The following is a 287,425-nucleotide window of genomic DNA, read 5'->3' as shown; positions in this document are numbered from 1 at the left end:
AAGAAGGAGTAAAACTGTCACCATTTGCAGATGACATGATATTATACTCAGAAAATTCTAAAGATGCCACAAAAAAACTACTGGAGCTCATCAATGAATTTGGTAAAGTTGCAGGATACAAAATTAATATACAGAAATCTGTTGCATTTCTATACATTAACAATGATCTATCAGAAAGAGAAATTAAGGAAATAATCTCATTTACAATTGCATCAAAAAGAATAAAATACCTAGAATAAATCTAACTAAGGAGGTAAAAGACCTGTACTCGGAAAACTATAGGACACTGATGAAAGAAACTGAAGATGACACAAACAGAAGGAAAGATGTGCTGTGTTCATGTATTGGAACAATAAATAATGTTAAAAGGACCATACTACCCAAAGCAATCTACAGATTCAGTGCAATGCCTATCAAAATACCAATGGCATTTTTCACAGAACTAGAACAAATAGTTTTAAAATTTGTATGGAAATGCAAAAGACCCAGAATAGCCAAAACAATCTGGAGAAAGAACAGAGCTGGAAGTATCATGCTCCCTGACTTTAGACTATACTACAAAGCTACAATAACCAAAATAGTATAATGCTGGTGCAGACAGACATGTAGATCAATGGGACAGAATAGAGAGCCCAGAAATAAACCCATGCACATATGGTCAATTAATCATGACAAGAGAGGCAAGAATATATAATAGGGAAAAGACAGTCTCTTAAAGAAGTGGTGTGGGAAAACTGGACAGATACATGTAAAAGAATAAAATTAGAACATTTTCTCAAACCATATAAAAAACAAACACAAAATAAACCTAAATGTAAGACCAAAACCCATAAAACTTCTAGAAGAAAACATAGGTAGAACACTCTTTCACATGAATTGTAGAATTAGTTTTTTGGATCTACCTCCTAGGTTAATGAAAATAAAGGCAAAAATAAACAAATGGGACCTAATTAAACTTGAAAGCTTTTGCACAGCAAAGGACACAATTGGCAAAATCAAAAGACAACCTACTGAATGGAAGAAAATATTTGCAAATGATATTTGCAACCCCGTAAGGGTTAATATCCAAAATACATAAACAGCTCATACAACTCAATATTAAAAAAACAAACAACTCAATTAAAAAATGGACAGAAGACCTTAATAGACCTTTTTCCAAAGAAGATATACGGAATGGTCAACAGGCATATGACTCGACATCACTAATCATCAGAGAAATGCAAATCAAATCCACAATAAGATATCACCTCATACCTGTCAGAATGGCTATCATCAAAAAAAAACACAAATAATAAATTTTGGCAAGGATGTGGAGAAAAGGGAACCCTCGTACACTGTTGATGGAAATGTAAATTGGTGTAGCCACAGTGGAAAACAATATGGAAGTTCCTCAAAAAGCTAAAAATAGAACTGCCGTATGATCCAGCAATTCCACTCCTGGATACATATCCAAAAAAACCAAAAACACTAATTCAAAACCATACATGCACCCCAATGTTCATAGCAGTATTATTCACAATCGCCAAGATATGGAAGTGTCCATCAACAGATGAATGGATAAAGAGGATGTGGTATATATACACAAAAGAATACTGCTCAGTCATTAAAAAAAATGAAATTTTGCTATTTGTAATGACATGGATGGACCTGGAGGGTATTGTACTTAGTGAAACAAGTCAAACAGAGAAAGACAAATATGGTATGTTATCACTTATATGTAGAATCTAAAAAATAAAACAAATTAATGAATATAACTAGTGGTTACCAATGGGGAGATGGGATTAGGGAGGGACAAGATAGGGGTAGGGGGTTAAGAGGTACAAACTACTATATATAAAATAAATAAGCTACAAGGATATATTGTACAGCACAGGGAATATAGCCAATATTTTATAATAACTTTAAATAAAGTATAATCTATAAAAACTTTGAATCACTCTGTTGTACACCTGAAACTAATATAATAATGTAAATCCATTATACCTCAATAAATTTTTTTTAACTTTTGTGCTTCAAAGGACATTACCAAGAAAGTTACAAAGAGAAAGGGAGAAAATATTTACAAATCATACACCTGAAAAAGTAATTGTGTACAGAATATATAAAGAAAGCTTACAATTCAATAATAAAAAGAGAAATAACCCAATTAAAAATTGGATTTTTAATTAGATATTGAAAGATTTGAATATACATTTCTCAAGTGTGTCTACCTTCAAAAGAAGACATACAAATAACCAATGAGCACATAAAAAGATGCTCAACATCATTAGGGAAATACAAATCAAAAACCACAATGAGATATCACTACACATCCACTAGGATGGCCATAATCAAAAAGATGGATAATAACAAGCATTCAGGACATGAAGAAGTTGGAACCTTCATATGTCGATGGTAGGGGAAATGGTGCAGCCACTTTGGAAAACAGCGCAGCAGTTTTTCAAAAAGTTAAACATGGAGTTACCATATGACCCAGCAATTCCACTCTCAACAATTCTACTCCTACTTTCAAGAGAATTGAAAACATACGTCTACCCAAAAATGTGTACGTGAACATTCATAGCAGCATTATTCATAACGGGCAAAAAGTGGAAACTACCAAAAGGCCATCAACTGAAAATTGGATAAACAACATGTGTTATTCCGTACGATTCAATATCATTCAGCCCTAAAAAGGAATGAAGTATTGATACGTACAACACCATGGATGAACTTTAAAGACTTCATGCTAAGTAAAAGAAATCAGTCACTAAAGGCCACATGTTATATGATTCCATTTATATGAAATGTCTAGATTTGACAGATCTCTATAGACAGAAAGTAGATTAGTGGTTTCCAGGACCTGGGGGAACAGGACAATGGGGAGTGGCTGTTAATAGATGTGGGGTTTCTTTGTGGGATGACGAAATATTCTGAAATTAGATACTGGTATGGTTGCAAAACTTGGTAAATGTACTGAAACCACTGACCTGGATACTTTAAAAAAGTGAGTTGATGGTGTGATTGTTAATTTTATGTGTCAACTTGACTGGAGGACACAAGGTACCCAGATCTTGCTTAACCATTATTCTGGGCATATCTGGGAGGGTATTTCTGGAAGAGATTAGCATTTGAATTGGTGGACTGAGTGAAGCAGATTGCCCTCTCCGGTGTGGGTGGGCATCGCCCAACCCACTGAGGGCCTGAAGAGAACAACTCTCTCTGCCCAACTTCTCTTGCCCTTGGACTTAAACCATTAGTGTACTTGGTTCTCAGACCTTTGGACTTGAACTGGAACTACACCACTGACTTTTTTGTGCCTCCAGCTTACAAATGGCAGATTGTAGAACTTCTTAGCCTCCATCATCATGGGAGCCAATTCCTTATAATAAATCTCTTTTTTATATTTTACTTAGAAATATACATTTATATATAGATCCTATTGATTCTGTTTCTCCAGGGAACCCTGACTAATACAGATGGTATGTGAATTATATCTCAATAAGGCTGTTATCTTTAAAACTGGTTTCAAAACATCCAGCATACAGGGTCATTATGGAGAAGAAATGAATTGTTGAATCTGAAATTCTTAGCACAGTGCTAGGCACACAGTAAGTGCTAAGTGTTAATTTTCTTTCCTTTCCAAAGAAATACTCCCAACTCCCCTACCCCCTTACCCAGTAATCCTCTTTAAGCAATTCCACCCCAGTGTCTAAGGCAGAACTTTGAGGCATTCCACAAAGAAGGCTATGCTATGCTTGGCTACTCACAGAGCAGCCAGGGTCATTATTAAGATGGCTGGGCTGGTCTTTCCTGATATTAATGAATAAGATATTCATTTCCCTAAGAATGCATCAACTGCTCTAGTCATCCCGGGACCAGAGGGGGATGCAGATGCAGCTCTATTAATCCAAGCAGGTCTCACATTCACTTTGATTCAAAGGTTTCATTCTGGTTGCTTTCCATGAGGAGGACAGTTTATTAGTTGCCGATGACAGGCTAAGTGAACTCAGGCACTGGGTGTCTGTCTAAGGATGACAACGAGGCTATTTTAAGTCACCGAGTTCAAGGGTATCTGCCTCAGAGCTTTTGTTTAATTGATTTGTAGTCCTGATCACTTGACCTTGCTGCATAAAATAGTTCCAAGGGGGAAAAATAGAAGAGCACAATTCTAGCCAAGAGAGCAGATGTGTTCCAGCTACCCCCCACCCCCCAAGCCACCCCTTCTACAGACCAGCAAACCCACTGCCCAGCTGACCTTGACTGTGGGCTTTGACTATGACACGGTCACCACACAGCAGTCACAGGAGTCAGAGAACAGTGGAGCAGGGTGGTCTGGCTGTCTGGGCTGGGAAGGCCCAGAGAGGGAGAGGATTGTCCAAGGCCATGAAATGAGTCAGTGACAAAGTTAGGATTTTAATCCAGGTTGGTATAACTCCAGCTCCTTCTCTCAAATCTTATAAAGCTATTTAATATTTATTAAGTACCTACCATGTTCCAGATACTCTCTAATGCTTTATATACATTAGCTCCTTTAATTCATACAACAGCCAATGAGATCAAGTACAATTGATATCCCCAGTTTACAGATGAAGAAGCTGAGAGTCCCGATTTTACATGGAGCTTGAGTAATTTGCCCAAGGTCATGTGGCAAATGGCACGTAAAATGGCAGAGATGGGATTTGAACCCAGAGAGTATGACACTAGAACCAGCCTCTTAGCCGTCCCACCATCCCACCTCTTTTTGCTTGTTGCATTGTGAAGAGAAATGAAATCAGATTCTGCCAGGGTCTAAGCTGGACAGTTCAGGTGTCTGATGTGACCAGGGCCAAATTAACCTGGTCATTGTCATATTCCCAAACCCCCTCATGCATAACGGAGCCAGATGACATCGCTTTTCAGAATCACTCCTCTATCTAGGTTTCTGGAGTGCCCAAAGCAGGACTGGCTAGCTGGTATGAAATGTGCTACACTTGGCAGTGGTTCCTGGCACTACCCCAACAAGCCATCTCATCCTCTCCTCTCTGACCAGCCAGAGATCTCCACCCATGCTCCTCTCTTTCAGCCTTTAGCTAATAAGCCTGCTGGGGTTTGTTACTTGGTACGGGCGGAAGGAGTACTGGACTGGGGGTCAGGGCACCCAATGTGTGAAATTCCTGTGTGTCCTTGAGTAAATCAGTTAACCTCTCTGGCCCCCAAATTCCTCATATGTAAGATGTATATAAGGATATAAGTTTTTCTCACAGGGTTGTTCTGAGAATTCAAAGAACTTGCAGAAAAGGGGGGCTTTGCACCCTGGGAAGGACCAAGCATCTAAGGAGCGTTATCACCAAGATAGAGCCCTGGGCAAGTGATCGGGTGTAATGAGAGGGAGTGACCAGTAGATGGCAGTGCTTCAAAGCAGCCTGTGGGATGCCTGAAGGAACGTCCTATTAACGTTTCCGTTTTGGTATGTGAAACCTTAGCCCCCCACCCCATATGTACCTCTAAAAAGGGAAAAGTGATGCTCAGAGGTCAGAAGCACCACTTCCAAGGACCCACCATAACACAGTGGCAGAGCCAGGAGCAGACCCCAGTTTGGTGGTCTATGAATGTCTTCCTTCTTCAACCCCTATTTACTAGGTTCCTACTGGGCGTAAATGCTTACATGAGGCCTTTCCCATGAGTTTTATTATATTTATTGATTCCCAGCCCCAACCGACCTCCGTGTTTGCCATCTCCCACTGTTTCCTGGGCTGTACTCACTGGGATAAGTACTCACCTAGCCTGAACTGAACACTGGACAGGAGAGGTAACAGAAAGCACCCTGGATGGACTAGAGGCCAGGAGATGGGGTTCTAACTCCAATATCACCAAGAGCTTGTTATGTGACCTTGACTGACACCCTCATTAGTAGGTCATAAAATCAATATAGTGGGTGTTTAATTGTAAAAGAAAAGAATTTTTAAAATGCTGGCATATATCTGCCATACTACAGCTAAACCTTTTTTTTAAAAAAAAATTGTTCCACTTATATACACACACACCGTGTGAAAATCCTGTGTCCATATATGTGTGTCTCTGTGTCCGTGTGTGTGTGAGATGTGTGTGTGTACTGGGTCCTGATGTGAAAGGCATTTTGTCTTATTCATCACAGTCTCACAGTTCTGGGAACCCAGTCTAAGGGCGATTCTAACTGCATTCTGCAATCCAGTCTCCTGCCCTTTGCAGCTGCACATCTGCAAGCCAACCCCCATGTTGCCCAGGAGCCCTACCCATGTTCATTTCTACTTTAGGCAACTTGCTGCCTCAGCAGCAGAAAGGTCTAGTAGACTCCTGTCTTCCATCATTTAATATGCTGATAATGTGCACATGCCATTTATCCTTAATGCAATCACTCGTGGTAGATCTTACCCCATCTACAGATGAGAAAACTGAGGCTTAGAGAGGTGATGTGACTTGCCCAAGACCTCACGGCTAGCAGGTGCCAGAGGCAGGACTTGAACCAGGGCCAACTTCACCCGGAGACGCTGCTGACTCCACCGCCTTATGCTGCCTGGAGCACAGAAAAGGCCGAGAGACCCCTTCTCCTACGAAAAGCAGGAACCGCTTACCAGCCCTTCCATTTCTCTTATTCTGCTTCACTTTTATTTTCTCTCTCTCTCTCAAGTTTGACTGAATTTGCACTTAATGAAGCCACCTTTGTCATTTAGGGGATGTTGGAGCAATAAGACTTGATAAGGCACGAGTGATGATGCAATCAGTTGTGCTGGGAGCCCCGGTAGGCCGCGGCCCGGAGCCATCCCCGCGCCCTCCCTGGAGTCCTGGAGTGATGGCTGCACAGCTTGGTCTCTGAGGAAGCAACCTGACTCCCTGCAAGGAGCGGGACTGGATGCGGGGTGGAGTCGTTTTATTTCCGGTGAGAACTAGAGCAGCCCTTTGGGATTAGAATGGGTAAACTGGGGTGGGGACAGGGGTCAGCCAGATGGGAGAGGTGGGGGCCAGTTCTGCAGCTGACCTGTGTGCTCTGTGCCCTTGGGCAAGTCACTCCACCCCTCTGATCCTCTGTTTCTCCAACTGTAAAATGGGGCAACGGCCCAAGGTTTTGTTGCTTTGTAAATTGTTGGTGGGAGGCTCACTCTTATTGGCATTTCAAAGGTGGTTGTTTGACACAAAATAATCTACTTGGAAGTCCATCTCATGTGGTTGTACTTGTCCGTCATAAGGGGCAGCTCCACCATCCGGGGCTGCCATGTGCAAGACTGGTGGGAGGATCCCTGAGGAGGAAGGCGGGTAACAATCTTTGATAAAGGAACAAAATGAAAAATCACAATTTTATTAAAGCGTGATCTCATTTTTCCTAGAAAAGACAATATATGCACAGAAAAAAAAGTGGCTGGGAGAATGTACCAGAAATGCTCACAGTCAGGGGTAGAATTGGGGGGATTTTCCTCTTTTTTTATTTATTTTTCTTTTGCGGTACGCGGGCCTCTCACCGCTGTGGCCTCTCCCGCTGCGGAGCACAGGCTCCGGACGCGCAGGCTCAGCGGCCATGGCTCACGGGCCCAGCCTCTCCGCGGCACGTGGGATCCTCCCGGACCGGGGCAAAGTAGAGTGCATGGAACATAAATGTAGAGTTTAAGGAATAATGATAAAGTGAGCATCTATGCCACCATCTTCAATGGTGCTCCTGAGAAACCTCTCAAGCGCTCTTCTCTGCAAAGCCGCCCCTGCTTCTGGACAGGCAGCTTTTGGCCAATCATCTCTGTTTTTATTTTTCAGTGTTTTACTCCCGTAGCAAGCATCCCTAAAGAGTAGTTGGTTTTTCCTATTTTTTGAAATTTATAAACATGGAATTATACTAGAAGGGCTTCCTGGGAAGGTGCTTATCTTCTTTAAATCAACATTATGTTTTTCAGATGGATCCTTGTCGAGTATGTGGTTAAAAATGGTGCATTTCTGATGCTGCGCTGAAGTAAATTTTATGTCCATACTGCAATTCACCTACCCATTCTAATACTGGTGGATATCTGGGTTGTCTCCTCTATATTTTCTAGTTTTTCTACAATGAACCTGTCGTTTCAGGTGGATTTGCAGATTTTCCCTGGAGCTCAGAGGGGACACGTCAGGTTAAAGCAGAAGATTGGTGGATGGCGTCTCCATTACCTAGAAGAGCCTCAAGCATATTTGGACGTCCCACTTAAAATTAGAATAGAGTAATGTTGAAAATGAAGAAGAAGTCCCACAATCATAGTGCTACATGTGTGATTAGAGAAAATTAAAATTTACAGAAATCATTGCAGCAGAAGAGGCAAAGCAATTAACTAGGAGTCAGAGAAGCTGAGTTTAACTCTCAACCCTTTCACAAATGAGCACTGTGGCCTTAAAATAATTGGCTTAACCTCTCAGACTTTCCTCATCTGTAAAATGGAACTGGTCCCTCAAAGGGTTAGTCAAGGGAGATGGTATAAGAAACTAAGTTTTGTAAAGGTCTATACAAATGCTGGGGATTTCACATGAAAGTGCAGTGTGGAAAGCAAGTCTTTGGGAAGGTCCATTTCGTGACCTATAACATCCATTTCCTTACTACTTACCACACACTGCTTCCTGCCCAAGGCACAGAAGATACAGAAATGAGGAACACAGCCTGCCCATAGAAGGGGTTGGGGTGAGGAAGAGGCCAGTTTGAAATAAAAGTGACACCTTTATTATTAGGAATCTGACTTAGTTGCGAAGGTTGGGGGCAGGGGTGGGAATGGGAGACTCCTTGGTAACTCCCTGCTGTCCCGTTAGCTGTGTGAAGGAAAGGTCTCTGACTGTACCAAGCTCATAGCAGACACTCCCTTTTGAAAGAAAGAATGAAATAACAATAGTATTTTAAAATCAGATCTAGGAAGAGCTGCCCTCCGCTCTCCTTTTGGGTGGTAGATGTCTTCAAAAAGTTGACAAAGATCTTTGAATCTTCCTGAAACCCCACAGAGGTCCTGGAAGTCCTGGTTATAATCATGCATTGTGGCAGAGTTCTTGACCGCGTGTGTGTGTGTGTGTGTGTGTGTGTGTGTGTTTTGAACCATTGACCTCTTTAGCAGTCTACGGGAGCCCGTAGATCCCCTTTCAGAATAGTGTTTTTAAATGGAAATAACATGTATATATTTAAGTGTATATGCATTTTTAATGAAAATATATTATGGGATTGCAAAGAAAATTAATTTTATTGGAATATAGTTTTCAACATATTAAAAGAACGAATATGGGAAATAGTAATAAATAGGTTTCTTTATTAATGCACTGAATAACAAGTTCTAGCAACACATCTAAGAACTAACAAGATTTTGAAATAATGAGGAACCTAAATGATATTTCCAGGTAGCTGCAATAACTATTGTGATAGGAAAACAAAAAACACCTGTGATTTTTATAGGTGGTAGTCATAGTATTTTTTTTTTTGAGTAGTATTCCATTTTGTGTGTGTGTGTGTGTGTGTATCACATTTTTTTTAACATCTTTATTGGAGTATAGTGAATCAGTTATACACATACACATACATATGTTCCCATATCTCTTCCCTCTTGCGTCTCCCTCCCTCCCACCTTCCCTATCCCACCCCTCTAGGTGGTCACAAAGGACCGAGCTGATCTCCCTGGGTCATGCGGCTGCTTCCCACTAGCTATTTATTTTACGTTTGGTAGTGTATATATGTCCATGCCACTCTCTCACTTTGTCACAGCTTACCTTTCCCCCTCCCTATATCCTCAAGTCCATTCTTTAGTAGGCCTGTGTCTTTATTCCCGTCTTATCCCCAGGTTCTTCATAACCTTTTTTTTTTTTCCCTTTAGATTCCACATATATGTATTAGCATACGGTATTTGTCTTTCTCTTTCTGACTTACTTCACTCTGTATGACAGATTCTAGGTCCATCCACCTCATTACAAATAACTCAATTTCGTTTCTTTTTATGGCTGAGTAATATTCCATTGTATATATGTGCCACATCTTCTTTATCCACTCATCTGATGATGGACACTTAGGTTGCTTCCATCTCCTGGCTATTGTAAATAGAGCTGCAATGAACATTGTGGTACATGACTCTTTTTGAATTCAGGTTTTCTCAGGGTATATGCCCAGTAGTGGGATTGCTGGGTCATATGGTAGTTCTATTTGTAGTTTTTTAAGGAACCTCCATACTGTTTTCCATAGTGGCTGTATCAATTTACATTCCCACCAGCAGTGCAAGAGTTCCCTTTTCTCCACACCCTCTCCAGCATTTATTGTTTCTAGATTTTTTGATGATGGCCATTCTGACTGGTGTGAGATGATATCTCATTGTAGTTTTGATTTGCATTTCTCTAATGATTAGTGATGTTGAGCATCCTTTCATGTGTTTGTTGGCAATCTGTATAGCTTCTTTGGAGAAATGTCTATTTAGGTCTTCTGCCCATTTTTGGATTGGGTTGTTTGTTTTTTTGTTATTGAGATGCATGAGCTGCTTGTAAATTTTGGAGATTAATCCTTTGTCAGTTGCTTCATTTGCAAATATTTTCTCCCATTCTGAGGGTTGTCTTTTGGTCTTATTTATGGTTTCCTTTGCTGTGCAAAAGCTTTTAAGTTCCATTAGGTCCCATTTTTTTATTTTTGTTTTTATTTCCATTTCTCTAGGAGGTGGGTCAAAAAGGATCTTGCTGTGATTTATGTCATAGAGTGTTCTGCCTATGTTTTCCTCTAGTCATAGTATTGTTAATGTGTCTGTGGTTTGTCACCTATGTTCAAGAGGGAATAAAATACTAAATTTTAGTTGCAAAATTAGTGAAAATAAAGAAAAATAAACATAGAGTTTTTTCTCCATCCAAGTTTGCAGACCTCCTGAATTCTAACCATACATCTCAGGTTACGAGTCCCTGCAGGTGTTTGAAACTGTTTTTATTAATGATGAAGTGACCCATACTCACCACTGTTTTTGGGGGGGAAATGTCTCCTTTTACAAACACATGAACACACACAAAGACTCAGGCACCTGTGGAGCTCAAGGTGGGGAGGGGACACAGGACAGGCTAGAGTTGGGAACTAGGAGGGCCTTGTGGCATAAAACCAACTCAGCTAGTACAAGAGGTAAATTCTGTTTTAGATGCTTTTCAAATTTAAAAAATAAAACAAAGTAAACCAATGAACTAAGCTTACCACTTTAGATCTTGGCAAATAGATTTCTCCACTCCACCCCACCCCCGACACACACAAACCCTATGGAAAATAGTAGGCAGGAAAGAAAGATGACAGCAGGAATAAACAAATTAGGAAACACAAAAACAATGGAACAAATAAATGAAACCAAGAGCTGACTCTTTGAGCGAGCTAATAAAAAAGACCAACCTCTGGCAAATATAATTAAGAAAAGAGACCCAAATGAAATCAGAAATGAGGAAGTGATTACAATTACTAATCAAAAAGATTACAAATATTGGGGCGGGAGGGACATTGCACATAACACCATAGCAAATTTGCTTTAAATTATCAGTTAAACAGACAATAGTCTACAAATATATCAAATAATCCAATAAGAAATGTAGGTTAGATCAGTAAACAAGGAAGACTCTAAGAATGAGAAATTTATTAAAGAACAACCCTCCCCACCCCTGAAAAGAACATTGGTACCCACCCTGGAGTCTCTGGAGAAATCTATCTAAATTTTACAGAAGAGCGCATTTCCATGTTACATAAATTATTCTTTAACATAGGAAGAATGGTTTTAAAAAACTGCTAATTCATTTTGCAAAGCAAATGCAGTCCTGATTTTAAGCCCTGATACAGAATTTTTTAAAAAAGAAACAGGGTCCAGTATCATTTTAAGTACAGTCCCAGCAAACTGTGTTCAGGAGCACATCAAGAAACTAAAATACCATGACCACAAAGGGTTTCTCCAGCAATGCAAGGAAAGTTCAGCACAAGGGTATCTATTAATACAACACATCAGATCAATAGATTAAATAATATGCACCATATGGTCATCCAAATGGATGTCAAAAAATACATTTCAGTAGATGTCAAAACATTTTTAAAACTAGGAATGGAATGACACTTCCCTAACATAATAAGGATCTATTTAAAACCACGCCAGTAACCTTTTTAATGGAAAAACATTAGAGATTTTCCCATTAGAAAAGAGAACAAAATAAGCTCTCTATCACCATTATTATTTATTTTATATTGATAAATCTGGCTGATGTAATAAGACATGAAAAAGAAACCATCTGAATAGTTATTAGAAAGATAAAAACTTCATTCACAGATGATATGATTATATCCTTTAAAAATCTGATGTTCTCATCTAAATTACCATTAGCAGTAATATAAAAGTTCAATAACTGGCTATACATGGATACATGGTAAATATTTTAAAAATTAATAACTTTCTTAAATAAATGCAATAACAAGACAGGAAACAAATTTTAAAATGAGGTCCAAGTTATAACCAAATATAACGAATTAAATACTAAGATATAAGGATGGCAAACAAAAAATTTCAACGTTTTCCTGGAAAGTGTAATAGAAAACTTGAATAATAGAAAAACATCATATTTCTCAACAGAAAGTCTAAATACTCGAATTTTCTGATTTAATGATTCAAGATAATCTCAAAATAATACAAAAGAATTTCTTACAGAATTTCACAACATGCATTTAAAAATAATTTTGAAAAGAACAGGTAAAATAGCAAAGAATATTCTGAAAAAAGAGCAATGATAATGGATAGCATATAAATGTCATTAAAGAACAATAACTGAAATGATGTGGTACCAGAGCAAAATTAGATCTAAAACTTGATGAAACCAAAGGTACAAAAACAGACTTGATGACATAAGAGACTGTAATATATGAAGAGAATGTCACAAAATGATAGGGAAGGGAAACAGCATGTAATAAAGTAGTTGGATGGTAGATAAGCAAAGAAATTAGTTTAGGTCTACACCTAAAAATAAATTCCAGATTTATAAGAGATCAATTGAAAAAATATATAATTAAAATTATAAACCCAGTGGAAGATAAAATGGTATATTCATCCTATCTAAGAAATAACAACAGGTCAAGTGTAGAAGAGATAGAAGAAATTACAAAGAGGAAAAATGGACAGATTAAGCCGTATTAAAATTCTAAATGTATGCACAAACTAAAAGAAAAAGAAAACACTAGGGGAAAGATTTATATCAAATAGGCTCTTAACTATTTTTTAAAATTTGACGTTCTTGAAAATCTAAAGAAAGTTAGAACCCTCTCACATACTTGAAGACAGGCATACATAAACAGACGCACAGAAACACTCACAAACATTCATATTGACACAGGCAGACATACGCATACATAGATACACACACATAAGCAGTAGATACACTTGCACAGGGCTGGTGGGCTCCCTAAGCCCTTCCTTGGTCCCAAGTTTAAGAATACCTCATTTGGACGGAATAGAATGCGTTAAAATAAGTAAGAACACCCCAAAGCCAAAGAAATAAATGAGTAAAAAACAAAACAACTCACTGAAAAGGAAATAGAAATAGTTAACGCAAGGACAAATGATCAATAGCCATAAACTACGCTCCAATTTTTGTCCAGTAAATTATCACACTGGTATGAAACTAATTTTAAAAAGCAAACTAATGTTGATGAAGTTTCAGGAAAATTGCCACATTGCTGGTCCTTTTCGAAAAGTAATTTAAAATACCTAACAAGAGTCCCAGAACATCAATACTTTTTGACCTAATTGCTCTTTTTCTGAGAATTCATACTCATGAAATAAATTTTAGGAAAAAAGTTCTTCATAGACATTCCTCACACCATTAGAACCCTCTAAATATTAAAAGAAAGGGCAGGGGGAGAGCTAAACAATTTTGGGAATCAACATAATGGAACAAAATACTGCCATTAAAATGAAAATGATGAAAATAAAATGATTGTGATATACTAAGTTAAAAATGAAATAAAACTGTATAGTTTTTAATTACAAAAATCATGATGAATAATACATTAGTTTTTTTAAAATTTCCCTTAATATTACACATAAAAAGTTGTATTCTATGCTAAGCCTGGAGAGGACATCATAATATTGAATATAATGGAATCCAAGAAAGGGAACCTTTGAGAGCTTAGGGGCTGCAACCCACATCCAGGACTCCTGACAATCTAATTGTGCACATGAGCTATTTGAGACAAGTAGGGCCCTAGAGCTTCTGTGAGGAACTCTAAGTTCCTTTTCCTCTCCCTCTTTCTTTTTTTCCTTTTTCTTCTTTCCTTCAAGTGGGTGATTCTTATAATTCATGATCATGATGTGAGCTTACTTCTTCCCCAAATCTTTACAGACTCATATTCAACATACCTGTATCAGTGCTGGAATGCAATGATATTTTAAAGTAATGTGATATAAATGAACTCAGACTGAGGGAGATAAAAGTCCTCACACCGTGTAATTCAACTCTTCTCTAGAATGCAAGCTCCACATCTGTCTTCTTCCACCACTGAACCTCTAGCATCCAGAACAGTACTTGGCACATAGCAGCTACTCAATAAATACCAGATTGTTGGAGGGATGTATGGATGAGACAAAGAAGAATCCACCTAAGAAGCAAAGAGAAATAAGCTTGGAAACCCAAAAACTCAGTAGATCATGGCTGTGGAGATCCACACAGAAGTCAAGAGGGGCAAATCAAAAGACTGTAGGAACTGCTACAAGCCCACACTCAGCACATGTGCCTGCAGAATTTGCCTCCATCTTTCCCCAAGGTGCACTAAAAGCTGATGCACTAGGTTGAGATGGATAGACCAAGTAGAGAAGGGACACAGTGTTGCCCACTAACTCAAATATCAAAAGCAAAATATGCTTTACTGAATTGTGAATGTCCTTGATCTGTAGGGCCCTTTGGTAGAGACCTTTTCCAATTCCCACTGGCATCTGGACCTTAGTCCTCATCCAGATGCCTAGAATCAGGGGCTGGCATTGAGGGTGAGCCAAGAGGCAGTGAGAAGTGAGCTAATCACTAGCCCAAGAATGACTTGGGGAACTGTGTCTGCCCATGCCTACACACAGAGGGGGTGAAAGGACATGTCCACAAAGAAGTGAGCTTCTCTCTCAGATGACTGCCTTACCAGTAGTTATAACCTACACCTCGTGGTAAGTTGAATGTGCTGACTAGCCAACCAAACCTTCAGAAACATAAAATTTCTCTATGCTTGAGATCAAAAGAACTAAAATTGATCCTCATCTTACAGACATTATCTGCAAACCCAGGCTTGCTTCCAAAGAGTAAGTAAAACAAGAACAATCATCAGATTGTTACATTTACCAGGACAAAAGAAGGAATCAAATCAGATATAGAATCTGTACAGATGTTCCCCTATGAAACAGATGGGAAAATATTAATATAAAATTTATATATTCCATGAGATTAGAGAATATATTGCATTTATGAAAAGGTAATCCTCTGAGATAAGAACATTTTACTTTAAGATGAAAACCATGATTACAGAATTTTAAAATGCAGTAGGGGCATTGAAGAGTATATTAAACATTGAAGAAAACTGAATTAATAATTTAAATTGTCTGTTGAAAAAAAGAAAATCTCCTGGAATTCATTAAGAAACATAGTGAGATGAAAGATGAGCAAAAACATGAGAATAAATCTAAGAGTGGCATAACAGTTTGAGCAAAAAAGCACCCACCAAGAGCAGGTAAAATTAATTAAAATAATCTGCATTTCAGTACATCCTGGTGAAATTTCCAAATGTCAAACATATAGGAAAGGAGTCAGTGATTAATAGGGTTTGAATTTTAAAAATAGAATCAACCAAATAAAAACAAGATAGTATATGTAACTTCTGAAAAAGTAGGAAAAGAGGAAGTGGAAAATGTGAACAATATAAGCAAAGACTGGGAAAGAATATAAGAAAAAACATAAGATACAGTGACAAAATCAAGAAGACAGATATTAGTCATCACAATAAATATAAACAGATCAAACTTCTCTATCAAAAGACAAAGATTATCATACTGAATCTAAAAGCAAACTCCACTTAAACAAAAAAGATAATGTTTAAAATATAAGAATAGGTAAAAAGACATAAGATAACTGTTAATCTGCAAAAGCAATACAGGGACAATGTTAACATAAAAAGTTAAATTCAAGCCAAATTTTCAAATGGGATAGAGCTACATTTTTTTTTTTAGAAGATGTTGGGGGTAGGAGTTTATTAATTAATTTATTTATTTTTGCTGTGTTTGGTCTTCGTTTCTGTGTGAGGGCTTTCTCTAGTTGTGGCAAGCAGGGGCCACTCTTCATCGCGGTGTGCGGGTCTCTCACTATCGCGGCCTCTCTTGTTGCGGAGCACAGGCTCCAGACGCACAGGCTCAGTAGTTGTGGCTCACAGGTCTAGTTGCTCCACGGCATGTGGGATCCTCCCAGACCAGGGCTCGAACCCGTGTCCCCTGCATTAGCAGGCAGATTCTCAACCACTGCGTCACCAGGGAAGCCCTAGAGCTACTCTTTGATAAAAGTAAAATCCTCATTTATGATGTCATGAAATTTAGGCACTAAATAACAAGGCATTAGAATATACAAAGCGAACAATAATGATGAAAGGCTTTAAAAACACTACTCTATCTATACTTTCACTTCTGATCATGATGGAGTAACTGGAAACAGACTATCCCTCCTGTCATAAACATCTAGAAAAGTGAACAGAATATATGACATCCAATAAAAAAACTTAACAGCCATGTAAAGAAGCAGAAAAATACAATCAATAATAAGGAGAGAACAAGAACTTTCACCATATTCAGCAGTAATAAGTTCATTCCTTCCTGTCATGCCAACAGAGGCCACGTGGGGAGCAGTAACAAGGCATTCCTGACTCTTCCAACCAGGAAGGTATCAGTGGAGGCCTAATGGGAAGCTGGAATTACCATGCAGCCCAACAGCAATGAAGAGTGCCCCACCTTGGGTGTCAGCAGACACTGACAATAACATATAAATAGGGGAGGGTTAAAGGACATAAAGGGAAGTAAGGTTTTGAACTGGTAAAACCAGAATGCTAGTACACTTTGATAAGTTATACATATATAATACCTATAGATATCTAAGTAATACTTAGAGCAACCACTAAAAAATCTTTAAAAAGATATACACTGTTGATAAGTCAAAATGGAAGTCTAAAAATGTTCAAGTAAGCCACAGATGGTAAGAAAGAGAAAACAGATGAATGAAAAACAGAGAGAACAAACAGAAAACAAAAAATTAAATGGGAGACTTAAGCCCTAATATCTCAATAATTCCATTAAATGTAAATGGTCTAAATACACCAATCAAGAAACAGATATTGGGAATTCTCTGGTGGTCCAGTAGTTAGGACTCTGCGCTCTCACTGTCGAGGGCCCAGGTTCAACCCCTGGTTGGGGAACTAAAATCCCACAAGTTGTGCAGTGCAGCCAAAAGGAAGAAGAAGGAGAAGGAGGAGGAGAAACATGAGCAAACTACAAGAAACTGATTTCAAATATAATGATATGGACAAGTTGAAAGTAAAAGAATGTAAAAAGATACATTGTGCAAACATTAATCAAAAGACACCGGGGGCTTCCCTGGTGGCGCAGTGGTTGAGAGTCCGCCTGCCGATGCAGGGGACATGGCTTTGTGCCCCGGTCCGGGAAGATCCCACATGCTGCAGAGTGGCTGGGCCCGACAGCCATGGCCTCTGAGCCTGCACGTCCGGAGCCTGTGCTCCGCAACGGGAGAGGCCACAACAGTGAGAGGCCCGTGAACTGCAAAAAAAAAAAAAAGAGAGAGAGACCAGGAATGGCTATATTAATATCAAGTAAAGTAGAACTTGGAGGCATAAAAATTATCAAAGACAGAGAGAGATGTTATATAATGATTAAAAAATTAATCCACAGAGAAGACACAGTAATCCTTAATATCTATGCAACAAAATATAGAGCTGCAAAATGTGAAGTGAAAACTTATCAAATTTAAAGGAGAAATAGACAAATCCACAATTATAATTGGAGACTTCCACACTCTTCTCTCAGCAATCAATAGAACAGATAGAAAACCAGCAAGAATATAGAACTCCACAACACCATCAACAAATAGGATCTAATCAACATATATAGAACATTCTACCCAACAAGAAAATAACATACATTTTGTTCAAGTGCCCACAGAACATATACCAAAATAGGCCATATTTGGGGTCATAAAAGAAGCGTCAAAAAATTTAAAAGAATTGAAATAATAGTATGTTCTCCAACCACATGGAATCAAACTAGAAATCAGTAACAGAGAGATAACAGGAAAAATCTTCAGTTAAAAACTAAACAACACTAAATGACTTTTTAATAATCCATGGATCAGAGAGGAAATCTCAAGAGAAATTTAAAAATACATTGAAGTGAATGAAAGTGAAAACACAGCATATCAAAATTTGTGAGACACAGCTACAGAAGTGCTGAGAGGGAAATCTATAACACTAATGTATACATTAGGAAAGAGGAAAAGTCCCAAATCAATAATTTAATCTCCCACATCAAGTAATTAGAAAAAGAGAAAAAATAAACCCAAAGCAAGAAGAAGGGAGGAAATAAATATAAGAACAGAAATCAATGAGATTTTAAAATGAAAAACAGTTAAGAAAATAAATGAGACAGAGAGTTTATTCCTTGAAAAAATTGAGAAATTTTTGCAATGTTTAACAAAAGAAGGAGAGAGACATGTTTACCCTATCAGCAATCAAACAAGAGGAATCACTACAGACTCTGAAGACATAAAAAGGAAAACATAGGAATACTAAAAACAACTTCACACACATATACTCAAAAATATAGATGAAGTGGACTAAACTCCTTGAAAAACACAAACTACAACAACTCACCAAATATTAAATAGATAATTTGAATATCCCTATAATTTATAAGAAATTAAATTTGTAATTTAAAAATTCCTCCTAAAGAAATAATCAGATCCAGAGAATTCCACTGGAGAATCCTATCAAACATATAAAGATTTAACAAGAATTCAACATGTTCTTTCCAAAAATAGAAAAGAGGGGAACACTTTAAGTGCATTTTAAGAAGGTAGTATTACTCTTCTACCAAAACCAGACAAATACTGTACAGAAAAGACGCCACAGACCAATATCTCATATCAATATAGACATAAAAGTCCTTAAAATATAATAACAAATAGAATTTAGCAATGTATCAAAAGAATTATACACCTTGACCAAGAAGAATTTATTTCAGGGATACAATTTGGATTCAATAACCAAAAGTCAATCAATGTGATCCATGACATTAATGGGCTAAAGAATAAAATCTCATGATCACATCAAGTGATGCAAAAAGAAAAAAGCATTTGACAAAACTCAATACTCATTCATGACTTAAATTTTCAGAAAGTTAGGAATAGAGGGGAATTTCCTCAGCTTGATAAAGTGGTTCTACAAATAAATCTGCTGCTAATGTTATTTAATGGTGAAAGACTGAATGTTTTTGCCTAAGACTGGGAAAAAGGGAAGAATGTCTGCTTTGTCAAACTCAGCTGTATTTCTATATATTAGCCATGAATATGTGGACCCCAAAATTTTAAATGCAATGCCATTTCAAATGGCTCAAAACAAAATGAAATACTTATGTGTAAATTTGACAAAACATATACAAGACTTGAAATATTGAAAACTGTAAAACACTGATGAAAGAAATCAAAGAAGATCTAAGTAAGACATATCATGTTCATGTTCTGGAAGACTCAACATAGTAAAATATTCTCTTCAAATTGTTGTATAGATTTAATGCTATTTCTATTGAAATATCAACAAATTTTTTTTGTAGACATACACAAGATTTTTTAAAAATTATATGAACAGGCAAAGAAATTAGAATAGCTAAAACAATTTTGAAAAAAATAAAGTGGAAGGAATCTGTCTGATTTCAAGACTTATATAGCTGCAGTAATCAAGACCTATATCAGACAGGGACTTGTATCAAGAATATAAAAAGAATTCTCACAACTCAATTACAAGAAGGAAAACAACCCAATTTTTTAAATGGCAAAGATTGAAAATGTTTTAAATGGCAAAGATAATTTCACAAAAGAAGATATATAAAATGTCAATGCACAAACATCATCTAGGAAATGTAAAGCAAGACCACAATGAGATACCACTATATAGTCATTTTAATGGCCCAAATGAAAACTCTGGTATCAGTGAGAATGTAGAACCACTGAAACTCCTGTGCTGCTGGTGAGGATGTTAAATGTACAGCCACTATGCAAAAAAGTTTAGCAGTTTCTTATAAAGTTAAATATACACTTAAAATACAATCAAGAGAAATAAAACCATATGTTGCATAAAGACTTGTACATAAATATTTATAGCCGCTTTAGTCATAGTAACCCAAACTGGAAAAACTCCAAATGCCCACCAGCTGGTGAGCGGATAAACAAATTATGGTATATCCATACAATGAAGCACAACTCAGTGACAAAGAGGAATGAATTAGTGATACTAGCAACTACATGGATGAATCTCAAAATATTATGTCAACCAAAGAAATCAGACACAAAAGAGTACAATCTGTATTAGTCTCTTTATATGAAATTCTAAAGAGGCAAATCTAATCTATAGTGACGGAAAACAAAAGAGTTGCTGCCTGGGACCAGTGTTGTGGGGAGAGGAGAGAGGTTGGACTGGAAAGGTCACAAGGGAACTTTTGGGCATGATGGAAATGTTCTCTATCTTGACTATAGTATGGGTCACACTAATCAAATGTACACTCAAAACTGATACATCTTAATGTATCTAATTTACACACAAATTAATTTTTGCTTAAAGTGGTAAAATTGATTTCAAATAAATAATTCTCAGTCTTTGATAGATCAAAGAAGGGAATTCGTTAACAGAATAACATATTTAATTATGACAAATGAGAGAGAGAATATTTTATAAATATATTATTCTCAAATGTTCACAGAAGAGTTTTTTATTTTTTTTGCAGTACGCGGGCCTCTCACTTTTGTGGCCTTTGCCGTTGAGGAGCACAGGCTCCAGGCGCGCAGGCTCAGTGGCCATGGCTCACGGGCCCAGCTGCTCCGCGGCATGTGGGATCTTCCTAGACCGGGCCATGAACTCGTGTCCCTTGCATCGGCAGGTGGACTCTCAACCACTGCGCCACCAGGGAAGCCCTCAGGAGAGTTTTTAAATTGATGATCTCTATGTTACCAAGAAAAAAATGAATCCTACAAGAGTAGGATTTCATTGACACATTTACATGCTGCAATGCAATAAAAAAAAACCTGGAATGCAAAATAATAAATAAACATCACTTGTAAAATTAAAAATGCCCTCATAAATAAAGCTTAAGTCAAAACCAAAATAACATTGCAACTACAGCCTGAAAAATAATTATGATAACACTGTGTATCAGACTCCAATATAATGTTCAGAGGATAATTTATATTTTTTAGTGTTGTTTATTATGAAACAGAGAAGAATCAAAATAAATGAACTAAACATTTATTTCAAGAGGTAAAAAAAAGGAAAATAAATTGGATTTAACTAAAGAAAGAGAAAAGAATTAACAAGGTTAAAGTTGATGAATTGGCAAAAGGGAAAACAAGAGAATTAATAAAGTCAAGATTTGGTTTTTTTTAATATCAATAGTAAGACAAAGTTCTGGCAAAACTAATCAAAAAGAGAGAAAGAGATGGAGAGAAAAGCTAAATTAACATTATTTGAGTGATGGCAATGAATATGGCAAAACAAAGATGTCCAAAAATTCTCTCCTCCCTAAAAGCTGTGAGAAAACTAGCAAAAGTGGTCAGAATCAACTTTTTCAGAACTCTGGAAATTAACTAAAAGCTTGTAGCAATGTGGGGAGTGTTTGTTCAAGAAAAACAGTTGAACCTCAGAAAGAACAGAAAACTTTGTGGTATTTTAATTGCTTTAATCTAATCTTCCATTCTTCAGCTCGGCAATTGTCTTGACAACTAACAGTCTCCACTTGTGGTGAAAACCAGTAGGCTGGCTGCATCTAGAGGGAGCAGAACAGGACTGTAGCTCCTTCAAATCCTCTTTCCCAAACAATTTTCACTATTTGACCTAACTGGTGAGTCCCTGGAAGACTGCATGTTCAAGGCTATCTTTATTTGACCTGATTCAGTGTTTGCTCACTGCAAAAAAACCTCTTCCCTAGAAACATTTGTCAAAAACAATTATAGTCAATTGTTTAACTTCCTGGCTTCCTGAAGTGGTAGCTAATAGTTGGACCAAACAATAGACAAAACAAAACAAAAACTTAATAGGAGAATCTGGGAAATGAGATGTGCACTGGGGCTTTGAAAAACTCTGACATTACATTCAAAATTCAGCTGTTTTTTTTTTTTTTTTTTTTTTTTTGCAGAAATTCAGAAGCTTATCCTAAAATTAACAAAGAAGTGAAAGGGACTGAGAATGGTCAAAACAACCTTGAAAAAGAAAAACAAAGTTGGAGGACTCATACTTCCCAATTTCAAAACTTAGTACAAAGCTACAGTAATCAAGACAATGTGGTACTGGCATAAGAAGAGACATAGATCAATGTATAGAATTGAGAGTTCAGAAATAAACTATGGTCCTCTATGGTCAACTGATTTCCAATAAGGGTGCCAAGAAATTTCAATGGTGAAAGAATAGTCTTTTTAATAAATGGTACAGGAATAACTGGCTATCCACATGCGTAAGAACGAAGTTGGACCCCTACTTCACACCATATACAAAAATTAGCTCAAAATGAATCAAAGATAAAATATAATGGCTAAAATTATAAAACTCTTAGAAGAAAACATAAATGTAAAACTTTGTGATTTTTTGATGAAGTAATATTTTCTTAGATAAAACATCTACAGCTAAGCAAGCAATGAGGGAGAAAAAACAGATAAATTAGACTTCATCAGAATTTAAGACTTTTATGCTTCATCACAGATGATCAAGAAATTAAAAAGACAACCCACAGAATGGGAGAAAATATTTGCAAAATATGTGATAATTATATATCTGTAACTGTCTTATATCCTGAATATATGAAGAACTTCTACAATTCAACAATAAAAAGACAAATAAACCAATTTAAAATAACTCAAAAGGTAAAGGGTATGAATAGGCATTTCTTCAAAGACGAGAAATACAAATAAAAACAACAATAAGATATTGCTCCACACTCACTAGAATGACCATAATTTAAAAGACAAGCAATAAAAGGTGTTGAGAAGGATGTGGAATAATTGGGCACCCTCATAATGCTGGAAGTAATGTATGATGGTACAGCCATCTTGCAAAACAGTTTATCTGTTTCTCAAAAGGTTACACATAGAGTTACCATATGACTCAGCAGTTATACCTCTAGATATATATCCGAGAGAACTGAAAATATGTGTTCACACAAAAAAGTTGTACATATATGTTCAGCATTATTCATAATATTCAATATTTATAATAGCCAGAAAGTAGAAACAACCCAGTTGTCCAGCAAGGGTGAGTGGTTAGAAAAAATGTGATATATCCATATGAATGGAATATTATTCAGCTATGAAAAGGAATGAAACACTGTTACATTCTACAACGTGGATGAATCTTGAAAATATTATGCTAAATGAAAAAAGCCAGACAAAAAGGCCAGATCCCATTTATATGAAATGTCCAGATTAAGCAAATCCATAGAAACAGAAAGTATATTAGTGGTTGTCAGGGGCTGAGGGGGAGGGAACAATGGGAAATGACAGCTTAATGGCTGCCAGATTTCTTCTTGGAGTGATGAAAACATTCTGGAATTAGATAGTGCTGATGGTTGTAAAACCTGTGAATGTATTAAAAACCAGTGAATGTTTCACTTTAAAAGGGTGAATTTTATGGTGTGTGAATCATATCCCAGTAAAAAATGTATAGTATTTGGAATGATAAACCAGTTTTAACCAAAGATCTAGAGGAAAAAAATGTTATTTGTAAGTGCATATTATACAGAAATTATAAAAATGCTATGCTCCAAAAATTGGAAATTTTAATGAACTAAATTATTTTTTAAGAATATATCTTCCCCAAATGGACTCAGAAAGAAATAGAAAATGTACACAGACTTAAAACATAAAAAACATAACTGAATTTGAGATGGTTATCAAAGAATTGTACCAAAAATGCATTAAATCTATATTTTTTCATCAGTAGATTTTTCAGACTGAAGTCTGATAACGTTTATACACATACATAGAAAAGAAAACTAATAACCAGTCATGCTGTGGGTTATGAATATAAAATTTCTTTAAAAAAATAAAAGGATGATTGGATCCACATGTACATTTAAAAAATAATACACCACCACCCAATAGGACTCATCATGAGAATAAAAGGTCAATTCAATATTAAAAATTCGCTATTATAACCAATCATATTAATGTCAAAGATGGAAAACCATATTAAGTTTTTTACATACCAAAGGTAATACTTATGTAATTTGATTTTTTTAAGACTACATCAAATCAAATGTCAACATTATACTTAATGGCAAGGCAGTAGGAACACTGTAATTAAAATCGGAAAGAAAACAAGGCCCTCAACCATCAATGTTACTTAACTTCATTATATAAGTGACTGCCTAGGCAATTAAATGATAAACTATAACAAAGCATGGGTGATATTAAAAATATTTAACAAGGAGTGTAGTAACATAAACATATATATTCATTAAAAATATTTAAATTTAGTCCTTTTTATTCTCTAAGGAAATTAAGATATATCATAAAATTGCTCTCCAATTAAAAGAGATTATAGTTAAAATTGTTCATCAAATCATTCTAATAATTTCCAAACCATTTGTTGATTTTTAGACACTGTTGGTGTAACTTTTAAAAATACAGCCATACTATTTAAATGATGATCTCTCCGAGCTATAATCCGACACTTGAATCGCATGAATATCTTTTAACAATTTACCATTTATTGGTAGTCAGTTGGTGACTCGGTAAATGAATGTCTCTTAAGGTCCAAAATATTGTTCATAGTGCTGACTCATCTCTCAGCTTCTGATGAAATTATAGCAATTAATCTAGAATTTTTCTATCCTTTAAAATATTTGGATTTTTATATACTTAATTTCTATTATCAAATAAGCCACAAAATTGTTTACTATAATATTGTATTTAATTACAAAAATCATTTATTAATCTTCATTTACTTTCAATCCATGGCGTTTCATAAATACTGTGTTTATGAACACAATATATGAACATATGTGATATATAGCGTTTATGAACACAAATAATGTCCAAGGCAATATTAATAATTTAACAAATGAAAGAACATATTTTATTAAAGAAAAATAAAATAAAACCAAAAATTATTATTTTTAGTTTTTTGGTCATTAAACAGCAAATATATTTCTGATAATCTATCAATTTAATGTATTTTTCTCTGAATTAATACTTCATCTTATTTTAAAAGGTATACTTTTTTTTTTTAATTAATTTATTTATTTATTTTTGGCTGTGTTGGGTCTTCCTTGCTGCGCACTGGCTTTCTCTAGTTGCGGCAAGCAGGGGCTACTCTTCGTTGTGGTGTGCAGGCTTCTCATGGCAGTGGCTTCTCTTGTGGAACACGGGCTCTAGGTGCAGGGGCTTCAGTAGTTGTGGCATGCGGACTCAGTAGTTATGGCACGTACTAGAGCACGCGAGCTTCAGTATTTGTGTCTTGCAGGCTTCAGTAGTTGTGGCACACAGACTCAGTAGTTGTGACGCATAGGCTTAGTTGTTCTGTGGCAAGTGGGATCTTCCCTGAGCAGGTCTCGAACCCGTGTCCCCTGCATTGGCAGGGAGATTCTTAACCACTGTGCCACCAGGGAAGTCCAAAAGGGTATACTTTTAAAATTTCTAAAAAATCTTCATTTTCCTTTAGTTTTATATGTTCAAACATTTTTAATTTGGGGGCACTAATTGTCCTCTATACTCAGTAAAGCCTCCTATTAAGCTAAATATATTATTGATGTCTGATTAATAAATTAGCTTAAAGTAAAATCTCTTTTTTAAAATGGATAATTTTCCAATTGTTTGTTCCTATTACACAATTTTTGCTCAATTGATAAACTTGACATAATTTTTAAACTGCTTTTGTAATTCTAGCATCATAGCCCAAGCGTTCTAATTTTCATTGGCTCAGTTCCCATATTTTCAGATATAAATTTTTCCTGATGTTATTTGATGTATGGTGATAAATTAAGAAAGCATTTATAATTATTTACTTGCTTTATGCATTTTATCACATCATTCTGGGATAATTGAATTCAGTGACTTGGATAGTATCAAATTGAAACATCCAAAAATTTTCCTAAATTTTGGCTGAAACTGCAGACACCCTCCCCAGCTATTCACAGGCACTGTTTGTATAAAATTCAATAAGGTTTTCATGGAAATATTTCTCACTGAAACCTTTTTTCTCATGTGTCAATAAATTTTGATAAATTATTTCAGATGTTGTTCCTTCCTGCTTCATGATATCAACAAAAACCATTGAATTATCTTCAAAGTCTTGAATTTCACATTTAAGTAAATTATTAAAACTATTTTATGTGAAACAGTTGAGGCTACATCAATAATAACTGAAGTTTTACTGCCTTGATTTATACATTTTCCAAAAAGTTGTTTTCTCATGTCAGTAGATAAGTATTTGGCAACAAGCAAGTCCATAAATTTAAATTGCTATGATAAGCCCATACTGATAATTGCTCTTTTTTTTGAAGAACAATTCTTTTTAAAGTATTTTATGTTTGACAATCTCAATTATTTTTAACCAACGGGTGGTATTTTCTAGATGTTTTTCATTTGTTTTATCAATATTCTGATCATTTTTTTCAGAAGTTTTTATCATTGCCAATGTTTTTATAGGAAACTGATTTATAATGTTCTTATAATTTTCCTCATTGATGAGAGAACGTTTTCTTTATTCAGACAATGAGTTTTAACAGAATGTAATTGCCATTCTGATGAAATGTGGAAGCATAACACTTTCAACTTTTAATTGTATACAAATTTTGCACTTTGATAATCTGAGGCACATTTACACACTGACTAGAAAAAGTCACTCATATTATTTTTATTGAAATAACTGAGCTGTTTTCATTCCACATATACAAAGTTATTTATTTTATTTTGCATTGTTTCTACACAGTATCAAAAGATATCCTGGGTTCTGATTTCTACATAATATAAGAAGCTATTCCTGGCAGGGTTCATTCTTTTTTTTTTTTGAAGGGATTTCATCATCATCATCATCACCAGGTCACCAAATATTATTCTTTTAAATGTTCTGCGTAAAATTCTTAAAAGAGCTTATATAGGGGCAATCATTTGAATGATGAAATATTTTCTTTGAATTCTGAATATTTTTTAACTTTTTATTTTATATTGGAGTATAGCCAATTATATATACTGATAGTTTCAGGTGCACAGCAAAGCGACTCTGCCATACATATACATGTATCCATTCTCCGCCAGACTCCCCTCCCAGCCAGGCTGCCACATAACATTGAGCAGAGTTCCCTGTGCTATACAGTAGGTCCTTGTTGGTTATCCTTTTTAAATATAGCAGTGTGTACATGTCAATCCCAAACTCCCTAGCTATCCCTTCCCTCCACCCTTCCCCCTCTCCCGGTAACCATAAGTTCATTCTCTAAGTCTGTGAGGCCGTTTCTATTTTGTAAATATGTTCATTTGCATCACTTCTTTTTAGATTCTGCATATAAGTGATATACGATATTTCTCTTTCTCTGTTTGACTTACTTCACTCAGTACCACAATCTCTAAGTCCATCCATGTTGCTGCAAATGGCATTATTTCATTCTTTTTATGGCTGAATAATATTCCATTGTATATATGTACCACATCTTCTTTATCCATTCCTCTGTCAATGGACATTTAGGTTATTTCCATGTCTTGGCTATTGTAAACAATGCTGCAATGAACACTGGGGTTCATGTATCCTTTCAGTCCGTGTTTTTCTCCAGATATATGCCCAGAAGTGGGATTGCAGGGTCATGTGGTAGCTCTGTTTTGTTTTTTAAGGAACCTCCATACTGTTCTCATTAGTGGCTGTACCAATTTACATTCCCACCAACAGTGTAGGAGGATTCCCTTCTCTCCACACCCTCTCCAGCATTTACTGTTTGTGGATTTTTTGATGATAGCCATTTTGGTGGTGTGAGGTGCTATCTCATTGTAGTTTTGATTTGCATTTCTCTAATCATTAGTGATGTTGAACATCTTTTCATGTGCCTCTTGGCCATTTTTCCTTGGAAAAATGTCTATTTAGGTCTTCTGCCCATTTTTTGATTGGGTTGTTTGTTTTGATGATATTAACTGGCAGGTTCATTATTAATATCATTTCTTCTTTGTTCTTCCACAGTCAGAAGATTTATGTTAACAATATTTAAAAAGAACATTAAGAAATTTATCCAAACTCTGCTGTATCTTTGTTCTGGGTTTCATCTTTAATATTTTATTATAAAGTCTTAAATTTATAAACATCAGAACATTGCACAATTACTACTTACACAAAGAATTACAGCACACTAACTATAAAACCAAAGTATAAACTAAACTATTTAGTGGCAGGTGCAATTACATAATTTGGGCATAATAATAAATTATGAATTCTCCTAAAGCAGTGGTTCTCAAACTTTTTGGTCTCAGAACCCTTTTACAGTGTGAAAAATTACTTAGGACAGCCTTAGATCTTTTGTTTATAGGGGTTATATCTATTGGTACTTATGATATTAGAACTTATAACTGAGAATTTTTTATATTTTGTTTTTATTCAGTTAAAAATAACAATAATAAACCTATTAAATTTTTTATAGGGAAGCAATTCATTATCTTGGAAACAGGTAAAAAAAGAAACAAATCAAGCATTTATCCTGCCTTCCCAATATGACCTATGCCACTGTGTAACCAAATAAAACTTATTAAATATTAACATAAATAACTATATTTTCCAAAAAAATAGTGAAAAAAGTACCATTGTTTTACGTCTCTTTAATGTCTGGCTTAATAGAATTCAGCTGGACTCTGAAATCTGCTTCTGCATTTAATCTGTTTTGATATCACACATCATGTAGCCTCAGGAAAACTCCACTTACTCTCATGGGAGAATGAGAGTGAAAAAGGCAAAGATGTCTTGGTATTATTATTGAACATTTTGTCCTCACAGACTCCTGAAGGGGTTTCAGAGACTCTCCCAGAGGTCACCAACCCACAGGTTGAGAACCACTGTCCTAAAGTATAGAGTGCTTCCTAAAGTATGTACCACGAAACCATGCTGCCTTCTACGAAATGGGCCAAACTGGCTGGGAATCCTGCATAAGTGCTCAGATGTCACTCTGATGGGGGACCCATTTATCAGCAGTTGTCATGTGCTACAGCCATTAGCTTGAACTAATGGATTTGTATTAGAATCTATATTATTAACTGATTTTGCTGTACCTTGATGCTACTGGTACACTATTTACCAACTGGTATGGAAGTATTTCAAAATTTAAAGACCGGTAAATCATCCTGGTAAGTAGCATGGAATATCAGCTTTGCTGAGAGTTATAAATATTTTAAATGGAGAGTTATAATTGTCATTCTTTGTCAGTAATGTATTGACATAAGAAAGCCAAGAAGATTTTAAAAAATCAAAGTAATTAGGGCACTTAGTAAAAAAAAAAATCTATTGCAAAATAAAAATGTATATGTGTGTGTTTATCAATATCTGTCTCTAGTTTAACTATATAGCAAGGACAATTCAAACTTAATAAAAAGTATGCAGAAGATGTACGAAGAAAAGAACTTGACTCGGAACACAGAAGAAGATATAGTATTATCCTAGATGAAAGGATTTAATATTGTAACTCTCCCCAAGTTAATCTATATACGTAATATTATCTCTATCAAAATAATGCTATCATTTTTGAACTTGATAAAATTATTTTAAAGGTTTTATATAGTATTAAATTTGATAAAAAATAAATATGTAAGAATAACAAAACAAAAAATCTGGAAAAAAGGATAGGGCAGAGAGTACTGGGTTTGTTTTATTAAATGTTAACAGGTGTTAAAAATTTGCAGAATGAAAATAATGTAGTTTTAAGACCAGAATAAATAGACACATTAATGAAACAGAATAGAAAGTTCCCAAAGACCCAAGGTATATACCAATTCAGTATGTAATAAGGGCAGCATCTCAAATTCAAAGGAAAAAGGATTGTTCTTCAATAAATAGCGGAACAACTGGCTAGTCATTTTGAAAAACAAAGTTAGATGCCTAACTCACATCATACACCAAAGCAAATCCCAGTAGCATTAAAGATTTAAATATCAATGAGATCTTTAGAGCAATTAGACAAAAATAAAGAGAAATATTCATAGAATCTTGAAATAGAACAAGATCTTCTAAGCATAGAAAAAAAGATTTGATCACATAATAATTTAAAATTGCATAAAAATAATGAATAAAGTAAAATAAAGAACAAAATAATCAATAAGAAAAAGTTGACCATTCCAATAAAAAAGTGGACAGGAACATGTTTATGAATAAACACAGGCGGCCAGTAAGCACAAGAAAAGATGCTCAACTCAGTTGTAATCAAAGAATAAACGTAAAAACAAGGTATCAGTTCTCACCTATCACAAGGGTCAAGAGTAAAAAGAGTCATGCCAACTACTGGTTAGTGTATGGAGAAGGGAAAGTGTAAGCTGGAGCAATGGTTTGGGATGGGGTGAAGGTGTATTTGGAAGTTCTTACAACACTCATAGTTTTGATGCATTTAATTTCATTTTTAAGGAAATATTCAGGAAGATTCATAACAAAGAATATTCAAGAAGCTCTTCACAATGTTGTCTCTATCAGTAAAAATGTCAGAAACACCTAACTGGTCAATAATAAGAGTTTGCTATATTCATACATGCCATACAATAAGGGTATGGTATATTCATATGATGAAATACTATGCTATCATTAAATATAATTACATATTTATTGACTTGGAGACAGGTTCGTGATATAATTATAAAAGTACCATCCCAGGCAGCACACAGACTCTAATTTTATTGTTCTTAAATATTATTATTCCCATATCTGTATTATATGGAAGTGTAGAAAGTGTCAGGCTTTACAATAAAATACCGACACTCATAGCTTTAGTGGTAGGTTAAAGATGATTTTACTTTTTTGCTGTTTTGGCTGATCTATAACTTTTTTCAACACTGGACATGACTTTTGCCAATAATATATATTTTTAAAGCTTGCTTAGGATGCCACCCAACTAAATTTGGTCCTTATTACTTCAGATACATACGCTCTGTCAGCTCCAAATGAGGGGAAACGGAGGGCATTGTTTACAAAAGGACTGGATCAGGCTCTTGGAGACTGTGTTGTTGGCCGATATTAAAGGTATAAATGTGCAATGAGAAGAGATCGCCAAGCTGCCTGGGTGCTGGGGTGCTGGAGCCCATGTGCGTTCTCCTCAGGCTGGAGGGAAAGCACCATGGGAACCCCAAATTCCCAGACAGTCAGAAAGTGATCTGTGTGTTGAGTTGCCCCATCTCATGGATCTGTGGCTTCTATCTCCTCTACCAGAAGACCAGACAACAGTCCCTGAGAGTGTGGGATCCACGTACCCCTCTGGCTGCATTCTGTTTCAGTGATGACCAACCACCGTTTTCATTCAGATCCCGCAGAGCCACTGAGAAGGGCGAATATGACCATGCTCAGTTCACCAGTCAGATCTTCCATCCTCACCAAGCCCTTTGCTCAGAGCACAGCCAATGACTTATCACCCCACATTACTATCTGCTTATGGACCTGTATCTTCCATCAGACTGGCTTCCACCAGCCCAGGCAGCAACCCACCTAGTTTGTATCTGAGGCACTAACACTTGGCCAGATGCAGTAAACCTGTTACGAATCCTTGGAAATTTGGGATGAAATTTCATTTGCCTGCTGTTCCTGGCTACCACTCATCATTCGACAAGTGTTCACCAAGGAACATCTATGTGCCTGACACATACCTGTTTTTCTGCCTAACTAGCGCCCACCACCAGCTGGCAAAAACGTGTTCAGTGACTGGTGAGAAACCAGAATGACTGGGGTTTGGGCATGGGCTGAGAACGAGCTGGCTACCTTCCTCTTGCTCCTTCTGTCTGGCTCCCTTAACAAGAGGGACGAGCCAAGGATTTGGACAGGGTATTCCAAGAGCCCAGGATTGGGGGATCAAAAACAACTCAAGAGCTTAGAAGCTGTGTGACCTTGGGCAACTGTCTTTACCTCTCTGAGCCTGTTTCCTCACCTGCAAGCTTGGGTCTCATTATAATGCATGCCTCACAGAATAGTTTTGAATACAGTATTATGCGAAATAATGTGTGTGAAGTCCATAGACTTGGGCTCCATAAATGGAGCTTTAGTTGTTGCCATTATTTTCCTCATGGTTATGATATTTATTAGATGCATCAGCTCTGGTGGGACTGAAGGACTACCTGAGACCTCACCGCTACCTGCCACTCCTGTCAACTTGGGTCACAGTGAGACCTGAGAACTCCCATATGACAGACAAGGCTACTGAGGCCGGAGGAGATGTGACTTGCCCAAGATCTACCCAGGGAGCCTGTTGTCATGACCACCAAGACCCAGGTCTTTTGCCTCCCAGGCCCGTGCCTTCCACCAAGCCACATGTTTTCTCTGAGGAAGAGTTGAGTCTCTAAAAAAAAAGTTAAGCTCCAAGAAGAGAGGGATTGCCCCCATTCTCTTGCCTTAACTTGAGTTTCCCTAGTATAGCTGTCTTTGCACCATTAGTGAGTGGTGAAGCCAGGCTGCCCTTTTGTGACGTATGTTGCACTTGCTAACTCCAGCTCAGCTGCACACTGGCACATCCTGAACAGGCTCACTAAGAAGAGCTGGCAGAGGCAGGCTCCCCTTCTCTTTAGGAAAAAAGATGCCTCTTGGCTAGAAGCCCACCATCGGCCTTGTGTGACTTATGAACCAGAGCACAGCGTGCTGAGGCATTAGATGCCAGCACCTGCTCCCAACAAAACCAACCCACCAGCTGGTAAGAATCATTGTTTCCCATCCTCTGAGGTTCCCAATCCAGCGTTTCCCTGCCCCCTTGAAGGGCAGATTCCATGTAGAAGACCCTGGTATAGAGGATTTCATGATCAGAAAATTCGGGAAGAAGTCAAACCATATTTCCCTAATGGAGTTGCTCGTTGCAGGTTGGCATAATATAACCCCTGATGGGTGCTCAGAAAGGGACCCGTCAACTCACACTGAACTCACATTTTCCAAATGTATTTGATCACAGATTACAACCTTTTAAAAGTGCAAAATAACCATTCATGTGGTTGGTTCCCTCACTTCTCTCTGGTCTCTGATGAAATGCCATTTCAGCAGAGGACCTTCCTTGTCTCCCCTCCACAACTCTCTGTATGTTCACCTTGCTTTGTGTTTCTCTGTAGCACTTATCATGTGACACAAAGTTAGTGTCATGTGATCATTTGTCTCTTTATCTAGAATGTGAGCTCCACGATGGAAAATGTTGCCTTTCTATGGCTATACTTCCAGTCTCCAGCACATAGTAGGGCTCAATAAATGCTGTTGAACAAATGAACATCCCTGCAAAAGACTCCAATACCCAACCTCTCAGTAAGAAAGTTTCCTTGGATGTCAACCAAAAAGTGGTCTGGGATAATTTCTTTATATCAGACATGAATTTCTTAGCCAATTGGTGTAACTATGACTTGGTTGTACAAATTAATATGAGCTCTGTGAAATTAATACATTCTGCTAAAATTTCACAAAAGCAAAAGTTGTGATTAAAATTGAAACAGAAATGCAGACAACTTCTTAAAATAGTTCACACCTCCACCAGAAGTACCATCTGAATATTCCATTCTCCTCTCATTTATTGAGTTCTTATTTGGTGCCAGATACTATGTTAATCACTTGACACTCATTGTCTCATTTAATCCTCACAACCACTTTGTGAGGAAGAGATTATTGTGTCAATTTTGCAGATGAGGAAATAGGCCCAAAGGGCTTAAGCAAGCTCCTCAGGAAGAGAATGGATTTATAGATCAATTAGGGGAGAATGGCCATGTTGACAATATTGAGTTTTCTAATCCATGAACATAGAATGTCTCTTAATTTATTTAGCTCTTCTTGAATTTCAGCAATGTTTTGTAGTTTTTAGTCTACAGGTCTAGCACTTCTTTTGTTAAATTTATTACTAAGTATTTTTTTAATTAATTTTTATTGGAGTATAGTTGCTTTATACTATTTTATTTTTTCATTTTATTGTAAATGGAATCACTTAATTGGATAGTTTATTGCTCGTATTTAGAAATGTAATTAATTTTTATATATTGAACCTTTATCCTGTGACCTTTCTCAACTTGTATCTTAGTTGTAGTGGTTCTTTTGTGGATTCCTTGGGATTGTGACATAAAGGATCATGTCATCTGTAAATAAACGTGATTTTACTTTTCCTTTCCAATTTATATGTCTTTTTTCCCCTGATGCACTAGTGGAAAAGTCCTGTACAACGTTAAATAGAAGTGATGAAGCAGATATCATTCACTTATTCCTGATCTTAAGGATAAAGCATTCAGTCTTTCACCATTAAGTATGATGTTAACTGTGGTTTCTTTCTTACTTTCTTTTGTAGATACCTCTCTCTTCCTAATTTGTTGGTTTTTTAGCATGAACCATTATTGGATTTTCTCAAAGGATTTTTCTGTGTCTACTGAGATGGTTATGTGGTTGTTTTCTCTTTATTTTATTAATATGGTATATTACATGGATTGACTTCCGTACATTTAACTAACCTTGCATTTCTGGAATAAAACCCACCTTGGTCATGGTGTATAATCCTTTTAATATGCTGCTGAATTCACTTTCCTAGTATTTCATTGAGGATTTTTGCATCTATCTTTACAAGGGATAGCAGTCTGCTGTTTTCTTTGCCTGTAATGTCTTTATTTAGCTTTGGTTTTAGGGTAATATTAGCCTCATTGAATGAGTCAGGAAGTGTTCTCTCCTATTCTATATTTTGGAAGAGTTTGAAAAGGATAGGTGTTATTTCTTCTTTAAATATATGACAAAATTCACCAGTGAAGCCATCTGGCTCTGGGCTTTCCTGTGGGAATATTTTTAATTGCTAATTAAACTTCCTTACTTATTTTAGGTCTAGTCTAATTTTCTATTTCTTCTTGAGTCAGTTTTGATAATTTGTGTCTTTCTAGGAAATTGTCAATTTCATCTACGTTGCCTAATTTGTTGACATAAAATGTTCATAACATTCCTTTGTATTGCTTTTTATTTCTGTAAAGTCTCTAGTGATAGCCCCTCTTTCATTCTTCTTTTTTTTTTTTTTTTTTTTTTTGGCTGCATTGGGTCTTCGTTGTTGTGCACGGGCTTTCTCTAGTTGTGGCAAGTGGGGGCTACTCTTCGTTGCAGTGCGCAGGTTTCTTGTTGCAGACCATGAGCTCTAGGAGTGCAGACTTCAGTAGTTGTGGTGCACAGCCTCAGTAGTTGTGACTTGTGGGCTCCAGAGCGCAGGCTCAGTAGTTGTGGCACATGAGCTTTGTTACTCCGTGGCATGTGGGATCTTCCTGGACGAGGGATTGAACCCGTCTCCCCTGCACTGGCAGGCGGATTCTTAACCACTGCGCCACCAGGGAAGTCCCAGCCCCTTTTTCATTCTTTATTTTGGGAATTTGTGTCTTCTCTCTTTTGTTCTTGGTCAGCTTAGCTAAAGGTTGTCAATTTTGTTGAAGTTTTTGAAGAACAAAATTTGACTTCATTTTGTTTCTATTTTTAAACCTGTTTTTATAATTTCATTGATGTCTGCTCTAATCTTTGTTATTTCCTTTCTCATTGCTTGTTATGGTTTAGTTTTCTCTTATTTTTCTAGCTTCTTAAGGTGAAAATTTAGGTTACTGATATAATCACAATACAAGACCACTTGAATGCACTCATTCTTATCAAATTTTATATCTGATATAGGCATTTAAAAGTTATACATTTTATACATTTCCCTCTTTTCTTTAGCTACATCCCATGAATTTTGACATATTATGGTTTCATTTTCAATCAGTTAGTATATTTTCTAATTTCCCTTGTGATTTCTTCTTTAACCAATTTGCTATTTAGAACTGTGTCACTTAATTTCCAAATATCTGTTAATTTTCCAAATTTCCCTGTATTATTGATTTCTAATTTAATTCCAATGTGATTAGAGAGGATACTTTCTATGATTTCTATCCTTTTAAGTTTATTGAGACTTGTTTTATGGCCCAGCATATGGTCTCTCTTGGAAAATGTTCCATGTGTGCTTGAAAAGAAAGTGAAATATGCTGTTGTTGGGTGGAGTGTTCTATATATGTTAGTTACATCAAGTTAGTTGATGGTGCTGTGGAAGTCCTATTGTTATGGTCACCCTGCAGACCTAGGGCCTGTTTAAGGAGAGTCCTAATCCCATATTTCTGTCCCCAAACACAAATTATTAAAACTTCTGATTTAGGGCTGTTAAATCTATATCACAGGCTCAGTAGAATTCAGCAAATGCAGCAAAACAAAGCACAGCTCAAGGTTCAAGCTTGCCAGCAGGCAGCAGCACAGCTCAAAGGGCATGCTAGTCAACAAGGAGCAGCTCAGAATGATAGATGGCAGGGCCAGTTAACAAGCCAAAGCAAAAGGGGAAAAGTCCTGGTGGCAGTGGTCATCCTCTAGACATCCTGCTCACAGCTCCAGTTGTGGTGGCTAACCCACAGCTGTAGCATGGATCTGCCACCCAAAATTCTGTTTGGATGATGAATCTGATGATGCCACACGTGCACCAGTGAGGGCGGGGAAACATTTATTATTCACATAATGAAGCTTTCTGGAGAGATCAGGGAAGTTTACACGGCTGATATGTAAAATAACTTGAGAGAGCAAGAAAAGGAGACTGGTTTGGGGTTTTAAGGTGGTTAGGAGATGGGGCTGGAGTAAGGGTTCCCAAGTGCACAGCCTGAGGTTTGTGTGATATTGAATTCTCCAACTATTGTTGCTGAATTGTCAGTTTTTTCATTCAATTCTTATTTTATATATTTCAAAGCTATAAGATACATATATAGCATATTTTCCTGATGTATTTACCCTTATATTAGTATGAAATTATTGTCTCTAGTAATATTTCTTACCTTAAAGTCTATTTTTATGATATTAATATAGCCACATTGGCTCTCTGTTGGTTACCATTTGCATGGCGTATCTTTGCCATCCTTTATCTTTTAACCTATGTGTGCCTTTGAATCTAAAAGTGTTTCTCTTATAGAGAGCATGTAGCTGGATCATGCTTTTTTTTATCCAATCTCTTCTTTTTGATTTAGCAGATTAGACCATTGATATTTTGATAGGTTGAATTTACCTTTGTCACTTTGTAACTTGTTTTCTATGGACCTCTCATCTTTTTTGTTCTGTTTCTCTGTTACTTCCTTATTTTGTATTAAATTAATATTTTTGTGAACCATTTTAACTCCTATATATTTTTTAGTTATTTTCTTATTACTTACTTAAGGATTATAATATGAATGTTAACTTATCATAGTGTACTTAAATTAATACAAACTTAATTCCGGTAAAATATAAAAACTTTGCCCCAGTATATAGCTCCATTCCTACCCTTCCTCCTTTGTGCTATTATTGTCATGTGTATTCAATATCTATATATAACCTAACAATAGTGTTAATATTGTTTTATACACTCTTATGCATTTTTTAAAATTAAGAGAATGAAACAAAAAAATATATAGACTCTCATATTAAACTCTTTTATTTTAAGTGATGACACATTTATTATTTCTGATGATTTTTATTTCTTCCTGTAGATACAAATTGCCACCTGGTGTTAATTCCTTTTGGCCCAAAAGACTTTTTACAGTATCTGGTGAGGCAAGTCTGATAGCCATGAATCCAGGAATTCTCTCAGTCTTTTTTTAAAGAAAATCCGGGTATGTCTTTATTTAGCTTATTTTTGAGGGAGTTTTGTTAATATGGAATTCTTGGTTGACAGGTTTTATTTTTCCAGTACTTTCAGTATGTCCGTCTAGTCTCCATTGTTTTACATGGAAAGTCAGTAAAGGTACTGATGCTTTCCTGTATGTGCTGAATCATTTTTCTCTTGATGTTTTCAAGGTTTTCTGTTTGCCTTTGTACATTCCAACTATGATGTATCTATGTATGAATCTTTTTTATATTTAAAGGTTATTTATTTGAGGTTCATTGATTCTCTGGGATGTCTAAATTAATGTTTTCCTCAAATTTGGAGTTTTCTGCCGTTATTTATTCAATTTTTTTCCCTGCTTTCTCTCTCTCTCTTCTCATTCTGGTACTACCATTGCATGTGTGTTGGTATGCTTGATGTTGTCCCACAGGTCTCTAATCACTTTTCATCAATCCTTTTTCTCTCTGCTCTTCAAAATGGATAATTTCTGCTAGTCAGTCTTCAACTTCACTGATCCTTTCTTTGTCCATCTTGAATCTTCTGTAAAGGTCCTCTTGCTGAATTTCTCACTCCAGTTATTGTACTTTCAACTCCAGAATTTCCTTTTGGTTCCTTTCAATAACTCCTATCTCTTCATTGAGATTCTCTATTTCTTCATTCATTGTTGCCATACTTTTCTTTAATTTTTTTAAACACGATATTCTTTAGGCCTTTAAATATATTTAAATAACTGCTATGAAGTCTTCATCTGCCAAACATACCTGGAGGCACTCAGAGGCAGTTTCTACTGTTTCATTTTTCCTGAGTTTGGGTTACACTCCTGTTTCTTTGCATGTCTCACACTTTTTGTTGTTGTTGAAACCTGAACACTGTAGATAATATAGTTAACAACTCAGGATTCTGTATTTTCCCCCTGAAAGTTATTGATATTATTGTTAATTTTTTTATTTGTTTGTTTAGTAATCTGCCTGAGCTAAATCTTTCTCCCTAGTGATATGCAGCTGCTGCTGCTATCTCTTCCCAGGTTTTGTTTTTTTGCTGTTTCTTTTTAAGCCTGACCTCCTAAGGGTCATCCTCGTATCCATGTTGCTTAGTAGTCAGCCAGTGGTTGAACAGAGGTTGTGCTAAAACACCTCAAGCTAGTCAAACTTCCATCTTCTGTTGCAATCTGTGTGTGGGTAAAGGAGAACATTCAAAGTTCAGACCATTTTAAAGTCAGTCCCAGCTTTTTACTTTCTGTGGACCCTTTTGGGTCTCTTACACACACGTGTGTAGCCTCAGGGTTAGCTAGGATTGTGTGTTTAACCTGTGCCCTCTGCTGCTCATATGAGTAGGTTCAGCCAGGAATATGCTTGGCCCAGCCATGACCATAATCTCAGACTAGTAGAGCCATTGACCTTCTCTGCTCACTCGCCACCAAAATAATCAGTTTCACAAGTGATTATTATTTCACAAGCTGCTGGATGTGGGTGCTTACTACCCAAATTGAATAAAGACTCTTTGATTTCAGCAGTGCAGCTGCCTAGACTCATGGCCCACCCTCTCCTGGCAGAATCTCTGCACCAACTAAACTGGGAGGAAGATGGGAGTTGGGAGAAGCTGCAGGCAAGAAGACCACACGTCCACTGTTCTTATCCAAAGTTCAGTAGTTTTTCAAATATAAATGCTTCTCAGATTGGTGCATGTCTTTCGCTGATTTCCAGAGGATTGAAGGGGTTGTTTTTGTCAGTTTTGTCCAGCTTTATAGTTGCTCTTTGGGGAGAATGTTTGCTGATCTCTTACTTGGTCATAGCCAAAAGTCTGCTGTTTGAAGCTATAATTTTAAGCCTGTGTTAACTGATCCTGAGCATGTGTTCTTTCTACAGTACAATGTGTTCTTCATAATTTTGATTTAGCACCTGACAAGTTTTTTTCACAAGTATTAACTTTATTTAGTGCCCAGGACAATCCAAAAGTTTATTTTTATATTCTAGTGATAGAGCTAAGGCAACTCAGGTATAAGAGATACTGGAGATGAATATTTACAGGTGAGAAAACTCAGATCAGAGAGAAGAATACATCCAAAGATATATCAATACTTGAGTCAACGGCTACCAGAACTAGAACCTGGGTCTTGCATTTCCCAGCTGAGGGTCTTTGTGTGTCACCCAACTGCCTTCCTTTGGGGAAGGATTGGGGATAAGAATATCCCTTCTCACTCCCCCAAAACCTTCTCCCCTTAGCCACTCTACTCCACCTCACTCCCTAGATTGCTTACTTGTGTGAAGAAAAAGCACAGGTCAAAGGGCATTGGGTCACTGGAGATCCCTGCCCCTAGAGGGCACTGCTCTTTCTAGAACATGAACTCAGGTTGCCTAGAAACGTAATTTAAATGTTGAAGCATTCTGGATTCTGTCAATTGAATGCATTCTTTCAATCTAATTATACAGAATTAATCTGTCTTTAATAGATGACTATTAATAATTTATATTGTTACCTTTAACAATATAATTCTGCTTAAAATGTCCATTCACATTACTTTTCTCAGGAACTTTCCCTCAACTCCTGGAGTTTAGTTGGAGTTTGTAGCAGTCTATGAAGGCATCCATGAATGGGGATTTAACAAGGCACTTTTTAGAGAAATAAAGATCAGTTGACAATGAAAGGAGAAGCCAAAAACTTATAGTATTAAAACAAGTAGATATCAGTGTATCATAGTTACAATATGAAAAATAAAAATCTTTCCAAAGTTCTCTGAAATTCGTCTCACCTCATACACACAGGCTTTTGGATTCTTCTGGGGAAAAATCTCTTTATTTTGCTTGCCTTGACCGCAAAGCCTAATCTTTTTGTTTAAATCCAAATGTCAAGTTCAAAATGGAAAACGTGGTGGACGTGTTCTTCTTGTCTCTCCGGGTCTACTCTCTCTCCTTCTCTATTTTGCTCTGTGCCCAGGAGGTTGACCTCTAAGGAGTGTATCAACCAGCTTCCTTGCCCTCTGGCTTCTGGGAGATTTGCCCAACAGGAGGAACCAATAGGAAAACCATGCAGGAGAAGAGAGAGGTTGTATTTATTCCCCCAGGTCTCTCCTTGCTAGCTGTGGTTTGCCAGTGATCGTGTTCCTCTACTTAAGGTATGATCCTCCAGTTGGTGGCCCTCTCCTACAGCTACAGTCTCACAGGGTCCAGGAAGTACTACTTCTCTTTGCCCCTTTGACCCAGGGGTGGAAATGGCTTTGCACCTTTGGTAGTCCCCGGTTCTTTAGCAGCCCCTGTTGCTTTCCCTTAACCCTGCCCTCACCTCTATAAATGGACACGTGATTAACTTTCCTGCTCTGTAAATGGACATGTGATTAACTTTCCTGCTTTTCGTCTTTTTGAGTGCTGGGAACTGCTGGGACTCTGACTGATACAGAAAGCCAGCACAGATAAGGAAAAGAGGGCCAAACTGGGAGTCCTGTGGCTTTACTTTTGGTTCTAGCTCAGGTACTATTTTGCTATGTGACCCTGGGTAAATCCTTTTTACTCTCTGGATTGCAAATGCCTCATCTGTAAAAAGAGGGGTTGGACAAAATCAGAGGACTTAGCGCATTTTTTGCTCATGTCCTTCCAAAAGAATTCTGAAATACCACATAATCACATATTTTAAAAATTTGTCATCATGATTTTAAATAGTTGTAAAGGATACAATGTCCTGCGTATTGTAAATACTGGTGTTTAAAAATAAAACTGTTCCTTCACTCTTTAAAATATATCCAATGGAATTTAAATATCATGCTGATTTTATGTCCCATCCTCATCGATTTAAAAAAATAGATGAACAAACCCTTCACAGTTAGAAATTTTACAATGTTCTTTTTCTCCTTTAAATCATTTTTCCGTTCCACATCCCTCACAGAGTTTTATAAGAATGTAATATATTCTTCTGCTTGTAGGTTTCATATGGATCATCTTGGCATAGCCTCTAAATCAAAAATATGTTTGTAGATGGAAATTGAAAAATGTTTTTATTTCCTGTGATCATAAGCACTTTCCTGAATTAGGTCATCAACCCAATTCATTTTAGGATACAGTTGACCAAAATGTTCGTAATTGTTAAGCATAAAAAGTAAAATAAATGGAAATGCATTAAAGTTAATGGAAGGATTGTGGTATCTTGATTAAAAGAAACTCTGCTCCCCAACATTTGGAATCAGGCCTCTATTTGGTGCCCTCTCCCTCCCGCCCCCAACCCAGGGTTATGCACCGAGGTCAATGCCCCACAGTAAGATTAAGGGATGCACCTTTATTTTGTCAAATGGGAGAAGGGCAACCAAGAAAGGGAAGGTGGGAAAGGAGAACCAGATTCGTGCTTTCACATCGGAGCTCTCAGGCAGGTCAATTGTAGGAAATCATACAGACGGCAGTTGAGATCTAGAAATTAATTCTCTTAAAATTCTCTGTGTCGACGACTCCTTGGAATTGGATCCCCAGTGGATGGGTCCCCGACTTTAAAGGGCATCCCTGAATGGGAGCTTTCCCAGAGTCATATTTAAGAAAGCCATTTCTACGGTCAGACAGCCTCAACACGAATGTGCTGTGTGACTTGGGCAACATCATTCACTGAAGTTTCACGCCTGTCTCATCTCTAAAATGGGGATGCCTACAGCTCTACCTCATAGGGATTCTTTAAGAACTAACTGAGGTCAAATGTGTAAAGCACCTGGAATATGGCAAATGGTTTATCCAGAAAGGCTTCATAGGATTGTGGAGGTTCCTCCCAGCTCTGACATAGTTGAGGAAGGGGCCTGGGATCCACTGGGTGTGATCTGTTCTCTTCCGCTAAGCCTCCCACTTTAAGGCAATGAGCTGCCACTGTAAATGTCCTGATGTCGCCGAATGAAAAGCAGAATACTCCAGGTTCTTTAACTCTGCTTTGGGGGTAAGTTTTACTGTCTACTGCGGCTTTTCCAGAATTTCCAAAAAAGCATCAGTCAATATTTATCCTTAGGTACTGACCTTTGCCCCCTCAGAGAGGGTGATATTTCCAGTGCATTCTCATGGTAGAAGAAAGGGGCCATGGGACTGTAGGTTTACAGACCCATTTGTCTGTCTTAATAGGGCTCCCCTCTTTCTCAGAGAAATAATCATAAGCAGGCTATATGCAGAGTGTGCAAGACCGGAAAATGACACCTCCTGCTTTGCAGGAAGGAGAATAAAGTATCTATTCACTTATACCCTCCTGGAGACGCTGGGGCTGCTCAGGAGCCACCTTTGAATCAGGCAAGCCAATATTTGAACTTTCTGCCAGAGAAACAGAAAGAGACATTGATATGCTAAAAAGTTGCTAACTGAGGCAGTTTTGCTGTCACCTGCTCTGATGTGACTTTTGTGCGAACGTTATTCCTCAGACACTAGACCTGCACAATGCCCCTGCTGACTGCCACTTTGCCACCAGAATGTGGGCCTCCCTGACACATGGGCAGGCTGAGTTCTGAAGTCTCAGTTTCATTTCCCACTGATGCAGAGGAACACTGCTATTTTCCCCTTCGAAAGAAACTGTGCGTATTGCCCCTGGGGTGGTTTCCTTCTTTACCGTCTCTCAGAGCACAGCTTTAATTTATGGAGTCTTGGACAACTTTATCTAAATGCTTTTTTATTTTGAAATTTAATTTTGTTCTAACATTTTTTGAGAAGAAAGAAAATTGGTGATAAGTATAGTAGATTGATTACACTTAAGGTCCCAATTCTTTATCCCTCCCTGTATCCATGCCTTGTGCCATGTAACTGTGCAGTATTCTCCTGCTTGGACTCTGGGCCCAGTTGTGTGACTTGCTTTTTTGTCCATGGGATGCTCACAGATGTGACTTAAACAGAGGCTTGTAACGTGCTTGCACAGTTGGGCTTGTCTGCTTTTCCCCTCTGCCATGGCCAAGTGAATGTGCCTGGGCTAGCCTGCTGGAGGATGAGAAATGTGTGGACCGGAATCACGTGGCCCTAGTTGTCCCAGCCATGGCCAACATAGATCAGCCGTGAGCCAGCCAACCCCAGCCACGTGGACAAGCCCAGCCAAGATCAGAAGAACCTTTCAACTGATCAGCAGACTCACGAATTAAATTCATGCCAATTATTTGAAGCCTCTGAGTCTTGGGGCTATTTGTCAGGTAACATTGTCGTGGCAATAGATAGCTGCTAGCATATTGGCCGACTTGCCTTCCAGGAACAATATTCAAGGGAATCCTGAGTCTACATGCAACAACTCTCAAGGACCCTGGAAATTATGAGAATTAGAAGAAGTAGGGGATCTTACCTGGGAGGCTCAAATGCTTCCACCTTGCAGGTGAGGGTCTACGTCAGTGAGATTCAGGATAGCAAAGTGAATATGAGTACAGGCTCTGCAGTTCGACCCCTGAGTCCAAAACCCAGATCCACTTAGGAGCTCTGTATCCTTGGGCAAGTTACTTTACCTCTTTGTGCCTCGGTTTCCTCATTTATAAAACAGGAAGGATAAAAAATAGTGCCTACCTCATCAAGTTGTTACAAGAATTGATGGTTTTAATGCACTAAGAGCAGCTCATTGCAAGCTCTAGGTAAGTATTTGTTAAATAAATAAATAAAATGTGACCTCATTTATACCCACAGGCTAGGAAGGCCTGGGAGACTTCTGGATCACATTTGTCTTTTGGTAGGAAGGATACATTTAGATCATGGAAGGGCTGTTTCTCATTTCATATAGTCAAACATTGACTTCTGAAAAGCTGAGTGCATACTCAACAGTTCTCAAAAATCTAGGGAAACAATGTTTTCCTTTGGAAAATTCACTCTATTGTGTGAATACCTTCGGCTCAGTTAATTCACCTTACTAAGTCTGGGGCAGTGCTCAATGTGAGATTTCAGGAAAGTTGGCAGAAATGGTGTTATTCATTGTTTAAGAGGCCAGGAAGGATTTCCATTCCAAATTAGTGAAATAAAAGTTTTGGTGCACAGAGAAATAATCTTCAACATACATTTATTATCTCACAATTTCTGTGGGTCAGGAATCTGCTTTTGGGTCTGTCATGAGGCTGTAAGCAATGGCTGGTGTCTCACTGAAGGCTCAACTAGGAAAGGATCTGCTTCCAAGCTTGCTTACCCGGTTGTCCACAGGACGTAGTTTCTTCTGGGTTGTTGGACTAAGTGCTAAGTTTCCTATGTGGTGTTGGCCAGAAGCTGTCCCCAGTTCCTTGCCATGTGGAACTCCTCAATGTGGCCAGCAAGGTTGAGTCTACTAGACAAAAAGAAGTTATGGTCTTATGTAACATAACCATGGAAATGACAACCCATAATTTGCAGTATTCTCCAGATTAGAAGCAAGTCTCTCCCTCACTCAATGGTAAGGAATTATGCAAGGGCATGAATACCAGGAGGTGGGGATAACTAGGGACCACCTTAGAGTCTGCCTGCCTGGCTGCCTACCAGCGAGGCTGCACATGGCCTCTCAGTGTGGCTTAGCTTCCTCACGACATGGCAGCCTCAAGGGAGTTGGGTTTCTTACATGATGACTTAGGGCTCCAAGTATGAGCATTCTAATGAATAAGATGGAAGCTGCTTTGCCTTTCAGGCTTCAGTCTAGGAAGTCACTCAACATCACTTGCATGGTTGTCTATTGGTTGAAGCAGTCAGGAGTTCACCCAGATTCAAAGAGAAGAGAATTAGACTCCAGCTCTTGAGGAGGAGAGGGAAAGTCACGTTGTAGAAGAGCATGTGGGATGAGAGATATTGTTGTAGCCATCTCCGAGCTCTGTCACACCTCTGATGCTGTTATCCCAACCCTTTGGTAAAGTCTGAAACTACTGTTCAGCTTTACATAGGGGAGTAGTGGAGAATCAAGGGATGACATAATCAAAAGAAGTGTGGTCTGCTAAAAGGGACCATATTTTTATTATCCAAATAGTGACACTATTGAGAGTGAAAGGGAGTGCTATTAGCAATCTTGCTGGGACAAGAGGCATAAATCAGAACTGTTCAGGGCAAAGTAGGATGTCTGGTCAGCCCAGTCCTGCCCTCATTCTCCCTGCTCCTGGAGACTGTGTGGAGGAAGAATCGTCCTAATGGGTAGACTTTGCCTGGGAATCTCAGGTGGTGACCAGCACTGATAAGCCCAGTGGTTCTTCACAGCAGTGGGACTAAGAGCACTGTAGAGGAGCCCACCATGATCAGGAACAAAGCAGTCAGAAAGGTGACCCCGGAGGAATGCAACACAAATCGTTTTTTTTTTTTCAGTTACAATGGACAGAGTCCTTACTCAAACTGGCTTAACAAAACCAAACCCCCCAAAAAAGGGTATAACTGATTCACGTAATTAAAAAGTCAAAGGAAGTATAGCTTCAGGCGTGGCTGGATCTAGGGGTTCTAACTGTCATCACAACTGTTCCTTCCCACCTCTGGGCTCTGTTTTCCTCTCTGTTAGCTATCTTCAGGGAAACTTTTTCTACACGGTAGTCCCTGGTTCCTCTAGACTTAAGCTCTATCCTCTCAGTAATCTCAGTGGAAAGGGAAACTTTGCATTCCGTATTCTTGAAAGTGAATCTCATTGGCTTGACCGGCCATGTAACCATTCCTGAACCAATCTGGGGCAAAGGGGATGAAATATATTGATTGGCCAGGTCTGGGTCATTTGCTAATGGCACTCAGGGGTGAGTAGAGAAACTCCACCCAGAATACAGAGACTGAGCATGGTGGAGGTATTGTTCTCCAAGGAACATTGAAATTCTGTCACTAGAATGAGGTGTGATGGAGAACAGATGACCTCTACAGCCCTCTTTCCACAAAAAACTAGAAGAGGATAACTTTCAAGAGGGAAGAGAGAAATAAGCCTTTAGATTATACCTGCCAGTTGCCAGACCTGACCAATTCTGGCATTTATGTCTCATGACAGCTCCATGAAGTCAGTGAAATCAGTGGTCTCATCACCCTTTGACAGATGCAGAAACTGCAACACATTGGCGGAGGAGGGAAGATGTATCAGTTATCTGTTGCCACAATAATGTTGTGTAACAAACCACCCCAAAACTCAGTGATATAAAACAATAAGCATTTACTTAACTCATGAGTTGTGGGTTGGGGATTTAATCTGAATTGTTCTTCTAATCTAACTCTGGCGGTGGCTGGCTGTTGGCTGGGGTCTCACACAATTTGTGGTCAGCTGGGGCAACCAAGGTGCTTCCCCTTACTCTCCTAGTCTTCCAGCAGGCTAGCTTGAGTATATTCTCATAGTGAAGGCAGAAATGCAAGAGTGAATACAAACCCAGTTGTACAAACACCTTTAAAGACTCTGCTTATGTGAAATTTGCTAACATCCCATTGGTCAAAGCAAGTCATGTGGGCAAACTCAGGTTCAAGGGATGGGGAAATAGACTACCTTTTTAGGGAGAAGAACTGCAAAGTCACACGTCAAAGAGGGATAGGTGCAGGGAGGTGTGCAGAGTTGAGGCTTTTAATGCAATCGGTCTACCACAACAAAAGGGGAAGTACAACAAGCCATGATCCTTTGAGGTCACTAAAGGTAAATGTATTAATTTTGTTTCTCAATAAACTTGGGATAAAAGTCTTAAAGGATTAATTATCGTTCTACCTTTATTAAAGCTGCTTTTAAAAAAGTTCCTTCTTCAGCTGCTATAGAAAACATTATGATGGTTCCTCAAAAAATTAAACATAGCATTACCACATGATCCAACAATTCCACTTCTGGGTATATACCCAAAAGAAGTAAAATCAGGGATTTGAACAGAAATTTGCACAATCATGTTTATAGCAGCATTAATCACAGTAGCCAAAAGGTGGAAACAACCCAATGTCTGTCAATGGATAAATGGATAAACAAAATGTGGTACATCTGTACAGCAGAATATAATTTAGCCTTAAAAAGGAATGAAATTCTGATACATGCTACATCATGAATGAACCTTAAAGACATTATACTAAGTGAAATCAGAAGGACAAAAAAGGACAAATATTATATGAATCCCACTTATATGAGGTCCCTAGAATAGTTAAATTCACAGTGGCAGAAAGTAGAATGGTGGTTACCAGGGGCTGGGAAGAGGTAATAGAGAGTTATTGTTTAATGGGTACAGTGTAATTTTGCGATGATGAAAAACTCTCGAGATGAATAGTCGTGATTCACAACAATGTGAATGTACTTAATGTCACTGAACTGTACACTTAAAAATGGTTCAAATAGTAAATTTTAGATTTGTACATTTTACCACAATAAGGAAAAGATGTTCCTTCCCTTGACATTGATATTCGAGGTTTTGATTGAGCCAACAGCCAATCAGCTAATATTTTTGCTGCCTAACGTTAACATATGGGTGTGCTGGCCATATGGAAAACAGGAACTTGGTCCTCTCCTCGTGAACCTCATAGTCAAGTCGGGGAACTGGAATATTAAAATCATGAGGATAGGGCTTCCCTGGTGGCACAGTGGTTGGGAGCCCGCCTGCCGATGCAGGGGACACGGGTTCGTGCCCCGGTCTGGGAAGATCCCACAGGTCGCGGAGTGGCTGGGCCCGTAAGCCATGGCCGCTGAGCCTGCGCGTCCGGAGCCTGTGCTCTGCAACAGGAGAGCCCACAACAGTGAGAGGCCCGCGTACCGCAGAAAAAAAAAAAAAGAAAAAAAAATCATGAGGATAGCAAGGCCCTGAGAGTTTACAATATTGTGTTACCTATAATACAAGGCAACTTGGGCTCCACATAAAGCCATGGCCAATAACTGTTACAGAACTTGAGAGGTGTGTTACAACTACAGATAGGTGCCTTTCCAGACCTATTAATTCAGAATCTTGGAGGTGTTGGGGGTGGGAAACCTGTCTTTTTCACAAGCCTCATAGGTGATTCAGATGTATAGCCAGGTTGAAAATCCCTCTAAACTATACACAGATTAATATTAGAGAAAAAAAAACTGTTTGAAGAATTGGTAACATTGAAAATTGAAAACATTTTACTTGGTAGAAATAAGCAACAGAAAGTGAAACTGACAAAGACTAATGCTGCACATAGTAAAGATTGTTATTGACTAAAAATGGATGGAAGACCCTAAATCTTCTTGACAAAATCTAGATCACAAAATTTGCCTGGGAAAATTGAACCTGGTAGGAATAAGAGTCACAAAAGAAAACTCACGTTGTTAGGAAAAAAATCAGCAATTTTTGATGGGGACAAACCACTGATCAATGAATCAAATTTTGTTGTCAAACATACATTGAAATGAGATAATTCTGATGAAAGAAATGTCAGTGTAGACTTCTATCTTTTTTGAACATTTCAGATCTATTACTTTTCTTAATTTTTTATTTTGAAATAATTTCAAAGTTATATGGAAGAGTTGAAAGAATAGTACAAATAACTCTTGCATACCCTTTACCAAGTTTCATAATCGTTAACATGCAGTCACGTATTACTGCTTTATCTCATATATATGTGATGTATGTATGCATATAGGAACATATGTAGAAATAATTTCTTTCATCTTATACAACCCAGAACATCTATCAAGTCAGACATTTAACATGAATAAATACTATTATCTAATATCCTAGCATATTCAGATTTCACCAATTGTGCCCATAATGTCCTCTATAGCAATTTTTTTTCACTCTGATTTAGGGTCCAATTCCAGATCACTCTGCCTTTAGTGGTCATATTTCTTTAGTCTCCTTTAATTTGAAACAGTTCCTCAGTCTTTCTTTGTCTTTCATAACATTGACATTGAAGACTACAGGCCAGTTGTTTAGTTGTTTAGTAGAACCCCCTCGATCTGGGTTTGTCTGATGTTTCCTCATGGCTAGATTTGGGTTATGCATTTTTTGGCAGGAATTCTACGTGAGTGCCTTTGGTTCTTGCTGCCTCACGTAGAGGTACATCGTGTCCATTTGTCCATTAACTGGTGAAAGATAGGTCCCGTTTTTACCTCTGTGCCTCACTCTCCTCATCTGTTCGTGGAGGTAACTCAGGAGCATAACTGAACAGTGCTATGGCTGAGCGGTCATTTCAGACATGCTCCACCCACTGGACAGTTTTGCAAATACAAGCCACTGAAATCACGTCATGATTAGTTTTGATCATTACTAACATCTAGGATACCTAATGTGCTCTGGCACTCAACATTTTTTCTAACCTTCATACAAAATATGAATATGTATATTATTATTCCCATTTAACAGTTCAGGAAACTGAGGCTCAGAGACAGTAGTGTGATGTGCTCCAGCTCTCATGGCTGGAAAGGGGCTGAGCTGGGATTTGAGCCCAGTCTTTTCTGGTCCAGAGCCTGGGCCCTGCACCATGCCACACTGTCAGCTAATCCCATTCACAAGTGTACCTCATGGCAGAAAGGACAGATTAAAGCCTCCTTTGAGGACCTCCAGATGGCATAATGAGAAAAAACAAGATGGACCACCTCCTGCCATCTTCGTTCCTCTCCCTCCTTCCCCTGGCCTGGGTTCTACTCCCTTCTGAGATACAGAAGAACTAAGGTCAGGATTGTTGCTGTAGTTGGGGGCGTAGCCTGCTGGACATGGGGCAGCTGCCTCCAAAGCTGACTTTGTTCCCTTCTGGCTAGATGATACTGCTCAAACGAGGTGACTCCATCCCACCCCCACCCAGGGGCCTGAATTTCCCTATGTACGTTAAAGTGGAAATGAGCTGGGACTAGAAATAATAACTACCTTGTGCTGAGTGCATAACATGAATTAATGCTTTAAATCACCCTGTATGTTAGGTACCATATTTTGCTCATTTTGCAGATGAGAAAACTGGGGCTTTTATGGTAGCTAAGGTCACAATATGGTGAGTACAGAGCAGGGATTCCTACCAGATCTAATTGCCAAGACTGGATGAGATCTTCACCAGGATGCTAGACTTTCTCTAGGCTTCATAGGATGGCAGGTGTATGGAATAGGTTTTTGAAACATGTGGCACATTTTACTGCACCTGCTGTTGAAGCTATGGATGGGTTTCTCAGATTTGGCCTTAATTCTGATATTTGCTCTGGGCCATCAGCTTGATCCCCTCTCTTTTGATTTGCCAGCCTTGTGTCCTGGGCCTTCATTCTTTCTGGCTTTTCTTCCCTGGGGGACTGCTAAGGCCTCAAGTCCCTGTCTCTCTGGAGACTTCACCATGACTTGCAAGGACCTCTCTTAAGGAAATAAGTTGATGCCACATCTTCCCAACGTCTTTCTTTGTGGGGGAGGGGAGGAAGAAGTGGGTAAGGTAGGAAAAGGAGAAAATTCCACAGTCAAATCAAGACGATTTAATGAATCTGTCGATCTTGGTCTTTTGGGGCAGGAGGTTTTTCGGCCACGTTGTGCGGCTTGTTGGATCTTGGTTCCTGGACCAACAATTGATCTCAGGCCCTGGCAGTGAAAGCACTGAGTCCTAACCACTGGATCACCAGGGAATTCCCGAACCTGTCGATTTTTATTCCAATCACCAGAAATTTCCATGGGGGCAGCCAGAGCGCTGTGGGCAGAGCCCGGCCTGAGAGTCAGACTGGGCTGCCACTGGCTGGTTTGGGCAAGGACTTGAGCCTCAAATTCCTCACCTTTAAAATAGGGGTGATTGTACCTTCTCTGCCCATCTCAGAGATGTAGTGGATCGAATAAGAAAATGCTGCCATCTTGTTTAGTAAATTGCTAAGAAATCATATAAGACTGGATTGCGTGGTTCTCTCCCATCATGTAGAGACTTACGCAGCCTGAGTCTCCCGGGCAGGGGTTTCACAAAAGAGCATTATTTAGGCTTAAAAAAGGAACTTGGCTTGAGGAAGAAGACATCATTTTGTGAAGTCCCTGCCTTCATTCTGTTCCACACTCTTGAGAACCTACTGTTTCACTCTAAAGGTATCTTCTTCACCAAGGTCAGCCCACAAGATTTTAGCTAAGACCCAGGTTCTGTTTCAGACCCAAAGGCTATTTCTGGGGCAACTGCTGTCTCTCCGTTCCCCTCATCAGCCTGTGACACAAGCTTGATATCTACCTTGCACTCTCACTTGACAAAATCTCAAAATCTCACCATTCTCAATATCTGATTACCACCCTGCCCAGCCTACCACACCCCCTTCCCTCAGGGATGGGTGTCCGAAGTCTCTGTGTGTTATGTGATGGCATTCCCCTTGCTCATCAGTGATTGGCTCCTGGTGGCATCTGAGCCGATGAGCTTGGCCAACCACATTCTCTGTCCCAAGAAGTTGGACTGGAGCACAGAGATACCAGTCAGCACCTGTTGGCACTGAGGTCATTTTGACTGTGTGCCCAGAGAGGCAGAGAGCACCCACCTGGAGAGAGGTGGGAAGGAAGTGGGGCAGAGAGACAGACAATGAATTAGAGCTGAGATGTCTGGAGACCTGTTGCACAGAGTGACGGAGAGAGCAAGCCTGGTTCCTGATGATTTTCTAGTTCCTGGCTCCAAACCTCTGGAGGTTTCATTTCATTTCCTGCCCTTGGGTACCATGATTTAATTTAATAAAATAACACTTTTTTGTTAAGCAAGATTTTGTTCCTACTGGTTACAACTAAAAGAGTGTTGATAAGACTGGTAGGCTTACCCCCATTTTACAGAGACAGAAACTAAGGCATAGCGATTAAGTCAGGAGCCCAGGGTCACACAGCCAGTCAGTGGCAGAGGCTGGAAACTCGTTTCTCTGATTCCAATAGCTGACGTGTATGGAGTGTTTTCTTTAGACTAGGCACTTTCTAAAAGCTTTATGTGTATTATCTCATTTCATCCTCAAAGCACCCCTACTGTCAGCACTACAGAGATAAGGGGAGATTGAGCTGTCTGCTCAAGATCAGGTAGCATTCGAGGGCCAGAGCCAGGGCTGGGTGGGACCCAGGCTGTTGACTCCACAGCCTGGGCTCTTAGTAATTAAAGCAGTGCTGGTTCTGGGGGAAGTGGGCTGGGGATGGAAGGGGTCAGAAGTTTCTAGAATTTGATAAACACAGGTGTGTCAAGCTGAATCATGGACCCTTAGAGTATAGGTAAGCCCTTGGACGTCCCTACTTGACTACGTATCCACCTAATGTAAGTGTCTGTTCCCAGAAGCTCTGACCTATGGTCATCCTGTCCCTGTGATATCGTGGTGCCTGTTCCATCGCTGAGCAGGTCTTGTCCTGCCCCTGGGCTCTCACTAAATACTCCCTGTCCTCCCCCCAGCCCCATCCCTGCTTGTGGTGAGCCTACTCTTAGTTAACTTCCAGAACGGCGATAAATCACAGCTCTGTGTGACTGCGATGTGTCCACTATGGTTTGGGACATGTGTGCGTTCATTTAGAAACCGGATTTTGTCAGGAAGATATCAAGCCCAGTCTTCGTCCCCTGAGCACATACCCTTCATGGCCCAGGAGGGACAGAGTGAAGAAGGGACAGACCCTCCAGGGCCAGGACCTTGATGGAGGACACACCTCCCTCCCCTCAGTGGTGTTAAATGCACTCTAGGCTCTCTGTCGGGATGTGCCTCATGGAAGAGAAGGCCCAGTTCCTGTGACTGTGGGTACTAGAGAAGCAGAAAAGGCTTGCGGTCATTCCAGAAAGAGAAGGCTGAGAAGTTCCCGTGAGTATTTTCCAGGCCGAAGGCGCCTGAAAAATCATTCCAGGTTGGGGTCACTGACCCTTTTGCGAAATCAGTGAAAGTCAGAGATTTTCTTCCCCAGAATGCACATGCAGAGATACATTTGCTTAAGGCATACCATTTCTTAATTCACGGATCCCCAAACCTATTTAAGCATCCCTGATCTAAGGAGACTCTGCCATCTGATTAAGACCCAGGGAGGAAGGATGCTTCCACCCAGCCTTCCTGCAGGGTGTTATTCCGCTTGGAATCCTCACCGACCCCGTTGGGGCTTGGTTGGGTCCTTTCTCTTTCCCCTATGCCTGTGCATTTTGCTGTTGGCACCGTATGACAATGGCTTTTCAAATTTGGTCCTTAGACCACCAGCATCAGCATCACCTGAGGACTTGTTAGAAATGCAAATTCTTGGTCCCTACCCCGACTGGTTAAATCAGAAGTCTGGGTGGGGCTCAGCAATCAGTGTTGGAACAGGCCCTCGGTGCGACTCTAAGGATCGCTCAAGTTTGAGAAGGGCTGCTGCAATCCTCTTTTCCATGGTGCAGCTGCCCTACTAGACACAACATGCCTGGCACATAGTTAAGTGTTCAACGACTATTTATTGCATCACGTTTTCCTGACTCCCAGGGCAGGATTTTTTCCCTTGGTACCGCATGGCTCTCAGCCGTGGTGACCGAGTCTCAGTGTTGTTTTGGATCCAGTTTTTTTCTGCTCCAGGGCCTTAAGTCAGGTGTGGCTCCGCTAGGCAGAGCAGGGGGTCTGGTCTTGAGACAGGTGCTTAGAAACCTTCACAGAGGGATGGAGCCAGAGAGACATCACACATGGAGCATTTCCCTGGGTAACAGGGCCTCAGCCATCTGGTGGCTGAGGGGCAGACAGGCTGGGGGCTGCCTGGCCTGCACGTGTGTCCCGGGCTCACAGGAGCCCAACACTGCCAAGCTCCACAGGCTGCCCTGCTCCCCTCGGCGCCTGCCCTACACTAGCCTTGGCACAGGCTGCCAAACCTTTGCCAGGGACACGCTTGCCAGGTTGGCAGGGAGAAAAATGGCCACTTTTTATTTTCAACGACTTTCCAGCTTTGGGGGTAGTGGGGGAATTGTTCAGAGATTCCTCTCACTCTCGTGTGTGTTTGGTCTGGAGAAGTGTGTGTCTCTTAATTCTTTGCCTCCTGTGTAGGGATAAATTTCTCACATGTTCACTCTTTAGGGAGAGACAGTGTCTTCTATACAATCCCTTAGTTTCCGGACATTTAAAAAATAACTTTTCTAGAGGGTGCAGGGAAAAAATTTCTGTAACTCTTCCTGTCTCATATCGACCCGACTTCTTAAACATCAAACAAGACAAAACAAAACAAAACACACACACACACACACACACATACACACACATACACACATTTGAGTTTTTAAGGTCGGGGCAGAGAAGAGATACCTGTTTACCCTTAATTTCCAATGCTTTTATTTGAAAAAACTATCCTTCTATTTTTCTCTTGGGGAGGGGTAAAGAAAGATTTCTCTCATCTCATATATACGCAGTTCTTCAAATTTTTATTCTAAAAATCTACCAGTTGTGGGAGATGTAGGCTCTCCAGTAATCCCTCCCATCCCTATATGGGGCAGGTCCTTCACACTTTTAATTTTTTTAAAAAATCTGATTTTTTTGGAGGGTGAGGAGGAAACGGGGGAAAAATCCCCTTTAAACCTTCCCAAGTTACAAGAAGGCAGTTCCCAAATTTAAAAATAATCTGATTTTTTAGGGTGTTGGATAAAAATATTCTTGTTTATTGCACAGTTTTGCAAATTTTTCTTTTTGAAATCAACTTGATTGGGGGATGTGGGTGGGGCGTCTAACCCCCCCTTAACCTTTTGCCCTTCTGATCTTACATGGGGCCAGTTCTTCAAACTTTTATTTTAAAAATAAATACGTTCTTTAAAAAAAATTGACAGGAGTAGAGAGAAACATTCTCTTTATCCCGCATTTCACATAAAAGCAGCTCCTCAAATATTTATTTTTAAATTCAATCTGATTGGGGGGGCTAGAAAGAGTCCCCTTAACCCCTCCTGTCTGACATAGGGCTAGTTCTTCAAACTTTTATTTTTCGATTACATTAGATTTTTTTGGAGGGGTGCAGGGGCAATAAGAATATCCCCATTGAGCCTTCCGATTCTTCCATAAGGCCAGTTCTTCAAACTTTATTTAAAAAATCAATCTGATTTTTTGGGGGGTGGAGGGGGGAGCCGAGGAGTTCCCATTAACCCCTTGTGTTCCGTCCAGGGGCGGCTCCCCAAACTTTTCTTCCAACGTGAAAATGACCTCTCCGAGGGGCTGGAGAGCGGGGGCAGGGCAGGAGGGCGCTGGGGGGCGGGTGCGGGAGGCGCGGGGAGAGCGGGGCGCGGCGCGGGAAAGTTTGGGGGGCGGGTGCGCCGCGGCCCGGGGGCAGGCTGGCGGGCGGGAGCGGCGCGCCCGGGGGCCGGCCGGCTTTGTGTGCGACGCGGAGGCCGGCGGCGCGGAGGCCGAGGCCGAGGCCCGGAGCTCGCGGGCCGCGCGGCGAGGCCGGCCCGGGGGCGGGCAGGGCGGCGGGGGGCGGCCGCGGGCCCGCGAGGGGCGGCTCGGCGGCTGCGGCGGCGGCGGCGGCGGCGGCGGGTGCGGGCCGGGGGTGGGGGCGAGGGCCGGGCGCCCCCCCTGCGCGCCCCCAGCGCCCCCGCCCCCCCGGCCTGAGCGGGGCGGGCGGAGGAGGGAGCGGCGGCGGCGGCGGCGGCGGCGGCGGCGGCATTGTGCGCGCACCAGCAGCCCGGCCCGGGAGGAGCAGGACGCGACGGGGCCGCCTCCTCCCGCACGGACCCATGAACCAGCCGGGCGGCGCGGCGGCTCCGCAGGTACGACGGGGGGCCGGGGGCATGCACGGCGCTGGGGACCCCGGGGGGCCGGGGCCCGGGGCGCTGCGCCACTTCATTGCAAGATTTGCAAAATGCAAAGTGCCTGGGCACGTTTGCGGGCTTTTTTGTGGGCGCAAACGGGAGGGTCGGGGTCTGGAGAGCCCCCCCGGGCGCCGCGGGGTGTGAGGAGGGTGGGGGTGACGGGGGGGTCTTTTCGGGCCCCCACCCGGCGCCCCCTCCAGCCCCGGGCTCGGACCGGAGCCCAGAAAACAAAGCGGCGAGAGAACAGAGCAGCCATTTCAGTTTGGACAATTCACATTTTGCAAAAATACAACCCCTTCCAGCTCTCCCCCCTCCCCCCTAAATTTGCAATTTCCCCCTGACCCTCTGTGCGCTCGGGGTCCCTGATGACCCCCCGGGAGGTCTTTCCCCCCTGGTCCTCTGTCTTTGCAACAGTCTTTTTTTTTTTAGGCCATATTTCCCTTTCTCAATTTTTTTTCTAATTTTTCTTCAAACGGTAGTTTTTTCCCATTAAAACGACGCCACCTAGAGGATACTATTTTGTAAATAAAAAAAGAAATTAAAATTGAAAAGAAATATTTTTTATTTCTTATTTTTTCAAAAGTTTGCTCTATAAGACAGTGGAGGGGAAAGAGATTCTTTTTTTTTCTTTTTGGGGGTGACAATTTTCACTTTGATCTTTCCAGGAGTATAGAGACAATTTTTATTTCTGAAGCTAAATCCAGATAATATGTAAATGAAAATTAAGCTGGAATTGGAATGAATTCAGTTTTTGAAGGGGAGAAAGCAAAAAGCCTTCTAAAACCAAAGTCAATTTGGCCGCCCAACTCATTTTAGTTTGAGAAAAAAACTATTTGGGTTGAGGAAAGGAGGGAAATTGTTGAGTTTAGGGGAAACTGGGAGAATTGGCTTTATTGAAGCAATTAGAAATTGTACTTCATTGTAATTTGGAACTTGTTTAGCTCAGCGGGCAAAAAAGACTAATTTTGCCATTTGGCAATATTTAAAGTTTTTCTATTTCCAAGAAGGAAGGATTTCAAAGAGAAAATAGACCCTAAAATGTTGGCTTTGGACACACCCAAAAATTGTAGGTTTTTTAGAAAATTTTTCATTTATGTTTTACTGCAATTGAATCTCAAGGTTCTAAAGAAAAACAGAAACTGGAAAAGTTAGAGTGAAATCCTGTCTTTTTTTCCCTGCATTTGTTGGGTTTTGTGTTATTTTTTTTTGTTTTGATGGAATAATTAAGACTGTTTTCTGATTTTGTTTCCTGAAAGGTCTAGGCTTTTCTTTTTTTGTTGTTGTTTTATCCAGAAAATGTCAGAAACCTTTTCTGAGCAATGTTCAGTGGAAAAAAAATGTAAATTCATTACATTATACAAACTGAGTAGCCCACAGATTTGTAGGAGAGACCGCCATTAAAATAAGATATGCATAATTAACATTATTATGAAAAAACTAACAGTGGATTCACAGAAGCTCATTTTTTATGACATGCAACTGAATCAGTTGATAAATACAAGGGTTGAGGAATCCTTGGTAGGAAGAAAATTTTCCTTTCTGTGTGCTTGCTCAGTCTTCCAATTTGAAAATTTTATTATTGAAAAAAAAAATAGCCGGATTGGTTTCAGCCTCTTTGATTGTGATGTGGGGTTGGTAGTTTATTAACATTTGGTATTTTTCACAAATTTGATTACTTTCAAATGGGGGGGAAATCCATTAATCTTGATCATTGGTGGGGGGGGGGGTCTGTGATTTTTTTTTTTTTAAAAGCACAAATTTTAGTGACTTAAGAAGGAAAGATAAAAGAGGGAAGAACAGAGGAGATTAAAATTCTTATTTTTATCCATCTTCTCTAGTGGAATACTTACTTTGCTGAAAAACTGGGGTAACACACCAATTCAGCTGATTCTAGCATCAAAATTTAATTTTTTCTTCAAGGAAAAAAATCAAAATATAAACAAAAGCCAAACCCAAAGGTACTTGTCTTTGGAACATGAAAGCATATGTGCAAATAGTATTTGATGTAGTTTTTTGGCCTTCAAAAGAATCAAATAAGGTGAACCCCCCCACCCCAATTTCTTTTTTTTCTTTGGGAAGACAAACACTGACTGAATTGAAATTTAACAGAGGAAAATAAGGTACCTACCCAAAGTTGAAGGGTTATTTGTGATAAATTAGTATCTGAACTTGCTGGGGATTTTGCACCAAAAAAAAAAAAAAAAAGTTCTAATTTTTCTGTCCAGAAGGAGGGGAAAATATTGTTAGCATTTGTGGAGTGGGATCTTGATGGGACCTGATGATGGGTCACACAGGGCTAGGACAGGAAACCCTCTCCCCTTTCGCCAGTCACCAGTTGGTCTTAGAAGAAATGATGGCCCCAGTCCATGGATTCCCATCCCAGTTTTTTGGAAATTCAGTTTTCTAAGGGGATACAAATTATGTGAAATGTATTTGACAGTGACAGAGGTTCGACAGTACCCATCAGCACCATTGCATTTGGGAGATTTTTACTTTTTTAGTAACAAAATCCTTCAGGGCTGACTGGCCACATTCTGACATTTGGAATGAGCTTTTTTTTTTTTTTTTTTTTTAAACAGAGCGTAATTAAAAATTTTTTCTCTGTTGAATTATTTAGGCCGATGCCTAGGACGGTCAAAGAATTTATAATTTCCAAGGGCTCTGGAGGCCTCATGAGACAGTAGGGCCAGCTTAGCAAGTGATGGAGGAGAGCTGTGCCCTGGACTGGGGAGGGGTGGGTTGGGCACCCTTACCGGGCATCTGAGAAAAAGTCAGGGTTGTAGATAACAGATTATTTCTGGTGCAAGGAATAAAAATATTGCAGCACGTTCCTTTGTGTGTCCTGGATCTCCTGACACACAACTCAGATTCCTTCATTCCATTCTATTGAAATTTTGTTGTGTTGTCGTTTAAAGGGAACTCCTGGCTGGAAATTGAAAATCATCTCTGTTTTGTAGGCCTGTTTTTTCTTTCTTTCTTTTTTTTTTTTTTAAATTGGTTATTCGAATCATGTTTGTTGTTAAGGAAATAGAGGTGCATGATGGCACTGTTGGGGGCGGGGTCAGTTTTCTTTTGTTTCTATTGGCGTCTCTCAGGATTGAGACCTGACCTGGGCCATACCTCTCTCACCTCCTATCATGGATGGAAGTGTGACCAGAAATGGATATTTCAGCCGATTTTTTTGTTAGGCCATGTCTGTTCACCAAACTCTTTTTTAATATTGGGCAAAAAATCTGACAAATTGGACTTGAGGGGTGGTAATTTGATGATGGGCCGAGTTATTTTGGTGAAAGATCATTTATGCTCAGTTTCACAGAGGAGACTCTTATTAATGTTTTGCTTTTCTGCCTAAGGAGGTTTTTTTTTTTTTTCTAATAAGGTTTGAAATTTCAAGGGCTTGCTTTATAGCTTGACTTTGGACCAAGCTAAGAAGAAGGGTTTGCTTATACTTTCAGCCCTGCACAGAGGTGAACTTGAACAAGGGCTCTTGCTTTTGCAGAAGGAAAGCAACAAAGATGGCTGGTCAGTGTAAGTGTGACCTCTCTCTGGTCCTAGAAAATAAATAGCCAATGGTTTGTTTCGTTTGAGAAACAGAGTTTAAAAACTCCTCCATTGTCAGACACAATTTCCCCGCCCACTGCCCCCACCTTTGACTCAGCTCTGGGCTTGCTGCTTCCTCTGACCTCAGAATCCTCATGTCTTCTCCTTGGTGGGGTGATGAGAATTTCCTTGTGTGTTTCACTGGACGTATAGGCTGACTTTTCATGGTCATGGTGAAATTTGGAAATTTTTTCATGTGTCTCCTCCCTGGTGATGGCAGGTGAAGTGGCTTTGTGGGTACACAGGTGCCCTAGCTCTCCCAAAGTCTTGCTGTATGACCTTGGACAAACCACTTTTTCCTCCTGAGCCTCAGTTTTTGCATTTGTCATATGAGAGCTTTGGATCAAAACAAAGATATTAATAAATAGTTTTCTTCTCTGACTCTGACTCTAAGCAATGGGCTACAGCTGCCTGGATCACTGTGTTGAGAAGGATTCTGAGGTCACATCTGGACTCCCATATTCTGGAGAGTGGGGTGCAGTGATCAAATAGCAGTGTCCATCACAGAGTGGGGAGTGTACCTCTTATTCACCATACCTAGGCGGGTTGTAAAATCAATTTAGTGGGTCACAATCAGCATTAAAAAAAAAAAGAATAGAATAGAATACAGGGGAACACGAACTAGCAGAGGCATAGCTATGTATTGAAGGTAAGTGTTGTCTCATGAAACTTCAGTTTTATTTACATATGCCAACGTATGTGCATGATAAATGTAAGTCCTACCGTGAGTCACGGTTAAAAGAGTTTGACAGATACTGGTCTAGATGACCGACAGCGATGTGCTCCAAGAACATCGCACGTTGCTGTTTACACTTTATCTTCTTATTTATTATCCCAGTTGACTTTCACATGAACCCTGTGGGGTAGGTGCCCTGGGCCACATGTTTTGTCCCCTGGTTGAGCCTGCCTGAATGGCCAGCTGTGAAGAAGTCTCAGCTACATGGCAGTCAGGCACACACCTCAGCTTGTTGGCCTTGAATGAGGCGGGAAGGACAGGTGCTCTGTACGTCCACAGTGAAACAGCATCTTTGCCAGATTCTGTGGCTGGAATGGAGACTTTAGTAGCGTGGGATCCCTGTCTTGGTGGGAGGGAGAAGCAGCCCCAGTTACTTTCATTCCTCACTTTTACTTCAGATTGCCAGAGGAATTTTTGTGGAGTTAAAGAGTTCATGTTTGTGCTATATTTAAAGTCCAATCAGACTCTGAGCGAATGTCTATATTTTTGTGTGTGTGCCCTTCCTAAAAACTCTAGAATTGCTGTCTTCGTCTCCTCATCTTTTAAATGTGTCAGGCCGGCACTGTCCAATCGAAATATAATTTGAGCCACAAATGTGAGTCACATATGTCATTTAAAATTTTCTGGGGAATTCCCTGGAGGGACTCTGTGCTTCCACTGCAGGGGGCACGGGTTCAATCCCTGGTCTGGGAACTAAGATCCTGCATGCCGTGCGGCATGGCCAAAACAAAACAAAAAACAACAAAAATAAATAAAATTTTCTGGTAACACTTTAAAAAAACTAAAAAGAAGCAGGTGAAATTAATTTTAATAATATAGTTTATTTAACCCAAAGTATATCTGCAATGCTATCATTTCAGTATTCATTAGCATAAAAATTATTAATGTGCTATTTTACATTCTTTGGGGGGATATTAAGTCTTTTCTGACTAGTCATATTTCATGAGCTCAGTAGCCACATGTGGCTAGTGGCTTCTATATTGGATAGCACAGGGCCAGACCAATGTTCCATCTCGTTGTTGTCACTGGGTGGCCTCAAAAGGTTATGACACATCTTTGAAAGCTCTTGGTGTTTGCTGGTGGGACTTCGTTCCTGAACCCTCGATGCTCTGAGGCATTTCAGCCTGTAGAGGTGATACGTTCCATCCATTTAGCCTCTTCTGGCTAAAGTGGTCCACGCCTCCCTTTTATTTGTCTCAAAGCAGTCTTCTGCCAAGGTTAGGCCAGAACGCTTTAGTTAAAAGTGACAGATGATGACTAGCAACTCCAGAATGTTGTGTCTCAGCATGTGTGCCGTTGAAGTCAAGAAGTACAGGAGGCTGTTGTAAGAGGTGGGTTTTAATAAAGTATTGCCTGAAAGAAGGATTAAGTTGGAAGAAGACAGCAGGCGGGTAGGACCAGGGTTGGGGTCCTCGGCGTGGGGGGAGATCCAGGGGCAAAAACCACCATGAAATCCCCCTAGGATAGGCCTTAAGTTAGAAGCATAGAAAATTTCTGACACCTCCCCCAGTTGGTGAAATGGAAAGGTGGTTTTGAGGTCAGCCAGACCAGAGTTTAAAATCCAGCCTCATTGTGTGGTTGGCGTTATGTTACTTTGGGAAAGTCATCTCCGGGTTCGGAGCCACAGCTTCTGCATCTGGAAAAAGGGGGGTAATAATCTTGACCTTGAAAGGTTGTTCTATGATTAAATGAAGCAATTCATGTGTTGCATCCAGCCAGTCCTTAGAAGGTTGTTCTTAGAAGGGTGGTCAGTACATGTCAGTAATGCCTGACCCAGTGGTCTCCATTTGGGGAGATTGAGTCCCAGTGACAAGAGTTTTGGTAGTTCTGGAAACTTGATGACTTATCTTTAATAGGCAGAGCTAGGTAACAACAGAAAATGTACACTTTTTTGGTTGTTGCTTTATTTTAGAACAGACTAGGAAGAGACATCCCTTGGACCGTACACATCTTTCTTGTCAAAAGTGGTCTCAATGCTTTCATTTCAGGGATGCTCTGGCTCCTCCAGGTATTTCTGGATTTGTTTCAAAGCCTGTGGCACAGTGTTTAAAGGGACAAATCTTAATTTGTCGTGAACTGTCTACCATTGAGCTTGTGCTCATACTGGGCCTTCTGTCTCTTGTGCCCTTTCCCTCCTTTGTCTCTGCTCCATGAGAAACCAGACCCCCTACCCCCCCTTGAGACCTACCTGCATGTCCCCTTCTGTGGAGACTCCCCGAGCCTCCCCAAACTGCAGTACTTTGCAGATACTCTGGGCCCACAGATGAGAGTCGGTTGTTCGCATTTCTGTCTCGCCAGCCGGCTTGTGAGTTCCTTGAGGGCAGAGGTCATGGGTTACTCATTTTAGGGTCTGGCACGGAGCAGCAGCTCAATAAATGTTTGATGACTTAATGTGATTTTTTGGAAAAAACTCAGATCATCTAGATTTGGGTCTAGTGAAGAGTAGGTGACCAGTTTTGGGTTTGGACATTTGGTCAACACCAGTGTTTTGTTTTCTTTACCTAAGAAAATGGATTTTCTTAGAGCCGGCTCTGAAGCCCACGGCTCCCTTGGAATAATAAATCAGAGAGGGCTCCTTGGATGGCTCCTTTGACTTTACATGCTGTGGAGAATTTTTTAAAAGTTCCTCATCCTCCTTCGCTCCTGTTGTGTAAACCATTTCCTTAAAATGGTTGGGGGGCATCTGGGGTTACCATCCAGATTTGCAGGTATGGCAAATGGGACCCAGCATGTCTAAGGAGGTGGAAAAGGGGGGTGTGCCTTGAGGTGGAGGGACTTGACAATACCCCGTCCTTGCTCTAGGAGCTGGTCTTGGCCATGGGCCCTGGAGTTGGACTTCAGGGGGCTGTTTGCAGAACAGCTGGTCACATGGGCCCCTTAGATGTGAAGTAGCGAAATGTGTGATTTGATGTTCAACCAGACCCCACCTTTGGTCGGATTCCCGTTTGCACATGCCAAAGATTCAGGGAAAATTTATGGGAAAAAACTGAGAATGTTCTGTTTATTTGCTTAATTTTTTTTTCTGTAAGTTTTTGAAAATGCTGTCATCGTTAACACTTTATGGCCCAGCTCAGCAGGTGAGCACAGGATCCCGTATTTCCTCAATGGTCAAGTTCCCACATTTTCATATTTCTGAAATTGGCATGTGTTTTACAGTAGATGTGTTCTGTTAGAGCACTATTTCTCCCTCTTTTTTTTTTTTTGTCTCAAAAAGCTATTATAAAATCGATGGTGTATCTAACAGTCTAAGGCACCTTGGAATTGAGGATATAGAGTGTCCTGTTCCTGGTGGGGTGGACTGTGACATTAGGGACTTCCAATTCTGCCCTTTTTCTTTTTAGAATTTTTATTTATTTATCTATCTGTCTATTTATCTATTTATTGGCTGCGTTGGGTCTTCATTGCTACGCGTGGGCTTTCTCTAGTTGTGGCGAGCCGGAGCTATTCTTCGTTGCCGTGTGTGGGCTTCTCACTGCGGTGACTTATCTGTTGCAGTGCACGGGCTCTAGGCACGCAGGCTCAGTAGTTGTGGCTCGTGGGCTCTAGAGTGCAGGCTCAGTAGTCGTGGCGCACGGGCTTAGTTGCTCTGTGGCATGTGGGATCTTCCCGGACCAGGGCTTGAACCCATGTCCCCTGCGTTGGCAGGCGGATTCTTAACCACTGCGCCACCAGGGAAGTCCCTCTGCCCGTTTTTTTTAACCTCACTTATCTCTGGGTTTGGCTTCTCCACCTGTACAGTGAGGCCGGAACTTCGCCTTGGGAAGAAGCATCCGGAACTCTGAATTAGCACCCCTTTCCTTTTGTGTCTTGCTGGGGCCCCTTCTCTATAAGGCAGAAGTAACCAGTGGGAGGGAGGTGAAGCCTTGTGAACAGGTGGTCTCTTCTGTATGGTCACATGGATGAGCTGTCCTACCAGTGGCAGAACACCAGCTGGACATTTCCAAGGGTAGAACAAAGCGATTGAAGTTGAAGGGACAAGGCTCCGCTCCCCTCTCTGCTCCCCTACTTAGTCATATTGTGATCTTTGTCAAAGTATTAACACTTTGTTTTCCGTATCTGTAAGGTGGTGATGATGATAATGATGATGATGAAGATAATAAGTGTGGCACAGGGTTCTTGTGAAAAGTTGCGAGGGATGGGAGAAAATAAGCTTTGTAAAGGGCAAAGTGCTTTTCACTTGCAGCATGTTATTTGTACATCTAATCCAGGGATGGTAAATAAGTAATATGCATGCCGCCACTCCCCATTTTTAAGCCTGTGGCAGACATTGCTAATCAATCATGGCAGTCTTTTCCATTGAATCTGGCCAGTGGCCTCAGAGCCCTTCTTACTATGATGCTACCACATGAAGCCAATTTGTCATTTCTGATCTAGTCATACACACACACACACACACACACACACACACACACAAACACACAAATACACATACCTGGGAAGAGAGGTGGAGTTACTTGCCCAGAACCTCTGTGAATAGGCGGAGCTACTTCAAGCCTCAGATTTCTTAATTCCTCAACCAGTGCTTTTCCTACTCTTTGCACATATACTATGTCAAAAGGAATTAATTTGTTCTTGAGAAATAGTGAGAGGATCTTGACTCCTCCCTTCCCTGTTATAATTAGATACCCTTGGGGTTGTCATCAAAGCAGGGCTGGATAACCTGCTTCTGTGTCTGATCCCTGAGTGATCAAAGGGGAGATGCAGTGGCTGGGCCACTGGGTTGGGTGGTGTTGCCCGCTCTCTCACTCCTGTGCTATAGGTGACGTGGCAGAGGGGCAGGGCAGGCCCTGGGGTTCCTGGATGACCACGTGGGTTTATGACAGGTTACATTCTAAGACCATAATCGGGTTCCTCAGTCCCTGGGCATCTTAATTTCTACATCTGGGACCTGAGATGGACATAATCTTCAAAGGAGTGAAATGAGACAGCATATTTAAAAATGCTTTTTAAACTCTGAAGCCCTACGTGTGGGTTATTTTGTTTTGTTTTTATTTTATATGTGTTAATTTTTATAACTAGCATTAATCACTAATTATTAGTGCCCTGTTGGGTAGATTGTATAAACCCAGAGTCACAGATGGGTGCCCACAAGGTGAATTGGCCCCTTATCTTTTTTATTTGATTTGATTTGCTGGCCTAAGGTTTAAAAAGTTCAGAACTTTTCAGCGTTTGCAGTGTATGTGTTCTCCTGTTTTGAGTCAGTTTCCAACCTCCTCTGATTTCGATCCTGTATGTGACCTGCTGCGCCCTAGAAGGCACTGGGGTCTGCCCACCCCAGTGTACCCTCTGTTTGTTAATCTGCGAAGTGGGAGAACAGCCTATTTGTGTACCCCTCACAGGCTTCTTGCAAGCATCCCATGTGTTAACGGACTCAAAAATGCTTCATAAACAGGGCAGAGCTGGAGAAACGTGTTGGTGACAACTCCTTTCTTTTCTTAAAAAGGAAAGGAGGGAGACTGAGGTGAGGATGGTATTGAGTCAACAGAAAAATGATATAAATATTTTGGCTGACAAAGCATAAGGAGGCTTCACATATAAGCTAAAGAGAAAAAATGGAGTCAGGTGATACTCCGCTCCCCAGTCTGCTATAGAAAACACAGGAACACTTGCTTTCTAGTGAAGCGAGTTCTGTTTCAGGGATGGAATCTCTGATTCCCAGGGGCCAGCCCTGGTCCTGGGGGGGATCCAGGGAGAAACGAAATCTCATATCTCCCCCATGGGTGGAAATGACTCCTACCAAGTGGAGGAAGTCTGAGTATCCCTCAGCAAGCCCCTGGCTTGCAGTTTGCTGGTAACATTAAAAGTCAGAAGCTGTTTTGGCTCCCTTTCTGGATGTGTTATTGTCCAAGACAGCATGCCTGAGGGGCTAGCCATTCTACCTCTCAGCTTTGAGCCTCCTCCTGGACAAATTCTCACCAGCCCCAACATTCTTACAGAGAATTGAGAATGGGAATTTTTATCAGGTGAAATTTTGCAGGGAGTTTGTGTTCTGTTTTATTTTGGGCTCAGAATTTTGCGAGACAAGTGAACATAGCCAGAGCCCTTGGAATACCCGGAGAGAATAGATGAAGACATTTTTGGATGCTGGAGATATTTTTTTTTAATTTCATCAACTGGGGAAAAATAACTATAAAAATGTAAGTACATTATGTGGGTGTTTCTTACAATGTATGCTGGAAAAGCAGAAAGTGAAACTGATCTGAAATAAAACTAAAACTGGCCTGAAATGAGGCCTCAGGGAAGGAAAACTTCCCTGGAGTGCTACTAGCTTGAGGTGGAATTTGTCGGGAGGCTAGTCTTTTTGCATCAGAGGAGTCTAGAGCTAAAAGGGCTCATGGAGATTACTTAAGTCTGTACCATCCAGTATGTATTGGTGACCACTAGCCACATGTGGCTGTTGGGCACTTGTAATGTGGTTAGCCTAAATTGAGTTGCGCTGTTAAGTGTAAGATTCACACTGGGTTTTATTTTATTTATTTATTTATTTATTTATTTTTATTTATTTTTTATTGAATTATAATTATGTCTTCTCTAGGTCTGGATCTTAAAGACTTAGTAGGAAAAAAATGACTGTAGAAGATCTCAGTTTGCGGTACGCGGGCCTCTCACTGTTGTGGTCTCTCCCGTTGCGGAGCACAGGCTCCGGACGCGCAGGCTCAGCGGCCGTGGCTCACGGGCCCAGCCGCTCCGCGGCACGTGGGATCCTCCCGGACCGGGGCACGAACCCGTGTCCCCTGCATCGGCAGGCGGACTCTCAACCACTGTGCCACCAGGGAAGCCCTCAGTCATTATTTTTAAAATACGGTTTACAGGTTGAAATGATAGCATTTTATATATTGTGTTAAATAAGATATGTTATTAAAATTAATTTTGCTTGCTTTTATTTTCATTGTTTACAATGTGGCTACTAGAAAATTTGAAATTACCTATGTGGTTTATATTACATTCCTGTTGGACTGTGCTGATCTAAGGCAACCTGCATCCCCCAGAGAGGGGGGGAGTAGCTTGCTCAGGGTCAGGTCACAGGGCAGCTTCATCAGGTCACTGGACAGACTACAAGACTCAAGAGTTTGGGATTGAGAAGGAAAGATGATGTAGTGGTGTAGGTATCATCATAACTAGGTGGTTAAAATGGAGGGGTAATGGGGAACTTGAGAGAGGGACAGAGAGAGAGAGAGATACTAGTAATTCATGGGGAAAAAAATTAAACTGCTTCCCACTTTGCTTATCCATTCCCCTAAACATTAATTAAACACTTTGGAAGAAAGTAAACCTAACAAGATGAGCAAAAACAAATCTAAAAGATTACCCCTGACAATTTCTGTGATTGCCAAAAAATGTCAGTCTTTTGAGTCTTTAACTAGGGTCTTTTTGAATCAGTACAGTTCGGGGCTGGTATGGGGATAAAAACCCAGGTTTTTATGGGTTTTTAAACCCATAAAATTTTAAATCCATAGGGGCTATGGATTTTGGGTCCTGGGGGGCTGGAAGCCATTCTTTTACGAAGACAGGTCTGCTCCCTGTAATGATTTAGAAAGCAAGGCTTCTAGAAAACCCAGAGGGCATATAACCAGAGTGGACAGAGTTGGCAGGGTGGGGAGGTTACCTAGCTCCCCTGGCGGAGAGACCTGGAGGAGGGTGACTAACCTTGCAGGGAGCGGCAAAGCTAAACTTGAACCCAGGTCTAACTTCCCAGCCTCGTACTCCTGCTCTTAGTGGTTTGAAAGGAGCTTGAGCTATGTGTTGGAAATTCAGCCTTACAATTTTTTTTTCTTTGATCAGGAACTCTTTCTGTCAAAAGACTGAAGTTTAGCATTCTTATTTATCTCATTTGATTTTTGCAAAGTAGAATTTGTCTGTCTTGAGCTATAATCATTGCACATTTGTTGGCTTGTTATATGCCAGGCACTGGGCTAACCATTTAACATCTGTTATCTCATTTAATACAATCACCCTGGAAAGTAGGGATTTTTCTTTTCTTTTCTTTTCTTTTTTTTTTTTTTTTTTGCTGTACGCGGGCCTCTCCCGTTGCGGAGCACAGGCTCTGGACGCGCAGGCTCAGCGGCCATGGCTCACGGGCCCAGCCGCTCTGCGGCATGTGGGATCTTCCCCGACTGGGGCACGAACCCGCGTCCCCTGCATCGGCAGGCGGACCCTCAACCACTGCGCCACCAGGGAAGCCTCTTTTCTTTTCTTTTCTTCCCTCTTCTCTTCTCTCTTCTCTTCTCTTCTCCCCTCCCCTCCCCTCCCCCTTCCCTCCCCTTTTTTGAGAGAATTGAGGTTCAGAGGTGAATGGAATTGCCCAAGGGCACACAGCTTGTAGGGGGCAGTTGGATTCAAATTCAGATGGATGCCAAATTCCAGGCTCTCAACAGCCCTTTGAGGAAAGTGAAGTAACCAAGATGTGGAGTTGGTGATTGGCTGCGCCCTGAATCCAGCTCCTTAGATGCGCTGCCCATGCCCTGCTCTAAACCTCACCGTGAGGGGGTTGTCCTGAACTGTTGTGTCATGGGAACTTGCCCTCCCCACTCTGAGGACCTGGGTACAGCACTTGCTGTCTCCCGTTCCTCAGCTCCCAGCGCGCCTCGGTGGACCCGGTCTATGTGTTTCATGCACACAGAGCCTTTAACACCGCATTTGAAAACAGTTGCAGAAGGTTTGCTCTAATTAATTACATTTGACATACTTGGAATCGGGGCCTCCTGGATTCAGAATGCAAATTTATGCCCAGACAGATGTAAGGTATGCTTGGAGCCAAGAGCTCTGGCACATCCCAGCCAGGGCCTGCAACATCGCTTGCTGCCCTGATGGGACTACTGTCACAGGCAGTGAGTGGTGGAGGCAGGACTCAAACTTGGGGATAGCTGGAGCCCACAGGCTTTTGGAGGAGAAATAGCCCTGGGCTTTAGGGCAGGAACCATGGGCTCTAGTCTGAGCCCTGCTTCTAACTCTGCTGTGGTTTGGGGAATCTCTTTTCCCTCATTGGGTCTCAGTTTCCCCTACTATACAATATAAGGGCTTAGACTAGGTGGTCCTTCCCTCCCCCCGCCCCGTCCTCCCCTCCCCTCCCGTTCCCTGACCTTCCCTTCCCTATTAATTAGAGAGTCAGAACTTGGAGTGCTGGCTTTTGGGAGTATTAACAATTGAGGTGAGAAAGGCTTGTAATAGGTAGGTAAGCAGGAGGCTGTTGGAACACAGAGAAGGGTATACAAGACAAGGCCTGGTATCTAGACAAGATGTTGCTAATTTCCAGGGCTCCACATAGAGAAGTTATTTATTCTGCACCAGTCCCTCCTCCTACCCCATATACTCATCTCACCATCTGTATTAGAGATCTATTACTGTATACACATCACCCCAGAACTTAGTGGCTTAAAACAACAATAATCATTTCTTGTCTCTTGTGGTTTCTGTGGGTTGGGAATTTGGGAGTGACTCAGCTGGTCAGTCTGGTTCAGGGTCTCTCTGTAGTTGTGGCCAGATGGTGGCTGGGGCAGGGGTCATCTTAAAGGCTTCCCCACTCTCTTGTTTGGAGCCAGGGCTTGGAAGACTCAAACAGATGGGGCTCCTGGAGCACCCATCCATCCATCATCCATCCACCTCCCCACCCATTTATTTATCTATCTGTGTATCTATTTATGTATCTATCTATTTTTCTATCCATCCATCTATCTACTTGATATACCTATATCTATCCAATCTGTCCATCTGTGTATCTAATCTACATCTATCTAATCTATCTGTTTATCTAATCCACCTGTCTTTCCATTTATCTCCATGTGGTCTCTCCAGCATAGAGATACTTGGCTGGACTTCTACATGGCACCTTGAGGCTCTGAAGGCTCATGTCCTATGAAGACATAGCGCCAAACAGATGCAGCATCTCCTGGAATGATTTAACCTGAGACATCATGCAGCACAACTTCCACGTCAGTCTGTTGGTTGAGGCAATTATAAAAGTGTGCCCCAGTTCAAGGGGAGAGACATAAACTCCACCTCTCCATGGAGTTGTGTCAACGTCACGTTGAGTATGTAGGATAGAATATATATTGATGTGGCTCTTTGGAAAACACAGGCTGACATTCCATTTGTCTACTCACCAACCCATCTGTCTAGCTAGCTCTTCACATATTCATCCTTCTCTCTACTGACCCACTCATCCACCCATTTCATCTTTCCTTCCTTTGGACATCTGTCCTTCCTCATGACTATCTGCTTATCCATGCATCCCATTCAGTCACCCAGCACATTTTGAGCATCTGATATGAGCCAGGGACAGCTAGGTGCTTTCAATAACAAACTCAAGGGGAGAATGAAACTAATGTTTATTGAGACCCTACTCAGTGTTAGTCTTTTTATCCCCAAAATAACTCCGTAACATAGAATTATTATCATCTTTATTTACTCGTGAGGAAACCAAGGCACAGGAAAGTAACTTGCCCAGGGTCATTCAGCTAATTAGTGTCAGAGCCAGAATGGAAACTCAGGACTTCCTGATCACACTGTCCCTGGTTATCTCCATTCTGTTTCTGAGTATGAAATGGCTGTCCAAGAGTTGGTTCTACGCTTCTATTTTTTTTCTAAGTGAAAATAGGTTCTTTTGTTTCCTGATTATAAAAAAAATATCATTATAAAAACAAGCAGTTTAGAAAAACGTGATTATTCTTTAAAAAAATCACGCCAAATCCTACCACTGTTCATATTTTGATGGACATTATTCAAGTCATCTCTCTGCATATTTAAATATATAGGTAAATATTTATAGAAATGGGACTGTATTCCTCATGCTGTTCAGTAGCCTGCTTTTTTCTTTTTAAACTCATTGATATCTTTTTTTCATCAGTAAATTTGTTTATTATTTTACTGACTGCGTTGTATTTCCACCGTGTGTGTGTCCTCAAATTTAGCGCCTGTAGGATTTTGGTTATTTCTAATCTTTTTACGTGTGATTTTACGTTCATTTGTATGGTGATCTCCTCGGCATCACTCACATATGCTGAATCACAGCATATTCACATGCTACAGGTGGTATCAGGTACATTTCTACCAGGAGATTGGCAGTGCTCGTTCTACACATTGTGGCCATCACCTTGTATTGCCAATACAAGGAAGTAACTCATTTGTCCTTTCATGAATGGATAAATAAAATGTGGTATAGACATACAATGGAATATTATTCAGCCTTAAAAAAGAAGGAAATCCTGTCATATGCTACAATATGGATAAACCTTGAGGACATTATGCTAAAGGAAATAAGCCAGCCTCAAAAAAACAAATACTGTATGATTCCACTCATGTGAGATATCTCAAGTAGTGGAGCTCATAGAAACAGAAAGCAGAATGGTGGTTGACAGGGGCAGGGGGAAGGGGGAGATGGGGAGGGGACGTTGAGTGGGTATAGAGTTTCAGTTTTGCAAGTTGAAAACGTTCTAGAGATCTGTTGCACAACACTGGGAATGTACTTAGCACTGCTGAACTGCACACTTTAAAATGTTTAAGATGGTTTTAAGAAAAATTTAACATTTATTTAAGTTAACAAATTAGCAATTTGTCTTGTTGGAACGTACACACAAGACATACTTGTGCCTGTATACCATTGGAAATGTGTACCAGTGCTCACAGTAGAACTGTTTGTAAGATCAGATACCTGGAAACAACACAAAAAGAATTTCTAGAAATAGTCACCCTTATTTCTTCTATTATTTTATATAGGTTTTGTTTTCTTACATTTAAATTGTTTCTCCATCTGGAATGTATTTGCTTTAAAGGAGGGGCAAAGGGATCAGGCTCTTGTTTTCTTTCCAAATGGTGAGCTCCTTGCTGCAACATCAATAATTGAGTGATCCAGCTTTTCCTCCCTGATCTGAAATGCCATTTTAATCTTATATTAAATTTCCATATACTTAGGTCTATTTCTGGACTCTGTTATGTACTTTGGGTGTACAGGTATCACACTATTTTAATCTGATCACTTTAAAATAAACTGTAATCATATCTTAAGAACAGACTTATAAACTAGCATATAAATTACCACCTGCAGTGCTTACCACGTTGGGGTAGCTTTCTGGTGGGCTCCTTCACCAGACACACTCTCCTTGGTACCCACACTGGCATCAGTGCCATTATAGATAATGGAAACTGAGGTTCAGTGAGGTTAGGTAACTTGCCATAGGTACGTAGTTTGTGCTCTCATTCACATCTGGGAAGTGGCAGAGTGGAGATTGGAGCCTGGGTCTGAACAAGCTCAGAGCCTGTGGAGTTCCTTTAACAACATGCTGTGTGTCATGGATGCACGGATATCTTTCCTTAGAGACCATACGTACCTTGATCCCCACCATGCCTGGCACAGAATGGTGCTACTGTGCGCTTCTTGAATTGGAAGGGAAGCAATTCATGGCTTATCCGAAATGGATATTATTAAACAGATTATTCCCTGGCGGCAGTTAGATATATGGTAACATTTGTTTTAATAAGTTAATTTTTAAATAATTAAGGTAACCTAATGATATTACAGAGAAATCAGAAAATAGAGAAATAAAATTGTGCTAAATATATTCTAGCCCCCTTATATTCACTCTTTTGGTGCATTTCCTTCCTGTTATTGGATAAGCATATTTTTATTGTTTGAATCATAATATGTTAGAGTTTTGTCTCCTATCTTTTCCTTCCCCCATTTTTTGTCTTCATAAACATCATTTTTCAAGATTGCACAATATTCACAGAAGAGAACAAACATAGTTTATTTAACCCATACTCTGTTGGTGAACATTTAGGTTGGTCCTGATTTTTCTCTTTTTTAAAATTACACAGTAATGAACATCTTCTTATATTAAATATTCTGTTTTTTAAAAATTTAATTAATTTGTTTTTGGATGCGTTAGGTCTTCATTGCTGCGCGAGAGCTTTCTCTAGTTGCAGCGAGTGGGGGCTATTTCTTCGTTACGGTGTGTGGGCTTCTCATTGTGGTGGCTTCTCTTGTTGTGGAGCCTGGGCTCTAGGCGTGCGGGCTCAGTAGTCGGGGCTCACGGGCTCTAGAGCGTGGGCTCAGTAGTTGTGGCTTATGGACTTAGTTGCTCTGTGGCATATGGGATCTTCCTGGACCAGGGATTGAACCTGTGTCCCCTGAATTGGCAGGCGGATTCTTAATCACTGTGCCACCAGGGAAGTCCCTATTCTGATATTTTAAAGCCATCCCCTTTGGATATATTCCCAGAGAGATTACTGGGTCAAGGGGAGATACTAGTTTTGGGCATTTGTTACTAAGCTTTGGGAACCTGTGTTGATTTGGAAAAGAACTATAGTGAGTTCTTTAAAGAATGTTTCATCAACTTTGTTATTATGAAAGGAATTCCTGTTCAATGAGGAAACCTAGAATATATATGCAAAAAAGAAAAGATTCCATAATTCCACACTTTTCCAAGATGACCTCTGGTAATTTTGTGTCTATCCTTGCATTATTTATTTATTTCAGTATTTATTTTTCAGTAAATTATTTTAAATTTCATTTTATTAGCTGGAATTCTCTAATAATTCATTTTTCTGCATTTATGTTGATAAACCATTTTTGGATGATGATCCTTTGTCTTTTGAGATCCTAAACACCTTCTGAATTTATCCATCCATCACCCATCCATTAAATATTTGTTTCAACTATGGGTGACAACCGTTGATAGTTGTCAAGGTGCTTAATCAATGTGGATTCTGTTCACAGCCATCTGTAATGTGCCATGGAAAGTGTTTGGTGCTCTAAGACTGATTGCCAAGGGTGTTTGGTGGAGGGAAAGTTGAATCCTGGTAAAGAAAATCCAGGGCAACTTCCTTGAGGAAGTGGCATTTGCAAGGGAGGAGCGGTGCTCGGCAGTGGCTCTCAAACTTTCGTGACTGACCCACAGGAAGAAATACATTTTATAAATAAAGCAAAAGCAGGGAACAGTATTTACACGTAACCACTTGCATGCATTGTGATACTTCCTATTCTCTTCTATTTTATTTTTAAAAAATGCTGGCTGTGGCTCATTAAATTGATTTCAAGACCCAACAGTGGGTCATGACCTGCTGTTTGAAAACTGCTAGCCTGGAGGCCCCTGAAAGCTTGGCGTCGGATTCTCCTGTCAGGACCTCCCAGCTGTCCTGAGGAGGCAGAACCCAGAGCTCCTTTCCCTCTCCTGTCTAGCAGGTGAGGAATAGATCAGGTATGTCCTGCCTGCCTGGCTCCCCCATCCTCGTGATGAATATTGATCTTTGTCACTTCCCATTGAAGATGTGAATGCATGAAGCAGGCAGCTGTGGAGTTCCTGAGTTGGGGAGCTGAGCTTGCAGATAAGCTTGGACCAGTTTCCCACAAGTGATTAGAAGGCTCAGGGGTTCCAATGAGCCGCAAGGAGCAAAATCATTAATGGAGATTATCTCAGAGAGGTATAGGATTATAGGTCTTTTTTTTTCTCTTTTGTGTATATATTCTAAGTTTTCTTTATTGAACTTGAACCTCTTTCATAATAATAAGTGAGTCAACAAAACACTTTTTGAAGAATTTACTATATTTCTTTTCCAAATCAACAGAGGTTCCCAAAGCTTAGAATCAATATGTGTGTGTGTGTGTGTGTGTGTGTGTGTTATGGAAATGTGTTAAACTAATATCTATCCTCGACCCAGTAATCCCTCTTTGGGAATATATACAAAGGAGAAGATTTTAAAATATCAAAATATTTTATGTACGAAGATATTCATGACAGTGTAAGTTTACAGAAGGCCAGCATGAGGTCTGGTAGGAGTATGCGTTGTGGGACCAAGTGCTGGGGCTCGTGGTGCTGCTCTGGCCCCAGGAGAAACAGTCATTGGATGACTGCTCTGAGAAGCAGTATAGCAGAATGACTAAGGATGTACACTTTATAGTCAGACTTACCTGCATGCAAAACCCAGATCTGCCCCTTCTAGACTACATGACTCTGGGAAAATTACTTAACCTCTCTTTATGTCAGTTTCATCATCTACAAAATGGGTCTAGTGAGAATTAGATGAGGAAATATTAAAAGCACTAGAACAGTGCTTGACACATAGTAAGTCCTACGTGAAGCCTAGCTTGGCTAATTCCATCTGAATTTTTTTCTTGCACAGAAGATGGAAACTTCATGTAGGCCCACTTGTCGTCTGTCTGAGTCCTTTTGGGGTATAGGACACAGAGAGTGGAAGGACCGTAGGACTGGATGCGAAAGACCAAGTGTTGAGGGCTCTCCCCCTTATCAGGCCTTAGCTGAGTTTGGGGTGTTATTTTCCCTCTTGGAAACATTGTTGTCTAGAGTATGAGATAGCGAGTTTTTTCTGCTCTGCCTTGCAGAATTGTCATGAGGATAAAAAATCCGTAAAATGAAGAGATTGGACTTTTGAGATGTCCAGGAGTTTTATTATGCGTTCTATCTGTGGTTGGTTATGGGTTCTGTGGCTAGCCCATAGTGGGAAAGAGATGCCAAGATTGATTTGTGATGTCTCACTTTTGCTACCCCAGGGCTGCATGGCTTCCAGGCCCCACCTCATCCATGGTTGGGTGGTTCTAAGATTATGAAAGGATTGAGGAGTTGGCTGTGTAGCACTGTAACCAGGAAGTGGGAGGTCGTATTTTCCAAATGTATACATTAAAATATCTTAAATCTACAATAACTGAATGTGGGTGGAACTGGCATAGGCATGGACAGGCAGATAAATGGAATAGATTACAGTGCAGAAACAGACCCAGTGGATCCTGCCATGTATTAACTTTAGTTCTAGTACCACCCTATTTCTGTTAATGTTGCTCTTAAGGTATTTTAATATTTGATAAACATCTCTCCCGATTATTCTGTTTTCAAAATTCTCATTCGCCTCGCTCATATATTCTACCAGATGAACTTTAGAATCACTTTTTTCAATGTAAAAATTGCCTTGTGACTTTAACCACATTCAATAAATGTATGCATTGAATTGAGTAGGAAGGACATACTCACAATACTGTTTTTCTGCCCAGTAATGTGGTCTGTCTCTTATTCATGTTCCCTTATATGACCCTCAGTAAAATTCTGTAGTTTTCCACATATGTTCTGGACATTTCTTTCTAAGTATATTCCTAGGTATTTGATATTTTTGACTGCAATTGTAAGTGGGATAATTTCCCTCATTGTATATTTTGCCTAATTAGTGCAAGTACATAGAAAAGCTACCCGTTTTTATGTGTTGGTTTTTTGTTATTGTTGTAGTGGATAGCATACTATATTGTCTTCGTAGTTCCAGTAGTTTGTTTGGGTTTCTAGGTAGGTGATAATACATGCAAACAATACTCATTTCCCTTCTTCTTCCTCAATATTGTCCCTTTTACCCCATATAGTATGGGTTGACTAGACCTTCTAGAGCCATTTGAATAATAGTGGGAATAACAAATACTCTTGTATTGTTTCTTATTTTAGTGGGAGCCATTCTAGTATTTTGTAATCAAGTATGAAGTTTATTTTGGTTTTCGATATGTATTCTTTATCATTGAGTAAGTATCGTTCTGAGTATTTTTCCCTTTCTTTCTCCCCGTTTGTTCCTTCGTTTCTTTCTTTCTTTTCTTTTCTTTTTTAAATTTTATCAAGATGCAGGTGAGTGGTATGATTTAGGAATGATTTTTACTTTTCTGTGTTTGAATTTTTCTTTTGCAAGGAGTGTGAATCGTCCCCTCCCCCACCATAAAGCTATCTAGTAATAAGAGGGGGGAAAAGGATGATGGATTTTTAACAAATGCCCTTTCATTATGTACCCATTTGGCCATATGTTTTTCTTACTTTGATCTGCTGATGTGATGAATTATATTAATAGGTTTCCTAATATTAAACCATCCTAGAAGGAACCCATTTTGTTCATGGTGTTTCATTATTTTAATACATCCTGAGTCCATTTAACAGAGGTTTGTGACTGTACTCACTGGTGAGATTGTCCTGCAGTTTTATTTTTAGTGTGCTGTTTTTGGCATTTTTTTATGGGGGTTTTGCTAGTACAGTGGGTTGTAAATTGGAAAGCTTTCCATCATTTTCAATGATCTGGAACAGGAGGATAGATGCATTTCAGATTGCATCCCTATTGGTGGTGACTGCCGAGATTGCTGTGTTGAGAAGGATTCTGAGGCCCTGTCATGTGTAAACAATTTAGTGTTTTGGAAGAGTCTAGGAAATGAGAGTTTAAGCATGTGTGCCACATGTTTATTTGTAGTCCCTGCCAGGAATGATTTATATTGCATGGGAATTATCTATCTTTTGAAAGTTTAAAAGGACTTGTCTTTAAAACTCTCTATCTTTTTAGGCTTTGGAGATAATTATTTTCCACTGTTATAATAATTTTTTATTTAATAATTTTTAATAATAATTTGGCTTTTGTAATTTAATAATTTTTTGGCTTTTGCTCTTGTTGAAATAGTTTTGGTCATTTATATTTTCTTAGATTTTTTTTTTTTTTTTTTTTGCGGTACGTGGGCCTCTCCCGTTGTGGAGCACAGGCTCCAGATGCACAGGCTCAGTGGCCATGGCTCACGGGCCCAGCCGCTCCGTGGCATGTGGGATCTTCCCGGACCGGGGCATGAACCCGTGTCCCCTGCATTGGCAGGTGGACTCTCAACCACTGTACCACCAGGGAAGCCCTCTTAGAAATTCTTTTCATCAAGAATTTGAATTGTATTTGCATAGAACAACAGAAAAAATATATGCATATATATTATATTTTAAATGCCTCTGGTTGTATTTCCTAATCTGATTTTCTTGTAGTTGTATTTTTTTCTGTTTATTTTTTGGTTGAATGCTAATATCCAGGCCAATTTATTACTTTTGTACCCCACCTCTTAAAATTTTAAAGTTATTTATCAATTCTAACTACCTAAAATTTCCAAATTATTATATATATGTTAAATAAATCTACCCTTCTGCTTTCTTTAGATTTTTTAAAAATGGAATCCTTAGCTCTTTATGTTTTTCTGTTTAGTAATAAAGGTGCTTAATCAATGAATTTTCCTCTGAGTACATTTTTGGTCACATCTCATAAACCTTACTGTGAAGTATTGTTACTGTTTTCTCCTCTAAATATTCTGTAATTTTAGTTTTGATGCTCTCTTTAGCCTACAGATTATTTCAAAATATAATTTAAATTTTTGTGTGATTCCCTTTTTAACATTAGTGTTTATTTTTATTCATTTTTAGTTTATTTTAAGAGAATGTTGCCAGTGATAGTTCTGCTTTTGGTGATTTATAGGCATTTTTGGATTCCTCTTTAAATATTAATTTGTGTAAATGTTTCATTTGCTTGCAGAAGTAGTAATTTCCTCTTTTAGAGTTTATTATTTGCTATATACATATATTTCCCAATTTTATATATCATTATCATTATTAATTACATTTTTCAGATTCCCTATAGGGCTCCAGTCATATTGCTTTTTCATTTATTATTTCAAGAATTTGAGAGTCTGTTAATGTCTTACCATACTATGTTTCTTTACTATGTCTTCCCATACTGTATTCCTTTTGCTCTTTACATTTTACTGTATATATTTTGTTGCTAGGTTATTTAACAGAAATTTACCTGCTTACTACATTTTATTACGGGTTGTACCCTTCATCTGTAAAAATAGGCCCTCCTTGACCTATTTTATGCTTTCTACTTTCAGTTATAGTTTTTCTAATTTTTATAATGTTTTCTGCTTTCACCTTTAGTTCCAGTGATTTTTATAAAGCACTTCCTACTTCATGTTGTTGGAACTTACCTGATAAAATTTTATATATTTATTTCACTTTTAACCTTTCTATGCCCTTTAAAAAATTGCTATATTTCTTTCAGATGGCATGTAGTTTTTTATATTTAAAAACCTGGAGTTTTGAGTATCTGTGTCTTTGGAACTTACCCCTGTTTATATTTATTATAATACCTAATGTGTTTTGTTTGTTTTTTTTGTTTTTTTTTTACTTCTTTCATCTAATTATAGTTTTCTTTTTTTCTAAGTACTTGTATAACTAAGAAGAATTTTTTTTTTTTTTTTTTTTTTGCGGTACGCGGGCCTCTCACTGCTGCGGCCTCGCCCGTTGCAGAGCACAGGCTCTGGATGCACAGGCTCAGCGGTCATGGCTCACGGGCCTAACCGCTCCACGGCACGTGGGATCTTCCTGGACCGGGGCACGAACCCGCGTCCCCTGCATCGGCTGGTGGACTCTCAACCACTGCGCCACCAGGGAAGCCCAAGAAGATATTTTTGATTCCTTCTTATGTAAATGTCATCTTGGATGAATAGAGCATTTTGGGTTAAACATTTTATCTCTCAATACTCTATAGATGTTCTGGAGTCTTAGGTTGTTAATATGGGAGAAGGTAGTTCAGAGCCCACATGGTATTTTACTTTTGTGGTTGATTCCTGCACCCCATCGCCATCCTTCCTGAACGCCTGTCATATTCTTTTTCCCCCATGAAATCCCAGGGTTATTCCAGGCAGTATCTTATGTTTGGTGTCTTGTACTTCGTTTGCTAGGTACATGGTATGTACTTTCGGTCTGTAGATTTAGCTCTTAATAATAGAGAAATTTTTGTTCCGTGTGTTCCACTGGTCTCATCTCTTTTTGGAATGGCATTTAATCATTTATATCCATATATCCCTATTATTTGTTTTCCATAATTATCTCTTCTTTTGATTATTTTAATCTCTTTTTATTTATTTCCTCTGAGTTTTATGAGTGCTTCTCAAGCTTATCCTTTGCGTTACATACTCAGTGTTTTATTCTGACAGTTCTGCTGTTTACTGCTTCTGATGCTGCTGTTAATTCTGCAGCGGCCTTATTTGGTTCCTTGTTCTCCTTAATTTCTTGAGCTTCCTTTTCATTTCACTCTGCTCTCATTTAGTCTTATTGAGAGGGCAAAGGAGAGTGTGTCTAACATTGATTTCAGTTTCCTAGAGTGAAAGCTATGTTTTGTATGTCCCTTCTCTGCATCTTGAGTGGAAGGCTTGTCTCCTTTTTTTTGGTTACACAATTTTGTTTCATTTGCCCTCCCCCTATTTGCGTCCTTTACTCATTCTAAATAAGGAAAGGTATGTTTTGGTCTGGTATTAAAATGATATCAGTAGCCGCTTGCTCAGATCTTGAAAGGGGAGGGCCAGATGTTAGAAGTTGATATGATGGATGAGTGATGCAGCAGCCTGAACTTGATGCGGCTGTAGGTTTTCTCAGTCTGGGTTCCATCGTTAGTTTGGTTCAGTAAAGCAACACTGTGATATACCCAGCAGGCCATGCTCAGATTCTTTCCTGATGGGCTTGGGGTTGAACTGAAAAGCTCTGCCTGGAAGAAGCTTAGCTGCCACTGGGATTTCTATGTGGAAATTCCATAAAGGGGAGGGGGGGCAGTCTCTCTAGGTCCTGTCACAGCCCCTCCATCTCACCCCCAGCTGCCTTTGGTTTTCACCTTAACAATTCTGTGTCGGAATCTCAAGGAGCGTGGCTGTGAGATGATCCACTGTGATGCCTCTTGGTTCGTTCCTGTTGTCCCTAACATCTAGCACCAAGTCTTCAGTGGGCGACTTGTGTGTGAAATCCTCTTCTAACTTTTAGGACCTCCTTTTAGTTTTTAATTGTGGTAAAATACACACAAAATTGATCATCTTCACCATTTTTTTTTTTTTTTTTTGCGGTACGCGGGCCTCTCACTGTTGTGGCCTCTCCCGTTGTGGAGCACAGGCTCCGGACGCGCAGGCTCAGTGGCCATGGCTCACGGGCCCAGCCGCTCCACGGCATGTGGGATCTTCCCAGACCGGGGCACGAACCCGTGTCCCCTGCATTGGCAGGCGGACTCTCAACCACTGCGCCACCAGGGAAGCCCATCTTCACCATTTTTATGTGTACAGTTTAGTAGTGTTAAGTACATTCATGCTGCTGTGCTGTCCATCTCCAGAACTTTCTCATCTTGCAAAACTGAAACTCTATTCATTAAACAACTCCCCATGACCCACTTCCCCTGGCCCCTGGCGACCCCCATTCTATGTCTGTCTATGAATTTGACTAAGTATCTCATATGAAAGGAATCATACAGTATTTGTCTTTTTGTGACTGGCTTATTTTACTTAGCATAATGTTCTCAAAGTTCATTCACATAGTAGCATGTGTCAGAATTTCCTTCCTTTTTAAGGCTGAATAATCTCCTATTGTGTGTATATACCACATTTTATCTGTTTATCTGTCAGTGGACACTTGGGTCGCTTCCACATTTTGGCTATCATGAATAATGCTTCAGTGAACATGAGTATACTATTATCTCTTCAAGATTCTGCTTTCAGTTCTTTTGGGTATATACCCAGAAGTGGTATTGCTGGATCATATAGTAATTCCATGTTTAACTTTTTGAGAAAACTAGCATACTGTTTTCCTCCTATTTAAAAAAATGATTATGGAAAGTTTCAAAAGTATGCAGAGTAAACAAGGTTGTATAATGACCCTTCATGTTCCATTGTCCAGCTTCAACAGTCATCAGTATGTTGCTAGTCTTTCATCACCTATACCTCCACCTGCTCTCCCCGGTCGATGATGGTGGTGGTTATTAAATTATTAGAGCTGTTTCAAGAAGAACTTGCATAAGTAAAATGGACAGTTGTAGCTGAAGGTTTTGATAAATGGATATACCTGTGTAACTCATATCCCTACTGCACTATGGAACCTTTCTGCCTCTTGGAAGCTCTCCTTGTGTCCTTTGTCAGTTGCCACCTCCTCTCCCAGAGGCAACCGCTGTTCTGATTGTCTTCATGTTAGACTAGTTCACCTGGTCTAGATGTAAAATTTATATAAATAGCACCTCCTGTTTTTATATTCCTGTGGTCGGTCTGTGGGGTGTTGGTGGTCCCTGTGTCCCCTGCCTTACAGGACTCTGCTCTTTCATCTTTTTTGCAGGTTTGGGGTTCAGTGTCAGGTTAGGTAACCACTGCCTTTGGTTTTTGTTTTTATTCTGTCCTGCTAGTGTTAACAACTTAGGAACCCAATGAAAAAGCCCCAGCTACTGTTATAACTTAGGAACCCAATGAAAAAGCCCAGCCATTTCCCCAACATTTAAAACTCACTGTATTTAACTCCCCTTTTTGTTATAAAAGCAGTTATTCATATATTAAAAACTTGAAATATAGAGAATTAAAGGAAAATAAATCCATGATTGTTATATCACTTTGTAATCATGATTAGCGGTTCTCTTCATTAAGTTTGTCTTTTTTCTAGATGTACTTTTTTTCTGTTGTGTAATATAACTATCATCATAGTGCATACAATTTTATATCCTGCTTTTTTCACTTAACACTGAAACGTCAGTGTTTTTCTAACTAGCTCCATGAACGTAACAGTGGTCCTTTTTTATTGGCTCCGTACTTGCTGTAGTAGGAGCTGTCATTTGAGCACTTACACTGTGTCTTGCACTGTACTAAGTCTTATTAACTCATTGGATCCTCACAACATACCTGTGAGGTATGTACTGTTCCTCCCATTTTACAGGTGGAGAAATTGAGGCCAAGTGAAATTAGTCACACATTTGGTGAGCAGGGAGGCCAGGAGCCAAACCCAGGCATTCTGGCTCCTATCCCCAACACTTAGGCACTGTAATTAACTTCATCATTCCTTTGAGTGGGCTGCACAGGGGTCCTTTCCTCCATCTTACAGATGAGTAAACTGAGGCACAGAAGGGAAAAGTGACTTACCTGAGGTGAGGCAGCAAGGAAGTGACGGAGCTGAGGCTGGAACAGCACCGTCCTTTCTCGCTGTTTCTAGAGGTCCTTTGTTCTGCTTTGGGGGGTCCTGCCTTGTGTCCAGTTCTGCCACAGGGGAGATCACCCCCTTTATTCCAAGCTTCTGGTTTTCCTTTTATTCTCATTCTCTTTCATCCTTCCAGCAGCCCCCAAGTCTTCTTGCCTCTCTGGACCTCAGTTTCTTTATCTTTAAAATGGGCACCTCCTTTCTCCCACTCCCCTCTGGGCTGCTGTCGCTTCAGCCCTACTCTCCTGGGCTTAGCCAGCCCAGCGCTTTTCCAGACAGTTGCAGGGAACTGTACTTGCGGCTGAGCTAGCATCTGCTTTCCCATCTGGTCCCAACTTTTTCCTTAATTACCCACTGAATTGGCTCTAACAGAACGCTGACAACTTGAATGAGATATTAGCTGATACATCAGCACCCGTGCCAGGGCCTCATGGGCTTTTCCGGGACGTGAGGAAACCAGGCCCAGCAAAGCCCCTTGTTCCCTGGCTGGAGTCCCCATCCCAGCTGAGAGGCAGGCCCAGCCAAGGTGCAGGGTCCTCACAGGGTCTTCTTGCTCATAAACGCCGCCTTGTAGTGGCTGAACCCCAGGCTTTCTTGTTGTCTTTGGGGCTGGGTCACAAGCCTGGAAGCAGGTTTTGTCCTCTCTCTTGTCGCTCCCTTGGTGCCTAACCCTTCATGTCTTTTGTTCCAAGTTACTGTTTTTCCAACCATTTTTGTTTTGTTTCTGTCTAGTCTGGAAGCAGCGGGACTAAGTGTGCCACAGAGGGAGGGACATTGGCTTGGGTTTTCTTGGCCTCCAGGTGCCTCCTAGCATGCCTTTTGGGGTCTGTTTTTTGCATTCGCATAAGAGGTCTTATAATATAAGAGGTGTAATATAGGCTCTAATTCTAACTTCCTGTGGTACTGAGAAGGAAAGGCAGAGCTTCCATTTCCTCATTGTAAGCAGGGTAGGTAGAGTCAGCTGCCTAGGTGGGGGTGAAGAGCACAGATTCCAGGGCTGGCCAGCCAGCCTGGATTCAAGTCTTGCCAGTTACTTCCTCCCTGTGTGACCTTGGGCAAGTTGCTGCACCTCTCTGGGTCTCAGTTTCCTCTTTATAAACTGGAGATCAGAAAACCCCATGAAAGTTAATTGTGAAAATTAAATGAGTTAATACATATAAAGCACGGGCACACAACGAGCACTCAAATGTTACCTGTTTTTATGCCCTCCTTTTTTTTTTTTTTTTTTTTTGCGGTACGCGGGCCTCTCACTGTTGTGGCCTCTCCCGTTGCGGAGCACAGGCTCCGGACGCGCAGGCTCAGCGGTCATGGCTCACGGGCGCAGCCGCTCCGCGGCACGTGGGATCTTCCCGGACCGGGGCACGAACCCGCGTCCCCTGCATCGACAGGCGGACTCTCAACCACTGCGCCACCAGGGAAGCCCTGCCCTCCTTTTTAAGCTCATGAGCAGCAGGTGAAGTTAATTATATACTCAGTTTAGGGTGCATGATCATTTTCGGCTCATTACAGCCCTTTCTTGCTTTGTTTGTTATTTCTTTTTATCCTTATTTCCCCCTTCTGCTTCTCCCCTATCTCTAAGCCATTCACTTTGTGTATTTAACATGCTTTTTTTGGGGGTTTATATAGATTCTTACAAAACGTGTGCTGTTGTTTCGTGCGCATGTTTCAAAAGTTGACATCAATGCCTTAGTATCTGGATCTCATTCTGTCTCTCACTTTTGTCCCTCAGCTCTGAGTGTTTGAAAACAGTCACGTTACTTCTAGCCGGTGGGTGCAGCTGCCACATTTTACCCATCCACCTCTCACTGATGGACAACCAGGTTGCCTTAACTCCCCCCGACCCCAGATAAAGCTGCAGCCAGCCTCCTTATGCATGCTCCCACGTGGATCTCCGTAAGACCTTTGTTATGATGTGTACCCAGGAGTGGAATTCAGTATAGAATGAAATGGAGAGCATTTGAAGGAAGCAAAAGGAGTGGATGTTTCCATGCCCTGAATTGAGTAAATCAGAACAGCAGTTGGCCAGTTAAGAAGTTGACTGTCTATTGGGCTTGCTCTATATCCCAGCTAAGGACTTTTGTTTTTAAAATTTTTAACGGAAATCGTATGAATATGTGTTCTTTGAAAACAATTTAGATGACACAGAAATAAGTAGAAGAAAGACTAAAAATGTAAAGGGCCCCTTCACATTGCTCCCCAACCTCCTAAGCCCCATTTCTAGGAGTTAAGCACGGTGACAGTGGAATAGCTTATGTTAGGTCTTCCATATTTACAGGCACAAATGTGAACCTTACATAATGTTTTACAGTTTAACTTTTCTCGCTTAATAGGATGTCGTAAGGCCATTCCGTGTTGGCCCCAGCAGATCTGCTTCAGTTTTTATCAGTGCTCCGTATTTCATTTTAAGGTTCTGCCATAGTTTATGTAACTAGTCCCCTTCTGATGGGCATTTGGGGTATAGCCAGTTTTCTGGCTATATAATGACAGAACCAGCGCTTCTTTTGGCGTTAGTCTGCTGGTGATGAATTCCTTTAGCTTTTGTACATCTTTATTTTTGAAAGCTACTTTTGCTAGGTATTGAATTCCAGTTGACAGACTTTTCTTTTCTTTTCTTTTTTCAGTACCTTAAAGATGTTGTTCTACTGCCTTCTGTTTTAATCGTTTCTGCTGAGAGGTTGGCTGTAATTCTTATCTCCGTTCCTCTGTATGTTATATCTTTAAAATTTTCTGACTACTTTTTAGAAGTTCTCTTTATCTTTGGTTTTAGGCACTTTGATTGTGATAGACCTGAGCGTAGTTTCCTTTGTTTCTTCTTCTGAATTTCTGAGTTCTGTAGGTTTATAGTAGTCTGTATCAAATTGGAAACTTTGGGCCATTATTTCTAAAGATATTTTTTCTCTCCTCACTCCTGCCCCTCACTTTTTTAGGGACTTCAATTGCATATGTATTAGGCCTTTCGAAGTCCCACAGCATGTGGATGCCCTGTTTATTTCTGTCTATCTTTTTTCTCTCTGTGTTTTATTAGTATTAGTTTCTATGGTTGTGTCTTCAAGTTTGTCAGGCTTTTTCTTCTTTAGTATCTAATCTGTTCTTCATGCCAGGCGCTGTATTCTTCGTCTCTAGAAGTTTGATTTGCTTCTTTTAAAATATTGCCCTTGTCTCTCTAACATGCTCATGTTTTTCCCTACCTTCTTGAATTTATGGAGTACGTTTATGATAGCCGCCTTAATGTCCTTAAAGTCTGTATCTCTGTTATTTCTGGGTCTCTTCCTATTAATTGATTTTTCTGCTTCTTTCATGCCTAGTAATTTTTGATTGACAGATATTGTGACTTTTACATTGTTAAGTGCTGGATGTGTTAGCATTCCTTTAAATATTTTGTACTTTATTCTGTTATTGTTTCTGTATTAGTTTACTATTGCTGCTGTAACAAATTATCACAATTTTAGTGGCTGAAAGCCACAGAGACTTACTATCTTATAGTTCTAGGGATCAGAAGTCCAAGATGGCTTTCACTGGGCTAAAATCAAGGTGTTGGCAGGGCTGTGTTCCTTCTGGAAGCTCTAAGAGTGAAACTGTTTCCTTTTCCATCTTCTAGAGGCTACCTGCATTTCTTGGCCTGTGGCTCCATTTCTCCATCTTCAAAGCCGGAAATGTTGGACAGAGTCCTTCTTATGCTGCCATCTCTTCTGCTTCCCTTTTCTATTTAGAAGGACTCTTCATTGGGCCCACACAGATAATCCATCCAGGATTAGCCATCTAGAATCCATCCAGGATAATCTCTCCATCTCACGTTCATCTGATTAGCAAGCTTGATTTCCTTTGCGTGTATCCTCAGAAATTCACAGATTCTGGGGGTTAGGATGTGGACATCTTTGGGAGGCCACTATTCTGCCTACCACAGCAGTTAAATTGTTGTGTGGGACCAGAGCTGTCTCTAGAGCAGAGTTTGGCAGACTATAGTCCATGGGGCAAATCTGGCCTGTTTTTGTAAATAAAATTTCATTGGAACACAACTGTGCTCATTGGTTTATGTATTGTCTGTGGTTACTTTCATTCTGCGATGACCCACAAAGCCTGAAATATTGACTTTCTGGACCTTCATAGAAAAGGTGTTCTGATTCCTGGTCTAGTGCTAATTTTTCCCCACTGTTGAGGCCATACCTTTCTGAGTACCCTCCCTGATGCCTTTGTGTACTAGGAGATTTGCCCACTTTGGCTGGTGGGAATATAAACTATTCTCAGCCCTGTGTGAGCCCTGAGAATTGTTCTGCTAGGTTCTTTCTGGTTCTTGTTCCAGGCTTAGGCAGTTTCCTTATATGCATGTGCTGATCAGCACTAAAACAGCTGGAGAATTGGAGCTCATTGGGCACCTCTGTCTGCTCTGACTCTCTACCCTCTCTAACTTCCTTGGCCCTCCCCCATTTTAAACTGTCTGCTCAACTTGGTGGCGGGGGCGGGGGAACTCTTGAACTCTGCTTGCACTCTTCCTCCCTGCACTGCAGCTTAGAAATTCTCCAAGCAGTTAGCTGGGACAATTGTAGGACCAGCATGTTTGCTTTTCCTCTCTTACGGGTTGCTGCTCTGTAAGCCTGTTGCCCAGTGTCTAGAAATAATTGTTTCAAGTGTTTTGTCCGGTTTCTTAGTTGTTTAAGGTGGGTAGTAAATCTGGTCCCTCTTACTCCTCATGACTAGAAGCCACCAGCGCTTCTCATGTCAATGTTATTTTATATTTATGAGGGTACTCCTGGAAGAGGCATCGGGGGCTCAGAGACTGTGCATTTTAACAATATTACCAAATTAGCCCTTGTAAAGGCTGTGCCACTTTATACTTTGAGAGTCTCATTCTAATAGCAGAGGTTGTGGGGACAGATGATGATATGAAACTGCTTTGAGCTCTGTAAAGTGCTGGGAACATGCCAGGGTTTACAGTTCTTAAGAAAGGGCTTCTCGATGTGGTGCATATATACAATGGCATATTACTCAGCCATAAAAAGAAACAAAATTGAGTTATTTGTAGCGAGGTAGATGGACCTAGAGTCTGTCATACAGAGTGAAGTAAGTCAGAAAGAGAAAAACAAATACCGTATGATAACACATATATGTGGAATCTAAAAAAAAAAAAAAAAATCTGAAGAACCTAGGGGCAGGACAAGAATAAAGACGCAGACGTAGAGAATGGACTTGAGGACACGGGGAGGGGGAAGGGTAAGCTGGGACGCAGTGAGAGAGTGGCATTGACATACATACACTACCAAATGTAAAATAGATAGCTAGTGGGAAGCAGCTGCATCACACAGGGAGATCAGCTCGGTGATTTGTGACCACCTAGACGGGTGGGATACGGAAGGTGGGAGGGAGACGCAAGAGGGAGGGGATATGGGGATATATGTAGATGTATAGCTGATTCACTTGGTTATACAGCAGAAACTAACACACCATTGTAAAGCAATTATACTCCAATAAAGATGTTTTAAAAAATAAATAAATAAAATAATACTTTCACTGCAATAATTAAAGTGGCGTCCAAGGAGTATATAAATGTAGAAAGGATAGAAAAATGAAAGAAAAAATAGGTAGTTGCATATCTCAGTGGATTTTTTCTGCCTCTCTTTTCCATGTAATAAGCACTACTTCTATCTGGAACTAATGGTGATAGTAATAACCAAAATTTATTGAGCATTTATTATATGTCACATACTGTTGTATGTGCTTTGTGTGTATTAACTCATTTGAACTTCACAATGACCTCATAATTATATCAGGACCGTCGATATTGAGAGCCCCCAAAACATTAAAACAACTTGTTTTTCATCTCAAAAAAATAAATAAATTAAAAAAATAAATAAAGGGCTTCTCTGAGCTGTTTCTCTTTAGACTTGAGTCCCTGGTGGCCATTTTGCTCTGCCATGCTGTCCTTCAGCTGGGCATTGTAGGACTAATATAATTTCCTTAACAAATGGGGATGCCTTGGGGGATCTTCTTTTAGGCTGCTACTTTCTTTCCTGACATCTGTTGAGCACCTGCAAATGCTAAATAATGTCCCAATTGCTTCATGTAGTCATTGTGATATAATTTAAATCTCCATGACAACCTTGGGAGCTTGGGATGAAATGGAAACTGAGAGAGGTGTCATGACTTGTCCAAGGTCACACAGCTAATTTCCAGGAAAGTGAGGATTCTTTCTACCTTTAAACCTAATCTGCTGGCTCATACAACAGACTATCCATTTTAGTCAAGACCCTTTAGGCTGCAAGTGATAGAAATTCATCTAAAACTTGCTTATGCGAAAAGCGACATTTGTTGACGTACCTACGGAGGTACGTCAGGGCTGGACTCAGGTAGCTTAGGTGAGGTAAAGTCCAGGGCTGGACTCAGGTAACTTAGGTGGGGTTATCAGAAATGTGTTGCTTTCCATTCAGCTCTTGTTTCCTTTTGTTGACTTATTCTTTATGCAGGCCTTCCCCAAGTGGTGGCAGAAATGGCTGTAGTGTCTCCAGGCTTATTTCTCACCCCAGTGGAGTAGTCCCGGTGGAAAGAGAGAACCTGTTTCCCAAGGGTTTCAACCAAAGTCCCAAGAAAGGCTCCTATTGGCCCAGCTTGGGTCACAGGCTTATCCGTGAGCCAATCACAGTGCAGGAGGGTGTGCTGTTCTGATTGGATGGACGTGGGTCATCTGGTCCTCTTGGAGTTGGGGACTGGGATTGTGGGTTCCTGAAAGGACAAGATGGTTCTTTATTGGAAGAAAGAATGCCAAATAGGCAGAAACAAAAGTGTGAACCGCATCCCTCTGGCCCTTGAAGCTCCGTCATCCATGGTGCTCCCTTGGTCTCCTTGCCACCTGCTGAGCAACATCTCTTGTCTGGCCTTGGTTTGACAATAGCGTTCCCCCCTCCCAGGTTCTAACCGTCAGTTGTTCTCTCTCACCACCTGGGACAAGTGAGGCTTCCTGGCTATCACTCTCTCTTGGCGGAGTCAACTCTTGCCCAGGCATTGAACAGATGCGGGGAGATGTCAGGCCTCGACTTTTCAGTGCTGGAGCCCCTGTTCTTCATCCCCAGGGTGGGGGTGAGGTGCTCCTGGGGAAGGTAAAGCTGGGAGAGCAGAGGAATTGTGTGTGTGTGTGGGGGGGAGGTTGCATGTCGAGAGAGCCTTACCCCGTAATTGGCACCAGGAAACAAGGGCCCAACAGGCTGGGGACTCCCCCAAACTCTCTCTTTCATCATTAGTAAATGAGCACTTTTCCAAGGATGGTCTGAGACCTCCTGCGCCAAACCAGCTGGCGAATTCAGCTTCCCCCTGCTGTTTCTGAATCTCGGGGGGCAGAGGCGGTGAAGAATCAGAGATTTTAACAAACTCCCCACCCAGGCAGTGCCGTCACACACTGCGGGTTGAGGTCCTCTGGTAGATGACTGTCTTTGAATTGGCTGAGTTTCCCCTGCCTTAGGTTTTTCTTGGATTCTCCTTTCTCCTGATGGAACTATTCACCTCGTTTATCCAATTTGAGGGATTGCCCTTGTTCAGATCTGAACTGCTCCTTTCAGAGTAAGGAGGTATCACTGTTGGGGCTTGGGAGTGAGTCTGAAGTGAGGAATCCATTTTAGAAGAGATCAGCATTATTGTTTTCCATCTAGTACTTTCTGAGTCTCAAGACATCCATTGGAAATGACATGAAAAGAGCGGATAGCGCACAGTGAGTCTACATTCTTAGTAAGAAACGCTGACGCCTAAAGCCAGTGGCACATCAGGATTGGTCACAAGAACTGGGAGTCACAGACGTGCTGGAGCCTTTGGCTTGGGAAAGCTCAGTGATTAATACGACACCACATTTCATTGGTTCATAAGTTAAGACCCTAACACTTGGTTGAGTAAAATATTACATTTACTTACTTCAAGCTTTCAAAAATCTCTTTAGCCAAAGAACCCTTTCACAAAGGAAGTCTTACAGAGGAGCTCAATCTATTAAATAGGTAAAAGCAATTTTTTTTAATTGGGGAGGGAGGGCCATGTTATGACTTTCGTGGGCCCCAGATACCCTTGCCTTTGTGGGCTCCTTCCTTCATAAAAATATTAAAAATTACATTTTATGACTGCATTGCTATAAAGATGAGTGTATTAATATTATCTGGTAAATATTTTCTCTGACCTAAAAATTCAGTTTCTTTATTTTGATTTTAAAGAAATTAAAGCACTTTTGTGGGCCCAAGCACTGTGACTCCTTTGCCTGGTGGGGAAGTCGGCCCTGACGAGACAGGTCCTGGCCTGACCACCTCCTGGTTGGCCCCTGAAGCAGGCTGGAGGAGAGGAACCCAGTTGGAGGACCATGGCACAGACTCATCACTTGTACCGGTAGACACCGGTCTACCTCACTGTGGAAGAACCATAACATATCACAGTAAGGATGGAATGTCAAAGTCATTCTCCTCCTTCCCCCCCAAAAAACCCAGGTCTTGTCCTTCAGTCTCTAAAGCATCATTCCTACGAAGAGATCATCTCCCCAGCCTCTGCTTGAACCCCTGTAGGGACAGGGAGCTCATTACTGTGTTTGGGTTCTTTCTGGTCCAATTCCATAAGACTTCACGGTACCCAGCAAGCCCCTGGGTTGATCACCATTTATCCCCTAAGCCAGTGGATCCTGTAGTGCCCACGCCATTGCTGAGGTGGGGTAGGAGTCTGGGGTTTGAGGTGCAGCTTTTGCCCCTCCACTGCTGTGTGAGCCGAGCAAGGACACTCTCCCTCATTGAGCCTGAGATGCCTCATTTGGACGTGATGGTCCTTGCACGTATCGCTATCGTGTGATGCTAGAGGGAGACTAAGGCTCGTCCTGGGCAGGGATTGCTTGCAGCCCAGGTTCTTCTGGGATGTAGAGAGCTTGTTGGCTCTTGCTTGGAGTTCAAGGGCCAGAGACTCTGTATGTCCCTGTCCCCCTGGTTCCAGGAGGGGCACTGTTAAACCGCAGGAGAAAATCTGCGGAGGAAGGGAAGGGTCGGGTGGTTCAGGATGACCACTCCACTCCTGGTCCCCTAGTCGGCTGCTGATTGAGGTTTTTCTCCTGAGGTTTCAGAACATTTGGCCACCCCACAGTGCCTCATGGTGCTGTGTGCTTGCCCGCTCTGGTTGGGGGAGAGGAGAATGAGGACGGTGACGTGCTTTCCTCCCTGGGGCTTCCTGGCCCCAAAGCCTGGGCTTGCTCAGAAATGAGCAGCAGTTGAGCACAGTGGGAAGGTTCCTTTTCTACCCCTCCTCATCCAGCCTCTCCTAGTCGGTGGTGCTTGGAAGAGGGATGCACCCCTTTCCCCGCCCCTGGTACTTATGGCCCAGCCTATCCTTATGACCCTCCATGCTGCCCCTTGTCCCTGCCACATTAGACGGCTCTCCTGGACACACCCATGGTTTCTCACCTCCGCGCCAGGGGCACGCTGTCGCTGCTGCCAGGGCAGTTGGTGCGATGGCTTCCCAGACCACAGAGAGAGAGTTGGTGCGAGGTGAGTCCCCGTCCTGGCCTCTAAGTGGGGGAGCATGCTGCCCGGCCAGCTTCTAATCCACGCCTGGTATTTGCTCACCTGGCTCCTGCTCTGCACTTTGTAATTATTGATTCCTGCCGCGTCCACTTACCGTGAGCCAGCTGGGAGGACTTGCCGTCGAGCTTGGAAGTTCCTGGAAACAGTGACTTATTACTCGCCTAATGAGCGTGTGTCTGCCAGCCAGGTGTGTCCAGGAGAAAGCATGAGTGCGTGAGGTGCTGGACAGGACATCTTCGTGGACACTGGATGAATTTTCCTTTCTCTCGAGTCTGGACCTTCAGGGCTGTTTCCTCTCTCGCCATTACGTTTTTACTTAAATAACTCATCCGATTATGCGTCAAGGGAAAAGTCAGTTTCATAGGGCTGTTCATCTGAAATCACTTTTCTCCATCCGTCCGTCCGTCCCTCCCTTGCTCCCTCCCTCCCTCCTATCCCAGCCACCAGGGAGCTCACGGTCCAGTGGGAGAGATAGGAAGCCCGATGCTGAGTGAATTCCAAATTAGTGCAGAACTTCCTGCTTTCTAAGCAGCATCTTCTCCCAGAATCTTTCTGTTTTGTTTAAAACAAAGTTTGTTTTACTTCATTATAAAAAGTAGCAAATGTTCTTAGTTGAAAAAATTGGAAAACACAGAAAAGTCTGAGGAAGAAAGAAAATCACCTCTAGGTCCCTACCGGATGCTTACACCTTTGACGTTTTGACCTTCTGTTTCTTTGTTTTCTTTTTTAACCAATGGGTGCAATAGATACAATTTCTCTCCTGCTTAGAAGGAAAAAGCTCAGTTTATAAGATTAGCCTTTCCCAGCTTTATTGTAAACCCTGCGGTTTTGGCTGTAGGGTGTTCCATGAAGTGGCCGTATCCTAGTTTACCCAGCAGTGCCCTGTTTGGGGGATATTTTGCTATTTCCGGTCTTCCCCTATTGTAAATAATGCTGTGAAGAATATCTTGTAAGTGAATTGGTTTTCGTGTTTTGGATTGTTTCCCAGACTTTGTCATCTAGAAGGAGTCTTAGTGATTGCCAAGACCACTTCTCCATCTTTAGTGTGTGTGAGCATCACCAGGGGGGCTTGTTCAAATGCAGCTCCCTGGGCCTCACCCCCGGAGGTTCTGATTCAGTGGGTGAGGGTGGTGCCCGAGAGTCTTGCGTCCTAACAAGCTTCCAGGTGGTGCTGATGGTGCTTGGATGTGGACCACACTCCAAGTAGCATCAACCAGCCTCCCCTGGGTGGTGAGGGAAGTTGAGGCCTACGAGTTGGGAAGAGTGGGTGATGGGTGACCATTGCCTGGGCCCGGCCAGTTGGTGGTTTCCACGCTGGGTCACGGATCCCCATGCTTTGCTGCCCCTGCTGCCTGGGAAACCTGCAGGAGAACGCAGCATTCATCCACATGAGGGGATCTCCTCCATCGAAGTGTTTCAGCCACTCAGGGCAGGCAGATGCTGGGTGCAGATGTGAGCTTAGTGTTGGGATACAGGTGGGACCAGGGTAAGAACTAGTTTAGGAAAGAAACCGGCGGAGACTGTGGTGATACATTTTAAACGAGAGTGAGTGACAGCCCCTCTAGGATGCGAGGGGTTAAACAGGCGGCTGGTACAGCCTCCCCGGAGCCAAAGGGGGAACTCAGGAGTAAGTCATGACTGCCTAATTAATTCAATTAAACTACTTCATAAGCTCCACTGGTGTCAGTAAATTATTAAAGTCGATTAAAAAATCAGTGGGACGTGATGAGGGTTTGGGGATGCTGTAGCTTCCTTCCTGCTGTGGGTGCGGACACCCTGTCTGGTACCCCCGCCAACCTACTGTGTGTGCTGAGGCCGGTCCCACCCCCCTGAGCTTTGGTTTCCCTATCTGCACAGTTGAGTGACGGACTGGCTCTCGAACACCCTGTCGGCACCAGAGTTACGAGGATTTTCCAGTCCCTTTGGTCAGAGGCAGCTGTTGCTACAGATGCGCTGCCCCATCTCTGCCCTTCCTTCTCATCAGGTTCATCTGGGCAGTTTCTAGGGGAGGCTGTGGGGACAGTGACCCAAAGGGGAGGTGCAGGCTCTGGAGAGAGAGTGAGAGAGTGGACTTCACCTAACCCCTAACCCTTGTGCCAGTCAGGGGCTGCTCGCAGGTTCTCATTCAGCACCCCCTCCGCAGGCTCTTACAGGTGAGGAAATGGAGGCTCACAGGACTCCGAGCGACCTACCCACGAGTACCTGGTGGAGTTGAGATTTGAATTCAGGGCTGCCGTGCCTCAAAGTCCCCGTGGCTGACTGCTTTCCTCTGCAGACGAATTTAAAATACAGCTGCATCCCCTGGCCATACCCTACAACATGCAACATTGCATTCATGGGAAAGAAAACACCGAAATGTTCTTTTTCTCTAGTTAGTATCCAGATGTGAGGAACTGAGGAGAGGGAGTGACATCCCCGTCCCTAGAGGTATGTAAGTCATGGTTGGCTGACGGCTCAGATAGACCTCTTAGAAACAAGATCCTGCAGCTCTGGTCCTACCTGTTGGTTGATAGTTTTTCGGCAGTTTGTGCTATGAGCAGGCTGGGAATTCAGCAAGAATTGCTCCCTGGTGCATGGGCTCTGGGGTTACTGTCTTGTCTTCTGTCAGATCGGATCTTGTTCAGCCAAACCAGTAGGCTAGGCAGTGCTGGTCTTGAGGGTGACTGTGGTCCTGGGTTCGAGGGAAGCCTCTGTCTTAAATTAACTTTGTGGATCTTTGGCAAGTCCCTTCCTCTCCGAATCCTAGAAGTTTAGGTTTGTTCCCCTAACATCTCTGAAAGGCGACTCAGGCAGTACGCTGCATGGGTGGTCCATAGGGAGAGGAGGAATAAGGAGGAGGATGAGTTCAGGGCCAGATACACTTGCGAATGGAGCATATGCGATCTTAGAGATACAAAGCAGCCATTGGACCTTTAAAGTCTCTGAAAAGTCCTGCAGTAAAGAAAGGAGATTAATTTTGTTTACCCAGCCTCCCTCAACCAGGCCACTCTTTCCCTCTCCAAGCACACCTTTTGTTTAATGACCTGAATAGACATAAAGACTTAAATATTACCCTAGAGAGAGTGGCTTTTTTTTTTTTTTTTTTTTTGTGGTACGTGGGCCTCTCACTGTTGTGGCCTCTCCCATTGTGGAGCACAGGCTCCGGACGCGCAGGCTCAGCGGCCATGGCTCACGGGCCCAGCCGCTCCGCGGCACGTGGGATCTTCCCAGACCGGGGCACGAACCCGCGTCCCCTGCATCGGCAGGCGGACTGTCAACCACTGCGCCACCAGGGAAGCCCGAGAGTGGCTTTTTGAGGTGGTTCTTTTTGTCATGAGAACATCCTTTCTGAAAATTGGATAAACCAGCCTTTAGCAAGGTGGTGACTAACTCCCTTAAGTTGGGTTTTCTTAAACTGAAGTCCATGTTTATTCTAGGATCCCAGAGTCCTGCCAGGTTCCAGGAGCTTCTCTTATTTCCTAGAGCCCTCGAGTAGCCAGGCCGTCAAGGTCTGGAATATACTCTATTCAGGGTTCCCTTTGTGAGCATTAGCTATAGAATTTGGTGTTTCGGGGAAACCCTCCTTCCCACTTCACACCACAAGGCAGAGGAACCCATTGGTGGGGCTTGGAAGTTGCCTATATGTGTACCACGAAGTCCCAGTAATCCAGAGCTGCCTGTTTAAGAATTCGTGAACTGCAGCTGGACTTTCCCAAAGAAGGTTTGCTAAGGAAAATGCTAGTGTAAACAAGATCTTCAGGGGAAGAACTGTTAAGGTGTGTAAGGAATCAGCCTATTTTTAAGCCTTTTGAAAGCTCCCGTTGGAACATAAACACTATGCTAATTATAAAAACACCTTTTCTGTTCAAAACTGCGGTAAACAAGATGGGAGTTGGGTGGAGGAGGGAAGGAGTATTTGAACAGAGGTTAAACCGGAGATTAAACACTGTCTGCCCATACTAGTAGATTTAGTTGCTCATCTTTAAAAATTCAGGTTTCCCACTTGTTTTGACAACCTGGATGCCCAGGCAGCAGTGGACAGGAGCTCCTGCTGGCCAGAGGTCAACAGGAACAGATGGGAGTGGCTTCCTTACCTTCCCAGCTCTGGACCCCAGCCTGGCTTACTTGTGGGAATGACCTGCACTGCTCTGACCCCTTGAAATTTACACCCCTGCCTTTCTAACAATTCTCCCCAGTAATTTAAGAGCATAATTAGCATATAATTGCTGATTTCCTCTCCACTAACAGTAGAGGAAGTCCTCTGCCTTGTTCAGCAAAACTTTCAAAGATAAACAGTGTCAAGAACAACCAAGCATTTTTTATTGAGCATCTACTAGGCATCAGGCTCTGTGCAGGGTGCTGGAATTCAGGGTTGAGAAAAATCTCCCTGCCTCTCCAGAGCCTGCTGGCTGTGGCAGAGTTCATTGGAGCTGCTGTGCGGCTGCCAGCCAGGTGTCACCCAGAGCTTGTGTCCTGTGTGCCCTGAATTGGGGCAGAGGATTCTCAAACGGTGGAAAAGGTCCTTGCCCTTGCCCTGCCTTTGTAGAGAGATGAGATGAAGGGTGATGTGAACTCCTGAGAAGTTAGGCTGTGGGCTCCCTTTGAGCTTCGGGGATGTGAGGTGTGTTGGGGGGAGGGGAGGGGGGCTGGTTGGTAGGGGGTCATGGACACCTACCGGAGGAGGTGTGTGACCTTGTGGTGTGGTTAACATTGAGATGGGCAGAGGGGAAAGGAGAGACCATCCCAGGCTCTAATGAAGAGGTGGAAAGATGATAATTAGCAGAGGCTTTATATGCAAATGGTATTTGAAAATGCTTAAAAATATCTTTTGAGGGAGACTGAAAATAGCAGGTGGTCTACTTGAACAGAGAGTGTTTGGGTAGTGATAAGGGTGTGGGGTTGGAGGGGGAGGAAGAGAAAGAGAGAGGTAGATGGACAGATAGATACCAGCTATCTGCTGGAGGCCCCTGAAAACCAGCTGAAGAATTTTGCTAGCTAAGGAAATATATATAACCAGCCTTAAGGCCCATGAGGGCACAGTCTATGTCTGCCTTATTCATCACTGTGTCCTCAGTTGCCAGCAAGGACCTGGCATAGTAAATGCTTACTAAATGTTAGGTGAGTGAGTGAATGAAGGTACCTGGTCGGTATTTATCACATTTATCTTTACGGCAACCCTATGAAAAGATATTATTATCCCCTTGAACCAATGAAGATGGACCATTCTCAGGGTGTGTGTGTGTGTGTGTGTGTGCACGCGCGCGCGTGCGCACGTGTGTGTGTGTGTGTGTGTGTGTATTATGGTGTTGGGGGGAAGCACCAGGACACCAGAAAGATTTTTTTGTTGTTGCAGCACCGTGAGATGTTGATCCATTTGATTCCATTGTATGACCGAAGGACAGTTTTACTAGCGGAAAACATGACCACGTTATATGGCTGCAATCAAAAAATCACAGCCATGAGCGCAGGCCCAGAAAACGAAGCAAGCTGACAGTGTAGGCGGAACTCGTTGACTCCGTGTCTTTCTGCCAGTGTTAGTTTGCTGTTTGTTTCTTCATGGTGCCAGTGATGAGCTCCGTTGCAGATAGGAGGTAACAGGTCCCAGTAGAAAATTTATAGAAGAAAAAATGAACACCGAATTCAGTTTGCAGTTCTCCTGCAATTAAGAAATGCCCAGTGTTGTTTAGTTGTAGATGTAAAGGGTACCAGTCTAGCCTGAAAACTGTCCCATGGGAAGGTTTTGATGCAGGGACATGATTTGATGAGCAGGTGTCATGACATCTCAGCAGAAATGCACTTAACTTGAGAATACGAGTTGTGCAGGTGGCTGGTGTCCCAGGGTCAGATGACTAGGTGTTGAGAACTGCTGTTCTCTCAGTCCCTCTCAGAGTGAGAGTATCTTGCCCCGCTGACTGTGATTGTTGTGTTGCAAGATGTGTGTCATACAACATGGTCCTTTAATGCAAGCCAACATCTTCATCTGGTGCTCAACCAGAAAAGCGTTGCTCTTTTCCAACTCTGGAGGGCAAATTGGCCATTGGATTTCTGGAAAAATGGGAAAACAGTCTTCAGTGTGATGCCTTCCTGAGGAGTAGTTGATTGGAAGTTTAAACAGTAAGATTCCAGGTTTATGTACTGGCTTTAAGACTTAACCTTGCGCTGCCTGTAGGTGGCTGATCCGGCAGCTTGTTCAGGAGGGACTGGGACGTGTGGAGAGGGTGGAATGGAGTGGCCAGTTCCCCTGGAAGCAGGGATGGAGCTGAGAGATTGCCCTGGCTCACTCGGCCGTGTTTTTCCTCTCACACTAGGCACTGCAACCACAGGGCCTTTGCACTTGCTGTTCCTCTGCGCAGAATGCATTCTCCAGTTACTTTCTTGGCTCATTCTCTCATTTTGATATAATTCTTCTCAGCAAGCCTTCTCTGACCGTGATATTTAAAGTTATACCCTCCTGCCATCCATCCTCCTTTTATGCTCCATTTTTCTCCATAGTATTGATATTATTACCATCGAACAGTATATATTTTACCTCTAGAAAGAAGTCATACTTCCTGTCTCCCTCCTTCTCTTTCCCAAGAATGTAAACTTTATGAGGGCAGGGCTTAAAAAACCCTTCTCATTTTGAAAGCATTTTAGACATAAAATTATGCAAAATAATGCAGAGAGTTTCCATGTGTCCTTTAGCCAGCTTCCTCAAATGTTAGCACCTTATATAACCATAGTATAATGCTCCAGTTATATTATGAAATTCATATTAGCACAGGAAGGTAATAGTAATCCAGTCCTATGAACTAACTAACCCACAGACCTTATTCAGATTTCACCAGTGGTCCCACTAATGGTCCAGGATCCAATCCAGGATCCCCCGTTGCATTTAGTTGTCACGTCTCCTCAATTTTCACCAGTCTGGGACAGGTCGTTGGCCTTGCTTTGAATTCTATGCCCTTGACCCCTTTAAAGAGTCCTGACTAGTTATTTTGTAGAATGCTCCTCGTAGGTTTGCCAGATGTTTGCTAGATCGCTGATTCAGGTTATGTGTTTCTGGCAGTAGTACGCCCAGAAGCAGTGGTGCCCCCTCCTCAGTGCATCACAGCAGGAGGTACAGGATGTTGATATGATTTATCACTGGGGATGTGAACTTTGAACACGTGGTTCCAGTTAGGTGGTGTCTGCCTGGTTTCCCAAGTTACTCTCTTACCTATTGTATTAATAAGTATCTTATGGGAGGTACTTTGCGCCTATGCAAAATACCTTGATTCTCATCATACTTTTCGCCTGCGAATTTTAGCATCCTTTGGTGATTCCTGCCTGCAACCGTTATTGCTGTGGGGTTTGCCAAATAGTGATTTCCTATTTCTGTCATTCCTTCTGCTTTTGTTAATTGGAATTCTGCTGTAGAAAGAGCTCTCCTTTCTCCCCCATTTATTCACTTATTTATTTATACCAGTTTAACTCCTGGCTGTTTGTTTTATGGGCTGTAATCCGTTACTCTCATTCTGTTGCTCAAATTGTTTCAGATTTGGCCAGTGGCAGCCCCTTCATGCAGGCTCCTCTGTCCTTTGGACAAGTGTCCATTATTCTTTGAGCATGTCCTCATACTCTGCAAGGTATTCCAGGCTCATCCTGTGCTGTCCCCGCCCCAGCCCTGGAAACAACCCTTACTCTGTGAAGGAGGGCAAGGCTTTCTGTCTGTAGCCCTCATTTTGTTGCATTCCTAGTACTCACAGCATCTGGCACATAGTAGGGTCACATCACATAATTTTTGGATGAATGGATGAGTAGGTGAATCCTGGAAAGAAAGATTCCATAGGCCAGAGGCTACAATGCATACTTTGAGTAGCCTCCTCCTGGCGAGCCTGAATTAATGATTTAGAAAGGGAGGGGTCTTTTCTGTTTCCTCTCCTGTGTGCCTTGGGGGCTTTGACAGTCCCGTCTTATCCTTTTCAGCCTGTTCCCAGTGCCGCGCAGTCTGAAAAGGATCCCAGGGCATCCCTGATCTTGTAGAAACATCTTGTAGAGTAGAAAGAGCCAAAGGCGGGGACAGCAGCCAAGAGGAGCGGGCTGGCTGGAGAGTTAGCTGGGGCTGGCAGAGCCGCACCCGCTCACTGCTGATTTCTTGGTTGAACACCAGCTGTGGCGGGCGGGATGCTGCAGCGGTTGACGGCAGAGGTCCCGGGACCCTCACTGGTGTGTCTGTAGCTGGGGGCTGCCGAGAGCCACTTCTGGTCTCCTGAGGCGCACAGGCCTCGCTTGAGTATTCTGTGAGTTTTTCTTCATAAAAGATTAAAACTCAGTCACATTGGCTTTGGAAAAGCTTGTGATAATCAGACTTTTATTTATGGGTTGGATTGTGTGTGTGTGATTGTGCACGCGCCCCCGAAGAGGAAAACTGGCTGCCGGGCTTTCTTGCCGACCATTCTGGCAGACTTCTATGCCGGGAGCATCCTTGGCAAGTGGTAGCCTTTTCAGAGTCAGGGGAGGCCTGGCTGGCTTCTGCGTTGCCGTTGCCGGTGACCCCTGAGAATGGCGCTGGCTCCTTCACAGGGGGAACCTTCTCCACTCCCGCCTTGACTCAGCAGTTCAGGTTTGCAGAGTGCCTCAGCGTCTGTCTTCTCACTGATTCTGCAGGGTGGTTCTGGGAAGCAGGCCAGGCGAGGATGGTTGTCTCAGTTTGCAGACGGAGAAACTGAGGCCCAGGAAAAGGAAGTGGCTGCCTCTCCGTAGTGCTAAGGGGTCTGGAAATCATGACAAATTAAAAAATGTCACAATACCCAGGTGGAGCTGCAGGGGATACCTGGACACTACTAACTGCCGACACCTCAGGGCTCTCCTGGGTTGGGGTAACACAGCAGAGGTTTATGTGGGTGAAGGAGACATGGGGGGAGCAGGAGGGAGAGTTGGACTTGCTTGGAGCAGGTCACCTGGGAGGGAGAGGGCAGTGTCAGCTTCCTCGAATCTGTATTTATCAGGCACGTATATGATGCCTACTGGGGCAGGGACATGGAGAGATCCCAGCAGGTGTTGGAAGACCACCTGTCAAGGGTAACAAGCCTTCTGGTACCCTCAGGCCTTTGTACCCCCGCGTTCCTGACAGGCCTCACTCAGCCAGTTGCCATGGTGATGCAGAAGTCACCTGGTCTCTGAGAACTTTGCCTCAAGAGAAGCCGTTAGTGTGGAGCTCCTTGGAGGCTAGGAGACCCCCTCAGCTGTGATGTGTGTGTGTGTGTGTGTGTGTGTGTGGCAAGGCGTGGGGGCCGTTCTGCAGGGTGCATCCCGTGCCAGGGGCCGTTCTCTGCAGTGCTAGGAGAGGGTACTCTAAGACGAGAGAAGGAGATCTTTATTTCTCACTTATTTTCAGAGTTTCGGTTTACTTACCTGTAAAATGGGGATAAATGAGCTCACGTCATAGGGTGGTAGTGAGGACTAAGTGAAGCACTGGATGTGAAGTGCACATGAGAGGAGCCACAATGACAGTTCGTAGTAGTACAAATAGGATTTTGTGGTGAGTTTCTGCAGTTTGCCGTGTGGCTGGTTGTAGTTTTGCTTAGCTGTGTTTCCATTCACGTGGTTGAGGGCATGAGCTCTCCCTGGGTAGCCCATTTCACAGGCGGAAGTCAGTTGTATGGTTACGAGCAGTTCTGTGGTTATTAGGAGTTATGTGATGGGTTTCCCTTGCTTGCCTGTGAGCTCCACTGGGGCAGGGCCAGTGGCTCTCCTCTTGGTGGTCCTGGCTCAGAACCCAGCACAGATCAGGCACTTAGTTCTTTTGCCATTTTTAGATTTAAATAAATTTATTTATTTATTTATCTATTTTTGGCTGCATTGGGTCCTCGCTACTGCGTGTGGGCTTTTCTCTAGTTGTGGCGAGCAGGGGCCACTCTTTGTTGCGGCGCGCAGGCTTCCCACTGCGGTAGCCTCTCTTGTTGTGGAGCACGGGTTCTAGGCGTGCGGGCTTCAGTAGTTGTGGCACGTGGGCTCAGTAGCTGTGGCTCGTGGGCTCCAGAGCACAGGCTCAGTAGTTGTGGCGCATGGGCCTAGTTGCTCCGCAGCATGTGGGATCTTCTGTGACCAGGGCTTGAACCCGTGTCCCCTGCATTGGCAGGCGGACTCTCAACCACTGCGCCACCAGGGAAGCCCCTCTTTTGCCATTTTTAAAAGTTCCTTGAACATAAAGCTTCATTTATCTGTCAGACTGAGGTTGGAATCCTGAGTCCTGTTTCTTGTTTTCAATGGCTGGGTGACTATAGGTAAGTTACTTCACCTTTCTGGTCTGTTTCCTCATCTCTCAAAGTAGGTGAGTGTTATGTACCTAGATTCTGCTCTGAGGCCAGAGAATTGCTCTGGCCTTTTGCCTGTCAGACTGAGGATGTTCTGTCTCCGTCCAGTCGGTCAAAGGTTTCTTCCTGGTTATAGCAGCTGAGGATCCAGTCTGTTTTTCCGGAGTCACAAGACATCCGCATCTGAAGGAGAAACCTCAGAGGCTGATGGGGTCAGAGGTCACCGAGCTCAGAACTGATGAATTGGGATGTGCTGTGACCTCCTTTGAGGAGAAGAGAAGGAAACAGCACATGGCTGGAAGGAAGGAAGAAGGAACAACTTCTTCATTCCCCGCAGGGGAGACAGGACTTTCTGAACTTCACATCATCCTGAAAAGTTTCCCGCTAACCAAATCCTTTTTTGGACTATTCCCTGCATAAAAGATTTTTATGACAAAGTTTTTTACAAAGCAAAAAGTGCCTCCTAAAGTGAATCATCACTCCTGGTGTTTCCTTTATATAAACCTGACCTTTCTTATGTTGTGTTTTCTTGCTTTTTTTTTTTTTTTGCTTCTATTATTATTTGAATTAACCAAAGGAATATATGTTCACTGTTGAAATGTTAGGAAGTCCAGGTGAGCAAAAAAGGAATAAAAAAGTCAAAGTCGCCTATAACCTTCCCAGAACCCGGAGATAATCACTCTGGATGTTGATATTTGATGCATTGATATTTTGATGTATCAAGAGACATATGACATGTGTAGAACGTCAAAGCTCACCCATTTAGGAAGTATTGGGTTGGCCAAAAGATTCGTTTGGTTTTTTCTGTAAGATGGCTCTAGTAGCACTTAGTTGTCTTTAACTTCATTCGAAACAATTTTGTTAGATTGTATATGACAGCTGTCATATCAGCGTGCATTTTAAAAAAGACATCACAATTGGTGAATTTTTATGTAGCCATTTTAATGTTGAAGACGGAAGAAAAACAACATTTTCGGCATGTTATGCTTTATTATTTCAAGCAAGGTAAAAATGCAACCAAAACGCAAAAGAGGATTTGTGCAGTGTATGGAGAAGGTGCTGTGACTGATTGAACGTATCCAAAGTGGTTTGCAAATTTTCATGCTGGAGATTTCTTGCTGGACGTTGCTCCATGGTCACGTAGACTAGCTGAAGTTGATAGCGATCAAATCGAGACATTAACTGAGAACAATCAACGTTATACCACATGGGAGATAGCCGACATACTCAAAATATCCAAATCAAGTGTTGAAAATCATTTGCACCAGCTTGGTTATGTTCGTCGCTTTGATGTTTGGGTTACACATAAGTTACGCGAAAATAACCTTCTTGACCATATTTCCGTATGAGATTCTCTACTTAAACGTAATGAAAACGTTCCGTTTTTAAAACATATTGTGACGGGCGATGAAAAGTGGATACTGTACAATAATGTGGAACAGAAGAGATCGTGGGGCAAGCGAAGTGAACCACCACCAACCACACCAAAGGCCAGTCTTCATCCAAAGAAGGTGATGTTGTGTATATGGTGGGATTGGAGGGGACTCCTCTATTATGAGCTCCTTCCGGAAAACCAAACAATTAATTCCAACAAGTACTGCTCCCAATTAGACCAACTGAAAGCAGCACTGGATGAAAAGCATCCAGAATTAGTCAACAGAAAACATATAATCTTCCATCAGGATAACGCAAGACCGCATGGTTTCTTTGATGACCAGGCAAAAACTGTTACAGCTTGGCTGGCAAGTTCTGATTCATCTGCCGTATTCAGTAGACATTGCACCTTCAGGTTTCCATTTATTTCGGTCTTTACAAAATTCTCCTAACGGAAAAATTTCAGTTCCCTGGAAGAATGTAAAAGGCACCTGGAACAGTTCTTTGCTCAAAAAAGATAAAAGAGTTTTGGGAAGATGGAATTATGAAGTTGCCTGAAAAATGGCAGAAGATACTAGAACAAAAGGGTGAAACGTTGTTCAATAAAGTTCTTGGTGAAAATGAAAAAAATGTGTCTTTTATTTTTACTTAAAAACCGAAGGCACTTTTGGCCAACCCAGTTGTAAGTAAGCTATTTACTTAGCTTCTACCCTGTGCATAGTGTTGGGGAGAAACCAGGGAGCAAAAAATAGATACAGTTCCTCCAGGAAGCAATTTATGTAGACAAAAGCAAGGGAAAAAATTGAAGTGGAAAGACCTGACATTGAGGAAAGACCTGACATTGATAGTAAAAGTTGTCATGAGTTCTGAGAGTTTTGACCTGACTCGGGAGGGGTTGGGCATGAAATGGGCTGGATGGGAGGGCATCTGCCAGGAGAGCTGACACATACTGCCCAAAGAAAGTGGTGGTGTTTGGTGTCTGTATACTGGGGAACAAGGACAGGACTGAGATGGTTTTTGTTTGTTTGCTTTTTTTGCACGTGGCTGTCTAGTTGTTCTAGTACCATTTGTTGAAAGACTATCCTTTCTCCATTGAATTGCCTTTTTCAAAGATTAGTTGAATGTATTTTTGGGTCTTTTTCTGAGCTCTCTGTTCTGTTCCATTGATCTATTTGTCTACTCTTTCACTGATACCGCATACTTGATTATCATAGTTTTATAGTAAGTCTCAAAGTCAGATACTGTGAGTTTTCTGACTTTGTTCTAATTCAGCGTTGTGCTGGCTACTCTGGGTCTTCTGTCTTTCCATATATACTTTAACATAAGTTTGTCAATATTTGCAAAATAACTCTGGAATTTTGATTGAGATTGTGTTGATTCTATAGATCAGGTTGGCAAGAATCAATATTTTAACAATATTGATTTTTCCTTCCATGAATATGGAATATCTCTTCATTTATTTAGACTTCTGTTAATTTCTTTCGAGTTTTGCCGTTTTCATATATCCTTTACATATTTTGTTAGATTTATACCTAAGTAATTCTCTCTTTTACTGGTGCCAATATAAGTGGTATTGTTTTTTAAATTTCAAATTCCATTTACACATTGTATATATGAAAGCAGTTGACTTTTTAAAATATTAACCTGGGATCCTGCAACCTTCTTATAATTACTTATTCCAGTTTTTTTTTTTTTTTTTTTTTTTTGTGGTACGCGGGCCTCTCACTGCTGTGGCCTCTCGCATTGCGGAGCACAGGCTCCGGACGCACAGGCTCAGCGGCCATGGCTCACGGGCCCGGCCGCTCCGCGGCATGTGGGATCTTCCCAGACCGGGGCACGAACCCGTGTCCCCTGCATCGGCAGGCGGACTCTCAACCACTGCGCCACCAGGGAAGCCCTCCAGTTTTTTTTAATAACAGTTTTTCTTTGGATTTTCTACATAATAGTCATGTTATCTGTGAATAAAGACAATTTTATGTCTTCCTTCCCAATCTATATACTTTTAATTTCCTTTTCTTGTCTTGTTGCATTAGCAGGACTTCCAGTATGATGTTAAATAGGAGTGGAGAAGGGGACATCCTTGCCTTGTTCCCAGTCTTAGGGGGAAGGCATCTAGTTTCTCACCATTAAGTATGATGTTAGCTGTAGGTCTTTTGGTACATATTCTTCATCAAGTTGAGGAAGTTCTCCTCTATTCCTAGTTTTCTGAGAGTTTTTATCATGAACAGGTGTTGGATCTTGTCAGATGCACATCTATTGATATGATAATGTGATTTTTCTTCTTTAGCCTGTTGATGTGATGGATTATATGATTTTTCAATTTTGAGCCAGCCTTGCATACCTGGAATAAATCTCATTTGGTTGTGGTGTATACTTATTTTTATACATTGTTTGATTCAGTTTGCTAATATTTTATTGGTGATTTATGCATCAGTGTTCAAGAGAGATAATTGTTTGTTGTTTTCCTTTCTTGTAATGTCTTTATCTGGTCTTGGTGTTAGAGTAATGCTGACCTCATATAACAAGTTAAAAGTGTCCCCTATGCTTCTATTTCTTGGAAGAGATTGTAGAGAATTGGTATCATTTCATCCCTAAATGTTTTCTAGAATTCACCACTGAAACCATCTGGGCATGGTACTTTCTTTTTTGAAAGACTATTAATTATTGATTCAGTTTCATATACATATATATATATATATATATATATATATAAACACGCACATATATACATATTTAGATTATCTATTTCTCCTTATGTGAGTTTTAGTAGATTGTATCTTTCAAGGAATTGGTCCATTTCATCTAAGTTATCAAATTTATGTGCAAAGAGTTCATAATATTCCTTTATTCTTTTAATGTCCATGGGGTCAGTGGTGATGGCCTCTTTTCCAATTCTGATGTTAGTAATTTGAGTTTCTGTTTTTTTGTCTTGGTTACCTTGGCTAGAGTTTTATCGGTTTCATTGATCTTTTCAAACAACCAGTCTTTAGTTTCACTAATGTTCTCTATTGATTTCCAGTTTGCAATTGCATTGATTGCTGCCCTAATTTTTATTATTTCTTTTCTTATGATTGTTTTAAGCTTATATTACTCTACTTTATCTAGTTTCCTAAGGTTGATGCATAGATTATTGATTTTAGATCTACCTTTTTTCTAATATATGTATTCAGTTCTATAAAATTCCTTCCAAGCACTGCATTCACTGCTTTCCACAAATTTTGATAATTGTATTTTCATTTTCATTTAGTTCAAAATATTTTAAAATTTCTCTTGAGATTTCCATTTTGACCCATGTGTTATTTAGAAGTCTTTTGTTTAATCCCCAAATTTAAGTTTTCCAGCAAATATTTTGAAATTTAACCACAATTTTCTGTTATTTATTTCTAGTTAAATCCATTGTGGTCCTACAGCATATTTTGTATGGTTTCTGTTCTTTTAGGCTTGTTAAGGTGTGTTTTATAGCCTAGAATGTGCTCTGTTTTGGTGAATGTTTTATGTGAGCTTGAGAAGAATGTGTATTCTGCTCTTGTTGGATGACATACTCTATAAATGTCAGTTATATATAGTTGATTGATGATGCTGTTCAGTTTAACTATATCCTTACTGATGTTTGGCTTCACTTTGCAGTTCTCTCAGTGTTGCCTCATGTATTTTGATGATGTGTTGTTAGGTGCATACACATTAAAAATTGTTAACGTCTTCTTGGAGAATTGACCTCTTCATCATCATGTAATGCTCCTCTTTATCCCTGACAGTTTTTCTTGTTCTGATTTCTGCTTTATCTGAAATTAATGTAGCTACTCTAGATTTGTTTTAATTTGTGTTAGCATGGTATATCTTTCTCTATATGTTTACTTTTAAACCAAATATATCTGTGTCTTTATATTTTAAGTGGATTTTATTTTTTTGATTCAAAACGTATAGTTGGATCTTGGTTTTTTTTTTAATCTGCTCTGATAGTCTCTGTCTTTTAATTGGTGTATTTAGACCATTCATATTTGAAGTGACTTTTAATATAGTTGTATTAATATCTACCATATTTGGAACTGTTTTCTACTTGTTGTCCTTGTTCTCTTCTACTTTTTTCCTGCCTTTCTTGGCTTTAATTGAGCATTTTATATGATTCCATTTTCTTCCCTCTCACAGCATCTCAAGTCTTAAAAAAATTTTTTTTTAGTGATTACCCTAGACTTTGCAATATACATTTACAATTAATCTAAGTCCATTTTCAAATAACATTATACTGCTTCACAGGTAGTACAGGTACCTTATAACAGTATTCCCAGTGGTTCCCTTCCATCTGTTATGAAACTGCTGTCATTCATTTCACTAATCCATAAGCTATAATCATCAATATGTTGTTGTTCTTATTAGTTTGAACAAAGTGTTATCTACTACATGGCTTAAGAATAAGAAAAATAAAAATTTTGTTTTACTTTCATTTATTCCTTCTCCCAAACCATTCCTTTCTTTTTTTTTTTTCTTTTTTTTTTTTTTTTTTGCGGTACGCGGGCCTCTCACTGCCATGGCCTCTCCCATTGTGGAGCACAGGCTCCGGATGCGCAGGCTCAGAGGCCATGGCTCACGGGCCCAGCCGCTCCGTGGCATGTGGGATCTTCCCAGACCGGGGCACGAACCCGTGTCCCCTGCATCGGCAGACGGACTCTCAACCACTGCGCCACCAGGGAAGCCCACCATTCCTTTCTTTATGTATATTGAGTTTCTGCCCTGTTATTTTCCTTCTCTCTGAAGAACTTTTAAACATTTCTTGCAGGGATCTACTGGTGACAGATTTCGTTCAATTTTGTCTGTATTTCTCCTTCACTTTTTTTTTTGTTTGTTTTGTTTTTGTTTTTGCGGTACGCAGGCCTGTCACTGCTGTGGCCTCTCCCGCTGCGGAGCACAGGCTCCGGACTCGCAGGCCCAGCGGCCATAGCTCACGGGCCCAGCCGCTCTGCAGCATGTGGGATCTTCCCGGACCGGGGCACGAATCCGTGTCCCCTGCATCGGCAGGCGGACTCCCAACCACTGCGCCACCAGGGAAGCCCTCTCCTTTACTTTTAAAGGGGAATCTTACTGGATACAGATTTCTAAGTTGATAGTTTTTTTCTTTCAACACTTGAAATATTTCACTTCACTGTCTTCTTGCTTGCATGGTTTTTGGAGAGAACTTCAATGTGATTCTTATCTTTGTTACTCTATAGGTGAACTTTTTTTTTTTTTAATCTCTTCTGGCTTCTTTCAAGATTTCCTCTTGGTCTTTGATTTTTCTGTAGCTTGAACATGATATGCCTAGGTGTAGATTTTTTGTTATTTGCTTGGTGCTCTCTGAGCTTTCTGGATCTGTGGTGGTTTGGTGTCTCGTCATTCATTTTGGAGAATTCTCAGTCATTATTATTTCAAATATTTCTTCTGTTCCTTTTTTCTTTCTTTTCTTGATATTCTCATTATGTATATGTTACACCTTTTGTAATTGTCCTGTAGTTCTTGGACATTCAGTTCTGTTTTTTACCTTCTTTAGTCTCTTTGATTCATCATTTTGAGAAGTTTCAGTTTGTGGCATTTCCTTTTGATTCTTTGGTAGAGGTTCCATCTCTCTGCTTACATTACTATCTGTTCTTGTATGTTGTCCACCTTTTCCGTTAGAGCCCTTAGCATATTAATCATAGTTATTTTAAATTCCTGGCTTAATAATTCCAAAATCTGTGTCATATCTGAGTCTGGCTATGATGCCTGCTGTGTCTCTCTCTTATTTTTTTTTTTTTTCTCTCTTATTTTTTAATTAATTAATTAATTTATTTTTGGCTGTGTTGGGTCTTTGTTGCTGTGCTCTGGCTTTCTCTAGTTGCAGCTAGCAGGGGCTACTCTTCATGGCAGTGTGTGGGCTTCTCATCGCAGTGGCTTCTTTTGTTGTGGAGCAGGGGCTCTAGGTGCGTGAGCTTCAGTAGTTGTGGCACGTGGGCTTAGTAGTTGTGGCTCGCAGGCTGCAGAGCACAGGCTCAATAGTTGTGGCACACAGGCTTCGTTGCTCCACGGCATGTGGGATCTTCCCGGACCAGGTCTTGAACCCATGTCGAACCTGCATTGGCAGGCGTATTCTTTTTTTTTTTTTTTTTTAAATTTATTTATTTATTTTTGGCTGTGTTGGGTCTTCGTTTCTGTGCGAGGGCTTTCTCTAGTTGCGGCGAGCAGGGGCCACTCTTCATCGCGGTGCGCGGGCCTCTCACTGTCGCGGCCTTCTCCTGTTGCGGAGCACAGGCTCCAGTCGCGCAGGCTCAGTAGCTGTGGCGCACGGGCTTAGTCGCTCCGCGGCATGTGGGATCTTCCCAGACCAGGGCTCGAACCCGTGTCTCCTGCATCGGCAGGCAGATTCTCAACCACTGCGCCACCAGGGAAGCCCGGCAGGCGTATTCTTAATCACCACCAGGGAAGTCCCCCTGCTGTGTCTCTTTAGACTTGTCTTTTATCATGCCCGGTAATTTTTGGTTGAAAGCCATACATGATATAACTAGAACTGAAGTAATCAGCACTTTAGTTTGAGGTTTTATGTTGATCTGGTTAGGAGTTAGCCTGTGTTAACGGTTTGCTATAACTGTAGGTGTCAGAGGCTAAAATTTCCTCTGGCGTTCTTGTTTTTGTCTTCTCTGTAGTCTTTGGATTTCCTGTGAGACTCCTTAAATAGAGTCTGAGGCTTGCAGGTCGTTTAGCTATAATCTTCTGTTAATTGTTCAGGAGCCCTACTGATGTGGTGGTAAGGTGTGGGGGGAGAAGAAGCATTTTAGACTCTTACGATTAGTTTTAAGGCTTTTAGTGGGCCTGGATCCCTGGGCTGTGACCTTAACAAGTGCTTCTCTAATTTTTTCTTTTCCTCTTTTAGGTCAGACAGGAAGTCCAGAAGGGACTTGAGTCGGGTATTTCCCTTCCCTTATGTCAGTTAATTCCTTGTAAAACTCACTTTGGTTAGACTCCATCAATATTTTCCCTTGAGGGTAGGCCTTTGTTGAATAGGACAGAATGTTCTGGGTGTAATTCAGAATTGTTACTTTTCCCCTCCCCCTGCTGGAACCAAGAGGAGAACTTTTTTTCCATCTTAAAACCCTGAGAAGCTGGTAAGACTCCTGGAGATAAAACTCAGGAAAGAGTGACGCCCCCAGCAGTTTTTCTCTCGCAAGCTCATCTCTGCTCAGTCTCCACAGTTACCCCAAATGTTCCTACCAGCTCCTGGCTTTAGGGGGCAGCTTCAGTTCCTGGTAGGCTATGAGTCTCTCTATTCACCTGTCTCTCCACTTATCAGGGTCCTGTGATCTCAATTCTCTGATGGTCTAAGACAAGTTATTGATTTTTCAGTTTGTCCTGCTTTTTCTCTTGTTGTGAACAAGTTGAAGTATTATCTCATTCTTTTATCTCTTTGTATTTTGGTTTGGGTAGTTTCTATTCTATAACCTACCTTCCACCTCAGTGATTCTTTTCTCAGCTGTGTCCGCTGAGGAGCGTATCAAAGGCATTCATCATTTTTGTTGCTGTGTATTTGATTTCTAGCATTTTTTCCTTAGAGTTTCAACTCTCTTTTTATGTTACCCATTTATTTTTACATATCGTCTGATTTTTCTGTTTGAGCCCTTAACGTATTAATCGTAGTTATTTTAAATTATATTCCAAAATCTGTGTCATATCTGAATCTGGTTCTGATGCTTGCTTACTTCGTCTCTCCAGACTGTTTTTTCTTGCCTTTTAGCATGCCTTGTAATTTTTTGTTAAAAGCCAGACATAATGTATTTAGTAACAGGAACTGAGGTTGTGAGGATTTTAGTGTGAAGCTTTGTTTCTCTGACTATGTGATGTTACTGGGCCACATTTAATGTTTGCTGTACGTGTAGATGTCAGGTTTCAATTTCCTCCTTGTCTGTCCCCCCCCTCCCTTTTCCTATTGTCTTTGGGTTTACCTAAGAACTCCTTAAATAGAATTTGTGTCTTCCAGGTCTCAGTTGTAATCCACTATTGCTATACTCTAGTCTTTTTGATGTGGTGGTAAAATGTTAGGGAGAGGATTACATTTTAGGATTAAATCTCTCTCATTTTTTAAGTGGGCCTGAGTCCCTGGGCTGTGACCTACAGAAGCATTTCTGAGCCTTTTCTTTCTCTCCCCTTATGTGAGACAGGGAGGCTCAAGGGCCTGGCACGGTCCAATTGCCCTTCCCCCAGGTCAGATAAGACTATGAGAAGCACGTTCTCTCGAGGACAGGCTTTTGTTCTGGCTTTTGTTCTCTGTGGTGTTTCAAAATGGTTACCCCTCTCCCCAAAGCATCAACCTGTTGAGGTTCCCACAGAGTGTGGGGACTCCCCTAAGACTGGGCCCTCAGGAGTCCCAAGCCAGTGGACCCTCAGCTTCCAGCAGTTAGGCAGGTATGGTTTGAGTGTTCCTACCAGTGTACTGGCTCCAGCTGTGCCACTGTTCCCAGTAAGCTATACTTCTCTGCATTTGCCTGTCTCTCCAGTCATCAGGGTGATGGTTTGCTCTGTGACCTCAACTCTCCAATCAAAGAAAGTTGTGTATTTTCAGTTTGTTCAGCTTTTTTCTTGTTATAAGGAAGGGAGTGATGACTTCCATGCTCTTTACATGTGGAAGCCAAAACTGGAAGTCCTCGCCTCGTGTATTTTGATGTTCTCTTATTTCATGATTGTGCTGGAGGGCTTGGTGCCCTTCAGCTTTCTGGGAGATGGGGACACAGCCAGGGCCTGGGCATGTCATAACGCTGCTGCCTCCCCTCTTCCTCTTGGCCCTGCCTGGCCTGGCCAGACAGATCACAGTCCATGGTTTGGCTAGTACTTCTGCCTCTCATTTGGGGGACAAGTGAGGGTGAACCAAGCAGGGCTGAGAGTCCTGCGTTCAGGTCCGATCTGTGCTCTCTGGGCCTCAGTTTTTCCACCTGTGCAGTGGGGAGGGGGTAGAACCCCTTCCAACATAGCATGCTCTTGCGAGAATAACACCACCTTTAGTTGATACGTTGCCAGAGATGAGGGAATGATTTTGTAATGAGTGTGTGTTTTATGGAAGTGTTTCCAGATGCCAGCTTTGCCTTTGGTATTACTGTTAAATACTAAAAAAGCTTCCTAATAGGAAGAGTGGGAATAGCAGTCACATGTGGGTGAATGAATAACCAGTAACGCAGAGCATGTTTATCTTGGACTTTTCTTCCCATGATGGGTATGTTTTTTAAAAAGCCTTTCCTCTGATAACAGGCCTGGCTTACGGGGCTGCCACGCCTTGTGAGAGGAATAGGGTGTTTCCAGGGTGTGATAAACTAGTGGCCTTCATTCATTCCTCCTTGTGAGCACAGGAGACCCAGTGTTAACACATTCTCTGCAGGTTCTGAAGCCAAAACTTGGGGAAATTGCTTTCCTCTTGGAAAACTGAAATTTGGGGGGGGGATGGAAATATATGTTGGGGTTAACTTTTGTTCATTTTCTTAGATATGATGTCACTTAACTCATTTGGGGGTGGGAAAAGCATTGCATATGTTCTGCTTGCTCATATAAAGGTTTATGCATTTAAAACTACAGTTAGTTTAAGTCATTATCTCAATTCTACTCTATGAATTTCCTTCTAAAATTTAAAAAATTTTGGACATGTGTTGAACCTTATGATGGTGAGCTTCGTAGGTTCAGAGGTCTCCTATTTTTTTTTAAACTTGTTCAAAAGAAGCAGGTTGGTCCTTGAATGGACAAGACATTATTGCCATCTTAGCAGAACAAACTCGGAGGCGTAATTTTCATCCTGTATCCCAGCACCTGGCGTGATGCCTGCAAAGGGGAAGTGCTCATTGATGTTGTGGAGTGAATCATTGAGTGTAGTAACATGCCTACATTTCTGTCCAACAAAACTCGACAAGAAGATGCCCACAAGCAGAGCAGGCTCTGATTCCTTGCCTTCCTGGCTCAGACCTCTCATCTTTCTCGCCTTTGGGCAACAGTGGTACCTGCCAGTGTCTCTGGTGTTGGTATTGAACTGCTGATTTCCCAGGCTGAAGATGGATGCTGACCCGACAGGAGCAGTTTTCGCATACAGTTATTTCTCCTGCCTGGATTTTAGTCTTGTTTGGGTAGGAAAGGGAAGTAAAGTCCCGATAAGCACAGGCACATATTTGACATTAAAATGTATGTTCATCATCCCCCAGCAAATCACAGTCCTGGGGGAAATATGGAATTTTGCTTTCTTAGGATAAAATTCAACAAAAATTATTGGGTTTAGAAGGAATAGGGACGGTTGTGGAGTTGGGACCATGACTCTGGCTCCGTTTTTATGCTGTGAGTAAGGGCAGAGAGATGTTGGGAGATGGAGTGAACGGAAGTGGCATCAGTTACGCGCTGATTGGCAGGGGAGTCCTGTTCAGTCATTAATTCAACAAGTAGTCACATAGCACCTGCTGTGTGCTCAGCACAGATGAGCAAGGTGGTCCCTGCCTTCGGGGACCACACACAAGTCGAGGCGATGGGCAGTTTGGGAGCACAAAGGAGGGCCCCTCCCCCAAACTTAGGGTGGCAGCGAGGGCTTCCTAGGTGAAGGGGCATTGAAGATTGAGTAGGAGGTTTCAGATGAATAGGAAAGCAGCCTTCGAGGCAGCAGGAACAGCATGTGCTAAAGCTCAGAGGCAAGTGAGCAGACGGCACATTCAGAGATCTGAAGGTGTGGCTGGTACAGGCGGGTGTTTAGAGCCCAGAGGGGCAGGTCGTAAGACACCTTTCGTGCCTCGCAGAGGAGCTAGGACTTTATCCCGAGAGCCGTGAGGTGTCAGGAAGGAGTTTGGGCTCAGGAGCGACCTGGTCAGGCTCATGTTTTAGATCTGTGCTGGCTGGCACGGCAGCCACTTGCCACATGCGGCTGTTGAGCCCCCAGAACGTGGCTATAGTCCAAGTTGAGATGTGCTCTAAGTATAAGATACACACCTGTTTTCAGAAGCTTAGTATGAAAGAGAGTAAAACAGCTCATGAATAGTTCTTTCAATATTGATGTCATGTTGAAATAACATTTTGGATGTATTGCGTTAAATAAAAAATATATCATTAGAATTAATTTTGCAGTTTCTTTGTAAAATGTGGCTACTAGAAGATTTAAAATCACATGTGAGTTTCACATTATATTTCCGTCGGACAGCGCTGTTCTCCACTTTCCGGGCTGATGGGAGGCTGTTTAGTGTAGTGATTGATTCATTTGTTTGTGAATTCATTTATTCAGCACATTTATATCGATTCATAGATCACCTACTATGGGCCAGGGATTGTTGTGGACATTGGGAATACAAGAGTAAATAAGGCAAGGCTCCTGCCCTCACAGAGACTTAACATCTAAATAAGTAGTGGAATTCAGATAATGTTCAGTGATGTGAAGATAATGAAACGTGGTTGGGACATAGTGGTAATATACAGGGAATGAGGTCTAGGGCTCTTTGAGTTTGGGAGTCAGGAAAGGCCACTGATAAGCAGAGGCTTGAATGGAATGAGGAAACAAACCTTGTGATTGATGGGGAAAAGCACTCTAGGTGGAGGGAACAGTGAGTGCAAAGGCCCTGGGGTAGGAATGAGTGTGGTGTGTTGGAGAAACAGTAAAAGGCCACTGTGGCTAGTTGGAGAAAGTGAGGGAAGCAGTGAGATGATGCAGCCAGATAGGCAGAGTCAACCGGATCCTGGAGAGTCTAGCAGGCCACCGTGAATGGGGTGGAAGATTTTATAAGGTTTTGGGCTTGGGTGTTCACGGGATCTGATTCACATTTTTAAAGGATCCCCCAGGCTGCTGGGAGGGGAAAGAATGAAAATGAGAAGACTGGATGGGAAACTGAGAGGTAGCCTAGGTAAGAGGAGATGCTGGTTGGGAGGGTGGGGGAGAGGTGATGGAGAGATGCTGAGGAAGGATCAGAGGTGGGATGACTCTCGATGTCAGAGACAACGGAACTTAGCACCGGGTTGGATGTGCAGTGGGAGGGAAAGCGGAATGAATCAAGGCTGACTCCAGCCTAGATGTTAGCTGGAGCCCCGTGTGCTTGGTAGCACCACTGCCAGATGGGGTGAGACTCAGGGAGGAGCAGGTCCTGGTGGGGTGGGGCTGGGAAATGGGACCCTTTAGACCTGTGAAGTTTAAGATGCCTCTGAGATAAGTAAGCGGTCTGAGGTGAGTCCGGAGCTCAGGTGAGCAGAGGTCAGAACTGAATATTAAATCGGTGAGTCGTCAGCATGTAGATGGCATTGAACTCTGTGGGGCCTGCTGAGGTCACCTACGAAGTGAGTATAGGGAGAGAGGAGTCCCAAAGCACCTCCCGAGCCTCTGTCTCGGGAACGGACGGCAGAACCAGCCCAGGGGACGACCCATGAGGGTGAGGGGGTCTCCAAATCCAAGGAAAGAGTTTTAGGAAGGAAGGAGAGGTCAACTGTGTTAGCCAAGATGAGGACTGAGAAATGTCTGTTGTGTTTGGCAGCAGGAGGGTCAGTCACTGGTGACCTTGGGGAGAGTGATTCCAGTGGTGTGCTGGGGGGCAGGTTGGCTCATTGAGTGGAGTGGACTCCAAAGAATGGGAGCGAGGAGGTGGAGTTGGAGAGCATAGACCAGTGTGAGGAATTTTGCTCCAAAGGGGGGCAGAGTTAGGTGGGGGGGACGTGAGCCCCGGTGCCGCTGTGACAGCCTGTTCTGTGCCGTGGGAAGGAGCTGGTGGAGAAGGAAGAACCGTCCCAGGAGAGAGGGGAATTGCCAGAGCAGTGACCTCTGGCTGGGAAGAGGGGATGGGACCCAGCGTCGAGTGAGGGCTCGGCTTGGATGGGAGAGGTAGGCTTGGGCCGGTGTTACAGGCAGCAAGGGGGACTCTTCAGTACAGGTGGAGCAGCCTGTTAGATTTGGGGGTGGAAAGATGAGTCGTTTTCTTCTGATGGCTTTTCTTTTCTCAGGGAAAGTAGCCGTCAGTGGAGAGCGAGCAGGTTGTTTGAGGTTTGAGGAGAAGGGGGAAAGTCTCAGATATTCATCTGGGAGAGTGAATTGAGGAGGGAAAAGGTTGGGCTGCAGTAAGGGCCCACTTGAGGTTTGTGGTCGTAAATATACAGTGAGACAGTCCTGCATGGTTGTGTGTGTTTCTCCAGCGCAGGGTAGGCACGGGGTTGACGTGGGGTTTGCCAGGGAGTAAAAGGCTAGAGGGAGCTCGAAAGTTGAAAGATGATTTGCCAAGGGGGTCGATCACGATGGGTCTGGTCTTGACTGGGGAAGGATGGCAGTGGGGGAGGAGGGAGGGAAGGGGAGACACGGCGGTGGGTGGGAGGTCCCCCTGGGTCGAGGACTGGGGGCCCGGTCTGGGAGTCTGGGCCCAGGATGCTGGAGGTTGAGACTACTGGTGTGGAGTGTCACTGGCGAGGACAAGGTCTAGGTGTGAAGTGGGAGTGGGGAATTGGGCTGGTGGTGGGAGGTGAAAGGAGGGCCACTGGAGCAAAAGAGATTAAAGAACTGTTGGAATCACAGGAGCTGTTCTGAAGATAACGGTGGAGGGAAGACAGGCAGCCTGGGCTGACCTCTTCAGCGCAAGGTGTCTGTAGATGACGCCACTAGGAAGGCTGGTGGCTCGGGTTGCCTGGGCCGTGTGTTCAGCGTTGCTGCCGTTTTCAAAGGAGGAGGAGAAATGCCCCGGAGCTGGCAGAGCGAGAAGGACGGCCACAGGCCGAGCCAGCCCACGCCAGGCCCAGCCTTGGCTCTGCACCAGTGTTTGCCATTGGGCAGGTGACTTCCTCATCTTAAAAAGGGGGATAATAATTGCACCAGCCTCGTCCATCCGTTGCAAGGATTAAATGGACAGAATACACGGAACACGGTTAAGCCCAGTGCTCGGTTTGTAGTAAGTGCCCAGAGACTGGTAACTCTTTTCACCAAAACAGAACCGTCCTTAAATGAGGAAGATTTGTTCCCAGAGACGGATTTGTGGATGTGTTCCCCAAAGTGGGATTGTTGGAATGAGAACACAGCCTCCCAAGGGTACTTTGAAGATCATACGCATTCAGGCCCGTCGGTGAAGCATCGCTTTTTAGGCACAGGGTGTAGATAATGATACAAGCTGGATTAGGTTAATTCCTGAGCAGTGTGTGACTCGGGCAGACAAGAGGAGTCAGGGAGACCTTGGCTGTGAGGATGCTCCTGGCCTTGGCCTGAGCGTGGAGAGGCTGGGGCCGCCAGGATATCCTATTTGTAGAGCCCTTTATAAGCTCATTTGCTACGGCACCTCCGTGAAAGAGCCGTGGCAGGATGAAGAGGAGAATGGGGCTCAGAACGGTTGAGCTACGCTCAGGATGCCTCACAAACCCAGCCCTCCCCAAGTACGGGTGTGAGTGGCCTCAGACGCAGGACATGGTTTTACGAATGGCCACGAGGCCGATTGGCTGGCTGGTCGTGTGTCCGGGTGGCGTGGCTGGAGCCCCTCTGGCTGGTGTGGGGCTGCAGCCAGCGTCTCCTGCCTGGTGGGAAGCTGCTTTGTGGCCCAGGCCCCGGGATGGGGAGGCTCGCTGTGGCTACTCTGACCTTGGCGGCCAGCGCCCCCTGTGGAAGCAGGCGGACTTTTCCTCCCACACTACACCATGGCCAACTGTGGCAGGTTCACGAAGGCCAGTCATTTTAGGAGCTCAGGTGGGAGCTGCCAGTCCGGGGGCAGGTCCAGGAGAGGGCACAGCACAGCCAACGTCCTCTGTCTGGCTTCCCACAAGGCCGCATTGGGATGAGAGCTATTTGCAGGGACAGAAGCACCACCTGCTGTCTACCCGGCTCTGGAAACACCCAGCGCTGTGCCCAGAGCATGTCTTCATGTCGACTGACCACAGAGAAGGAGCACCGCCCTAGGATGGGGGTTGGGAACCTTGAATTTCAGTCTCTCACTTCCTGGCTGCATCACCTCTGAACACAGAATTCTTTCTGGGCCTCTGTGTTGCTTCTGAAAGAAGAGGGGGTGTTGGGGCCTCTGTGAAGCCCCCTTACCTCCTCCCTTCTCCCCCTACCCCAGTCAGTCTTGATTGGTTTCATCCTTAATTATGGCTGGATATTCAGTTCTCTGGACTGCAAGCTCTTTGAGGATGGGGTAAAGCCTCTCTTACTCCCCAGCGTGTCCCAGCAGCTGGCACATAACAGCTGCTCCACAAATGTTCGCTGAACGGATGGCATTCAGGCTTACTTGCGGCTCTGGGCGCTTCATACTCAGGGGCTCAGCTGTTGGAGCAGAAGCGGATGGGGCCCGTTCTTCCTAAAATCCCAGGGAAGGGGGTGGTTGTCTTGAAACCACGGGCCGGGTTTCTTTCTCCTACTCCAGGGAAAGTCTCTCATGCAGAATCTTGCACATGGAGCACTCTATAGAAAAGGCGGTACAGCTGGGTGGTCAGGGACCAGGCTCCAGAGGCAGACAGGCCTGGGTTCAAATCCCAGCTCTGCTGGACCAACCGTTACCTTGAATATCCCTCTCCCAGAGTCTGAGCCTCAGTTATCTCAGCTCGAAAATAGGAATAGAAAAACCTACCTCATGATGGTGGTCTAAGGATTAAATCAAGTAAGTGACATGCCTATTACGGAGCCAATAGAAAAAGATAATTTTTTTTTTTAATGATTGGTAAATATTTGTTGAAAGAATGAATGGGAATCCTCTAGAACCTTCTGGAATCTGGCTTCTCCTGGATTTTCTTTGGTTTGCTGCATGGGAATTGCAAAAAATGGGGGACTTTCTGCCATGAGCGCATAGAATGGGGATTGGTGCAGAATTTGGGAGGTGCCTTGGACCTGTGACCAAACATTCTCTCTGAACCGCATCTGTGTACTGGGAATAATAGAACCTGTATCATTGTGTTGTTCTAAGGATCAATTGAGATAATATGTGTATGAAATGCTTAGAACCTGGCATACTGGTAAGAATTATTAATTTTCGTCCTTGTTGTACTTTGTTTTCTGAAGATGCTTAGAAATACCTCTTCATTCCAATATTAATTTTTAAAAAATTCTCCTGTATTTATTTAGTATTTTTTAGTGTGTTTCTTTCCTGTTTTGCTGTTTAATCCATCTGACATTTAATTTTGTGTATTTTTCCAGGTGTCCCACTCTTATCTATTTCTAAATTTTATTTTTTTTTGCCACATCTGATTTTATTTAACAAAACTTGACAGAGTTGGGATCCCGTTTTCCAGTGTCAGTCCCCTCCCTCTCCAGAGGTACCAGCAGTCTAGAATTTGGTGTTTATAATTCCCAGACTTATTTATAATAATGCTGTATACGGATGAAACCACAACTATCCCAAGGCATTCTTGCAACTTACATTTTTCTTTTTAAAAATGTATTTTGTCATAATTTCAGGCTTACAGAAAAGTTGTAAGACTAGTACAAAGAATTCCTGTATCACTTTCACCTCAGTTCCCCAAAGGTTAACATTTCCATGTTTGCTTTCCCTCTCCCTCACTCTCTCCCCCGCTCCCCTCCCTTCTCCTCCCCCAACTCTCTAGTAAATCCTTTTCCTAAACCATTTGAGACAAAACTGCAGGCATGATACCCCTTGACCCTTAAATACTTCGGAGTGTATTTCCTAAAAACAAGGACATTTGCTTATATAACCACAGTTCAGCGATCAAAATCAGGAAATTAACACTGGTGGAATACTATTAGCAAATCTAGAAACCTGATTCCTATTTCATCATCTGTTTCAATAATGTCCTCTATAGGAAAAGAAAACCCTGGTTCACAAGCTGAATTCCATTGTCCTGTCTCTTTACTCTTTTTACATCTGGATCACTATTTCAGTCTTCCTTCTGTCTTTTATGACCTCGACTTTTTTTTTGAGTATGGGCTGGTTATTTTGTAGACTATCCCTCCATTTGGGTATTCTGATGTTTCCTTGTTATTAGATTCAGGTCAAGCAGTTTCTGCAGGAATACCTGGAAGTGAAGGTGTGGCCTTCCTTCTCAGTGCATAATATCAGGAGATATTATTATTGTTAGTGAATAGTCTGTCCTTTTCTTACTGATTTGAAATGACACGTTCACAATTGTCTAAATTCTCACATCTACGTAAGTCTGCCTGTGGACTTGTTATTCTTTTAAATTGATCAGTTTACCTAATTCTGTGCCATTTTTTCCCCCAGCTGTTTTAATTGCTATACCTTCGAACTGTATAGGTTTGCTTCTTGGTGTTTTGTAACTTATGTTACTCATAGGAATGGGATTCTTCCTCCTATTATATTTTCTAATTGATTATTGATGATGTGTTGGAAAGCCACTGACTTGTGAATATGTATCCTGTATCTGGCTACTTGGCTGAATTCTCTTTTATTCTAATAGTTTTTCAATTAATTCTCTTGGATTTTTTTTTTAATATAGACAGTCGTATCTGTAAATAACGGCAGGTTTGTCTGTTCCTTTCCTATACTTACACTTCTGTTTCCTTTTTTCCAGCCTTTTTACATTAGCTAGGATCTCCAGAATAATTTTGAATAATATGATAGGGATATTGGGCATTCTTGGTTATTCCTGACTTTAATTGGAGTAGCTTTGGCATTATATTAAGTGTTTAAGGGAGGTTTTAGAGAGATACCCTTCATGTGGAGGTTTAAAAAAAATTCCTAGTGAATTATGTTGCTCATTTAAAAAAAAACCCTCAAAATCCAGAAGACCTAGGTCGATGCTTATTTTTAGAGTTGTATTACTTTTTTGTGTGTGTGTGGTATGCGGGCTTCTCACTGCTGTGGCTTCTCCCGCTGCGGAGCACAGGCTCCGGACGCACAGGCTCAACGGCCATGGCTCACGGGCCCAGCCACTCCACAGCATGTGGGATCTTCCCGGACCGGGGCACGAACCCGTGTCCCCTGCATCGGCAGGCAGACTCTCAACCACTGTGCCACCAGGGAAACCCCTAGAGTTGTATTACTTTTGTAATTTAGTGCCATGTCTTACTTGCTGATGTTTATGTAGGAATTTGGGGTCTGTATTTATTTAAGATTTATCTATAATTTTCTCTTTTAAATGATCTTTACCCAGTTTTAATAGAAGTATGTTGACTTTGTAGGAAGAATTGGGATGCTGCCCTCCCCCCAACAATTTAGAAAATATAGGTATAATCTGTTTATTGAGGATTTAGTAGAATTTGCCAGTAAAATTATTTGAATATTCCCAATAATTTTATAATTCAAATTTCTTCCTCTGATTCTTGGTCTATTCAAATTTTCTATTTCCTCTTGAGTCAATTTTGGGTAATTTTTATTATTTAGAAACAGATCTATTTTGTATGCATTTTAAAATATATATAAATAAAAAGTCATCCTTCCTTCTTCTTTCCCTCTTTCTATCCATCCTTCTGATTTTGTAGTTACAGCCACATTCTCATTTCTTAATATTTTAAATTTATTTTTTTATTTTCTTGGCCAGACACATTGAGGGGCAGGCAGGGTTAGCTATTTTTTTTATTCATAATTTCAAAGGACTTGCCCTTGCTTTTATTGTCAAGTCTTTTGTTTTCTGTTTCTTTAACTTTTGATTATTTTTATTCATTTTTGACTTTCGGTCAATTTCCATTTTTTTCTTCTTCGCTTCCTTTTTGAGTGACTGTTTGGAAGTATCCCATGGGTTTTGCTATATAGTACTCTCATTGTTCATTTTTAAACAGTCTGCAGTTTGTTTTAATTTCTTTTTAAAATATACTCCTCTAGATAGCCTTTGGGTTACATTTCCAAGTGGTTAAATTTTTTGTGGCTCTTTTTGTTTCATTTTTAGCTTTATTGCTTCGTGGTCAGAGAATATAGCCTGTGTAATTTCTAACTTAAAAAAAATTTATTGAGGTTTTCTTTGTGGCCCATCACATGATCAGTTTGTAATTGTTCCATGGATTTTTGAAAAGATGTGCATTGTTTTATAAATACATACAAAAATATATCAAACTAATTGTGTTTTTCAAATCCTTTATTGCCTCCCCCCGCCCCCTTTAAACCCTCATGATCTGTCCCTTTCTGGGGAGTATGCTGCAGTCTCGTATTATAACTGATTTTTTTTACATTTCTCCTTGTATTTTCAACAATTTTTGATCTGTATATTTAATGGATATAGTAATATCTTTTTAGTGGTTGAATTTTGTATCGATTTAAAATATCTTTTTGTCCGTTGTAATTCTTTTTTCTTTTTTTTGCCTTGGAGTCTGTTACCATTTCTCCTTTTTACTGCCGTGTGCCTGGTGTCATTCTGTTAATTCCTTATTTAAAAAAAACAAAACGTTTTGTTTTAAAATAATTTAAGACTTCATGAAGAGTTGCAGCTAGAACGCAGATAGTTCCCACGTACCCTTCACCTAGCTTTTCCTCATTGATAGTGTCTCATGTCATTATAGTCCTTTCTATTTTAGCCTTTCTGGGTCTTTTTGTTTTAGCTTCTGGCCTACCCTGCATCCCCCCATCTGTGATACCATGTTTTTTAATGGGGGAATTTATATACCATCCATATTTATCATGTTTGCTTGTTGAAGTTTCAACTTCCTTCTGCCACCTTAATTTGTTTTTGGTTTCCCATGATGTTTTTCCCTGCTTGTTGTTGGATTGCCCAAGTTTTCTTTAGTCTCCATTTTTCCTTATTTCTATTTTTTTCCTTTCTAACCCTCCTGCTTGGACCCTACCCCCACCCTCATTCTTACTGATTTAGAGTCATAATCTTATTTCTCATTTCTTACCTATGCTCAAATTTTTAACAAACATATTTAAACTTGGACAAGAATAAATTAGTATCTCTAATTACCCTGAAAGATTCCCCGCCCACACACAAATATTTGACCTTTAAATGTACTTATGCTTTCCTTACCTTCTCTCTATAATCTGTTCTTGGTTAATATGATATGGAATTTTATTTCCAGCTTAAAAAAATTCTGCGTTGTGTTTTTGGGAATTACGTAAGAGCTGCCTTAAGCGTCACAGCTACATTTTCAGTCACTCTTTATAGACTTCACTCTATTTTGTTGAGTTTCTTTCTCTTCTTTTTAAAATTCTATTTGATGTCTTCTTTCTTGGCTTTATTTTCCTTAATGTTTTTAAGAAGAGGTGCTGGGATGGCACCTTTGTATATCTGAAGAGGTCATTCTTTTTCCCTACACTTGAATGATGGGTTGGTTTGCAGTTGAGTTCTAGGTTCAAAGTTCTTTTTCTCAGAACTTTGTAGCCTTTGCACTCTTGTCTTCAGCCCTTGATCTTGCAGATGGGAAGTCTGATGCTAGACTGAGTCTTGTTTCTCTATAGGTTTTTTTTCCTCTGTGGAGGCATTTAAGGATTCTTCTTTGTTCTTGGAGTTGGGAAATTTCATCAGGGTGTGTCTGAGTGTCTTGTTTCATTCCTCCTCCTCAGCACTTGACTGTTGTGCTCTGAAAACTCCAGGCTTTATTTCTGTTTTGTTCTTCACTCTGGAGAGAGGAGTGAATACTGGGTCAATATTGGGTCTCCAGGGTAGAGAGACAGTGAGGCCCTGCCATCAGATGGCTTGGGATGCAAGTGCAGCTGGAGAGCTGGTCAACCCTCTACAAACCACCCATTTCTCATCTGGAAAAGGCAGTGAGAATAGCTCTTGTCACATAGGGTTTTGGGAAATGAAATAGGACATAGCTAGAAAAACATTTGGGAGTGTCTACACAGAATAAGTAGTCAGTAGTTGGAGCTGCTCTTTCTGTAATTCCCTGGAGGCATCAGAGATGGAGGAAGGAGTGGGCTTTTGAGCTGGACTTTGAAGAATGGACAGGTTAGGACCTTCTCTGAGCCGCAATCTATCTGCTCAAAATGATGGAGCTTGATAAGTTTACAGGTAATAGTTATCTTTTTTTTTTTTTTTTAGTTTGACACAGAGGAGTGGCTTGATGGGAGATCATTTCTTTCTTTGGAATCTTAAGTCACTTCTTTCCCCTCTCTCTCTCCTTTCTCTCTTGCTCTTCTTTCCTTTTTTCCCATCATATTTGGTCTTTCTGGTTAATGTGACCTAATTAAAGGCAGAATCCAGGGGTTCAAAGAACCTTTAATTTGCTGAAGAGAAAGGACTGCGGACTTGCCTGCCAGAGCCTGTTTTAATGGACTGAATGAAAAGTTGGATGTCCTTGTGCATGGTCTGTTTCTGACAGGCCCTCTGTTTCCTCTTTATCTGTTGCCACTCTTCTGGGCTATAAACTGACCAGCATGTCCCCAGGTCTTGCATACAGTAGGTGTTCAGGAAATGCTTACGGAGCAGATGATGAATCAGTGCTCCATTTTTCCTGTGTGGAGAAATCATTGCTTCTCACTTCACTGGGCAGGTGCCCTTGCATTTGCTGTTTTATAAAAGATTTTATTTGTGATTGAATGACAGACAGTTCTTTCAGGAAAACAAGAAGAACTGGTTTAGGACCATTGTGAAACTCCATTTTAATAGCAAGAAGACAGGGCTTTGGCAACTTCAAAAAGGGCGATCAAGAAATTCTTGTTTGCTCAACAGAAAGAACTATTTAGGGTGGTTACATGGGTTCAGATTCACTCCAAACTACATATAATTTTCAACTTCTAATGGCTTTTTTGGCCTGTAAGGTAATTGGTGAAAGTGTAGTTTATTTACAGGAGTGTTCTAGGTTGGTTTCACCAAGCTGACGACTGTTCCAGGCGCATCTGGAAACATCACAGCAGAAGTTCAGCTGGGGAGGAGACAAGGGTAGGGTATGATTTCCAGCATGTTTTCTTTGCTTTCTTGCCATGGTTCACAAAGTAAACATTTTTTTCTGCCTGGCATTGATGAGACAGGAGAGGGAAGCAGGATGGGGCTGAATTATTGCAGTAGAGTGTGGTAAGTGCAAACTCTGCACCCGACTCAGGAGAGCTGGGGGGGTCAGGAGAGCTGGAGGCTGGGAGGACAGTATTGGCTAAGGAGGGGCTAGCCATGGATGAGAGAGGGGGGCGTTCTGGGCAGTGGTCACTGCATGAACAGAGGTTCCCAAGCAAGTGGAGTGAGAGTGTAAAGTGTGTCTGGGCAGGGCACAGACCCACATGCAGAACGGCTGGGAGCCCCTGAGTTCCATCTAAGGGGGAGCCATGGCCACTCAGCTACAGCTGACCGTGGCCTTGTCAGAACATAGGCCCAGTGTGGCCAGAGCTTCCGACTTTTTTTTTTTTCCTTAAAGAGAAGCTCTAAATCTAGAGTTTTCTGTAAAATTTCCTAACTTTCAACTTACGGCAACTCATTGAAGAAAATTTTAAAATAATGTAAAACTCCCAAAACTCATTCCAGGCCACTAGTTTGTGAAACCTGTTTAGGGGGTGGAGAGAAACAAGGATGATGAGGGACTCGGGCCCCCCGACCTGTGTCCCGTGCATTGCCAGTGTCAGGAAAGAGAGCTTGGCCTTGAATTTTGAAACAAAGTCCAGGTGACTCTGGAGAAACTTGATCTTTCCCTGACCTTACTTTACTTTGACTCAGGGAGTGGGAGTCAACAAGTTTTAGGGTTTTAGGTTTTAACTCCTTTTTTTTCCCCTTGCTAAAGCTGGGTGGGGAATGTGATGGGGCTGGTTTGCCTCTTAGAATTTCTGGCCTCCTCTTGCCCCCTGCTCCTGCCCTGAACGGTTCTGATCCCACGTGGAATTTCTACCCTTTCCACCCTCCTCTTCTGTTCTGTTGGACGATGGAATGAGGGCCAGATAAATGCACTCTTGGGCCTGAACCAGCCACAATAGCCACGCACGCCCATCTTCCCCCTGAAGTAGATGAATTTATAAATATTTTATTTAAAATTCTTTGTTCTTCAAGACACAACTCAGAGGTGTCCAGTAGAAATATAATGTAAGCCACATGTGTAACTTTAAAGTTTCTAGTAGCCACAATAAAGGGAAAAGAAACAGTTGAAATTAATGTTAGTAATATCATTTATTTAGCCCAGTATTTCCAAAATGTTATCGTTTCAACATGTAGCCAATATAAAAATTCTTATTAAGCTATTATACATTTTGGAAGATGAAGCCCACACCCCATGGCCTCATCACCAGCAACTATACACAAGTCTCTAGGCAAGAGAGGAGGGACCGAAGCATCGATGCACGTGGAGAATTGCTGGCTTCCGCTGAGACTGAAGGTCCGTGCGTGCTCTTTCCTGTCCTGAATCCTTCTAAAAAGCTAAGCGAACTAAGTGCTGGATCAAATGCTACTGTGTCTTATGAGTTTGATTGCCAGTCAAACCTGTTACCAGCGCAATAGTGGGACAGTGTATTGGACGTCAATAAAAAGTTTACTAAAAAAAAAGCTATCATACATTTTTGAATTTTGTACAGATACTTGAAATTGGTATTTTCCACATACAGCCCGTATCACTTTGGATTCGTCACGTATCAAATGCTCAGTCACACGTGGCTGGCGGCCATCGTGTTGGACATTGTGTCTGTGACAGGTGCACATAAGAAGGTGACATTCCACAGACACAAAAGAGAATACAGGCCAGCTGTGAACCAGTTATTTAAAAGGACATCTATGATCATGCTTCTTCCCTACTTGAGCCTTGAATAATGTCAATTTTCAGGGAGGTCTTTCTTGATCCTCCCAGCCCCTAACTCCAGGCTAGATTATGTGTCCCTATTTGATGCTGTCATTAGGGGAGAGAGGGGTCTCTTTCTTCTCAGCACGTAGCACAACCATAATTATCTAGTAATCAGTGAGATAATCCTTGAACATTCCTCCACCCCATTAGGTTGCGTGCCCCAAGAATGCAAGGACCTTGAGCGCTTTGCTTGCTCCTTTTATGCACAGCAGCTCCCGTGGTGGCTGCAGAAAATCGATGATCAGTAAATACGAGATGAATGATGCAAGGCTGAGATTCAGTGTTGTAGAGTAACCAGGACCCGTGGACCCCCCAGAGGGCCCAGGCCCCCTAACAATGAGGCCAGGGGTCAGCCCCTGTGGTCAGTGCAGAATCTCTTGCTTTCTCACCGACAGAATCCACCACTCCCTGTCCCTCTCTTGACTAGCTTTTGGTTGCCTGTAAATTATATTTCTGGTGGCTGTTAATAAAAATATAGGGCTGGGGAAAAAAAAAAAAGACTTCTCCTAATAGAATTTTATTAAATGGCACTAGTTTAAAAATGTCTCGTAAAAAGTTAATTAATTTGGGATTTGGGGATGAAAAGCGTGATATAAATGTCAGTTATTATTATTACAATTTCAGCCTCACACTTATGCTTTTGATCCAGCCCCTGATCTGGAGTTTCTCCTACACCCGGGGACTGGCAGCTCCACTGAAATGCCAGGCGCAAATTTGAGCTTTGGGGGTCCATCAGGGACAGAGGGACTTAGCCAAGTTAGGCCGTTCTGCCTTTTCGTCGAGGATAATGCCAGGCCGTGAGAGCTGGTGCCACTGAGTCAGGGCTGGGAGCCGTCCAGAGCAGAATGGCCTTGGTGCTCCCGTGAGCTCCCGGCCGTCGAAGCAGCCAGGAACATCAAGGTCACGTGCTTAGCCCGAGCCTGATCCCAGAATCCTGTCGAGCTGTCAGGGCTCTGAGAGATTAGAGCCCACTCTCATCTTACAGAAGGGGAAACTGAGTTTGAAGAGGGGTGGAAGCTTGCCTAACCCATGGTCACATAGCAGGTTAATTAAATGTATAGAGAAAAAGGCAGTGAAAGCAATTAGTGAAGTAGGGGAAACCTTCCCCAGAAAAAAGGATGCAGGCAATTTATAGGTGACAAGTCTAGAAACTGTTTTCCAAGGAAACAAGGAGTGCTGGGACTTCATGTGAGTTCAGAGACAGACAGCCCTTCGCTCCTTCAAGATGCCCCCCACCATCATTCACGTGATTGCAGACACAGTACCTGGAGGGATTATGTCTACTCCAGACCTGACCCAGTGTGTAATTACTTCCGCGAGGTGGAGGGCAAGCTGGGATGTTAATCATCATCATAGCCCCGTACATTTCTCTAGCGATTGTGGGCCAAGGAGTGAGGATCTATATGCTTTCGTTTCCTCCTCTCTGCAGCGGGGTATGAAAGTACCCCTTGCGGGGGTGTGATGGGGACCAGGTGGGTGGGAGAGTGTGTGCTCACGTGCTGTGTAAGTGGCAGAGTGCAAGCCGGGGGGCGTCTCACGCTCTTAGACTCGTCTGTATCACAGAGCTGAAAGGGAGACACCGGCGGTCATTTGGTTATCCAGGGGGACAATCTCAGAGGCCTGTCCCTGAGACAGGATCCCCAGCCAGGTGGTCCTTCCCGTTTCCGGTGATGGGTCGCACCCGATTCTTCCCTGCAACCCATTCATTCTGTTTTGCATGACTCTGGGAAGACCTGCCCCCTCCTGTCCATGGTGCTCTAATCCTTGTACCGTTTGGGGGATTAATCTCTCCTTTGCTCTTCCAAGTGGACCTGCAGTTTTCCCACCTTGCCCTTCACTCAAACCATGTAGGTAGAGTGTCTGATTCAGAAGAGGGGCTCAGAGACGGTTTGTAGAGTGAAGGAAGGAAGCAAGCTCGTGCCCATGGGGCTCTCTGTCCTGGGGCCTTTTAGTGAATCCTTATCTACTGGTGGGTTGGGATCATCCATGGAATTTGGGAATCAGAGCTGGATTTGAACCTGGGCTTCTCCACCTGAGCAAGATACTTAATCTTAGTAGTTCTCTGTTTCCTCATCTGGACAGTTCAGATGCAGAATACCTACCCTGCAGCATTACTGTCAGGATTAAAAGAGGTGATGTGTGTAAAGTACTCAGTCAGCGGCACGCACACAGTGAACACTGTGGCGCCAGGGATTACCGTACCGTCACAGCACTGACGTGATTTCCGGGGGACGCCATCTTGGCCTTCCTCAGTAGCAAGTTCCTTGAGGTGTCCATCAAGTCCAGCACAGGACTTGACACATAGACTCCTTCTAGAACCTTCCAGTTCCCATGGCCACATGCCGCCTCTGATTATTGACTGTTGAACAGAACTGAACTGAATGGAGAGTTATGGCCTGTGTTACAAAGCTCAGGGTCACATCCCTGGTTTGGGACCAGGCCTGCCACGTCTCCCTGGCTGCTCTCTGTGGCTGGAACCAGCCCTGATGTGGAGACTTTTGAGCAGGTACAAGGTCTCCCAGCCTTTTACAAAGTGAAAACAGCCAATGATTGTCTGCACTAGAAAAACAAGTGCCGTGGCTCTGTTTTTGTTTTATTATAAGTGAAACTTTTACTCCTCCTCCTGCCCCTTGCCCCCCTGCTATAAAAACCCACAGCTGCCTCCAACTTTTGAAGGCCTTTAAATGGGAGCCCTGGAACAATGTGGGGGAAAAGGGTGAGTCCAGGATGCCCTGTTGGCCGCCATCTTGTTGCCCTTGACAAAGAGCAAAGACAAACGGCCATTTGTCTTCCTCTCAGCCAGTGGCAGAGCCGGGCAGCTTGCGTGGAAGGAGATGCTGTGGCCTGTCCAGGAAGAGCAGCCTCCCCTGCCCCTCATCTTTATTGGATTTCAATGGGTCTTTCTGCTCTGGGTCATACGTGCAGTGCAACCTCATAAATGGTGCAGTGGAACTTACGGCTCTCTTTGTACAGAGGGCCTCAAGCACACTCCAGCGCCGTCGTCAACCCTGAGTGGGGAAAGTGCAGAAAACCCAGCAGAACTCACTTGTCCCAGGCAGCCCTGAGATTTGGAATATGACCATTCTTGTCTTGTAGGCACAAGCTAGTCAGGAAGTGGAGTCGGGAAGGAAAGCAGACACTGCCTTTTTCCCAACCCCGTGGCACTCGAGTGGCAGCCTTTGCCTGCAGACCCAAATCCTCACACTTTTCTGTGGAATGTTTCAGGGCTTTAAAGAGAATTGCTGAGGCCCCCTGTACCTCACGGCTTTGCCGTTGTCAGATCAGAAGAGGGATCTGAGAAGGCGTGTAGCCTTGGGAATTGGAAGGTTCTAGAAGGAATCTGAAAGCCCTCTCCTCTCACCCTGAAGCTGAGATGTTTTCAGACAACAACTTACTGGATTAAAAGGACACATGCCATTTCATCAACTCTGGTTGCCACTTAAGTGCCAATGGTCTATCCACCTAATTTTGTGCTCTGTGCCAGGCACTGTGCTAGGAGCCAGCTGTGCTGAGGTGAGCAGATGGGAGCCCCTGGCCTTGTGGCAATTACAGGTGTTAACGACTTCAGAAGGCAGTGCCCTCTTATGGATAAAGTGTGTATACAGAGTCAGCTGTGTGTAGTGGAGTTATCTCTGCACTTACTGGCTTGGATAGGGAAGTGTGCTGTTTTTCTACATTCTGGAACTAGGGGTGGTTGCTATGAGATGATCCATTTTCCCCCTTCTCCCCAAGATGGGAAACTGGAGGACCGTGGGGCAATTGATCTCTGCCTATGTTCTTAACCTCAGAGTGGCAAGATCAGGCTTGAATGCAGGCTCTCTGGTTCCCAGTCCAGGTGTTGTGCTTGTATTAGATGGAATGATGGAGGAAGAGGCCCTGGAACAGAGCTAGGCCACTGCAGTGGCCATGACTGCACATGAGGTGCCTCGCTTTTGACTTCTGCATCGGACCTTCACTTTTCCACATGGAGGTAGCTTTTGGTTACTGCAAATTGCTGCCTGTATTTGGAAAAAAATCATTAGAGGAGCAGTTCCACTGCCACCCAGATATGAGGGCTGGGTCTTCACAGTGAAGTCCCATGGAAGGCAGGAAGGGTCCTCTGATGTGAAGAGAACCTTTCTCTCCCTCACTGTCCCTGCAGACCCCTTTCCCCTCTGTGGTCTGGAGACAGGAGTGGTTTGTACAGTCCCTCAAAGCCATTTGGTTCTTCCTCCTAGCTGATTTCTCTGCATCCCCATCACAAGGTCATCTAACTTGAATGCCTCTGTTGTCAGGGTGCTCACTACCTCTCAATTGCCCTCTTTCCCTGGAGGAGAACGTTCCTCTTCATCCTGAGCTCAGAGCTGCCTCCCTCTGACTTCTGTCCCCAGGGCCACAGAACTGTGTGTTCCCCCTGCACAGGACCACCCTACTGTAGCGAAGGCAGGTCTCTGGCCTCACACAGCCCAGCTCTGTCAGCCACCACCATGCTGGCTTCCACTGGGGAGAATACTGCCCGCTGACGTGTAAGTGTGTCACTGCCAATAATAGTGCAAAGGCTCCAAATCCGAGGGCCTTTCTAGGATCGTTTCCTGATTAATTAGGTCAGCGTCTCCAAAATCAATTTCCAGTGAAGTCGCGCCGCCTGGTAGCACCCTTCCCCGCCCAGCCGGGCGAGGGAGCTGGCGCAGAAGACAATTCCCTGGCCTCTGGCACGGTTCAGGCCTTGTCTCTACCTGGGAAGAAAGTCACATTACACATCTCTTCTGTGATTATCCTGACTTTTTATTTTATCTGCCCTCCCCCTCAAATCTTCCATTAAACCCCCGTAGATCCTGCTTCAAACAGGCAATTAGACTAACAACGTAATTATATCCCTCAACGCTAATTGTAACTGGTTTAGGGGAAAAACAAAGAGAAAGGCTTCAAAATCTCTGGAAACTGAAAGCAGCTGTTATAATTTCCAGGTATTTCTCGTCCCTGCGTGTTTGTTTGAGAGCCCTGGTTGCTGGCGGGCTGGATGTCCAGTAGCTCTGCCTTTGACCCAGATCACCCTTAGGGCAAACTCCGGCGTGTTTCCACTCTCCTTTGCACAGTGCTTGTGGCATCCTGTTCCTGTCCTCCTGTGCTTTCCTGTCCCCCTCTGCTCCCTCTGGCTCTCATTTCTCTGACTCTATCTCGACCATTTTTATACTCTTAGAGCCGCTGAGAAAAGAATGAACAGGCGAGGAGGTTGAAGATTTGGGGGAAATGACATTTCTTCCTGCTCTTGCCAACGTTCCAATGTCCCCAGTAACTGTGGGCCGCTAGTACGTGTGATTCTCCCTTGGGGAAGCAGGGGAAGGCTGGGCGGAGCTGGACCTGGTTCAGGATTTGAACCTACTGCGTGACAAGGATGCTGTAGAGAGGCATCACCTGCCGCCCTGCCCGTTCTCAGCATTTTCCGGGTCTTTTCTCCGGGCCAGGCCCTGTGCTCAGAGGTGAACAAGCGTTGGTCTGTGCCTGGGGGCTGCCCGTGGCCTGGGGAAGGAGGCAGGCAGGTAGGTAATGGAGCAGTGGGGCCATTGGGAAGAGTGTACATCAGAGGGGATCCAGCCCTGCCTTGGGTGGCTGCAGGGAGATGGGAGGTGGAGTAGGGCAGGGTGGGGATGTTGAGAAGTTTCCGGGTAGAGGTGATGTCTAAGATGAGACTTGAAGGATGGGGAGGAGAATTAGCCGGGCAGTGAACATCGGGGGTGGGGGGGCAGCTGCAGGAACCCCGGTGTAGCTGGAGCATTCGGCGTGAGGATTGCGGTGGCGGGAGCTGGGACGGAGTGTAGTGTTTGCCTTGGCAGGAGAAGGGGAGCCTGTGAAGGGTTTAAACGGGAGCGACAGGGTCCTGTTTCTATCTTATAAAAACTCTGCGGGCTACAGGTGGAGGTTGTTGGATTGGAGGACCTTGAATGGAGGCTGGAGCCCCGTTAGAGGCTTCTGAAGAAAGCCTGGATGATTTTTCTTGAGTGCTGCCTACCCAAGTGTCTACACTCTGTGATGGGGATATACTCGCTGTGTTGTGTGACTTTTAACTTCTCTGAACCTCTGTCTCCTTGCCGGATTAAAATGATAGCCATATTTACCTTTCCGCGTTGTAGGGGGCGTATGAGAAATAAAGTCTGTAAAGGTTCTGTGCTTGACATAGGATAAACATCAAGGTGGTACTTTTGAATAGGGAGGATGTACCAGCGTGGCCTGGGACACTTTTCCGAAATACGCATATCCCTCTCCCATTAACTTGCGTTTCCAGAGGAGGGGAAATGGGGCAATTTTACGTTGATAGACTCCTCTGGAGAACCCCAGCAGCACACGATGGCTCTTCAGTTATCACGACTTTTCTCATTTCTGGAGTCGAGTCCCAAGCCTTGGCCTCTTGCCTCAGAACAGATTCCTGGTTCTGTGCCATTTTCCTTTTCTCAGAAACAGGGTCTCCCAGTTTGATGAAGGAATGTGCTGACGGCGTTTCCCTTAGGGTAGATGTAGTGCATGGTGCCCCTTCAAAGCCTGGAGTGGAGACTTGGTCGTCTTTCAGACAGTGATGAGCTTGGAACCCCGCTTTCTCTCAGTAAATGTTTTCAAGCTTTCGTGACACCTGGTTTGGGCCATGAAATCCCAGGTATTTCGGCCCTGGGTTTGCCATCAGTTATGCGGACGGGGTGTTTTCATTAAAATTTCCATTAACTATTTGTTTCATGTTTTTAAGCCAGTAAGCAATTTATAGATTCATTAACTTTTTACTACACTTGTGAAGCCAGGAAAAGGGCAGAAAAGGAAATGAAATATTTGGTGGCCCTTGAGTATGGAGGCCGAAAAAGCTGGATGATTAGAGCTGGTCTGAAGGAGTGTTAGGAAGGGCTGAGATCTTCCAGAGGAATCCAGGACTGGAATATCCTGGCAAGGAGCACCACCCCTGTCATTCCCCTCTCCCTCTTCTCCCTTCTCCCCAGAGCTGATCCATCCTTTTGCTTGTAATACTGATTATTTTTTTCACCAGATGGCTGTCCTCCCTCTAATGACACACCTCCCCCAGGGAGCTCACCACTTCTGGGATAGCTATGCGGCTCTAAACATTATTTCCTTATGTTGTGGTGCAGTCTGACTCCTTATAGGACTCTTATTTCATATTTTTGGTGGGGGAGTTAGGTATGGCACGATGGTTGAGTGTATGGGCTTTGGGGCCAGACAAGCTTGGGTACAGATTTGCCTACTAGCTGTGTGATTTGGGGCAAGTAACTTTACCTCTCTGAGCCTCACTTTCTTTATCTATAAAATCACAGTAGCGTTAGGAACTCTGGAAAGGCCCAGGAAAGTGGCAGCAATATTCTTCACTGTACACGTAAGTGGTGAGGACAAAATGAGATGGTTTATTAAAGAAGCCCACCTTCTATTCATATTCCAGACTGTGCCGTGCGGCTGGACTACTCATCTGTGAACATTCTCACTTGGATCCAGTTCCCTACAACAGCAAGTCACTTTGCCTCTCAGGACCTCAGTTTCCCCAGTTCTAAAGTGGATGAATAATCCCTAGTTAATGAGGATGTTGGATGACTTCTCACATATTTAATGAGCCTTTCAGAGTCACTGGCACAGCGTAGTATCTCAATACACACTAGCAGTCGTATAGTTTTTGTGGCTGCAATTACGTACAATATAAAAACCTCACTCTCAGGGTCTACTGTATTAAAAACGCAATAGGCTTAAACATTACCTCTCCCAAGAGCCTCTTAGAGAAAAGCTTAGTGCTTAAAGGTACTCTCCAGGTCATCTTGTTTTGCTCCGAGGTGGGACTTGAATGCGCTGAGTGCTTCCCAGTGGATTGATGTGTACCTGGGCTCAACCACCATGTTTGCTTAAGTGGCTACATCCTCAGAGGACAGAGTGTAGATGCAGGTCTTTGTAGAGTCACAGGTCTTCAATCTGGAGAAGGATAGCATCCCAGGAAATCTCCTTGTCTAGACTACCTGCCTTTATAGATGTGCAGCATGGGTCTTTTAAAGTATAGTGAGTTTTTCCTCAAAAGCAGTAATGATAGAAAGCTAATCAGAAAGGAGGGGAAAAAATCATATATTTTTGAGCCATGCAGGGCTGGCGCTTTTCGGTATATATATATTTTCTGTTTGTTTTTGTTTTTTGTGGTACGCGGGCCTCTCACTGTTGTGGCCTCTCCCGCTGCGGAGCACAGGCTCCAGACGCGCAGGCTCAGCGGCCATGGCCCACGGGCCCAGCCGCTCCGCGGCATGTGGGATCCTCCCGGACCGGGGCACGAACCCGTGTCCCCTGCATCGGCAGGCGGACTCTCAACCACCGCGCCACCAGGGAAGCCCTTTTCAGTATATTATATATGTGCAAGCAGTGTTTCTGTAGTTATGTATGTAGTTTTGATTCTGTTCTTGTCATTTCACTTCTGTACGTAAGTGTTTTTCATGTAGCTCTCCACCATTCATAAGCCTCCATTCTAATGGCTTTGTAAGGAAATATTTATTTACATTGTTGTACATATAGGTCGTTCCCTAGTTTTTATTATAAATAATGCAGTGGACATCTTTGTACATGAATCGTTTTCTTTCTTTTGTACAATATGGATAGAATTTGTTCCCCAACATGGTCAAAGGACATGAGAGCCGGTAAGTTGGTTGTGACAGTGTGCCAAGTTAAACTTAGAGAAAGGCAGCAGTGGATGTGACAGCTGAGGGCACACCACTGCTTTGGAGATTCTTAGAAGAATCCCATTTGGGAGAGTTGACATGGCAGAATGCCGCCTTCTCATCCTCTATCTTAGCTGGGGTCGGTAGCTGATGACCTGTTTTATTTGCCCAAAGACTTCGGGCCGAGCCATGAACTGGTGGCTGAAATACTGATTTTTACATGCCTGGCCTAAAACATACATTCAGTGCCCATGATTGCAGAGTCCCACGTTGGGCTTAGCAAAGGACTAGGCCCGATAAAGCTACCACTTTAACTTTAGAGACTTGCAGATTGCGTTAAAGTACATGTGACCTCACACATTTTACTTCCACTCTGGGCCTTTATTTTCCCTCTGTAAAACAGGCCTTCTGGCTCTAAAGACTGTGCATGGATGAGAAAGTACTGTATTTTGTGCACTGAAAGTGTTGCCCAGTGAAGTCAGTCAGGAAAGAAGATTCGAGCTTACTTTTGAATAAAGTGTTGCTGGTTGCCTGGTACAGGGTACCAGGTAGACTGCTTTGGGTAGACTTCTGAGAATCATACAATGTCTTTGAATGCCTCCTCTTAACTGTTAAGTCATTTGAGCTTCTGTAGTTTTCCAGTTTTAATTAAATGTAGGCGTTTTCTGTTTTCTACTGCTTTGGCTGTCAAGTTTGCTGCCTCTAGATGTTGTGGTGGGTTGACCTTTTTAAATGAGTTTAATGGAGATGGAGAAATAATAATGATGGTAACGGTGAAGACAGCGGTAGCTGTTACTTACATAGCACTTAGTCTGTGCCAGGCACTGTTCTAAGTGCCTTACATATATTAACTTCTGTCACTTAATGATTTCATTAAATCAGTTCATTTCATGAAAGAGAAGCAAGACAGGGGATCTTGCAAAGGAAGACTGGAGCCAGAAGACGGAAGGAGTTTGGTATTTGTCCTAGAAGAAGACTTGGGTTTGAATCTCGGCCCTGCCAGTAACTAGGAACTTTGGGCAAAGTCCCTTAACCTCCACTCCCTCCTGTCCGAAGTGGAAATCGTGGCTCCTACCTTGTAAATAATTAAATGAAGTAATGGATGTAAACATCCCATCAATCAGTAAATAAAAATGAGGCATCGATAGAAAGTGGTATTCCTGCCCCATCCCACACTCGGCATTTGGGGAGCCTGGGTCATTTTCTCCTTTAAGAATACTGTGTAGGTGCTTTCTGCCTGATGGGCTATGTGGTAAGCTCTGGGGAATCCAAAGGCATGGCCCCTGCCCGGGGAAGATATATGGTCCAGCTGGGAAGACAGGTCATAAAAGGATGACTGAGTGTACCGGCTAGTTGATCGATACTATTTGAATGGCTTGGGCAATACGTGCTTTAAGAAAACAGGGGAGAGAGATCGGCCCTGTGTCTTGGGGAGAGAGGAAATGGAGCCTTCAGTGAAAGGGAAGGGCCCTTCCTTTCTTTGCAGAATGTAGTGTGAAACTAAGCCTTCAGCCACAGCCAGGACACAGAGGGACACGGGGTTGAGTCTGTGCCCTGTGAGACAGGAACGCTCCTGTCTTTTATGATACAGTTCAAAAACCACCAGCATGAAGTTTCACTGTGGATCTGGAGTGGCCTTGGAGGTGGACACAGTCCTGGGACGCTCGGAGTGTTTCCCTTGCAGCCCGCCCAGCTGGCATCAGACTTGGCACCTCAGAGCCTCCACTCTTGATCCCCTTGAATGTCCCCTTGAGTGTTCTAGATCTGGTCAGGAGATGATTCTAGAGTGTGCACTGGGTACTTGGGTCTTCTGAGTAACATTGGGGACAACTAGCTTTCCACATTATGAGTTTTCTGTCAATAGTAGATTCTCAGCAAAGGCCAGAAGCAAAAATACGGTGGAAGGCCATTCAAGCATCCCACATGTTGGGGCACTGGGACTGGAGGGCCAGGCTTCCATTTATCAGATATTCAGGGTGCTTTCAGCCCTGAGCTGTGGCTACTGGATATTGCAGAATCCAGTTTGGTTTGCAAACTGTTGGTTTGTTGGTTTGACCTCAACTCCATCCCTTTCTTTCCCCTGTGTGCTCTGAATTGCAAGGAACTACATTTCCCAGGTGTGTTTGCCCTCTGGCCTTCAGACAGTTTAGCCAGAAGGATGCACAGCAGGGACATAGGAAGGTGGGAAGAAGGGAAAAGCCCAGGGTATTTCTCCCCACTCGTTCTCTACCTCCTACGGTGTTTTCTGTGTAGCTCCAGCCCCTCCCTCTCTGAACCACTCCCATTGGGCAGCTCCTGCGAACTGCCCCAACTCTGGTAACACCGTTCTCTCTCCAGGCCTGGAGGTGGTAGCAGAGCTCCTCATGGGCTAATCCACGGTTGCCTTTCTGCCCCCTGTGTGTCTTCTCTACTCAAATCCCTGTATTAAGTTGCCTCTACTTGAAAGACCTAGAGTGGCTTGTCTTTTTCTGGCTCAGACCCTGAAGGATGTACCACCCAGATCAGGCCCCATAGAGCCTTTGGCTGTTCCCACCCTGAATAATCCCATGGAAGCCGTGGTAAGATAATGGCTGCCCTAATGAATTCAGGTACCAGATTTTTTTTTCCCCCTGCAAAGAAAACAGAATTGTAGAATAATTTCAAAATAGTCTGGCTGTCTAGATTTCTCCGCGGGTGGCCATTGGGATGTGTAGAATTACAATCTTTCTTTTCTTCGTGGGCCTCTCATTTTGTAGGATGATGGGTGCCTCCTTCCTTTCCAACTGTGAGAAGAACTATTTTGATTTTTAAAAAAATTCGTGCAGTCATTCTCCCCCTCCCCCTATTTGCCTGGGCTGTTGATCTTGCGATATATTTATAGAGATCGTGGTTGGCTGACCAGGAGTTATTTTGCAATAGGAATTTGTAAGATTTCTACTTTGAGCATGTGTTCCAGACTTTCCTTTCTTTAAAAAGAAAAAATCTTTCTTAGAGCATCTACTTTGCCCTTCTGTAATTATTTCTTTTCACAGCCAAAGTAAGCCTTGTGTTTTGCACATAGTTTTTTTGTGTGTATTTCTTCTGTCTCTGGTCTTCTTTTTTTTATATATATACATTTATTTATTTATTTATTTATGGCTGCGCTGGGTCTTCATTGCTGCGCCCAGGCTTTCTCTAGTTGTGGTGAGCAGGGGCTACTCTTCATTGCAGTGTGCGGGCTTCTCATTGCGGTGGCTTCTCTTGTTGTGGAGCATGAGCTCTAGGTGCACAGGCTTCAGTAGTTGTGGCTCGTGGGCTCAGTAGTTGTGGCACGTGGGCTCTCAAGCACAGGCTCAGTAGTTGTGGCTCATGGGCTTAGTTGCTCCGTGACATGTGGGATCTTCCTGGACCAGGGCTCGAACCCGTATCCCCTACATTGACAGGCAGATTCTTAACCACGTGCCACCAGGGAAGTCCATCTGGTCTTCTCTCTTCTTTGGGGTCTCTTTTTACTCCAAATTTTAAAAGACCATGGCTCCTTCTTCATGTAGGAAATGTTTTTGCAAATGAGAATGTGGTGACTGGAAAATGGGTGCTTTGGGGATCAGGAGACCTCTGTTTCTCTATCTGTAAAAGAAGAGTGTTGGACTAGATTAGTGGGGGCAAGCATGCTACTGTCCGCAGCTTTACCTCGCTCACTGCAGACATCAATAATCAGTCACAGCACTCTTACTAGCTGAGCTCTGATACGGCCCCAGAATCTTTCTCAACACATTGCCCCAGGCAGCCATGTCTAATAGATGAGAATTGGCACTGAAAAGAAAGCCTGTTTGCCATTCTTGGACTAGATGATTCCCTAGACCCCATTCACATAATGGTTCTCTAAGTATTGGCAGTACGATTCCTTTCTTCTTTAAATCAACTGACTGACCTTTATTACACTCCATCTGTATGCAACACAGCCCTGGGCGCTGTGGAGCCACAGAGGAGCTCTAAAAAACTAGCCACCCTCAGGGAACTTGCAGTTTAGTTGGGAGCAAGACTGCAGAGAGTGATGATGTTCCCAGGTTTGCCCAGGCACGCCCTTGGTGCTGTAGGGGTTGTCCCTGTGGTCAGGGAAGGCTTCTTGGAGCAGGGCCTGGGGTCCAGCCTGTCAGAGGGGAATGCAGTCTAGGCAGTGGGACAGCGTGGGGGGAAACAAACAACAGGGCCAGCAAGTTTCAGAACTAGGAGGGTCTTCAGACGTCATCTGATCAGAACTCTCCGTTTATAACTCAGGAAACTGAGGCTCAGAGGAAGAAAGGGACTTGCCCGAATTTTAGTAAATGATAATTATATAGCTAAAGTTTAATAAATGATAAATCATTTTAATAAATGATAATTATTTTTATAGTTAATACTTGTAGAGCACTATATGCCAGGCATTGTTTTGAGAGCTTTAATATATTAACTGATTTAGTCCTAAGTAACCTTGTAAGGTGAATACTATTATTTCTCCTATTTGACAGATGAGGAAACTGAGTCTCAGAGGGTTAAGTGATTTACCCAGCGTCACATGGCTTGTAAGTGGTGGAGTCAGGATTTGAACCTAGGCCATCCGGATCCAGATTCTCTACTGGGAACTACTAAATCCTGTTGGAGTCATCAGAACATGTTCTTGTTTTTTTTTACTGTATTAATTTTACTCACCACCACCAGTGGAATCATAATGACATCATCCAGATCTGTGCTCATACAGTACTTTTAGCACTAGCTGAGAATGTTAACAGACTTTATATGTTTTTATTCTAACCAACAGCTGTGTTTCGTGGGGCTTTTTCTGTCTGTTTTACATAGGAGAAAACTGAGACTGCGAGAGGTGATGTGACTTGAGGCGGGTCACAGAGCTAGTAAGTGTCCCAGGCAGAACTTGGAGTCAGGTCTGCTGGCCTCCAGATGTCAGAGTTGGAAGGTTTCTGAGACACTGCCAGTCCAGCAGCCTCATTGGACGGGTGGGCAAATGGAGGGCCAGACATTGCCTCTGCCAGCAGTCAGAGGGGGTCTCCTGGCATGGGGGACTGCTGCTCCTCCCTGAGGCCTGTCTGGGCACGCCTGCCTCACTAAGCCCTTTACCTGGTCCCCTTGAAGAGGTTTGGAGTTGCCCTTACTTGCTGCCTTGTTTAAAAATACCTAAGGGGTTGACTTTGAAAAAACTCTGTCCCCCAATTCCCCAATCCTGGAGTTCACTAATTTGAAGGTTGCAACCCTCTGTATTCATAATATGGTTTTTTTTCCCATGAAGCAAAAAAGTTTTTCTTTTTTTACGCCCCACCCCCACCCCAACTTCCTGCTGATCTGAAATGAATATTTATCATGTATTTAATGAGTAATCTGAGTCTTGGCTTGGTGAGGCTGTACCCAGGACATGGTTTATGGCTGATCTGGTTTTAACTCGCTCCAGGCGGTTTTCCCTGGAGTTTTCTGTAAAATCATAAACCTGGAGAGAGAATTTTTGTGGAATCCAGTCACGTGACTTGCTCTTTTGTAAATTGAGAGATTAACTGTGTGATGGTTAAGAACTGAGATGCATTTCTTTTTTCAAAAGAAAACAAACAGAGCAGCATTTATGCACCCAGAGGAGCGTGTCCTCTTCTAAAGATGGGGAAACTCACTCGCCAAGGTCACCCCTCTGGGCCTTGGAGCAGCATGGCACTGGGTTTGAGAACGTGAACTTGGAATCGGAGTGTCTGCGTTGGAAGCCCGGCTGAGCCTCTTTCCGGCTGTTCCAACACCCTGCAAGCTCTGGGTCCTCGCCTGGACAGTGGGGCTGGGAACGGTCCCTACTGCTTAGGGTGGTTGAGGAGATTAAATGAGACGGTGCCCACGATGCCTCCGCCCCGGGCTGGCATACAGGAGGTGCTCAGTAGATACTGGCCTCTTGGGATCGCTGGTGTTATCCCCCTTCGGGGCCCCTGATGCCCGACTAATAATAAAAGCTGACGCTATGTGGATGTAAAGGCCCCGCTCTAAGTGTGAGACTGATGAGCTCACTTCATCCTCACAGCAGCTTGTGAGGTGGCGACTCCCATCATTCCCATTTTACAGAGGAAGGAAGTGAAGCACTGAGAGGTCAATTTAGTCGCCCAGGGTCCAGCTAGCAAGTGGCAGAGTTTGTGCTCCCGCCTGATTCCCAGTGACTACCACCCTTGCTGCTGAGGTCCTTCACATCTCTCTTCCTCAGTCCTGGAGCCTGAGGGCTTTTTGACTGCTGGTCCTGGGGAGGGACTGTGGGCTCCCATTGTGGTCCCATCCAGCGCCCTGGGATGAGAACGAGTCTTGTAGTCCCACATGGCAGCCCAGGGGAGGCACCTGCCCCTCCGCTCTGAGCCAGGATCCCACCACTTCTTCTAAGGCCCATGAGTCAGGCCTCAGGGGTGGAAGTGGGTTCACCTTTTACTCCTGGCCCTCTGCACACGATCCCAGGCTGACAGCGTTCCTCAGCAGCTGCAGTGGTGCATTTATTTGTAAACCTGTCACTTACTGAGCAACTACTGCATGCCAGCTCCTCCCTGGGTGCCTTCCAAATGCTATCGCAGGAGATCTTTGTCACTCCCAATAGCTCTAGGTCCTGGGGCTTTCTCTCCTCCACTGCGGTTCCCAAAAGCATCATCTCTTCCCTGGAAGATGACAGTGGCCTCCGTGTTGGGCTCCCTGCCTCTATACCGCAGCCAGCAGTTGCTTCCAGAGGCGCACATGCCTTCTGGGCAGCCTGTGAGCCTTGGAGTAAAGCCGAAACTCCTCAGCCTGGTTTACAGGTGCTCAGTAATGACCAGCTGTTGATGACGCCAACAAAGACGACGATGATGATGATGGTGATGGTGATGATGTCAGTAATAGGGTCCTGCTCCAGTCCACGTGGCTGCCCACCAGAGAGGAGAAGAACCTGCCTATACCTGGAAACTCATATGAAACAGACAAGGCATGTGCTCGTTCCATTCCCAGGAAGCCTGGTTTATTTCTTGATACTTGTCCTCAGATAGCAAGGGCTTGGGGAGGGGTCCCGTAACCTAGAGGAGTAAAGACATTGGTCATTTCCCATGGGTTTCCCTTGTAGTTGGAAACATGGCCAGTCAATGAGGGGCCTCCCTCAGCCTCTGGGCTCTGGCTTGGGGTCTGGTCAGGAGCTCCCTGTGTGAGCCTGGCCATGTCCTTCCTCCAGAGGTGGAGACCCTCAGAGAAGTCTCCAGCCCTGCGGGGTTCAGGGACCCAGGCTTCCCAGCTTGGCAAGATGGCATCCTTCTGCTTGCTCACCGGCACCCAGCTTGTGTTAGCTCCAGTTGCATTAGATTTCGCATTCCCACTGTTGGCTGGGAGCTCTGTGTGCCCTGTTCCAGCATCCTCCCTCAAGAAAGCCCTTCCTGATCCTATAGTCTCAGTGGATCCTGTTGTTAAAGATGCTCATGGAGCCCAGGACTTTCTCTTCAGAGCATGTCTCTCGGTTGGCAATTACAAATGGGCAGCATGAATTAAATAATCGCGGCCTGTCTCCCCCACTGTTCTCGTTGCTGCTGTGTCCCCAGTAACTTCCCTGGTGCCCAGTACATAGTAGGCACTTAATGGGTAGTATTTGGGTGAATGAATAAGGAACCATGTCTGATTCATCTCAGTATCAGTCCCCCAAGGCCTTGCTCAGAATCACACATCTAGTCTGAACTCTATAAATACCTACCGAAAAATGGTGTCAGCTACCTGGGTTCCAGTTCTTTTAACCCAGAGTCTTCTCTGGTAGCCTCCACTCCACCCCTCAAGCTCGGAACCACTCCGTCAGTGGCTTTGAGTAACCATGTTCAGTTGGGAAAATAAATCCAAAAGTAGAAGCAAGTACCACAAGCTAGAACCGTATCACTGAACGCGATCTAAGAAGCAAGGTCTAATTAGGGAATTTATAACAGATTTAGTGCCCTGGGAATGGAATCCTCTTTTAACTTGCAAAGCTTTTGTTCAGTGTTGGTGCAGTCACCCTTCGTGGATGTGTTTCATGAACACCTGGTGTGTAAAAGTGGGGACTACCTGTGCTTGAGTTGGGGCCCAGTGGTTGGATAGGAAAACAGTTTATCTACATCGTTTGGGGGCAGGTTTGATTTGTTTGTTCTAGAGATGAAGGGCCAAGTATGTAGAGGAAATGGCCATGGACTTGGGGTGAGAAGACATGTGTGAGCCCTGGCCATGCCATTGGCCAGCTGTGTGACCTTGGGTACGTCACTTGGCCCCTTGGGTGCTTGGTGAATTCTTGGTCAAAGGGGATAAACTGCAGTGTCTTCTTCACGGGGTTATTGGAAGATTCAGTGCAGTGTAACAATCTATAAAGTGCTGTGCTGATGATTAATATTCTCATGCACCAGAGAGACGCCATCCATTTCTCTTGGTCCAAGATTTTTGGAATCTTCCCTGATTCTTTTTTTCATACCCCACCTCCAGTTCGTCAGCAAGTCCTATTGGTTCTACCTTCCAGTAGACTCAGAACGCAGTGTTTTTCCTCAGTTCCCTCACTACCACGACCCTGGTCCCAGCCACCTTCATCTTTTTCCTGGGCTGGAAAAAGATGGCTCTTTTTTCCCATCCTTGCCTACGGTCTGTTCTCAACACAGCATCCAGAATGGTCTTTTCAAAATGGAAGGCAAATTACATTTGACTCTGCCCGAACCTTCCAGTGGCTCCCCAGAGTAAAAGCCAAAGCCCTTCAGTGGCGGTGAGGCTCTTCCCCCCCTCCCCCACCTCTTCTCATCCTTGCCTCACTCTGCCGCAGACACACTGGCATCCTCTTTGTGCTTGAGCACACCAGGTACGCTCTTGCCCTTGGGTCTTCCCACTGGCCATTCCTTTTTCCCTAGTCGCCACATGGCCAACCCCCTCAACTTCCATTGTTTACCCAGTGACACCTACTCTGATCACCTTATTTAAAATTGCAGCCCACGGCTCCTCCCTTGGCCCAGCATTCTGATTCTTCCCTGCCCTTCTCTATTTTTCCCCCCATAGAACAGATTACTTTCTAGCATACTATGTATCTTACTAGTTTATTACTCCAATACTACCATCTGCCCCCTCTGCATATAATCACAATGAAGGCAGGGATATATCCCAACTGCCTAGAACAGTGTCCGGTGCATAGAAGGAGCTCAGTAAATACTTGTCAGATGAGCGAATGACTTTCTTCTGACTTGAGTCATGTATCTCAGTGGGACAGAAAGTTCAAGTTAAATTTGGGGGATCCACTGGCTGTTGGAAAGGAAAGAGATATATAAATGAGGTTTGAGTTGTTTCGAACCCACTTGTCTTCCTCTCAGTAAATAGTAGGGGACATAGAATCATCTTCTGGGCAAGTCCTGGGGCTCTGGTAGGTGCTTCTCGAAGGTTCGGTGCCTCCTGCAGGCCTCCAGGTCAAGTGCACTTGGTTTCACTCACCACTGACGCTGAGCATCTTCCTGCAGGGTCAGTTATACCAGTTGGAAATTTAAAACGGAATTTTTGTGTTCAAACTAACATACATACATATATATGCAGTACACAGACATATTTTGGACTAATATGCCTTTGATACTTGTGGATATAACATTCACGTGAATTAGTAAGAAAGAAAATGAGATTTCAAAGACGTTTGAGCATGCAGAGAACGTCCCTCCTCTCCCGGTTCACGTTCACTCTTCCCTTCCAAGGGTGGAAGGAAGCCGAGAAGCAGTGAACACTGGGGATTTGGAATTGTCCAGTAGTGGATTTGAGGCTGTCCACCCAAAGCCAAGCATAGTGTTTAACATATAGTAGGCTTTCAAGAAATATCTGTTGAATGAAGAAAGGAGTGATTGATTATTTAAGATCAGTTGTTACATTTTATCCAAGTATAATTGCCAGTGCAGTTTATCGTTCATCTCAGCAACCTCTCGGTATCAGTATTTCCTGAGAAATAATAATTAACGGATTCAACCTTATTTGCTGAATATTTGTGCCAGACCCTGAGCTGGGTGCTGGAGACATTGCCACGTGTAGGATGCGGTCTTTATCCAGGAGGAGCACAGTCTGGGAGGCACAGGCCTTCCAGGAACTGTGGTCCCCATCCCATAGAGCTGGTGAAAGGCACTGGTGGTGGTGAGTTAGCAGTGCTGGGAGAACAATGAACAGGGACTAATCAGATCTGCTGGGGGGAGGGGGAATCGTTGGAAGTCTCCAGAGAGGAAGCAATGTTTGTGTTGCAGTGGGGGAGGGAAAAGGCAAGATCCTAATTATACCACCACGAAAATGTGCTGCCTCAAGTCCATCCTTGGCTTGACTAGCTGATGCGCCATCTTGGAGATGCCCACTCCACCCTCTCAGAGCTCCGGGTCCATGAGCCCTCACATTTGCAGTGGCCCCTCGGCCTCCCTGAGCCTCTGGCTCCGCTCTCTTATCGCAGAAAGGCATTTCATTCTTCGAGATCAGGCAGCCAGGACCCAAGGAGCTGTTTTCCTCCATTGTGCAAGCATGACAAATCATTAATTTTTGATTGATTTGCTTAGAATTATGGGCGTCCCAGCATTCTTTCCGCCGCTGAACAGCTGTATAACAAATGAATATATCAGTGTGCACAAAAGATTGGCGATCTAAGAGAAGCAATTACATTGGCCACCCTCCCCCACTCTCACCCCTTCCCGGGCAATGAAGGAAGGAAATTTTTACCAGAAATTCCTCAAGTGGCTTTAAAAAAAAAAAATGCCTTTTTATAATTGAATTAAGTCTTTATCTCTTCATCTTTTGCAGCAGATTTCCAAGCACACACCAGTTCCCCATGTGCTTGCTTGGGTTCCATCCATCCAGGAAGAATCTTTAATAATGAAATTTCAACTCACAAATTAAAACCAAAATGAAAAAAGGAAAAAAAAAAAAACGAGCAAATGCTACCCCTCCTTTTTGCTTTTTTTTTTTTTTCGGTCGCTGCTATTCCTTTAAGATTTTGGAACAGTACCAGTGCACTAAATGTGACCTCCATAACTTTTAAATTAAGAATTTATGCTGGCTTGAAATTTATGAAATATTTCAGCATGAAAGAAAGCCTTTTTCCCTCAGGAAAATTGAGCAATAAATCACAGCACTGCGGATTTACTGCCCTAGAGCCAGCGAGAGATAGGATTTTTTTTTTTTTTTGCTTCATTCTGAAAAAAAATGTAATCATATAAGACAGCTTAGCTGCTATCCTCCCACTCTCTAGAATTTTTAATTTCAGCTGTTTCTGCTTGGATTTATTTCCAATATTCCTGCTCGGCTTTTCAATTTCCTCAGTTATTAAATTTTAATTCAGTGCATTAGCATTTAAATTAAAAAAGGGTTTATTTTATCGAAATCGTTGGCCAGCCCCCATCCCGTAGCACACGAATTGCCTGTTTCTGCCATTTGCACAAAATGTGAAATGCAGCTAATGTCTTACAACTTACATTTGCACAAATTTAGAAATAAAATTTCTGGGTTTGGAATAATATTTTCTTTCCAAGAAAATCCTTAATAAGAGAATGGAAAAGAACAACTTAACGTTCATTTGGGAGGGAAGAGGAGGGTCGAATGAAACTAAAAATAGCCTTGCCCAGGTCCTGAGAAGAAGCTGGTGTGTTAGGAATGGATGGGGCTGGGAGAGGAAGCAGGTGCCCTTACGGGGAGTGGGGGCGGGGTGGGGTGGGGGGCTTGGATACCTTTACCCCCAGCTATGTGAAAGTGAGGAAGAGGACCTCTCATGAGTACACTTCCCCCACCATATTTCATTTACCCTTGAGGGGTTTGGTTAAGGTTGGGTCAGCTCCACATAGAGTATCAGAGATGAAAAGGAGGGGGAGATGATCGGATTGAACTCTCGTGCCTCCCGTGCCTGTTTTTACCTATGAGAACCTCAGGTCCAGGGAAAGGAAAGAGCTTGCCCAAGGTTCAAAGTGAGACCCAGACAGAGCCAGGCAGAAGCTGCATCTTTAGGAGCACATGGTCCAGTGGCAACAGCAATAGAGTTTCCATTACTTCAGTGGTTACTACACATCCCTGGCCTGTGCTTAGTAGTTTACCTACGTAGCTGCATTCAGTATCATTCTGACCAGCCCTTTGGAGAAGGCCTCAGGGCTGTGGGGTCTGGTAGACCTTCTGACTTGCAGCCCAGGATTCAGATCAGGCCCGGAGACAGGCTGGGAAGACTCCTGGCTCAGTCCAGGCCTGGCTCTGCCTCTTGCTCGTCTGCTGTGTAATCTTGTACAAGTCACTCTGTTTTTCTGTGCCTCGGTTTCTTGGGCCCAATTGGCATATTGCCATTTTGCAGATGAAGAAACTGAGGCCTAGAGAGTGCAGACGAACTGCCAAGGATTATATAGCTTGAAAATGGCAGACCCAGGACTTGAACTCAGACTTGTCTGACTCTAAGCCCTGTGCTCTTGAACTTTGGTTTAAATTGAGAATCAGATCTGATTACACTGGGTAAAGGTGAGTTTGTGGTTTGGGATGAATTGCATGAAATTGCTGGTAGTAGACCATTTGGGCCTAGGAAAATGGCAAAGTCAACTTAATTCAAACAGTAGGGCTTGCTCTGAGATATTTGTGAGGACACAGACAAAGCCGGCCTGGCACCTTAGGGATCTCTACAATGAGAATGGGTGTCCTCAGCACTGTGGCTGGGGGGGCCCGAGAGACTGTCCCCTGTTGTTATGGTGGATCTGGACTCAGCCAGGCCTGAAGGCTGAGATTGACAGGTGCTGTGATATTGACACGTGCTCTCTTGGGCATCTCTCACTTGTGCCCATTGTCCATCTCTACCCCCCTTCCCATATCTGCTTCTCATCTCTGCCAATAAACGGACATTTCCCACCCTGCAGGGATGAACTCTTCCCTCCAGCCATCTCATTTCCCCAGTTGTACCATCTAGGCTTCTACGAAAGGATTTGTTTGGACAGCTCTTTGAAAATTTTCAGCATTTTGTCTTTGTTTTATAAAAATGGGTGGAAAACAAAAATGCATGTAGCTACCAGTGATAAGAAGCTCAAATATCATAAACACAGTGAAAGGGAAAATGGGTGGAGATGGTCAGATGTGCCTAAAAGAGAGACTCTTCTCCCCTACCCAGTCCCATGTTCAGTACGCTTGAACTGGTCAACTCTGTGAAATTGTGAAGGAAAAGGACAAAAAAAAAAGCATTAAAACAACATTAAAAGAATGTATAAAATTCTAGAAATACATGCCTGGAGTTCAGTTTGCAATTTGAAAGGCTAGAGATCATTGGGGATTTTACAGTTTTTTTAAGCTCTCTGGGATAGAATTTCCACCTCTACCACTTCTGCCTCTTCTGATATGAGCATTAGAACAACTTCTTCCCATTCGCTTTCCATACAAGTTTGACGAATGCAAGATGTTGGAAAGAGGCTGTAATTGATCGTGTTCTTTTGCTCCCAGTGAAATGATTTGCAAACCATTTTCCGCTTTCTTGTTTCCTCCATGGAAATAATTCACTGGCATCCCGTTAACTGCTCCCTCCCAGGCCTCACGTTTCTACCTCCCTGTTTGTCCTTCACCTTTCCATTTCCCTCGTGTGGGCAGTGGAGGCTGTGTGTGTTCACCCCGTTTCCCGATTGTCCCTCCTGAGTGTTGGAGGGAGATAGAATATTCCAGAGCTGAGGAAGGTGGGCATTGGAGTTGACCCAGACCTGGGCTTATAGCCGTGGGATGTTGGATAAATGCCTGAAATACTTAAATGGGGCTGTTGTGTGTGTGTGTTGGGGAACCCATCAAGAGGATTCGGTGAGAGGTGTTGAATGCCCACACACTAGCGCCAGGTGGGAAGTTAGCTCAGGGAGCGAGTCTGGGGTACCCGCAGGGGCCAGGCCGTGGGGTGGGAAGTAGGCAAGAGTGGGTGGTGGGGACTGTGGTGAACCAGGTATGTCAGCTTTAGCTGACCAGTCGTGTGGGACTACATGTTGCTTTCAGAAGCTGAAATCTGGCTTTCTTGGGGGTGAAATGCCTTTATTTTGATATACTGACTGTTTAAATTGAAGTCCGCCATCTGGGTTTGCCAGCTTGCAGCTTCTCGAAAGCACTCATCCAAAGGTAGCTGCCGCTGTTTTTGTTGTAGGTCCTCAATCCTTCATCTGCAATCCTGAAATTCGAAAAGCTTGAAAACAAAAAGATGTTTTGTAACTGGTTAGGCGGCAGAACTTGACCTGAAGGGAGAAGAGGCTAGTGCCCGGTTTCGTTTAGCCCACTTAGGGCTGACTGCATAAGTTTTACTATAGAAATATCAACGTGCTTGAGTACCAGGGCCTCCCCAGACCCTGCCAGGGTTATTTCAAAATAGAGAACACATGCACCACATTGCCTTTCTAAAATTGGAAAGGTTCTGAATTTGGAAACACATGTACGCTAGAGTCTTGGACCTGCATTATTCTAACTGTGATTACCATTATTATTAACGTTTTGACAAAACTGGGGAATGCATCTGCAACCAGGGGTGGTGGAGAACCCAGGCGTTTTTTCCATGTCCTTGGCCTCCTCATCGAGGTCCCCCCAGCACTGGCCTAGGAGTCAGGATCCCCGGGTATTTGTCACGCAGTCCTCATGAGACATCAGGCAGCTCCCTCCTCTCCCAGGGCCTCAGTCTCTCCATCTGAACCAAAATGTTATGATTTCTGAAAATTCCATTTGGTCAGCCTTATCTTCCCATCACCCAGCCCCAAATAAAAGAGATTATGAAGCAGTGCTCTCTTGCCTCATCCTGCTTGCAGGGTTGGGGGACAGACTATTTTAACATAATAGGATTTCCCCCCTCCAGTTGGTAGGAATAAATCTTCAGCTACTGTTTCACTGGAAATCCCAGCTGAAAATGAAAATGGTGCAATTCAATCTCAGATTTAGTTGGTTACTTACTTTTCACTGAGTCCCCAGGGCTCTGTGGTTGCTGGGTTTGTGTTGGCAGTGGGTGCTCAGTTGGATTTAAAGGGCCAAGCAAATTGGGGTGGGGGGGTTGGCTGTCCTAACTCCCTCTTACCACTGGGGGCAGACTTCTAGCCTGGAAGAATGGAGTAGGGCGTTGTGGCTGGCTCACCCCCTCTGAAGGCTGGTGTTTGAGCGGGAGCTTGGTAGGGTACAGTGGGTAGAATCTGTGTTTTCCTCTTGGCTGATTTAGGTGTTCTGGGTTTCTTTTGCAGGCTGACGGAGCCAGTGCAGCTGGAAGGAAAAGCACGGCAAGCAGGTATGCTCCGCCTCCCCTGCTGCCTACTGCACCCCCGCGCCACCCCCCGCCCCCCGCCGTCTTCTTCGCCCTGGTTTCATGACTAACAGCTACCTCTCTGTGGTCATCACCTTCCACCTGAAAGGATGAATGGTCCAGGCCAGCTCCGTTTGTTGAGAAGTATCCATACTTGCCTGGAGGATATGAGGTTGTGGGTAGCACTTTCCAGCCCCCCTGGTGCCCTCTCTGGGCACCTGTAACTGGAATCTAAGGATGACTCAGTGCTGAACTGGCCTTGGCCGCTCAAGTTGGGGGAGACTTAGGGTGAAGTGCAAGGCTGGGCAGAAGAACCTGGGCTTGAATCCCGTATCTCGGCTGCTGCATTGTGAACTCCAGGGACGCCCATCCTAGTCTGGAATTCATCGATACTGCTTGGGTCCTGCGCTCGTATCCTGAACCCATCCCTCCAAAGCAGGAGGATGGAATATTCTGCTTAGCCAGACCTCACCCTTGGAGCTGGCAGGAGATGGGGGAGAGGTGGTCCCCAAAGGAGAGCTGGGCTGTCGTTACCAAAGATGGGGGAAGGCGATGCTGGACAGGCCCATGTAGTAGACATCCACCACCGGGGGCGCAGGCAGGCACTTAACCTGGTGTAAATGTTAGTGTTCCTGCTGCAGTTCGTTTGGTAGAGCAGAGCTGCAGTGGCCAGATGACCTTTATTTAGGGCATTGGAGGCAAGAAGAAGGCAAGGGACAGACTAGGGAGACGGCTCCCCAGGCCACACCCTCAAAATCTAGAACAGGCTCTGGGGTTACCTACTGGAGCTGGGTGTGCCAAGCAGAGGCATTTGCCCTTTAGCACATGGAACACTAGTTCTTCAAATGTTAATAGGGGTTCTATGGCCAAATAAATTTGAAGGATGGTGAGTTAAACAAAGTCAACAGATTTCTTGGCTGTGGAACTTTTCCAAGCATTTCATGTGCTCGTGTGTTTGCTTGATAGCATCTGAGAGAGAGAGAGAGAGAGAGAGAGAGAGAGAGAGAGACCGACCAGTGTTCTGTGCAATGTGCTTTGGGAAACCAAGAGCGCAGAAGAGTAAGGTGTTCAGCCCTGTGTTTCAGGGAGATCACTATGGTCCCCGTTTGCAGGAGATACCAGGCTGGAGGTCAGTGTGTCCCACCCAAGCCATCATGGCCTGGCTTCCACCCACCTCCCCAGTCTCCTCGTATGTCTCCCCCTTGCTCAGTCTGTTTTAGCTACCCTGACCTTCTCTTATTTATCTAACACTGTAAACCAGGGGTCGCCCATTTTTACCTAGAAAGGGTCAGACGGAAAGTATTTTACACTTCACAGGCCATAGGTCTCTGTGGCAGCTTCTCAGCTCTGCCAGTGTAATTCGAAAGCAGCCATAGATAACACGTAAATACACAAGTGGTCGTAGTTTGCCAGCCCCTGGCCTGAGAGCCCTTGCAGCTGCTGTTCCTTTGCCTGGGATGTTCTTTTCCGTGATCTTCCCATGATTCGTGCCCTTTGATCCTTCAGGTCTCAATTCCATCCTCCCCTCTGAGAAGCCTTTTCTGACCCCCTCTGACCCTGCCTGTGTCCCTCGTGGCCAGTTTATGCTCTTCAACTATTCCACGTATTTGTGTACTTTTCTCTGCCTCTTGACTGCCAGCTCCAGAGGCAGAGGCCACGTCTGTCCTGTTCACTGCTGTGGGCTGGCCTCCAGCCGGTGCTCAGTGAGTGCTTATGGGATAGGTACAGTGAGTGAGACGGGAGAAGATGCATGATGTAGGGAGTCAGGAGTGTGGGCTGGAAAGGAGGGCTGCACGGCTGGGCTTGGGCCTGGGAAACTGGACAGTGACTCACGTGGCCAGCAGTTGCCCAGATCCTTTGTGTTTCTCTCCTGGGCCCCTGGTAGTGGAATCTTGTGTAAGAACAGTGTATGAGGCTATGGCCTGCGGGGCAGTGGGAGTCCCTAGACTGGCAGTGCCTGGAAGAGTTCTCTGGATCTGAATGTCAGGACTGGCAGGGGCCTTGGGCTTTGTCAGGTTCCCCTCCCCGCTCCCAACCCCCTTCATTGTACACATGGTGAAGAAAGGCCCTGCTCAGGGTCATGTGCTGAGTGAGTGGCAGTGCCAGGCCTTGACCCTGCCTAAGCCAGTGCTTTCTCTACACGGTGATGCTGTACTCAAGTGAGGGTCTAGCCAGCCTCCCCCACTGCCTTCTCGTGTTCATTGAGCACCTGCTAGGTTAGGCCCAGACTCAGGTGGATTAGATGCTAATTTATTCATCCGGCAGATATTTGAGCATCTGCTGTGTGGCAGGCACTGTTCAAAGTGCTGGGTCTGCAGCAGTGAATGGAGACAGATTTCCCTTCACTCCTCATAACTTGTATGTGGATGTGGTCCTTGCCCTCACTCTCTAAGGCATGAATCTCTCCCATACCAGCATCTCTGCCTCGTGATCAGAGGACAGCAGGCGGGTTTCCCCACAGTGCTCATAGGTGCCTGAAGGTCTGTTTTGAATCTTATCAGCCCAAGGCTGTAGTGAGAGGGAGAAGAGTGCTGCGATAGATTAGAGATGCTTGCCCCGGTCAGGGGAGGCGGGAGGTGGCATGGGTGCCATCTCTTTGCTCTCCCTGTTTAACCTAGGTTTGCATGTACTCAGTGATGGGGCCCCATGTTACTACCACAGTGCCAGGATATACACCAGGAAGGGCCAGCCCAGACCTCAGTGTGTGACTTGAGATGTAAAGAAAACATTTCTAATAATAATAATAACAACGACCATTTAGTCAGGCTCTGAGCTAAGTGATTTACATTTATTAATTGATGTAATCTTTATCACAGCTCTGTGAAGGATGTGCTTATGATTCCCACTTTACTGCTCAGGAAGCTGAGGCCCAGAGAGGTATACAGGCATCAGGCTGCCCAGTTGGAAGTGAGCTCCACAGCCAGGATGGCTGCCCAGGTCTGACTCCTCTGATGCAGGTGCCTCACCGCTGTGCCCTCCTGCTTCCCCGTAGGAAGTGATCAGTTTACAGAGGTTAGAGGAGCCTGTTAGGGGACCAGGGCTGGGCCATAGGCTGGGGGCTCGTCCAAAAGGCAGGACCTCCAAAGGAGCTCACAAGTGAGTTTATACCGATTCTGTCCTTAAACCTAACAGAGCATCTTTGAAGGACCAAAGCAGCATTATTGTGGAGCGACCCAGCATTCAGTGTGAGAAGTGCTGCATTCCAAACGTCTCTGGACATTTGTCCGGAGAACATTAACATAGTCCTTAGCTGACGCCACTGGTGAATTTGACCCCGGCCTTGGGTTAGACTGGCCAGGTGGGGTTTAGAGTTGTAGATACTTGATGGAACGTTAGACTCATGCAGTTCCTGTTTCAGATGGGCAGACAAAGACCCGAGGCTCCCTGAAGTCAGTTAGGCTGGATGGCCCTGGTCGGGACTGACCTTGAGGGACCTGTGACCCTCTGACCTCCGCTCCCTGCTCCCAGCTGTGCCGCGCATGCTGTGTTATCACACCAGGGTCTGCTTTCGTCCCAGCGCCTTCCTTTTGGCCCGGAACACCTAATTTTGTTCCTTCTCCAGAGGGCCTCTGGCTAAACCCCAAAACCAACAGCCTGGGCTGCTAAGGAATGAGTGTCAAATTGAGGGGGACAAGGAGAGGTGGTGTTTCTGATCTTAGGAAACAACTAACTGTGGTTTGGTTTACTTCCCTGTAACCCAGCCTGGATCGATTTTACAAGACCAGTGATCCCAGCACTTGAGGTTAATGCTAACCTAGTGTGCAGGTTACAGATCACGTAGCACAGCTGCAGCCAAACGTCACTTATTTTAAGAAGCGTGGAGGCTGCGGGGCCTGAACTGTGGAAAATTCTAAAGGAAACGCAGTTTTCATAATCAAGTAAATGCAGCTACAGGCTTGCTGTAATGAAGAAGTATGCCCTTTTTTTTTTGTCAGTTGAAGGTTTTCAGAGCTGGAAGGACTCTGTAGATAATCTGGTCCAACCCTTTCATCTGGAGATAAGACAGCCAGGGAGAGAAGCAGCCGAGGGACTCACTTGTTCACCAGGTGTACCAGTTGCCCTAACAAGTGATCAGGATCTTCTAGACAGGGACATTGGAGTGGGGGAGAAGGTGATAAGACCAAGTCTCATTCATTCATTCCACAAACACTTACTGAGTGCCTGCTAAGTGCTAGGGTCTGACCGAGGTTCTGGAAATACAGTGGTGAGCAAAACAGAAATCCCTGGTCTTGTGGAGCTGATGTTCTAGTGGGAATGGAGGAGACATAATAAATACTGAAAACACATTGTATGGCATTTGGTAAAAAGTGCTGTAGGGGGAAAGCAGGGAGGGGGGTTGGGAGAGTCAGGAGGAGTATTGCATCAGCAAGAAAGTGACATTTGAACAAGGATTTGAAGGAAATGAGGGACTGAGCCAAGCAATCATTTGGGGGAAGTGCATTCCAGGCCGAGGGAACAATAGGTGCAAAGGCCCTGGGGCAGGAGCTTTCCTGGAGCAACCGCAAGGAGGCCGATGTGGCTGCATATATGGCCTTGGAGACTTTTGTCAGGACTTTGGCTTTTACCCTGTGTGAGATGGGGAGCCACCGGGGATTTTGAGCAGAGGAGTGACATGATATGCTTTGGTTTTAAAAGGATCATTCTGGTTGCCAGGAGGAGAATAAACTGCAGGGGGGGCAAGATGTTATAAGACGTATTGCCAAGGGTTCAGGACAGGCAGGACCTTAGAAGATAGGCTTGGAAGGGAGTTTCCAAAAGGCCCTTTTTTTCAGGCCTGAGGAGTCCATTTCAGCAAAGCATTGTGTAAGTCCTGCATCCACAATGCACAGCCTCCTGCTTGGTCCTGGGAGAGCCCCAGAGTGGAGCAGCATGGCCTCTGTGGCCCCCACTCTCCATGCCTGGTCTGCTGGGCATCTAACTCACCCTCTCTCTGAACCCAGACTACCGGGGTTCAGATCCTGGCACCATCCACTTCCTGGTTGTGTGACCTTAGGCTAGTTACCTGACCTCAGTTTCCTCATCTGTAAAATGGGGATTATACTCATACCTCCCTCGTAGTGGTGTTGGTGAGAATTAAGTGCAGTAATAATGATATGTCTACCCTTAGCACAATGCCTGGCCTATAGTAGGTGCTCAATAAATGCTTGCTTTTATCACCACCATCACCACGATGCTGAATTCCATTCCTAGGAGGAGGGAACAGTGGGTGGCAATTGATTTCTTTTTTTTTTTTCTTTGTTGGAGAGGAAAGATTGCTTTATTCAGGAGGCCAGCAACCTGGGGAGAAGATGGACTCGTATCCAAGAACCAACTCCCAAGATTCTGCTTGACCATGAAAGTTTTTAAAGGGAAAAAGGGGAAGTTAATCGCAGTTAATCATTTGCGGAGGAGGTCAGAGTCTTTTATCTTCCACTGTGTGCAGATTTTCTTCTGATGGGTTGGTGGTGAGGTAACAGGGTGTCGCTCCAGGCATCATACTCAGCCTGAAGTTACCAACCTCCACCTGGATGGGGGCCTTAGTTCCTGCAGAACTCAAAGATATTGTTATGTATATTCCTTGAGGAAAAACCAGAACCTGCCTTATTATTGCACTATTGTTTCTTGACTGCTCCTCCTTTGTTTCTGCATTCCCTCCCTTACCTGACAAGCAGCTGTTTGAATCTGCCCTTTGGTACTCAGGGAAGGTCTAGGAGGCTGAAGCTTCTTTCCTACAAACAAGAAATGGGGGACACAGAAAGGACTTCTACTGAGGAGAGTCCCCCAGGGTCCTGCTCGGTTTCACATAGTGTCAGCAAAGTTCTATTGCCACTTAGCGTTCACCTCTAGGAGCCAAAAAATAAGTGGCTAGGTTTAAGATGCCCAGGAGGTTCCTTCTCCAGCAACGTAATATACCTGGCCCTTTTGAAATCGTGCACCTCAGATTGGGACTTGAGCCCATGCGGCTGGGACTCAAACCCAGCCAAAACCCACTGTCTTCCAACTGAGATCACACGCCTGGTTTCAGGACTTAATGAAGCTCAGGTTCTTGATGTCTCATCACTGAAAGAATTCAGTGAGAGACAGTGATAGGTTAAGAAGTGGATTTATTTAGAGAGAAACACTCCACAGAGTGTGGGCCATCTCAGAAGGTGAGAAAGGCACCAGGGTATGGGGTTGTCAGTTTTTATAGGGGTGGGTCATTTCATAGGCTAATGAGTGGGAGGAGTATTCCAGCTATTTCAGGAAGGGGTGGGATTTCCAGAAATTGGGCCACCGCCCACTTTTTGATCCTTATGGTCGGCCTTGGACCTGTCATGGCGCCTGTGGGTATGTCATTCAGCTTGCTGATGTGTTACAGTGAGCATATACTGAGGCTCAAGGTCTAGTGGAAGTCAACTTGTCCGATTTGTCCGCCATCTTGGACCCATTTGGTTCTAATCAGTTTATGTCATGTCCTCAGGCTATGTCATTTTTTCAGCGGTTGTGCCCTGCCCCCTTCCCTCCTGTTTCATTACCCCCTCAGAGATTTTACTCCTATATTCTTATGGGAATCAGAAGTAAAACAGGAGGGAAGGAGATCTCAAAAACAAATACAGATCACTTACAGGCAAAGAAACTCATACTATCTGTTATTATAAGCAGCATTTCAAGAAAACTTTGGAGGGAGAAACCAAATTCAGCCTAGTTTTAGGCCATTCCTAACAAAATCCAATTACCCAACTAACGATCATGCATAACTCTTTTCAGTTTCTTTCATTCTTCACACCTTTGTTTACTAAGGTAAACAAACAGAAGTATTATGCTTAACACTGATGACTCTTAACATGTCTCTATCAATCAAACCAACAAGCTTAAGCCACCCTCAATACCAGATATCAGTTTAGTCCTGAATATTTTCCAGATGCCATGAACCTGAAATTCATTCTGGCCAGATTATTTTCTATTTCTGAGTATTTATATAAGCGCTTAATTTTTATTTTATTTTATTTTATTTATTTATTTATTTATTTTTGTGGTTCGCGGGCCTCTCACTGTTGTGGCCTCTCCCGTTGCGGAGCACAGGTTTCGGACGCGCAGGCTCAGCGGCCATGGCTCACGGGCCCAGCTGCTCCGCGGCATGTGGGATCTTCCCGGACCGGGGCACAAACCCGTGTCCCCTGCATCGGCAGGCGGACTCTCAACCACTGCGCCACCAGGGAAACCCCGAGCGCTTAATTTTTAAAACGCCAATTAAGTAGAGCTCTTTTACGAATTAATGTTTGGCAATACCATACACCTACAACACACATATAGATACGTATGAACACACAAACACAGAGGCCTCAGAGTTCCCATTCCAAAAATTCAGCCGAGTCAGGTACAACTGAAAAGCCATCAGTTATAAGGGGTTGGATTCAAATTAGGCTTCTAGCAGATGGAACAAATCAAGGTCACCTATCTAGATGGCTAAATCCTTTTTACTAGTGTTTGCAGAGAAGACACTTAAGATTTCTATTTATCCTTGTGACAAGTCAAGTTCTAAATTACCTTTCCCTTTTTTAAAAATTTGCATTTAAAAAGATGGCAGTGGGCTTCCCTGGTGGCGCAGTGGTTGAGAGTCCGCCTGCCGATGCAGGGGACACGGGTTCGTGCCCCGGTCCGGGAAGATCCCACATGCCGCGGAGCAGCTGGGCCCGTGAGCCATGGCCGCTGGGCCTGCGCGCCCGGAGCCTGTGCTCGGCAAAGGGAGAGGCCACAACAGTGAGAGGCCCGCATACCTACCGCAAAAAAAAAAAAAAACTGCAAAAAAAAAAAAAAGATGGCAGAGATAAGTGTTCCTGAGAAGACCAGATAGGATATTTGCATCTCAAAGGTACAGGCAAGTTCCTCCTAGGATGACTTTGTTTCCCCTTTGTTTAATACTGACAAGCCTCTTAAGATAAATAGGGAAGGTTTGGGGAGTGGTAGAAGGATTGGTGGGTTTTGGATTATTTTTGGAGTCACTCCTCTGGTCCTGTAAAGACTGCATTTGCAAAACAAGGACAGTTTTGTTTTCTTTTTCAAAGAATTGGGTGGTTACCTCAGTGATATTGGAGGACTGACGTACCCATTCACATGTATTGGAAAGTTTTACTTTTCCTCATTTAGCTTAGGGGAGAAGGCCTCTTCCAGAATTCCTGTCAGGCTCTGAATATCAGCTCTGGTGAGTTTAGTCAGACCAGTGGCCTCCTATTTTGGTAATCTACTTACAAACATTTTTGAGATCTTCCCTAGGTTTAAGAAATTTGTACCTTATATTTAGACACTATGTAACCCTTTTTACTTAATAATCACCAGCTGGATATCTTTGGCCAAGCCTGGAACCTCAGTATTCCACATTCCAGGGTCTACTAAGGCTTCTATTTTAGCTTCAGATTTTATCTGTTCCTCTTTGCTTTTTATTAGAACCATTTGGTGATGAGGGTAGTTCCCTTGTCCCTAACTTCGTTACAGATCTCTTCCCATTGAAGGGATGGGACAGTCAGGCACAAACAGGAAGGAATGTAAAAACAGCTGGCCATTGATCTCGCACAAAAGGGGTTCCAGGAAAGTGTGCCCCTGTCTCTTCCCCGACAACCGCATTACGTATTCCTTATGATTGCAAAGGTTTCCAGTCCTTTGGGTTAAGACTGAGAAGGCTGCATCAGTGTTTATAAGAAATTCTACCAAGTGGCCCGCCACATCAGTGACCACCCGAGGCTCGACATTAGTTCTCTAGATGGTATCTCTAGGCAGAGCCGCTTTCTGCCTTGGGCCCCTTTAGTCTTCTGATTGCAAAACCATCAATGGCCGAGGGGCCCCGTTGCTGTCCGGCATCTGGAGCATTCCCTCTTCCAGTGCCCTGGCTGAAAAGGGCACATCTATCAAAGTCTTCCCTCCAGTGACCCTTTTGTCCACACAGGGTATGCTGGCCTTGTATGGGTATCCAAGGGCCTTGTGGTCTGCCAGGGCCAGATTGGCCAAGAAAAGCCGGCTTCCCCTTTGGTGGTCTGTGAGCGGACAAAGCCCCTTCAATCATTTGGGCCTTTTGCGTATTTCTCTGGGTGCATTCAGACCTTTGGCCATATCCCTATTACTGAAAACCAGATAAACCAATTGGAACAAATCATTTACTGGAGTCTGAGGACCAGCAGCTGCCTTCTGGATTTTGCGCCTGTTGTCTGGGGCAGACTGGGCTATGAAACACATAGCCAAAAGGGCCGGTACCTCGGGGGGGGGGGGGGAGGAATCCAGTAGGGTGGGTCAGTTAAAATGTCCGCTGTGTCCTTCCTAGAGTTATCCCTCCGAGCTCCGCACACCTTAAATTCCTTTTGGGTTCCATTGCCTAGGTACGAGGCCATGAAAATTTGAACATAGGGTACTTCACTCCATTTTAAATGTCCTAATTCATATTGTGGCCAAACCCAATTACATAACCTACTAAGTCTTTTCCCATTTAATTCCTGTTGTCCACATCTTTCCAGTCCCAGCCTATATGGCCCAGAGGGGTATTGGTTGCGATGGATGCAGCCTGACCCCTTTCAGACAAGCCTGAGGTGAAGTCTCTAACTGCCAAGCTGTCCAAAATTCCACTCTTAAGTCAAAATCCACCGCGCAATTTGGTCAAGATTTGCGCTTACGATTTTAGATGCTATCCCTTCCAAGGTAGTCTCCCAAACGGGTATTAGTGCCCAAAAAGTTGTGACAAAGAAACGGCACAGAAGATGTCCCCACCGGTGTTGACGAAGATTGGGAGTTGGTCTGGTTGGTCTCAGGACTTAGTGAAGCTCAGGTTCTTGATGTCTCATCGCAGAAGGAGTTCAGTAAGAGACAAAGTGATAGGTAAGAAGTGGCTTTATTTAGAGAGAAACACTCTCCCCAGACAGAGTGTGGGCCATCTCAGGGCAGTTGATTTCTCATAGAGCCTGGACATGGGAGAGAGGCTGGAGGTGAGGATGAGGGTGGGTGAGAGTGGAGATCGTGTTTGTGGAGGGGCTACCGTGATCCACATCCTGTGTCCTGCAGTTTTCACATCTCACTTGCTCCTCCCAGGGGCCATCTGAGGCAGTGATTGGCATCCCTCCTCCTCAGAGAGAACTGAGAAATAGACTCGTTCACCGTCCCCCAAATAATCAAATGGCTTTGGGCCTTGCTGAGTCTTGTCCTTTAAGCCAAGATTTTCCACTGGTGGATAGTTTAATCTCATAACCACATGTGTACGGCTGCATAATTATTTCTAAAATAATATCTTCTTCTTGTTTAGCGTTTTGGTTTTCAGCAGGAAAATTAAAGTAGCCCTAAACAAATTAACCTTATTTGCACAAAATTCAATAGTATCAGAAGGCCTGATGCTAGTCAATGACCAGTATGGTCTTAGCAGAATGAATTATTTGAGAACCAGCTCTGGGTATATTTTAGTCAGGCTGCGTCTTCATCTTGACTCTAGGTTTATGTTCCTGTAATTGGAGCTCATTTGATTTCCAGAAATGTGTGTTCTCACCCTACCAAGCTTGGACCAAAGTTTGGCTTACGAAAATCATACATTGCAGGCTGATTCTGAGGGTTCATATCCTTGCTCCAAGGGGACCCCCTGCTTTTCTGGATGGGCAGAGTTCACTTTCTGCTTAATCAGTTACTGTTAAGCCTAGCCTCTGCACAAATAGGGCCGATTCTGGAAAATTCAGACATCCTTGGATTTGTCCTCTGGAGACAGCCACAGAAATGCAAACTACAAGTCATATGCGTCAAAATCGGTAAGTCCTTTTTCCAAATGGTACTGCGTTCTTGAGCTTGGGGTGATCCAGCAAAGGGAAGTGATTGGGATCTCTAGGGAACCTGGCCTCAGTCCACCCACCCAGCTCGAGTTTCCCACCTGTGCTCCTTGAGCAAATTAAGCAAGTTCTCCTTGTGAAGCTGCAGTTACCAGGTCAGAGCATCTGGAAGTCTTGTCTTGTCCTGAAGAAGCACATTCTTGAGAATGGAACCAGGATGATCTGACCTGGTTGCTTCTTGAGCCCCTTAATGACAAGGGCCCTCGATCTGAGAAAGTATCTCGGGAGGCATCCACAGCCTCACTGTCTGTCTGGCTCTGCCAACAGGAGAGAAAAATCCTCACCCTTGGCTTCCACTTCCTCCAGGTTCGATGCAAACCGCGATGGTTAAGAGTGTGGGTACGTCACACCTACCATCTTGGTCATGCCCACCTTCCGTAGTGAACCTGCCGACGTGTGTCCCCACCTCTCCCTCCTCTTCATCGCTGCTGCGTGTAGTGGGCCGTGCCCTCCACGCCTTTGGTTTTCACAGGGGCTAAACATTCCTCTCCTGCCTTCATTTATGAGTTCTCCACCCATGGCCTAAGAGCTCATCTTTTTCATAGTTGGACCAAACTTGTCACATTTTGCCTGGCGAGTGCTTGGTAAGGACAGGAGAAGAGAACTAACAGTTAATGAGTCCCTAAAAAGACACAAAATTGAGTTATTTGTAGTGAGGTGGATGGACCTAGAGTCTGTCATACAGAGTGAAATAACTCAGAAAGAGAAAGGCAAATACCGTAAGCAGATTCCATATACATGGAATCTGAGGGAAAAAAATGTCATGAAGAACCTAGGGGTAAGACAGGAATAAAGACACAGACCTACTAGAGAATGGACTTTAGGATACGGGGAGGGGGAAGGGTAAGCTGGGATGAAGTGAGAGAGTGGCATGGACATATATACACTACCAAACGTAAAATAGATAGCTAGTGGGAAGCAGCCACATAGCACAGGGAGATCAGCTCGGTGCTTTGTGGCCACCTAGAGGGGTGGGAGGGAGGGAGACACAAGAGGGAAGAGATATGGGAACATATGTATATGTATAACTGATTCACTTTGTTATAAAGCAGAAACTAACACACCATTGTAAAGCAATTATACTCCAATAAAGATGTAAAAAAAAAAAAAAAAGAAGCTAATGAGTCCCACTATGTGTGTGGTGCTGTGCTGGGCGCCTTATGAACATCTTTGTGCTTTAATCTTTTTTTTTTTTTTTTTTTTTTTTGGCTGCATTGGGTCTTTGTTGCTGTGCCCGGGCTTTCTCTAGTTGCGGCGAGCAGGGGCTACTCTTCGTTGTGGTGCACGGGCCTCTCATAGCGGTGGCTTCTCTTGTTGCGGAGCACGGGCTCTAGGTGTGCGGGCTTCAGTAGTTGTGGCTCGCGGACTCTAGAGCACAGGCTCAGTAGTTGTGGCGCACGGGCTTAGTTGCTCCGCGGCATGTGGGATCTTCCTGGACCAGGGCTTGAACCCATGTCCCCTGCATTGGCAGGCGGATTCTTAACCACTGCGCCACCAGGGAAGCCCTGTGCTTTGATCTTCTAAACAACCCTTTGAGGTTAGTGCTTACACGTCAGGAAAGAGAGGCGTGGGCAGGTTAGGAAGCTTGGCAACGGTCCACGCACCTAGTTTATCATCCTCAAACCCCTTGAAGGGCTGGACTGTGTAGTGAGGAGTCTCGTTTATGTGTCCGGGAACAGCACGCCTCTGGGCAGTGAGGGTCCAGGCCCAGGTGCTCACATGAGGGCGTGTGGACAGAGCTGGCTTTGCATTCCAGACCTCAAGTCTGTCATCAGCGCATCTCAAGGGCTGGTGGGTGAAGAGCGGAGGGGTGGAGGCCAGAGGTAGTGCCAGGATGGGACGAGCACATTGGAGGGACGACAGAGCTTTCTAAGCAGCTGAGCGGCTCCTGGTGTCAGTTGTCAATGTGGGCAGGGTGGAAGGGGAGCAGTCCCATTGGGAAGCTTCTTTGCATTTCATTCCAAGGAGGGTGGCCAGAGGAGTTGGGCATCAGCGATCGAGGCCAAGTCACAGCCTCAGCAGGAAATAACACTGACGGCAGAAAGGGTGTATTTATCCTCTGTTTATATGGCCAGCAAGAGAACCTAGGTGTGGCCTCACTCTTCATGGTTGAGTTACCTGCTCTCTGGGGTCTGCGTGGGCCACCACGGGTGCCCCGGAAGATGCAGGACTGTGGGCGTGGGCTCCTCTGTGGCCTCCCCTTCCCCACCTGCCTGTCAAGGGCATACTAAGTGGGTGAGAATTCCTGAGTCTGCAGGGTCCCAAAGCTGTGTAGGGAGAGCCGCGGCAAGGTGGGTCTTCAGAGAGCCGTGCGCATTGCTGGCTGATACGTATTGTACCAAGGCCAGATCCATTGGAAAACGAAGGCAGTGCATCTGTTTAAGAGGCTGTTAACAGTAATTCTGCTGACCTGGGCCAACCTTCCATGTGCCATGGCAGCCTTGAGAAGCTCCCAGCTTTCCCCAGAGGGCCCTGCCTGCTACATGTCAGAGTTTGTGACTTGACAGCATTGCTCAAGACTCCTGCTTTTCTCTATTTTAGGTTTAAATTAACCAGGGAATTAACTCTTAATATTTAAGTCTTCATGCTGTCTTTCTGAGCTGCGGTATTACCCAGCGTCGTGGCTGACTGACACCATACATTGAAGAAAATTAAGTGCCTAAGAATTAACTCAAACTAACGATATATTTATACATTGCAGGTTATTTTGAATTTCTAGACTGTTAAGAGTTGTTTAATAGGTTATTCGTTTTAATCTATTAATCTCATCTTTTCTACTTGACTGTTTATTAAAATATATCAGTGCTCCCTTCCAGAAGCAGATCATTCTGAGGGTTATTAAGGCATGGGTGATGACGTAAATATTTGAATCATGGGTGGAATCGTAAATACAGCTGCCTTGTTACTGGGGTTTGTGGAAACTGGGGTTTTGCTGTAGTTTCTCTCTTTTGGCCCTTCCAGGCTAGTGGTAAAGCTGCGACCTTTGTCCCCGTGATGATTTCTGTCCTTGTGGCTAAAAACAGGACTCTTTACATCCAAAGGACAGGTGTGAGCACAGCAGCCTTTCTAGGGCACATCAAGGAGAGCTGAATGTCAGCACTGAACACGGAGCCCAAACACCTTTCTCTGTGGCAGAGATGGAGCCCTCCATTGCTTTCTTTTCTTGCATTTCCGTGTTCCTGTTTTTAGCATCTAGCATGTGCCTGTTCGGTCAAGATACTAAGGATACTGTAGGAGACAAGGGAATACACATGTTCCCCATCTCTTGGAGCTTGTTGTCTTTTAGTCATTTATTTGTTCATTCATTCAACAAGTGTTTTCATTATTTTCTCTTCTCTTGAGAAAAAACAGAAATCATCCAAATGATTAAAAAAGCCCAGGGGTTGGAGTCAGGCAGACCTGGTTGAGTCCTGCTTCTGTCACTAGAAAGCTGTGTGACCATGAGTCACTGTTTCTCCAGTCCTCAGTGTTCTTATCTGTAGAGCAAAACTACCTGCTGTGTAAGGCATTGCGGAGAGCAGGGAGACAGTGCATGCATAGGGCCTGAAGCCGCACTGTGACTGGCCCGTCCTAGCCACTTGGTATGTCACAGCTGCCCTGTCCTCACTCACCCTGTTATTGGCATGATTGCCACCGGCATCTCTTCCACCCTGTATGCTGGCATTTTTGCACCTGCCGTTTTCGGTTTGTATCGTTCAGCAGACGTTAGCTGACATCAGCCAGGGGCTAGGCACAGGGATACACAAAGCAGTGGGGTAGAGCCTTTACCTCTGAAGGTCTCCCAAAACCACATGGAACTGGCAGGCAGATTCGGATCTGGGACCTGTTAGAAGCAGAGGGGGCATTCCCAGAGCCACTGGTGGAGGCTGCGGGCTCCCAGGCGGTTGTCACCCTGAGACAGGGTGTCAACACCCCATGCCTGCCTGAGGGCCCGAATCTGCTAATGGAAGACATAATGGTGACCCTGCATCTTCAGGAGTTGAGGTCATCATGTAATATCAGATCATCACCTTGTCCGCCTTGAACTTACATGTTATATGTCACTAGTATCTCAGTAAAGCTGGAGGAAAAGAAGAGTTGGTGTTAAAGCATTACCAAGGCTGCTGCATTTTGGCAATTTAGAAAGTAGGAAGAGTGTGTTACATTTAAGAAAATTTCCATTGGGAAGGATGGAGAGAAGACCGTGACACTTCAGGAATAAACTTCACTTATTCAGAACGTTGGCTCCTGTGAAACGTCCTCAGCCCATGTTGTACCGAGGGCCAGATGGGTGGGACATTGCTGCCTTCAGTCCTGGGGACCAGCTGAAGCAGTTCAACCACCGACAGTTCTTTTGGGGGGTGGGTAGAGGGAGACGCCTCGAGGGCCACAATGGCATTGACCTTTGCAGGGCTCATTCTTGACTCCTTCAGTGGACAGGTGCTTATTGATCACCTCCCCCATGCCAGGTGCCGCCATAGGTGCTGGCGTGTGACAGTGAACCGAGGAGACAAAGTCCCCGTCCTCTTGTAGCTGTCATTCCACTTGGGGAGACAGCGAAGCGGACGAGGAGTAACAAGCACGTTACATGAATGGAGGGTGGATGCTGAGCAGAAGGCGTGAAGCCGGGAAGGGATGTGGAGCGTTGAAGCTGGGGTGCAGCGGAGACGTCTGACGTTTGGGATCAGGCGGCCACGGATCTCTCTGCCGGCACTGGGATGTTTGAGTAGAGACCTGGGGGAGTGGAGAACTCGCTGTGGGGACATCTGGGGAGGAGGGCAGAGCATTTCAGGCCTGAGGCGGGAGCTTGCCCTCGTGCTCAGGGGACAGCGAGCAGGCTGGTGGGGCCAGCGAGGAAAGCACGAGAGGGGCGGTGTGAGCAGATGCGATCCGCGTCCGCGGGCGTGTGGGGCGTGTCACAGACGGCCCTGCGGGGCCGGGGCGAGGACTCTGCTGCTGCGCTGAGTGAGACATGGAGCCCTGAATGAGTGCTGGGCTGAGGAGTGACACGAGCTAGCTGAATAGGAAGGCTCTGGCTGCTGTGTCGAACGTCAGTTTTGGGGCGTTGGGCCAGGATAGGACCAGGGAGACGGGCCGTGAGAATGCTACAGCAAGACAGGAGAGAGGGGAAGGCGGCTTGGACGAGAGTGGTGGCCGTGGGGTGGTAAGGAGTGGTCAGGTTCTGGGCATAGTTTGAAGCTGGGGTTGATAGAATTTGCTGATATGTTGCTTCGGAGAGAGTGAGAGGGAAGAGACAAGGATGATTCCCAGAGTCTGGGTCTGAGGAGCTGGAGGGGCGGAATTATACTAACCGAAGTGGAGAAGACTGCCGCTATCTCATGACCGTGGCTTAAGCTGTGGGATTTAGCGGGAAGAGCACTGGGATTGGAGTCAGAAGAATTGTTTTCCTGACTTGGGGGAAGGGGCGTAGCCGCAGTTCAGTTTGGACCTGTAAATACGGGTGCATGTTAGACGTCCAGGCGGAAGTGTCCAGTGGGTAGTTGTCACGCGGGTCTGGAGCTCGGGGGTGGGGGGGAGGTCCAGGTTGGAGGTATGATTTGGGAATTTATCATCACATAGTTAATATTTAAAAGCATGAATCTAGGGGAGATCATGTAGGAAGTGAGTATGGATAAAAATAGAAGAGGCTCGGGCTTCCCTGGTGGCGCAGTGGTTGAGAGTCCGCCTGCCGATGCAGGGGACACGGGTTCGTGCCCCGGTCCGGGAGGATCCCACATGCCGCGGAGTGGCTGGGCCCGTGAGCCATGGCCGCTGAGCCTGCGCGTCCGGAGCCTGTGCTCCGCAACAGGAGAGGCCATGACAGTGAGAGGCCCACGTACCGCAAAAAAAAAAAAAAAAAAAAAAAAAGGAGGCTCTAGAACTGATCCTTGGGGCAGGTTGACATATAAGGGTTGGGTTGGTGAAGAGTGGCTGGAAGGTGGGAGGCCCACCGGGCAGGCCCAGAGCTTAGTGAGGAAAGGGTTGGAGGAGGAGAGACAGGAGCTCATTAGAGGCTGCTGATAGAGGACGAACTCAATGAGGACCCAGAAGAGACTGTTGGATCTAGGAGAATGGAGGTCCCAGGAGGCGTTGGAAAGAACGGCTCTGGTGGAATGGGGGAGGCAAAAACCTCATTGGACCTAGAAAGCATTGCCAAGGAGGAGCCTGCCAACATCTACGAATGATAATCATTTGTACTCAGATCATCGGTAGGTGGGCAGCTGGATAGAGCTGGAGGCCTAGGTCAGTGGTCAGCCTCTGCAGCAGGGTAAACACAGCCCCTGAAATCATGGCTGGATGTGTGTTCATTCATTTAACACCCCATGTATCCATGCATTCATGAAGAGTGTATTTAAGCTCACCTTGAGGGCAGTTAACCCTCATTCGTAATGCTAGGAGTCTTTTTTTTTTTTTTTTTTTGCGGTATGCGGGCCTCTCACTGCTGTGGCCTCTCCTGTTGCGGAGCAACAGGCTCCGGACGCGCAGGCTCAGCAGCCATGGCTCACGGGCCCAGCCGCTTCGCAGCATGTGGGATCTTCCTGGACCGGGGCATGAACCCGTGTCCCCTGCATCGGCAGGCGGACTCTCAACCACTGCGCCACCAAGGAAACCCTGCTTGGAGTCTTTTAATGAGGTTTTATTCTAGAGGGACTTAACCAAGTCATTGCTTACACACTGTGATTAGAGATTTCCCCCCCCTTAACATTGTTTCAGGTGGCTAAAGTACTAGCGTAAAGAAGCAGTGGCCTTTGGGGGAGGTGGAGTGGCCCTCAGGCTGTCTTGGAGCACAGACAGATGCCCTGCTCCCCATCCTGTGCAAGGAGACATGCACACTTTCGGGGTAGAGGTCTGGCCTCCACCAGAGCCTTCGACATCTCAGACTCTAGCTCACTTGTCGTCAGATGGGAAAACAGAATCAAGCAGGGGTGGGACCGAAGTCCAGTGTGCTGAGGACGTCTCATTACTACTGCGACTTGGTAGAACTTGAAGCATTAGCATTTTCGGTGGGATGATGTGGAAACTGTACTCAGAGAGGACGTTGTCTGACTCCCAGGCACCGGGCATCACTGGGACTCTTCCATCAACATGGCCAGAAGTGGAATTTGTCTTTGAGCCCCCAGTCCACTGAGAAGTTGTTTGGTTGCGTTGTCTTGGGCTGCAGGGCTCAGTGGGAACGGCCCCAGGATAGGAGTCACAAGAGTTGTTCAGACAAGCTCATGGCTGGAAGTCTTGCACCCTTGGGCATGCCGTTCATTCTCCGCGTTGACTGAGTTCATACTGTGCCGCAGGGCCCAGGCTAGGGCTGGATGTGGATGGGGACGGAACAGACATGGGCCCTGTCCTCTGTTCTGGTTCCCCATCTGGCCACAGGGTGCTTGTGAGTGTCAGATGTGACGGGGTGAGTATAAGCACCGAACCATCTGGTAAGATCCAGAGGAAGAGATTTGCTTCTGAAACTTCCCCCAGGCAGGCTCTGCGGGCACATTGGACTGGCCATATCAGATTCAGTCCGGGGGATGAGTAAGAACGAAGCAAAAGAAAACTTTGGGGGTGGTGGAGGTCAGTGGTTTGCAAAAGTTAACTGCTTCGGAGGTATTTCTTCCAATTTAGTCACGCCTAGTGTATTAGTTTCCTGTGGCTGGTGTAACAAATTACCACAAACTAGATAGCTTAAAACAAAAGAAATTTGATCTCCCAGTTCTGGAGGCCTGAAGTCTGAAATCAAGGTCTTGGGCCAGGGTCACACGCTGTCTGGAGGCTCCGGGGAGATCTGCGCTTTGCCTCTTCGGTTTTGGGTGGCTGCAGCATTCCTTGGCTTGTAGAGCCGCGTGTCTCCAATCTGTGGTCGTGCTGCCTCCTCTTCTCTGTATTGTTCCCTCTTCTGTCTGTAAATCTCCCACATGTCTCTTATGAGGACACCTGTCATTGCATACAGGGCCCACCCAGATAATCTAGAATGATCTCCTCTCAAGATCCTTAAGTGAATTACACCTACAAAGCGCCTTTTTTCAAATGAGTTTGCATTCACAGGTTCTGGGGATTAGGTCGTAGGCCCGTCTTTCAGGGGAGCCGCCATTTACCACCCATTAAAAGCAAAGCTGTAGATATCAAAGATGGAGAAAGTAGGGGTTCTTGGAGGTCTAGTCACCACCACCCTGTTATCCAGACCTCATGGGTGCTTCTGGGCCTTTGCTCTGGAACCCCTAGGCCTTTAAGGAAAACACTTTGAGAACCATTGCCTTAGTGAAAGGCCAGGGCTGTTAGGGAATTCCTTGGGCAGGGACCCACTTGGTCTGACTTCTCTCCTGGCATTCTGGGATGAGCAGTAACCAGTGACCACAGACATCCTGCGCTTACTGAGAAATATCCTTTTAGTGCCTGACATTGGATTTTACGTTGAAGCATGACTCGGGTTAAATATAAAATTCATAGCATATCTTAAGCAACTATTTTGTAGTTATCTATATATAAATCTATTTTACAGTGACACAAATAGAATAGATTATGGAGTGTCAGCATGTAGATAGATTCCAAGTGCTTTTTCACTAATATACCTAATGATTCGTGCTGAGAATATCCATGGGTTCCACTGTACATTTAAATGGATATAATTAAAATAATGAGCTCTATTTTAAAAAATGATACATGAAAAAATATTTTCTTAAAGGAGTTAGAAGGAGCTGCAGCACTAATTCACAGTGATATAAGTACTTCTGCAATTCCATTGTTATTAGGAGGCCTAATTAAACGTAAAGCATCCGAGAAAAGCAGCACTTGGGCTTGTAATCTAAAGTGTGAAGCCGGGGGAAGAGAAGTCCCCGTGTTCTCAGTGCAGCAAGGGTTCAGGGGTGTCACCTGTAAGAGAGTGGGTGGTTGTGTGCCATTGAGCTTGTGGGCAAGAGGGTGTGAGAGTCACCTGTGTAAGGCAGACGGGGCATTCAGAGACGGGGTCTAACGCCATCTCGAGCAAGCAGGGAAGGCTTCCCAGAGGCAGGTGTGTCATCATGGACCAGTGTCATCATAATGACAGCTGCCATCCAAGGAGATCCACTCTGTACAGCTCTCTGGCTCCCCTCCCGCCCCGCGCTGGCAAGGAGCACAGTCCCCCTTTAGCAGACAGGGAAACAGACTCAGAGAGGGGAATCTCTGGCCAGAGGTTGCGGGGTTTGTGGACACCCAACCTGTCAGACTCCAACAGCTCCCCCCTCCCACCAGGATGGCAGACATTAATGAGGTCCTTGAGGGCAGGAAGGGACACTAGGTCTGTTAAGACAGGATGGTCAAGCGCTCACAGGCCCTGGGGGGAGGACGTTCTGGGCAGGGAGCTGTTCTATGTCCTTCCCATCCTGTGACGTCAGCTGTGGGGAACACTGACAGGTGGGACACCTCCGCTCTGGTGGGCCTCTCTGCGGGCCCTGGGAAGTCCATCTGCCCTGAACTTGGGGCTTAGCCCCATGTGCAGTCGGGGTCGGGAGCAGCCAGGCCCAAGCCAGGGAGAGTCCTCAGCTGCCTGCCTGTCCAGCAGCCCTTAGGACCCGTGGGCTGTGTTCTTGCCAGGCTGGCATGGAGGGTCGGACAGGGTCCCTGAGTTCTATTTCTGTGCTCAGCGAGCCTCAGGGTGGGCAGGACTGGCCAGTTGTAGCACCCACGTGGTCTCAGCTAGGGAATAGGGAGGGATTTCAGCAACTTCTATCACCAGTTTCCCTCAGCATAGCATCTCCACTCTAGGAGTCACTCTAGACAGTGTCCTGGTTGTACATTTTTGCCGTTGGTCCTCACGAGGCCCTTTGAGTTAGTGTGGGGCTCCCTGCCTCACGGGTGCGGAAACAGGCTCAGAGAGGGTCAGGGCCCACTCAGGGTTCCAAGCTGGCATGACAGTGCTGCCTTTAAACCTCACCGATTTGCTTCCACAGCCCCTGCACTAAAATCTACGCGTGTAAGACTCTTCCCCTGCGTTCTCTCATTCTCTGAACACTTCTTTCCCCTGCCCGCCATATAGACGATAGGTACCCCAGAACGTCTCCACTGGGGCCAGCGTTCTAGGTCCCTTGCACACATTGCCTTGTGTCTGCATCACAGTGCTGTGGGGTAGGTGCTGTGTTTATCCCCATCGTATGGGTGTGAAGACTGAGGCTCGGGGTGGAAGTCACTTTTGCAGGAACCCACAACTGGAGAGAGTGGCAGTTCTGAGATTTGGCTCTGGGATGATCAAAATTCACAACCCAGTGCTCTTTCCATCTCAGTTCCTCGCATCTCCTTCCCGCCAGGCCATCAGGCAGCCTCTGCTCCCTCTTCGTGGTTTGCAGACAGCCTCCTCTCTGTGTCCTCACATGGTAGAGAAATAGCGGGGAAAGAGATCTCTCTCCTTCTTCTAAGGCCACTGTCCTATCAGATAAGGGCCCTACTGTTCTGATTGTATTTAATCTTAATTACGTCCTGAAGGCCCTATCTCCAGATACAGTCACGTTGGGTGTTAGGACTTCACCACGTGAAGCAGGGGTGGGGAGACACAGTGCAGTCATAGGACCACCCCAGTGGCCTTTCTCTGCCCCCTCGTCATCAGCTGGAGCCTTCCTTCTCTCTCTCTGCTCAGTTCCCCAACCTGGGAGAAAGTTGAGAGCTGGGTGGGACAGTGGACATGATAAAACCCATGTTCTTGTGGTAGATGGAGCTGGAAGCCCAGAGAGGGGAAGGGTCTTGTCCAGAGTCACAGAGCAAGCCCACTGCTGATCCAGGATGAGATCCCGGGTCCTGCCTCCCAGCCCGGGCACCTCCGCTAAGCTCCAGTTGGTATGCTAGCCGGCCTTGCCTGAGCCTGGGCCTTGAAGTTCACGGTCCAGCTGCTTCTCTGGAGCACTGGAGAGGGCTGGACATGGCCAGGGCAGCATCCCCAGGCCTGGAACGTGACCTGATTCCCCAGCTTGTGCATGCCTCAGCTTCCCCACCACTGCCGGAAGGATGAGGGAGAGTCTCACTGAAAGGAGAACAGTTCAAGAGTGGATGGCCGGGACCTGGCTTCGTGCCTCGGCCTGCCACCAATCTTGTGTGTGGCCCTGGGCAGGTCACAGCCCTGCTCTAGGCCTCAGGGCCCACCCTCGATATTGAGCCTATTAACTTGAGGATGTTTCTCCTATTTGAAGAGCCACCTAGAGGCCGCATTGTGGGGGGGCCAAGTGTTGGCTCCGCGGCCTCCCCCTCAGTGAGCCTTTTGGCCTGTATGTTCCCTAGTGTAAAGCAGGGTGAGCTCTGCAGCCCTTCCGCCAAGGAGCAAAGGGAAGGGCACCACGTGCTCTGCGTACATCAAGCCACTGAAACCCCTGCTGCTCAACTGCCATTAAGGACTAGCAGCACCTGCCTCCACTGGGTGCTTGTTAGAAATGCAGAATCTCAGGCCAAGCCACAGACCTGCTGCACCAACTCTGCATTTTACCAAGATTCTCAGCTGATTTACGGTCACGCTGAAGCTTGAGAAGAACTAATGTCAACCAGCCAGAGCTTTTCTTGCAGGTCTCTTGTAACTCCAGTTACAAGAGTTACTGGTCACGTTTAGACCCCAGCTTTTCCATCTGCAAAATGGGTGCAGTGTGAGCCATCCTAGTCCAGTGATCTTCAAACTGTGTTCCTTGGAGCCCTAGGGTTCCCTGGAGGACCCTCAGGGGCAGCGGTGGGAACCTGTGCTTTAAGGTGAGGGTCACATGAGAGGTGGGTCTAGAGCTAAAAATTTTGCAACCCCCCCTTGGCTGGGGCGCGCCCAGGTAGGTCTGGGGCGAGTCTGGGGTCCACACTGAGCAGACTGTCTTCTTTCCCAGGGAGCGCTTGAAGCGCAACCAGAAGAGCACCAAGGTGGAGGGGCCAGAGCCTGTGCCGGCCGAGGCCTCGCTGAGCACCGAGCAGGGAACGATGACGGAGGTGAAGGTCAAGACGGAGCTGCCCGATGATTACATCCAGGAGGTGATCTGGCAGGGCGAGGCCAAGGAGGAGAAGAAGGGGGTGAGCAAGGATGGGACCGGCGACGTGCCTGCCGAGATCTGCGTGGTGATTGGCGGTGTCCGCAACCAGCAGACCCTGGGTGAGCGCCCGTCCGCAGGGTCGGGCTGGGGCCAGGGTGGGAACGTGGAGCCGGAGTGCTAGGGCGGGAGGCCTGGGATCCCTGTCCCTCCCCAGCTGCGAGAGCCTTCTGTGGCTGCCCTCAGGGAAGGGCCTCAGCTCCTGACACTCGCCTTTGCCTGCTCAGCTCTGCTCTGAGCTCTTGTCTTCCCACCTGACGTGGCAAAACCCTACCTGTCCTTTTAAGACTTTGCTCAAGTCAGATGCCTGGAACTTTCTGCAGGCCCGGCGAATATCACACCATGGGGCTCCCACACTCCAGATGGGTCCAGCACAGCCTGTATCACTCGGTGTCCTAAATGCCCGTCTGCATTTCTTCCTCCTGGGCTTCCCCGGGGGCCTCTGGGGGCAGCTTTCAGTGTGGGTCCTGCTCAGACCAGTTGTCCAGTCAGGATCAGATGGGTGGCAGTCTGGCACCTTCTCCTGCCTCTTCTGGTCTGGGCCAGGCTCAGAGGAGCTCAGTAGAAACGAGCTTCTTAGAAACCATCTCTCCCTGCTACATTACAGTGTGAGCCAGGGGATACCCCTTAGGGGCTGCCTGCACTCCTGCCAGTTTGCAAACGCAAAGGCCCACAAAGCCCGAAAGATACGTTTATTTAGCATCGTGGAGATGAGCCAGACAGGCAGGTGGTAGGTGGTAGGGCCTGGGTCCAGCTGGAGAGCCCACGCCTCATGTATGGTAACTAGGTGGGGACACGGGCTCAGGGTGGCCAGATCTCTGGACAGAACACATGCCAGAAATGAGAATTTGAATGTAAATTCTTTTGGCTTTAAACGTTGGTGACTAATTTGACTTTTAAAATCTGCCAAGCAAAACATACCTGTGGGTGAGAGTCATTCCATGGACCACCAGTTTGCAGCCCCAGTCTGTAAAATACAGTCCACGAGCCTCAGCCTGGCACGGAGACCTTGCCTAGTCTGCTCCCAGGTCTCTGTTTCCATCTGTGCCCTCCTCCGCATTCCTGTGCTCAGGAGACCGTCTCGCTCCCCTCTGCCTGTCCCTCCTGGGGCAGCTCTGCCCACCTCCTCCTGACTTCCAGGCTCCCATCCCATGTGTGCCAGGCAGGGGAGGCTGCCCTGTGTCTGCTTCCCCAAGTTTAGACTTGAGACCTCTTGCCTTTTCTTCCCAGCCGCTGGGGATCAGCCTCAAGTTCCCTTTCCCAGCTGTTCCTGGGCTGGTTGTGGCCACCATCACTCCACCTGGGTCACTGTGGCGTCCTGCTAACAGCTGTGCCTCTGTGTCTTTCTGCCCTCACCTGCCATCTACTTTGGCTGCCAGGGACCTTGACAAAAATGAAACACTGACCATGTCACTCCCCACTGTATCTAAGGTCAAGGCCATAGCATCAAGGTCCTCCATAACCTGAGCCCCATAGCCCCCTTTCTTATTTCTTCCCGGTCCTTTCATTCCAGCACAGTCTGCTCTTCTGCAGCATTTCCTACCCTTTGCTCCTGCTGTTCTCTCTCCCCGGAATGCCTTTGCCGAAATCCAACCCAGTTTACAAGACTAGCTCCGGTGCCCCCTCCTCCCAGAAGCCTTCCTTGATCTCTTCTGGTCAGAAGTGGTCTGTTTCTGCCCTGCCCCTCAGGGGGCACTTCCCATTATCCACTTGAGATTAGAGGGGCCCTGTCGGCACCTGGCTCTGCTACAAGATGGGCAGCTCCTGGAGATTAGAGCTCTAGGACCTGTCTGATCTGTGACTGTGCTCCCTACTCCCACCACACAATTCCTAGCAAGGTACTAGTTTCTAGGAAGCAGTGTTGTCATTGCTGCTACAGCTGTCAGAATGGGGCTAGGTTATGCCACAGTAACAAAAGACCCTAAAAAGTAACGAGATCTTGGTAGCTCAGAACCACAAAGGTTCATTTATTTCTTAGTCCCACTACATGTCCACTGTGGGCCAGTTGGGGGCGCTGCTCTGTTCTGGACCCAGGCTTAAAGCAGCCATTGTCTGGAATGCTGCCAGCCAAGTGACAGAGGGAAAGAGCTCTGGAGGGACTCATGTGCCAGCTGCGATCCACAAGTGAGATGTGTTAATTCCCTTCACAGTCATTGGCCAGGTTAGTCAGGTGGCCCCGCCCAACCCCAGGGAGGTGGGGAAATGCCATTTCCCATGTGACAGAAGGGGGGATGAACCAGAAATATTTGCTGAAGAGCATGAGTGACTTAGCCCAGTGTCGAATGAAAGAAGAGTCTTTTCTGGGGCCTGCGTCTGACCTCCCTCCACCAGTGTTCACTCCCCAAGGCCTAGGACTGTGTTAGCCACTCATAGATGTGTTAGTTAACTGAGGAGAGGCCCTGCCCTGCTCACTTTAAGACTCACTGGACCCAGGAGTTATTTATGCCCTTCACTGGGAGATGCCCAGTGAAGGGTAGTTGAATCTGAACCTTGAGGCGGGGCCAGCAGTGAGGATTCAGTGGGGAAAGCCTGGAGTGGCCATGCATGGAAATGCTGGGAGTCCTCCCTGGACCAACTCCCTGCACAGTGAGAGGCCCCAGGGCCTCGTGCCAGCCACAGACTCTGGTTTCCAGCTCAGCTGCTACTCAGCAATAGGTTCCTTGGCCTTGCTGTGCCTTAATGTCCTCTTCTGTTAAAGGAGACATGCTCCCTGTCCTGGCCACCTCATAGGTGTGGGAACCGAAGGGGACAGTGTTGTGCAAGGAGAATGAGCTCGGCTCCTCAGGCTGGGAGTGGATCCAGGCTCCCTGACTTAATGGCTGTTGCACCTTGGGCAAACTGCTTGACCTCTCTGTGCCTCAGTTCTCACAATTGCAAATTCATGGGGTTAGGTGAGGATTCAATAGGATAATGTGTATAAAGTACTCAACATTATACTTAGTAAATAATTCGCTGTTATTAGCAGTAATACTAGTATTGATAGTATAAAGTACTTCTTCGAGAGGAAAGAGTAGTAATAGTTTCTGCTTTTTTCCCAGGTCTGAAGAATAAGCCAGTGTGATGTAGAGAAGAAGCAGGATAGAAAAGAAAGTTGGCATTGGCTGAGGTGTCAGAAGACATGGCTTCTAGTTGGTTCTCGGTTTTCTCCCCTGAGCTTCTTCTAGTACTGCCCCCCTAGAATCCAGGGACGTTGAGGATGTTATGCAATTTCTGAGTAACCTGCTTTTGGAAGACTTCTGTGGAAAAGGTGTAAGAACCACAGTTAGAAGCGGAGCCACCATTTTGGAGCCGGTACCAAAGCAGGGCCAGGGCACCCCCTGCTGGTCATGATGGCGTCTCACATCCATCAAGGCAGACCTCCTTGAGGGTGTAGTCTCTTCTGCCAAGGGTCAGGCTCAGAGGAATCTGGCTTGGCCTTTTAGTAGCAGGAAAGAAAGGCAACTTTTTAAAAAAAAATCAGTGTTAGAATTGAACATTCTGAACTCATCTCATCTCAAAAAGGCAAGTAGATATTATCTTATGGGCCACATCCGAGCAATTGCTGCTGGCTATTAGGAGTTCTGTGTTGAAGATTCTAAAGGGTGTCATGATTGATTATTGATGTCTGTCATGGATATGGAAGTGGGCAGAGGAGCTCCGCATGCTATAGATGCGGCACTCAGACCCCCTTATTTTATAGAGGGACAAACAAAGGCCTAGGAAATGGAAGAGATTTGCCACTCCACCTCACAGCACCCACCTCCCACCTGCTCCTGGAAGTAAAACAAGGAAGGAAAGCATTCCCAGGGATCTGACCGGGACAGAATGCTGGTTAGAGCCATCCCTTTAAATGAGCTTATGCCACAGTGTGCTTCTGTGCCCTGGTGGCTGGGCGCCGTGCAGTGAACATGTTCCCAGGGCACTTGGCAGGGGTGCGCAGGGCTGTGGCCGGGCTCTGTTGCTGAATACAATAGTGTTCCTGTTCGGTCACCCAGTGCTGTGCCATGAGGGAACCTCCCGCTTGCCTTTTCTCTGAGCTCCATCCGCCTGTTCCCACCCCGAAGTCCTCACTGGCCCTTTAACAGCCATCAGACAAACAGTGTTCCTAGTGACACAAACATTATCTGAGGCACTTCCCATGGAGGAGCTTTGGGTCTGGACACATGGATGGCATTTGGCCGCTTCTCAGACTTGTAGAGCCGGGAGGGGCATCAGTGCCCAGGAGGCTGGCTGCCAAGCTTGCAGTAGTTGCTGCTACTTTCCTGCTGCCCAGAAATTCTTTGTGCTGAAAAGGGTATCTCTCAGTCTAGAGAGACTGAGAAAAGGGTTATCTCTCTCCTTTTTTAGCAAGAAGAGCAGAGACAATACTGACTGTGACAACTTTGTTGGATAAAACCAGAAGTGAAAGGCATCCCTAACTGATCACTGCACACTGTCCCAACAGTGTACCTCAGAATCCTTCTCAACACAGTATACTAGGAAGTCACTGCCAGTCAGCTAGAATTGAAAAATCTGAAGTAGACACCTGCTTGTCAACCTTGTCCTAGATGATGAAGACAAGGCGAGCTGGGTTTACACCAAAAAGCATCCAGCCCATGGAGCATTTCCTGGAAGAATGGTGCAGAAGAGATGATGGAGTCTAAGTATTCATGACTTAGAGCATTTTGGTGGGACGGGACCGGGCAGACACATTCCAAGTAGCCCCAACCAATACAGGAAAGTCACCAGGAGGTGATTTCAGCTCATGAAAGGGAGGACTCCGTGATTATGGGAAGTGTTTGGTAACTGAATACAGGCCTGTGAGGGAGTGAGTTCCTGTCCTGGAGATGGGTGAGCAGAGGAGGGTCACGACCAGGTACAGGAGGGAGAGTCAGTCAGCTGGGAGCCTGGATCCTGCAAGGATGTTTCTAGGCAGCGAGCTTTGGGCACCAGGGGTGGTGGTGTTTTCACACACACAGGGCTGCCCAGGGAGGAGGGGCAGGGAAAGAGGAGGCGGGGCCTTGGCCACAGCTCTGGAAGGAGCAACAGAAGAGCAGACAGCCATTCAGACACAGACACATGGGTTTCGGTCTCCTATAAACCCAGGCAGCAAAGGTGCCAGGTCCCGCTTTGTAGTGCCAGCTGATAGTTTCCTGTTTCAGTCGGCGTTGGCAGGGCTTTGGGCCTGAGCCTGCCAGAGCCTACGCTCAGCTGTTTGCCACAGCCACTCAAAAAGGAGGGTTCTGGCCTCCCTCTCAGGTGCGTCTTATCCCAGCTGCTGACTCTCCATCTGGTGGTCCAGGGTGGGATGGGGTTCCTGATTGGAGGGTCTCCGTGGGCAAGGGCCCCTGGACTGTAACCAAAAGACCTGGGGTCTGCCCCGCTGTGGGGCTCAGGATGTTAAGGCTCCCTTAACCTCTCTGAGCCATACTGTCTTCACTGATCAGTGGGTGTAATAAAGTCTGTCTGTCTTTCCAGTAGGATTGTTGAGGTCAGACTGAAGTCATAGGTATAAAAGTGGTTTTGAGGGGGACAGAAAATGCAAAACAGATACCAGTGGTATTAGCCAAAGCCTTGGACGTTGACACATCCGGGGTTACCTCTGGAATGATAGGAAGCTGAAAGGCCAATGGCTTCAAACTTCTTTTCTTCAATATCTCCTAAAAGAATTTTGAGAAACTATATTCTCTTTCACATTTTTGAGTTGACGTCTAACGTTTTCATCCAAAGTTGGAGTAATTACAAAGGATATAATTTCTGACGTGTTGTATTTTTTTTTTAAAATGTGGCATTTTGGAAATAAAACTCTGAACCACTCTTTTAAGTGTATCCAAGGGAATCCAAACCCCACCACTTTTGATATCCACCATCATCCTTTTAAAAACCGTATGAACAGGCTCATCTTGAACAGTCAGAAGTTATGCATCTTTCCTTTTTCTCCTTGAACTCATATTTCCAGCCCACTTCCCTCACAGGATTTTATCCTAATGTAATGTATTTTTTATGCTGGAGAGTCTTTTATTGATCACCGTTTCACACTCATCTCCCACAACAAGATGTACGTAAGTTGAAATAGAAATTTCTAAAAAATACGTTGGGATCAGAAAGCTGTACATTTTAAAACGTTTGTTTTTCCTGATGGAGTTGCTCTTAGCATATACTTTGTCAAAAACAAATTTAGATAAATAGCAAATGTAAAAGTAAAAAATTACTGAAAATGCACCTCTTAATGAAATAGATGAGCCTTTATTTCTTCTTCAATTGGCTCAAGTTTCTGTGAATTAATATTTCTTATTGTTGAGTGAGACAAGATTCAGCATTCATTTAATTCCTTTTTTTCCATTTTCTTTTCTTTTTTCCAATATATTTATTTAATTTATTTATTTTTGGCTGCGTTGGGTCTTCATTGCTGCACGCGGGCAGGGACTACTCTTCGTTGTAGTGTGCGGGCTTCCCACTGCAGTGGCTTCTCTTGTTGCGGAGCACGGGCTCTGGGCGCATGGGCTTCAGTAGTTGTGGCACGCAGGCTCAGTAGTGGTGGCTCGCGGGCTCTAGAGTGCAGGCTCAGTAGTTGTGGCACACGGGCTTAGTTGCTCCGCGGCGTGTGGGACCTTCCCGGACCAGGGCTCGAACCCGTGTCCCCTGCATTGGTAGGCGGATTCTTAAACCACTGTGCCACCAGGGAAGCCCTCCATTTTCTTAAGTGTAAGTGCTTAGAAGGCTTGATCACATAAATAAGGAGCCAGGGGTGGAGGCAGTCTTGTTTTATCAGTGTCACTCAATTCTTTGAACACCTTCCAGTTTGTACGCCAGAAATCACACAGGGGTCTATCGTCAGATATTATTTTCAGTGGTCTCTTCGCTGACAACTCCATTAGATTCTTCTTCAATTTTGTTGAAAACAAAGAATTAGAAATCACCCAATTTACAAAAGAAATTATTCCCAGTCATTAGATCCACCCACTTTCTAAGTCCAACACAGCATCTCTTTGCCTGGAGCCTTGAGATGTTCATCCCCCTTGGACAGCACCACGGTGGGATTGGGGTGGGTGAAAGGACCATTGTGTTTGTCGTGTGGAGAAGGGTGACGGTGAGGAGAACCAGCTGAGTGGGGCCTCCCTGCCCTCCACGTTCTCTGGCCCATTGGTTTTAGGAAGAAATGCATTGGGAATGGATTCTCTTAAAATTCCCTGTGCTCATACATCCCCAGGGGATTTGTACTCTACTTGGAAGACCGTGGTCCCGAGGACATTTGGTCTGAGTCCCAGCCCCAGAGAGCCTCAGGAAACCTACTTGTCCACGACTTAACCTCTCCAGGCCCCCTGTCCCCCAGCAGGCTGTGCTTGGGCCAGCTCTGCTGCTTCTTAGGACCAAGGGGGCAGGGTGCTCCTGAGCATGTGATCTGTGAACAGCGGCTCCCAAGACTCTTTGAGCTAAATATGGGACTGCCTGTTGTGAGGAGCCATGTGTCCGTCCCCCCACCTTGTGTTTTTCTTCTCTCCTTCCCCTGCTCTGGATTTCTGCCTTGCTGCATTTTGTGTATCCTGAAAGGTGGTGGAGCTGATCTGGAGCTCTCTGGGTGCCAGTGATAGAGTTCAGGCATGCCGCCCACATTCCTCTTCTACCTCCGTCTTGCCACTTCTCCCTCCAGTGGCTTCGGGACCTCCACCCACTTGCTCTCACCTGGCCTCACTTGGTCTGTCCAGTGCTCTTGGGAAGGGAGCTTAAGCCAGGCTCTCTGCCAGGTGGTTACAGAAAATGCTAGACAGATGCTCTTCATCAGTGCCTGTGGATTCTTGTTGTGTCACTAGTGACAACGGGATGGGGGAGAGGAAAAGACTTGTGTCTGTGTGCTGACATGTCCTGCCATCCATCCCAGGCAGTCTCTCCCAAGGCTCTTGATAGGGTGCTCTGGGGGTCCTGTGGTGGTACCAGACCTGGTAGGGGGCTCTGCTGCCCTGCAGTGTTAGGGGGAGCCCCATGATTGAAGGGGGTTCCTTGGCATCCGGAGGTAACCCGGCACGGTGGCAGTAGGATGGCTCTGGATCCCTGAAGGCCAGCTTTGAGCCCAGTTCCTCACTAGCCACTATCTGAGTGGCCCCAGCCCTGGACCACCTGGCCCCTAGAACTTTCAGGTTCATGGTTGAAGTGGCCATTGAGTTGTCTCAACCACATGAGGGCTTCTGGGAAGATGGAGGATGGAAATGAGACCTGGGTGTACTCGGTAACTGGTAGCCGTTAACAGGCGCCCTCTCTTCTTGGCATCCTCCCGGGGGCTGACTGTGTGGTGGTCACACACAGGGGCCCTGGAGCAGGACAGATCAGGTGACCTCTGGCCCGATGTGTTCCCCCTCATCTGAAAAATGGGGATAATAATCACCTTCCTGTGCTGGATTTGTGAAGATGAACTGAGCCGATGCGTGAGAAGCCCCCGAGTCCAGAGCCCGCTCCCACTAGCTGGCTGCGTGAAGTGGGCAAGTTGCTGCTTCCGCACCGTGCGGTGGGGTCAGAGGCCAGTCTGTGCAGAGACGTTGGAGAGGCGCAAGTGAAATGAGTTGCAGCGCCTGCACTTAGTAGGCTGGGAGAGATGGAGACAAAGGACAGGAGGGTAGCTGGGAACGTGGTGGAGTGAAGAAGCGGGCGGGGCAGGGAGTCAGGCAGCAGGGAGGGGGACCTTCTGAGCAGAGAGTCTCCGTCGGTGAGGTCCCTCCAGCGCCCACTGCACCAACCTGGGGTACACGGTGGCCGTGGGCCAGGGGGACACAAGGCCACAGCACACGTGGGGTACATCCTCCCTGGAGGGTCATTTTGCTGGAAGGATTACGGGGAGAAATGTTAGGTTATAACCACGGGATGGGTAACTTTATGTTACATCCATGTTTTGAATCAGGACAGAGGAAACATAAAACTGCAGGGGAATCTGGGCCTGCGGCTGCTTTTCTGCCATACCCCAGCCTCCCTTGGGGAAGTGTGGCTGCCCCTTCGCCAGCACAAGCTCTTCAGTGAAAAAGTAGACGGCGTGGTCTTGTCCAACCCTCTCGTGTGTGGATGGGGAGACTGAGGCACTGAGAGGTCAAGAGACTGGCCAGCCCTAGACTCAGAGCCCTCCTCACTGGGCCCCATCTTTAAGGGCTCTTTCTGATTTCTTACTAGTTCAGATGGAAGAGCGCCGGAAGGCAGCCCTCACGGTGAATCTGTGCGAACCGTATTCAGGGCCCAAGCGTTGAGATATGCATCTGGTACCTGATGGCTGAAGGGCAGGAGGACCGATCGGGGGCCAGCATGAGGGCGGGGCCGTGGCTGAGTGCAGCCGTCAGCTGCAGACCCCTGAGTATACAGGGCCTGCTAGCCTCTGCAGGGACACAGGGAGCCACCTGTTCCACCCATCACTGCCACCGGTCAGCAAATCTGAGCCTGCCCGGGGCCCGGGAAGACGTGCTGCTGGAGGGATGGTAGAGCACGTAGGAATCTGGAAGCCGGGAACGTCGGGACCTTTTCAGCAGCACTTGCTATGGGCTGCAGCTCTGAAACAAGCCAAGGGGAGCAAGGAGTTCCGTGGCCAAATTTGTTGGGAGACCTGGGGTTAACAGTCCGCTGGGTTCCGTTACTGCAGGACCTCTCCCAGCGGGCGCAGCTCCCGTGCATGGTGCCTCCCCCGATGGGCCGCGCCTCCCCCTTGCTTGGTCACAGGCTCCTCTCCCTGGGATGCATTCAGGAAGTTGGGTCCCAGCGCACTTTGGGGAAAGCTGACAGTAACAGCAGCTCTCCTTTACCGAGTGCTTGCCTTGTACTAGGAACTGTGCTTAGTGGCCACAGTATTACTGCTCATATTATTGCTCGCCCCCCCCTTCCTCCCCACCCCCCGCCAATGAGGTGGGTAGCATTCTACTGTGTCCATTTTACAGAGAGGAAGCCTGAGGTGTGGGTGTTTCCATGACTTGTCCAGGGCCCCAGGCTGGTATGTGGTGAGCCGGGATTTGAACCCAGGCTTGCTGACACAGCTGCGCTGTGGGGCTGCCACTCTGTTGCACTCTCCCCACGCACCAGCCTCCCTGCCCATCCAGCCCCTTCTGCAGACGGAGCACCTGCAGCCTGGGGTCTTAGGGTGAGTGGGGGAGAGGCAGGACCTTGAACTCAGGTGTCCCTCCTGCCAACACACACTGCTCTGTCCTGAGACTCTGTGCCAAGCAAGGGGTCTGCTCTGCGCTGGGGCCAGGAGAGGGCCCGAAGCTGGCGAACTGTGCCCCTGTGATTCTCTGAATGTGTTGAGGCCTGTGAGCAAGGCTGCATGGACCCTTGGCTGTCTGTGGATTGAGGGAGAAGCCAGTGGGACACCTGCTTATAAACAGTGTCAACTGGGTGGGTGAGTCGGGGACATCGCAGCCTGCAGGCTCTGTCCATCAGCCTACACTTACTGTATGGTTTGAGGAAAGACTTTGGGTACTGAGGGCAGTTGGAGAAACTGAGGCCCAGGTCTAGTGGCAGAGAGGGGTAGAGCTGGGGCTTAGAGACCTCATCAGAAGTGCATCAAGTCTAAACAAGTCTTCCCCATCACAGACTGTGGCCTCGGTCCTTTGGGGAGAGACTCCCCCTTCCCTGGGCTGCCTGCCCCTACACGTCCCCCCGTCTTTCCCTTCTCCTGCTCAAGGCCCCTGACTGCGGCCCCTTGCTATAGCCGTGTCAGGGTCCCGCAGTGTGCCCACCAGGTCCTGCACTTGGCCGTCGTAGCACAGCCACTCTGCACGTCCTCTCGCCTGGTGGGCCGTCTGCTTCCCATCAGACGGAGGGCAGCGATCGCATCTTGCTTATGGTTGGGGCCTCGGTGCCGGGCATGTGAAGACGCTCAATAAATTCCCGATCGGTTGAAGGAGAAGAATTAGCAGAAACCGTTGAAGCGTGGGTTGGAGGCATAGGGAGGGAGTCCAGGTCTTTATTACTCAGTGACAGATGAGTAGAACAGCAGGACGCCGTGAATTTACTGAGCCCCTGCTGTGTGCTAGTCACGGACTGAAGACAGGGAAATATACACTCTGATCTTTGCCCTCCGTGGGTTTATATTTTTCCCAGTAAGACAAGGGTAACACATATAAAACCACTGAATAACAGGCTGCTAAATTCCATGCTGGTTTGCAGGACAGCGTCCCCTTGAGTGACCCACAGTAGCAAAGTGGCGCTGCCCCCTGGGGGCCGCTGACTCGCAGGTTGTAGCTCAGTCATCCTGATCTTGGTCATGAGATGCAGGTATAGTCCTGTTTTACAGGTGAGGAAGCTGAGGCTCGGACCGGAAAAGGAATGTTCCTGCGATCAAACAGCTAGGGGCTGGCAGAGCTGAGCTCACGGTCAGTCTCCAAGCCCAGTGCTCTTCTGACTTAACCTGATACTTGGAGTTCACACCCAGTAGCCGGGCCTCTGGCCCCAGGTCGGAGAGCGCAGGCAGTGGGAGTTGATGATGGTCCCACTCACCGACTGTCCGCGCTCGTGGTAGGAATACTACTCATGCTTCATCCAGTCTTCACATAGATGCTCTTAAGTTATCCACAGTTTTCCAATAAGGAGACTGAGGCCCGGCCAGTAAATGGTTTAGCTGAGACTCCATCCTAGGGCTGTCTGACTTCAAACCAGTGGTTCCCACGCCTGGTTGCTGGGCATCAGAATCTTCTGTGGATGCTTTGGGAAAAGGCAGCTTCCTAGGCCCCTGGCCCTGGCCATTCTGGTACTGTTAGCCTGGGGTGGGGTCAGGGACTCTGTGTGTGTGCAAGCTCCCAGGTCGTTCTGTTAGGGATGGGGCCTGGGCCCAGGTGGTGGCAGGCCTGTGTGAGGGATGGGCAGGGCCTCTACCTCCTGGGACCCCTGCCAGGCTGGGTCTGATGGGCTCTGCTTGCCTTCCTGCCATGGGCCTTTGCCCTATGATCTGCATGGGTGGGCCCTGCCTTTGACTTATCTGAAATGCCTGCTGGGAGCTCAGCCATTTCAGTCTACCTGCCTCTGGGAGAAGGGCCTGGCAGAGGGCTGGAGTCAGACATTCATACCATGTTGATCTCTGCACGTCTGAGGGATCAAGACGGCACCTCAACAGACAAGAGAGGCCCTCTCCTTGTCAGACACATCTGTAGTAGAGCTGGGCACTTCCTGCTGGGGCGTAGGGCGAACTCTGTGAGGTAGGTACTTTTAGCCCCATTTTGCAGATGAGCAGACTGAGGCTTAGTGTGTTTAAGGAAATTACCAAGGTCATGCTGCTGGTAAGTGGCAGAACCCAGATACATGGTTTAAAGCCTGTGCTCTTAACCTCTGTCCATCCTGGCGGGGAGAGCAGTAGCTAGAAATTATTCTGTTGCATCTAAGTGATGATTTCCTTACATGAATGCAATTTATTCCTTATCCTGAAATTCTTTTACATTCATCTCCTTTTTCCTTTCAAGGAATAACTGTGAGTTACCTAAGAAGTTACCCTCTCTGTGTTAGATTTGGAAGCTGAGGCCCAGAGGCGGGAAGTGACTCTCCCAAGGTCACTCAGAAAATAGAGACAAAAGCCTGAAATAGACCCCAGCCTCCTGACCTCCAGCTCAGTGCTGTCTTTGCTGGTCCTTGCTGCCTCTTTGCTCGTGGGAGACACGATAGCCCATTGGCACAGAGTTAGCATTACCTGGAGGCATCACCAGGGGTCCCGGGGCCTCGTGGTTGCGCACGTTGGATGCTGGCTGACCAGTCCCTTCCTTTCCTGTTTTCTAGGTTCCTACGAGTGTGGAATCTGTGGCAAGAAGTACAAATATTACAACTGTTTCCAGACCCACGTACGGGCACACCGAGGTGAGTGGCATGTCCCTGGGGCAGAGCTGAGGGGCCGCACCTCCCCATCCTCCGCCTGGGTCCCTCCAGGGTGACCCCAGAGGCCCTCAGAGCTCTTTCTGCAGTAGGAGTGGGACCTGAAGAGGAGAGGAGAGGCCTCCTTAACTTGGGAGAGCACCCAGGGATGGGAGTGGGGTGGGGTACAGCAGGATATGCCACCAGTGCCCCCTGTCTGCCCCGCACAGACCCGCTTCCTCCCAAGGTGCTTCAGTGCTGTTCACTGTCAGCGGTCCTTGCAGGGAAGGTGCTCGTGTGTCATCTCATGTGCTGCTCATGACAGCCCAGGGAGTGGGGCAGGGTGCTGTCTCCATTCTGAAGATGAGGGCGCTGAAGCTACGGGGACAGGAGGGATGGTGCCTGCCCCTCCCTGAGCCTGACCCTGGCAGGCAGGGAGGAAGGGCACCGGCTCAGGGCCTGACAGACAGCAGAGAACACGGGGAAGGCTTTGTGCCTGTATCCTGAGTGGGAAGAGAGCATCCCTGGGCACGCGGTAGCGGCTTCTCCTGCCTCCGCCTGCCCGGCTTCTCTCTCTTTTGGTGCTGGCCCTTCCATTGGTCCACTCTGCTCACCTCCTTCTTCTCTCTCTCACAGACACAGAAGCCACCTCAGGGGAGGGAGCCTCCCAAGGCAGTGAGTATTTTTCCCTCCTCTTGGACTGTGCGGGCTGAGAGGGCCAGGGGTGGGAGGAGAAGGGAGAGCCAGGGCCGGGGGTGATGCTCTCAACCCATCACCCCCACCCCAGGCGGCTTCTGGGAGGCCTGTTGCTGTGATGCAGGCTTTGGCTTTGGACACAGCACCTCAGAGCAGCCTTTCCCAAAGTGTGCTCTGTGGCTAGGCATGCTGGGGGAAGTTAACAGGCTTTCTGTCAGTAAAGGCTTCTCTGGCCAGATAACCTGGGGAAGCCTTGAGTTCTGCTAAGTTGAACATGTTTCTTTGCTGTAGACTTTTCAGGGCCCTTCACTGGCAAAATAGGCACATGTATCCCCAAGAGGGGTCCAGGGTATACACCATTTCCTATGTTCTTTTGACTCCCACTCATGGGTCGGGGGCTTCGTAGCTGATGTTGGGGAAATGCATGGGCACGCACCCTGGGGTGCGGCATCCCGCCGCTTGGCATGTGCAGGGCCTCGGCATCTGGGGATACTGTTCTGCTTGGCTACGTGTGGCCCCTGCTTGCCTTGCCTCCAAATCTAAACCCACAGGGCTGGTAGGCAGCCAGCACAACAAACCTGACTGAGCCCCGGAACCCAGCAGTTTCCCTCCCAGGTGCGTGTGTGCGCACATCCACCCAAAGATGGGAATTAGGGTGTTCTTAGCACTATTCGTAACGGCTTCAAACTGGAAGCCACCCAAGTGCCTAGCGCTAGTTGAATAGAGAAGTGAGTCATGGTGTGTCCCACAAAGGACTACAGTACAGCAGTGAGAGGGAAAGGCGGACAGCTACACACAGCACCGTGGGTTACCCGCAAACAGAACGTTAGGAAAAGGAGCCCGGCACAAAGAGTGCTTCCCCTAAGATCTGCGTATAGAAAGTACAAGAACAGGGGAAACTAATTCACGCTGCAAGAAGTCAGCGTCGTGGTTACCCTTGGGAGGGGGTTTCTGGGTTCTGTGATTTGAGTTGGGCACTGGTTACAGGTGTTTTCGGTTTTCAAAAATGTAACGAGCTGAATATTTAGGATTTGTACGTTTTTCTCCATCAGTGGTCAGCATATTTTTTGATAGGGGACCAGATAGAAAATATCTTAGACTCTGCAGCCTAGGTTATCTCCATCGCGGCTGCGCAGCTCTGCCGTGGAGCACGAACACAGCCAGAGACGGTGTGGAAATGGATTCCTTATCAAAACAGACGGTGGGCAGGCCATAGTTTGGCCACCCCTGTTCTGCATGTTTGGTATACCACCATGAAAAGTTTCTTAAAATAATAAATAAACACGAGCCACCCCCCCCACCCCCTTAAAAATCCAAAACCGAGTAGTTTGGGGAGGCAGGGACTTAGTTGCAATTGGGTCCTAACGGCATTTCTTCTAAGGCACTTTCGCATCCACTCTCTCTTTGGATTCTTACACCACGTGAAAGGCCTGCAGGGCTGAGGCTACCCCTCCGTTTTCTGGACAATCTGAGCCTCAGGTTGGCCAGGCACCTGGCCCAGGGTCCTCGGCAGGAGGAATTCAGGGTCCTATGCCTCCTCCCCAAGCCCCACGCTGCCCCTGCCTGGCCCCAGGCTCCTTCTCCCTCAATAGCTCCCTTCTCTTCCGGCTCCCATTGCCCGCCTGTGGTCAGCCGCACAGTTAAGGAACTTCCCTATTTATCTTTCCTTCTTTGGCTATTCTGAGCCCCTGGCCTCTCCAGCAGCCCCTCAATGATCCGTTATGCTCCATCTGGCTTCCGCTGTTCCCGGAGTTTCACTAGTTGTGGAGGACTTGGTGACTGGGGGTATTTTTAGTCCTTCCTCTCTGTGGACTTCACTCCCCACGGCCAGTGTGCTTTGCTGGACTCTGTGTTCCGTCCTGCCCCCCCGCCCTGCCCTGGGCCAGCAGCGCCTGCTCAGACAGCCTGGCCTTCTCACACCCCAGCCTTGCGACAAGACCTGGCCGTGGAGTCCTGTGGAGAATGTCAGATGAGGATACTGAGTTCCAGAGAGAGTTCCAGAGAGAAGTCATGCAGCTTCTTAGGGGTGGAGGTGGGCATAGAAACCAAGTCTCACACCTTCTAGTCCAGGAATCTTTCATTTATTTGTTAGAAAAATAGTACAGTCACACATAGAGGCATATACCCAGTTACCTATCTCTCAACTACAAACATAGAAGATCAACTCCGCATCGAGCTCTCTTGCCTTTGTTTAACAATAATATTAGGTAACATTTACCAAGTATTTATTGTACGTTAGGTGTTGTGCTCATTTATTCTTTATCACAATTCTGGGAGATGAAGGAACATATCAGTCCTGTTTTACAGTTGAGAAAATCGAGGAGCAGAGAGTTTAGTGCCCGTGTCCGACATTAATGGCACCTGTAAGTGGTGGAGTTGAGTTTGAACTTGGGCAGCCTGCCCCCAGAGCCTGCCTCCCCAGAGATTCCTGGAGTCCCTGAACTCTCTTGGGGTTCTGAAGATGTGGTTTCACTGACCAAAAAATCATTTTGCCTTTCTTCCTCTGGGGATAACTCTCTTGTCCTAATTCGCTCCTGCCTTAGGAGGGCCCGGGCATGTGGTCCTGTCCACATCGAGGAGACGTAGATCAGGATGTGGCGTGGGATTCGACAGAGCAGGGTGGGGCACTTCTCAGTGGCAGAAAGCTGGGGGTTCACCTTTTATTGGAGGTGGCGGATGTACAGGGCCCAGCTGGTAGGAGAGGCAGCGTGAGCAGAGATGAGACACGTGGGGTGGGCGACTGCGGAGCGACCAGCGCTGACCAGTATGGGAGAGGACTCACGGGGCAGGACCCCATCTGGAACGAGCAGACCCCAGTTGGGCTTGACTTCTCCACCTCTGTTCCCCGGATATTCAGCTCTGAGAAGGATTACGGTCCAGATGGGACATGATGGGGTAGGTTGTTGCCTGTGTTGGATTGCTGGCCGTGGGGAAGGATCGAAGCCTGTGCCAGGCTTGGAATCCTGGAACTGCCAGCCTGAGAGAGGCCCTGGGAGTCAGCTCATCTACCACCACGCCCCCTCCCCAAACTAGGGGGGAAATGGGGATGCTGAATCCCGAGGTGGGGTTGTCACTTGCTGGCAGTCTGGGTGAGGCAGGCTGGGACCAAGAGTCTCCTCCCCACGTCCCACCACCTCTACCCTGCCACTCCGTGGTGGGTCGGGGCAGGGGCATGGAGATGGGAGGGCCTGGTAGGATGGTGGATGCCTGAACCCTTCCTGGTCCCCACACCCTCAGAATGTCTGTGTGTACCTCGCCTGGAGACCAGGTCGTCTCTGTGGCCCTGCATCTTCCAGGCATGTCCAGGGACTGCAGGTGCCATGGAAAAGGTGGAGGCAGAGGCGGGGAGCTGGCTAATGCCATCTGTGTTCCTGAGTTCAGCTAAGCGGGGGCCAGAAACCCTCCCACAGAATCGCCTGGCACTGCAACCTTGGGATGGGGCAGTCACATCACATCCTGTGTTTGGGTGCTAAGGAGCAAAAGACGGGCCAGGAGGCTGGTACCCCAGCCCAGGAGTGGAGAGTGATTCATCCGGACAGAGAAGGACCATGTGCCCTGACTCAGCTGTGGCTTAGAGTTAAGTGAGAAGCTGGATCCTGGCTATTCCCTGCCCCACTCTACAGCCTTGAGCAAGCCGCCCAACCTCCCTGTGCTGGGCATCCTCGGGAAGCTGGGGTGGACGAGCCATCCCTAGATCGGCCCAAGGAGCAAACACACAAGGTCTTTGCTAGTCCAAACGTTGGAGGGGCTGCCGACGTGGCAAAGGCACTGTCCTGTACGAGTCCAGCCTCAGACTCTGGAGAGGCCTAGGGGGTCATCCAAACACAGGCCCTGTCATTGTTTATTGCTGTGTCACACACTTCCCCGTGGCTTCACCTGGTCCTCTGGCTCTGGGTCTCTCACGAGGCTGCAGTCAAGGCCAGGGCTGTGGTCTTATCTCACAGCTCAGCCGGGGAAGGGACCGCCTCTGTACGTACTCCCATGTTTGTCAGCAGGATCCGTCCTTCCCAAGCTGTTGGGCTGAGGGCCTCAGTTCCCCACTGGCTGTTCACCAGAGGCTGCCAAGTGGGTCTCTATGTGAGGCAGCCTGCAGCAGGGCAGCTAGCAAGAGCGAGACGGTGTGAGCAAGGCCAAAGTCGTAGGCTTCCTGTGACATCACTTAACTCTAAGCCGTGGCTGAGTCAGGGCACGTGGTCCTTCTCTGTCCAGATGAATCACTCTCCGCTCCTGGGCTGGGGTACCAGCCTCCTGGCCCTCTTTTGCTCCTCACCTTACTGCATTGTCTCTGTTAGAAGCGAGTCAGCGGGTCCGGCCGAGACATTGCACAGGACAGGAACGCCAGTAACCAGGGTCATTCAGAACCATCCGTGATGGGCCTCACCCAGGCCCCCCTTGCTGTAGGGCTGGCAGCAGGTCCCTTCTGCCCCTCAGTAGACTCAAGTGTTAAATGGGTTATTACCTCCTCCCTCGATTGCAAGGCCGAATGGAGGGAGTGCTGGGGAAGCTCCTGGCCTGGCCCCCAACAGGACAGCCAACACCCAGGAAGCTGTAGCCGCAGTGATTGTTATTCTCACATAACGAAGGAAGTCATGATCCGGGCCCTTAGGGGCTCAGCTCGCATGGGGTAGGATTGGAAGTGCCTTTGAAAATCACTTCAAGGCTCCCTGGTCTCCTTGTGTACAAGACTCCTAACACCCCAGGAACTATTCTCCATGGAGTCACCAGTTGGGCCCAGTCTGGTCCATACCACCTTCCCCAGCCCCAAGTGACTAAAGCCCTAGTAACTACGTGTCTTTCCACCCTCCGCAGACAACTTCAGGTACACGTGTGACATCTGCGGGAAGAAGTACAAATACTACAGCTGTTTCCAGGAGCACCGAGACCTGCACGCAGTGGATGGTGAGTCAGCCCCCTCACTCCTCAGGAGCGGAGTCCCGCAAAGAGACCCCCCCTCCAGGACTGCTTATGGGGCCCAGGGCCCACCCACAGCTTCCCCTCCCACTTCCTACCCAGGGAAGGTCGGGCAGCAGGCAGGCCACGAGTGGAGTGATGAACCTCCGAGGGTTCTGGGCTAGAGAAGGTCCCCATCATATTCCATATGTCTTTCTGATGAGGGTAACCCAAGTGAAATTGCCGTTTTTGAGGGTCAAAATCAGTCGGATATCAACAATTTTATACTGATTTATTTTATGATTTCATGTTGAGTATTCCCACGCTCTGGTGAAATTAAACCAATTTTTTAAATCGATGATATTTTAGCATCTTAGATTATACAGTTAGAAATTAGAACGATAAATTTAGGTAATTTAGTTTTGGAATCTTAAGAATCCTAGAAATAGGGTCTTGGACTGGAAAAGCCTCTGGAGGTTTCCCTCTCTGGCCCCACACCCCAAGCCCGTGTCAGGCTGTGACAGCCGGGTCTCACCACCTGTCGCCTCTGGTCCATCCTTCCTCTCACCTCCTTTTTCTTTACCCACGCGCCCATCTCTTCCTTTTTTTCTCCTGCCCTGGTCCCTCGAGCGTCTGGCGGTGATCCAGAAACAGGCCAGCCCGAAAGCGTCTTCCTGCCCGGGGATGGGCCCTCGAGGAATAGAGGGATGTGCCCTCCTGTGGCCCTTGGTTTCCTGGGCAGCCGCAGTGGCTGAGGCAGCTGTCCTGGGCCCCAAAGGCAAGCTCGCTGGGGCAGAGGCTGGGAGCACTGGGCAGAGGCAGCTATGGGCAGGGACTAACAGGGTTCCTGTTTGCTTCTTTCCTTCTGCGGCTGCCGCCTCCCGCCCGGGCGCAGTGTTTAGTGTGGAAGGGGCCCCTGAGAATCGGGCAGGTAAGTCCTCGGTGGCTGCCCACCTCCCTGTCCCAACCTGGGCTCTGAGACCTGGTTACCAGGGCACTAAGGGCCGTGTGTTCTCCCACAGACCCCTTCGACCAAGGTGTCGTGGCCACTGACGAGGTGAAGGAGGAGCCCCCGGAACCATTCCAGAAAATCGGGCCAAGTATGCAGGCCTCTCTCTGGGGCCGGGGCTGGGTGGGGAGACAGGTGGGGGTGGCTGAGGGCGGCAGGGCGAGTCCCACCACTGGAAGGGGGCAGCGTTGCTAATCCTGCAGCTCTGGCCAGCGAGGCACTGGCCTCCTTGTACCTCACTTTGCCCACCTGTCAAATGGGTCAGTCACTCTTAGGACTTGCTTTTGAGAAGCAGCAGGACAGCACAGGGTCCAGGTCAGGGCAGTGAAGGTAGCACAGGCTTGGCGCCCAGTGTTAGCCGTCCTGAGCCTTGGCTCCTCACCTGTGGAGTAAGGGTGACACTTCCCCGCAGGTTTGTTGGGGGATTAAATGAGATCATGGATATAAATCACCTCTTAATTAGCACAGTGCCTGGTACATAGTAGGTGCTCGGAAAATACTGTCGTTACTGTTGTCAGAAGGGGTTTATCAGCAAATGAAGCTCTCCGGGGGAGCTACATGCAGACGCTCCATCCTCATCCCGGTAAACCCCTGAGAGCAGGAGCCACGCACTTGACCTGCCTATTCGCAACGCACTGGTATTGAGTATTGTGGGAACACAGCAGTGAGCAAGACAGATGTGGCCCTGCCTCGGGTAGTTCACACAGGGAGGGGGCAGCAGGTCAGTAAGCAGGTAGTTACAACATAGAAGCCCAGGGAGCAGTGGGGCTGGGAGGCAACTGACCAGCCTTGGGAATCCATGAGGCTTCTGCATGGGGATGAGGGTAGGGATGAGCCCCTGTATCCCACATGAAGGCAGCAGAGCTGCACTTGCTCCAGGAACTGAAAGGCAAATCGATTCTGAGTTCAGGTCTTAGAGAGCCTTGAAAACCAGAAGAAGGCAGTTAGATTTCATCCTGAGGGGAATGAGCCGGAGTTTACTCAGTGGAGGAGGGACTCGATCAGGTTTGTGTTTTAGGAAGACATTTTGGCTGCCGCAGGGGGAGTGGATTTGGGTCGGGGTGGAGGTTGGTTCTCGCAAGTGAGACTGGTCCAGCCCTTCAGGAAGTTGCATGCTTGCCTCTTCCTCTCTATTCTTCCGTGCCTCTCTTACTACCCAGCAAGAAGAGACCTTTATTGGCTCTACCTGTTGCAGTAAGGATTAAGGCAGCTTGTGAAAATACACACACAAACATAGATTGAATGGATGAGGAAGTTTAGGGAAGGAGAGTCAAGGGAGCTGGAACAGTGAAGCCAGAGACAAGCCTCAGAGGGCGGGACTTGGTCCCGGCCCTTGGAAGGCATTGGATGGGCCCCTGAGTGTTCTTCCTCCTTCCTCGTAGGAGATGATTCTCTCCTTTTCTTTACCTCTTAAAGCACTCAGGAAACTGGAGATGTGATAATGTCTGTAAATACGATGTAAAAATAATGTCTGTATGACAGCACTTGTCATATGTAATGGTAAACATTCAATAAACAGTAACATTAAAATAATCTTGCAGTGGAGACTTGCCTGGCGGTGCAGTGGTTAAGACTTCACCTTCCAATGCAGGGGGTGTGGGTTCGATCCCTGGTCAGGAAACTAAGATCTCACATGCCTCAGACCCAAAAAACCGAAACATAAAACCGAAGCAATACTGTAACGAATTCAATAAAGACTTTAAAAATGGTCCACATCAAAGCAAAAAAAATCTTTAAAACAAAAAAATAACAATCTTGAAGTGAAGAAAATGATGAAATCCTTAACAGTAAGACTGCCAGAAGTTAGACTGTGGGAGAACCCAGATGTGAATCAGACATGTTCCATGATGGACGTTCATAGACCAGTGCAGGACAGGGACATTGGGATCTGTGAAACTGCCCCCCTCCTGCTTCAGTGCTGTCTGCCAGCAGTCCCAGCATAGCACCACCCCTTCCATCTGTAGTATCATAATTATCAAAATAGAATACAGACAACATAGGCTATAGAATCAGACAAGCCCAGGTTTGAATGCTGACATCACCAATTTACTAGCTACTTACCCCCACTGAGTGTCCTTTGATTCTTGTATAAATTGGGAATAAGAACATCTATCTGTTCTTCAGGGCTGTTGGAGGATGCCTGTGTCAAGTGTCTAGCCCAGCACCCGGCTCGTATTTAGGGCTTAACGAATGAGCGATGTTGCTGAGAGATAGTCAAGAGCGAGAGCTTTAGAGCCATCCCAAAGATGAACCCCAGCTCTATACTTAATGCCTGTGTGACGTCCTGCAAGTTTTGTAATCTCTTTAATCACAGTAATGACAGTAAAACTCACCTCTCAGGATCTCATGGAGATTAGATGAGATTATATTCGTAAAGGAATTAGTATAGTCCTTGACATTTACATGGAAAGCATTAAACAAGTGGTACCTATTAATTATCCAGAAAGGTACAGAGCAAGATGAAACTTGTTCTCTATATCAGTAACTACGTCTGACAGCCAGCCGGTGCTAGGACCCAGGAGGAATTATCACAAATTATATGGAGTAGGGAATTGCATTGAGAAAACTGACCGAGTTTGGCTCCCAGCTTGACGCCATGGAACTGAGATGTCTATAAGAGTATGACGCTGTTCCTTGTTACCACTCAGCAGCTGCCTTGTGAGATCAGAATCCTGCTTCTTGGGCTTCTGCCACTTTTTGTAAGCTGGCCAGTGCCACAGAACCCTGATAGTGATGAGGCACAGAATAAAGGGAGCCAGTAGGGGTACAGTGCACTGTGGAGGGGCTAGTTCCCACAAGTAGAGCTCTATAGGTCAGGGGAAGAGGAGAAACAGTGGCAGCAAGGCATGCTGGGAAGTATGCCCTTCACGTCCATGTCAGCTGAGCAAATTGGAGAATTAAGTACTCAAGGAGGAGGAAGCCAGAGCCAGGACAGAGCAGAGGAATCCTGCTAGAAGGAGGGAGTTGGTCTAAGAGGCCCTGTGTGTCAACGTGCTCTTCGGGTGCAGATCTGAGAATTACTCCCATGGTAATGGTCTACCATGATAATGGGGGGATGATTGAGGACAATTCGTTCAAGTCTATTGAAACAGTGTAAATCTGGATTTATTTATAGGTTACTTGAGTTTTATACCTGGATAAGGAAGAGTGACTTGAAAGGTAAAAAAAAAAATAAGAAAATAAAACTTGGGAACTATGAAAATTCCACATGACAAGAAAGGAATTTAACAGACTTAGAGGAAGAGTATACCTCTGTAAATGATCTACCACAGAGTCTAGAAGGAAATGCTGTTTGGCAACCACAGTCAAGTATGAGAAAATATGACCTGTCTTAGTTCACTCAGGCTGCCATAACAAAGTACCATAGACTGGGTGACTTAAATAACAGAAATTTATTTTCTCACAGTTCTGGAGGCTGAAGTCAAAATCAGGGTGCCAGTATGATTGAATTCTGGTCCAATGACCCTCTTTCTGGCTGTACTTTCACATGGTGAGAAGAAAAAGAGAGCAAACTCTCTGGTGCCTCTTGTTATAAGGGCACTAATCCCATCATGAGGGACCCCACTGCCATCCTCATGACTTCATCTAACCTAATTACTTCCCAAAGGCCCCATCTCCAAATAGCATTGCATTGGGAGACAGGACATCATCATCTGAATTTTGGGGGGAAACAATTCAGTCCATAGCATGACCTCTGTAAAAAAGGAAGCTGTATGGTGAAAAAGCAACAAGATAAGATGAAAAAGCAAAGAGAGAGGAGTGAGATGAGAAGAATTGGAGAGAAGCAGAAAATGTAAGAGCAGATTTAAAACCTACATTGTAGATAGTAAAGAGCAGAGTTGATCTGCAGAAATGGAATTAATAATGTGAAGGACAAACTTGAACAGATGAGCTTAATAAGCAGAAAACATGATAAATATGGAGAACGGGGAAACTGTTCCAGATAATTGGTGGGACAGAAGCAATACTCCAAAGATACAATAGAAGAAAAAATTGCTCAGCTAAAGGAAGACCTATATGTCAGGTAGAATCAATAAAAAAGGACCCATAACTAGATAGACATTAGTGGCTTTTTAAACTATAAATATAAGGGGGAAAACTATACAGGTACCTGGAAATAAAGAAGCAAGTTACTTACAAATGATTTCAAGGTGGACTTGCATCGGACTTCCCTGCAATACTAAATGCTGAAAGATCATGGAATAAGTTCTGAAGGGAAAAAGGTGTAATCTAAGAATTTTATATCTAGACAAACTGATTTATGTGTAAAAAAAAAAAAAAAACGTGCTATTTCTCCTATATACCCAACTTCAAAAAATTACTTGAAGATGTACTCCAGTGAACTGAGTGGTTGAACACATTTAAGGGCTCAATTGTGAGGCATTAATTCATAGTAAAAGAGGACTTGTGAATACTGAAGCCAGGTAAACTAGAAGTAAGTTTAAGTTTAAAATGTTGCAAATCTGATTATAAAATTGAATGCAAAAAAAGAGATCATTCTAAAATATTAAAAATGAATGTTAAAAACCAGGAAGGAAGGAATAGGTGAAGGATACAATAAAGTAGGTTAAATCAGTCCTGCTTATAGTGTGGTCCCCAGACCAGCAGCATAAGCATCTCCTAAAAGCTTATTAAAAATGTAAATTCTCAGGCCCCACACCAGACCTGTGGAATCAGAATCTCCAAGGTGGGGCTCAGGTGTCTGTGTTGTAACAATCTTTCTAGATGATTCTTATTTAGGCTAAAGTTTGAGAGGCACTGAGTTAAACTACCTTTCTCAATGGTAATAGATATGAAAATATCATTTCGTGCTTGACTATAAAAATTAGAGAAATGTATCTTATATACTGTCTAGAACAATGGAAAATATTGGAAAACGCTGGAATATTGGAGAATAATGGAAAGGCAAAGAAAAGAGTTCATACATCAAACAACTGAAAACTAAGGGAATAAACCAGAAAGGGTATAGGATGAAAAGAAAAGAATCATAAGACAAGTAAAACCAAGTCAGTAATATCAATAAAAGCAAATGGCATAATTTCCTTTATTAGAAGACAAAGATTCTCAGGTTAACTTAAAAGAATCCAATTAAGAATGGTTTATTAGAGACATACTTAGTTAATTCCTTGTCTTTTACTCTTCTCTTTCCCATGGAGCTCTTTCCTACTCCCTTAACTAAATTGAATTCCCTATTAAGATTTTCATAGCCCCGTGTCTCCTTGAGACTACCCATTGTGGTTGCAGTTTTAGATTTGTGTGATGATTTGATTTTTCTTTCTCCTTTTCCAGACTGTAAGTTCCTTGAAGGCAGGGACCATTGCTCAACATTTTGTGCCAGCATTTAGCACAGTACCTGTTTGATGAATGCAAGTACAAGAAAATTTAGGGAAACAGCTTTAGGCACATGTGAACAAGTAGAAGGATTTAACAAAGTAATTATCAAGAACTAATAATATTAATACCAGACAAACTAATAAAACAGTGTAATTAAAAGTTAGAGTGGGGCTTTCCTGGTGGCGCAGTGGTTGAGAGTCCGCCTGCCAATGCAGGAGACACGGGTTCATGCCCTGGTCCAGGAAGATCCCACATGCCGCGGAGCGGCTGGGCCCCTGAGCCATGGCCGCTGAGCCTGCGCGTCCGGAGCCTGTGCTCCGCAACGGGAGAGGCCACAACAGTGAGAGGCCCGCGTACCGCAAAAAAAAAAAAAAAAAAAAAGAGTGGTGGTTCTTAACTTTCTAACACTTCAGGATTTTCTTCAGGACCTGTTAAAACACAGTTTACTGGATCCCATCCTTAGGATTTTTCTTGCAGAATGTTTCAAATAAGTCCCGAGAATTTGCATTTCTAACAGGTTCCCAGGCGATGCTGATTGCCACTAGCCCAGGGACCATGCTTTGAGAACTGCTGTGTTAGAAAATAGTGTCATGTTAACAAAGGATATGGTTCAAAGTGGAGGTTTTGATCTCATGAGCCCGTCTGCATCAAACAACATTATATCTAAATATAAAAAAATAAATTCAGAAACACAATGAATTGGAAGGATTGATCACAACATTTAGTCTTTGACAGAGCAAGGAGAGAAATAAAGGTTATATAGAGTTTGAATAATACAATTAATACAGTTGATCTAACAACTTCAGAGCCTACAAAGAGCAATAATATATCTTTACCGTGGTCGTGAATCAGTTAACAAAAATTATTTAGCTACCAAAATTTTTAAAGCTTCTATATTGCGAGAAAAGAACATAAACAGACTAAGAAACCAATTGAGAAAAGATACTTGTAGCATGTCGAACGAAATGTTGATGCCCTTCATCTATAGAGTTCTTAGCGATTTTAAAAAGGTAAACATGCCTGTAGAAACATTGACTGTAAACACAAATAGGAAAGTCACAAAAGAAAAACTGTAGTTCATTAATCCTCAAAAATAGCTTCCTTAGAACTCAAAGAAATGGAAAATAAAACCAGCAGTGCAATGTATTTCTCCCTATCAGGCACAGTAAGAAGATGATAGTACTTAATGCTGGCTACAGTATATGGAAACAGTCATTTTGAGATCTTTCTGATGGGAGCGAAAATTGGCCCAGTCTTTCAGTAAGTAGTTGGTGCTGTGGTGATCAAAAGCCTTAAAAATGCAGACCCTTAATTTATCCTGAGGAAATATGTGCAAAGATTATGAACAATAATCTTTATTTCGCAGTGGTGTGCAAAAATAATGAGCAGATGTGCAAAAATTTCTACGAGGGTATGGATCACAGCATTTTTTTATAAGGGAAAAATTTTGAAACAATCTCAATGTCCTCTGGTTTAGGAGACTGGCTCAGCAAATTCCAAAGTCCAGTGGTAACCAGGCAGCCAATAAATGCAGTAGAGATCGATGTTTATTGATTTGAGCAAGATGTCTACAAAATATTGTTGATTGAATGAACGCGCCAGGTTACAAAGAGCATATAGATCAGGGCCGGCTAATTCAAGGCCCGTAGAAGCCAGACGGCTGACGTCAGTGAGAGATGAGATGGGAGTGCCGGGTGGGGTCTGGGGCAAGTGGCCAGGTGAATGCTCCACCCTGTGGGGTAGCTGCTACTCTTTTTTGGGGATTATAGATGATTGAAGTTTCTCTTATATTTAAAATTTTGTATTTGTATTTATCAGTATTTTATAATTTTCCCCCAGTGAACAATATTACATCAGAAATTTTTAAGAAGAAAGAAGTTAGGCAGTGCCAAAAGAGAGGTAAAGATGAAGTCCGGTGGGACCCAAGAGGAAGACGTGGCCCCTTCTGCCAGGGGGTGGGGGGCGTTTGGGGGCAGGGAAGACCCTGGAGACAAGGTGACCCACATGTGGCCATTGCAGAGGGCAAGGCTTGAAAAGGGGCTGATAAAGAGGTTGGCACTGGAGGTCAACTCAGGACACCACCCATTTCCTGAGCACCGGGGCCTGGGGGTGGAGCGATGGAGGAGGACAGCGTGTGCCAGGTACTGTTCTAAGCATGTGACATACAAATTTAATCCTCACAGCAATCCTATAAGGTGGTCCTATCATTGCCCCATTTTACAGATAGGAAAACTGAGGCACGGAGAGGTTATTAGATTTGCCTAAAGTCACACAGCTTGAAATAGAGGAGCTGGGATTTGAACCCTGGCGGTCTGACTCAAGGGGGCTCCTGATTCTAGTTGGTGGTCCCAGAATGAGGAGGGGTTTGTGGGGAGGGAGCAAGCTGCTACTTCTGGATGGGAACAGGCACCCATTCCCACACTCTCCTCTCCTTGGACAGAAACCGGCAATTATACCTGTGAATTCTGCGGAAAGCAGTACAAGTACTACACGCCCTACCAGGAGCACGTGGCCTTACACGCCCCCATCAGTGAGTACCTTCTCTGGTTGGGGGAAGGGTGGGCCAGCCATAGGCTGAGGCTCTGGAGTTTTGCCAGGGGAGGGTGAAAGCAAAGGTGAACTTGTTCTGGGTCAGCCTCTAGGTGTCCAAGTCTGACCTGGGGCCACCTGACTGCAGGAGCAGGGAAAGCCCCACCCTTAAGCCAGGAAAGTCTGAGTCCTCCCCTGGCGGTCTCAGAGGCCTGGGCCCATGTGGATTTGGGGTTAGGAAGGGTGGGCATCATTCACCCAAGTCGTTCAGCAGGCTTGTCCTCACCTCTTCCAAGCACCTCCAAATCAAGTGGTTCCTGAGTCGCTACCCCCAAAGGCAGCACCATGTAATGCAGCTTCAGTCTGAACCAGTGCAGGGCCTAACCCAGGCTAGAGGATGGTCAGTTAGACAAGGCAGCTTTGCCCTTGGAGGTAGAAAGGGTAAGAAGTCAGAAGGAGTGCCAGGCTGGCCTCAGAAGCCCCGGGTATTAGTCCCAGTGGAGTCACAGGCATGTGTGTGGCCTTGGGCAGGCCCCAATCTCTCCCTCCTCCCCTGGTCTGGGAGGGAAAGGGTTCTAAGGATCCTTCCCACAGGGACATCCTGGCCTTCCATTCTCCCCATGCGGCTGATTTCCCAGCTTCCCTTTTGGATGTCAGAGGGGTCTGTATCCTTAGATCCCCAAGTATATGAGCTAAGAGGGCCCTCAGTCCTCAGCCAAAGTTCAGACAGGGCGGGGCTTAACCACATTGCAGGGCAGTAGGGCGGGGTGTTTAAGAGGTATTTGGGAGTATCCCTGCTTTTGTTTTTCACAAAAGAGCTATGGGGATCCCACTCCACAGTCTGTGGATGGGAAGGTTTAGGTTCAGGGAGGGGAAGGGATTATGCAAGGTGCCTAGAGGGCCCAACCCTCCTGGAGCACTGGCAGTAGCAGCACAGGCCCCTGGGCCCCTGAGGGCTTTCAGGTGGGCAGGGAGGGGTGTCCAGAGCTCAGGCGGTGGAGGAGGTAGCTTCCCCAGGAAGTCCTGCCTGCTGCGCAGAGCGGCAGGACTGAGGGGTCTCCCTCAGATGGGGAGCACCCATCCTTAGGTGGAATACTGGGCTAAGGTTCTCATACTGCTCGGCCCCTGACTGCTGGGTAACCTTGGACCTGTCACTTCCCTTCTCTGGGCTCAGGTTTCCCACCTGTGGGAGCTCTCGAGGTCTTTTCAGCCCAGGGGTCTGGATTCCAGTCATCTCCAGTATAAGGAGACCCTCAGGCAGGCATCTGCAGTGGCGCGATTACAGGAGCCTCTCCTGCCACCCGTGCTAAGCATGTATGGGTTATTTATTGCCCACCACACGGCCAGGTCCTGTGTGGGGGAGAGAGGCCACAGCTTACACTGGGTGGGCACTGACCCATCCATTTGACCCACTCACGGTGCTGGTGCTGAAGCATCAGGGCTGTGGCTTGAGCTCCGTGGCTCAGACCCCTCTGGGGATCCCGCTCTCCATGGGCACGGACAGGGGCAATTGTTTGTGGGTACCTGCTTACCTGTGCTCTCCGGGGAAGCAGCAACTGCCCCGCTGCCTGGTGCCCAGAGGGGATGCTACGCAGGTGTTAGTTACAAAGCCATCCTGCAACTTGGTTTCAGCCTTTGGAGAAAACCTTCAGTGCTGTTTCTGCTCTTTCCCCAAATGGCTCTTGCTGGAACAAGTTGAATAAGGTCATGGAGTTAATAAGAGGAGGAGCTTGGCTTGAACCCTGACAGGCACCCTCCAGGCCCATACTCTTAACCATGAAGTTCTCCTGCATCACATGTCAGATGGTACAGCAGGAAGGGGTGCTTCGTTTGTACCCTGATTACTTCCCTAACATCCAGGTACTTCTCTCCTGAAAGGCTGTCTACTCTTTCTCTGTTCCTCATTTTCTTGTTCTCTCTGTCGTGAACTCTCTTTGTCTTTCTGCATCTGTTTGTTGAGTGCATCTCTTCCTTATTAGTGAAGTCTAGGGACTCTATGATCATCTGTGTTTAAAATTACAGAGAGAGATTTAGGTTAGATGCAACAGAGGATTGATTCTCCAAAGCTGACCAAGAAATAGCCCCTCCAGTGGCCTTTGGATCTAGATATTTGTATGTCCATGGGTTCTGTGTGGGATCGGAGGCTGGACTTGATGGCTTCATCAAGTGGTACTCAGGGCCAGGCCTTGAGAAACCCTGGGTCTCCTGAGAGCATCCAGAGAGACGTAGGCTGACTGGAAGGAGGTCTAACGAAATGGAGTCATATAATATGTACTCTTTGGGGTCTGACTGCTTTCACTTAGCAAAATGTTTTTAAGATTCATACATGTTGTATATATCAGTTCATTCTTTTTTTTTTACTGCTGAGCAATATTCTGTTGTGTGTAAGTACCACAGTTTGTTGAGCCACTGGCTTGTTCATTTGAATTGTTTCCAGTTTTAGGCTATTATGAATAAAGCTGCTATTGAAAATGCTTGTACTAGGCTTTCTGTGTTCATTTCTCTTGGATAAATTCCAGGGAGTAGAATTGATAGGTCATAGGGGAGAGTATGTTTACCTTTTTAAGAACTGACAAACCATTTCCCAAGATGACTGGGAAATGCGCCTTTCACTAGCGCCTTTCACTCCCACCAGCCACAGATGGGAGTTGCACTTGCTCCAAATTCTTGCCAACAATTTGGTGGTAGGAAGCCACTCTGGTGAGTGTGTAGTGGTATTTCATTGTGGTGTTAATTTGTATTTTCCTGATGACTAATGATGTTGAGCACTTTTTCATTTGCTTATTAACCATTCGTATATTTTACTTTGGAAACTGTTTAAGTCTTCTGCCCATTTTTTTGGGTTGGGTTGTTTGTCTTTTTATTGTTAAATTGGAGGAGTTCTTTATATACTCCAGATCCAGGGTCTTTATCAAATATATATTTTGTGGACATTTTCTCTCAGTCTTTGGTGTGACTGTTGATTTTCATATAGTATCTTTTGATGAGCAGTTTTTCATTTTAATGAAGTCTAATTTATCAGTTTTTTTATGGTTAGTGTTTTCTCAGTTCTACTCAGGATATCCTTGCCTACCTCAAGGTGGTGAAGATATTCTTCTTTATTATCTTTTAGAATCTTTGTACTTTCAGCTTTTACATTTAAGTCTCTGATCCATTTTAAGTTAATTTTTGTGAATGATGAGAGGTATGATTTGAGATTAACTTTATTCCATATGACTGGTTGTTCCAACACCATTTGTTGAAAAGATTGTCCTTTTTCCATGACATTGCATTGAGACCTTTGTTGAAAATCAGTTGAATGCGTAAGTACGTGTGAGTTTATTTCTGTTCCACTGATCTATTTGCCTGTGTTGGTGGCAACATGGTCTTATTTACTGTAAGTCTTAAATCAGGTACTCTCAGTTTTTCAACCTTGTGTATTTTTAAGAATATTTTTCTTAAAACAAAGAACTTTGCCTTGCAATATAAATGTTAGTCTTATTGCCCATTGCTACAAAAAAATCCAACTGGGATTTTGTTTAGGATTACACTGAATCTATCGACCAATCTGGGGAGAATAGACATCATAATAATAGTCAATCTTCCACTTCATGAACATAGTATATCTCTCATTGGTTTAGGTCTATTTAAATTTCTCTCAGCAATAGTTTGTATTTTCAGAGCAGAGGTCTTTTACATATTTCATTAAATTATATCTAAGTATTTTATGGAGTTTTTTGATGCTACTCTGATTTTTTTATTTTCCAGTTTTTGTTGCTATGATTTTTGTATATATTGAATTTGTATCCTGCAACTTTGTTAAATTCACTTATTAGTTCTATTAGCTTTTTTCTAAATTTATCTGAATTTTTCTTGTACGTACTGATGTCATCTGCTAATAAAGACAGCCTTACTTCTTTTTTTCTAATCTGTATTCCTTTTATTATTCTCTTTCTTCCCCATTATGCTGATTAGGACCCTCCAGTTCAATGCTGAATAAATGAAATGTGTGGATATCTCTGCCTAGTTCCCAATCATAGGGTTCAGTTTTTCATCGTTAAGTATGATCATTTCCATCATTAAGTATTATGTTAGCTAAAATAGGTTTTCATAGATGCCCCTTTGTCAGTTGAGGAAGTTACCTTCTATTTCTAATTTACTGAAAGTTTTTATCAGAAATTGGTGTTAGGTGTTTTTTCTGCATCTGTTGAGATGATCCTATGATTCTTATCTTTTATTCTGATAATGTGGTAAATTACATGGTTTTTTTTTTTTTTTTTTTTTTTTTTGCGGTACGTGGGCCTCTCACTGTTGTGGCCTCTCCTGTTGCGGAGCACAGGCTCCGGATGCGCAGGCTCAGCGGCCATGGCTCACGGGCCCAGCCGCTTCGCGGCATGTGGGATCCTCCCGGACCGGGGCACGAACCTGCGTCCCCTGCCTCGTCAGGCGGACTCTCAACCACTGCGTCACCAGGGGAGCCCAACATTTCTTATACTGTAGGTCTGTTGATGAAAGATTCTCTTAATTGAAAGTGTTTTTATTTCACCTTTTCTTTTGAAGGATATTTTCTTTGGATATGAAATTCTAGGTTGAGATATTTTTCTTTCAGCATTTTAAAAATGTCATTCCTTTATCTTCTGGCTTATGTTGTTTCTGATTAGAATTCAGAGATCATTCTGATTGTTATTCTGTATTTAATGGGTCTCTTTTCTCTGAATGCTTTTAAATATTTCTCTATATTACTAATTTTCAGCAATTTGATTACGATGTATAGTTTTCCTCGTGTTTATCCTGTTTGGGGTTCACTGAGCTTCTTAGATCAGTGGGTTTATATTTTTCCTCAGATTTGGAAATTTTTCAGCCAGTATTTCTGCAAATATTTTTCTTCCCCAATCTCTTCCTTCTCCTGTTGAGACTTTAATTGCATGTATATTAGATTGTTTTATGATGTTTACAGATCATCAGTTGAAGCTCTGTTCGGTTTTCCAGCCTTGTTTTCCCTCTGTGTTTCAATTTGGATAATTTCTAGTGTCCTGTGTACAAGTTTACTGATCTTTTCTTCTACGGTCTTACTTGTTTCATTAGAAATGTCCATCAAGTGAATTTCACATTTCAGCTATCGTATTTTTCGTCTCTGTAATTTCCACTTGGTTCCTTTTTACATTGTTTCTTTCATTATATTCATATTATCCTTTAAGTGTTTGCGCATATTTATAATAGCCGTGTTAAGGTCCTTGGCTGCTAACGCCATCATCCCTGTCATTTCTTTATGTTCCTGTTGATCTTTTTTCTCTTGATTATTCCTCACATTTTCCCACTTCCCCTAACAAATAAATTTTTATTCTGTGCTGAGCATTGCGGATGCATATGCCATGTTGCTGAATGTGTGGATTTTGTTGTCTTCTTCTAAAAAGTGTTGAATTTTGTTCTGGCTTCTGGCAGGCAGTTCATCTACTTACAGATCAACTCGATACTTCAAAGCCTTGTTTTAAAGCTGTGTTAGGGCAGTTCCAGAGCAGTCCTTATTCTAGGGTTAGAGTAATCCTTCTGAGGCATGGCTTTTCTGGGTCTCAACTGAATGCTGGAGGTATTCAGCAAGATCTCTCCTCTGGCAGGTGGAACTCAGACATCTCCTTGCCTTTTGCCACCTCTGAATCTTCAGTCAGCTCCCCACGCCCCCCCGCCCCCCCCCCCCCCCAAGCAGCTGTTGGTTGCCAGTCTTTGCAGAGGCTCCCGCTGTACAAATACAGTTTGGTGTTCAGCCAGAGACTTCAAGGGGCCCCTCTGCCCGTTTCTGGAGCTGTTTTTTTGCACAATTGCCTCCTCTTTGTTATTCTTCCCTGTCAATTCCAGCTGCCTCAGAAGCCCTGAACTCTGATCACTGTCTCTCAGATCAGTGAGATTGCAGTGCGTCCTTCGAGCTCTCCCTCTGTGCTGTGGTCCAGAGGGTCTATCCTAGCAGAGAGCTGGGGTGATCCTGGGGCTCACAGCAGGTCTTCTTTCACGAATCACAGTCTTGCACCATCTACATTCAGAGTCTGAAAATTCTTGTTCCATGCATTTTGTCCAGCTTTACAGTTGAATCTGGAGGAGGGCTAGTCCTGTACCAGGTATGCATACCATCATGGCCAGAAGTGTAAGGTCTCCAGTTCTCTTTCTAAGATGAAAATCTGTGAGCAGTGGTTCCCAAATTAGATTCCTCTTGCATCACCTCTCCCTTGCATTCCCTCCTCTAGCCTTTGAGCACCCTATTCCCTTTTGCCTCCAATGCGTTTCCACTCCCCTCTACTGCGTTAAAGGTTTCAGGGAAATCCTCTGGTCTTCCCTGCCTCTCCGCTGCATGGTTACCTTTCTTGAATCCTTATAGTCTCTGAATTTCTGTTCCAGTTAAATTTTCAGCTTTACAGAAAGAAGAGACCGCGTGCTGTCTTATTTTTAATATCTCTTATGTGTAAATATCTCATACCTTTCTTACTAGGCCAGTCTGCCAGTCTGAATTGCTTTCTTCCTTTCTCAGTGAGAGCCCAGGTAGGAATATCAGCCTGATAACATTCCATGTGAGAAAGTCAACAGATGGAGCAAAAGGTTGAGTGAAATGAGTTAGGAGCCTGGGAAGTTTATCTTGGCTCGGCACTGATCTCCTCTGTGACCCTGGCATGGTGCCTGTACCTCTCTGAGCCTCTTTGTCCCTAGCTGCCTTATACCCTTGGTACCAGTGGGAGGATAACATGTGAGAAGCTTCTTTTGCCCTCTCTTGGGCATCCCATCTTTAATGTGCTCTGTTTAAGTGCTTCTGAGCCATTCGTGCTTTGATTCCTGGTTCCACAGTATCTGTTGAGCACTTCCTGTGTGTTAGGGAATGTGCCAGGCACTGAGTGCGTGGTTGGACCAAAGTGGCAGAGTCCCTACCCCCACGGAACATACAGGGTAATGGGGAAAGAGACATTGATCAAAGATCACACCATGGGTCATCATTGGTGGCAGTCAGATCTTGGAAGGGAACAAGGGAGGCAACTGGAAGATAAATGACCAGGTGGGGTATCAGGGAGGGCTTCCGGAGGAAGTGATGTTTAGGTGGAGGTATGTAGGACCAGCAGTAGTAATCCAGGCAGAAACTGGAGGGAAGAACATTCCAGGCAGAGGGGATACCATGAGCAAAGGCCATGAAACTTGGAAGAGAGAGGGGTTGACTGAGAGGGCAAGAAGTGGGCAGGCCCCAGGCAAGGGTTTACTGTATCATGTGCTTTTGGGTGTCCTGAGCTCCCTGCCACGGGGAAGGAGGGGCTCTCCCACACGGAACGCCAGGATTTTGACAGCAGGCTCGCAGACCATGAAAAGATCTGGTCCAGAGGGTCTCCTAGAAACCATTCTGCGGGTGGAGACGAGGCCTAAGAGGGGAAGCAACACGCTCTGTTTATTGCTCAGAAATTCTCTGTCCCTTGTGCCCAGGTGCCCGGGGGTGTGTTAGTGCCTAAGGGGACCACATGGCCTGTGCAAAGACCTCCATGAGAAGCTGGCAGTCTTGAGCCCCCGTCCCATCCTGGCACTAACTTTCTGTGTGGCTGTAAACTTATTAACCATTCTGGGCCTTGGTTTCCTTATTCCTAAAAAATACCATTAATAACTGTTTACGTCTGAAGAGTAGTTTACGGTTCAAGGTGCTTCCGTGACCTGTGTGGATTCTCACAAAATCCCCGTGAGGTTGGTAGTGCAGAGATGGGTGTCCTGCTCTCATCAGTGGAGGTGAGGTGGGAAAAGTGAGGCCAAGAGGGGAAGTAAAGGGTCCAAGACCACAGAAGCCGGAGGTGACAGACGAGATTCAGAGGTGGGTCAGGCTCACCGCACACACAGGGCTGCTTCCGTTAAACAGCGAACCACAAGCTGTGGTCCCCAAACTGCACTTCAGGGAGACGGGAGAAATCAGAGGTGGGACGCTGGACGCCTCCCTCAGAGTTTGATGTGTAGGTTTATCCCGTGGCTAAGAAAAAAACAATTGAGAACTGTGAGATGAGCCACCCTTCCAGTTGAACTCGGGACCTTCAAGGTCTTTCACTCTGAAAGGGAGGGAGGGAGAAAGGGGGATCATATGTAAGTATCCTTCCCCACCCACCCGTCTCCAGTTCCTGATTGAGAAAGTGAGAATCTGGAGAGTGGGGTGGCGGGGAAGAGGAGTGGCGGGGGACACCTGTGTTCTCCACAGACTGAGCCTGGGGGATTCCTCCTGGGGCTTGGGGGGGGCAGGTGAGGGCTTGCTTACGGGACCACGACCAAAGGACGCCCCATCCCCAGCTCCTGGCATCTGGCTGCTACTGAGGTGGAAAGGCAGTGACCTCCCCAGAGGGACAAGGGGGGCCAGCCTGAGTCCTCTGAGCTCACCTCAGGGCCTCGGGTCCCGTGTGACCTTGAACAAGGCCCTGACTCCTGCGTCTCTGGGCCTGGGCTTCCTCCGGCCAGGAGTGGGCAGAGGTGGAGGGTCAGGGAGCACCCGTCTATTTTGGCTATGAGAGCCGTGGGCGCAGCGTCTGGTGCCCAGGATGGACACTGCCCTGGGAGCAGGGGTGTAAGAAGGTCTCTCCTCTGCCCCTGAGGCAGGCAGCAGGGCAGCGTCCTTCCCAGGCTCCGGCCAGGCTCTGCGGCAAGGTGGTGCCCTTGAGATGTTCCCAGTGCCGGTGGCTTCCGTGAGCCCCCGGTCAGCCCCGGAGGGGTCCCTTCTCTTGCCGTCTGGTCCACTCTTGCCCTCCGGGAAGAGTTGCAGTTGAGTGAAACCACTGTCTCCCCTTTCGGTTGGAAGGTGGCACTGTGGCCACATTCAGGGGCTTGCCACCCCGGTAACTACGTCTCCGGGCAGCGTGCAGGAGGCTGCCACCTGATACCAGCCGAGCTGGAGACCCGCTGAGGGTCAGGGCCCCCCACCCCTGTTCTCAGTAACTCCAGTTTCTGCAGAGAAGGCGGGCAGGGGAGGCAGGAGGTGTGGGAAATGGTGACACAGGCTGCCCCTAACCCCACCAGGGAGCTGCTGCACTGATTTCTAATAAAGCGTCAGGTGTTGGGTCGAGCACTGTCCCCTGAGATTGTCAATCCCAGGCAGTGCCCAGGAGTTCCACGAGCCCCTTCCCGTAAAACCGTGGGGCGACATTGGGCCCTCTGCTCTTCCCCTCTCCCGTCAATCAACCCTGCACGTCTCTGCCTCTCTGTCGTCTATCATTACTGCTGAGCCAGCCTGCCTTGGAGGGAAAAGAGGCTCAGGAGTCAGCATTTTAGAAAATGCATTTGAGCCTGGGTTGACTAATTCAAGTGCCCCAAGCATGGGTCACAGGCCGAGTTCTTAGACACGCAGAGCCTGGGTTGGTCAAGGGTTATGGGTGACCCAGCCAGTGGGCTGGTCAGTGGCCTCCAAGTAATGCTGAGTGTGAGCTGGCGATCAGGCTTCCCTCGAGGAGAAGCTGGGGAAGGTTCTAGACTCCCAGACTTTCTCAGGCTCCAGGTGGGAGCCAGAGCCCTTGCTCTCTGTGGACTAAGAAGTTTTGGTCCTCGAGCGTAGGGGTACTTGGTCGGTTCCAAGGTCCCTCGGCAACTGAGAGCGTGACCCTCTCAGGTACTGCCCCCGGGTGGGAGCCACCGGACGATCCAGACACGGGGTCTGAGTGTTCGCATCCAGAGGTCTCCCCGTCTCCACGCTTCGTGGCAGCGAAGACCCAGACGAACCAGTCGGGGAAAAAGGCTCCGGCCTCCGTGGTCCGATGCGCTACCCTCTTACACCGCACCCCTCCAGCCACCCAAACCCCGACGTTCCGCACTCCAAATTCGGGATCTCCGGCAAGCAAGGCAACTGCAGGTACCAATGGCCTATGTTACCCTCACACTTCCTCCACTCCCCGCCCTTCTCCCCACCTGCCACAGCTGTGCCCGGGGTCATTGTTCCCTTGCAAGAGCGAGGGTGGTGGTCCCTAGCTCTCTGGGACGAATCTGGGTCCCGGCTCTGCCTCAGGCTGGCTCTGTGACCACGGCAAGCCACCTAGCCTCTCTGAGTCTAGGTTTTCTTACCCTAAATCAGAGGGTTGTACAAGATGGTTTGCAAACTAATTTTTTTAAGTAGGAGAATATTTTTCTCCCCAAGTCATGGCCTAAGGGGTTTTAAATTCTTTCAAATTAATTGCCAACATTTGAGCATTAGGAGATTTTTATATGAAACTTTTGATTTCTGGCTTACATTGAAAAGTCAGATCTGGCAGTCCTGGGCCCACTTTCCTCAGGGTAGCAGTTGCCTTGGGGCCGAGCCACAGCTGCCTCCTTCAGTAGAGCGTGTGCTCTCCGGTTTTCCACAGTCCCCACCACTCCCTCCTGCCTCCCCAATACAGTGGCCACGTGGCAGGTGCCATGTCTCATTGTGATCACACTGTTGTCTGTCTCACATCCAGCCCAGTTCATCCATTTACGTCACCTGCCTGGACCCTCTTGGCATGAGTTCGCATCCCCCATTTTTCAGAAAACCCAGTCTAAAAACTCATTTCTACGAAGAGCTGCTCTCCGTGAAGAAGAGTGTTTGGCTGGGAGCTCTGTTCTCTTGGCCTCCCTCTCCCTCACTGTTCAGGAAACCCCTCCGTGAGCCATAGCCCAGCGGGAAGCCAACGGATGCCCACTCCAGTGTTGTCTGAGTCTACGCAGAAAGGGCTCAGCCTCTGGAAGGGCGAACAGGCAGTGAAACGTGCACACCAGCCATTTCTTACCAGTTATCGGGGAATGATAAGACACACTGTGTGCTGAGTACCAGCTAATCAGGAATCCTGATCCACACCTGGATGGAAAGAGCCTTGGGCCTTCTCCCTAGATATGTGGGATGTGGGGTAGAGTGATGACTTGGTCATTCTGGGACTACGGGCCTTTCAGATACCCTCAAGAGGCCCAAAGTTATCCATTAAAAATATACAAGTGATCAAACTGAGAACTCACTCAGGTGAGCCAGGGGGCTGGACCAATTACAGCCACGTGGTGAGTGGTGCTCGCCTTTCCTCTGGTTCAGAAAGCTAACCAGGAGCAAGGATCTGGTTCTTAAAAATATTTGAAGCTATGCTTAAGTGCTTAGATCTCCCGAAAGGAGAGTAAGTAGTTAATCAACTTTGAAGGTAATGGTGTTAAGCTACTGTGTAGAGAAGAGCTAGTAGCCATTGTTTTTTGGCAACAGTAGGTATAAATCAGTTAAACAGGCTGGTCGTCACGGACTTATTGGTGGTAGATACTGGCTCAACTAAATGATGGGATCACGGCTTTCAGATCTTGATTTTACTCTCGACCTTGTGGCTGGGAGTTTTTGCATCTGCAGTTTCTGCAGAGAACTGCCTGTAGGGCCTGTGTGGTCTATGGCAGCTCTCAGAGCCCAGAGTCACCAAGTAAGCATCACAAGCGATGGGGCTTGCCTTTGGCCGCCTTTTTGTGACCTGGAAGACTTGTGATGGGTGTCACACCTGGACTACTAGCTGCGCAGGTCAGGGGACACCAGGTTGTGAGCCGGAGCCTGCATGTTGGAGCTGGAAGTCATCACTGCCCCCGTCATGCTAGAACAGGCAGCCGCTCCCGTGCGTGTGTGTGTGTGTGTGTGTGTGCGCGCGCGCGCGCGCCTGCGCGGGGATATCCCCTGTGGAGCCGCTCGCTGGTTTTCAGCCAGAGGTGCCTATAGCAGGGATAGCTGATCACAATCTGCTTTACCAGCTGAGCCATAGGAGGCTAATTAGAAGAGTTTGTAACCTTAGTTGTGCTGAATTGTACCAACGTGTTGGTCAGGCTGCACGAAAATCCTCCATAGATGGGTAACCGTCCCCTGCATGCATGAGGTTTAAGATGGCAGAAGGAACCACTTCCCTGCCCCAGCCCTTTTTAAAAAGGAAGCATCTGTCCCAAGAATGAAATCTCCTTATTCTGCCATCTTAAAGGGTTAGGAGCTTAGTCAGGCCCAGGAACTTGACAACCTCACTCTCTCTGGGTTTTCACCTATAAGATGGGCATGACAGCGTGGACCTCATAGGGCGATTGGAGGATTATGTGGATGTAAAGCATCTGGACCAGTGCCTGGCCCATAGCAGGTGCTTCGTAAATAAGAGTCCCCCCATTTTTCCTAGGTAGAGAATTGAGGGGCTTTCTTTGCCGATTTACAGATGGTATCTTGAAGTGGGCAGGTGTGTAGCTCTCAGTCCAGGCATTGTACAGACACAGTTAGAAGAGAGGGTCTTGTGTGTGATGTTGTCAACAGCCTCTGCAAAACGGAGGCTGCCTCAGGAGGCACTGTCAGAGTCGGGGGCGGGGGAATTGAGCAGGGCCTATAGGAGCCACCTGGGGCTTCCTTTCCCATCACCCCAGTGATCGTCTGGAACCTCGGCTCCCATAGTATGAGCGCTTGCCCTCCTGGCGTAGGGTGGCCTGGGTGACAATGGCATTTCCCAGAATCACCATTTTCGAAGGATGTTAAGGAATCTCATATTTTTAAATGGGCTTCAGTGGCCGATTATATTTGGGAAGGTTGGGTTCAGTGAAGCTAGATGGGTCTCTCTCCGGTCGAACTTCTCAGAGCCTTTGATATCCTCGTGCAAGCTGTTTCTCCTTAAGAAAGGCTGCTGGGTCAGCTGCTCATCCCAGATTGACTTGTTCCCAGAAGCCTTTATATCCTGGTACATCCAGCATCCCCACTGAGCAGCTTGGAAAAGCCGTCACCTTCTGGCTCAGACGTTCGAGACAGAACGTGGGTGTCTCCCACCTGGTTGGACCCTTTCTCTGACTCCGGCGTTTACAGAGAGTTCTGGGAGAAGGCGAGCCACTCAGGAAGGCACGTCAGTGGAGACACCCCAGAATCACTCAGGGAGCCAGTCCCTTGCCCCCGGTGAACCCCGACCAGACCTCACCTGGTCTTTGGCCTCCCAGGGTGTGGGGCTACCCGGCTCAGCCTATCATGACATCTCCGCCACCCAGGGACCCCTTCCACCCTCTGGCCCTCCTCTCTGCCGGAGCCACCCCCAGGAAGCAGTCTGTCACCCTCCCTGCTCCTTGGTGGGGCCTGTGTCAGCAGAATCGGGCAGAGCAAGTCGCGAGTGGCAGATCCAGATGACTTAGTGTCACGTGTGGCTCCCCAGGGGTCAGAGATGGGAGACCCTGGCCTGTGTACCATCTACTCGATCAGTTGGAGCTCAGGAGTGCGCCCACATCCCACACACATCCCCCCCGTGCCTGGACCTCCACCCACCCTGGGCACTGTCGGGGACCTCCTGGGACCCTGACGAGGTATCAGGCAATTCAGGTGAGCCTGAGGAACTGCAGGTTTGGGGTTTGGGGTTCTGGAGCCCATCCCTCTGCTGGTTCCCCAGCATAAAGCCTCAGGCACTCACGCAGCCCAGGGGCCGGGGCAGTTCCCACGTCCCTGGCCTCCCGAGCCCCCTCTGGCATGCCCCGCCCTTTGGACCTGTTGCTGACCCATCACCGTGGTGTTTCCTTGCTCTCTCCTCTCCCCACCCAGCAGAAAGCGCTTTCAGTCGGAGGGTAGAAGGCAAAGCACAAAACCACTTTGAAGAGACGAATAGCAGTTCCCAAAACTCCAGCGGTGAGTGTGCCCCGTGACAGTCACCCTGTGCTGCCGCCTCAATCCGCTCCGGGACCTCTGTGGTGCGTGATGGGGCAGGGGGTCGGGAGGAGGCTGAGAGCAGAGCATTAGAGGGCGGCCAGAGCCCGGCAGGCAGAAGCGGGAGGGACATCCCTCCGGGCCTCAGGAGCATCTCCGGGACTGTGGATCCTCTTTGTCTCTTCCCCATGGAGAGAGGAACTCCCCTGCCCCATGACCTGTGTGATATACTGACTTGGATGGCCCCCTTTGAGCCATTGCTATGTTTATAGGATGAACATCACAGCCATTTTTTTTTCCCAGAAGAAGCAAAGCGGGTACAGTAGAGAGAGCTGTGGCCTAAGAGCCGGAGGCCCCAAGTTCTGGTCCCCTTTTGGACCTGGGAACATCCAAAGGTTCCCTTCCATCCCCTACCAGCCCAAGTAGGCTTGCCTGAGGTTCCCAGTGGTGTTTTGGCGCCCCCTGGTGGTTGCCTCCTGCAAGACTCTAGTGGAACCCTAGAGCACCTTAGAGCAGCCGAAAGCCACTGTCCCCAGCCAGACCTGGGGCCAGCCTGGCGGAGCCATGCGTGAGCACAAGCAGCCTCTGCCCGAGAAAGGCACAGCAATCTGGTCTGCACAGTGCCAGCCAGGGCAGGGTGTAAAAAAGATTTTGATACTTCCTTTATACTAAGGTAAGCCATCACTCACTTTCTTGCTCAATTAAAGTTTAATCCACCAGATTAGGTGTTGGCCTGTGCTCAGCACCGTGCCGGGCACTGCCTGGGTGCAGACAGATGATGCACGTGGCTTGACCACCAGTCAGGGGCTTTGTGAAACATCCAGGAGCGCAGACTTGCACGTGCAAGCTTCCTCAGTGATCTGAGCTCCAGCCGAGGCTCGACCCCAGCTCCACCATCCACAAGCCGGTGACTTGAGCTCGCCTCTCGATCTCACCTCTGCTGTGGAATGGGCATGGCACACACGTCCCTGTGGTGGGGAAGATTCAGAGGGTGCCCTGCAGAGTTCACACACTCACATGGTAGGCTGTTTGGGAGGTGGTGGTGTTTTTAAGTAAACCAAGTGATTTGATGAATAAGTGCTCCGAGGAAGGGAGTGAGGTGTGCCGTGGGAGCCCCGAGAATGTTGCCACGATCCTTTAAACCGTAGAGAGCATGTCGACTTTTCCAAACTGCTTCATCCTTTTGGAAGCTATAACCCACTCAGCCCCTCCAAAAGGTGAGCCTTAAAGAACTGGAGTGACTGGCCCAAGGCCACACAGGAATAAGCAGCAGAGCCAGGACTGAAACCGCGGTCTCCCGGGAACCTTTGTTCCCAGCCAGCCAGGCTGCACCCCCTGCCTCTCCTTCCACCAGAGCCGATGTTCAGAGTTGGGAATGACGGTGTGAAGTGCTGCTCCCGCCGGCAGCCACCATTTATTGAGCGCTTACTGTGTGCCTGGCACGTGTTCAGAGCTGTATGTGTCTTAACCTGTTTTCATCCTTACCACAGCCCAGTGAGGGTCAGTGTTATTGTTATCCCCACTTTTTGGATGAGGAAACTGAGGCTCAGGTGACGTTGATTGTTGCCCCAGGTCCCCAGCTTGTGAGTGGTGGAGCCAGGATTCCCGGTATAGTCCATCTGGCCCCGTTCTGCCGCCTCCTGCCTGTGAGGCTCAGCTGACCATGCCAGGAAGCGCGGGGAGCTGCCAGCAGACAGAAAAGCCCTCAAAGCGCAGCCCTCCCTTGGCCTCTCTGGTGTTTGGTGCCGGACAGTACCACCCCGGTGCCAGGACCTAGAAGCAGCTCCCAGCTCCCTGTCCTGAACCAGGCAGCCACACGTGGATATTTTCTCCTTGGCGCTCTGTGGGCTGACTTTTTGAAAGTTGGGGGTGTCCTGGAGGGATGGCCCCGGCTGATCTCACCCTGCCCGTGCCCCAGCCCCACCCCAGCTGCCCCCTCCTCCTCCGAGAGCCCATCTGGCTCACTACTTCTTAAGGACAGAAGTAATGACTGTCATCTCCGAGCACCAGAACCAGAAGAGACTTAGCTAAACTGTTTCTCTTTTGCAGAAACTGCAAGTCCCCTGATTTCCAATCCTTTCCCTCTCCTACAGAGTAAGTGATGGTCCCGTCGGGGGGCTGGAGAGGGCGAGGCAGGGTAGGGAATGAACTCAGCCAGCCACACGTTCGAGACCTCCCCAGAGCATCAGACCTGGGCCGCCCTCCCAGGTAGACCCATTTGGAGGAGGTGGAGGCACAGGGAGACCCAGCCCAGGCGGGTGGAGGAGTTTGGACAGGTGTCGGGTGGAGCTGACCATGGGCGTCCTGACTCTGCCACCCCCAGCCCTGCAGGAACAAAGCCACCCTTTCCTGCTCACGGGGGCAGCCTCAGGACGCCTCTTCCGAGCGCATCTCCGCCATCCTCCTGCTGTCTTTTCCCTACTCGTTTTTGCTCTCTTCTCTCTTTCTTTTTCCTTCCACGTCCCTCTGCTGGGCACGCATGCTCGCGTTCCTATGTGCTCTCATTCTTGCCGCCCTCCAGCCCGCTTCTCTTCCCTTTCCTGTCTTATCCCTGCTTCTCTAGCTTTTCTGTGTTTCTCCACTTCTCACCCTTTCTCTCACCCCTTCTCTCCTTCTCTTTACTGCCCTCCACGTCCATTATGTTGTTTTTGGTTCATTCATACGTTCATTCATTTGTTCACTCAGCAAACAGTGCTGTCTGTGTGCTTCCACCGGCTGAGAGGTGGGCTGTGGAACAAATAAGACGTGGTCTCCGCCCCGAGAGAGCTTTTGGTCCCTTATCCCCGGCGCCCGGAACAGTGTGGCACACAGTGAACACTCGATAAATGCCGCTTGACTACACTCGGCGGTCTTGATCTGCCAGTCTTCCTCTCTCCATTGCTCCTTCCCCGGCAGCCTCTCCCTCACTAGCTAGTGACAGGGGGGCAGACAGGCCCAGAGCCCTGAGGGCACAGCCCCCATGTGTGTCTGGGTGCCCAGTTCCAAAGCTGCCTGCAGCCCAGCAGAAAGGCATCCGGGTTCGTGCTGCCCCTGAAACGGCTGCTCCGTTTCTCCCTGCAGAGCCCTACACGTGCGGCGCCTGTGGAATCCAGTTCCAGTTCTACAACAACCTGCTGGAGCACATGCAGTCCCACGCGGGTAAGGGCCCCACGGTGGACGGGGGCGGGGTACTGAAGCCCCCCTTATGCCTCCCACCCTCAGATCCTGCGAAAGGCAGGGACGGCCAGGGCCAGCCTGCGGCCGCTCTCCCAAAAAACAGTCCCAGGACGTGGGAGCCCTGGTTACTCCGTTGTAAGTCAGGGTGGTCTGTGCCCTGCGGGGGCAGCTGGCTTGCTGGCAGCGTAGCCAGAGAGGGGGTCGGAGCTGGAGAAGGCTTCCAGAAATTGTGACCTCTGCCCGGAGCCTAGAGGCCAAACAGGAGCTGAGCGAGACAGAGTCGTGGGCGTGTGTAGGGTTGAGTGTGGTTTGAGACCCAGGTGAGCGGAGGAAGGGGAGGGCAGTGGAGAGGGCTCAGCCCGGGGCAGCCTGCGGCGAGCCCCATTGCTTTCGCGGTCATACCCCCGAAGCAGCAGTCCTCAAACGTGAGCGTGCATCAGTCACCGGGAGGGCTGGTGACAGCACAGATTTCTAGGCCGCACTCTGAACTTCAGACGCGTGGGTCTAGGGCGGGGCCCAGGACTCGCATTTCTGACAGGTCCTCAGGCCACACACACCCGGCTTGTCCGGGACCACACTTTGAGAACTGCTGCTGTAGCGCCACAGCTAGGAGTCTGCTGTCTGGACACCCTTTTTATCAGCTGTTTTGCCATCTGTCCGGCTTACAATGTCAGCTCCCTCACTAGACCACCAGCCTCCAATTTTAGGTTTTGGTCATAGTAGCACTGATTTCTTTTTTTCTTTTTTTTAACGTCTTTATTGGAGTATAATTGCTTTACAATGGTGTGTTAGTTGCTGCTGTATAACAAAGTGAATCAGCTGTACGTATACATATATCCCCGTATCTCCTCCCTCTTGCGTCTCCCTCCCTCCCACCCTCCCTCTCCCACCCCTCTAGGTGGTCACAAAGCACCGAGCTGATCTGATTTCTGATCTGATCTCTGTTTTAGGCAGGCAGACACTGTTTGCTGTAACAGGTAAATCCCAAATTCTCAGTGGTTTGACATAACCACTTCCTTCTCAGCCACATCACAGCCTAATGCACGCGGCCTTCCACGTGGAGATTCAGGAACCCAGACTCCTTCCTTCCTGTGTTTCCATCCTCCCCTGGATCACAGAGTCCTCTCTCTCTGACTGATGGGCGGGGAGAGAGGCACACTTCCTTCTTTACCACTTCAGGCCACAAGGGACACATATATGCTCAAATTCCAGAGCCCTGCCCAGGGACAGCCCGACAAGGGAAACGGGAACATGGGGGAGACAGCTCGCTGACCCTGCCACCCTTCCCTGTAGGGTGATCCTCTGGAGGCATTGGAGGTGATGTGAGAAAAGCGCCTGACACAGACGGTGGCTCAGTAAAGGCCAAAGAGGAGCTGACCAGGAAAGAGACTGAGTGTTTGCTTAGCTGCTGTCACTTCTGCTGTCACGGTGGTGGTTGTTGTTAGTTATCTCTCTTAGGTTTCTGAATCTTTCATATCACCTTCCAGGTCTGGCCTGACTAGCACAGAGTATTACAGGGCGAGACGCTCTCCAGGCAGGTGCTGTTCTGTTAGTGTGACCCCTCTTCATTTATGCAGCGTGTATCTATTGGGTATCTGCTGTACACTAGGCACCAACTCGCATGATTTTGGGTGGGAGGGAGATAATTTATTTCTAACGTACTCATTAAAATCAGTGCAGGGACTTCCCTGGTGGTCCAGTGGCTAAGAATATGTGCTTCCCGATGCAAGGGGTGCGGGTTCAATCCCTGGTCGGGGAACTAAGATCCCACATGCTGCGCGGCACGGCCCAAAAATTTAAAAATAATAATAATAAAATAAAATCAGTGCAGAGCTGGATTGGCTGCCATGACACGTGAGTTCCAGTCCTCTCTAACCGATGTGACCTCAGGCAGGAAGCTTTGTCGTGCCCCCCTCTCTGAGTCTCCATTCTAAAACAAGGGCACACAGACCTGCAATCTCCAGCTGCCCTCCTTACACCAAGGTTCTGTCTTCACGTGTCTCACAGCTCCTGCTTGCCTTTGCTGTCAGCCATCCTGCACCAGGGAAGGCCTTGAACGCACTCAGAGCACTTAGACTTGACCTCGTGGGGAACCAGTAGCCAAAGTTAGAAGGATGCCGGGGACCACTGCCTGAGCACAGCGCTTGGGCCCGAGACCCCCACGGCCCCGTCTCTGCTCCCTCCTCCTCTGAAACCCTCTGCCTCTCTGCCGGCTCTGAAAGCTGAGCCCTAATTAGGGAAGAGTCTGGGTGCCAGTGCCTCTCTGTCCCTCAGGCAGTTGGGCGGAGGCCATTAACATGCAAATCAAGGGTGCGCCTGCGGGCGCCCCACCTCCCCCAAGCATCCCAACTTGTTTTCCGAGAAGAGCTGTGGGCTGCTTTGTTCTGGTTCAGTGCTGGCAGAGAATGCCTTGCCGGCAATCCAGTGCAAAGCCAGGCTGAATCCCAGCCAGGCTGAGTCGGGATTAAAGGATTGACTCCATAGAGAGAAATTAAGCGTCATGATCTGCGCAGTTCACAGCGCCGCTGATAAGGGGGATCAACCTCGAATAACAGCAATCTCATTAAGAGGCTGCTGAATGGCACAGGGTAATTCCCGCTAATAAACTTCCCGTCTGCGTCTGCGCTGTAGGAGAACCCGCCTGGCCCCTGGTGACAGCTTAGGAGCAGGTTTTGGCGGCAGTAATACTAAAGATAGCTAACACTTAGTGAGCGATTACCGTGTGTCAGGCCGGGCTCCTCAACAAGCTGGCTGGCATTATCATCCCCATTATACAGATGAAGAAACTGAGGCTCAGAGAACATAATCTCTGGCCCAAAGTTGCATGCCTCGTAAAAAGTACCTCACATCGTTTGAGTTCTTACGTATTAGCTCATTTGATCCTCAGAACGTCCCTCTGAGTTGTGTCCACATTAGCTCGCCTTTATAGATAAGGAAACTGAGGTGAAAAGGGCTAAGTATAGAAAATGGAAGCACATATTTTGGGCAGAAAAATGTCACTTAAAAATTATCAATAAGAAAATGATTAGTCCTGTGCAACAATTAATGATTTAAATAATGATCATAATATTTAAGAAATATAAACTGTTTCCATAATGTTTTGCCTCCAGAATGCAATAGCTCATTTCCTCAACTGCTATCAGTAGGGCAGATGCTTTGATTTTTTTCCCAAGTTATAGTGCTGTTTGGCTTGTTTGTGTTTAGAAGTGTGCATTATGCAGTTCATTTTAGTGTGCTGTTTCTGTGTTGTTTATTTTTTGTTCTTTTAATAAAATGTGTAAATTTCAAAATAAAATAAAGTGGCTAAGTAACTTGCCCCAAGGCAGTGCCGCCACAGTATCAGACCAGGATTCTGACCCTCCCATGAACTCAGAGCCGGTGCTCTTCAGCAGGGTAGATGGGGTGGAGGATTAGGGGTGGGGGAAGCCCCCTCAGAGGTCCTCTCTTCTAGTCTCTTTTCAAGTAGTCGGGGGACTGCAGCTAAGTGAGGCCTGGGGACTTTCCCAGGGGGCAAACAAGTTGGTAACTCAGAGTGGTAGGATTTGGGAATGGCCACGTTTAATTTCTGATCCCTTTGAGCTACTTCCCCTCTCTGGGCATCGATCTTCCGATCTGTAAAGTAGGCTCGTCACCATTCTCCACAGGCTGGGTGAGGGTTCTGGAGATGATGTATGTAAAGTATGAAGGGCTATAGCACATTCTAAAATAAGACTGAATAATGCAGTTTTCTCTTTTTCCGTCCCCTGCTAGAAACAACTGCTTTCTTCTTTCTGCAACTGGTCCCTCCTTGGGAGACAGCCTTTATTCCAGCTTTGCATCCCGCCCTTTACCGATGTCTGTGTATCTGTACGTGTGTGAGCACGTGTATCTGTGGTACGCAGCGTTAGCCACACTGAGTAAACCTTGTTTCCAGCTCAAGCTATAGATCATTTACTGAGTACCTCACCCATTTAGCAGCATTATCTGTGAGATAAGGAGAAAAAAATTTTTTTAATAAACCATGCTAGACATCATTATCTAATTAGAGGTTGAGTAATCCCAATTTCAAAGCCTTGCAGAAAGGCAGAGAATGAGGGAATCGCCCTGCAGCTTGCCCAGCCCCGGGATTTTGGAAGGAGGAGGGGAAACTGAGCCCTAGAGAATTGAAGTGCCTAACTCAAGGTTATAATACTCAGCCAAAGCCTGGTTCAAATCCCGGGCTTCCAAATCTCTGTACTCTAGCAGAGGAAGTCAGTAAGAATGGCTGCTGGTTTCCGTTTTAAAATTTGTGTTTCTCTTTTTTACACATGAGGTCTGTTCATTAAAGGAAATTGGGAAAATGCAGAGAAATTACAAAATGAAGACTCAGCCATAATCTCACTACTCAAAGTTAGCCACTGTTACTTTTTTTTTTTTTTACAACTATTTATTGCATATATATGGTGTACTGCTATAAAGTGAATGGTTTTTTTTTGGCTGCACTGGGTCTTCGTTGCTGCGCGTGGGCATTTCTCTAGTTGAGGCAAGCGGGGGCCACTCCTCGCCACGGTGCACGGGCCCCTCACTGCAGTGGCCTCTTTTGTTGAGGAGCACGGGCTCTAGGCGCGAGGGTCAGCAGTTGTGGCTCACAGGCTCCAGAGCGCAGGCTCAGCCGTTGTGGTGTGCAGGCTTAGCCACTCTGCAGTATGTGGGATCCCCCCGGACCAGGGCTCGAACCCGTGTCCCCTGCATTGACAGGCAGATTCTTAACCACTGCATCACCAGGGAAGCCCAACTGTTACTCTTTTAATGGTTTCTTTTCAGTCTATTTTAAAATCAGATTTATTGAGATATAATTTACATAAATAAAATTCACCAATTTTAAGAGTACAGTTTGATGGGTTTTGACAAACGTATAGTCATTTAACCACTAACACAAGCACAATGTATAGTGTTACCATCAACCCAAAAAGTTCCCTTTGCAACAAGTCCCTTTCCCAGGCCCCCACCCTGGCAACCATTGTCTGCTTTCTTTTGTTATAGTTTTGCCTTTACTGGAATTCTGTATAAATGGAATTAGATGATATTTAGTCGTTTGTGTCTCACTTCTTTCACTTTAGCATCCTTTTGAGGCTCATCCCTGTTGTTCTGTGATATCAGTATTTCTTTTTATTTCTGAGTAATATTTCATTGTTTGGATATACCACAATTTGTTTATCTATTCCCCTACAGATGGACATTTAGGCTGTCTCCAGTTTGGGGCTATTACGAATAAAGCTGCTGTGAATGCCCAAGTGCAAGTCCCTGTGTGAACATTTTTTTTTTAACATCTTTATTGGAGTATAATTGCTTTACAATGTTTTTAACTACTAGGTAGATACCTAGGAGTAGAAATACTGGGTCATGTGGTCACTCTATATTTAACCTTTTAGGGAACTGCCATACTGTTTCCTCAAGTGGCTACACCATTTTTACATTTCCACCAACAGTGTGTGAGGGGTCCAGTTTCTCCACATCCTTGATAACGCTCGTTATTATCTGACTTTTTGATTATAGCCATTCTAGTGCATTAAGGGATATGTCACTGTGATTTTAATCTGTGTATTCCTGATGACAAATGATGTTGAACACTTTTTCATGTGCTTATTGGCCATTTAAATATCTTCTTTGGAGAAATGTCTATTCAGATCCTTTGCCCATTGTTTAATTGGGTTTTTTTATTATTGAGTTGTAAGAGATCTTTTTATCTTTATATACGAGGGCTCTATAGATATATGATTTACAAATATCTTCTCCCATTCTGTAGGTTGTCTTTTCACTTTCTTGATGCTGTCCTTTGAAGCACAAAGATTTTTGATGACGACTGCCTACTTTTTCTTTCACTGTTTATGCTTTTGATGTCATATGTAAGAAATCATTGCCTAACCCAGGGTCACAGAGACTTAACTCCTCTGTTTGCTTATAAGAGTTTTATAGTTTTCACTGTTACATTTAGGCCTGTATTCCATTCTGTGTTAATTTTTGTATGTGGTATGAGGTAGGGGCCCAGCTTCATTCTTTTGCATGTGGATATCCAGTTATCTCAGCACCATTTTTAAAAAGACTCTTTGTTCCCCCACTGAATTATCCTGGCACCCTTGTCAAAAATCAATTGACTGTAAATGTGAGGGTTTATTTCTGGATTCTGAATTCTATTTCATTGATCTGTACGTCTGTGTTTGTGCCAGAAGCACACTGTCTGGATTACTGTGACTTTATAACAGCTTTGAAATCGGGAAGCCTAAGCCCCCCAACTTTGTTCTTCTTCAACAGTGTTTTGGCTATTCTGTGTCACATAAACTTTAGGCTCAACTTGTCAATATCTGCAAAAATGACAGCAGGACTTTTGATAGGGATTGTGTTGAATCTAGATCAATTTGGGGAATATTGCCGTTTTAACAATATTGTCTTCCAGTCTTTGAACATGGGATGCCTCTTCATTTATTTAAGTCTTCTTTGAGTTCTTTCAATAATGTTTTTAGTTTTAAGTGTACAAGTTTTATACTTCTTTTATAAATTTATTCCTAAGTATTTTATTCTTTTAGAAGCTATTATAAATGGAATTATTTCCTTAATTTAATTTTTGGAGTGTTCATTGCTAACGTAGAGAAATATAATTGATTTTTTTTAGTATATTGATCTCATATCCTGAAACCTTGCTGAACTTATTTATAAGTTTTAATAGTTGTGTGTGTGTGTGTGTGTATTCCATAGGATTTTCTATACACACAGTCATGTCATCTGTAATCTGTAAGTAGATCATTTTACTTCTTCCATTCATGTGGATGCCCTTTATTTTTCTTTTCTTTTTTATTCTTTCTTTCTTTTTTTCTTTCATTGACCTGGCTAGAACCTCTAATACATGTTGAATAAAAGAGAGTGGACATTCTTATCTTGTTCCTGATCTTAAGAGGAAAGTTTTTCATGTTTAACCATTAACTATGATGTTGGCAGTGGGTTTTTCATAGATGCCCTTTGTCAAGTTGAAAAAGTTCCCTTCAATTCCTAGTTTGTTGAGTGTTTTTATCATGAGAGGGTGTTGGATTTTTGTCAAATAATTTTTCTGCATCTATTGAAATTATCGTGTGGTTTTTGTCCTTTATTCTTTTAATATGGTATTGATTTTTGTGTGTTGAACTAATCTTGTATTCCTGGAATAAATACCACCTGATCATGGTGTATAACCTGTTGTATATGTTGCTGGATTTGGTCTGCTCTGTTTTATTAAGGATGTTTGTATCTATATTCATAAGGCATTGTGGACTATAGTTTGTTTTTTCTTGTGACTTCTCAGTCATGTTTTGGTATCAGAATAATACCTGCCTCATAGAATGAATTGAGAAGTGTTCCCTCCTCTCAAATTCACAGAAGAATTTGTGAAGTGTTCTTTTAACTTTTTATAAAATTCACTGATGAAGCTATCTGAGCCTGGGCTTTCCTTTTCTTTTTTATGGTCGGTGTTTTGACTGCTAATTCAGTCTTTTTAATAGATCTATCCAGATTTTCTACTTCTTGAATCAGTTTTAGTAGTTTATGTCTCTCTAGGAATTTGTCTATTTCATCCAGGTCATCTAATTTGTTGGAATACTACTGTTCATAGTATTTCCTTATAATCCTTTTTATTTCTATCAGATCAGTAAACTTGTTTTTTTTTTTGTTTTTTGTTTCTGATGTCCTTTATGAGGTTGAGAAAGTTTCCTTCTCTTCCTAGTTTGCTGAGATTTTGTATCATAGGTGGGTATTGAATTTTATCACATTTTAAAGTGCATTTATATCTATGGAGATGATTTTTCGTATTTTTGTTTTCCTCTTAGTATAGGGAATTACACTGATTGGTTTTCTGTAACTATTCTATTTCTGGGATAAGCTTCATTTATTCATGATATGTTATTTTTTATTTTTATATTTTTTATTTTTGGCCACATGACTTGCGAGATCTTAGTTCCCTGACCAGGGGTTGAACCCGGGCCACAGCTGTGAAAGTGCTGAGTCCTAACCACTGAAACTGCCAGGGAACTCCCATGATGTGTTGTTATTTTTATATATTACTATATTTGGCTTGCTAATAGTTTGTTAAGGATTTTTGTGTATATGTTTATGAAGGATGTTGGTCTGTAGTTTCTTTTCTTGTAATTTTTTTCTCTAGTTTTGGATCAGGGTAATGACAGCCTTATAAAATGATTTGGGAAATGTTCTTTCCTATTCTAATTCTGGGAGAATTTGTTTAGAATTTGTATTATTCCTGCCTTAAATATGTGGTCAAACTTTCCAGTGAACCCATATGGGAATTTTCTTTGTGGGAAATTATGTAAACTATGAACTGAATTTCTTAATAGTTATAGAACTTAAGAGATTTGAGGTTACCTGTTTCTTCTGGAGTGAACTTTGGTACTTTATGTTTTTTAGGGGGTTTTTTTGTTTGTTTTTTTTTGCCTCACTTAAATTGTTGAATTTATTGGCCTAAAGTTATTCATAATCATTTTAATCCCTTTGATATGTGTAGCATCTGTAGTGATGTCCCCTTCTTTTACTCCTGCTACTAATAATTTGTGTCCTCTTTTTCTTTTTTTAATGTTTCTTGTTAGAGGTTTATCAATTTTACTGATCTCTACAAAAAATTAGCTTTTAGTTTCATTGATTTTTCTCTATTGTGTTTATCCATCTTCTGTTTCATTAATTTCTGCTTTTATCTGTATTATTTCCTTTCTTCTGCTTATGTTAGACTCAACTTACTCTTTAAACTTACTCTTCAGATCTCTTAGTGTAGAAGCTTTATAACACTGATTTTAAATGTTTATTCTTTTCTAATATAATTATTTAATGTTATAAATAACATTTATTTAGATGTATCCCACAAATTTTGAAACGTTATGTTTTAATGTTTAGTTCAGAACATTTTCTGATCTCCCTTATGTTTCTTTGACCTATGGGCTATTTACAACTGTGATGTTTAATATTCAAATAGTTGAAATTTCTCCAAATGTCTTTTTGTTGTTGATTTCTAATTTAATTCAGTTATGGTCAGAGGCTATACTTTATATGATTTCAGTATTTTTCTGTTCCACCTCGTTTTTCTGGTAAGCTAGTTATATGTATATGGGACTGCTTGGTGTTGTCCACTCTGTTCATTTATATTCAGTCTTTTTTTCTCTTTTCTCATGAGAGTAGCAATTACTGAGAGAAGACAGTTGAAATTTCCAGTTGTTAGGTTTGTCTATTTCTTTTTTCAGTTTTCTCAGCTTTTGTTTCATGTGTTTTAATGCTCTTTTATCACTTGCACGCACACTTAGGATTAGTATATATTCTTGGTGATTTGACCACTTTATCATTATGTAGGGTCTCTTGTTACCCCTGATCATATTTCTTGTTCTGAGGTCTGTTCTTTCTGTAATACTGTCACAAGCATCTCCACCTTTCTCTTCATTACTGTTTGTATGTTTTACCTTTATTTAACCTTTTACTTTTAACTTATCCATGTCTTCATATTTAAATAGGTTTCTTATAGATAGCATATCATGGGGTCTTGCTTTTTTATTAAGTATGACAAAGTCTACTTTTATTTGAAATGTGGAGACCATTTAAATTTAATGTGATTTCAGTATTACTGGGTTTAAATCTACCATTTTCGTATTTGTTTACTAATTGTTTCACTTGTTGCTTATTCCTTTTTCTCTAATTTTTTGCCTTATTTTGGACTGAGAATTTTTTATGGTTCCATTTTTATCTCTACAATGGATTTATTTGCTATAACTGTTGTTTTTTTTATAGTCTATTTGGGTTTTGAACTATGCATTTCTAACTTATCAAGTCTACATTTAAAGGCTATTATCCTTTTCATATTGTGTGAAAAACTTTCAACACAATCTTCTATTTCCCCTCCCTAGTCTTTCTTCTATTGTTAACATATGGTTTATTTCTACATATAATTACCACAATTCATTGTTATTTTTTTCCAGTGAGCAGTCAGTTATCTTGTTAAAGAGATTAAAAATGGGGGAAAACACTTTTTATATCCATTCATGTACAATTTCCAGAACTCTTTATTTCTTTCTCTAGATCCAGATTCTTATTTGATGTTATTTTCTCTTTGGGGGGGGGTGATGTCATTTTTTTTTTTAATACCTAAAGAACTTCCTTTAACATTTCTTATAGTTGCAGGTATGATTTTTTTTTTTTTTTGGTCCTTATTTTACCTCCATCTGTGAAAGATAGTATCACTGGATTTAGAATTCCCTTATTTTATTTTTAATTTTTTTTGTGTTTTTTTTAAATTGAAGTATAGTTGATTTATAATGTTGCATTAGTTTCAGGTGCACAGCAAAGTGATTCAGTTATACATACATACATATCTTTTTTTCAGATTCTTTTCCCTTATAGGTTATTACAAAATATCGAGTATAGTTCCCTGTGCTATACAGTGGGTCCTTGTTGTTTGTCTGTTTTATATATAGTAGTGTGTATATGTTAATCCCAAACTCCTAATTGATCCCTCCCCGCCTTTCCTCTTTGGTAACCATGAGTTTGTTTTCTGTGTCTGTGGGTCTGTTTCTGTTTTGTATTGATATATAAGTTCATTTGTATCATTATTTTACATTCCACATATAAGCGATATTATATGGTATTTGTCTGGCTCACTTCACTTAGTATGATCATCTCTAGGTCCATCCATGTAGCTGCAAATGGCACTATTTCATTCTTTTTTATGGCTGAGTAATATCCCATTGTATAAATATAATTTATATTATATAAATTTAGATTATAAATATAATATAAATATCTTCTTTATGCATTCATCTATTGATGGACATTTAGAATTTTAGGTTGACATTCTCTTTTAATAGTTTGTTCTGTTACCTGCTGGGTCTGTTGTTATTTTTGTTCCCCTGTACTTAACTTTTCCCCCTCTCTGGCTGCTTTTAAGAGTTTCTCTTGTCATTGGTTTTCAACAATTGGATTATGATACTGTGCCTTGGTGGTGTTTTCTTTATGTATTTCTGCTGGGGGTCAGTTGAGCTTTTAGAACCTGGGTTTATGGTTTTCCTCCAATTTGGAAAGATTCTGGCCATTTCTTCAAATATTTTTTCTGCCTCACCCCCTTTTTCTGGGACTCCAATTATATTTATGTCAGACTACTTAACATTGTCCATGCTCCATTTATTTATTTTCAATCTTTTACTCTCTCTGGTTTTCATTGGGTAGTCTTTTTGCTCTGTCTCCAGCTTCACTGATTTTTTTTCAGCAGCTGTTGTAAGCTCCTTATTAGCTACTTCCATCATCTCTGTCCTTTCTAGGTCTGTTTCTATTGATTGGTTTGTCTCCTTATGTTATAGGTCATATTTTCCTACTATTTTGAACGTCTGGTACTTATTAGATGAATGACATTGTGCATTTTATAGTGTTAGATGCTAGATGTTGTATTTTTTAGGAGTATTAAACTTGGCTTACAGTTTGTTACCTGGGATCACCTTAATACTTTGGAGGTTTGCTCTTTCAATGTATTAGGGCAGATCTAGTGGCTTAGTCTATGGCTAATTTAGCCCCATAGTATTTCTCATGCATTGAGGCCTTTCCATTCTGGTGGAGGGGATGCAGATGATTTCCCCCACGTGGGAGCCCTGGGAGTTATCAGCCTACTGCATTTTAGTGATTCTTGCCCTAGTCCTGTGGAATTCGACCCTATGCATAGGCAGATTAGCTACAGCAAAGGCTCCAGGGAACCCCATTGAAATCTCCAGAGCTCTCTCTTTTTGTAACTCCCTCCTCTTTGGTACTTTTCCCTGTAAATTCTAGCTGTCTTGGGCCTGCCTGAACTTTAATCTCTGTCTCTTCAAGGGGACCGCTGGGCTCTGTTCAGTTCCCTGGTCCTACGCAGCATCTTGAAAACTGCTTCCGGGCAGTAAGTTGCACAGTCAGAGAGCTCACCGCATTTGTTTCTTTTTCTGGGATCAGACCCTGGGTTGCCTGTATGAAAGCAGTCATATATCATCATGATTAGCAGTTGTTTGCATCTGGAGGGCAGAAGTGAAAGTCCCCTCCCCATCTTTTTTTGATGCATAGATTTGTTCGTTATTTGACTTGTGAGTCTAAAATATGTATCTATAAATAATACATGTGACATTATGATTAGAGCTTGCTTTTCATTATCTTATGCATTTTCCCATGTTGCTCCAGTCTACATGACCACCTTTCTAGTGGCTGCAAACTATTCCTTGAGTGCACATCCCAGAGTCTCTTGACTAGTCTTGCAGGGCTGACTGAATATGTAGAAGTTGGGGAGGCCTCTTCTATGAATAGTGTGGCCTTGACCTCTAAGGCCTGATGCCTTTAACTGAGAAGAATGGAAGAAGGATGTCTGGCAACCCTGAACAGAGGCCACTGACCCATTCATATCCTCAGGTTGTGAATTCTACCTGTAAGATGATGTCTCAAGGAAATACACCCACAACAACAGCCAAAGAGCACAGAGAAACAATATGAGAATATTAGGCAAGTAGGTTCGTAGCAGAATAGTAATATTGTAAACGGCACAGCCCAGAAACTTAGGACTTGGAGTGTAGTTAAGCAATTTGTGGAATATTGTGTGATAAAAGACTGTGTGGCCATTTGTGATGGCAGGCATGTAACTCAGACCATTTCCACTCAGATATGATCTTACAGAAATGTCAAGGAGTAACCGTGCATAGAGGATGGTACCTGCCCATTACTTAAAACTGAAAACGGCTGCACACGTTAACAAAAATTAGGGACATGCAGGGAGGAGGCAGCTAGGAACCGGGAGACCTGGGATGTCCGTCCCAGCTCTGCTGCTGGTTTTCTGTGTTTTCCTGGGCAAATCCTTTCCTGTATCTAGACTTTGGTTTTCACTTCCTACATGTAGCGAGGGGGTTGGGAATTGTATACTTTATGTCATATAGGGCTTTGGTTTTGTTGTGTTCTTTTAAGTTTAAAATATACTAAAAAGACGAAAAGGCACACTTTATAGAAGCAAGAGCGTGAGATGCTTTTGGCCTCTTGGAGTGTAATGGGCACCCCCTCCCGGGTCTCAGAGCTAGAACTTTGTGCTCGGGGGTGTTGGGGGGTGCCTCCCAGCCAGACCCGGGACACAGCGGTTCCCATTCCCTGAGTGCTTACTCCGTGCTGAGCACTGTACCCAGCTCTTTTCCTGTATGATCTCTTGTTAGTCCTTCTGGCAATTGTGTGATTATCTTCATTCTTCCGAGTGATGAAAATGAGGCTTTGCGGGCCTCAGATAGTTGTCTTAGGAGCCCGGATTTGAACCCAGGCCTGAGTCCCAGAGGCCAGTCTTGCCTCCACCTGCATGCTCTAGTTCTTCTCGCCTGGTGAGCCGGCAGGCCTCTTGCACTACAGGGAAACACACTGTCCCCTTTGTGCCCGCAGCAGACAACGAGAACAACATCGCCTCCAACCAGTCCCGATCGCCCCCTGCTGTCGTGGAGGAGAAGTGGAAGCCCCAGGCCCAGAGGAACAGTGCCAACAACAGTAGGTCTTTCCTGGGCGGACCCGGGGACTGGTGCAAGTCTACTACACCCACCTCCAGAGGCCTCCCCCTCAACCCCAGCTTGTTCCCCTCTGCTCCCACATCCCCACCCCTGTGTGTCTCCCATGGTGGTGCAAGACCACGCATCATGGTTTCCAAAGCACTTTCATGCCTGAGACCTCATTGGTGGGAATTCTGACCTCGTGGGGTGGACAGAGGCAGCCTGGGGAGAGGTGATCTGTTTGTGGTCAGAGAACACAGATTAGTGACAATCAGAATTAGAATCCAAATCCACTCTCCACGATTTCTCTTGTCTGCTTTTTCCTGACACTGTGGCCTCATGCACCTTATTCACTAGCGACTCCTGTGTTAGAGGCCATTCCTATATTGAGGAAGAGGTTAGACTGGTTGGCTTCAGAGGTCAAGGTGAATGACATGCAACAAGTATTTGCACACGTATCACTACAGTCTATTCCCATGCTCACGGCAGGCATTACTAATCAATCACAGAACTTCATTCCTGTGAGACTGTCACATATTAAAGACTGCCAAGACCATCAGTTTGTGTGGAAGATGAAATCTGTTCATAATTCCTAATACTAGATGCTTGAGTATTAGGCCACTGCCAGACCAAGGAGCCTTGACTGGCAGGGTTAATCACACCTCTCTTTGTGTCCCCTGCCAGCCACGACCAGTGGTTTAACACCTAACAGCATGATCCCCGAGAAGGAGCGGCAGAACATCGCAGAGCGGCTGCTGCGGGTCATGTGTGCCGACTTGGGCGCGCTGAGCGTGGTGAGCGGGAAGGAGTTCCTGAAGCTGGCCCAGACGCTGGTGGACAGCGGCGCCCGCTACGGGGCCTTCTCAGTCACCGAGATCCTGGGCAACTTCAACACGCTGGCGCTGAAGCACCTGCCGCGCATGTACAACCAGGTTAAGGTGAAGGTGACGTGCGCCTTGGGCAGCAACGCCTGCCTGGGCATCGGCGTCACCTGTCACTCGCAGAGCGTCGGCCCTGACTCCTGCTACATCCTCACGGCCTACCAGGCAGAGGGCAACCACATCAAGAGCTACGTGCTGGGCGTGAAGGGCGCGGACATTCGCGACAGCGGCGACCTGGTGCACCACTGGGTGCAGAACGTGCTGTCGGAGTTCGTGATGTCGGAGATCAGGACAGTGTACGTGACAGACTGCCGGGTGAGCGCATCCGCCTTCTCCAAGGCCGGCATGTGCCTTCGCTGCTCAGCCTGTGCCTTGAACTCGGTGGTGCAGAGTGTGCTGAGCAAGCGGACGCTGCAGGCCCGCAGCATGCACGAGGTCATCGAGCTGCTCAACGTGTGCGAGGACCTGGCGGGCTCTACTGGGCTCGCCAAGGAGACCTTCGGCTCGCTGGAGGAGACCTCGCCGCCGCCCTGCTGGAACTCGGTCACGGACTCGCTGCTGCTGGTGCACGAGCGCTACGAGCAGATCTGCGAGTTCTACAGCCGGGCCAAGAAGATGAACCTCATCCAGAGCCTCAACAAGCACCTGCTCAGCAACCTGGCCGCCATCCTGACGCCGGTGAAGCAGGCGGTCATCGAGCTGAGCAACGAGAGCCAGCCCACCCTGCAGCTGGTGCTGCCCACCTACGTCAGGCTGGAGAAGCTGTTCACGGCCAAGGCCAACGACGCGGGCACCGTCAGCAAGCTCTGCCACCTCTTCCTGGAGGCGCTCAAGGAGAACTTCAAGGTGCACCCGGCGCACAAGGTGGCCATGATCCTGGACCCACAGCAGAAGCTGCGGCCCGTCCCGCCCTACCAGCACGAGGAGATCATCGGCAAGGTGTGCGAGCTCATCAACGAGGTCAAGGAGTCCTGGACCGAGGAGGCCGACTTCGAGCCCGCCGCCAAGAAGCCCCGCTCCGCCCCCGGCGAGAACCCCGCCGCCCAGGAGGATGACCGGCTCGGGAAGAAGGAAGTGTACGATTACCTGCAGGAACCCCTCTTCCAGGCCACCCCGGATCTCTTCCAGTACTGGTCGTGCGTGACCCAAAAGCACACAAAACTCGCCAAGCTCGCCTTCTGGCTCCTCGCGGTGCCGGCCGTGGGGGCCAGGAGCGGGTGTGTAAATATGTGTGAACAAGCACTTCTCATCAAAAGGAGGCGACTGCTCAGTCCAGAAGATATGAACAAACTCATGTTTCTGAAATCCAACATGCTTTAAGACTTCCGGATGAAAAGAAAGAACAAAGAAAAAAGAAGAGGACGTTAGGAAAAAAAAAAAACCACACAACACTGTCGCAAACAAAGAAAAAGGAATTTAAGTTCTAAACACTGTGGACCTCATTATAAATGCCCCCTGGAAACTTAAGTGCTTTTTTCAGTGTGTGTGTGCATGTGTGTACGCAATCACGCGTGCGCACTTTGGGCGTGGGCGGCTCTGTGCTCATCCGTGTGGCCGCAGAAGTGTCGCACACGCATGCACACATATACTCCCCTGGTGCATGTACGCACGCCTGCTCGTGGGCGCGTGTGCATTAAACTGGGCGTGTCAGGAAAGCTGAGTGTTTGGGAAAGAGGGAAGATGTTTCACCTCCTTTTCTCAGTAAGGGGGCTTTAAAAGACTCCACGTTCAGGTGCGCAGGTTGGTAGAAAACTGATGTAAAACGTTCAGGCAGCTGAGATCTGAAGTGACTTGACGCTCTCTGTCCTTCACTCTGTGGTCCCCCTTGCCCTCCGTCCCCCTCCCCAAGCCTTCCTGACCCTATTGCACCCCACCCCTCCCCGGCTGCCCTGCCATGGATTCTCCAAACTGCATCAGATGGACAGCTTCTGCACTGGACTTTGTTCTCGTTCACCTTCAGGGCATTGAGCTGCTGCCTTTATGATACCCTTGGGTGTCATGGGGCAGCCGCCTTAGAAACACACCTATCTATCTCCCCAAATCAGGAAAGGAGACTTTAAGAATATAAAGCTGACCTTTTGCTTTTTAATATAAGATAGAAAAAAAAGACATTTTTCAAAGAAGTATAGATACTGTCTCCACTCCTTAATAATTTTTTTCCTAACATTTTTTACTTTTTTTTTTTCAAATTTGATTTAGGCTCTGCTAGGAGGCACTGAATGTCTGTAACTTATATTTTGGAGGGGGTTTTTTTGTTTGTTTTTTGATTGCCCTTTTTGTTCCTCAAGTCACACTGTAAACTAGCTCATCTCAGTGGTATATTCAGTATCCTAAGGTTTTCATTAGACTTCCCTTTACAGTCCAGTTTTCCTGTATTCGAACAGCCAAGACCATGAACTTGGTTGTGCTGTTTGGAGACCAGGAGTGAGGTTGGAGTCACAGGTTTCACAGACGTGGGGCTCGGTGGAAGCCATAGGGAAGCACGTGGCTTAGGAGTTCTCCTGAATGTAAGCGGAAGACCGCCCTCCTGGCTCGCTGTGTCTGGTCCTGCGAATGTCTGATTTCTATACCCAGAGTGCACTACACTACTCGCCACGTCACTGACCCTTCCAGCTCAGCAGGGACTCCTGAGTTGATCCATGTTCACGTCCATCGCACCTCAGACCCACGGCCTCCTCTCCCCAGGACCCCGGGGATTCCGGCGGGTCCGCTGCCCACAGCCCTGGGGGGTCCCCACGCGAGCCTCAGCCCTCCTTCTAGGACAGTAGTTGAGCACGGTGCCTTGTGGGCCAAATGATGGATGTTTTGAGGGTGAAATGGCATTAGGCCACATTCAACTTGATGCTGTGAAAGAGGTTTTCAGGCTTTGTTTCTCTGTGAGCAGTTTAGGTTCCACACACGGCCTAAATGCCAACAGGTGACCCTTTCCCCTCTGAAGAGGTGGTTCCGTCAGGATCAGTGCTCAGCCTCCCACCCCACCTCTCAGTGAATGAAGTGCTGGTGGTCCCATATCCCCCCGTGCCCACGGCTGTGGGATAGAGATAGTTACACCAAGGCTGAGGATGCCTGCCATCGTGGGGGGCACATTCTACCATCTTGGGGGTTGACCACGTCCACTCCATCCCTTCCTAGTAACAAAACATTGTTCAACTGTGAGATACCTCGACTACAAAAAGCACTGTACAACGGCCCTCTCCCCCCGGTCCGTGGCAGTAAAGTTGGGGAAGTAAAGTTGATTTGAAAGCTCAAGGCTTAGGATCATGGACCAGAACACTGTCCCAAGTGTCAAGCCTGCTTACTTTGCCTCGTGAGAACTAACCCTCCCGAGTCTTGGACACACTGAAAGGCATCAGAGTGGGCCGTTTCCCCATTCACTCCAGCAAGCCATGGTCTCAGGAACCACCACGCCATTTCCTCTCCCGGAGAAGTTCTGGGTATTAACTCCACGGCACTTCCAGTTGGGGTCACACCGTCAGAAGAGCCTCCGTCTGCACTGGACAGTCACCTCGTGTCGCTTCCTAGAGTATATGGGAGCATCCGCAGACTTTTCGATGAGACTTTTGGGGGCGTTCCAGAAGGTGGCTGCAGGGTTGCTGATGGGTGACAGATGCCTACAGCAAAAGGCCTCCAACTTTGCTTTGCTGCTGAGGAAGGGTCCTCGACCTGGCACTCTGAACCACACGCGGAGGATGGGAGCTACCCGTTCTGTGTGGTCAGTGGGAGCCAAGCCTTGGAGCCCATCCTCCCTCTTAGAGCGGAGCTGTGCTGGTGTTGCCTCATTACGGGGCCACTCAGTTAGCAAATAGGCATTTCACTTTCTTGCAGAGCCATCAGGACCACGCCCTGGTATCAGCGTTCTTCTCTTCAGAAAAATTTAAGTCTTAACTAAATTGCAGTTATCTAGTCATATGTGTCACCTCCTGTCCTGTCCTCCTTTCCACCTCAGTTCAATCCTTAGGGCTTGGCGTGCTCTGCAGATGTGTTGTGAGTGCCACTAGGTCTCGGAAAGCTGTCTCCTGGGGCTGCCTCATCCAGATATGGGAACAAGGTGGCAGGTAGTCATTTCTCTCTTGCAGCCTCTGGTTCTTCAGAAACTCGTTGCCAACAGGAAAGGCTGTACCAAGGTGCCCCCTCCGTGTGCTTACTCGTGCAGAGCCCGCTGCAGTGAACAGCTTGATAAAACCCAAAGATCTCACAGGCCCAGCCACTGGCCCCACATCTCCAGCAATATCCACCCTATCCAAATTCTAGCTTAGCCAAAGGATTGAGGTCGGCGCTTCCAGTTCATCTCCCGGCCCCTAGCCTGGCATCGACCTTCGGAAAGTTTTTGTCTTCTGCCTCCCAGTTCTGTGACCACTATGGGACTTTACAGCTCAAGGCGGTTGCCTGCTGACTTGGACACAACTTGCCTGAACCATGTGATTCCCAGGATAGAAATGGCCTTTGCGTTGACATACACAGACCCCAGAGGGGAGGTGGAGAAAACACACCTCCACTCTGCAGGGTGTTCCCCCTCATCTGAGGTCAGTTGGCTTCACCACCGAAGCCCAAGCCAAGGACCATAGCCTCGTGGGTGGTCCCTCAGATTTGAAGTAACTGGGGGGTCTCAGCTCCACCAAGAGCAGCGGTGCCGTCCCAGTCGCTGTGAGTGGATGCTCTTGTGCCGACATGGTTCTTTTTCCCCGTGCCCAGGTCCACCAGCCGGGCCTCCCTCCAGATGGTAGTTAGAAACCAGGAAACGAAACGGAGGGGCCACTGGGCAAAGCTCCTTTCTGGCCACACTTCATCTCGGGGTTCACGGCATAGGAAGCCACCTACTGTGTCCACGGGCGAGGGCGCTTCGCCACCAACCTGCCTGACAGCCTCATGCTTGGCGTTCGGGGTTTGGCTCTTGTCTGGGAAAAGGATGTTGAGGTTTCCTGGTGAGGAGAGGACAGTCCGATGACACAGTTGAGAAGTTCTGCGTCTCCAGATGTCTGGGAAGGACTTTTTTTGACACCAGCTCTGTAGGCTGGCAAGCGTCTTCTCCTTCAGTTTGCTCCTTTCTCTCCTGCACTTTCGAGAAACACCAGAGAAAAACTCTGCAAGGCGTGTTTTCCACTGTGAAGCAGACCCCCTGCCTTTAGGGGTCCTCTAGGCTTGCGCCTGGACTTGGACTAGACTCCTTGGAAAGTGGGCACCTGAAGAGCTGTCAGGGATGCAGCGTGCATTCTTGGGGGCCACAGGTTCACAAGAAAGGTTTGGAATGAACCTGGGATGCGGATGGAGAAGGGAGGTCCTGTGCGCCATGGCCCAGAAGGGGACAGTACCTGGATGTTGCCATGACGATGGATGTGTTTGCAGAGACAGGAAGAGGAGGCACCCAAAGCACGGCCGGCGGTCTCCTCCTGCCCCCTGAGCCGGGCAAGTTCATAGCTCTGCCCCTTGCCTTGGGCACAGCGACAGCGCCTCTGTCCCTGGGACGTACCTGAGGGAGGGCTTCTAGAAAGGCTGCTGGTTTAGATGAAACCCAGAGGCCAAGTAAGGCTCAGGCTGTCCCCTGGAGACAGTGGGTGGAGGGCTCCTGTCTCGGCCCCCCTGTATCCGGCTGGGCCAGTGGGAGAACTGGGAAGGGGCCTGCCCCCTCTTCACTGTGGCTAACGTTTGCTAGGCCAGTTATGGTGAACCAATGATACAGTGTTTTCCCTTTTCTGTTTCCCACCGGGTTTCCCCTTTTCAGGGTTTTCTGGAGGATTTTGTTGTCGTTGTATTTCTTCCTCTGTCCTTTGCGTTTAAGGATCGTGGTCCGCGGAGCCCCGCCGTTCCCTGGAGGGGCCCTGTAGTTTCTGTGCGGAGAGGCACCTGCTCCTGCTTTGATGAGGGTGAAGGGCATCGGGTTGCTGTCTGTTAATATTCATGCCCCTCCACCACCACGGGCGTTGCTTTAAAGGTTCAACTGCTGTACAGAGAAGGATTTGCTGAGTTTGCAGCTGGGTGTCAGCATAGGGGCCCTCCCCACCCATGCGTCCCACTGGGCACCTTGACTCTTCGAACCAAAGTTCCTTTTAAAGGGGCACAGCCCAGCCTGGTCCGCAACCTCAGGGGCCTGGGATCCCTGTGGCGCTTCCTGAAGTCCAGCTTGGCAAGAGACCATGGGGTCTGAGGCCAGCTGGAAAGGGGGGCTCCTCCCACAACCCAGGTGCCAGCCGGTCCCTGCCTGGGACCCTTCCCTCCCACCCAGCCAGGGTGGCCGGGTCCCAAAGCGGTGAGCGAGCTCGTGGACTGGCACGGGGGCTGGAGACAGAGGGACCTGCGGGGCTGGGGGCTCCCAGACCCGCCGGGCAGTGCGTCCAGGGCCGTTCAGATGCCGAGCATCAGGAAATCATTTTGTACAACCACCTGAAGCAGAGATATTTTTAAAAAAGCATAAATTATTTTCAGTTGTTTTCTGATGATCCTTCCTTTTTCTTTTCCCCGTAACTTTGCGTCGGTGATTGTTTCACATCAGGTAAATCTTGAGAAAGCCTTGGTGCCCCTCCCTCCCAGGCCCCACTCGGTACCCATGCGTGTGCACCCTCATCCTTTCTCAGTAGTTAAGACGTTCTAGGCAATACCATAGGCACAGCTGACTGTGTCTCTGTCTTCGAGTGCAAGAAACTCAAGTCATCTTAAAAAAATACAAAAAAAAAAAATTTACAAAAAAACAAACACAAAAAAAATATCTTTTTTAGGCCAGAGTTTTCTACAGGTATTAATGAATATTTTTCTTAATCCTTATAAGTTTTATGTGTTTAATATTTCTTAATACCGGTAGCATTAATTTATACTTTTGTAGCAACACAATATTTTTATAAACAGCCAGTGCTTTGGCTCAAGTTTCCACAAGGGGTTTATGCAGGGTTATCTTGGGACCCTGTGTACCATGTACTGTATTTAAAAAAAAAGTTACCTAGTGTCACCCTTGCTGTGTTAATTAACAAAAGACGTTGTTTGCGGTCTCCTGTGTCGTTGGTGTGGACCCAACAGTTCTCCAAGGAGTCACATTGCATGGGGGTTGAGTTGACAGTTCTTGTGATATGTGAACCCCCGAGACCAAACTTGAGGGTTTATTTAGGCTTTTCTGTTTGTCCTTTGGATTTTTGGTTTCATTTCGTTTTGGTACCGTTTCTCCATTTACGGCCAAATCAGTTTTCTGGTGTTTAAAACTTTTACTGATGTCAAATGGAGGAAAGGAACAGGAAAAAAAAAAAAAAAGATTTTTACAAAGTAATAAAATTTAAAACTGAGCTGTTTAAATGTTGCTGTTTTTACCTGTCTGTTCTTGTCCAAAAGTGGGACATTCCCAGGGAGAAGAGGAAGGTTCCACTTGGTTCTTTAAATCGCCAAAAGCCCCCACCCAGAAATCAGCACCCCCTACCCCCCCGAATTCTTGCAACATTATTTCCTGGTTGGTTGATGCCAAGGTAAAAAGACATCCTTTTAATGGTTAGAGAGGATCAGTTGCTTAAATGATTTCATGTCAGTGTTGTATTTATGGTTTTACAATAAAACAACCTTTAGGAAGATGGCAGTGCGTGGTGTGATTTCTTGGGTTGGCATTGGGCCATGTCATCCAGGTAGGAGCAGGGCACTGGGGAGTAGAGATGGACAGAGGCAGAGATGTCACCTGGGGGTGACAGAGCTGGAGTCCATCCCGAGGGGATACTACGTGAGGTTGGGGTTAGTCAGCTCCTCGGAGCTCCCTGCTGACCTCAGGCACCAGACCCAGGTTGGTGGTGTCTGATACATAAGGGAGGGACACGGCCACAAGAAGACGTGGTCTCCGTGGGCCTTGTTGTGAAACACTGTCCCAGCGGAGGAAGGATGGATTTGGTCCGAGTCCTACAGGCCCAGTGCCCAAGGGACACATCCAAGTTCGCCTTGGCCACCATCATTTATGTGATGTGTGTTGTGTAAACCATCCGTTTTCTGGGGAAGAGTGCCCGTAGATTGTGCCAAATTCCTGATGGCATCTGTGACTCAGAAAGTTAAGAATTAGTGGGAGCTGTGGAGACACATTTCAGCCCAGTGTCTGGACACACTGTCCCCAACACAGGTCAGAGTGGAAAGCCTGCCTTGGGAGGAAAGGCTCTCTCCATCCCAGGAGAGGTTCAGGCAAAGCTCAGATGCCCGCAGTGGGTGTGAACCAAGCGACTGGTGGGCCCGCCGGGCAGCCAGACCAGGTAGCTCGGGTGCCCTTCTTCCTCTGTCCTTCTGAAGCTCTGCGTGGCTTTCCCGCAGTGTCCCCTTCTCTGATGCTTCCTCCCCATTTGCTGGCCACCGACCTGCTGCCATCCTCCGAGCCAGCACCCCAGACAGCTCTCCCACTCCCTTCAAGACGGTGTGGCCTTCCTGCCCCACCTGCCTGGAGTCAGCACACCCGTCTCCTAAGTAAAGCACACGTCCAAGTTCGTCTTGCCCAGTGGTCATGTGTGTGAAGTTTGAAGTGTTGTGTACTGTCTGTCCGGGGGAGAGCATCTGTGGCTTTGCCAGTGGCATCCGTGACTCTAGCCAGTGCCCTCCACGGTGGGCTGCGGGGGCCCAGCCGGGTGGACTTGCCCCTCTGCTGGCCTCGACCCGAGCCTCACACTCCAGACACGCACATCAACACTTGGCTTGGAGAGTCGAACTGAAGGCAAGTCGTGGAGAGAAGACGCCACCAGAAGACAGCTGTGGCCAGAGTGGGCAGGGAGGATGGCAGCTTCTCCTAAAGCAGGCCTGCTCCTGCCAGAACAGCCGTTCAAAGGTAGAACCACGTCCGGCTTTATCCCTGTCCTCAACCAGAAACGGGTGCTCTCCTCGAAGAGGACGTGCTGCTCAATCAGCCGAACAAATTCCATCCAATCGCAAGGATGACGGCACGAATTGGCCGAGTCTGGGCCAGCCTCCCGGGGGCATCAGCCCTGCCCTCAGAACCCCCCTTCAGTGGGAGTTTCCTGCTGTTCGGTGTACCGTGTGGACATTCCTGAGCCAGCGGTTGAAGTTTAATCAAGGAGTTTCTATTGGCTCTAAAACAAAAGTCTAGAGTCCTGCTGGAGCGGGAAGACTCCCCCGCTAGCTGGGAACGTCGGGATCCAATGAGGTCAGGGCGTGGCCAGAGCCTCCATACGACTGAAGGGCCAGCCTCTGGATTTTAAAATAAAAATTTTAAAAAAAAGCATGTCTGTTTATTAAGCAGCCACATGTATTTTGTGACAGAGATGAGCATGACCAGTATCTTTAAGAGAGAATTTGAGGTGAGACTGTTTAAGAATCAGATGAGTCATCAGGGTAGCCGCTTCGCTGAGAAGGATTCTGGTCCCTTCTGGGATGAGTGGACTCCTGACTGGAGGTCACAGATGTGCCTCAGCCCCATCCCACCCCTGAGGGGTAAGACAAGATCCAAGGGATTTTGTAGGGAAAGTTTTAGTAACTGTCATGGAGATAAAAGCCTTCAGGACCAGGGAGGGTGGCAGGCAGGGCTGGTGACCCACAGGGGAGGCCCCAGCTAGAGGGGTGTCTCGGGTGCAGGATGCAGGCCCAAGGCGGCCAGAACTTATTTTTCAAGAGAATTGAGAAACCTAGAGTTTTATATGGGAGGTCCATTTTTTTTTTTTTTTTTTTTTGGCTGCCTTGGGTCTTTGTTGCTGTGCCCGGGCTTTCTCTAGTTGCGGCGAGCAGAGGCTACTCTTTGTTGCGGTGTGCGGGCTTCTCATTTTGGTGGCTTCTCTTGTTCCAGAGCACGGGCTGTAGGCACCCGGGCTTCAGTAGTTGCGGCGCGCGGGCCCTAGGGCACGCGGGCTTTAGTAGTTGTGGCGCACGGGCTTAGCTGCTCCGCGGCATGTGGGATCTTTCTGGACCAGGGATCGAACCCGCGTCCCCTGCATTGGCAGGCGGATTCTCAACCACTGCACCACCAGGGAAGTCCGGGAGGTGCATTTTTTAATGGTGAACTCAGAACTGTAAAATACCCTAGGAGCCAAACTCCCATCCACCAGCTGAGCTGAGGCTGGCCAGCCCACCTGTGGCTTGCACTGTCCGGTTTAGGCATTTGTCCTTCAGGTCCCTTCAAAAATCTCTTTCTTCAGCATGGCACCTTCCAACTGCCATAGGTGGCAGCCCCATGTGTGAATCATGCATGGAGGGGGCAAGGTATGGACGCAGGACGTGATGACATTTGTTAGTTCCAGGCTGGAGAGCCTGTCACTTCTCCCTGTGTCCCCACCCCCGACCCCACCCACTTCTGCCCAGTGACTCCCAGCCAGGCCCACAAACGCTGTCCCTCAGGACTGTCCTCTCTATGGAAACCTGGAAGCCCCAAGGTTGGGACTTCCGGGGTGCGTAAGGCGGGGAATCTCTATGTGGTCTGACCAAGGGGGCTGCAAAGCTCTCTCCACCCAGATCCTTGCCTCTGGGTTTCGTCCCCTCAACACAGCATTCCACCTCAGAGCCCAGGAGGCTGGGGTTTGGACTCTTGCAGCGGCAGCTGTCAGGCCTCTGGGTGGATGGAGCCCGAAAGAGGTGTTTACAAGTCCAATGTTTGTAAATCCGGCGTGTGTGAGCTGGAGGCTCCCGGAGTTGTGCGCTTGGGCCAAGTTGGTGCCTGAGCCACCCTGGACAGCCTACCTGCTCTCTTCCTCCAGGGAGCAGAAGCCGGGCCAGACCCAGGGCTTTCAGCTCCGGTCCAGGGCCAGCTGGTTGTTCTGGGCACAGCGCAAAGGGCGGTGACCATTCTTCCGGGGCAAAGGGCCAGAGCAAGGATCCCAGGAGATGGGATCTCCAGGACCCTTGTGGAGAAACAGCCCGAGGCCTTCCAGCCCCTGGCAGCTACTGCTGGGGATGCAGCTGTGAGCAAAGTAAACGCTGGCGTGGGGTTCTGTGCGGCCAAGGACAGGGGAATCCTTTCAGGCGCTCGTGGGGCATTTACCCAGACCCAGTTGGGCACACACTAGGGCACGGTGATTTCTTCTGACCCTGGGTCTCTGATGAGCCCTGTCAACTCCCTCCCAGAAACAAGTACCCAGAGTTTTCCCCTCTTTTCTCTTCTAGCTTTATTAAGACAAAACAGTCCCATTGTATACAGAGCTGTGATTTATGTTTCATAATTTGCATAGCCAATTTCATGTCCTGAAGATAGCTCTATTACATTGCCAACACATACATTTTTCACATGTGGGGAAAGCTGGGTTACTCATGCCCGCTCCCCAGCTTGTCTCCCCCTCCCCTCCCCCCATCTCATTATACTTCGTGATGAATCGTCAGGACATGGGATTTCAGGAGTCTACAATTTGCTTTTTATTGGAACCTGCCGCGGGACCCTGGGGCGGACACTGGCCCTCGCGCTCCCTGTGGCCTGTGGACCTCTGGCCTGTGGGCCGTTCAGCTGGAGAAGCGCAGCAACTCCTCCTCCCCTGTGGACACAGAGAGGCTCGGGGAGTAGGTGTGGGGTCGTCCAGGGGTCTGTGGGTGGGGACGGTCAGGGGATGGGGATGCCTCATAGAGGAGGGACGGCAGCTTGGGCTGAGCTTAAGCCGGAGCCTGAGGCCAGAAACTTCTGCTTGCGGAGTGACTCGATTATCTCCAGAGTGCGTTCCACGGAATGATCTGATTTTTTGCCTCCTGATTTACCTTAGGTACCATTTTCCCAGTGGGGAGATAAGGCACAGAAATCTTTAACGGCTGCTGTTCCCTGGAATGCTATTCCTGTTATCATTATAGCATCACCACCATTATTAGTAACGGCTGCCGCTAGGTGGATGTAGACCGTGCGAGGCTCTGTGAAGTAGGTACTTTGTCCCATTTTACAAAAGAGAAAACTGAGGCTCAAATTGACACTCAGTGTGGCCAGCCCAAATGTGGCAATGCCGGGATTGGAGCCCAGTTCTGCCCCACTCATGTCCTGCCTTCCCTCTGCCTGGGCCCAGATGCCCCATCCCAGCTGGGGTAAGGCCTCAGGCTTGGCCCCATTTTACAGGTGGGAAACTGAGGCCCAGAGAGTGGATGGGCTGGTCACCTGGTACAGAGTACAGAACTCAGCTTTCCAGACCCTCACCTCCTACCAGGGCTCCCCCACCTGGACCCCGATATCCCCCAGGCCCAGCCTGGCATTGTCGGGCCTCCTACCTTCACCAGGAATGCCACAGTACTCCTTGCACTCCTTCTCTGAGTAGAACTGGTTGCTGTTGCCCTTGCAGCCCCCGTAGATGAAGAGGACGCACTTCCCCTTGACAGCATCAAATGCCCAGAGCTGGGTGGAGCCTCGGCAGGGGCCAGGGACTATGGGGAGATTGCAGGCCTCTGTGGAGGGGGAGGGAGGTGCAGAGCATTGGAAGTCTTTAGGACTGCTGACCTAAGACACCCATCAAAGGGCCTGAGCCAGGGACCCTGCTCATCCACAACACCTGGACCCCTTTTTATAGATTGAGAAATGGGACCACAAGAAGGCATACGTGCCGAGGGTCACCCATACCCAAGTGTGCAATTCCTATGACTTCAGGAAACCTGCCCTGGAATTCCACCACTGGAGCATCCTCTCTTAGCTACCTGTTCAATGGGCAGGTGGTCTGTCTGAAGGACAGGGTTGGGGGGCGCAGGGGGAGGTGGAGAGGTGGGGCCACACTCACCCACGGTCCGGCAGGTCTGCAGACACTCCTTCTCTGAGACAAAGTTGTTGCCGTTCCCCATGCAGCCGCCATAGTGGAAGGTCTCGCAGGCCATGGATGAGCCGTTATAGAAATACCTCTGAATCATCCCCAGGCAAGGACCTTGTGAGTAGCCCAGCTGGCAGGAATCTGGGGAGGGGCAGAACAGCAGTGCTCACTGAATGCTGACTGTGTACCTGTCACCGGGCCGGATACTTTAACAGGTATCATCTCATTTAGTTTTCATCTCTGCATTAAGAGGAACGATTCTCAATTCATTTTAAAGGTAAGGAAATTGACTCCCTGAGAGGTAAAGTGACTTGCCCAGAGTTACATAGAGCTGAAATTCAAAGCCATATTTGCTGGATTCCAAAAACCCATGCTCATTCCATTCCATAACATGGGGAGTTACCAACGACCCAGAGACCCAACATCCCCTGTGTTGGTCTTGTCTGCCCAAAGACTCGGTAAGGATAGTAGTTGATGGTACATTCACCAGCACCCATGCCAGCCAGCCTGACCTCTGCCTTATGTCCCACCGCCGTGCCTTTGCTCTCGTCATTCCTGCCCCTAGAATGCCAGAATGCCTTCCTTCCTAAAACCATATCTGGACACAGCATGAATTCCCCTTCATCCAGGAAGTCCTCCTTGATCACCTCATCCTCCATTTTCTGAACTCCCTCAGCCTTTTAGCTGACCCTCCCTTTTGGGTCCCTCACTTTCTTCCTTGACTGCCTCCTCTACTAGACAAGAAGGTCCAAAAAGATGGTGGTTCGTCCCCATGACCCCAATGCCCAGCGCAGAGTCTGCGGTGGAGCAGGGTCGGGGTTCAGTGTTTGCTGAGAGATTTGGAGAGTGATCATTTTATCAATCACAAAAAGCATTCTCACGTTCTTGCCCATGTGCTCCCCCAGCAGCCCTGAAGGGCAGCTCAGCAGGCTGTTATCCCATTGTACAGATGAGAAAGCCACGTCTAGGAGGCCACCTAGTGGTACAGACAAGCCAAGAACTCGCTTCTCATCGTGGAGCTGAGACTTGCTAAGCTCAGGGACCATGCCTTACACTCCTCTCTCTTCCCCCATAACCGCTGGCCCAGGGCAGAGTACTGGATTTGCCCTTTCTAGGCTCAGTCCTTGATTCTAGCAGAAAAATAAGAAAGACTTCACGGTGATGAGGGCAGCTGGGGTGAGCCAACTGTGGACCCTTCCTCTCTGGAGTGTGGCAGAAGGGGATTAAAAAAAGGGGGGTGATCATCACCTTCTTTCTTGCCGAAATCAGTTACTAGTTGTCCAGCCCCTGATCCTTCCTCTTCCTGGGGCAGAACAGCCCGCCGGGCTCTCTGGGGGAAGAAAGAGAAGAAGCCGTTGCAGGGATCTAGCCACTGCTGCTCCCCTATATACCCCTGGAATATATAAACAAACCACTTGCTTTGGGGATCAGGGTGTAGACAGAAACACTACTAGATTGGTTAATGGCCTGTTTTCCCAAAAGCTTCAACCTGAATTCCAGAATAGGCATCACAAGATAGATTTCTGGTCTGAAATGACAAATCAGAACAATACCTACATATCCAGCTTCCAGCTGAAATGCCCAGAGAAATATAATAATGGAAAAGAAACCTAACCCAGAGTTGGGAACCAGGGAAGAGCAGCATTCCCATACTAGAAACTAAAAGGCATTTCTACACAAGGGAGTGGGAGCGGGAGTGACTTGCAGGAAGGGCTGACCAGACCATCGTTAACTGCTTACAGCGGAAAAGTCATGTGGAGAGTAAGAAGGGACCCCGAGATTGACCCTAATACTCCTAGATATGGGGGTGGGGGTGGGGACTGCAGAGCAGGGCAGGCTGCCAAAGCTGTCAAAAGGATCTCTGGGAGTAGAGTCCACTGAGGCACAGTCCCGGGACAATTACAGAAGGATGAGCAGGGACGCTGCCGGCCATCAGGCAGTCTTCCTGCCCACAGGTGAGACCTGGAATCTGAAAAGGTAAAACTGTAGTAACCTTCAACGTTTCCCTTCTCCTTTGAAGGTGCAACTGAAGCTGTGATCAGGGACTCCCACTGTCCACCAGAACCCATCTCAAGCTGGTTGCACATAGGTCTTCCTTGGTGAGGATGAAGGAAAAGAGAAAAATCATGGAACGAATTAAATAATGCAACTGCTCAGAAGAATCACACTGAGCTGGAGAAATATCTCCACTAAACACAGGGTGTAGGTAAGAAACAGAAGAAAACTAAAACCATCAATGAAATTCGAGATGGCATTGCATCAACGTTAACAGGAGCCCACAGTTATGCAAATGAATAATATGGGAGAAGTAGAAAGTTACTGGAGGTGAAAAGGATTTTGTTAAATTTAACCACACAGTAGGGATAATAAACTGCAGTTTAAAGATTATGAGAAATAAACTCACAGAATAGGAATTCTAGAAGGAGAGGCAAACAATATAGAAATAATAGAAGAAAAGTTTTCCAAGTTGAAGAGAGACTTGAGTTGTTCAATTATAAGGGCTCAAAGGGAAAGAGAGAAAATTAATGAAGAGTCCTATCTCGACATTTCCTAGAGACAAAGGATAAAGAGCCTAGTAGTGGCCCTCAGAGTAAACGAGAGCATTTAATAACAGAAGCGGCAGAGCAATATCTAAAGGTTGTAAGAGGGTAAAGGTTGTAACCCAGGGATTCTCCACTCAACCAGGCTGTTGATCATGTGATATAAACACAGAAAGATATTCTCAGACATGCAAAGATCCTATAGTTCTCCACCATGTACCTTTCCAGAAAAAAATTACTTACAGAAATATTCCCAACACTTGAGAAGGGAACCTAAATACAAGAAGATGCATGATGTGGTAGAAAAGAAATGATGGTAAACTAGAAAGCCAGTAAAATAGAGAGTTGAGGTTAAATTGTTGTTAAAATCGTCATTCAACTTAATGTAAATGTTAAAAGTAATTCTCCAAACAAAAGGTGGAAAATATAAACATCAATCTCAGATTATATCCACAAAAATGAGGATGTGGGAAGCCTGGAAGGAAGAAATAAAAAGTAAGCTGCCTTTCTCTCTTTTGCAAGGGAAGTCATCAGTTATTGTTTCATTCTTTTTTTTTTTTTTGCGGTACGCGGGCCTCTCACTGCTGTGGCCTCTCCCGTTGCGGAGCACAGGCTCCAGACGCGCAGGCTCAGCGGCCATGGCTCACGGGCCCAGCCGCTCCGCGGCACGTGGGATCTTCCCGGACCGGGGCACGAACCCGTGTCCCCTTCATCGGCAGGTGGACTCTCAACCACTGCGCCACCAGGGAAGCCCTATTGTTTCATTCTTGACATGGATGAAGAAGCATAGATTCAGCTGAGATCTGGATTAAGATGGCAGATAGAAATTTCCCTCAAAATTACCCTCTCCAATACCGAGCCATCAGCAAAGAATGAATTCAGAAATTCCAGCCCCCAAGTATTGATCAACACCACTGAAATGAGGAAAGGGGCACAATTTAAAGGAAAAACTAAAGCTCTCAATCCACTAATCTGGAGCTGAACAGGAAGGTCAGCAAGGTTCAGCTCCTGACCTGCCCTCCAACTCCCAGCCCTGGCAAGTCATCAAATTTCTGATAGCTCTCCCTAATACTCCCAAGTCCTGAGAGAAGAAAACTGTGGGGAACCCTATCTTCTTCCTCTTCTGATAGAGGAGTAGTGAAAATGACTTCTGGGGAAAAAAAGAGGAAAACAGAGCCTGACTCTTTCTAAGGGAAGGTTCTGGGGCTACACAGTCAATGCTCCAGGGGGTGTCACTGGGGGCAGATGTACCTTGCTGCCAGCCCCGACTAGGTGGAATGAATCCCCATAGGGTATTTATCAGTCCTTCCAAAGAGAATGCAAAGCGAGTGTATTCCAACCAGCTCTGGACTTCAGAAAAGTGGATGCAACACAAAAAACCCAGACCTTACTCTAAGTTCGGGTGGGAGGGGACTTATATTTGCAGGAAGAGAGCCAAGGAATAAATGAAACCTCCACGCCACCATATCAGAATAAACAGAAAGTCTATCTAAAACGGACTAAGCAGGAGTCAGAGAAAAAGAAGTGATACAGAAACTATGCAGACCCACTTCAGAAATGAATGAAGAAGTAGCCTGAACTAGAGAAAGAGCCCAAGAGTCCAGTGGTGGACATGGCCGTGAACTGCCAAGTCCTCCCATCAGCAATGGATTTATATTCCCAGCTACCCACTGTCAGCCCCTGTTGGAGACTACCTCAGCTAAGGGAGCCCTCTCATTCAAGGTCATGCTCCCTTCCCAGACTGATCAACATAGGGTATTAAGGCTCCGTCCCTTGGCCCCATCATGGGACAACTCCCAAGGGTGGTCCTGGTTCCAGAGCTCCCTATAGGGTTGGTTGAGCCATTGTTGTGACTGCCCTGCAGCTCTTCTTCTGCCTCTGCCCGATCTTCCCTTTGTCTCTTCCGTCCATGTATGTTGATGTAGGGAACCCAACCTAGAAGAAAACATAACTCAAGAAGCAGAAGGAAATCCCTCTTTGGCCTCAAGTTATGGAATTACATAATAAGAACATGCACGAATTAAGACAAGATTCAAAGATGAAATGGTAAACGCTGACAGAATAAGACGAAGAGAGAACCCAGGCCTAAATAAACAAATTGAGAAGCAAAACAACATCGGTTCAGGGCTCGTGAATAAATTAGGAATAGTGAGGAGCAGAAAGAATAGATGCTGCTAAATAGAAGATTTCATAGACGAGACAGTCCCAGTGGATGCAAATAAAAGCAATTTGAGAAAAGCTAGTGCATGATGGAGGATAAAGATGCTCCAGGATGAGAGAACAAGTGTTCGCCAGATGGCAAAACTCCGCAAAGCGAATAGAATATGAATTCCATATCATGAGAGAGAGTTTCCTGAAATACAGTAGAAATGTCATCTGTGGAAGGAAAGAGCACGGTGTATTCCAGGAAGTTTTGATATAGACTCTCAACCCCAAGACATGTCCTTGTTAAGATGCTGACTTCTTATCAAGGAGAAAGTCTGTCCAGGCATCTGAGCAGAAGAAACAAATTGCTTCCAAGGAGAAGAAATAGCAGGCTGGCCTCAGGCTTCCCTGCCGCGGTCATCAGTGTGGAAGAACAATGGAGCAGTGCACACAGAGCTTCTTCTGAGGGAGAGAAAACATGACCTTAGAATTTGACACTCAAGCGAAATACCCTTCAAGGAGGAAGGAAATGGGCAGACATTCTCAAACAGGGAAGAATTCTGGGATTAAAACACCCATGAACCTTCCTTGAAAACAGCACTTGGTAAAAAAAAAAATGGCACTAAGAGATTAATAGAAAGAATAACTCAGGAATGGAGAAGCTGTGTTATATTCACTAAGGGTGAATGTAGACTCCACTAAAATACAGAACTATTACTAGATGTCTGGGAATCGTGGTGACAGAGCAGAATGGGGATGGTATCAGTCTGGACAACGTAAAAGCAAAAGGGAAGAGAAGATGGAACCAAGTTTGGGAGTGAGGATGTCTGTCTTCCAAATCCTGCAGACAGCAGATATTCTCTAAAAGTATCCATAGCGATGCCAGCCTCTTAAATATTAGTTCATAACCTTGACTTTATCTAGAGCATTCTTTAAGGAGTAAATCTCTTGTGGATAATAAATATTTATTTGAAGTTTTTTTTAAAACTTTCAAACTTCAGGGCTTTTTTTCCCCTGTCATTCCGCACGGCTTGCAGGATCTTAGTTCCCTGACCAGGGATCGAACCCGGGTCCCCTGCAGTGGAAGTGTGGAGTCCTAACCACTAGACCACCAGGGAATTCCCCAGGGCCCTTTTAAATTCGAGTAAAACTACAAGGAATGCCTTTTAAAATTTAGAAATAGCATCTGTAATGTAATTCCATTTAATAATAGCATATTTAAATCTGTTCCTCTATCTATCCAACCTTCCTTCTATCTGCCCCTCTCCAGGTGTATGCAGGTCAAATTACCGGAGTAATGTGACTGTTGGTAGGTGTTGGGTGGTGGAATTTTTTAAAACTTATTTTTTATACCTTTCTACTGCACTGTTTTGATTCTTTATATTGATCGTATGTTAGTTTTATAATAACAATGGTAATTTTTTTCTAAAAAATATGTAAGCAAACAAATAATATGTTAGCAGTGTTAATTCTATGTAGGAATAAGGACATTATTGTCTTTTTTTTTTTTTGCTTTCTTGTATTTTTTCAAATTTTCAAGAATATGTTTCTAAAATAAATATTACATGTATATATGTACTTATATACACACACACATATATAGATATATACACACACAGCAGTAGACTAAATTAGGATATATAATTTCCAAATAATCAGAGAAAGAAAGAATGAAGAATTAATATGGCAAAAGGCAGGAAAATAAAACAGAAGAAGGAAGCCCCGCAAATCAAAAGTCAGCACAGGAGAGCTGCTTTGCTCTCGGATTTGCGTTTTTGGGGGATCAATTGACTTTATTTTCATTTATTGCGTATCGAGTATCATTATCTCATTATTGAGTATGTCACTGCTTTTAGGCATTATGCTAAGACCTTTTCTAACATGTCACTGGATTCTAACACCTGGAAGGTAAAGGTAATTACCCCGTTTCACAGATGAGGAAAGTGACATCCAGATGGGGCAGCAGTTAGCCCAATAGCAGAACATGCCCATCACTGCCTTCTCTCAACGACCCCACCTACCAGCACAGCAGGGCCTAAGTGGGCAGGGTGGGGATGGGGTGGGGGGCAGAGGTACTCACCGAGAGTGGAGTGGGCGCTGGTTCCTGCTCCCCAGGGACACACTCACCTAGGGCAGAGGACAGGAGAGAGAGGGAATGAGACCCAGACATCCCAGACCCAGACAGGCTTTGTTTGTTCCATAGAGCTAACGACTACGTGCCAGGCGGGACGTGCGCTGGGACCTGTCTTGTGCATTAGCCCACTTCATGGACGGCTCCACCCCCACGGCTTGCTGCAGGTCACTTGCTGGAAAAGTGATAGACTGGTGGCTGCACCACTGTCACAACCTGCATCGTCTCCACCCACAATCAGCATTTCACGGTTGATATCTATTGAGCACTTGCTAGACACCAAGCGCGGCGCTATTGTATTTAATTGCTTTATTTCATTGACTCCTCACAGCAACTTCTAAAGGAGGCATTATTATCCCCATTTTACAGACGAGGAAATGAGGCTCTGGAAGGGTGACCAGCCAGAAGCCACCCAGCTCAATCTGAACCTTGGTGCTCTAACTCCAGAGCCCAGGCTCCTAACCCCAACACTCTATTGCCTCCCAAGAGGTAGCCATGGATTCTGGCTATAACCAAACTTAGACAGGTGGCAGCAGAGGGAACGCTGAATTGGGTCTACTCTCAGCTTCGCCAGGTACGCTCTGTGCGACTTGGAGCAAATCCAGAGGCCTGAGCTGCCTGTTCTATAAAGAGGGGAGGGGGATCATAGCTCAGCTTATCTCAGAGGGTTATGGGAAAGACCCAGGGACTGGGAAGATGTGCTCTGGGGGTCGTGAAGGATAAGACGGGCATCAGAAATGGGAGGTGGGGTGGAGGTGTCACTTACCTCTGTCGGGCATCCTGAAGATGGAGTCCTCAGGGATGCCCACACCCAGGGCAACTTCCCTGAACTGCTCCAGCAGGGTTTCCCGAAGCTGTGGCTCCCGTCCTGCAAGTAGGAAGCAGGGGAGACTCCTAGAACCACAGGTACCTGGGCCATCAGGGCCTGAGGTTATTTTGCCCAGGAAGTTTCATTTCGGGGAAGTTTGAAAACTGTTGGCCCAATTCCATCTCTTCGATACCCTTATGGAAACCTCAGCCCCAGAAGAGGATGAGGTGTCCCTCCCAGGCTCCCCATCTGGGTCTCCCAACTCCCCACACAGCTCTCTTTCCACTGGTTCTTTTAAGAACCCGAAGGCTCTGGAATTCTCTGGAATTTTCAAGATCAAAAGAAGAGGATTCTACCTCAAATGGGAGACGGAGCTCTACCTCCTCTAGGGAGAGTAAATGTTTTCACCTTTCCCTTAACTGGAGTTTTGTCAGAAGGAAAAAGCAAAACTCCCTGCTCTTCCCCACTCCATTTCCCTAAATCCCGGGTCTCCTCCCACGCCCAGCTCCAACGAGTGTATCATGTTCCAGGCCTTTACCATAGAGCTTGGCAGTAATGGTGGGTCCATGGCGGCGGCTGAATTTCTTGGTCAGAAAAATGGCATACTCATCATAGTTGGTGTGGACCACATAGGACTCCATGGTGATGTTCCATTCTGCATGGAAGATTCAGGAAGACAAAAAGATCAGTGGTCAGAAGGTTTCTAGCCTGAGATCCTTCACCTATTCACCCACACATCATCTATTCATCCATCCTTCTGTTCACCCATCCCTTCCATATATTTATTATCCGTCTTCACTCTCTCCCTCTCCATCCATCCATCTCCTCCATATATTCATCATTAATTCAACCACCATCATTCCATCCATCCATCCTCATCATATATCAATCCATAAATTCATCCATTTACTTTTTCCTTCTTTTTCTTTTTCTTTCTTTCTTTTTCTTTCTTTCTTTCATTCTCTTTCTTTCTTTCTTTCCTTCTTTCCTTCTTTCCTTCCTCCCTTCCCTCCCTCTTTCCTTCCTTCTTTCCTCCATCCATTAATCCATCAATTTATCTATTAAATGATTGATTGACTACCCCACTAATCTACCATCATACTTATATTCACTTACCATTTTTTAATTCTCTCACTCATTTATTTATCCAACCCCAAACATTCAACCCCTGACATGATTATTTGATGCATAGAGCAAATTCAGTAAACATCTGCTGGATTAATGATTAAATTCATGTCCAAGTCCCTCTATCACTTGGCACCACACACACTGTATATGGTAGATGCCTAGCAAATTTTTATCAGCTGACTGCAGATGCCTAACACGAGGACTGATGAAATCTTGATGTTATCCTTAGCATTCAGCACCATCACTCAAATTCTGGATGAGCACGTGCATGGCAGGGCAGGGGCGGGGGGAGGGATAGAGAGAGAAAAAGAAAGAAGGAGAGAGAGAAGGAGAAGGAGGGGGAAATTTGGAGGGAGGCTAGATGACTGCAGAAAAGTGGGAGGAAAAGTTGTAGGGGCAGAGAGGGCTGAGGCAGAAGGAAAGAGAGCTTAAGACAGCAGGTATCTTTTAGCAAAGGAGGGAACTGTAGATGTCTCCTTTGACTCAACTTACTGGGTTTGTGATAGAAGAACTTTCCGTCAGTGCCTGTTTTCTCATAAGCCCCAGAGATCGCCTCACAGACACCTTTCCTGGAAATGAACAAACCAAAAGGAAGGTAACTTCCGGCAGAGACCATGGTCCTGACACCCCACTCTCCTGCAGGGTCCTTCTAAATGCCTTTTTTTTTTTTTAATTTGGAAAGTAACATTTCCAAATATCTGGTTTAATTCTCACACCAGCCCTGGGAGACACAAATTTCACATGAGGGAACAGAGGGACAGAGATAAAAAGGAACTAATCCATGCTAACGTCTTGGTAAACCCAGCACTAAAAATCAACTTCCTTAAGCAAATCTGCACATCAGACTTAGGCACCATGAAGTCAGAATGATGAATTAACACATTAATTCATGTATTACTTTTTGTCTCTCTCATTTTCCTCATCTGAGAAATGGGGATAATGATAGCTTCTACCTCACATGGTGGTTGTGAGGATCAACTGAGATATTATATGCAAAAAGCTTAGAGTAAACACTATGCACTTATTAGGTATTATTGTTACTATGATTATTATTTATCTTGTTAATATTTAATGAGCAGCATCTATGTGCCAGGCACTGTGCTACATGCTGGGGATACAGAGGAGGGCAGGACAGACCCTGTCCCCTCATGGAGCTTATAATTGAGTGAGGTGGGTGGGCAGGCCAGGGGCAGATACAGTCAGTGTGAGAATTGCCACAAGGGGTGGGGTGGAGCCCGAGGTGCTCTGAGAACACAGAAGAAGGCATGTAACCTCAACCTGGGTTGGGGGGAGTCAGGGAGGACTTCCTGGAGGAAGTGACAAAGAACCTGAGTCCTGAAGGATCCATAGGAATTAGCGCAGGGAGGTGGGGAGAGGTTTTTGGATAGAAGAAACATCCAATGCAAAGGTCCAGAGGATGGAGGGTCCCAGGGACTGGAAGAAGGTCCACTTCGGTGGGTCACAGAGTACATGGCAGAGAGTGGGGCAGGGAACAGTGAGTGCTTGGGGGTAGGGGGCAGGGGGTGCTGAAAGGCCACGTTGAAGAGTTGAATTTTATTCCCAAGGGCAATAGGGAGCTCTGGAAAGGTTTAAGCAGATTTGAGTTTTTGAAAGGTCTTTCTGGTTGCTGGGTGACGAAAGGATTGGATGGAAAGTTGGCGATTAGAGGTGGGGAGAAGTGTAGAGAGGCTACTGTAGACAACCAGGAAAGAAAGGGTGGTGGCTTGGTCCAGGGTGGTGGCGGTGAAGAGGAGACAAGTGAACAGACTGGAGGGATTTAGGAAGGGCAGGGACAGGGCTTGATGATGGATCGAATGGCCGTGGCAGTGGAAAGAGGAGTCTAGGACAGCCGCCTCCCACGCAGCTTTCCGAGATGGGGGCGGGGGAGAAGTGCCCTTACTGAACTAAGGGCACCCAAGGAGAAAGAGCAGGTTGGAAAGCAGGCACAGTGTTGGGGGTGTTGCCCTTGAGGTGGAGGTGGGACAACTAGAAAGGGCTGCCCTGGTGGAGGGCAGCAGAGAGGTCTGGAGCTCAGGGCCGAGTCCTGGCTGGAAGTGGAGACCTGTCACTTTCTAGGATGGGGTGGTGACTGAAGCCAGGGCAGGGGGTGGGGTGGAGGTGGGTCCCCACTCACCGCCAGTGAGTATTAGTCACGCTGATCTCCCTGTCCGTTGCTCCCTCTCCCAGCACCAGCGAGCTCATGGTCATCTTGTCCTTGAACCTCTTCAGCCACGGGCAGGTGGAACCCACGGCCACGTGGAACCATTTCCCGTAGATCTAGGAGGCAGCCACAAGCTCTGAGGATCTGGACCTCGAGGAAGATTTGGAGGATATCTGTCCCCCTCCCTCCTCTCAGTGACTTCTCCTCCTAAGTGATCATCCTTGTCTTACAGGTAATTGGAGGCTACAGGGCTTCCAGGGAGGATGGAGCCCTGATGGAGGAACTCCAGGCATCGCGGCCAGCTTAGGACGGAGATGTGCAGGTGGGCCCCACCTCGCTGGCAGAGGACCTGACTCTGCTGAGATGTGGGATCTGGGCTGCTCACCTGGACGGGGTCCAAATCTCCAAGCCTTAAGGTCATCATCCACCACCGCTCCCCAAAAGCAGGAGTCCTGTCTTCTACTCCTCTGGGGACAGGTTGCTCACCACCTTGCACACAGCCCATACCTCCGTGTCAGAAAGTATCTCCTTTCCCTAAGCTGCGTCTGACCCAGGGCAAGCCTGCCGCCTCTTTCTCCTGAAAGGGCCCTCAGGTCCCCGCAGACCTTTCGCCATCCCTGACCACCAGAGGCCCTCTCCTCACGCCTCTCCTCCACAACGTTCCTCATCCCTGAACATAAGCAAAGTCCTCAGGCCAGCACGGCTACAAGGGTCTGACGGAACCCAGGATGGTGGTAGAGGGGCAGGCCCCGTTCAAGGTCACCCAGCGCTTCGGGCAGAGCTGGGGCCGGAGGGCAGACTCCCCACACACAGCGCCCTGCCTGGGCCTCTTAATCCCACCAGCCTGACCTCTGTCGTGCTTCTCATCTCCCCATAATCCCACACGTAGGGCGGAGGACCCAGGACGGGCTAACAGAGATGCTACGACGAGGAAGGTGAGGACTTGAAGGTTGAAGGGCTGCGGGGTGGAGGGTCACAAAAACCTCGGTGCTGCTGGGGGCTGCAGGGCAGCGGTCGGCACCGAGCCTTTTCTGGGTGGGTTCTAATCAGAGCATGGGTTCCCCTGGGAACCCGAGAGGGCAGGTTCAGACGTGAGGACCTTTGACTCAGAATGTCAGCCTGGAGGCCCACAGAACGGTGCATGCGGAATTGTAGCTTCAGCAGATCCCTGAGAGTCTGGGCAGCAGCAAGGGCCCTGAGGGACCCACGCGTGGAGTTCCAGATGCGGAGACTGAGAGCCCGGGGCCTAGGACTTGCCCCTCCCCCGCAGCAAGGCCCAGCCGCTCGGACACCCTGCCATCGCTGCCAGAGAGGCCAGCCTTACCCTAGACAGGTCGAAGTTCTCCTGCACTTGGATGTCGTCGGGCAACGTCGTCACAGGGCTGGCACTCACCGCCAGGCAGGCGGTCAGCTGCAAGAGCAGGGCCCCAAGACTCTGCATGGCTCCGGGCTCCTCCGCCTGGGGTGTCACTCACGGGCTCCGTCTGGGGACAGGAGAGCCACCACCTGCCTGCACGAGGCAGCTATGGACTGGGGCTGGGGAACGGGCCTGTGGCTGTAGATGACCTTGCTGTTTGCTCTGTTCAGCCGGGACCAATCAGGGCCCCAAGGCCAGGGCCAATCGATCCCTTGTAGTGCCCAGGCCGGGGTCAGGGTCCCGAGGGGCCAGGGTGGCTGCTTCAGAGGAGCTGCTGGCCAAATGCAACCCGGTCCTGGTGCAGCCGGGCGCTAGGTTCAGGCCCCATGAAGGCTTCCCCAGAAACTCCTCACCTGTCCCAGGTGGGATGAAGAGACGGGCAGCCCCTGGCCCTTCCCGCTGGGTCGTTCCACCTGTGAGCCAGGAGGACAAGCCTGACTGGCCCATTTCTCAGATGAGAAAACTGGGGCCCGGGGAGAGGAAGTGACTTAGCAGAGACAATAGGGAGGTCTGTGGCAGAGCCCAGACGAGAGCCCGGGTGTCCTGTCCCCAGAGTTCCTTCTCTGAGCCGTGGCTTCCCACAGCCCTAGCAAATAATAGTAGAAATGATGATGATGGTGTTCACAGCTTCCATTCCGCGAGCACCTGCTGTGTGCCAGCTGTCTACCAGCACTTTCCACCGGCCACGGAATTGATCATCCCCACAACAACCCCATCAAGTAGGTGCTATTACTCCCCTTTATACGTAGGGCGTTTGAGTCTCCAAGAGGTAAAGTGACTTGCCTAGGGTCTCCCAGCTGGGAAGCAGCATTGCTGGGAGAGGCAGCATCTGGTGGTGGCTGAGAGCGTGGACTCGGGAGCCAGACTGCTTTCTGTGCCGCTCACTGGCTGTGTGGCCTTAGGTGAGTGACTTTCCCTCTCAGTGCCTCCGTGCCCTCATCTGCAAATGGGGATAATAGTTCCTGGTTCAGAACATTGTCACGAGGGTTGATGGAGTTACGCTTGTAAAGCACTAGGACAGTAGCCGGCAATGGTAAGAGCGAAATGTGTATGTAACAGGTTGGATAGTGTCTCCCCCAAATTCATGTGCACCCGGGACCTCAGACTGTGGCCTTATTTGCATAATTAGTTCAGGTGAGGTCATACTGGAGGAGGGTGGACCTAAACCCAAGGACTGATGTCTTCATAAGAGAAAGTTGGGTGGGGGGTAAGATTTTGATACAGAGACACACAGACACACAAGGAAGACGGCCACGCGAAGACCGAGGCAGAGCTTGGAATGAGGCAGCAGTAAGCCAAGGGCTGCTGGCAGAAGCTAGGAAGGATTTTCCCCTGGAACCTCCTGGAAGAATGCGGCCCTCCTGACAACTTGGTATTGGACTTGTAACCTCCAGAACTGTGAGGAAAATACATTTCTGTTGTTTTATACCACCCAGTTTGTGGTGTTCATTAATGGCAGCCTTAGGAAACTAGACAGTATCCATTGCATTAAAATATTTAAATGGGAATTTTTTAAAAACCCAGGTCTGTTTGTCTCCATAGAGCAAACTCTTGCCAGTGATACTGCAGGCCCTCTCTAGGAAGAGCCCTTCTCCAGTGGTCAGAACTTCTGTCTTCATTTCCTCCCTGCCCTTGGCACAGAACATTCCACACACACAGTAGCCTCCTTGCTACAGCTGGGAATGACCCCTTCAGACAGGCAGGTCCACAAGAAAGACCCCTGCTCATGTGAGGATCCGGCAGTTCCCCCACAGAGTTGCCCCAACAACTGGTGAGTCATGTCCCTCTGTAAGAGTCATCAATACATTCATCTTTCCAGTATCAGGAACAAGTGTGTCTCTAGTCATAATAAGTGAATGTGTTTCCTCTGCTCTGTCACTGGCAGCTTGGCTAGTGATGACATTCCCTTTTCACTTTGGCTGCCAGGAAGCTCAAAGCCATATGACAAATTTAATCATAGCAAGTATCTTGGCTTAGATTTCTGAAACACTTATCTTCCCTCTTGTTCACCAAGTTTCGCAGGCTTTTATGCTTTGGTTCGTGGTGGTAGTAAGAAGGCAGAGTCTGAATTAAGAGGGGTGCAGACAACTGGCAGCCAGAAGTCTTGACTCGCTCTGCATGACTTTGGGTATGGCCTTCGCTCTCTGAAGCCCACTTTCCTCACCTGTAAATGGAAGAAAACAATCCCTGACGCGTCTGCCAAGAGGTCAAGTGAGCGATGTGTGTGAAAGTGCTCTTTAAACAGTCCACTGCCTCACCTGCGTGATGGTCTCAGGAGGTCTGTCTTTGGAGAGACCAGACCTGATATAAGAATGAAAAAATAACAATGAATCATGAATAGGAGCAGTGCCACCCTACTAAGGTTGCGTACAGTGTACCGTGATGGCTCGACCGATCTTCATAGAGGGTCTACGTTATTAGGGTTGTCAATCCCATTGGCCCCAGGGGAAGCCTGAGGTCCACGGGGGTGTGGAAGAATCCGGCCTCCTTTGGATAGGATTGCTAATCCAGCCACACAGCCTCTCCTGAGGGTGGGGGGATGCAGTGTGGGGGGGTTGTGGGTGGGAAGAGGCCCAGAGGATGGGCCCGGGATGTTGATCTCTTCTCCCGCCTCCAGCGATGTTTGCTCTCCTCAGATTATTAACCAGAGCAAACAGAGAGAGCAAACTCTGCCAAAGCCCACCTGGACTTTGAGCTGCTTTTTAAAAATTAACCCTGGGCCCAAGGATGGAAGGCCGGCAGTGATCCGGGGTACTGACCCCTCTTCCCCTTCTGGCCATCGGGGTGGAAGGATCGGGGCTCTGGGGCCCCTGTCCTCCTAGGGGACCCAGGGGTCCAAGTGTCCACTGGAATTGGCCAGGTCCCAGAACCATTTCAAGGGGAGGGCGAGGTCCTGCCTGTGCAAGAGGCCGCTGAGCCTCAGAGGTGCCCAGTGTGCAGGAAGGCATAGAGGCCTGTTTCAGGTGAACACTCTGGGGCTCAGAGAAGGAATGGGACTTGTTCAAGGTCACCCAGCTTGGGGCCGAGTTGGGGGCCAAATAGGCCTGACTGCAGTGCCCAGGCTTTCCCCCATCATTTATTCATCCACTCATTCATTCACCAAACATACACTCCATGCTCGGTGCTGAGGGTAGGACGGAAAGCATGACAGACTCCCCAGTTCTCCCTGCCAGGATGGGGGGCAGGGGAGTGAGAAGAAGGTAATAAGACAGGATGGTCCCTGCAGTGATGGGGGAAGCAGCAGAGGCCAGGGGAGAGACTTTGACCTGAGTAGTAGAAATTAGCCAGACAAAAGCGCATGCGTGGGGCGAGGGTGGGGTTGGAGGAGGAGAGGGTATTCCAGACAGAGGGAACAGCAGCTGCGAAGGCTTAGTGGAGGAAGATGCAGAGAGAAGTGTATTTGGAATGCAAAAACAAGCAAACAAGCAAAACCATAGGTCTGCAGCTTGGGAGACAGAGACACGTGGGGAAAGCCAGGCTGGGGAGGTGGCTGAGGTCCAGCAGGGAGGACTCTGACGCCAGGTCAAGGGGCTTGCTTGTTATCTGGAGTATGTGGGGAGCCCTAGAGAGTTTTCAGAAGTGCTTTCCGGGCTTCCCTGGTGGCACAGTGGTTGAGAGTCCGCCTGCCGATGCAGGGGACACGGGTTCGTGCCCCAGTCCAGGAAGATCCCACATGCCGCGGAGCAGCTGGGCCCATAAGCCATGGCCGCTGAGCCTGTGCGTCCAGAGCCTGTGCTCCTCAACGGGAGAGGCCACAACAGTGAGAGGCCCACGTACCGCAAAAAAAAAAAAACAGAAGTGCTTTCAGATTTTAAAATCGGCTGAGGTGAGAGAGGAAGCTGTGCAAGTGGGAGGCCCAGGAAAGCAACTCTCTAGAGACTCGCCAGGAAGAAGGAAGGGGCCGCAACACTGGGACCCAGCAACTGGACAAGCAGGGACATCAAAGACATGGGTGGACGTGGTCAAGGTTGGGGCCTTCCTCTGCTCATGGTGGAAGAGGGTGGCAGGGAGACCTCGCCTCCTCACAAGGAGGCATCCAGCTGCGGGCCTCGCCCCAGTGCCTGACCCTGCCCAGTTCCCTCAGACTCAGAGCCACAGCCCCATCCCTTCATGGGGAAGCTGGAGGCGGTAGCAACCAGGACGCCATGACAGTGATGGGGAAGGGGTGTTTCTCACTGCCCAGCTCTGTCTAGGCTTTGTTCCTCACTCCCCACCCCGGTCCCAAAGAGCCAGGCCACCCAGAGACTTGAGTTCCGGTCCTCGTGACTTGCTGGGTGACTGTGGGGCAGTCCTATCCCTCCCTGGCCTCATCTTCCTCATCTGGGCCTCCAAATGAAGGTAAAATAACTCACGTGACAGGGCTGAAGTAAGCACTGGAGGAGGGACATTTGTGAAAGTGCTCCCCAGTGTACATGCCGGAGGTATCGATGTCGTCACAGGCAGTTAGCCCAGTGCGTGGCACCAGGTAAGAGCTCCCTACACAGCAGAAATTACACGCAAGAAGGTGTGGGCATCCCGTGTCCACTAGAGGGCAGCAGAGAAGTTCTAGAAAGACCACTGGGGTTTGTCCCCATTCCTCCGTACAGGCAGGAGGCAGAGGCCTAGAGCAAAGGCCCACGGAAGTGGTAGAACCGGGGCTGGAACCCAGCCTTCCTTGCCCCAAGCCTGCTTACACCCCCCTGGTGAGTGTAAAACACTCAGCTTCTGCCTCGCCTATCCCCAGAGCTGGATGCTTAGATGGGGCCCTTTGAAAAATCGTTCGCTGCCCAGTGAATTCAGTTCTCCTGATGAACCAGAATTGGGAGTCGCTGCCAAGACAGCAAGGGCGGAGATAACCTGAATAACCACTTGATTAAGCTCGTACTGTGTGTCAGGCCCCACGCTGAGCACTCTACAAGCATGGCTTACTGAATCCTCCTGTTAAGGTTCAATCATTTTACTACAATGCTAGTCCTACTTTGCAGATAGGGAAACTGAGGCTGAGAGATCAGGTGACCTAGTGTCAATGGTCACCCAGCCAGTGAGTAGTGATCCAAACCCAGATCTGTCTCCCTGACACCCAGGTCACTCTGCTGGCCTCCCAGCCCCTTGTCCCCTGATAAACAGTGGGCCCTTGGCTGTGTTCTTTCAGACACCTGGAGCAGAGGGGTGGGTGTCTCCCTTCACTGGACCCCTCACAGCAGGAGTGAGCCTGGTTCTCCCTTCCCTGGCCAAGGGCATGCTCTGTCTCTCCCATGAGACCTGACCCTTCCCTTTTTCCCAGCACTGTGCTGGGCACTTAGGTGCTCAACAACCACATACTAATTGACTGACTTAGAACTGTGAGTGGAAATGTAGGTCAGACCCCCAAAAAGGACCACCTAACTAGAAGACAGCTGAGGGAGACTGGGAGATTGAAATCACCATGGCCAAATCCTTGAATCACGATCAATGAATGAGCAAATGAGCGAGTGACCGGGATACTCATTGGCACGACTTAAAAGGCAAAGATACCTGTTCCCTTGCATCACCGACTTTGAATTAGTCTGTGTATCGTGGCTGGGAGGATCCCCAAGGCTTTGTCCAGCAGTGTGACGGTTGAGCAACTGAACTTTGCACCCAGACAGTCCTGGGTTCCAGTCATGGCTGCGACCCCTTCCTGCCTGTTTGATCTTAATTGACTTCAACTTTCTCAACCTGAGTCTTCCCCTGTTAAATGGAGTTAATAAGAGCTCATAGGGGTGGAGAAGAATTAAATGATGAGCAACATGTCACGTTCTTGCTGCTTGCAGAGAGCTCAGCAAATAAGAAATGATAGCGCAGGGTGGAGGGTGCCCTTAGATGTTGTCAGTGTAGACTCCTAGCCTGCAGAAGCAGCCCAGAAAGTGAGACACTTTGGAGCTCAGTGTTCTTGAGATCCAGCTGCCCCTGGAACAGAGCTTGTGGCCCAGAGCCTGGCTCCCTTTGTACCCCAGAAGAAAGGGCTCCCAAAGGAATAAACTTCCAAAGGCCTGTCTGCATTCAGGAAGAGGACACAGGCGTTTTCCTACTCTTTGCAGACTGGTCTTATCTGTCCTGCATTAAAGCAAGACCTCAGGAGGCCTGCCCGACTCCTGGCTGACCGAGTTGACATCACCCAATATCCTTGGAGGGACTAAAACAGCTCTTTTCTGAAATCACGAGGCAAGCCAGACTCCTTGGAAGGTCCCACTGGCCTTTCTTCAATGAAGACAAATGAATCTCTCCCAGTCAGCTTCCCTGGAAGGGCAGTGGGAACACTTCCCTGGATTTTCCACTGGGTGACCCAGTCCTGAATGGCCACTCTCTCCCTGGAAGAATCCGTATTAGAAGGCGCACCTTGCAGGAAGGAGTCAGCAGAGCTGGATGTCAAGTTCATGAGTCTGTATAACCAGAGTCCAGATATTGATGCAATTCCTCTCCTGGAAAACAGGACTGGTAGAATGTTTGTGCTGAAAGCATTCATTAGTAATAAAAATAGTAATAACAACCAGTATGTATTTAGCACTGACCACATGCCAGGCTCTGTCCTAAACCGTCTACACAGTTTCACTCTTTTAATCCTCGTATCATTCCCCATGAGCACATTAACTTCTCGTCGTGTAAACCAATCGTATCCCCACTTTATAGAGGGGGACTGAGATTCAGAGAGGTTAACCACCTTGCCCAGGTTCCCACAGCCATAAGCTGGGCAGACAGGCTGAGAGGATGGGTTTGACAAGGTTCTATATAGCCTGGAGACCACCCAGAGCCCTGTGCGCCACATAAAAGCGGGACTGCAGGGGTCCATTTCTAATTCTCTCGTTTCTGGCTAGGCTGCACAGAATCCTCCTTCATTGGGTAGTCTGTGAAAAATTATTTTATCTTCGGAGGTGGTGAAGTTTCTTACATGGGGGAAAATAGCTTGGGAAGTCCATTTCTCTGCCTCACTAAAGACCTCTGTATGGTCTGGCTTTGCTGGGCTGTGCTGGGATTTGATGGAGACTGACTTCTCCAAGGAGGCTGCTCTATTCTGCTCAGTGGTTCCTGGTTGGATAAAAACTGCTCCTCTATTTTCCCTTCCTCTGTGGTCCTACTGTGTGGCACTTGGCATGATGGTTGAAATCATCTATTCAAGAGCCAGACCACCTTATAACAAATCCAACTTTTGCCACTTACTAGCTGTGTGACCTTGGGAAAATTCTGAGCCTCTTCTTGTCTCGGTTTCCTCACCGTAACATGAGGATAACAGTAGTACCCACTTCACGGAGTTGTTATGAGAAATGAATGCATTACTACATGGCCAGTGCTGGAAGGATGCTTGGCGACAGATAAATTTGTTGATTGTTATTATTTATTCCATTGCAGAGCAACTGTCACTTTGATTGTTCTTTTCCCCCACTTGGCTGGAAGCTCTTGGAGAACAGAGCAGTGGCTCAAGCTCAGGCCAGTGTCCTCATGCCTAGTAGACCAGGCCTGACCTTCATGTGTGATGAGTGAGAGATAGTGTGATCAGAGCCAGGGGCTGAAGGAAGGTTCGTGAGGAAGACACCTATGGCCAACTATTAAAGATCTTTCTTTGTTGGCCAGCAAGTACAGATGTCAGTGATGGCCAGGGGACCTGTAGGTCTGTTGCAGAGCAGGCTTAGAACCCAGATCTCCTGACGCCAGTCCTGGTCTCCAACCACAGCATCAACTTGTTTACAAGTTCCAGTAGCTGCTGCTCCTTGTTTCATAGCAAGACCACCCCCACCTGCCCAACCCCGCTCTGCCACGTTTGTTTGCTTAAAATAAAGGAAGACAAGTCTTTGGAAGCTCAACAAGGAGATGGCAATGGAAAACGTAAGAGGACACAAAATATCCCTCAAAGGGGTTGAAATCGACCTGTTGTGCACAAAACTGAATAACTATGAATTGGGGCAAATGTGTCATTAGACAAAGGGAGGAAAGACCTTGAGTGAGAGAAAGCAGGATGTGAGAGAAGGCTGAAGCAGAGAGAGGGAGAAAGCAGGATGCGAGAGAAGGCTGAAGCAGACAGAGGGATGTGGGTAAGATGTTCTGGGCAGTTGCATCTTTGGTTGGAATAAACTTTTATGTTCTCTCCACTTCTCGGGGTTTATCTTAGGGTTGGTCATCGAGAGGAGACCTTAGAGCCTCTTAAACACAAGCACCCACAGGAGTGCTTTTCCTGAAGATTCTCTTGTCCTACCGTAATGCTTTCAGCCATGCTCCCCATTCTGCACTGGCTAAGAGTTGGAGTCCCCAAGGATCTGGAGAACTCAGCCAGGCTTCCAGACACCTAGGTTGATCTCTAGACTTGTCGGCATTCTGGAAACTAATGATGGCCTTCCAAGCACTGGTGACCATCCTCACCCCCAGCCAAAGACTCCGGAGAATCCCTCCCAACTTCTACGCAAACGTTTACAATTTCAGAGAACTCTGCTAGAGATTTGGAATTCTGGGAAATTCCTCCAGTGCTTCAGGATTTCCAAGAGCTGCCCCCAACTCTAATGTACCAGAGCTCCTCTTCAAAGTTGGACAGTCCTGGAGAACTACTACCCTATTTCACGGGGCCGGAGAAATTCCTCCAATTCCGGCATTCTGTAGAAAGCTTTCCTGTGGAATCTACTGCTCTCAGTTAAAAGCACAGGATTTGAAGAGTCTTGATACATTACTGGGGTCCGATGGAATTCCTCCAGGGTTAGGGATTCTGGATAAGCTGCAGTTCTTGAGTAAGGATGCCGATTGGGAGATGGACGCATGGTTCATGTGATGGGGGTAGTGGGGACTAATCACCTTGAGTCCTGAATCTATCTCTGGGAAAGTAAGTAGGGATTTTGCTGAGCTGGACCCAGGAAACCGGAAAATCGTTTTCCAGTGGCTCCAGTGGGAGAAGGAATCATCCAAACAAGAATGAACCGGCAACAGCCAAGGTCCCCCTGGGTGTTCCCTGTCCATTCTTCCCAAGGCAGCCAAGGAAAGCTTTCACGCTCAGTGCTAGGGGCCTCCTCTGCCTGAGGCTAGAGACCTCCCAGCAAGCAGGGCCACATTAGAGTGAGAAAAGGCCTCTGGGGAACGGAGGAGCCCAGGCTCAAACCTGCCGAGCCACACAGGCTGATGTAACATCAAAAGCACCTAGAGTAGAAAAAAGTGGCTTTACGGCATTAGCCCGGCTTGCCCTCCTTCTACCCTTCAGGTCTCTGCACAAATGTCCCCTGCGTGAGACCTTTCCTAACCCCCCTATATAGAACTGCACCCGCCCTGACAGATGGACCTCCTGCTCTGTTTTGCTCCATGGCATTTATCACTATCTGACTTCCCATGTGTTTTGCCCAATGTCTTGTTTCTTGTCTGTGTTGAGGGTAAGGCTTCCTATGCTTTGTTCAGTGCTGGCCCAAAGTTGTTTCTCAACTAAATAATTGTTGAGCAAATTGTTTCGGAACCCAGATTGTCAATTCTGTCAAACTGTCACGTCGACTAAAAGCTGCTTTTGGCTAAATTACCCGCAACAGGCGAAGCCTCGTGCTAAAATCTTTCCAAATGTCAGTGGATTTAATCCTCATGACTGTCCCATGAGGGGCTACTATTCATGTATCTATTCTGCAGATGAGGTGACTCGGGCCAGCGCAGTTAAGTCACCTGCCCAGGATCACTCGTGGTAAGTGATGATGTTGAGACTTGAACTTGTGTCATTCCGTCTACGGACTGAACCCGCCCACCCTGCCTGGCCCGGTGCCTGTGGTGTCTGGCTGTCACCCCACCACCCTGGGTTCTGCCTCCATGGACTCCAGCCTTCTACAAACACCTCTATTCACAGTCACAGGTCTTGCCTTTCAATCCGTGGCCACTGGGGGCTCCAGCCAGGGATGACCCTGACACACCCAGCTTCAGGGCCCAGCTCTGCAGAGAGGGGCTCAGGAGTCAGGGCCCTGGGAGTGGGGAAGCCTCCGAGAGTCCCAGGAGCCTGCCCCAGGTCACACTGCACACTCAAGTGTAGCCTGTAGACACCTTGCTTTTATCTTTGGGCCCTTACTTACTTCCCCCGGGAAAATAGGGCATAATTAGGGAACATTCCCTGGGCTAGTTTCCACAGCGGTGGGTAAAAGAGTGTTGGGTCTTTTCTTGCTTGGTCTGGCACTGGGGAGTGGGGTGGGGGCAGTCGGAGTTGATTTTTCTCAGGCCAGGCCTGTGGGCAGGTCCAAGCACTGTTCCAGACGATGGATGCAACCCCTCCCCGGGCGCATCCCCAGGCGCCCTGATTCTCCCCAGCGGCTCCCTGGCTTGTCCTCCGGCCTCCGCCTGCCCCTTCCTCAGTGCTCCCCAAGCCCGTAGTGAGGGGTCCCCGCCTGGGGTCTTGCCTGAGCCCAGTGCCCAGCCCCTAGGTCTCAGGGGATACCCAGCCTGAGGCTGGCTCAGGTACCACTGGTTGGGGCATCTCACCTCTCTCTGCACTGATCATTTCATTGGTCTTCCACCTCCAGCTCATCCTTACCAGTTAGTCCAACTGCCACAGTGGCCAGTGTGACCTAAATGCAGACCTAAGCTGGTGACTCCTTAAGACTCTTCTGTGGTTCCCTGCCATCCTCGGGACGAACCCCAACTCCCGATGTGGCAGACAAGGCCATGCACTTCGTGGTCCAGGCAACCTTTGGAACTCTGAGCCTTTGCCTCTGCAGCCCCTCCACCTGCCCTGGGCCAAATGCTGTTCACCCTCTGAAACTTAATCATGGCTCTCTTTGGCAAACCTTCCCTGACAATTTCTGATTGGGTGACCCTCTGTGCCTCCACTGCCCTGGGATTCCCCCATCAAAGCACATGTGTGAGGTTGTAAGTGTCTGTCTGTCTGTCCCCCACCAGACTGTGAGCTCCCCAGGCAAAGCCAGCTTGTCCCTTGTCTGTCTTCTTTGCCACCTTGATTTACAGTTGTTGCCAGTGGTGTCTGCTGAATGAATGAGTGAATGTATGAACAAACAAAGGAATGAGCCATGTGGGTCTCAGTTTCCCTAACTATAAAATGTGAGAGTTAGGTTAGCCTCGTGGCTCTTTCTGCATTGAGGTCCTCCCACGCGCACCCCCAGTTTCTCATGTCACATCTGGAGTCACCCCTGATTGCAGACCCACTGCATCCTATTGGGCACTGTGCTGGGAATCATGATATTCATAACCTCCTTGACCCTTATTTAGAGATCAACAGGACAGGAAGCCATGTCTAATGGACTGAAAACCAGAAAGTGGTCCAGGGAGGATGCAGGGCTTGCCCAGGGTCTCAGAACCGATCTGCGGCATCAGAATTCACGCTTCATGATCCCTCCAGCACCAGGACACATGCAGCTGGGACAGAGAGTGTGAGCCCCTCGGTCCACCACCTGCCCCAGCTCAAGGCCAAATCAGTTTCCCCCAGGCCTCCTCCATGGAGATGCTCACCATTCAATTTCCCCGTGCCTGCCCAGCGGCATAGAGTAGTTGCTCAATGAAAACTTGTATAATACATGAAAGGAAATGGGAACCTGAAATATTCCTCATCAGAGGGCAAGGGGACACACACCTCTGCCAGGAGTCCTTGCCTTCTCTTCCTCAGAACCCCCCAACCCCCCCAGTCTCTCTGGGATTCCCTCAAGGGCAAGTCAGAGGACAGGACCAACCAGACTTAGAGGGGATGCCTCTCTTTATTCATTTATTTCACCACTGCTACCTGGTTTCTCCTGAATCCGGTCTCATTTCTCCTGGTCTAGGCTGGCACCCTCCCTTTGCTTCCCCAGACTGCCCCATCAGCCCCCACCCCCATGCCTCAGGAACTGCCTTCCGCCCAGCCCAGCTGCAAACTGGAGCAGCAGCTGCAATAACCCATTTAACAGATGGGGAGACTGAGGCCCAGGAGTGCAGAGCACAGCTCTAGGTCACGTGGTGGTCTCCTGGGTTCGCACTTTGCCCTCAGCAGGAAGGGAGGACCCGGCTGGGGCTTCCACTGCCTTCGCTGGGGGTGACTGGCTCCGGCCTGGGGCTTCAAGTGCCTTCACTGGGGGGTGGCTGGCTCCGGCCACGTCCAAGGGAGTTGCCGATTTGATCTTTGAGGGCCTCCAGTCTCCGGGCCAGGTTTGGAACTGCAGCCCCACCTGAGGGACAACGGTGAGACTTGAGGCCAGCACTCCCTTGGACCCTGCCTCACCCAGGCCCATCAGGGTCCCAACATCCTCTGGGGAAACCTCAGGTGGTACCCACTCCCCTCCCCCTGCCATGTACCCCATGGGCTCCAGCATACATCTGGGAGTGCAGGTGGCCCTAGGAAGAGAATTCTAAGTTCCAGAAATAGAAAGATCTTAGAACTCTCACCTCTTAATATGCCCCCTATTTCAGAAATGGGAGGACTAAGGTTTGGAGAAGGTGGGTTCTGGCCCAAGATGACAGAAAACACTGGCAGCCCTTCCCCTGCTCCTTTCTTCACCTCTAAGCACTGGCGATGTGTTCAGGGGCCCCATGGGCAGGGGAGGTGCAGAGGGTACCACTTCCTCCTTGGTCAGCATTTCTGCCAGGACCTGGGTCTGAATCCAGTCGCTGTGACTCCTGGGCCAGGGTGGGTTGGGTGGTGGGAAGCGAGCCTTCGCGTTCCCGGGCCTCCTCCCCCACCCCCACCCCCCAGTGCCCCAGAGCTGGACCCACCTCTCTCTTGAGCACTTGGCAGAGCCAGGGCTACATGGGGGCACCCAGGGTGGGGGCCGGGCAGACAGGGGCATGTCAGCTGGGGCCTTAGAGCCAAACACCTGCAGGCAAGACCAGAGCCCAAACTGGGTGACCCCAGCCCTGCTTCTGTGCCCCACTTCCCTGGCGCCGACCATGTCGCCACCATCCCTGCCGTATCTGCCCCATGGGGCACTAAGAATGTCAGGTGGGCATAAAGGGGTGGGGTCATGGTCACTTTTTCTGTGGGCAGTGCGTGGCCCTTGTGATGTCCTCTCTGGAGACAAGGAACTCCATGAGGGCAGGAACCATGTCAGGTCTGTGAATCCTCAGTGCCCAGAACAGGGGCTGCCACGAAGCAAGGAGCTTAAGGAGGGTTATTGAATGAGGAAGTGAACACTCATTCACTAAGTAAATGCATCCATTAACTCATTCATTAAGTAAATGCATAAATGAGTAACATGTTAAGTGAATGAATGAGTACGCAAACAGCGGAGCACGTTCCCGAAAGAAGGTAGGATGGGGAGAAGGGGCAGGAGAGTAAGTAGCTGTTTTGAACCCTGGGCAGAGAGAACCCAAAGCCAGCCACTTCCCACTATGACCCAGCCCGGCACATCAGAGTCCCCGGAGTTCTGGAGCTTTCCAGACTGCAGACTCCCTAGATCCAGGTCTCCAGATTGCCAGCCTTCCCTCCCCCCACCTCGGCCTTTCCTACCTGGGGCAGGTGGAGCTCCCTCCGTGGGCAGGCCCAGAGGGCCAGTGGCGCTTGGCACAGGGGGCAGAGGTGGCAGCAGGGGCAGGGGCAGAGAGGCGGCAGGGCCTGCAAGAGGCTGAGTCAGGGGCTCTGTGACATTCCTGCTCCTCCCCTCTCCGGGCTGGGCAGAGACTCACGTGGCAGGGGGGAGGTGGCACCATCACACAGGGACACGGTGGGGCTGGGCCAGGGCCCGGCTGGTGAAGGTAGCAGGCAGAGAGGAGGCGCCTGGAAAGAACAGTGGGGTCTGTCTGTCTGTAGTCCTCAATGCTACCAGCAGGCTGGCACCAACGTCCTGCTTTTAACAAACACTCATGGAGTGCTTACTATATGCAGGCACTGTTCTCAATGCTTTACATATGAACTTATTCAATCTGATCTTTAAGACAACCCTGGAGGACCTCCCTGGTGGCGCAGTGGTTGAGAGTCCACCTGCCGATGCAGGGGACACGGGTTCGTGCCCCGAAAAAAACATTTATAAAAAACCCCCCAAAAACCCTGGAAGGCAAGTACTATATCATCCCTATTTTACAGAAGAGGAAACCCAGGCAGTGAGAGGCTAAATGACTCACCCAAGGCCACACAGCTGGTGGCAGAGCTGGAATCAGAACCCAGGGGGTCTGGATCCAGAGATCAGACCTAGCCGTTTCACTGAGCCACCCCTTTCCCACCTGCCCTCCATCCAAAGGCTTGTCTCCGGCCGCGCTCACCTCTCCAGCTCGTGGACCTGCTGAGCTAGGATGCGCTGCTCATCTTGGGCCAGGTCCCGGCTGCTCTGCAGCTGCCTCTTCTCTTTCCTAGGAAGAGCAGGCCCCGGGACCATGACAGGAGGCAGGGCTGGCGGGGGTATCAGTCAGCCTCTCTTCACTGCAGCACAGTAGGAGCCCCAGGAGGCAGGTGGGGACAGAAGGGGAGCCAGGGACCAGGGAAAGGAGGAAGCCCAGCAGTGAGGGGCGGGGCACGGGCGGGGGCAGGGCCCTACCTGAGCCTCTCGTTCTCCAGCATGAACTCCTGCAGCATCCCGTAGAGGTTCCGCTGAGCCCAGGACACCCGGGCCGCAGTGAGTCCAGAGGCTGCAGGGAAGAGGGAGGTAGCTGGAGCCCCAGGAGCCCCAGACCCTATCCTCATCTCACTCCACCCCCAGGGAGCTCATACCTTTGGGGTCCATTTGGCCCAGTTGGGACCGCAGGCGATGGTTCTCCTCCTGGAGCTGCAATAGCTCAGTCTCCAAATGCTGGGGTGGCTTTGCCACAGGGGACTGCAGAGAAACAGACCCAGAGTTGTGGTTGTAAACATTTCACACTGCACAAGGGCTCTGGGGTTGCAGACTGAGTGGAGCTTAAAATCCAGCCCATGCCCCACTCGTCAGCCTTGAATCCTGGCCCAAGGCTGCGTCCATCTGGAGGCGGCACCTTGTCCTAACAGCGTGGAAGCGCCTGGGGGGCCTGCTCGAAGCCACACCCCACTCCCTGTCCAGCCCCAGACTCAGCTCTGTTCAAACCTTGGCCCGGATTCTGACCCCAAATAAGGCCCCACGTCAGACTCCAACTTAACTCAGACTTACCATGATACCAGCTCGGATGTTGGCCAGACCCTGAATCATGTTCCTAATCAGACTCCCACCCTAGACCCTCCATAACCCTGACTGTGACCCGCACCCGCCCCCCCCAACCATAACCCCATCATCAAGATTCCGACTCTAATCCCAACCCTGACTCAGTCCCAGACTTCAACGGGACACCAACTCAGTCCCCAGCTATTGCCTGATCCCCCACCCTCTGCCCTGCCCAGCCCTCTGCCTGGGTCTCTCCACTCACCTTGGGGGCCTGGGGCCGAGTGGTGATCCGCTGAGCTCGGCTTGCATATCGCAGGGTGCTGAGGGTTTCGGGAAGGCACTGGGCTGAGGGGGACACGCAGGCCACCTGGGGAGGACTGCCCCTGAGTGTTCCTCTCTGGGAGCCCTCCCTCAGGACCCAGCCCTCCCCGCCAGTCCCCCTTAGGTACCATGAGGGTCACCCCACGCCCCCCCAGCGAGTCCGCCAGCAGCTTGGTGAGCTTGCTGTCCCGGAAGGGGATGTGGTTCTGCTTCCGCTGTGGGTCCAGCAGCAGGGAGATGCAGTGACCTGGGTGGGGAAGGCAAGGTTACCCTTCATGTCCAAGGCCACCCAGCGGGTACTCTGCAGAGCCAGGATCTCCACCCAGGCTTGTAGGTCTCTAAGATATCTCTTTCCACGTGATCTCATTACCCGTTCAGACTGGCTTCTGCCACCAGACGGGGCTCCATCCCTGATCCCCAGGGCCCACTGAAGGGCCTGGCACCTGGCAGGGGCTCAGGAAATGTCTGACAAATAAATCAAATGAAGAGGCATTCCCTATGCGTCTCCCCATGCATGCACAGAGGAAGGCCAAGGCCCCAGCTGTTAAGGACCTCAAGGCCCAATGACCTGGGGGATGGGGAAGAGGGAAGACATGTTAGTGCCCTTCCCCTCACTGGGCCTCAGTCTTCCCAAATGCAACAAGGGACAGGTTGAATGTCTGAGGGCTCACACTCTGCACTTGAGTGTTTCTACCTCCTCAGTTAGAATGTAACTGTATCCTCAGTATTTATAGATCTATAAACAAAGTTCTAAGAGGGAAAAAGCATGAGACAACAGCCAGCCGAGGCCAGAGGGAGGCCTGTGGCTTCTGAATCACAGCTCTTTAACTCTCCTCCATGCCCTACAACTCCTCTGGTTTCCCTCACTGCGGACAGCTATGGGTAAGGCACAGAGGAGGGATTCAGGAAGTCAGTCCAGCTGGCCCCAGATCTTACCCAGGGCCAGCAGGCTGCGGTTGATGCTGTTGGCCTCAGTCATCAGCTCCCCACGGGATCCTGTGGCCGCCACCTTCTCACTGCCAGCCAGGTCTACAAAGCACAGCTTCCCCCCGGCAGGGGGTTCCCCGGGATCCACAGGAGGCATCTGCTGGGGTTGGGGGAGCAGGGCTTGATGGGGACGTGGGCGGGGCTGTCCCCATCAAAGCCACAAGGCCAAGGGTTTTCACCATTACCTCCTGTGAATGCCCAAGTTGTTTTATACAGCCAGAGGCAGACCCTTGCTGGGTGGCCCTGGGCCAGCTCTTTCCCCAAGCTGGGGCACTCACAGTTTGGTGGCTGATGTATAGTGTGAGCAGGGCATGGCTTCGGCTGGAGGCCTGGTTCATGGTGTGAGCTGAGCTCCTTCTACGGCTAAGACCTAGAGGGGAAAAACATATGGAGCTGGACGTGGTAGGAAGAGCAAGTGGTCACCAACAAAGAAAAAGGAGAAAAGGCATCCTGGTAGAGGGCCCAACCAGTGCAAAGGCACAGAGGCAGGAGAGTAGAATGATGGGTGCTGGGTCGGGCTCTAGCACAGATCAGTGAAAGGGGGCTGGAGAGAACTGAGTGGAAGAATGTCAGTCTGATTCACATTTTATCAACATCTCTCCCACTGCTGTGTGGACGGAGAGAAACTCAGACAAAGAGGTCAGCTGGGAGGCACGGCACAATGCTCGGCCCGAGCCCAGGGTCTCAGTGTCCCTGATGCCGGCCACAGTAGGTGCTCAATAAAAATCTGATGAATGGATGGATGAGAGTGGAACTGAAGGGCCTTTAGGCTAGGCTAGGAGGTATGGCCTTTAGTCTCGTGGCACTGGAAAGGTCTGGAAGGGAAGCGGGATGTGGTTTGCTACATGGAGAAGCATGGACTGAAAGGAGGAGACCCTTCCAGGGGGGAAAAATGAGGCCTGACTGAGGCAGAAGCCTAGGGCTGGAGAGGAGGGTGGGAAGAGTCTGGAAGGCAAAATCAGGAGGCCTGGGGGGTAGGGATGAGGGACATTCTTGGGCTGTATCTGAATTGTTGGTTTGCTGGCTCTTTTCTCCCCCAAGGGTCATCTCTGAACCCACAGCTCCAGGCTGGGGCCCCGAGGGCATCTCTCGTACCCCAAAGCTCCCCTGAAAAAGCACGCACCCATTTGCAGAAGTTCCATCAGGGCCCCCAGACTCCCAAACTCCACCACCCGCAGATGCTCCACGTAGAAGCCCCGCGTCTTGTTCCAGCGAACAGGGAGGGGCCGGGGAGCCCCTAGGCTCAGCAAGTCTCGGACCTGAGAGTGGAGGGTGGAGGGTGAGGGAGGGGCCTCTCTGAGTTCTTGCTTCATCCACCCCGAGACCTCATGGTCGACAGTCCCCCATCTATTCTGCCCCTTGACCCAGCCTCCTTGGAAAGAAATGCCTCCTTTTCCTTGTGGGCTGTCTTTCTAGCCTTCTCAGTCCCCCACCTGCTCATTGTAGATCTCCAGATAGGAGGCATGGAGAGTGACAGGGGCACCGAGGTGCTGCACGCGGTCCAACAGCCAGGCGAAGGTCCTCTGCGTGATGCCGGCCAGGCTGGGGGGTACGGGCACGCCCTCCCCCTGGGGGAAGAAACAGCTGGGGCTGGCTTACCACCACCGCCGCAGTTATAATTACCCTTTGTAGAGCACTGTGCCCAATTCCCATACAACATCACATTTAATTCTCAGTCAGTACTATCACTTCCATTTTACAGATGAAGAAACTGAGAGCTAGTAAATAAAGGGGACACAATTTGAACCCAGGTGCTCTAGACTGGCCAAGTCCCTTCACCTCCCTGATCCTCAGTTTCCTTGTCTGCAAATAAATGGGGCTGGGCCCCATCGTCCACGTCGCTCCCCTCTGGGAGTCTGCGCTGCCTGCGGCTCCCCAGGGCTTCTCGCCCACCGACCCCTGACCCCTGCGGGCTCCGAATGCGATCGGCCCACCTGGGGAGGAGGTCCGGTCAGGGTGTAGGTCTTCCCAGAGCCGGTCTGGCCGAAGGCGAAGACGGTGCAGGAGAAGCTGCGGGCCGCAGGGGTGTGGCTGTACCCAGGGAGGGGTGGGGGGCGGGGGGCGGGGCCGTGTGGGGGCGGGGCGTCACCAGGCCTCACTCACCCGCGCAGCGCCAGGTCGCCCAGGCGCCGCACGCCGCAGGCCCGGAACACGTCTTCTTGCGTGCGCGCCCCGTCCAGCACTGCGCCGAAGCGGAACGCCACGTCGTGGCCCCCGCCTGGGGGGCTCACCTGGGAGAGGGGGCCGTGGAGAAGGGGGCGGGGCACTCTGGGGAGGGCGGGGTTCACCTGGGGGAGTGCGGGGCCTGGGGGAAATTGGCCTGGAGGGACCTGGCATCTTCCCGGTAGGTGTTTTTGGGGGAGTGCGTGGGAGGTCCTCACCTGCAGAGTCCGGGTCCCTGAGCAGTGCAGCACGCTCTGCTCCCCTCGACGCAGCTCCGCCGCGCTCATGGGACGCACCCTGTGGTCCGAAGAGGCAGGGAGGGGGTGGATGGTCCATCCTGAAATCTCCGTCAATGCCTTCCTCGCTTGGACCCCTCCTAGCCAACCTATACCCACCTGAGCACCACCTGGATGGGCGTTTCTGGCCCCTCTGGTCCCTGCTCCAGGTTCCGCGCGGGGTCCCTGTGGCAGCAACGCGAGTTAACCATCCCTGCGCCAGCGGCTCCTTGAACCTCCCTAAATCTGTACTTACCCGTCGGGGGACCCGCGTTCCTCCATGTTCTGCTTTGCACACGGGTTAGCTCCGCCCGAGTCTCGTTCTTTTCCCTCCCCAGTACCCTCCCCTTCACCACACTGGGACTGGCTATACACACCTTCCATCCTCCACCCTCATCCCCCCCTTCCCAGGCAGCCATCCATCCGGAAAGGCTGGGCCTACCCAGGGCTAGCTAGTTAAAGATTTACCCACAGCCACCTCTGCGGTGGAGAGAGTCTGTAGCTAGGGGACTCGAGTCTGAGGATCACTTGCCCTTGGCCAGTCCCATCAGGAGGGACCACCCAGACCAGCCTCCTCTGTGCACAGATGGGGAAACTGAGGCCGGGATGGGAAGGACTCAGCCAGGGCCACACAGCACGTCTGGGCAGAGCATGGACCAGGCTCTTCCTACTTTCTCTGCCTACTCCTCCAGTTTTGTAATCTTCCTCCCCACCTTACCCCTCCCCAGCAGTTCCAGCTTCCTCTAGCTCAGAGCCCCAGGAGGGGAAAGGGGTCTAGAGGGGTGGGAGGGGCCCAGGTCTCAGTACCAGGAAGATGTGGCTGGACTGAATTCCTTGAGCTGAGCTGACAACAGGCTCTGAAGCATCTGGTTAAACTTTGGGCCACCTGCCTCTCCAATGCCGGAGCTGATCCAAGGCCAGGGAGGCTGTTTAACTCTCTCCTGGCCTAGCTGATGAGAGCAGCAGAGACGTCTGTGAACATGCTGGGCCGGGGCAATCACCCATTCAGTGCCATTCTTCATGCAGGGCACCGGGTGGAGGAATCACATGCAGATCCTGCCCCTTCCAAGCTCATAGTCGCGCTACGGAGACAGGTAAGTGCAATCTGATGTGCAGGGGTTTGGAGGAGGGGGTGGGATTCAGAGGCCTTTAGGAGCAGGGAGGTGAGAGTGGTGGGTGAGTGTGTTCCAGGCAGAGGGAGCATATCCTGCAGGAAGGCCAGGATGGAGTGGGGAGATGTGTGCGGCATTGAGAGCTGGTTTGAGGCTGGACTCAGCTCACTGAAAGGCACATCAAAGAATCTGGACGCATTCCTCAGAGAATCAGGAAGCCCATGAAGTGTTACCAACAGGGAAGTGACACCATCAGTAGGTATCGATTGTTATAATTATTGCCATTCTGGCTATCTCTGCATGTTCTCTGAATATTTCTGTAAATTCCTCTTCCTTCAAAGAAACATTAGAATGAAGCTCTAATAATCACCCCCTCTTGACGAAACACGCTCTATACCACCACAAATGACAGCCAACTATCAGAGCCACCCAAGTAGCAAATGATTTATCTTGGGTGGCAGTGAGTTCCCCATGCACTGGAGGCATGCAAGCAAGAGCCCAGTTGACCTTTTGGTTTTTTTTTTGTTTGTTTTTTTTTTTTGACCTTTTGGTTTTATAGGGCCTTCTAGCTAGATCTGCAGGGAGAATTAGGTAGAGCAAAGAGCCGCCTCCAGCTCTGCCACTAACAAACCGCAGAGCCCTGGGCAAGTCCTTTCCCCTTTTAGCCTGTTTCCTTCCTACGAAAAGAGATTAATGATCCTGCCCTTATTTTATATAGTTCTGTGATTTCAGTGAAACTATAATTGAAAGTGATTCATATATTGTAAAGAATTATTTAAAGCAAAAATAAAAATCCCTAGATGATCTCCAAGAGTCTTTTCAACTCTGAAGTTCCTTAATCTATTATATTTTTTGAATCCTTGAGGTGGATAGGACAAGAATTACCATTGCTGTTTTTTAAATGAAAACAGAATAAAACATAACAGGAAAATAGAGATAGGCAGGGGAAGTTGTCTAAGGAGAAAATAGCTGTAAGTGGCCCAACTGAGAGAGTTTAAATCCAAAACCAGGAACTCTAAGTTCTTTGCTGTCTGCTGTGGCAGGTTGCCTTTTTTTCATGTCGTAAACCCAGTAAGTGAACGAGGGTTAAGGTCTATGAGTCACTCACATCTTAGTGTGCATGGGTTTCATCAGATTGCTGTTCCTCCTCAAACTGGAGTGAGGGGAACCACACTGAAGGGATTTTGAGACAAGTGCAGAGACAAGGGACATGTGCACCTGGGGTGTGACGAGCTGTTTGGTCAGGACGTTTACACCAGGCTCCCAACCTGGATCCGAATGTGGCCGTCACTGGGTGTCTACAAGCAGGAGCAAAGTTCTGGTTCTGGTCTCTCATGGTGAATGTGAACATCTGCCACCCTCACGTGGAGCATTCATGCAGCAGATTTTCATTAAGCCTCCTCTCTATGCCAGGCTTCCAGGCATTTGAGATACTCTAGGGAACAAAACAGACAACGCTAAGTGTTTGTGGGGTTGTGGAGCACCAGGAACTTACACATGACAAGTGTAAATACGACCATTGTTTGGAAAACTGTTTGGCAACATCTACTAAAGCTCAACATATACCTGTCCTATGACCCAGCAATTCCACTCCTAGGTCTGTGCCCAATAGAAATGAGTGCATACTTCCGCCTAAGGACATATACAAGAACATTCTGTGTAGCTTTACAGTCATTTTAACCACCACCTCCATCACCGCTACCACTATTTCTACCTCTGTCTTTGTCATCATGACTGCCACCATCACCCCATCACCAATGCCTACCAGCAGTGCGCGTAATCAGCACTGCCAATAACCAGCAGTGCCCATAATCATTAGTCACTGCAACCACCGTCTCCACCACCATCATCTTTGTTACCATTGTATGTAGTCTGTGTTTATTCACTTGAGAAAATTCAAGATGCAGTACCTGGGCCCCAAGCCCCTCATTGACCCTGATGCTGCCTGTTCCCACAGCTGGGACTGAGTCCCTCTGTGTCCACCTCTCCTCATCACCCTGTTTTGAGCTTGTCCTCCACTTCCAGACCGCCCCTTTTCCTAGGGAGCAGTGGGACTCCTGTGGTTGAGGGAGGGATAGAGAGAAGGCATGTACAGAAGCTCAGCACATCTTAGAAGCTGGCTGGACCCTGCAGGGGTGCATCGCCAGGCCTCGCTAGAGGGCAGCAGAGCATCATGCCAACACGGCCCCAGGGTTCATCACAAAGGAGGCTTTGTCAACGCTCTTTCTATACATTTTCTCCTGAGCTTGTGCACTGTGGAGGGGCTGGCCGGCCTTGTGCTGTGCACGGGGATGAGCAGGCCCTCAAGAAGTGCTTCTCGAGGGAATGAATAAAAGCCACATTGAGCAATCAAGGGACCCTCCCACACACACCCTGCTCCTGGTTCTAGCCCCTTCAGTCCACTGTCCTCCCTTCAGCCCCAGCCATACCCCGCCCTGAGAAAACCCTACCCTCATCCCTGGGGCCTCAGAATGAAGTCTGAGGTCCCCTGGCTGGGACTGAAGGCCCTTCAGACTCAAGGCCATTTGGGCTCTATCTCCAGCTGCCCCCTCTGGCTGTCCGTCTCCACTCCCCACAGCCCCCAACGCCTGCATCCTGTGCTCCAGCCCAAAGCTTTCCTAGGCTTTCCTTTCATCCCTTTAAACCTTTGCCCCTGCTGTTCCCTCTGCCAGGAGCACTCACTTCTCCCTGGTGGATTTGTCCTGCAAGCCTTCCCATCCATAGAATGCCTTCCCTCACACCCCCCGCCCCATGAGGTCAGGTTGGAACCACATCCGTGTCCTCACAACCTCCTGGCTTCCCCCCGTTACAGTGCTGACCACACTGCGTTGCTCTTCCTCTCTGTCGGGAAGCAGGGACTCTGTGGGCTTCATCCCTAGGGCCTCCGAGCCAGGGCCCTGCATGCAGTAGGAATGTAACAGATGTTGGTCGGAAGAAGGGAAGGAGCCGGGAAGGAGGAAGGGAGGCTGGCGCGAGGGCTGCTGGATGCATCCCTCCATCCCTCCCTGACCTCCGTCTCTCCTCCCTCCCTTCCTCTCCTAACCACAGACTCTCAGCTTCATGATGTAAGGACTCATTTAGAGACCCATTTATCATAGAGATCATCAACTCCTGCCACAAAGCTACTCTCAGATGTGCCCAGAAGCTGAATGACACTCTCCCCAAGCTAGCCTCTTGGACCAACCGTGTGATACAAATTTGGAGTTCGCAGGGGGTGGAGGACAGGCTCTAGGGGGCCCTGGTAAGCCCGAGTGTCAGTGCCTTCTGCTCCCCCTGACACATTACACAGGAGGGCTCGTCCCCATTTGTGAGGTACAGAGACTGAGGCTCTGTGGGAAGAGGTTGAGCCCAGCCTGGGGCTCACCCTGCCAGACAGACTTGCATTGGATTGAGGTGGAAGAAAGATGATAAAGAAGATCAGTGAGGAGGATGGTCTCCCTTTATCACACGACACCCATCTGTCATTGCTCCACTTGTATCCCCCATGGAGGAAAAGCCAGATGGGTCCAAGGCCTGTTGTGAAATTTTCCAAACAGAGCTTGCTGTAATCTTTCATTAAAACATCAATGTGGGCCACAGGACTCATTTCACAAAATTCTCCAAAACAGGAACCTTAAGGGATCACTGAATGAATGTCTCTCTGGCCCCCTAGCCCATTTTGCAGATGGAAAAACTGAAGGGGGCCAGCATGGGCTAGAGCAACAGTTGCGTTCGTGATCAAGAGTAATGATTTTAGGACAAGATGGAGAGAGTAACCTGTTGGCACACCCAGGCCATCACTCTTTCCCCTTAAATGCCTGGCTCCTCTCCTCCAAAGCCTCACATGGCTTCTCTGCTGTGTGTGGTAGGTACCGGCAGCCATGCCAGGCTTCCTGCTAGACAAGGAGCTTGGTGAGGGTAGGGATCCCATCCTCATGCCCAGCACAGGGCCTGGCACAGAGGCACACTCACTGTCTGTCTGTCTGTCTGATGAAGGCATGAAAGTCCAGCAAGAGGAAATGATACTGCCTGAAGGGTGGTTGAGAAATCAAAGGACCCAGGGTTGTTGAACCTCCTGTTGTTTCCAGGATCTCAGCTCTTCTCCCTAGAAACAGAATCAGCTTTCCCCTGCCTCAGTCCACCCGCTGCTCACCCAGGAACGACTTACCTGTGAGCTGGATGTCTTCTCCTAAAAGCAATAATGTTAATATGTAAGAAAGTTAAGGGGCGTTAAGGACCATCTCTTGCACAATGATGCCTCATGTGTCTGGAACCTTCATGGGTCAGAGGGCTGGGAGTTAATATTTATTGAACACTGGTTATTTTTTCTACTTTAAGTAGTTTTCAAAGCAATCCTCTGGATTGGCACTATAATTGTGCCCATTTTACAGATAAGGAAACTGAGGCTCTGAGATGTTGGGTAACTTGCCCAAGTGGTGTAGTAGGGATCTCCACCCACTAAGTGGTATAGTGGGGATCTGTCAGTCGCCAGAACTTGTGCTCTGTCCTCTACTCTCTGCAGCCTCTTCCTGTGAGCTCTTCTGCAAAGCTGAACTTGGCTGACTGAAGTTGACCTTTTACCTACACAATATGTTTGAACTTTACCGTCTCTCTTGCAACATGCTCCCCTATGGGCTTTCATACCCCCCCTGCCTTCTTCCCTGGGGAATGTTGAGTGATACTTTAAGGCAGTGGAGCTCCTCCCCTGGCATCAAAATCACCTGGGGACTCCAGGCCGCACCCACAGAGATTCTGATTAATTGGTTTGGGGGTGGGAACCAGGCATCAGTGTTTCCAAAGCACTCCAGATGGTTTTAATGCACAGCCAGGATTGACAACTTCGGCTTTCAGTTGTTCTTGATGACCAAGTCATCCCACTCAGTGTGTGTGTTGGGCTATGTTCTGGTAGAGTGATTTCTCAGAGCTGATGGGCCTTTTGAGACCTTGTGTCTGTTTTATCTAGAACATCTACACTTCTCTTGGGACCGGACTTCCGGATAAGCCATCTCATTGCTGCCCGAGATTCCCTTTTGTTTGGCTTAGAATCCACTGAACTCATGGAAAAGAGCAGAACTGTCCACAGGCCCTGCCTGCAGGGACCGTGGGATCCATTAACAGTTTTCCAGATTTTTCATCCTTTCTAGATTTCCTCTACACAGGTGACAGAAAGCTGTCCAGTGTGTGAGGCGAAGCTGCACATTCAATTTGAATGTGAATTAAGCACATTCAGAGCACCCACTGTGTGCACCCACTGTGTGCCAGGCCACAAACTAGGTGCTAACGATCCACTGTGTCGTGGGTGTTGTTTGGTTGAGACTAGAGAAGCTGCATCCTCTCCCAGGAAGTCCTCCTGGATTGGCATGGGAGCCCTCCTCTAAGGACCCACACCCTCCCACAACTACCAGCCCCAGGACCTGAACCCATCTAGTGGGGGTAGTGATGGGGCAGCAACATCTGTCTGCCTGGGAGAACTCTAAGTTCTCTGATGGCAGGGACTGGTTGGTGAATCAGGGCATGTCTCTTAAACTGAACTACCCATAGCAGCTGGAACCGAATGCCATGGGAACACCAGTGAGGAAAGTGAATCCTGACCAGAGAGCAAGGGCTGGGGAATCTGGAAGGACTTCCTGGAGGAGGTAGCATTCAGACAGGCTTTAAAAATGGGTAGAAATTGGGACAGGCAGAAGGGAGAGGAAGAGCATTTCAGGCAAAGGGAACAGCACGAACAAAGGCCCAGCAGTGGGACAAGTTGAAGAGCAAACTGTTGCTTAGTGGGATCATACTCAAACTGCCAGAAGGTAGAAATTTCCATGGAAGACCTGGTAATGGTTCTGGCTAGAAACTCATCTTCACTCACTCTTCCAGATGAGCAGAGCCTGGGGATGATGCCCTAGTGCCCCTCCTTGTAATTATTCAAGCTCTTCCCAGGAAGCCCCACCCACCTTATCAGCATGAGGCCGCTGAGTTCCTGCCTGGGTGGGTGCCAGGCCCCACTGCTGACTCGCCCCTCTGGCAGCTGAGGAGCTGGAACGCGAAGCTGCAGCTTCCACATAAGCCCAGCCGCCAAACCCTCAAAGCTGGCCCGCTGGAGCAGCAGGAAGCACGTCTCCCGAGGCCACAAAGTCATCATTCCCTACTCTGCGACCCAAGGGAGACACACACGCGTGCGTGCACACATGCACACACACACACACACACACACACGGAGCCTCAGTGTGTGTAGAGGACAGTGGACCAGAGGCACCCAAGACCCTGCTTCCTCCAGGGCTCTGGGATTTCTGGGAGCAAACACTGTCCCTGCCTCCCTGGGGGAGCGGGAGGTGGAGACACAGCCCGGCCCCCCACCCCAAGACGCTGTCCCTGAAACAGAATCATATTCCCCCACCAAGCCTAAGAGGATTTGATGAGCACCAGTTTCTGGGGCCCTGCACCCCTTCATTTCTGTCAACCTCATCCCTCTGGACCCTTCTCCTTTCCAATTTCCATAAACTAGACCCTGTCCCATCTCCCCAGAATTAAAAGGGGCTGAATTCTCTCAGTCTTACCTCTCTCTTTTGGCACTCCTATTACTAGCATCATACTAGTACGTCCACTACTACTTCTACCACTATTGCTACCACTGTTTATTAGTACAACCAGCACTTCTACTACTACCACCACCACCAGTCCTTACAGTACCAGTACTTCTGCTACTGCTACTATTAGTGCTACTGGTACTTCTTAATACTATTGCTACTACCAGTACTGTGACTATTACTATTATTCCTTATATCATCACCTCTACTGCTACTACTGGTATTTATACTACTACTATTTTATGACTGTTACTACAACCACCAACTTCTATTAGCAGCAAACATGATTAATCAAACACAATGGGCCGAGAACTGAGCTCAGCTCTCAATTGATGTAATTTCATCACAGCAACAGCCACTGTGGTATTCATAATCTCCCTACTTTATGGATGGGGAAACTGAGGCTTGCAGAAGCTAAGTAACTTGGCCAAAGTCACAGGGACAGTAAGAAAATGAGACAGGTTCTTGACCAGCAACTTGACTCTGGGGGCCAAGTTTGAGACCTAGACGTCTTCTTCTCCCCGTCCTTTGATGGTTTCCTGAGTACATCTTGGATTATCTTGAAGCCTCAGGAAAGGATTCCCTGAAGTTGAAGAAGGAAAGGGGCCCTTCCCCTCTGCGAGACATCTAGAATGCTGTGAACAAGGTACAGAGTAGGTGCTCAGTGCCTACATCGTTTGAACTAATTGGATTCTCGTAACAACACTGAGGTCAGGACAAGGGTCCAGATGTTACAGCTGGGGAAACTGAGACTCTCAGAAGTGCTGTGATCTATCCAGAGGTTAGAGTTGGGACTGTACGCCAGAACTGTCTTTTCATGACCTCGAATATGACGTGAACTCTTCCTCCCAGCCATGAACCCTTCGATGTGCATTGCACTTTCCAGTTTACAAAACTCACACATCTATTATGTTATTTCTCACAGTGACCCTCAGAGGGAGTGATCAACTCCGTTTCATGGATGAGAAAGCTGAGGCTCAGATTGCTAAGGCAGCTTTTGAAGCACTCCTGGGGGGTCAGTGGCAAATCCAGGATTTGAATTCCCCACCCCCCAGAGCCTGAGAGTAGGGGCCTCCCAGCTGGGAGAATCCAAGAGGCCTCTCTCGGGACAGCCATCCTGCCTCACTTTGTCCAGCCTCTCCAGCCCCTGTGGTGGGTGAGCCCATGGCCCCTAGGGGCGGAGAGAACTGGTTATTTCTAGCCTGGTACTTAAGGGCTGGCCAGGGAGTGGGGTGTGGGCTGGCCAGAGGCTTCTGTGTTCCTGAGAGGGTCTGACCTTTGCTGCTGAGACCTAGGCAGGACGTCAGGGATTGCTGTCCAAGCCATCTAGGCTAGCCAAAGCTGGGCAGGCCACCCCTCCCCCAAAAGGTAAGATGTAGGTAGCCAAGACACACACAGGCAGCTCATTCAACCCCCTTCAGCTCAGCTGGCCCCGTCCTGGGCCGTGGCCCAGGCTGGGTACTTCCTGGGCTGCTCCCGAGAGATGGAAAGAGCAGGCAGCCATCCTGATAGGGGCCTGAAGCAGCCACAGAGGCCTGAAGATCGATTAAAAGCCAACACGTTATGCTCTGAGCACCTACTCTGTGCCATCCTTCCTCCCAGCAGGTCTGGGAAATTGCCACGCATCACAGATCCCTCTCCCCCTTGCATGTGGAATGCTATTGCCACCCTGACCCCTTGCAAAGCACTAAATACTTCCTGCCTCAGGACCTTAGCATGTGCTGTTCCCTCTGCTGAGAGCACCCTTCCTTCAGCTCCTCACATGGTTGGCTCCTCTGTCTTCAGGTTTAAATTTAAAAGCTCACCTTTCAGTGATGTCTTCCCTGACTCCCCTGGCTAATAAGTTCCCTCCAACCCCCCCACTCCCCCCCACAACTTGTCTCTCACCCTCCTCTGCTTCCTCCTCATAATTTGAATTTAATTTTTAATCTACTTGTTGATGGTCTCTCTCCCCCATGAGGGCAAGGACAAAGTCTGTTTTATTAACCGTCATGCCCCAAGGTCCAGCAGACAGCCAGACAGTTTGGAAAAACATTCATCACATGAACAAATGGAAAGGAAGTGAAGCCATTTGCCACGTCCTCACTGGGGGCAGCATCAGTTGAAGATGTGGCTCTGCCTCTCTCCAAGTTGCCACCATGCCCCCGTAAGCAAGCGCAGTGATCGCACCACATTCTCTGCAGCAGTTCTTCCTCAGCCCCAGAGGCATGTCCTTTACACGTGGGGCTCCGCGCCCTCACAGGCCCTCCAGCCTCTGTTTGCATATTGCCAAAAGACAGCGAGCTCACCCCATCCATTGCAATATTAGGCGATCCCTTTCAATGCCGTGTGACCTTCCGGATGACAGAACAGGCTGTTCTTCACAAGTTCTCAAATGCTGAAGAGGAAGAATTTCTGTCACTAGCACAAGGCTTTGGACTTTGACAATGCACTTTTCTGTTCGTTCATTTATTTCCTGAGCCCTAACCACGGGCCAGGCCTGTGGTCACCAAGTAGGGAACAAAATAGCCTTGGTGGCTCAATGATGTTTAAAGTCTGTGATGGCCTGTGAGCCATAGAACAGCGCTGGTGGTGGCGGAGGGGCACGTGCCGTAGATCTGATGCTTCTGAAACCTCATTGTGCACGCATATCCCCCGGGGATCTCAAGATGCAGATTCTGCTCCAGCGCATCTGGCCAGAGAATCTGCATCTCTCAAGCGATGCTGCTGCTCTGGTGCATGGACCACACTTTGAGTGACAGGGTGTAGACCCAACTGACAAATAAGAACGGTGAGGCCCAGAGTGAGTAAGGGACTTGCCTAGAGTCACCCAGCCCGGCAGC

General features: G+C 46.3%; 3 protein-coding genes across 7 annotated transcripts; 1 reads left to right on the top strand and 2 right to left on the bottom strand.

The window, feature by feature from the left end:
- Window positions 1-56,369: 56,369 nt before the first annotated feature.
- Window positions 56,370-234,931, top strand: ZNF618 (zinc finger protein 618). Of its 4 annotated transcripts, XM_082656567.1 has the most exons (15): window positions 56,370-56,455; window positions 152,072-152,115; window positions 174,728-174,987; window positions 184,042-184,122; window positions 187,613-187,690; window positions 188,321-188,359; window positions 193,190-193,279; window positions 194,166-194,201; window positions 194,293-194,370; window positions 202,054-202,143; window positions 211,717-211,956; window positions 215,620-215,703; window positions 218,782-218,859; window positions 232,273-232,374; window positions 233,058-234,931. In XM_082656567.1, the coding sequence occupies exons 1-15, from the start codon at window positions 56,423-56,425 to the stop codon at window positions 234,572-234,574; spliced, it is 2,850 nt and encodes a 949-aa protein (XP_082512693.1). In that variant the 5' UTR covers window positions 56,370-56,422; the 3' UTR covers window positions 234,575-234,931. The 4 variants fall into 4 exon arrangements, with proteins under 4 accessions (XP_082512693.1, XP_082512695.1, XP_082512694.1 ...); XM_082656569.1 differs by lacking the exon at window positions 184,042-184,122 and having other exon boundaries at window positions 215,623-215,703; XM_082656568.1 differs by lacking the exon at window positions 184,042-184,122.
- Window positions 234,932-244,277: 9,346 nt separating this feature from the next.
- AMBP (alpha-1-microglobulin/bikunin precursor) lies at window positions 244,278-258,368 on the bottom strand. The gene is made up of 10 exons (XM_082656652.1): window positions 258,139-258,368; window positions 256,788-256,930; window positions 255,146-255,222; window positions 254,064-254,180; window positions 253,484-253,585; window positions 252,667-252,713; window positions 247,150-247,231; window positions 245,875-246,042; window positions 245,375-245,548; window positions 244,278-244,662 (listed from the first exon to the last, which is right to left on the bottom strand). Exons 1-10 carry the CDS (start codon window positions 258,253-258,255, stop codon window positions 244,631-244,633), a joined length of 1,059 nt encoding a protein of 352 aa, XP_082512778.1. The 5' UTR covers window positions 258,256-258,368; the 3' UTR covers window positions 244,278-244,630.
- An 11,509-nt stretch (window positions 258,369-269,877) lies between these two features.
- KIF12 (kinesin family member 12) lies at window positions 269,878-277,149 on the bottom strand (the record flags this gene model as incomplete). 2 transcript variants are annotated; one of them, XM_082655824.1, is made up of 18 exons in its annotated part: window positions 269,878-270,320; window positions 270,650-270,768; window positions 270,865-270,965; window positions 271,598-271,702; window positions 271,774-271,864; window positions 272,347-272,433; window positions 272,619-272,709; window positions 272,792-272,894; window positions 273,454-273,558; window positions 273,641-273,759; window positions 274,449-274,599; window positions 274,778-274,869; window positions 275,623-275,758; window positions 275,933-276,067; window positions 276,434-276,509; window positions 276,603-276,730; window positions 276,881-276,959; window positions 277,058-277,149. In XM_082655824.1, 18 exons carry the CDS (start codon window positions 277,147-277,149, stop codon window positions 270,211-270,213), a joined length of 1,920 nt encoding a protein of 639 aa, XP_082511950.1. In that variant the 3' UTR covers window positions 269,878-270,210. The 2 variants fall into 2 exon arrangements, with proteins under 2 accessions (XP_082511950.1, XP_082511951.1); XM_082655825.1 differs by having other exon boundaries at window positions 274,449-274,596.
- Window positions 277,150-287,425: the final 10,276 nt, after the last annotated feature.

This window comes from Grampus griseus (genome assembly GCF_964374135.1).
Source record: "Grampus griseus genome assembly, chromosome: 6".
NCBI lineage: Eukaryota > Metazoa > Chordata > Mammalia > Artiodactyla > Delphinidae > Grampus > Grampus griseus.
The sequence above is the reverse complement of the archived record's forward strand: the minus strand, read 5'-3'. Positions and strand labels throughout refer to the sequence as shown.

Coding starts and splice junctions, on each gene's coding strand:
- ZNF618 (XM_082656567.1), top strand. CDS start 56,423: ATGAACCAGCCGGGCGGCGCGGCGGCTCCGCAG. Junction 188,360..193,189: donor GGAGGGAGCCTCCCAAGGCA/GTGAGTATTTTT, acceptor CACCCTCCGCAG/ACAACTTCAGGTACACGTGT. Junction 202,144..211,716: donor GGCCTTACACGCCCCCATCA/GTGAGTACCTTC, acceptor TGACCCTCTCAG/GTACTGCCCCCGGGTGGGAG.
- AMBP (XM_082656652.1), bottom strand. CDS start 258,255: ATGCAGAGTCTTGGGGCCCTGCTCTTGCAGCTGACCGCCTGCCTGGCG. Junction 255,223..256,787: donor GTGACTAATACTCACTGGCG/GTGAGTGGGGAC, acceptor GTTCATTTCCAG/GAAAGGTGTCTGTGAGGCGA. Junction 252,714..253,483: donor CTTCAGGATGCCCGACAGAG/GTAAGTGACACC, acceptor CCTCTGCCCTAG/GTGAGTGTGTCCCTGGGGAG.